Source organism: Chiloscyllium punctatum, chromosome 39 (genome assembly GCF_047496795.1).
Source record: "Chiloscyllium punctatum isolate Juve2018m chromosome 39, sChiPun1.3, whole genome shotgun sequence".
In the NCBI taxonomy this organism is placed as follows: domain Eukaryota; kingdom Metazoa; phylum Chordata; class Chondrichthyes; order Orectolobiformes; family Hemiscylliidae; genus Chiloscyllium; species Chiloscyllium punctatum.
This window is the reverse complement of record NC_092777.1, coordinates 46,506,597-46,735,830: the sequence shown is the minus strand read 5'-3', so window position 1 is coordinate 46,735,830 and position 229,234 is coordinate 46,506,597. Positions and strand designations below refer to the sequence as shown.

Below are 229,234 nucleotides of genomic sequence, written 5' to 3'. Positions count from 1 at the left end.
TGTCTGCTTGGGATCAGAAGAACATTCCAGTAGTTACTCGTCAAGATTTCTAGAATAGTGCTAATTTGCTGTTCACTGCACAACCTAGCTCAATGACAGGGTGAGAATTTAAAAGTAGGGGAGATGAATCAACCACCTGTCTCCTCAGGTGAAGAAGAGGCAGAGTGTGAAGGAGGTGCTGAGAGAGCCAATGCTGATGAGGAGGATGCTGAGGAAACCAGGAGAGTAATGAGACTAAGCAAACAGGCCTGGAGAACCTGACAGCATCCACATTTCAAGGAAAACAGTTTGCATTATTACATGTGGACAATGAGAACTATGATGAAGGGCTTATGTCCGAAACATCGATTCTCCTGTTCCTCGGATGCTGCCTGACCTACTATGCTTTTGCTGCACCACCTTTTTTGACTCTGAAAACTATGAACCAGTTATGAAATAGAGGCCTTCCTGCTCACAAAGGAATGTTTGATTTATAACTTTAAAATATTAGCTGTTTGTTTAGCATAAATTCTAAGTTAATTTGTTTCTTTTGCAGAAAGGCTGCATGAGTTTGCTCAATTCCCTGGCCGTAGCATCAATATGGGGTTATGCTGGATTATATAAGAGCTATGCCTATATGACACTCACTTAGTCAAACTCTCATGCTTGTTCTCTCACTCTATCACACATACTTACTGAAAATCTTCCTCTCGCATGGTTACTCAGCCTGTCACACTTTCATTCATTTACATTATCTGTTACAATCAGTCACTCACAAGCTTGGTCTCTCACATTGGTAGGGTGAAGGAGCCACTTGCATTGAGAAGTGGACCACTGGAATTGAGGGCAGAGGAAGCATGCATTTGCAGCCAGGCTGCGTTGGATGTGAAGGAGACATATACTGCTGCGCTGCATCTGGGAGCAGATCTCAGCCACCAAGGGCAGAGGCAATGGAAAGTATCACTGGCAGCCAGGCTGCATCACGGAGTAGACATTCAGTGTAGGGTTGTGAAATGTCCATTTGCAGCCATATTATATTCACCTGATAATATAGGCTCTATGAGTCTCTGACAGTGTCAAGGACCCAAGAAAGGATTATTACCTATTCTCACCTCATCAATCTGCAGTTGGAAGTTACCTGATGGTTCCAGCTCACCGCTTGCTCCTCCAGGCATCCACCTTGGACATGAAGCACTAACATCTCAGGGCAGACACCACGGGCAGCAACTATATGCACCACCATCTATGAGTATTTATATCTTATGTATTAGCTTCATTGTGTCATTATTGCACATCTCCAATCCACTTATATCACGATTCTACAGTTCAATGTTGCATTCTGAAGCACACCGGCTTTCATTGCAATACTGTCACCAGGACACTTAGCGTACAATGGATTTGGGCAGGTTGCATCTTAGGGCTGTTTCTTCACTCTTCTTGCAGGATTATCCTGAAACAGAAACAAAAAAAAGGTGTGATATTAATAAGGATAATAAATTAAAAGAAATGTCAGATTCCCAATTGCTAAAAAGGTAATGTCACTGAAAGCTACTGGAGATTTCTGCAGATGGCAGAGTTGTCCCTGATGAACTTGAAAGAGATTACAAAAGCCAGATTACTTGCATTGGCACATAAACTGGGAGTGGAATTGCTGATAAAACTAAGAAGGAAGACACGATCAAAGGTCTAGCAGACATTTGTTTTAGTAGAAATACAGGTTAGACCAGGTACTCCAGTGGTGAAATATGCAAAGAGGTTATTTTTGAGTTACAACTGCAGCTTGAGGAAACATAAATCTACACTGAACATAATCTGCTAGTATTCATCAAAAAGTTTAAAATTCGAAATGTGAGACTCCTTAGATTGTTTCAACAATTCAATGTAAAGATTGCTGGAAAAGACAATGTAATTACAGATGCATCGTCCTGAGCATAAAATTATGGAATAAGTGAAAAGCTTAAGGAACGCTGAAGAAATACTAGATTAAATAGGGGGAAAGAAGAATGAATGGACACAAGTCTCATATTTTGCTGTGTATGTGTCATACACCTCTTGATAAAAGGCATTTTGGAGATTGTGTCACATCTAACTGTGGAGACATGTAAAAACCGCATTCTTTTAGTTTTATTTGCTTTATATTGTGGACAAAAATGGAAAAAGGGCTGCTTTAAACAAGGAATGTGGAAGGGGTCGCTGCCTTTTTAGTATATTGGAACTCATTGTGAGTTGTATTTACACTGTTGCTTTGCTCAAGTGGTGGGAGGAGATGTTGGAGATGTCATAACATAGTGGGTTTGGTTACAGAGCTAGTTTTACCCAGGGACAGGTTACTGATTGTATTGCAATCAGTTGTGGAGGACAGGATTCATCAGCATGTCAACCACTTTCTTGAATGGCTCAACGGCAGGTGAGCAGCTTGTGTGTGAACAATATGGAGGCAAAGGGTCTCGAGACTGCAAGAGACAGCATCTTTTATTTTATCTCTGCAGTAATTGGAAGACAGAGTCTTTAGTCCTTGTTGCCATTTCCTCCAGGTGAGTGAGGAGTGGTGTTGCTGCAGGATGAGATTGTCCCACAAGTATGCCAACTACTGGAGTATGACCTATGACATGAAAGAGTGAATGGTCATTATATCCCAGTGGCTGTCAAGGTAACATCTGTGCTAAACTTTTATGTAATGGTGTCTTTCAGCTACGTATGGGATCTCTGAATCCTCAACCCACAAATATGGCAAGGCTGTAAATGATGCAATTTGTGACAAATCACACAACTGCATCTTATTTCTTAGTGACAAAGACAGAGTTGTAAGCAGTAACCAAACAGCAAGCTTCGGCAACATCACTGACTTCGTTTAAATGCAGGGCATGATAGACTATACACACATCACATTGAAACATCACCAATGTACTTATGATCTGCTTCTGGACTTCAATGCTGCCCTTTGAAGTGAAACGTCACTTATCCTTGTCATGATACAGCAAGGATGCTTTGCACTCAGGGACATGCATCTAGTTCATGAACTGGACCAGGCAGCAAATCTGGCCTGTTTGCTTGCTGTAATAGCACTCATGCACTCTGATCCTACCTGGGTAAATTAGGGGAGATGGTCAATGTCGGGATCCTCTTCTCCTGAGGGGTGAGGAGCTGAATGTTGGGCAGCCCACCATCAATCTGAACCTTTCGGCCATCAATGGATTGTTTTGCTCCTGGCATGAAAGAGTAGGAGGTATTAAGGGAGATGGAAGTGGGTGACACAACTGTTACTTTTGGTGCAGGTGGAGAGCTGTCCCGAATGAGTGAATAGGCAGTGCAGAGGGCATGCAGGTTTAGTGGTGGGAGAGTTTGAGGTGGTGTCAGTGAGCAAGGGAAGATGTTGCAGTATTGGTGAGAGAGTTAAAGAATGAATCTTGGTAGTACAGTAACAGAGACAGAATGAATGTGAGATTTTGGAGAGAAGATGGTGGCACTTACACTGGGAAACTGGAGATGGTCATTGATCTTCCTTCACCGCTATGCATTCCTCCAGTGGCTGAGACTGCAGTGTCAGGGTGGCGACCTTGGATGAGTCTAGCATGATCTGGCATCCTAACCTCCACTTTTCGTCTTGGGGGTAAGATGGTGATCCACTTCTGAACCATCCCATATAGCAGGATCTACAGGCACCCCTCCATGAAGCAGAGCACCAAACTTCCCTTTACTGCCATGACTGAGCTAAGGTTGGGGGATTCATGCAAAACAACCCTAGTCTAACAGTGCATGTCTGGGTACACAAAGGCTTTTAAGAGACGGTGTACATACAGGGATGCCAGTCAATTTCTGAATATGCTGGCAGTGGTGAATTCTAGGAACAGCAAATTGTAAGATGTGGCTAGAATCAAACGAGAGGGGTATCATTGGAATGGGGTAAGTAGTTAATAAGGCAAGATTAGTAATATACAGCAAGAGACTTTGATGGACCTTGAGGCAAGAAACCCTCCAAAACTACTCAACAAAACTGGCAATTAGGCACAACAAAGTAAAATCTAACACATTTTATCTGCTAGAGAGAGTATAATATATGTTGCTTTCATAAATAACTGATTATATTAGTTCATTCAGGACAAGAAATGTTTGGAATCTTTTATGTTCCATCATTATCTTAGAAGTTTATCCACTTTAATTATTACACTGCTTGAGTACAATTAGTTCCTATATACAGCATTAATAAATAAGGAAGAAAATTATTTTTAAGTTCCTTCCTCAGTCTTTGAATGTGAGTATACTGCTAGAATGGTAGAACCAGGTATAATGTTGACTTCTCCATATCAAACCATAACTCACTTCATGACCAGAAATTCACATTTAGATGCTGAATTAACCTTGTCAATTTTGAGAGTTCTGGATGATCTTTTTCTCTCTCAATTCATGATCTTGTGTCTCTCAATCCCAGGCCCCCACAATGTACTACAGTTGTCATGATTAAGATGTTTCAAATGACATCACATTTTATACTTTTTGAAAAAGGAAAAAGGATTTTTTGTTCAAGGTGGAAGTCCAGTAAAAAGGGAAATGGAGAGCATTTCATCTTGACTTTTGAATCAGATTGTGTTAAAATAGAGATGTTTATATTTTATTTCATAGAGTTTTGAAATGATGTCTTACCCAATCTCAATACAAGCTGGAAATCAAGGTTATTTGCAGAATAAGATTTGCTTGTCTGACCTAGAAATCAGGTGGTATGTGACAAGGTAAATTTTAACTTAAAAGAGTCTGTCAGAACATGCCACTATTAATCTGTATCTGAGGGTGAAGAAGTGGTTGTCCTTTGAGGCATGGACCTCAACTAAATGGAAGCTGTGAGCTGAAAGTACTTAAAAAGAATCCCAATTTAGCTAAGTAGATTCCAGACAGTGTATTATTAATGCATAAATCAACAAGCTTACAGAAACTTACAGACTACTGAATGGCCCGGACTAAGTGGACTTTGAGAAGATGTTTCTATTGGTAGGAGAGACGAGGACCTGAGGGCACAGCCTTAGAGTAAAAGAAAGACCCTTTAGAATGGAGATAAGGAATAACTTCTTTAGCCAGAGAGTGGTGAATCTGTGGAATTCATTACCACAGAAGGCTGTGGAGGCCAGGTCATTGCGTATACAAGTCAGTCTGCTATAACGCAACAGATGTGTTCCTCTCAAAATCGCACTATGGAAAACCGCTGCAGAAAATTACACTGTAGAAGATCGTTAATAGATAATCACTATTAGATAATCAGTAGAAAGTTTGCATTATCCAAACAACATCCACAATTGGTCAATTACGTTACAGCCAATTCACGCTGATGGAACACGTAATTAGCAGAATAACCTGTATTTAAATCAGAGATAGATAAGTTCTTGATTGTCAAGAGGATCAAAGGTTACGGGGAGAAAGTGAGAAAGTGGGGTTGAAAACCTATCAGCCATGATCGAATGGCAGAGCAGATTTTGTGCCTATGTCTTATGATCTTATAAGCAAATGAATAGATTAAAAGCTTGTTCAGTTGGCTATAGGGCTGGTTTCTGATGTCAACAGTGGATTCACTTCCTGCCCTGGCTAAGGTTACGATGAAGGATTTTCCTTCTCAACTTCTCCCCTCACCTGAAAGAAGTGATTTGCAGATTAAACCACCATCAATCATCTTTCTATAATTACAAAGCAGCCCTATGATCTGGTGGTACTATAGTGACTTTGTTACTACTAAATCAAAGAAATATAGGTTTTACTTTTCTATTCCATTAATATCTGAATTTTTTAAAAAGGCCAGAAAGTCATTTTTAAACAGTTACCTGAAGAGACTATTTTCAAGAATGAATGTGATTTTACCTAAATGACTGCCAAGCTGCCTAGGCAAATAATTGATAAGGTGCTTGCTGACTTCAGGTTTACAACCCAGAGAGACTATAAAAGAAAGAGAAACATAGCAGCAGGTTTATTCAGACAGAAACGAGTTCAGTCAAAGGGATCCTTACCAGCAGAGGTACTGTTATTAGCAGTGACAGCTGTGAAAAATATCCTGAGATTAAGGAACTCTGATAGTATGTGAGTTGAGTCACTCTGATCTAAACTCTGGTTTCCAGCATCTGCAGTCCTCACTTTTGCCTAGCCTGAATTAACAGTTAAGGGTGTCAGGAAAAGAAATGAACCAAAGTAATTAGCCTCAAATGAAATTTGCCAAAAAAATGAATTAAAGATGCACCAAGTCAACAAGGATTTTAGCATGGGACAGACATCACTGAGGTTTGCATGTCTTTAAAGTAATTTAAAAGTTAAAAGGGTTGAACCTTTCTTTCTGAAATCTATAATAATTTCATATCAAATATATTGTGTTACATAGTTTGTTTTCTTTTGCATACAATCTATATCCATACTGTTTTGTTAAAATGGCACTGTCAGACTCTTGTGAATCCATTCAGTAATTGACCATGAAACACAAAAAGGAAAAATAAGATTTATGATCTGTCAAGTTTCACTCTAGGATCTACCATCAACTGGGATCATAACAACAGAGAATATTTCCTTTTTCTGGGGATAGCATAACTAGAAGCCTTCAATGATAAGATAACTGCAACACCCAAAACGTGTTTACTCAGACAACAATGAGATTTTGAACTTGGTAGTGGTTGAAGCACGCAGTGTAGATGCACTTAAGGGGAAGCAAGACAAGCATACTGTGAAGAAGGGAATAATGGTTTACAATTGTAGATATACAAGAGAATAGATGGAAAGGTGCGTGAACAAACATAAACACCAGATGGACCAGTTGCCGGTCTGTTTCGCTGCTTCTATCATCTTGAAGTGCGCCTGACCAGATAACAGGTCTTTGGAATAGTTTTCTGCTGATAAGACCATAAAATACAGGAGCAAAATAGGCCATCGAGTCTGCTCTCATTCAACCATGACAATGTTTCTCAATACCATTCGCCTGCCTTCTCCCTGTAATTTTTGATCCCCTTACTAATCAAGAACACATTGTTTGGATAATGCGAACTTTCTAATGAACGGGTATAGTGATTATCTATTAACGATCTTCTACAGCCTAATATTCTGTAACAGTTTTCCATAGCGCGATTTTGCAGAGGAACGCAACTGTTGCGTTATAGCAGACTGACCTGTCAGGAGCTGGCCAAATAAACATGTCTTAATCAAAACAGGCCTCAACCAAACCAGCTGTTAGTTACACTGGTACAGAAAAAATCTACCAAGATAAGCGTCCTCCTTCTTTGCTGTATATTATAGCGTAATCATCCTTGTGAAGCATCTTTGGTCTGGGAAATGCATATATAAATGCAAGTTTGAAACAAAAGCAGAAATTGCTGGAGAAACTCTTGAGGGGTCGTTGGATCTGAAATGTTAACTCTGCTTTCTCTCCGATGATGCCGTTAGACCTGCAACATTTCTCCAACAACTTCTGTTTTTGTTTCAGATTTCCAGCATCCGCAGTTCTTTATTTTATGTGAATGCAAGTTGTTTGTGGACGCTGTAAAAGCGGCCAATCATTGAATGGAAACATAAACCCAAACTTGCTTTGAGTTTTCCCATTTCGCTGTCCACTGAATTACAGTGACATGATTGGCGTTTAACTATGAAAAGTATTATGGCGAGATGAGGAAAGTGGTGCAGAGTTACCTCCCCCACCTCCCCCCCGCCCACCGTCCACCATCCACCATGTTCTCTGTTGCTAAGAAACGACAGCAACAACTCGGCCGCGGGCGTGGTCACGTGCTGGGTTGTACCACTCTTTGAGGAAGGGGTGTTTAAATTGGAAGGGCACCTGGATTAAATAGAGGGAGACGAGCAGCTGACAAACTGACACCCCTCCAGGGAATGTGGACCGGCCCGCTAGCCATCACTGCTTTGGGGGGAAGCGGGGGGGGAATGAATGGTCGGCTGGCGTCGGCCCAACAATCACACTAAAAAAAAAGAAAACATGTTTTTTGACTAATGTCTTCAAATTGGCTGCCATAAAGCGGGTTTCGTGGCGGCTCCCGATTTCCCTGGGGACGGGCGGCCTTGGTCAGGGTTGCCGTGACTTGGCTCCAGGCGGCTGGTCCGCTTCATTCCTGGTTTCCGATCCAAGATCGGCCTCGCTCGCAATGAACCGGAACCTTTTCTTATCCTGCTCAGTGCTTCTCCAGGTTCAACGTGTCCCACAACAGCAGGATAAGAAAGGTTGGATTGCAGCTGCACTCGACCCAGTCCTAATGTAGCCTTTGGAAGGTGCCTTGAGTCAGCCACACTGAGCTTTAACGGGGTAACGCCTTCTCTATTCTTCATTTCAAGTTACGTTTCATTGTAAAGATATTTGGAGTTGTACACTCCCATGAAAATGTGCAAACATTTAATGTTTGAGCTCCTTCTCAACACTTTGGTGGTGAGAGTTCCTTAAAAATCGCACTTTTGTTCATTGGGGAGGTCAGCAGGTAAGGGCTTTGACTACTTAAGAGAAGAACAGTGACAGTTTCATTGACATTGACCAACAGACTGTATATTTGCGTGTGTAGGCTATTATTTTTTTAAAAATCCCAGTTTCCTCCTAATCGAAGGTACTGACTATTGTGCAGTCCGTTCAACATTCCGTTCAACTAAGCATACATTAGACATGTGCATTCGGACTATGAATTTTGACAAGTAACTTGGATCTTGAGTAAGTCATCTTGATTTCAGGACAAGAACAATAATTTTGAATTGTATATATTGGTAATGAGAATGTCATTGGAGGTTGGCTAAGACATTTGTGAATTAAATTTTATCCAGGCAAAGTATGGATAGTAGATTAGTGGTGCTGGAAGAGCACAACAGTTCAGGCAGCATCCTCGGATGCTGCCTGAACTGCTGTGCTCTTCCATCACCACTAATCCAGCATCTGGTTTCCAGCATTCTGTAGTCACTGTTTTTACAAAGTATGGATAGTGACATTTGAATAAATTTGAGTTTGTGTAAAGTGGAATTTGGAAGAGTAGCGAAGAGATTATGGGAAAAATTGAGTCTTGAAATAGCACAAATATGATTGGAAAAACTGAGTAATTCAAGAGATGAACTGAATTTGGAGTTTGAAGCTAGTTCCAGATCCAAATAGAGTTCAGATGGTGCACATATGGTTTAGACTGAAGTTAGATTTAGGGGGAGTTATGGCTTAGCTACAAGTTAATGTCAAATGTCAATATGATGACACTGAGGCACGTGGAGTCAAGACTGACAGTAGAAAGATGAAAGTGGATATTGTCATTATACATACTGTTTCCACACTGTAAGTAATCTAACTTAATCTAATATGGAAATTGCTAGGCCTGTCTAGACAACTTGACTGAGGGGAAATCAATGAGAAAAAGAAAGATGCTATGATCAGAGCCTTGAGGTAACCCACAGTTGTCGATATGGGGTGAGAAAGAAAGTCATGTTTGAATGTGTGCTGATTGTATTGAAAAGCATATGGAGAGTTAAAAGCGCATGTTCTGTATATTTTGCTATATTTTGCAGAAAAGAATGGATGTGTGGAATGAGAAAGAGCTTGTATTTTACTAAAACCCATATTCTAATGATGTCTGAAATCATTTTATAGCCAATCAAGGACTTTTGAAAAATTGTCACTGTTGTAACGTAAACCAGATACTCTTTTAGTACTTGTTGGATAAATATTGTATGAAACTCTGCAAAATCATCTTCTCTTCCTCAAATAGTGCTATAGAGTCTTTTACATCTACCGGGGAGGATAAATGGAACATTGGTTTAACTTAGAATCAGAGTATTTTACAGTAGAAAAGGAGGCCATTTGATCCATCATGTCTGTATCAGCTCCTTGAAACAGCTACCAGCTGGTCCCATTCTCCAACCCTATCACCATAGACCTCTAAATTCATCACTTATTCAAATAAATATCTAGCTCTCTTCTGAAAGGTCCTATGAAAGCCACCTTCATCACCCTCCCAGGTAGTGTATTCCAAATCCTAATAGCTCTCTGAGTCAAGAAGTTCCTCCTCATCTCTTTCCTTGTTCTCTTGCTGGCAATTTTGAAATTGTGACCCCTAAAATTGAGCATCTTGGCGGTTACCACCACCAAGTACTAAATATCGGCAACACTAAAGAACTGATCATAGATTTCAAAAACAAAGGAGGAGAACATGCTTCCATCTACATCAACGGAGCTTGAGGTAGAGAGGGTGGAAAGCATCAAGTTCCTTGGAATGATGAGAACCAACAACCTGTCCTGGACTTCCAACATAGATTCGAGGGTCAAGAAGACACAACAATACCGCTTCTTCCTCAGGTGGCTCAGAAAATTTGGCATGTCCCACAAGGAGCCTCACCAGCATCTACTGATGCACTATTGAAAGCGTACTGTCTGGGTGCATAACGACCTGGATTGGTAACTGCACTGCTCGGGACAGTGAGAAACTACAGAAGGTGGTGTGCACAGCCCAGACCATCATGGAAGTCAACCTTCCATCCATGGACTGCATTTACATGGCTCTCTGCCACAGAAAGGCTGCCAAAATCATCAAAGACCCTTTGCACCCAGGTAGGGATCTCTTACAACCTCTTCGATAAGGCAGAAGATTTAGAAGTCTGAACACACGCACCAGCAGGTTCAGGAACAGCATCTTCCCAGCTGTTATTAGACTCATGAATGGACTCTGTAGCCTCAATACTGATCTTGCTAACGTTGATCTCACCAAGCGCATGACCTGTACAATATAACCTGTATTCTTCTGTCTAAATCTTTTTAATCTGTACATCCTTCCTTCCTTTGATCTGCATGTAGTGCTTGTAAACAAAGTTTTTCACTGGACTTTGATTGTCACGTGCACCAATCAGTCAAATGTCTGAGCAAGCAAGCAGTCAAGAAATTGCATGTCCTATTTGTTGGAGCAAGAGGTTGAGACAGTTTGAACTGCAAGTCTGGGAAAGACAGTGACAGTATTATGTTGATCACGGTTGAAGATCCCTAGGGTAGAGTGTGCTGTGGCCTGAAAGGGTTGAGAAAGAATTAGTAATAGCAGAGGAGTTGGCAGGAGCTCAGGTCAGAAAAAATAGTGGAATATATTATCCTTTGATATGTAATTTGGACTGTTCAATCACTTACTATTTCAACAATAATGTTTAAGATGGTGGTTTATGGTCCTATTGGAGACTGTCAAATTTCACCCAAATAACAAATTCAGACTTGCCAGCCAGACATTACTATTGACAGCTTTGCCTCTTCCTTTATTTCAGTCTCGTGCATTTGTTTTTGTGTCCCTGTCATCTTGCTGTTGTATTACACACCTTATTTCAGAAGGAAAAGACTTTGTAAAGGTCTGAAGATAGAGAAACATACCTCACTCTTGATCATTTTGGAACAAGTGCAGTTTGAAATGATTTTATGTATTATATTCTTCCTCCTTAATTTTTTTTATCACCTGCTGGAAGGAGGAAAGTCAGTTGTACTTTACACCAAATACCTTTTAATCATGGCACAAATCAGAATTTTTTTTGTACAGTACCAAGTTGGTCACCATAGAGTCATAGAGATGTACAGAATTGAAACAGACCCTTCGGTCCAACCCGTCCATGCCAACCAGATATCCCAACTCAATCTAGTCCCACCTGCCAGCACCCGGCCCATATCCCTCCAAACCCTTCCTATTCATATACCCATCCAAATGCCTCTTTAAATATTGCAATTGTACCAGCCTCCACCACTTCCTCTGGCAGCTCCTTCCATAAACATACCACCCTCTGTGTGAAAAAGTTGTCCTATAGGTCTCTCTTCTATCTTTCCCCTCTCACCCTAAACCTATGCCCTCTAGATCTGGACTCCCCCACCCCAGGGAAAAGACTTTGCCTATTTACCCTATCCATGCCCCTCATAATTTTGTAAACCTCTGTAAGGTCACCTCTCAGCCTCTGACGCTCCAGTGAAAACAGCCCCACCCTGTTAAGCCTCTCCCAATAGCTCAAATCCTCCAACCCTGGCAACATCCTTGTAAATCTTTTCTGAACCCTTTCAAGTTTCACAACATCTTTCCCATAGGAAGGAGACCTGAATTGCATGCAATATTCCAACAGTAGTCTAAACCAATGTCCTGTACAGCCGCAACATGACCTCCTGTATTTAGTACTCTGACCAATAAAGGAAAGCATACCAAACGCCTTCTTCACTATCCTATCTACCTTCAACTCCGCTTTCAAGGAGCTATGAACCCGCACTCCAAGGTCTCTTCGTTCAGCAATACTCCCTTAAGACCTTACAATTAAGTGTATAAGTCCTGCTAAGATTTGTTTTCCCAAAATGCAGCACCTCGCATTTATCTGAATTAAACTCCATCTGCCGCTTTTCAGCCCATTGGCCCATCTGGACAAGATTCTGTTGTAATCTGAGGTAACCCTCTTTGCTGTCCACTACACCTCCAATTTTGGTGTCATCTGCAAATTTACTAAATGTACCTCTTATGCTCACATCCAAATCATTTTGCATGTTACGTGTGATACAACATGTCTAATTTGCTGTCAAGTTTCCATAATTTTATTTAAAGAATGTTGAAAGTTGTGGTTAAAATTGCTCTTTCAGTATTTGTCTATGTGCATATCCCTTGCCATCCCCAATAATTTATGCAGAACAAGGTATTCCGTTGTTCCTCCCAAGTTTATATTCAGTATTTTAAACACATTTCACTTTAGGACCATCATAACAGGTCTTTCCTAACTCTATATACTTGCCCTTGGTTCATACCCTTAATAGCTTTGCTTAACAAACTTTTATCTATCTCCAATTTAAAATGAGCAACTAACCTAGCATCAGCTGCCATATGTGGTTGAGATGTCACACATTTATCACCTTTTGTGTATAGAAGTGCTTCCGAACATCTCTCCTGAATGGTCTTTGGCCCTACTTTTTAGATTGTGCCCCCTTGTTCTCTAATCTCCAACCAGTGCAAATAGTCTATCTTTCTCTACTCTGTCTTTACCCTGAAGACCGATCAGATAATCTCTTAAACTTCTAAATTTGAGGGAAAACAGGCCTAGATTGTATAATCTGTACTCGTAACTTAATTTAACCCCTGAAGTCCAGGTATCAATTTTGCAAACCTGTGTTGTACTCCCTCCAAGGCCAATATACCCTTCCAAGGTGTGCTCACCAGATCTCCCCTCAATACACCCAAGTGGGGTCTAACCAGAGTTTGCATAACTGCAGCAAAACTGCATCATTATACTTAGCCCTCTAGATATAAAGGCCAGCATTGTATTGGCTTTCTTGATTTCTTCCTGCTCATAGCATTTTAAAGATCTATGTACCTGAACCCCCACGTCTCTTTGGAAATCCAGTGTCATATCATACTTCACTTTTTGCTCTTGCTTCAAAGTATCAGCATCTACAGTGGATAGTTTGCAAGTTTTCAGCATATTTGGTGTACATGATAATTGCTTCAACAATTAATATTTCCAAGGAATGCCTATTTAAAAAGCTTTCAAGAGTACTATTCTGTCTGGGAATATCATAGGACTAACACACTAGTCACGCGAATTTGTGAATCTTATGATGTACATTGAGAATGTATTTTATTCTAAAATAATGTTTTCATTCTCTTAAATTCATGGTTATTTATAAACAAAAGTTTTGAAATCCTTGCAGTTTAAAGGGGCCACTTTGTAACTAGAATGAAAGTATGTGAGGCAGGTGATAACTGAAACTTGTATCTGAACTATACTGAATGATAATTTTATGATGATTGGTGATTATGATGTGGATCATGCTGTTTGTAATGCCAGGTGCACATTCCACTTCCGTTTCTGATCTGTCATTTTATCATTGATTGTTACTAAGATAGTGACTGGCTGCTTAATCCTTTTGGGGCCACAGGACTAATTTTGTACAATGCGAATCTGAGCAAGGTTTGAAATTATTATGTATGATTTCTTAATGTTTTAACATCTTAAAAACTTTAGAAAGTCAAGTAAATGAAGCAGTGGTCCTCATTTTGTGAATCAAATAAATGCAGAGGCAAAAGGAAAAGAATACATGTTAATTAAGCTTGTCCCACAAAAAAAGTGGAAGCAAAGCTGCAGAGTGGTAAACAAATATTAATTGGAAAGAGAAAATTCTCCTGACTGAGTCATGCCTCACAATTATTTTCCTGACTTTAGCAAAAATTGTTAGACTAGCATTACAGAGCACAGATTAATTTGTCCTCTCTGCAGGAAACCATTTCACTGCTGCTGGCCTTTTCTTCCACCCCCATTTCCTTATCACCCCTCTGTGATGCAAACCTGTACAACTGAGGATGTGTATCATGATACGATTGCAATCTGAGTAATTATACTGGAATAAGAGCTTCTGTTAACTTGACTCTCAGTCCCAAGATTTTTGGCTTTAAGCTTAATTCTTGGCAGTTGAATTTTTCTGTTGGCAGCAACAAAATTTTAGTGTCTAAAATCGGTATTGCCTCTGCCAATGTCTGCGTTAACATGAGTTTACATTTACCCTCAGGCCACAAATGCAAGCTGTAAATCCATCTGCAATCCAATCTGCATCTTCTTTAGGATTTTTTTTGGAGAGGGGGCAATAATGGCATTCTTCTTTTAAAGTTATGAAGTAATTCCATGTTATAACCTTCATGGATTCTCTGGAGTGTTTTCAATATGATGTTGAATGTCAGCAGGCAATCACTAAGTATCTATCATTAAGTTTCGAACTTGGTTAAGAGGAGATCTATAAACAGCTTGGATAAAATAATGTCTTATTGGCTTGAGGTGCTTTTAATGTCTGCAACTGTAAAACCACTGAAAGATTTAAGCACTTAGGTGTAACTAGCCATACTAATAAATTTATGGAAATGGTTGTTTCTTTAACTCATTTATTCTTGCAGCACATTGAACTGTTCCAATAATCCACTTTAAGGAATCTTACAATGTGAGGAAAAGCAGCAGGGTTCTGACTTGAGTGGATTGTGAGGCATCCCCCACTGCCTGGCAATATCTCTATCTTCTGTCATCATAAAGTGTTCCAATGTTTTGATAGAGTGCTGCTGTCGGATGTTTCAGAAGAAGGATGGGTGCCTCTGTGAATAAAGCTTTTGATCAAGAAATCAACCTGCTCATCTATTTCCTTTAAGGGGACTCTACAGATTTTGGCATGTCCGTATCCTAGAATTTACCAAGTGTTGATCCACGTTTGAATGAATGGTTGCAAACTATTCCATTTTGCAGGAATTACACAAAGAAACGGTGGCACAGTGGTTAGCACTGCTGCCTCACAGCGCCAGAGACCCAGGTTCATTTTCCACCTCAGGCGACTGACTATGTGGAGTTTGCACATTCTGCCCGTATCTGCGTGGGTTTCCTCCGGGTGCTCCAGTTTCCTTTCACAGTCCAAAAATGTGCAGGTTAGGTGAATTGGCCATGCTAAATTGCCCATAGTGTTAGGTGAAGGGTTAAATGTAGGGGAATGGGTCTGGGTGGGTTGCGCTTCGGCTTGGTGTGGACTTGTTGAACCGAAGGGCCTGTTTCCACACTGTAAGTAATCTAATCTAATCTAAACAATATTTTAGGAACTAACATCTGTGGAAAAGGAAAACTCTTTGATTCCTTCCTGTGTCCCCACTCATCATCACTGCCACAATCCTGCTTCTCACCACAATCACTTGATCCATTTTATTTCTTCTCCCTTGCATTAACGGAACTGTATGGAAAGGAAGCATTGTACAAAGCTGGAGCAGTTAAGATCTACTTTTATTCAATGTTAGCATAATAATGATGTATCTTTAAGGCTAGGATCCTTGCTTCCTCTGTTGGGTTGTACTTTAATTTTCTCAGTGAGCAAGATTAATTCCTTTTATGGTACCTGTTTTGGTCGTGTGCGTGCTTGTTCTTTGTTTTTGTAAGCTTATAACATTGCTACAAGGAAGTTGTTGTCAGGATTTTTACTGTGGACTATCTTTTAGTGACACAGACACCCAAAGACCTAATTTGACTTTTAAAAATCTCCGAATATTGAAATTTGGGCAAAGACTGGTTCCACGCAGTGTGGTTGTGGTAGCCAGAAGATTTATTTTGTCTGCATTAATTTTCATAATTTGCAGGAAGACTGGATGATTTGGAAAACTAAGTTACAATTAGCAGAAGCAAATCCAATGTTGGTTGATCAGCATTAACAGTAGACTTTTTAAAAGAAAAAAAAAAGAAAAAAAGAAAAAAAAATAAACAGGGGAAATTTGATTCGTGCACCTTGTGTCTCTCACTGTGTCTCACACCTGCACACCCCACACCATGGGTGCTGGGGGAAAAAAAAGCACTACCGCAGTTAGGCGGTAGTGTGGGGGGGTAAAGAAAAAAAAAGAAAAAGAAAAAAAAAAAGAGGGGGAAAAAACAGTAGACCATACTTACTTACCATACTTACCATACTTATTGTGGCAGAGTAATAATCGTGTAGCAAGTGGCCTTAAATAATTAGGATGAGCAATTTTTATTTCATCAACGAGTTGTTTTAATTTGGATTTCACATTAATGCAGTTTTAACAAGTATCCGGTGGTTGAATGAATGCACATAATGGCACTGAACAATAAAACCAGGAGAATCTGTAGTTAAATCAGGCTCTGCTTTGTGCTAAGAAAATTATTCTCCGTTTTGATGCTGGGCTGGTTGTCATACTTGGACTTGAGCTGCACAGAGATGTTAGCCACGTTCTTGTACTTAACTGCCAGTGGGATTGAGAGCAAACTTCCCTTTCACACTAAAATGGCTCTGTGTGCTGTTCTGGATCACTTCATGAATATCCAGCTGGCCAAGTATCAATGCAATCCCAATAGCTATGAAATTATGCCAACATAACTCATTATCTTCAAAAGAGAAAAGTACTGGAAAAGGTTGGAAAGAAAATAAATAATAGCAATATGATTTTCTTCTAAAATTTCAATATGCCTTCAAGTATTATATATTTTGAAGGTTGCCCTAGTAATTAGTGATACTGTGTTGCAGAATACCATTTCCAAAGGAAAGATGAACTGTCTTCTGTGCAATAATTCTAATTGTTGCAAAATTAGTGTATCCCAGTCACCTTTTAATGAGATGCACTATAAAACAGCTGAGCCTCTGGTCATAATACCCAGGCTAATCCAAGAAATGCTTTATTAGCATTACTATGACTTTCTACATGTTCTTCAATCAATATATGATCTCTTATTATTGACAAGCTGCTTTTTTAATTTCAGTATTGATCTTTTTTTCCCTACAAAGTGAGGCTTCCTACTTGCGATTATGCAGACCTTGTCAAAACTATTAAATAAAAGCTCATTGCCATATAAATGGGGTTTGAGGACTTGGTCTTAAAATTTACTATCAATGATTTCCACAAACTTTGTAGGCTTTATTGCTGTGATCTATTATATTTTAAACTTCAGTACCAATTTCACTTCATTACACACATCTCCTTGGCCTTTATTTATGGTTTATTAGTTTGTCACCTTTTACTTTTTTTTTTGATTTCTTACCTCTTTATAATTTTCATTTTCAGTTCTGTTTCTTCCCATTGCTTCTAATATTCCCTCCATTTGATCCCACGTGAGCTACCTTTTTTCTCTCATTCAACTTTATTTTCTCCTTGATTTTGATTAATCTTCACTCTGTAAAACTTGTATTGAATTTAGAGTTAACTGTCCTTTGGTATATTGTACACTTCTTCTGGCCTTTGTATAGCAGAAAGGTTATAGAGGATTTAGTGAGAGCGAAAAAAGATCTGTAAGGATGATATCAGAATTGAGAGAATATACTTAGCAGACATAGCTGAGCAGGCTGGAACTATTGTCAGTATAAAATAAAAAGCTGAGGGTTGACTTCGTAGATGTCTTTAAAGGACTTAATGGGTTAGGCATAAAGAAATTGTTTCCACTTGTTTGAGAAGTCCAAGAGTAAAGTTTGTAAATATAATATAGTAACTGATCAGTTGCATATTATTTTAAATGAAACAGCATGTTACTTCAGTGGAGTGTAGGATCCTAAAGCTATAGGGCATAGGTTTAAGGTGAGAGGGCAAAGATTAAAAAGGAACTAAAGAGTAACTCTTTCACACAGCGGGTGGTGTTTTATGGAATGAGTTGGCAGAGGAAGTGGTGGAGGTGGCTACAATTACAACATTTTAAAAGGCATCTGAATGGGTATATGCATAGGAAGTGTCTCGAGGGATATGAGCCAAATGCTGGCAAATAGGAGTAGGTCAGATTGGGATGTCTGGTAACTGTGGACGAGTTGAATTGAAGGGTCTGTTTCCATGCTGTATGACTCTGACTTCCTAGCAGGCAGAGAACCTGCTGTACCTAGCCAGCCTGTGTCTGCAAAACCAAAAAAAAGCAAGTGTTCAATGTGATTTGATGATTTGAACATCACTTGTGTAACACTGCCCAGCATGCTAATATCTATGCTGACCAAGGTAATTAGTCAAGCTTGTGACATAAATCATTTATGCTTGCTAGAAGTGACATATATTCATATGCAGGATTCCATACTTTACAAGCAATAGAATATGTGAACATGAATTCCTTGGGAGCTTGGGGAGCCAATAGTTTCCTATTGGTTTCTCTATGCCAGTGCCTCAACACAGGAGAGTTGGCTTGTCAACCAGTCAGCAATCTTTTTTTTCCTGCAGTACAAATTGTTGCAATGGTTGAAATTTGACATTCTTGCATTTGTCCTAATGATTACAAGATGAAAAGCTTCAGCAACATGTCTCTTTGCAGCAATGTCTACATATGTTTATTTACTAATAGGAAATGGAGAGTCTGTAATCCAAATAATTCTAAGTCCTTCAGCTTGTTCTTTGCAATACAATTGAAAGATTACACTTTTCTAGTTGGAACTTCATTTTCTTAGGTTACAAGTTCAGTGCATTGTTTGGCTCGTTATTCAAGTTTCCAGTATGGAAACTATTGTAGGCAGTTTTAGCCCCTCAAGCCTGTTGTGCCATTCAATGAGATTTTGGTACAACTTATGACTTAACTCTATAGCTTTTTTCAAGTTAGTTTGTCTGGCATAGTTATTTCCATTGCATTTTTACTATAAATTAATTGTATCAAATGTACTTATTTGTTTTTGTCTAAACCTCCATGATTTTAATTTAATTTGCTTTGACGTTATCACTGTAGCATCTTTTTATTTAGTGCAAACTGTAGCTCTCCTATGTTACCTGTCATGATGAGAAAATAAATGCATGCATGTCTTATGAAATGATGTTAGGGTTTTTCTCGATTTTAAAAATGGAAATCGTGGAGTAAATTCTCTGCTGGTTGGATTCATACCTGGCTCCAGGGAAGAAGTTTATTGGTGGTCAGTCAAAAATAGTTTGAGGGCAAGTCTGCAGGATTTCCTCAGGATAGTGTCCTCAGCCCAATCATCTTTAGTTACTTCATCATTGACCTTCCCTCCTTCATTAGGTCAGAACAGCGAGGTTCGACAATAATTTATACAATGATTCTACACCATTTGCACAACTTGGGGACTGAAGCCAGTCCGTGTTAAATGCAGCAGACTTGGACAACATCCAGACTTGTGCTGACAAGTGGCAAGTAACATTGGTGCCACACAAATGCTAGCCAGTGACTATCTCCAATGAGGAGACAATCTAACCACTGGTCTTTTACATTCAATAATGGTGTCATCACCAAATCTTCCACTACTAACACCCTGGGGTTAACATTGACTGGACTGATTTTGCCACATTTAACAGTGGCTACAAGAGCAGTTCAAACATTAGGAGTACTGCAATGAGTAACTCACCTCTTGACTATCCAAAACCTGTCCGCCATCCACAAGGCATAAGTCAGGAGTGTGAAGGAATAATCCCCACTTGGCTGGCTTGGTGCAGCTCCAATAACATTCCAGAAGCTTGACATTATCCAGGACAAAGTAGCTCACTTGATTGGTACCACATCCACTACTCCACCACCAACACTCTGTAGCAGCTGTGTCTACTAATCTACAAGATGCAAAGCAGAAATTCGCCAAAGAACCTTAGCGTCTTCCAAAATCACAACCTCTTTGATCTAGAAGGACAAGGGCATGAGATTCTTGGGAACACTACCACCTGCAAGTTCCTCTCCAAATTATTCATCATTCTGACTTCAAAATATATTGCTGTTCCTTCACTGTTACTGGATCAAAATCCTGGAACTCCCTTTTCAAGAACATTGTGGGTCTACTTACAGCAGATTGAATGTAGCAGTTCAAGAAGGCAGCTCACAACCTCCTCCTCAAGTGCAACAGGGATGGGTAATAAATGTCAGCCAGCAGCAATACCGTCCCACAAGTGAATAAAAAAAGGAGTTGTTGAACTTTACAATTTGTATTTATTTGGAAGTGTGGCCTAACTAATGGTTCTTAGATAAAATTGATAAAACTCTGGAAACAAATTTTCACTTTATTATTTTATCACATGGTTTTAGGGCCACACCTGAGAGTTTGTTTTCAAGAGAGAGGGAGAAAGCAAAGTCAAGATCTGTATCCAAGGTTAGTCATCTGTAGAAATCTATTTAATGCATGTTAACACTATATATAAGCATGCATGGTAATCTGAGATCTACCAAGTGTTATGCGCACAATAACTGTATTTAAACAATAACTGTATTTACGTCCACATTTCTAATGATAGCTTTATTTAAGTTAACCACACCCCATTACTGATTACTAGCTCTTCATATTTATTCGGTCTGTTTGCATCCAATTATCCATCTTGTTCCTTCATTCAATTAGGCGTTCCTTCAGACTATGTCAAACGATACCACAGGTTCTGAATTTAGTGGTACATTAAGAGACTTGCCTACAAGTACTTCTTGCTTTACCATAAGTTCTATCCAGCTCCCATCTTCAATCTATGCTGTCTATTTAAGTAGCTCTGTGACATCATTGTAAGGCTACACAGCATTTGCTCGAGCATTCTGCTCATTTTGATATATAATCAAGAACCAACATCTATGCTTCAGTTTCTCTAATTATATTGCTTTTAAGAAAGTAGTCACTATGTATAAATTTGGTGGATATTATAAAGAGGAAAGGAATTAATTTCAAAATATGTCGGCTGTTACAAATTATATAGCCAGTGAGCCAACCAGTGACATTAAAATAAAAAGCTGGAAATGCTTGCCAAATCAAGCAGCAACAGAGTTCATGTCTCAAGTCATTACGAGGATCACTGTTGCCCAGAATGTTAAATAGTTTCAGGGGTATGATGTAAAAAGTGCTAAGTAGTCAAATAAAAGGTGAAATAAAGATATATGTAATATTGGAAGTATTCAGTAGGTCAGGCATTATCAAAGTGAAACCTGAAAAGTTAAAAGGTTAGTTCTATTTCTCTCCACAGATGCTGCCTGAACTGCAAGTGTTTTCAGGACCTTTGGTTTTATGTTCTGTTTCCCAGCATCTGCAATATCTGCAGCATCAGTCCCCATACAGACTGATAAGTTTTAAATGGAAGGAAATATCAGCCAAGCGAATAAAAAAAACAGATGTTCAAGGTTTCACTTTTTATAACTTTTACTGTAACAAGCCAACTGGATTCAAAATAATTCAAGCACTAAATTAACAGGTGAACAATATTATAAATAAGAAGGTAAATTTTGCTTAGAATAATCAACACAATAAAAGTATGGCCCATGTAGTTTCAAACACTCTCTCATTATTTCCCAAACACATGGTGGACCACATGCAATCTCACAGCCTGTCCAACTCTGCTTCTGCTTTATAGGATTTCTCACTTTCACTCAATTATCTCAGCCCTCGAGTGATATTCCATCTAAACATCTTGCCAGCAGCAAGAATCACTTCTATGAACACTCTCTCAATAAAGTCTCAATTGCACAGAATCCCCAGAGACTTGCTTCTCCAACTTTTTGAAATGGTGTGGTGGTTGTTGGCAACATAAACAACAGTAATGGCTCCAGTCCAATCTGCAATCCTTTTCCCTTCTTTGCTCTTTGATAACACATACAAGAAGACTGTTTTTGTTCTACTCTCTGTTCAAAGACTGCCAAACAGAAAATATCCAATCAGAGACAACCTTGCTTATTTCTTTTCTCAATATGTTCTGAATTGCCAAATGAGAAAAAAACCAGCTGCCCCAACCTAACTGTAATTAGCCTCCTGTTTACCCTTTACACCTAGGTGTTTGTCCCTTTGGGAACCTTGGAAATCATGGGCACTTCGTGGAACTCTAATGATGTCTTGATCATTAAAGCAGTTAACCATGCTTCAGAGTACTCCCCATCCCACTTCGTTCTAAAGGGGATATTATGCAAAAGAAAATACAAGCTTTTCCCAGCACATGGATCATCTCTTTTGAAATAGACAATGAAGTAGACATTGTCTATTTTAAACTGATAGCCATAGCAGAGATGAACTTTTCATTTCCTACTGACTCTCAGATGACTTTATCCATGTTATGCAATAGTTAAGGATATTTGTCAAGGGTGATGCCATTTTATTTGCTTCAGTTGTGTCTATGACATTATATGCTCTGAATTGTAGTATTACTCCAGTTTGTTTTCTGAAGGCTGGAACGCATCTGAGTATAGCTTTGTGTGTGATATGCTTCACCACAAGGGTAGTCTGTGGGTCCATAAGGGGTTGAACTTGTGGCAATGTTTGTTATGGGTTGATTTCAAATTATGTCACTATCCCTTTGGATTCAGAAGTGTTTTATCCAATATCTGACATCTGAGGTTTGAACTGGTTTGGAACTGATGGTGCAAATTCATGCTTCATCGCAACTTTGGACTCAGAAAGGTGGTTCTGCAATAATTTGGAATGGCATTTGATTGTTGTATTATTTGTTTACAATTACGTTGCTTAATAGGTGGAAATTTTGCAACAAATTTGATGACAAAGATTAAAGCTCAGTCAGATCATGCTGCTTATGATTTGTCAGATGCTTGTCCAACATATAGTACAGGTTAGGCAGAAATTTCCCAATACTCACCACTAACTCCATTCATCTCCCAGGCAACTATCTGAGACAGAAAGATTGTTCAAAGTCTTGGTGTTCTACTTCAGCTTCTGACCATATATTCATGCCATCGCTAAGATTGACTCTATGAACTGTATTAGTGCCACCTTCTGCTTGTGCCATATGCTGGAAAATTTCATTGAATGTGATTCCAATTTCCACTCTTCTATCACCTTCACCTTATTCCGCCTCTGACTCCTCTCCTCCCTGACTTCTGTATCTCCTTTTCTGGTGATAGGTTATCAACTAATGTACAGTACAAGCTCTTACTCCCACAGCTACTTAGCACACTTCCTCATATCCTGTTTCTTGTAGGGATTCATGTAATTTTTCTATTCTATCAGTTCTATTGATACAACCTGCCACCCAGCACTTCTGACATCCTTTATTCTTGATAAAGCTTTCTGTTGCTTGTTATTTTAATTGTCCATCTTGTTCCCATTCTGACCTTGCTATCCATGGCCTGCTACGGTATTCCAGTGAAGCACAATACCCACTCAAGAATACTATCTTTCATCTTAACACTCCACAAACTTGACTGAACATTGAGTTCAACTTTAGATCATAGCCTCTGCTTCCATTTTTTTTTTCCATTACAGGCTAGTTTCTTTATTCTTCCATATTTCAATAAGATAGCTGCTACATAGCCATTCATGCCTCATCTGGGCACAATCTTTGTTTCAAAAATTTATCCGTTGCCACTTTTTTTGGTATTTGTATTATGATGAATTTTATTAGTTAATTCCCCTACTCTCTATCCTGTCATCCTATAATAAATTCCCTTTAATCCATCCCAGTAAAAACACTTGTGTTTCAGTCTTCCTTCTATTCTAATAAAAGGTTATCTATCTGAAGTCTTAACTCCATTTCTCTGCAAAGATGCTGAATTGCTGAGCATTTCTAACATTTTTGTTTTGCTTCCAATTTTTTGCGCTATTTTTGCTTTTGCCTGTTTCGGCCTCAATAGTATTAATAGACTCCATCTCTGCCTCAGTTCATTTTCTGATGAAATCTTTATCTAAACCTTTTTTTTTGTTACCTCTGTACTTGATCGTTTCAACAGGCTGCCAGTCAGAATCCCATATTCTATACTTATAAACTATAGAATAAACTATAGAGGTCATCTAAATCTCTGCCTGTATTCTAACCTCCACCAATTTACATTCACCCATCATTCCTCTTGTAAACTTTTGCTATCCTATATTGGCTCACAATTAAACATATTAATTCCATTTAAAACTCTGATCCTTTGTTTGCAATTTGTTTCCTGACCTCACGACTCCCTGTCTCTATAATCCTGTCTGGGGAAGAAAGTGAGTTGTGAAGAGAACATAAGGAGCCTAAAAAATGATAGAGATAGGTTAAGTGAGTGGTGAAAGATCTAGAGCATGGAGTACACTGTGGGAAAGTCAAGTTGTCCATTTGACAGAAGTTTTAAAAAGCATATTCTCTAAATGATGAGCAGTTAGAGCTCTGAGATGCAGAAAGGTCTAGGTGGCCTATTGCATGAATCACTGAAAGTTCGTACACAAGAAGTCAGGAAAGCTAATAGAATATTGTGGCTTATGCAAACAGAATTGAATGCAAGAATAGGAAGGTTATACTTTAGCTTCACTGGGTATTGATGAGACCACATCTAGAATACTGGTCACATACTTAAAGAAGGATGTTAATACATTGGACACAGTTCAAAGAAGGTTTACTGAACTAATAATGTTGCTTGTTATTTTAATTGTCACCTTGAAATGGATTGTTTTTATGAAGGCAGCCTCAACAGGCTAGGCTTGTACCCTCTCGAACTTCAAGTCAGAGTGACTTAATTGAAACATGTAAGATCTTGAGTGGGCTGGATGTTGAAAGGATGTTTCTTGTGGGAGAATCTAGAACTTGGGGTCATAGTTAAGAATAAGAGGTTGCCTATTTAAGACAAAGAACCTTTTCTCTCTGAGGATTGAGTCTCTTGGGAATTCCCTTCCTCAAAAGGCGGTGGATGCTTTATATTCATGTACTTTTAAAACTAAGTTTGTTAGATATATTCTTAATTACCAAGAGGATGACAGCTTAACGGGGACATGCAGGAATGTAGAGTTGAAGTTCAAACAGATCAGCCGTGACCTGATTGAATGATGGAGAAGGCTCAAAAGGTCGAGTGGCTTGCTGTTGTTCCTTCTTCGTACTTTTGTAGCATTACAACTTTCTGGAATCTGTTCTCCTTTAATCTAGGCCTTTTGAACATATAGAATTTAAATTTCTCAACAACAGTTAATGGCTATTCCTTTAGTGCCTAAACTGTTCAGTCTCTCAATCTGTTTTTAAAACTCTCATTTCCAAACAAAACTTCAGCTGTCTATTCTGCTGCAACCTTTCATGCTTGTTGTTAAATTTTACTTTGTAACATTCCTGTGAAATACTTTGGGACATTTTATTATGATAAGTGCTGCTTATGAATGCAAGTTGTTGATTTGGTCAACCAAGCCTTCATGAATAGACTTATCACCAACACTGTGTTGTTGGGACAGTTTGTGGGATTTTGCAATGCCTTGAAAGTGAATTATAAAGATGTTAAAAGGTACATGATACCTTAAATAATTGTAGCAATCATAGGCCATTTGGCCTATTGAGCCTGTTGCAGCTTTCATTAAGGTTAAATTGGAACTGATTTACGGACTTTACTACCTCTATCCCAAAACACTGAATGTGATGAGTGTTAGCCAAGTGCAGAGATTGACCAGTGGAGGGAATACAGAAGAATGCTGAGAGTTGAGGAAAAGAAGTGTGTAGGAGGCAGAGAAATCTGCTCAGAATGACTTAGAAATCATAGGGTTAAAGAAGCAATCGATAAATGAGTTGTTTTATCAACATTTATAATGTTTGAGTCAAGGTTTCAGTATAAAGCATTTTCACAAAATTTCTTAATATTGATTTTCTGATTAAGTCTAAAATTTCACTCACTAATAATCTGCTGGAGATCTATGAAGTTGTCAATCTGCTGACTGTGGCATGTCTAGTTCCAAATAGCTCCTTCTGTTTTATTTCAGATGTCAAAACCCTTTACTGAGGAAAAGACTTCAGATTGTAAGTATTCATTCCTTCCTCACTTCACAACATATTGACTCATGTTTTGCGATAGTAATTACAGCAAAATTGATAGCATCTATCACCGTTACTCCTCTGAAACTAATAGCAATTTCTGGAGTCCACACTTGCTGGAGTTGCTGAGAGTGACTCTATGCTTCTTTAGAAGGTGACCTGCTAGGATTTTCATAGCGTGCAATCTGTGGGGAATCTGTCACTTACACGAACTTTCACTCTTGCTTCTTCATCTAATGCAAAAACACCTGAAAAATTTGCACTGTTATCTTGTTAATTGTCATATAACTAGGTTTTAAATCTAGAAGTTTATAAGTACAGCGAAACAAACTCAGTGGCCTTGAAATATTAATTCTATTTTTAAATATCAAATTTCTCCATTATAGTCTTCAATATTTTAATTATAAATTGCACTTTTATCTTTTAACCTGAAAGTCCTCTGCAAATTCTAATAATTTATTTTGCTGTAGATATTAACAAAAATTATAGTGAAGGAATTCTGTGGTTTTATTTCCTTGTTGGCTGTCTGGGTGCATGTTTCAGTGTGATTCGTGATTAAGTAATCTCAATGGCTAATGATCTCTCACTTGGAATAAGAAAAGATCACACTTCTGAGATTGCTAGATTTTGAGACCGTTTTCTTTTGAAGTCAGCAATGACTGCAAAATCCAATCCAGAGTATATTTTTCACTCGATGTATTGTATAGAAAGCTACATGCTGGCTAACATACCAACATTGCTCTCAATTGCCTTTAGCTTTTTCTAAAAGGTGAATCATAGTAAAGGAACATCTCTTGTAGGAATGTTGAGCAAGAGAGATACCTCTCACAGGCAGCATGAAGAGTGAAAACACAGTTGGAGGCAAATGGTGCAACACGAGTACAGTGCATAATCTGTACTGGTCTTTCAGTGAGATGCTTGCTCACATTGGTTACAAGTATTTCAACTTTGTCTTTTGCTCCACCCTCATCAAAATGAGGATATTGATGGTGTCTACTCCCCCTCTTGTTTAATTCATAACTAGCTATGGCAATGTAATAGAGTTCTGATGTGACCCATTGGTTGTGGAATCACTTAGTTCTGTTGAGTGGATACTACTTATAGTGTTTGGCATGCAAGTAATCTGTGATGTAGCTTCATCTAGTTGATTCCGCATTTTTATATGTGCCTGGTGCTCCTGCTGGTATGTCCTTCTCCACTCTTTAATGAACAATGTCGCTCCTTTGGCTTGATGGTAAAAGGGGAATGCAGGATATGATGGCTGTGATTTTACAAATTACGGTTGAATACAATGCTGCTGATGGCCCAATTTTGAACTCTGGATTTGTTTTGAATCTATTCTAATCCATGCCACACAACTAAATAAAAGGTATGAAGGATATGTTTAGTGTGAAGATGATCTGGTCTAGTAGATTTTCACTTTGTTGGTTCCCCCACGGTCTGCCACAGCCCCACTCAGGCAGATATGTTCTTGACGACTCAGACAACTGAGTCAGTCGTGATGCTGTCAAGCTACTCTGTCTGATTGACATTAAATGCCACAAACCAGAAGACATTCTATGCCCTTGCCACTCTTACTACTTCCTCTAACTGGTGTTCAACATGGAAGAGTATTGATTCATCAGCTGAGGGAGGACCATAGGTGGTAATCAGCAGGAGGTTCCCTAACGCATGTTTGACCTGATGTCATGAGGCTACATGGGGGTCCAGAGTCAATATTTAAGACCCCCAGGACAATTCCCTGCTGATGTATTCCAAGGTGCAGCTGCCTATACCAGGCTAAAGGTTAGATAGGATATATGTAAAAAATGTAGGGATTGGTGTCTGGGATATTGACTTATAAAGTATGGTTCTGTGAGTAAGACTGCCACATTATTACTTGTCTAGATAGGAAGAGCTCTCCCAATTTGACAGAAACCCAGAATGTTTGTAAGGAGGATCTTGCAGGTCAACAGGACGAGCTCTGCCATTGTAATTTCTGATGCCTAGTTCCATGTTGCTTTTTTTTTGTGTTTTTTTTAGTGGTTTGGTACAACTGGTAGGTTGCTATTCCATTCAGTTAAGAGTCCACCACATTGCTGTTAGGATGGAGTGATGTGTAGATCAAACCAGGCAAGGCCATAAAAACAGGCCCTTTCAAGCCTGCTCCCCAATTTAATAAGATCATGTCTGATCTGATGATAACCTCAAATCCACATATCTGCCTACTCTGACAAAGCAGAATCTATTAATCCCTGCTTCCAATGCCTTTTTCAAGAAGAGATTTCCAAAGCATCATAACCCACTGTAAAGAAAGAATTTTGTATCACCCCTTTTCAATGGGTGATTCCTTTAATTTTTAAACAGTGATTATATTTCCTCCTAAAAAGAGGAGACATTCTCTCCACATTCAATCTGTTAAGAAGCTAAGGATCTTATATTTCAAACAAGTCACCTCTTTCATGACTCTTAAGCTCCAGCAGATAGAAGCTGAGCCTGTGCAATCATGAGACAACCCACCCAGTCCAGGTATTAGTCTGGTAAACTTCTCTGAACTGCTTCCAGTGTACTTAAATCCATTCTTAAATAAGGTGACCAGTGCTGTGCCCAGTGCTCAAGACATACTCACCAGTGCCTGTAAAATTGGAGGATAATCTTTGTTCTTTTGTATTCAGTTCCCCTTGTAATAAATGATCACATTCCATTAACTTCCTTAATTACTTTTTGCACCTGCATATAGTCTTTTGCTATTTGTGGGCTAGAACATCAAGATCCCTTTGCATCTCAACTCTACATTCTCTTGCCATTTAGATAATATGCTTTTCTCAAATCCTTCCTTCCATCCAAAATGGACAATTTCACATTTTTTCCACATAATGCTCCATTTGCCAGATCTTTGCCCAGTCACTAATCAATATCTTTTTGTAGTCTCTTGTTCGAAACTTCTTGCCTATGTGACGTCAGTAAATCTTCCATTCGTTCATCCAAGTTGTTGAATAACTTGTAAACCATTGGAGCTCCCAGTGCTGATCCCTGTGGCACATCACTCATTGCATCTTGCCAAGCTGAAAAAGATACATTCATGCCTAGTCTCCATTTCCTGTTAACCAGCCACTGTTCTATCCATGCTAATATGATGCCCCCTATACCACGAGCTTTTATTTTCCACAATAGCCTTTGATATGGCATTCTATCATAACCAAGTACCTACCACATACAAGATGTAGTGCAAATTTCACCAAAGATTCTTAGACTGCACATTTTGAGTGCATGACCAATACTATCTAAAACGATAGAGGAACACTGTCACTGACAAGTTTCATTCCAAGCCATTCACCATCCAGATTTGGAACTGTATCATGTTCCTTCAGTGTTGCAGGGTCAAAATCCTGGAACTGCCTCCCTAACAGCACCTAGAGCACTTGGACTGCAGCAGTTCAAGAAATCATCTTATCACCACCTTCTCAAGTGTAACTATGGAGTGGCAATAAATGCTGGCCCAGGCAATGATGCTCATGTCCAACAAGTTTTTAAAAAGAAATCAATACATGCAATAACTGTAGTTATGTACAGGTGAGTAAGTGAATGTAGTCTAACAGAAGCCTGATGGAGAACATCAAACTTCAAAACTAGCAATCCTGTATCCTCCTTGTAATCCTTCATAATAGTAAGAACTGGGCCAAATAAGCTTATTAGGAGAAAAGGCTGAACAGTTTTCACATTTATAGTTTCAACCATATCCTCAAAATCTCATGTTGGAACCAACTAAGAGGTCCTTGCATGTGCTAAATCCATCAGTCTTTACAAAGCTAATTCCTGTGAAGGCTCAGCCACCACTAGGTATTGAATGACAACTGTATACCTAAAGATCTTCTGTACTGTGAACTGGCCACTGGGTTGTGACTAGGGCATCATTACGGCATCAATATGGACTTTGCTAGTTTCCTCATTTCCCCACCCTCCACCTTATCCCGCTTCCAACTTTCCAACTCGGCATCACCCTCATGACCTGTCCTACCTGTCCATCTTCCTTCCCATCTATCCACTCCACCCTCCTCTTCGACCTACCACCATTACCCTATCGCACCACCCCCACTCCCAGACCCACTCCCCTCCCATTTACCTCTCTACCCCCTCAGCTCACAAGCCTCATTCCTGATGAAGAGCTCTTACCCAAAACATTGACTTTTCTGCTCCTTGAATGCTACCTGACCTGCTGTGCTTTGCCAGCACCACACACTTAACTCTGATCTCCAGCATCTGCAGTCCTCGCCTTCTCCTACGACAAGGACAGTCATACTGCTGCTATAGGTACCATTGCAAATGAAATTTGAATATGATAGACGTTAATGTCAGACAATTGGATATTTAGTGGCCAAAACCACCTAGAGGCTGACTGTACGAATGGTGTTGCAAGTGGCAAAAAGAAAAGGAATGCTCAGTTACTTGAAAAGAGGCCCCAAAAAAACAGAGGTCAGTGAATCCTACACTTTCTCAATTCAGCCCCTTCGTCTGTGCAGCAGAGACTCTTATACCAGAATGGGGTCCTGAACCAAACCAAGCAATACTTTGTGCTTTGCTGTTCAACCATTCGTCTCATGAATCAGGCTACCATTGTAAAAATCTATCCTGTTATTGACTGCACAGACTTGTCCTATATTTGATAATCTCATATCACATTAGTCAGATGTCCTTCAGAGCTGCTGAATCTGAGGGCCTGCTCAGGTGGCTCAAATTTGCTGTTCATTTCAGATTGGCAAATAAAAAAAGGTCACATTTATGCAATGAGAGATGCTTTTCGTTTGGAATTCATGAATATTTTTGATGTAACATCACATTACTTCACAACAAAACATTATTCAGTTCCAGGACATCTCTATAGGAGTTTCTCAGGATAGTATCCTAGGCCCAACCATCTTCAGCTGCTTCATCAATGACCTTCCCTCCATCACAAGATCAGAAGTGGGGATATTTGGCGAGAAGTGCACAATGTTCAGCAGTACTCGCAACTCCCTCAAATACTGAAGAAGTCCGTATTCAAATGCATCAAGATCTGGACAATATCCATGCTTGGGCTGACAAGTGGCAAGTAACATTCATGCCACACAAATACCCAGGCATTGACTATCACTAAAAGAAACAATCTAACTACCACCCCTTGACATCAATGGTGTTATCATTAAGGATGTTGATCATGGGTGAATTCGGTGGAGCTTCTATTGACCAGAAACTCAACTGGACTCACGACATAAGTACAGTGGCTACAAGAGCAGGTCAGGGGCAAGGAAGACTGCGGCAAGTAACTTACTTCCCGACTCCCAAAAGTCTGTACATCATCTATGTGGCACAAGTATGGAGTGTGATGGAATACCCACCATTTGTCTGGATCTGTGCAACTCCATCAACAGTCGTGACATTTGATACCATCTAGGACAAAGCAGTCTGCTTGATTGGCACCACATCCACAAACATCCACTCCCTCCATGCTGACGCTGAGTAGCAGCAGTGTACACTATCTACAAGGTACACTGCAGAAGTTCACCTAAGATCCTCTGATAGCACCTTCAAAATCTGCAACCACTTCAATGACAAGAGCAGCAGATAGATGGAAACGCCACCATCTGCAAGTTCCCCTCCCAACCACTCAACATCTTGGAAATACTTCACCGTTTCCTTCACTGTCACCAGGTCAAGGTCCTGAAATTCCCTCCTGAATGATATTGTGGGTCAATCCACAACAATTGGACTGTAGCAGTTCAAGAAGGCAGCTCACCACCACCTTCTCAAGGGCAACTAGGGGCAGGCAATAAATGTTGCCCTCTCAGTGATGCCCACAATCCCACAAAAGAATTTTAAAAATCTCTTCTCTGATTTGAATTCCAAAAGGATCCAAACTTTTAATGCATGTTTTTAAACATTCGAGTCTTCATAATATGTTTGTTCCATGTATTTCTTTTTTCCATTCTCTTTTCTTTTTTGACCTATAATAGGTTCTATTATCCACTCTAAATCTGCCTGTTCTGCTCCCCACTTCCCTTAAGAAGGCGAGGGTCCTAAGAGTCATAGAGGTCTACAGCACAGGAAAAGGCCCTTTGGCTTGTTGAATCTGTGCCAGTAAAGGAAAAAAACAACTATTCTAATCCCATTTTTCAGTAATTTGCCAATTAGTTTTGTAAGCCGTGGCAATGGGCTACAGGAAGATTCCACTTAGTCAACAACAGCAAAATCTTGCAATTATGTGACGCAGGTACTTGGTTGCAGTGAGGTTTAGAAAATCGTAGGTTAGATGGTCAAAAGTTTGGTGAAAAGTATGCTTTAAGGCATATCCTAGAGGAGGAGAGAGGCAGAGATGCTTAGACACAGAGTTCCAGAGCTTAGAACCTTGGTATCTAACATGTAGCTGCAAATTAAAGTTGACAGATTCTAGAAGTGATTGAGCACAAAGATTTTGAAAGGTTAGCAAAAGCTACAGAGAAAAAAAGAGATGAGGCCAAAGAAGAAATTGAAAGCAAAGATGAGCATTTACAATTCAGACATGGCTATATTAGATATCAGTGTAGATCAACAATTGGAGGTTGAGAGAAGTATTCCTTAACATCAGAATTTTGGATGACCTCGAATTCATGTCCGATGCAATTTGAAAGGTTGACCGAGAAGACACAGAAAAAGTTAAGACTGGAGGTTACAAAGACATGGATGCAAATTTCAGAAGCGTTGAAATGAGTTCATCGAGAGCTGACAGAGGTAGGAATAGGTCGTCTTGATGATGAGCATGTGGTCAGAAGTTCATGTGTTGTCAAATGTGAGTTGCAGGGTGCAGTTCAGCATCAGCTAATTGCTGGGGTCAGGAATAGAATTGGGGACAGGAATGGAATTTGTTGAGGTTACTGAAAGCAGTGGCTTTAGTTTTGCCAAAATATATTTGGAAGAGATTTCTCCTGCAATACTGGGTTTTACAAAAGCAATGTGACAATTTTAGAGGTAAGGGAGAGTTTGGACTGGTACTGGTATGTTAAACTTGGCTGTCACCAGTGTACTTGTGAAATCTGCGGTATGCAAATGGATGCTGAAGACAAAACATGGACGTGTGAAATAGCTGCAGGCAAGGATACACCGTTAGAGGACACCTAAGGTAATGGTATGGGAGAGTGAAAGTGAAGCCATTGCAGGCGATTCACTTACTTTGATTCTACAAATATGAATGGAAGCAGGAGAGAGCAACCTTACCCAGCTAGATGACCGTGGAGTTGCTTTGGCGGAACATGATGTGGCTGCAGAAAAGGAGGAGTACAGTAGTTGAGGTGAAGGAACTGTGAACTATGTCAGGAAACCTGAAAGTAAGGTTGATGAGTGATTTTTTTGATGAGAATCGGATTGAGAGGTCGTAGAGAACAACAAATTTAATCACAAAACATGAAGAGTGGCGGAAGTGAGATACCGGTTGGAAGAGAATTTGCTAACAAGAAAGGGGACTGACCAAGATATGACTTGATGATATTGGTCATATTGTCATGGTTTAAGTAGAACAAATGGGGTGGAAGGGATAGCTGGATCCAGCAACTTCTTCAAGGAGCTGGAGTTATTATCCTTCAGCAGGGTTTTAATTTGGTTTTTAAGAAATTATATTTTTGCTTTGAACTAGGCTGAAGACTTCAGATGATGGAAAGAAATTCTTGGAGATGTCTCTGGGTCAGCTCCTGCGGCGTGCATCTTCAAAAGCCTCTGACCTCCTGACCTTTAATCAGTCAAGTGGATCCTCCAGAATTTTGGATGGCGAAATTATTTATTCAAAGAACAATGTTTGTGTCCATCCATCCGATGTGCTGCGAGGTCTTGGAGAACACCACCCAGGTATGGTACATAAAGTTCACCTGCTGTTCATGGTTCAGATTTAAACAAGTTTCACTCTTTAATGTGTTGATTCTGCTGAACAACTGAATTGCAAACTGAAGTTAAAAATAGTAAAACTTGCAATTGCATCCAATGTTTAACCAATTTTTGGATTGGATACTGAGTTTCTTTTCTCTTTAGAGGTTAGCCAACAACCATAAATTGGGAGTAACATCACTCACCACAGAGAAAGTCAGGATAACCAGCAAGGTTGTACATTGTGGAAGACAACTGCTGCACTAAATAAAAACTGGAGGGTATCTGTATTATCTTCTTGCCAATCAACATAAAGAAGGCAGCAACAGAACTCAAATGAGATTGTCTTTTCTTTTGGTGGTTCAATGGTCCAAAACTCAAATCTGAAGGGAAGACTTGCATTTTTTTTAAACAAAAGCACTTACTAAATCAACCTGTTTTTTAGCTTTTGTTCAACAGTGCCATCAATGCAGAACTTTAATGCTCGAAAAAATATTGTTAATTAATATTAATCTCAGCTTAAATTCACCATAAGAGACAGAAATATGTTTCTCAAAGCAGAGTTAACCTCTTCTCCTGTTATGTGTCAATGGTATCAACAAGCTTTAGTTTATTTTCTAATTCCACGAAATGCAACTTTACTCTTTTCATGATTTGCAGAAGTCACACGACACCAGGTTATAATCCAACAAGTTTACAGGGAACCTCAATTATCCCAATATTGGATTATCTGGCAAGATCACAAGGTCCCATGTGCTCAGCTAAACTATGTTATTCGGAATTCGAGTAACTGAATGAAATACCCCCTGCCCGTGTCCTTTGGATAATCGAGGTTTCTCTGTATTTGAAATTACAACTTGTCAGAGTATTACTCCTTCATCAAGTGAAGTGAAGAGCAGCACACTAGCACAGAATTTATATGCAGAGAGATAACAGCAAGATCATTTCAGCTGATTAAGAATGTCAAAAGATAAGTACAAATAGTGAGTGGAGGTCGACAGGCCAAGTGACAAGTCTTTGCAGGTGATCAAAAATGTCAAATGGCGTGAGTAAAGTGTCATCAGCTGACTAGCAAGTGACTTTACACTCACTGTTTGTACTTTTGGTCACTTGCAAAGATGTATCACTCAGCCAGACAACACTTTTTGTACTTCACTTTTGACTCTCTTAATTACCTGGAATCATACAGCGCAGTACAGGCCCTTTAGCCCTCAATGTTGTGACGACCTGTGGAACCAATCTGAAGACTCTCTCTATCCTACACTATTCCATTTTCTTTCATATGTTTATCCAATGACCATTTAAATGCCCTTAAAGTTGGTGAATCTATTACTGTTGCAGGCAGTGTTCCACAACCCTACTACTCTCTGAGTAAAGAAACTACACCTGACATCTGTCCTATAACTATAACCCTCAATTTAAAGCGATGTCCCCTCATGCTAGCAATCACCATCCGAGCAAAACGGCTCTCATTGTCCACCCTATCTAACCCTCTTATTATTTTATGTCTCAATTAAGTCCCCTCTTAACCTTCTTCTTTCTAATGAAAATAACCTCAAGTCCCTCAACCTTTCCTCGTAAGACCCTCCCTCCATACCAAGCAACATCCTAGTAAATCTCCTTTGAACCCTTTCCAAAACTTTCACATCCTTCCTATAATGCAGTGACCAGAACTGTCCGTAATACTCCAAATGTGGCCACACCAGAGTTTTGGTGTGACTGCAGCATGACCCTTGTGGCTCCAAAACCCAATCCCTCTTCAAATAGAAGTTAACACACCGTATGCCTTCTTAACAACCCTATCAACCTGGGTGGCAACTTTCAGGATCTATGTACATGGACACAGAGATCCCTCTGCTCATGTACACTACCGAGAATCTTACCATTAGCCCAGTGCTCTGCATTCCTGTTTCTCCTTCCAAAGTGAATCACCTTACACTTTTCCACATTAAACTCCATTTGCCAGCTTTGCAGCTTATCTATGTCCCTCTGTAACCTGCCACATGCTTCAGCATTAACCACAGCTCCACTGACCTTAGTGTCATCCGCAAAGTTTACTAACCCATCCTTTTTATACCCTCATCTAGGTCATTTATAAAAGTGACAAATAGCAGTGGACCCAAAACAGATCCTTGTGGTGCACCACTCGTAACTGGACTCCAGGATGAACATTTCCCATCAACCTTTCAGCAGGCCAATTTGTAATCCAAACCATTAAGTTACCCTCAATCCCATGCCTCCGTATTTTGTGCAATAGCCTACCAGGGGGAACCTTATCAAACGCTTTACTGAAATCCATATACACCACATCAACTGCTTTACCTCATCCACCTGTTTGGTCACCATCTCAAACAACTCAATAAGGTTTGTGAGGCACGACCTACCCTTCACAAAACCGTGTTGACTATCCATAATCAATGAATTCCTTTCTAGATGATTATAAATCCTATCTCACAACACTTTCCACAACCAAAGTAAGGCTCACTGGTCTGCAATGACCAGGATTGTCTATACTCCCCTTTTAACAAGGGAACAACATTTGCTATCCTCCAGTCTTCTGGCATTATTCCTGTAGACAATGATGACATAAAGATCAAAACCAAAGGCTCTGCAATCTCCTCCCTGGCTTCTCAGAGAATCTTAGGATAAATCCCATCTGACCCAGGGGACTTATCTATTTTCACACTTTACAGAATTTCTAACACCTCCTTGTGAACTTCAATCCCATCTAGTCTAGTAGCTTGTATCTCAGTTTTTTCCTTGACAATATTGTCTTTTCCCAGTGTGAATGCTAACAAAAAAATTCATTTCGTGCTTCCCCATCTCTTCTGTCTCCACACACAACTTCCCACTACTTTCCTTGATTCGCCCTAATCTTTCTCTAGTCATTGTTTTTTTCCTGATATACCTATAGAAAGCTTTAGGGTTTTCCTTGATCCTATTTACCAACGACTTCCCATGTCCCTTCCTGGCTCTTTTTAGCTCTATCTTTCAGTCTTTTCTGGCTAACGTGTACTCTCAAGTGTCCTGACTCAGCCGTTACATCTCATTCTCACATAAGCTGTCTTCTTCCCCTTGACAAGAGATTCAACTTCTTTAGTAAATCACAGCTACTTCGCTCAACCACTTCCTCCCTGCTGTCACGCTCCACATTTCAATTGTGCCCATCCCCTGCAGTTTCCTTCCTCACCCTATGCATCCTAAATCTTGCCTGATTCCATCATAATTGTTTTTCCCCCAGCTATAACTCTTGTCCTGCGTTATGTACCTATCCCTTTCCATCACTAAAGTAAACATAATTGAATTGTGGTTGCTATCACCAAAGTGCTCAACTACTTCCAAATCTAATACCTGGTCAGGTTCATTACCCAGTGCCAAATCCAATGTGACCTCGCCCCTTGTTCGCTTGTCTACATACTGTGCCAGGAAACCATCCCGCACACATTGGACAAAAACTGACCCATCTAAAGTACTCTAACTATAATATTTCCTGCCAATATTTGGAAAGTTAAAGTCCCCCATAACAACTACCCCTGTTACTCTCGCTCTTATCCAGAATTGTCTTTGCTATCCTATCCTCTACATCTCTGAAACAATTTAGAGGCCTACAGAAAACTCCCAACAAGATGACCTCTCCTTTCCTGTTTCTAACCTCAGCCCATACTCCCTCAGTAGATGAGTCCTCAAACGTCCTTTCTGCTACCATAATACTGTCCTTGATTAACAATGCCACACCTCCTCTTTTACCATTTTTTTCTGTTCTTACTGAAACATATAAATCCCGGAACCTGCAACAACCACTTCTATCCCTGTTCTGTTTATGTCTCCGAAATGACCACAACATTGAAGTCCCTGGTAACATCTTGCCATTATCTCTCTGCATATAAATTCTGGGCCTGTGCACTTTCCTCCACTTATTCTGATGAACAAGCAGCATTCCAAATGCTTGTCATTTCAATAAACCTGTTGGGCTATTCAAAAACAAGTTGCTAGAAAAACTCAGCAGATCTGACCGCATCTGTTAAGAGAAATCCAAATTAATTATTTGCGTCCAGTGACATTTTTTCAGAAGGGACTATAAGCTGGTCTCGCGTGACATCTGACTTTGTCCACCCCAGTCCAACACCAGCACCTCTACATCCTGATTTGCAGCACAGAAAAATGTATTGATAGAGTTTTGCGTTGACGTTTATTGACCTTATTCAGGTTGCAGGACCAATGAAGCTGTTTGGAAAGATTTTCAGATCGAAGATGTTTATTCTCTACTTAATTTAAATTATGGTTTGAGGCGTTTACAGAAAAGCCACTTAGACTGCCACATCATTCTATGTGACAAATCATTTAACAACCTTCTCTATCCTATTTTAATAATAAATAGTCTGTTTAAAATATCAAAGCTTTTCTAAACTTTCTGTTTTCAGTGGATCTCAAATGTAGAATTTATGATGTGCAGTATGAAACTATATTTCTTTTTCTAAGGAAGACTTTGAGTTGACTTTCCATGCTCAAAATATTGGGTTCTTTTGAGCCACTCATTTCAGTATTCTTCTGATTTTTATTGGGATAAAGTTATATATTTAAGTATTTAATACTTAAATGTTGTAGCATTTACTAATTTACAAAGAAAATTGCCAGTTTGTATGCACTTTATTTGTAGGCATGCATAAATTAATTCCCATCAAACATATTTGAGTTAGGATTTTACTAGTTACTACAAATATTGGCAGATTCACTTTGCTGGAAGAACTTGCTTGATTGTTTGCCTGTACTTTACTGTGTAATGAAAATGCTATAGCAAAAAGCAGGCAGTAGGAGGTACTCATGATGGTTACATGGATATAGGTGAGTAGCTTATCGAGGAAATATCAGATTTCACAACTACTGAAAATCTAATGGGTGTGTTAATATAAAGGATTTTAAATTAGCCTTTGAACAACATCTGCTTAAGATTTACCATTTTTGTTCTTTTTCTGTTAATTAGTTGCTGCCTTTTTTGTAAAGTCGTCTCATGAGATTTTCCTTTTAGAGGCCAGAAAGTTTGTGTGTGAGCAAAGTGTTATAAGGTAGGGGTAAGCGTTGGAGTCTCAGGTTATAGATTTGATATAACAGTGGTGAATTGAGAGACTGTGTAAAATAATTTGACCTTAAGTTCAAGCCTGTGTACTGAAATTGCAAAATGAATATTTGAGTGTTTCATGACCACTCTATGCTACTGAACTTGTCTTTAATTTCTCTTAGCCAAGGTTAATATACAGTGCCCTCTAGTGTTGAAGCCATTGCACTTGACCTACAGAAATAGATAGAGGTGAGCAGAGTTCAAATCAAAATATTCAAAGTACCAATAATTGATCAGAAAGTAGACATTTTATTAGTACCAATATTTGGAAAAGCAAAAAGATAACTGGTTGATAAAATCAAAAGATAGAGTTGTCGTCTTCATTCTTATGAAATGTATTTTTCATGTTCCCTGATACCGCAGGACTTTTAAAAAAAATTAGCAAGCTACTGTTAGATTTATATTTAAGATGTCTCACAGACGTGCAACTTTAAGAGTGTAGTTTGTATGCTCTTTTAAAAGAGCCATAAACACTAAGTGATCGTTTGCATATTTAACCTTAAGCTTTCAGAATGCAATGACAACCGTGTGATAGACTGAAGAATTTTACAGGTAGTTATTCTATTATGCATTGGTTGCATTCTTGTGCAATCCTATTTTATAGAAAAACCGGGTTTAGAAATAATGCTTAAAGTGTTGGTGATGTAATTGCATTACAGCCAGCACACATTTTAAAAGTTTGCATTTAGAGACTTTGTCCCCGATTTGATAGTTGCATTATAGTCAACTTGAGTTAGTGAAATGTGCATTATAGCAGAACAAAATATGAGTGAAGTTACCCAATAACTTGAGTTCATGGTGCCATTTGTTGAAGAAAACTCTCACCAACAGCAGTTTGCATCTTTAACACAGGAACATGTTCCAAGATACTAAACAGAAACATAATCAGACAAAAATGGGCATGATTTCAAGGAAATATTAGAATAGACCCAAAAGCTTGGTCAGAAGATTGGATTTTATATGGGCCTTTTGAGATAATGGTACAGAGATAGAGAATTCATGAGTGTAGGTCTTAGACTTCAAAGGAGAAATGAAAGGGAAGAAGATAAAGGAAGAAAGAGCTCAGAGTCTGAAGAATACCTTATTCTGAAGGTTGCAGAGTTGGTGCAGGTTACTGAAACAGAGCAAATAATAAGAAATTGAAACATGAGATTGAAATTTCTAAATTGGAGCTACTGGAAGATGGGGAGCAATAATAGGTTAGTCAGGACTTTGGACTTGAAGTGGAAATTGGGTCTATGCAGGGGTTATAACCAGAATGGGAGCGAGGAGAAGAGAGGTTTCTAGAAATGGGGATATCAAATGTGATTAAGTAACTAATAGGTACACAAGGAATGTATTAAATGGCAAGCCAAAGTGTAGGCAGTAGCGAGCTGAAAATGCAGTTTTAAACACCTTAAGGGGAAGAGGAGTTTCAGAGGTAAACAGAGTTGGAAGTAAGTTTGGAATGCAGGGAAGTGGTCAGAGATTACTTCGTCGTTTTTCAAAACCTTGAGAATAGAAATGTCATGAAATGTCAGGATTGAAGAGGAATCATGAGTTTATATGTTACATACAAAAAGTAAATGCTGTCATGACCTTGTGACATGGGTTCTTTGATAAGTATTTCAAAAAATTATTCTTATTATGCTTTCTCTGATTATCAAACTCTCCAATAGCTTGTCTATGTAATCTATCCATTAGACATCTGTTCAGACTTGGATGCTGAGTTTTGCAGAAGTTGTATTCCATTGAATGTGCCTAGATGTCTGATGCAGTTGGGCTAATTTCACATGAGAGACCATGCTGAAGTACTTGAAACACGGAGTTTTTCAATAATGGACCTTGAAAAATGGACTGAAAAATCTTAGTTTGGTATCAAAACACTGACTCATGGATAAAACTAAGATGGCATGCTTTGAAACAATAAAATCCTCAACTAATGTTTTGAAGTGGCCCTCAAATGCAGGCAACATTTGTGTTTTCTTTCCCTTTGCAATACAGCCATTTCTTAATAATCAAACTTTGGGCATGTACTCTTGGAGTTTTATGCTTTAGCTTTGAGATTTAACTGTTGCAAATCAACATATCTTGGTCAAGTGTATGAAATTCCTTTCCTATTTTAATGGAAGCATTCACCCATTTATTTTACAAGCTTCATGCCCCAATGAAAATTTTAAAATAATTACATGCAAACATAAGAAATATTCATCTCGTATTATTTCAAGGCTTTAGACCTATGACATGCTTTAGTCCTTTGCAGGATGGATTATGAAATTTTGTTGGAACATTTCCCTTTATAATGTAAATTGGAAATGTTTTTGAACTCATTAACTAAAACAGACTGGGCATACTGTAAAATTCAGATGAATCCTAATAAATCCATAACCACTGCAGTTTGGCCAGAAGTGTAGGCTGCTCACACAAAAGAACAGCTTATCATATTTATATCCCAATTCAGTTACTTCTAGCTGATCGTAGGAAAAAAAACTAAATATAACTGGATTTTATAGGCAATTTTCATTTCATCAAACATAACTGACAACCAGGACAAACAGTATATATTTAATAATGGAAATTTGAATATTGCAAACACTGTGTCCTTGAAACAGGATTAAACATTTAACTGTACCATGGTCACGATGTTTAGGTAATAGGATTGTGTAAAGTGATTTGATGCATTTAAATTCACTTCCATTCTATGCGATTATCTGGATTTAGCTACTGCTGTTAAGGAACATTTCTTGTGGAAGGTTTTACCATTTTTACCCAAAAGCAACACCTTTTATGGTCTCCAATATAGGTGAATGTTTACTTCCATGCTAAATTATAAAATTATAAGTCATCTATAAGGAATCAGATCTTAATTTTTGCCATGAATTGCACATCGAGATTTCTCTTTTGCTGACACAAAGTTTTTAATATCCTAGTAATAGAAGCAGTAATAGAGGCTTGTCGAGCCTGCTCCAACATTCATTAGGGTCAAGGCTAATCTATCCATCGTCTCAGCACCTTCTACCTGCATCATCCCCATAACCCTCAATTTCACAAAAACCCATCCACCTGTGTCTTGAATATATGTCGTGAAGCTGCCTCTATTCCTTCCTTTGTAGAGAGTTCCATTGATTCACTATTGTCTTGGAAAAGCAGTTCCTCCTCATCCCTGTCCTAAATCCACTCCTCTGAACCTTGAGGCCATGTCCCCTAGTATTAGTCTCATCCACCAGCAAAAATAACTTCACTTCTTCTATCTTATCTATCCCTTTCATAAATGTATATGTTTCTATAAGATCCTCTCTATTCTTCTAAATTCTAGCGAGTACAGTCCCAGGCAGCTCAACCTCCCCTCGTGGGGTAACCGCATCAACCCCAGAATCAACCTGGTGAACCTCCTCTGCACCACCTCCCAAAGCCTGTATATTCTTCCTCGAGCAAGGAGACCAGAACAGCGCATGATACTCCAGGTGCGACCTCACCAACATCTTGTACAAGTGCAGCAGAACTTCCTGTTTTGAAATTCAATCCGTCTAGCAATGAAAAACAATATCACAGGTGAAGTGCCAGAAGACTGGAGGTTGGCTAATGTGGTACCACTGTTTAAGAAAGGTGGTAAGGACAAGCCAGGGAGCTATAGACCAGTGAGCCTGACGTTGGTGGTGGTCAAGTTGTTGGAGGGAATCCTGAGTGACAGGATGTACATTTATTTGGAAAGGCAAGGACTGATTAGGGATGGTCAACATGGCTTTGTGCATGGGAAATCATGTCTCACAAACTTGATTGAGCTTTTTGAAGAAGTAACAGAGTTGATGAGGAAGGATCGGTAGATGTGATCTATGTGGACTTCAGTAAGGCGTTCGACAAGGTTCCCCATGGGAGACTGGTTATCAAGGTTAGATCTCATGGAATACAGGGAGGACTCGCCATTTTGGTTACAGAACTGGCTCAAAGGTAGAAGACAGAGGATGGTGGTGGAGGGTAGTTTTTCAGACTGGAGGCCTGTGACCAGTGGAGTGCCACAAGGATCGGTGCTGTGTCCACTACTTTTAGACATTTATATAAATGACTTGGATGTGATCATAAGAGGTATAGTTAGTAATTTTGCAGATGAAACCAAAATTGGAGGTGTAGTGGACAGCGAAGAAGGTTACCTCAAGATTACAATGGCCCAACTGATTAAGATCCCAATGGGCTGAGAAGTGGCAGATGGAGTTTAATCTAGATAAATGAGAGGTGCTGCATTTTGGGAAAACAAATCTTAGCAGGACTTATACACTTAATGGTAAAGTACTAGGGAGTGTTGCTGAACGAAGAGACCTTGGAGTGCAGGTTCATAGCTCTTTGAAAGCTCTGGAGGTAGATAGGATAGTGAAGAAGGCGTTTGGTATGCTTTCCTTTATTGGTCAGAGTACTGAGTACAGGAGTTGGGAGGTCATGTTACGGCTGTGCAGGACATTGGTTAGGCCATTGTTGGAATATTGTGCACAATTCTGGCCTCCTTCCTATCGAAAAGATGTTGAAAGGGTTCAGAAAAGATTGACAAGGATGTTGCCAGGGTTGCAGGATTTGAGCTATAGGGAGAGGCTGAATAGGCTGGTGCTGTTTTCCCTGGACCGTCAGAGGCTGAAGGGTGACCTTATAGAGGCTTATAAAATCCCTGACTCCCTGAGGTCAGGGAGTCCAGAACTAGAGGGCATAGGTTTAGGGTGAGAGGGTAAAGAGATAAAAGAGACCTAAGGGGCAACTTTTTCACGCAGAGGGTGGTACGTGTATGGAATGAGCTGCCAGAGGGAGTGGTGGAGGCTGGTACAATTGCAACATTTAAAAGGCATCAGATGAGTATATGAATAGGAAGGGTTTGAAGGGATATGGGCCGGGTGCTGGCAGGTGGGACTTGATTTGGGTTGGGATATCTGGTCAGCGTGGATGAATTGGACCGAAGGGTCTGTTTCCGTGCTGTACATATCTATGATTCTATGACTGTGTTTACCTTTCTGATGACTTGTTGCACCCGCAAATCAACTTTTAGCAATTCGTGTACGAGCACTCCTAAGTCCCTCTGCACAACCACTAATGCATCTACTGTAACTTCTGCCATTTCTTTCAGCAGACTGGGATGCATTCCACAGGACCAAGGGACTTCTCTACCTTTAGGACCTCGTCTCCCATCGTATCCTTAACATCATTCTTTGGCATGTTAGACACGTCTTCCACTGTGAAGGCTGACACAAAATACTTACTCGAGGCCTTGGCCATTTCAGGCATTACCCAATATTAATTCCCCTTTCTTATCCTGCAAGGGACCTACATCCACTTTGGCCACCCTTTTCCACTTCATAGATTATAAAAACTTTTCCTACCTGTTTTTTATATTCTGTGCTAGTTTGCATTCATAATCTATCTTTCCTTTCTTTATTGCTTGCTTTCTGGTTCTTTGGTGCTTTTTAAAGTTTTCCCAATCTTCCTGTTTCCCATTACTCTTGGCTCCTTTGTAAGCCTGAGCTTTTAATTGGATGCCTTCCTTTATTTCCTTGGATATCCAAGGCTGGCTGTTCCTACCCTTACTACCCTTGTTTTTGACTGAATGTGCTTTCCATGAGCACTGAAAAATCTCTTTCAAAGTCCTCCACTGTTCCTCAACTGTTCCACCATATAACTTGTGTTCCCAGCCTAATTTAGCTGATTCCTTCCTCATCCCATTCTAGTTTCCCTTGTTTAAGCATAACACCCTGGTCTTACATGATACTATTTCACTCTCCACTTGTATCTGAAACTTGATCATACTGTGATCACTCTTTTTCTGAGAGGATGTTTAATTATGAGATCATTAATTTTACCTGTCTCATTACACAGGACCATTTCTAAGATTGCACAATCCCTTGTAGGTTCAGTAACATGCTCTTCAAGAAAGTTATTATGGATGAGTTCTTGAACTCCTCTTCAAGACTGCCTTGAACAACTTGATTCGGCCAATCAATGTGCATGTTAAAGTCCCCCATGACTACTGCCATTTCATTCTTACATGAATCACATGTTTCTTGATCGATCCCCTGTGCCCTTGTAGCATTATTATTGGGTGGCCTATAGAGTACTCCCACCAGTGACTTCTTCCCCTTACTGTTCCTGATCTGCACTCAAATGGATTCAACATTTTTCTCCTTGGATCCTATATCATCTCTCCCTATCACCCTAATCTCATCCTTATTTAACACGCCATCATATTCTGTACTTCACTCACTGTTCATTGCTTGCTACTCCCTTCACTGTTGCCTCTTGCCACTCACCAGCAAGGTTACCTTGCTATTCAAGGTTGGCTGGAAAATTTGCATTTTTCTCCTCTGGCATTGAGACTCTCACCTGATTCACCACATCAGTTAGGGAGCAAGTCAGTGAGTGAGGCAGCGAGGGCTCTAGGGTTGGGAGCAGGGCAGTGAAAGGGTTAACAAAATGAGCAGTGAGTGAGAAGTGATTAGGTAGCAACCAGGGTGGCAAGTGAAGCAATGAGATGTTGAGTACAGTAGTAATCAAGAGTCATCCAAATTGTTGTTGTTTGACGCAAGCAACTACCTACATCTCACATTCAGTGACATCACAGAGTCTTTGACTGCATGGGTGGTGAATATGCCTTCTGCTGTTGCAGTGACAGCAAACACAATGAACTCAACCAAAAAATTCTACAATTGTAAGGGGTGAAATTGCAAAGTAACTTGCACTTAAAATGTTTTCATTTAAAAAAACCACAAGTCTAAGCAGTGTAATGTTCTATGAAGTAAGTATGCTGTTAACTATGTTTAAGCCTGTCCATGCTTATCAAAGGATTCTTAAATTAAACTGTTTAGTGAGTTACTTTTGTTTGATGTGAGTTCCAACATTATTCCACTAATCTATTCTAACCTTCCTAGCCACTGTAGGCGTTGGCAAGACAGTTGGAAAAATAGAGTGAAATTCTCAACATTGGTTGACAAATTGGACTTTTTCTTCTCAATCAAGATGAGAATCTCACTAGTGAGTGACAATAAGTCCGATTGTATCTATTAATGTATATTAGTGTGTCTTTATGACCTATTGTTACCGACCAAACGAAATTTCCCATTCTCTCAATTAGATGGTGACAGTTCTGAACCTGAAAGATAGAGCAAATATTTGGGCACTCCAGCTTGCTGTTTGCTCTTCCCAGTTTCCATCTTGATCAGCAGCCCCTCACATCTTAAAGCAGACTCCAGGGATAGTGACTGCCTGCACCCTCCATCTATGCCATGTTGGCACCGACCACATACAAACTTCACTGTACCCTTGTGATACATCTCTGTCACTTAGAGTATGACTTTGCACTTCAGAGCTTACTGACACCTTTCATTGGAATACTGCTCCCAAAACACTTTTTACACTCGAGGACCCCAACTCAATAAGAGGTTCAACAGTGGAATTAGGTTCTATTCACTTACTTACTCTTAGTGCTCACTCATTTTGCAGTTGCTTGAGTGCTCACAGCATCTATGCCTTGCCTTGCCCTTTTGTGATTTGACCTCTTAACCAGATCTTAAAGATTTACAGTACTTCTGTCTTGACTTGCTGATTAGCACAGATACAAAGCCAGGCAGCTTGTCATGATTGTTAACAGTGATCAGTCACGAGCTGGATGTGCTGTTGTACGGCACTGTATTGTATTAACCTCAAGTGCCAGTAATGTGTAGCAAACACCCAACACGTGCTCCAATTAAATGGTCATGTCTCAAAGTCTGTCAAGGGAGGCCCCTCAAATGTCAGGCCAAGGGAGACACCATTCAGTCATGTCATGGTAGCACAGTAAATCAAAAGCAGTGTCTGATATTAGTCCAGGGGCTTAAACAAAGTCAGTTGGCCGCTTGGGGCACTCGGTGTCATGGAGTCCATATCAATATAGTCCAGAGAATGGGCCACAATCAGTCCTGCAGATCCAATGCAACCAGTCTGGGAAAGTGCAGTTGGGCAGTCAGAGAGATGCACAGATATTAGTCAGAGATGTAATCAGAGGTAACATGACACCAGGTACTGATCCAACAGTTTTATTTAAAATCGCAAGTTTTTAGAGCGCTGCTCCTTTGTCAGTTGAAGACACTTAATCTGACAAAGGAGCAGCCTTCTGAAAACTTGTGATTTCAAATAGAACTGTTGGTCTATAAACTGGTATCGTGTGACTTTTAACTTTGTCCACTGCAATTCAACACCAGCACCTCCACACAAGTCAGAGGTCTGGTCACGTGTCAATCCGAGCTGGCCATTCAAGTCATCCAGTGGATGGGCCGGAGTCAGTCCTGAGGTTAGCTGAATTAAAGTATCAGGGGCCATATCAGAATTGATAAGGATGTTGGGAAGGTCAATTGTGGTGATTGGACACAGTATGCTTAATGCTAAGAGGATAATAGTAAAGGGTGGAAACGCAACATATAAACGAGGTAGAGGTCCTCTTGTGCCGCAGAGGTAGTGACCCTACCCTTGGATCCAGGGCTCGAGTTCCACGTCTCACATGCTCCAGAGATGTGTAAAACCATTTCTGAACAGGTTGATTAGAAAAGCAGGTTTAAAAAAAAATTAAAAGTAAAGGGGGTGTGGATGGTGTCTTTGGTTACCAGGCTGAGTCTGTGATTTATTCTGCCAAGCGCAACCTGTATTGCCTTCCATACTCCTATGAATTGCAATGCATGCTTGAAATAGAAAATGGCTACAGCCATACCCAGAGTGGAAGGAGAAAGTTTCATTGCCTGAATACGCAAACTCTACTTGTGGGTAATACGAAGTCCTTCAAGGGGAAACTAAATGAATTAAGCACTACCACAGTACAGATTGAAGTCATCTGTGATCATGTTGCCTTGCATGTGAATAGCTTGAGATGCCCAGCTGTATAGCATATAAATCCTGGTTGCAAGCAATCTTGACCATGTCATTCATCATTGCAGATTAGAGCTTATCATCTCTGTGAAGCAAAAGTAATCAAACACGGGTGACCTTAAAAGTTACACTGTAGGCCACAGTTCACAAAGACAAACACATCTCATTGGCTGCACAAGGGAATGGAACTGACTTCCTCTGACCTTGAATAGTTAAATACTTGTCAACATGCTCTTTTGAAAGCAATGAGGCAGGAGTGGGGAAACCAGGTATCAGTAATCATGTTGCACTTATCGCACAACTGCAGTCGGAGGTTATATGACCTATGCTGCATTAATCAGAATGTAGAGTCATTCCATGGTTTTCCTTGTCATTGTACCCCATGTCTCATTGTATGGAGGAGTATATTAAACTATAAAGGACTATATGCCCTACCAGTATGATTCACGGAAAACAAGGGGTACCTTCTGCAACCATCACTGATGGCTCTGTAACACAACCTCCTGACTGAGGCTGAGCATATATACAGTGAATGAAAGTGAGGACTGCAGATGCTGGAGATCAGAGTCGAGAGTGTGGTGCTGGAAAAGCACAGCAGGGCAGGCAGTATCTAAGGAGTAGGAGAATTGACGTTTCGGGCAAAGGTCCTTCATCAGAAATGAGGCAGTGAGCTGAGGGGGTGGAGCCTGTCCTTCCACTAGGTCCACAGTAGGCATTCTGGAGATGAGGTTCCAATGTTTGGAACCAGTGTGGTGCTGGTCTTATAGCCTACCAGACAGAATGTGCCACATGGTCTTAGCATGCTATGCTTTGCACAAGTAGAACCTGTAAAAAGGAGATGTAATGGGCTGTGAAAAAGTGGGTGAGCAGCAACAGCATTTCAAAAAGAAATTTAAGACATTGAGCAGGGAGAATGTCACCTTCAACATAAAGCAGTGCAGGTTAGGCACAACAAGCCAGACAGGACTGGATTGACACCCAATGCAATATGAGAGCTGGGTGCAGTAATAACTTACTTACTATCGATTTTTGTGCTGCTTGAAAGTCAAGCACTCCCTGTCTGTTCCCAGAGGCAAATGCAGATTTTTTTTTTGTTGCTGAATCAAAGTGGAGATTTTCAACCATTTCCAGTGTAATGCTCCCACATTGTAACCTAATTTCTCATTGGGGAAAGAGTATCACTATCTAAAATAGGGTTGTAAGGTGGGATAACACTAAGGGCAGGTAACCTCTGTAGCTTGGTCCTAAATAGCAATCGATTTATGAATATGCACTTGTGTTGGCAGTGAAGTATCAGCTGTGCCACCTATATGCCCTGAAAAGTGTTTCTTTTTGGTTTCCCCTCCCATAATTTGGTAATGTTTGACTGGATGCATGCCTGCTTGGCATTGGTGCCAGGAATCCCAAGTACTCCTGGGAGTGCTCTGGTGAGAAGCAAGATAGAATGAATGGGCGCCAAATAAGTGTGGTACATCAGAAATCAGTGTGAGAAACCCTGCTAGGACTTCCAGAGAGAAACCCTCTATGAAACTCAGCAATGTTGACACTTAGCTCATTTTTGGTAAAATTCATTCTATGGTTCTGTATACATTTCTTGCCACAACTTTACTTAAGCATTGAGATTAAAATTTATGTTAAATATCTGACTACATCCAAATTATACATCTCTTGATGACTTCAAGTGCATTCTGTATATTAAAAGTGTTACATCATTGTTGAATATGAAGTTAAGCTATGAAAGATTGAAGAAACTTTTTTAAACGAACCAGATTTTTCTTTTTTAAGAACAGCGTTCCAAATAATGGCATTCACTATTTTGTGCAAATTTAATTGAATAAAAGAAAGTCAAGTACCACGCCCCCCTGATTAGTTGGAGGAAAAGATAATCAATTTCAAAACATCTTAAAACCCCTTTTATTTTATTACATCACCAACTGTAATATAACATGTCTTATTGCAGGATTTAGCTTAACAGGATTGATAAGAGCATGTTGTTTGCAAGAATTATTCTGATATATAGAAGAATCCAAACAAAGTATTTCAAAAAGTCATGGTAATTTACTTGGTGTGAATACTTTTATTTTCTTTTAATATAATAAACTGTAATCAAATGATCTCTAATCCCATGATCAAAACAACTTTGGTAGTCAGAACTCAACAAAACCTGTTTTGGAAAGTCGTATCCTTAGATGTAATAGAGGGAATGGACTGCAATGCCATTATTCCTTTACTGTAGTTTATATCTGATTTAGGATGTTCGCCATATCATGGCGAAGGATGTGGAAGTACCAGAGAGGGTACAAGGATAATCCCAAGATTGGAATGTTTGAGGTTTGGGGAGACTGAAAAGTATGCTTCACTGTCATTATGATAATCCTAGTAAAAATCATTGGAGTTGTGGTGGCTTGGAAGGGTGGATATGGAGAAAATATTTCCATTTGAGTGGAAACCACGGTTATTGAACTGAAATGGATTTGTAATCATGATGTTCGGGTTTTGTTGTGTAGTAATATTTAATGGGTGTTTTTTGCATTTATGATCTCCTAAAATTAACTTTTTCCTCTCATTCATTTCTTATTTCTTCTTCAAATCCAGGATATTTATGCATACATTTGGAAAAAGATGAATTGCTGGGAACAACACTTATTATTACTTGGATCCCAAACACCCGTATCCAAAGACAAGATGAAGAGGCTTTAAGGTACATCACACCGGAAAGTTCTCCTGTGCGGAAAGTACAGCGTAGGAGATGCCGGCATACACATGCGGCTGTTGCACATCAATCTGCAAGCACTTCAGGAAAGACACGAGAATCAGTTCCACCGCAGGATGATGAGATAATAACTATATCAGAGAGCATGATTAATTCCATGCATATTGACTCACCAAGATCAGAGCAGAGCACACCACTTGATTCCCTCGCTTTGCAAATCTCCCACAGTACTCTACAACAAGCTCATAGTGACCCTCAAATTTCTTCAACAATAACAGGCCAGGATAACCAGAAAGAGCTGGAGATGCGTGCAGAAGGTCAGGACGGGATGAGTTCCAGGCGGGAGCAAGGAGAAGATGAAACATCATATGATCTAACCACTGATGATGTCAGTCGGGATAGCACCATTGGCTCAGATTCTGATACATTCTCAAGTCCGTTATGTTTGTCTCCAGTTGGTGACCCTCTGGCAGAAAGTAGCAGATCTGTGTTTCTTGCTGCAGAAAACAGGTAGTGACACTCAAACTTCTCTTACAGGTTTCACTTGTAATGTTTGTTTTTATTTGATGAAGAATTTACCCCACAAAGTAAAGATATGCAAATAAGCATATCTTTCATGAGTATTTGAAATAAGTAATGATTTTAAAGAAAAGCTTTCTGGGGAATGACATATTTCCAGGTGAAACAGGACAGTCTTTAATAGCATAATATTGTGTACAGGTGTGGAAAAAGTTACATAAAATGGTATGAACTATCTGAGCACATTCTGAAAGACCAGGGTTACAGTCAAAAGTGCAGAAACTAGTTGCTTACATCTGTGCTTCTGCTGCATACTTTCTTGCTGAGAATGATCTGCCCTTTGTCTAGTTCAATTTTTCATTTACATGCTGCATCTTCACAAAATCAGAATTCAATTTCAAATTCAACATCTATACTGATGGTAACAACTCCTCTTTGTTTAAAAACCTCTTGATTCTTTCATTTGTCTGTGTTGTCAGGGTATTTGTCTGAAATCTAGTTTTGATAAAACAAATTACCTCAAATTAAACATAGTCTTCTGCAAAAAATACTATTTTCTTGCCACCAATTCCATTTCCCTCTCAGAATGAATCAGACTGTATGCAACCTTGGTGTCATACTTAACCTTGAATTGAGTATCTAGCCTTATGTCATCCCTCCAACATAATGTCAACAGCCTCTACCCTGCCTTAACCACCTCTGCTAAAATCCTGGGCTTCATCATCTCCAAACTTCACTAGTCTAATAATTACCTGACTGGACTTCCATTTTTACGTTTTACTATTTGTACAAACCTGAGCTCATCTAGAAGTATGAATCCTAAGTTAACGCTACTAAGTCCTATTATGCAGTTACCCCTACCCCACACCTCTTCCCAATACCATGCTCACTGACCTACATGACCTCCCAAATGCTTTGAAGATTCTTATTCTCATGTTCAGATCACTTCACAGCCTTGCCCTTTCCCATCTATGAAACCTCCAGTTCTCCAAAGGTTGAGAATTCTACACTCTCACAACTCAGGCCTCATGTCGATCTTCACTTCCTCGACCTCAAATTGATGACTTTGCCTCCAGCTGGCTAGATTCTGAGCTCTGGAAATTTGTGTTTGAAACCTTACTACCCCTCTTTCTTTTCTAAGACGCATCTTAAAATCAAACTCTTCAGCCAACTTTTCATCTACTGTCCTAATATCTCTTTAAATGGCATCATGTCAAACTTTGTATCAGTGCTCTTACGAAGCACCACTGAATGTTTTCGCATGTTAAATATACCAATAAATGTAGGTTGTTCTTGTTATTATGTAACAAAATTAGATTTGTCTGATACCAATTTTAGAGTTTTTGTTAATAATATCCAATTTACCATTTTAAAAACAATTCTGTAATGGCCGTTTTATCCATGCAGTTTTGAAGTCTTGAAACTATAGGATGTTAACAGTTGAAAATGGAGATGCAGTTTGAAATTGCCACTCAATCTGGTCACTCCATCTGAAGGATATTAACTGCAATTTGTTGATCATTCAAGTGAGCTGTCATACATTAGTGAATGGACAGTAGGTATTCAACATAACTGCTATAAATAATCTTTTAAACGAAACATGTATTTGACTTTCCATCCACACATGAGGATTCTGTTTTTCTTATTCCCCAAAACAATTCTATCTTTCCAAATATTAAATTGCAGTCAGATTACAATCCTAGGTTACTCCACAAAATATGGATCCCAAAGATAAACAGTGATTTTTTTTTAAATGGAATGAAGCAAAAAAGGTGGATATGTTGCTTAGTCTTTCTTGCTGTAACTTAGCATTAATAGTGCATGAGAATAATCATAAATTAATGGAAAAAATGAAAAGAAACAAGAGAATTTGTGTCAATGAGGATGGGGCTGTTGATGTACTTTATATCAACTTCAGCAAGTCCTTTGACAATGTCCCACATGGAAAACATATAAAGAATATAAAAGCACATGGGATCCATGGTAACTTGACAAGCTGGATCCAAAATTAGCTTAGTGGCAAGTGATGAAGCGTGATGGCAGAAGGTTGTTCAAATGGAGACTAGTGTGCAGTGGTGTACCATAAGGATCAACCTGTCTCTATTATTGTTTGTGATATTCGTAAATGAGGTTGATGAGAATGTGGTGGTGATAAGTAATTTTGCAGATGACACAAAGATTGGCTGGGTGGTTGATAGGAAGAAGGTCTTAGGTTAGTATATAAACTGATCAGGTAGGCAGATCAGTTTGGCTAAATCATCCAGTACTGTGCCTATAGTTCTTAAACTACCATCAAAAAAGATTTGTATAACACTCCAACATTTTCTTTCTTTGTACAAGTTCCAAGTAGCATTTCCTTTATCATAGAATCATACAGTAAAGAAGAGTCCCTTTAGCCCATCACGTGCGGCACGGTGGCACAGTGGTTAGCACTGCTGCCTCACAGCGCCAGAGACCCGGGTTCAATTCCCGCCTCAGGCGACTGACTGTGTGGAGTTTGCACATTCTCCCCGTGTCTGCGTGGGTTTCCTCCGGGTGCTCCGGTTTCCTCCCACAGTCCAAAGATGTGCAGGGCAGGTGAATTGGCTATGCTAAATTGTCCGTAGCGTTAGGTAAGGGGTAGATGTAGGGGCATGGGTGGGTTGTGCTTTGGCGGGTCAGTGTGGACTTGTTGGGCCGAAGGGCCTGTTTCCACACTGTAAGTAATCTAATCTAATCTAATCAGCAGTGGAAGGTGTACTCAATGAATGGCAAGACAGTAGGAAGCTCAGAGGGACAGGGGAATCTTGCTCAGGTGCTTGTCCACTGATCCCTGAACATGCAGGGCAGGTTAATAGAGTGATTAATAAGGTATACAGGATGCCTCTCTTTCTCAGTTAAAGTTAGAAATCACATAACACCAGGTTATAGTCCAACAGGTTTATTTAGAAGCACTAGCTTTCGGAGCGCTGCTCCTTTATCAGGTGGTTGTGGAGAATAAGATTGTAAGACACAGAATTTATAGCAAAAGTTTAATTTATATATAACTGAAATTATATATTGAAAAAGACCTGGATTGTTAGTTAAGTTTCTCACCTTTTAGAATGACCACGTTGGTTTCAGTTCTTTCATATGTAAATTGCAAAACCTTTTTTAAAAGTTACATTCTGAATGCATTGATTACATGAGTATGGGATTCACATTGGAGTTGGCCAGAATTTTGGTTAGGCTGCATGCAGTTCTGGTCACCAAAGTATAGGAAGGATGTGATTGCACTGGACAGGGCTGAGAGGAGATATATATCAAGATGTTGGCTGAAATGCCTCTCCTCAGGGATGAAAAGAGGCTAAATAAGCTTGGGTTATTTGCTTTTGAGCAGAGAAGGTTGAGGGAGGACCTGATAGCGGTGTATAAGATTATGAAGGGCATGAACATCAGAGTGGGTAGAAAGCAGTTGTTTCCCTTAGTTGACGGGAAAGAACACTGGAACACACTTTTATCATGGAACACAGGTGGTTCAGAGAGGATTTGAGGGAAAAAAATCACCCAGCAAATGGTGAGCATCTGGAATGCACTGCCTGAGAGGGTAAGGGAGGTAGGTAATTTCACTAGCTTTTTAAAAAGTACTTGGATAAACATTGGAAGTGACATAATATTCAAGGCTATGAGTCTTGTGGGGGCAAGTGGAACTAGTGGAGGTAGTAGTATACTTTTGGCAGCGCTGACGTGATGGGCTAAAGGGACTCTTCTTTACTGTATGATTCTATGATAAAGGAAATGCTACTTGGAACTTGTACAAAGAAAGAAAATGTTGGAGTGTTATACAAATCTTTTTTGATGGTAGTTTAAGAACTATAGGCACAGTACTGGATGATTTAGCCAAACTGTCATGTAACTGTTCTCGGTGTATTAAATTTAGCTTGCTTTGTGGATGGTTGTATCCCATTTGGCATTAAATAACCATTTTATGATTCTGAACAGGGTAGCAAAGAAATTAATTTGTTGTTATGGTTATTGAGTTTCACTGTAATTGCCAAGATTGCTGCTTGGAGTGTTCTACACACATCTCTATTTGTAGATCATCATGTAGATGTGCAGCTGTATTAACTGAGATAACAGACAAATACTGTATAATGGCCAGGCTCTATTTTAAGTATCAACTGCATTAACGTTTCTTTTCCATTGGAAGCTTACAAAACATATTTTTGATTACTTGTCAGTAACTCATTGGAAGATATAGTCCCACGGTGACGAGAGATCCATTGGGACGCCTACTTTGCATTGTGTTGTCCCTTAAGCTTTGTTTCATTACTTGTCTATTCAGAGTTCTCTTTTCTTCTCAAGTGTAAAGGCATACTCCAGAGACTGAATTGGTGTATATCAGCTCACATAACTTTGCTATGACTGCATCACTCAAAGGAATAATTCAGGTGGCAAGCTTTGGGTCCAGAGTTGTAGCTCTTTAACAATATAAGCATGGGCAAATAGTCCTGAGCATGCTTCTGTTCAATTAAATTATGCACAAACAAATTTTCATGGTTCTTAAAGTGATTTAAGCAATTAGTATTGTTAAAAATTAATGTGAAATAATACTTTGTCTAGATTAAGTGCACCATGGTTATGATGTGTTTTTCATAGTTTGCTAAATTATCAATATATTTCTAGCTTTTTAATACCCCTTTTTTTCCCTTTTCCCTCTCCCCACCTTCCCTGGACCTAAGCAGTCCACACCAATGTAGGTGTACAATGTTTGAGTGATTTTTAGCTCCCTGCCAGGCTTATGCTGTACCATAACTGACTGTTTGGGATTATATGAAAATAGACCTAGTCATCACCTCCCATGAATTGTAGGTGAGACATCTGACATCTAGTTCACCTTGCATTAGTGTCTCAATCAAGATTAGGAGCTTGACATTCAAGGATAAGTGCCTATGAGTCAGCAATCTGATTCAACATGCTTTGTAGAGACCTAGAATATGTACATAGTCATTTTCAGTATTCCATTCACAATTTTTCCATTATCTCTTCTTTGTCATATATATTTTTAATTTGTCTTTTACTCTGTTTTAATTTAATTTCACATCCATCTAGGATTCAATGCCATTTATATATTTTAAATGTGAAAGATTGGTTTTGCAACTATCTATCTAATGTTCTGTTTAAGAGCTGGTCGAACTCTTGATGGAAAATATATGGCATTTACTTGTCTCAAAAGAAGTCTTAAATTTAAATTCTTCTTTTAGATTGGAAAATGCAAGTGAAATCATGAAGTAGCAGAGAGCATGTTCTCTGGAAGCAAGCATTATTAATAACTTTAATTATAAATACAGAAAATGCTGGAAATACTCAAGTCACAGTATTTCTGGAGAGAGGAACAGTTAATATTTCAGACCGATGACCTTTCGTCAGAACTGACAACAATCTCATGCAAGGTCAATGTCATCAAATGTTGTCTCCATTTCCCTCTGCATACATGCAGTCTGACCTGAGTATTTTTGGCATTTTTGGTGTCCATTTTAAATTTTTATCTTCAGAAGTAGTTTGCTTTTGAACTGGTAAAGTTTTTACACGCTTCTTACACTTTTGACCAGGAACGACCCGTCTTCCATTTCAAATGTTAATTTGAATATTTTTGGGTAATGCATGACTTGTTAAAGACCTTTAAAGGTAAAACTGGTTGTTTAAGCTATCAATTTACATTTATTATAGTAACTTGTTGAAATCCGATATAGCGAACCCATTTTTAAATTGATTACTTTGGATAAATGAATCAGTGACAATAATAAATTCGCTATTTAAACTTCCCACCTAGCATATTTTCCACCCTAATTTTATTATTGAAACTGTACTTTAATCACTCTCTTTCCCTTTTTCCTCATTATGCAGGGAGATGTGCGAAGAACATATGGCTAATTTGGCAAGCTCTATCTCAGACCACTCATCTGATGCACAGTACACTTTACAGTTTTCTGAGAATTATACACAACCTAACAGCACAAAATGGGAAGAGCAGCAGAAGGTGTTGGCACTTGAGCAACTCTACGGTGTTTTTAGAGTTGATTTGGGCCAAATGCGATCACTGCGCCTTTTTTTCAGGTTAGAAATCTAACACCCATTAAAGTAAGAATTTCTCCATTTATTTCCTTTCTCTTAATGGATTAATTATTTATAAAGAGAAACTCCAAAAGTTTATAACTAAAAGATGTTCTCTGTCCTGTATGGATTGTTAACCTTGAATAACTCAAACCTGCTTTATGGGCCTAATACCTGTGCTGCAGGAAGGTGTGGTAAAACCTAAATGTTGAAAACTATTCAACATATATTTGTTATGTTATTATTATATGGAATTGCTTTAAAAGTATAGCTGATTGGATAGTTGTATTTGAAGGGTTATTGTGTTTGAATCTTCACATTAAACTGATCCACAACTCCTAGTTTTAGCTGACTTGCTGTTTGGGATTAATATTCTTGGAACAATTTTTATATTTGAGAGAAGATTCCTTGGGATTAATAAATTAATGTTCAGTTTTTCTGGAAGGTTTTTAATATTTTAAAAAATCTAGACAATATCTGAAACAGAATATTGTGTAAGAAATTGAAAAATGATACAGATTTTTGTTTTCCTAATGATTTCATCTGCCATGATTGAATCTAGGTTAAATTAGTTATTTATCAAATCCAGTGATATCTCTAACCTTTTTATTGTCAGAAGACTTCTAAAATGATAACAATTGCAATAGACATTGTGTGCATTGAATCTGCCATTATCTCTGTTTGGAATCCAGCTAAATGTTGTAAGTTTTCAAAAAATATATGTGAAAATCTATTAACTTCTAAATTTCTTATAACTACTTATTAGTACTGTTTGTTTTCCGGATTCCTCTATTTCTCCTTGTCCTTTTCCCAAAAAGCGTTCAACTTGTTAACCTACATTGTGCCACATTGTTAAAACAGCTAACGTGCAGAAATTTACTTTAAACTGAGGATGAAAGGAAAGGGCTAAGCCTCATTGTGAAGGACACTACCAAGGTTAAAAGGTGTGAAAGACTTTCATTCCCTCTACCCTCCACATGTTTCTCCTTCATTCAAAACTTTGAGTCCTAAGTAAAAAGTGAGAGAGAAAAACTGCTCAGGTTGATGATTCAAGTATTTGTTCTATTTACCTAACTGATTCTATATTTTGTTATGTGTTATTTTTAATCAACCTGTTCGGTCATGAAACCAGATCTTGGAGCTCTTTAGGCATAGTGGTATAATCGCTACCTCCTAACTGCAGGACCTGTTAAAGTCCCGCTGTAATAATACCTCTAAACAAGTTTTCCTTTTAAAAAGCATGAACCCAGACCTTGTGGCTCAAAGGTAGGATGCTACTACACGATCCATTTCCAAGACAGAGGGGCTTGAACATGGACCTTCATAGGTAGGGACATTCCTGTTGCATCACAAGAGTCCTCTTAGTGAATAATCTTTTGACAATGTTTTTGCCCGGTTTTGTGCAGAGGGACCTTTCATACATATGTGATACAATTGTGATAACCACTACATTACAGGAACACTGCGCAAGACCCACCCTTCAGGAACATTGTATATTATGCCATCAATGTGAACAGTTGCAAGACATTTCTGGTAAACCTTTTCAGGGATGTTATTGCACACTTCTGGAGCAGGTGTGCCTTGAACACTGGCCTTCTGGCTCAGAGGTAGGGGCACAACCACTGCACCACAAGAGCCCCCATGAAGAATTGCAAGCATTGGTTAGTTGTAAAGTGTGCCTGTTGAAATTCAGTTGTTAATTTAATCCTGCATAAATTGGATTGGGCCAAAGCATTATGAGGCAAATGCATGTTGAAAGTTCCTTGTTAATGGTTTTTCCCATCGATATGTCATGTAAATGTATCATGTATGCTTCCTAAATTGCAGATAACTAATTTCTTAGCTACGAGGATGATTTCCTTAGATTTTCTTCTTTTAGGTTATCAAAAGTATTAACATTTTCTTTTGTTACTTGATTTTTATCTGGCAAATATCTGTTAAAGTTGCTACTTTTGCATTTAATTACTAAGACTAAAAGACAAATTTTAGCACAATTGAAATGTAGAACTTATTCAAGGAATAGCTACTGCAGATCCTTGATAAGTATGTACCTGTCAGGGAGGGAGGAAGTTGTCGAGCATGGGAGCTGTGGTTTACTAAGGAAGTTGAATCTCTTGTCAAGAGGAAGAAGAAGGCTTATGTTAGGATGAGATGTGAACACTCAGTTAGGGTGCTTGAGAGTTACAGGTTAGCTAGAACAGACCTAAAGAAAGAGTTTAGAAGAGCCAGGAGGGGACATGAGAAGTCATTGGCGGATAGGATCAAGAAAAACCTAAAGGCTTTCTAGAGGTATATCAGTAAGAAAAGAATGACTAGATTAAGATTAGGGCCAATCAAGGAAAGTAGTGGGAAGTTGTGCATGGAATCAGAGGAGATAAGGGAAGTGCTAAATGAATTTTTTTTTGTCAGTATTTACACTGGGAAAAGATAAGATTGTCATGAAGAGTACTGAGATACTGGCTACTTGACTAGATGGGATTGAGGTTCACAAGAAGGAGGTGTTAGCAATTCTGGAAAGTGCAAAAAATAGATAAGTCCCCTGAGTCAGATGGTATGTATCCTAGGATTCTGTGGGAGGCCAGGGAGGAGATTGCTGAGCCTTGGCTTTGATCTTTGTCATCATTGTCTACAGGAATAGTGCCAGAAGACTGGAGGATAGCGAAAGTTATTCCCTTATCAAGAAGGTGAGTAGAGGCCACCTTGGTAATTATAGAGTCTTACTTCAGTTGTGGGTAAAGTGTTGGGAATGGTGATAAGAAATAGATAGGATTTATAATCATCTAGAAAGAAATAAGTTAATTAGGGATAGTCAACATGGTTTTGTGAAGGGTAGGTCGTGCCTCACAAATCTTTATTGAGTTCTTTTGAGATGGTGGCCAAACAGGTGGATGAGGGTAAAGCAGTTGATGTGGTGTATATGGATTTCAGTAAAGCATTTGATAAGGTTCCCCACGGTAGACTATTGCACAAAATATTGAAGCATGGGATTGAGAGTGATTTAGCGCTTTGGATCAGAAATTGGCTAGCTGAAAGAAGACAGAGGCTGGTAGTTGATGGGAAATGTTCATCTGGAGTTCAGTTATGAGGGGTGTACCGCAAGGATCTGTTTTGGGTCCACTGCTGTTTGTCACTTGTATAAACTACCTGGATGAAGACGTAGAAGGATGGGTAAGTAACTTTGCAGATGACAGTAAGGTAGGCAGAGTTGTGATAATGCAGAAGGATGTTGCAGGTTACAGAGAGACATAGATAAGCTGCAGAGCTGAGCTGAGAGCTGGCAAATGGAGTTTAATGTGGAAAAGTGTGAGATGATTCACTTTGGAAGGAGCAACAGGAGTGCAGAGTACTGGGCTAATGGTAAGATTGTTAGTAGAGTAGATGAGCAGAGGGATCTCTGTGTCCATGTACATAGATCCCTGAAAGTAGCCACCCAAGTTGATAGGGTTGTTAAGAAGGCATACGGTGTGTTAACTTTTATTAGTAGAGGGATTGAGTTTCAGAGCCATGAGGTCATGCTGTAGCTGTGCAAAACTCTGGTGTGGCCACGTTTGGAATATTGCATACAGTTTTAGTCACTGCATTATAGGAAGGATGTGGAAGCTTTGGAAAGGGTTCAGAGGAGATTTACTAGGATGTTGCCTGATATGGAGGGAAGGTCTTACGAGAAAAGGTTGAGGGACTTGAGGCTGTTTTTGTTAGAGAGAAGAAGGTTGAGAGGTGACTTAATTAGAGGGTTAGAAAGGGTGGACAGCGAGATCCTTTTTCCTCAGATGGCTAGCATGAGGGGGCATAGCTTTAATTTGAGGGGTGATCATATAGTACAGATGTCAGAGGTAATTTCTTTATTCAGAGAATAGTAGGAGTGTGGAACGCACTGCCTGCAACAATAGTAGACTTACCAGCTTTAAGAGCATTTAAATGGTCATTGGATAGACATGGACAAAAATGGAATAGTGTAGGTTAGATGGGCCTCAGATTGGTTTCACAGGTCGGCGCATCATCAAGGGCCAAAGGACCTGTACTGCACTGTAATGTTCTATGTTCCAAGTTGTTTTAAGATGAGTGCTTACAATGTCAATGAACATGAACAAATGGGAAATAGCTGTCAACACTAAGGGAACAAGATAAATATGACCAGGCAAGGCTGCATTATTTAATATAAATAGTTTGCTTACTTTGATACATACATCCACAATAGAATTATCAAGTTGTAAAAATAAGGTCTTGTGGCACAGTGGTTATGTTCCTACCTGACACAGATTTGTCATAGCATGGACAAACAAGCTGATTACAACACTTTTAATTTCTTTGGGATGAAAGCGATTCAGCGTAATTTTTAAATGTTAATTCTTTTAATATAATAAATGCACTGAATTCCACTTTTTAATAAGAATTTAAATAATCTATTCCTTTTAAACAAGAAGTTAGACTTTAAGAAATAGTTGCATTAAAACATTTACTATATTGATATGAATTTGACAATTAGGTGGTTTGGAATGAGTTGCTTTATGTAATTTTAATATATATTAAATTCCAGTCTGACTGAAGAAATGCCAACCCTGACTTTGAAGACTTGCATTATTTTTTTTTAAATAAAATCTTTCTTCCTTTATTCTTCTTTTGCTTATTTTGCATATCCCTTGTGGCACCTGAATGCATTAACATCTAATTACGATTGTTATTCTGCCTGATGTATAAGATATCAAGGATATGAAAGTGGTCTTCTGATAACACCACTGTGCTCAGGGATTACTGTCAAGTTCTGTGAATTAATGCCACTGAGCACTGAATGTTATTTGCTATTTTTAAAATGTACGCGTTGTATCTTTTCACATCTGTAAATTTTTCCATTTACCCCTTCTGACCATAACTGCTCATCCGTTTCCCCAAAGAGTTTGCAAGAGTCCTAGTAGTGTTGCAATTTAAGCTTTGTGTTATTAGGTGATATGGATTTGCTGCTTCCTGTTAAATACATACTTTTCATTAGTTATGATCTGAAGCAGTACTTCTTTAAATCTTCAAGTTGAGAAAGGCAATATTTCAAATATCAGAAAATTCTGGGAATACTAAGCCGGTCAAGAGCCACCTTTGGGGAGAGGAACAAAGAAAGTTTCAGGTTGATGAATAGCATCAAAACAAATGTCGAACTCTGCTTCCCTCCTCTCACATGCTTCCTGACCTGCTTGAGCATTTCTCCCACCTTCTCTCAAACCTTGCATATTATTCTTTTTCAAATAGTCATCCAACTCCCCTTTGAATGCCATGATTATATCTGCCTCCACAATACTGCCTGGTAGTGTATTCCAAACCCTAACCATTTGCTGCATAAAAATAGTTTTCCTAATATCAGTGTTGCTTTATTTACTAATTACTTCAAATCTGTACACTTATTATTCTTGATATTTTCATGAATGGTGACATTTTCTCCCAAGGTACTCTTTCCAAGCGTCACATTATTTGGATTTTTTTTTAATCAGAATTCCTCACCTGCCTCCCTTTCTCAAAGAAGGACAATCCCCAGCTTCTGTAATCCTTTTGTCAAGAACAAAATTCCTCATCCATGGAACCATTCCTGTAAACCTCTTTTGCACTTTTTCCAATACTTTCACATTCCTTCACAAAATGCAGCACCCATAACTGAAAGCAGTACTCCAGCTGAGATCGTACTAGTGTCTTATAATTTTGGGGAGACAGGCCGCCTATTTGCGAAACATTTCAGAGAACACCTCTGGGATACCCGGACCAACCAACCCAGCCACCCCGTAGCTCAACACTTCAACTCCCCCTCTCACTTCACCAAGGACATGCAGGTCCTTGGACTCCTCCATCGCCAGACCATAGCAACACGACGGTTGGAGGAAGAGCGCCTCATCTTCCGCCTAGGAACCCTCCAACCACAAGGGATGAACTCCGATTTCTCCAGTTTCCTCATTTCCCCTCCCTCCACCTTGTATCAGTCAAATCCCTCAAACTCAGCACCGCCTTCCTAACCTGCAATCTTCTTCCTGACCTCTCCGCCCCCACCCCTCTCCGGCCTATCACCCTCACCTTGACCTCCTTCCACCTATCGCATTTCCAACGCCCCTCCCCCAAGTCCCTCCTCCCTACCTTTTTATCTTAGCCTGCTGGACACACTTTCCTCATTCCTGAAGAAGGGCTTATGCCCAAAACGTCAATTCTCCTGTTCCTTGGATGCTGCCTGACCTGCTGTGCTTTTCCAGCAACACATTTTCAGCTCTGATCTCCAGCATCTGCAGTCCTCACTTTCTCCTGTCTTATAATACATTCAAAATAACCTTCTTCCCCTTGTGCTCAATGGTCCCATTAATAAAGCATAAAGCGCTGTAAACTTTAGTACATGCTCTCTTAATCTGTCTGCCACTTTTAATGGCATAAATACCTATGTACCCAAGTTCCTTTGCCTTCCTTGTACTTAATGAAACTATTTACATTGTTGTTGAAGGTCCTGTTCTTTGCATACAGAAAGAACATGTATGCACATTGCACCTGTTACAACTTAAATTAAGCAACCTTCCTTGGTGTAAGACCTTGGCAAATCAGAGTCAACCTGCCTGGTTTAAATTTTTAAATGTTTGGCAATTAACTGTCAGTTACCATCTACCTGGCGCAATCTCTATGACGACACCTCAACCAATCAGACTTCACTTGGCAACCAATCAGCACTGTCTTCTTGTATACTGTAAAATGTTTCCCTCTGCATTGGTAGACTAGCAAATATCCTGATGATTACATGGCAAAAAGTTTTGGCAAAATGTCTTTCCAGCAATACTCCAGGTCTGTACCATGTTCTTCTTTTGAAAAATATATAATCTGTCATTTTCCACATTGAACACTATCCACCATCTATCTACCTACTCCACCAAATTTTAATGTCATTTGAAGTTCTGCACTAGCCCATTTTGCAATACTTCCAAGTTTCCTGGATTTTCTTTTATTATTTCAGCCATCCACTATCTGCTGTTTTTGCTACTCAATATTTCGAACACATTTTTTTCAATATAAAGAAAAAGTAGAGCAAAAAAATATATACTCAAAGGATTATCAGAGAACTTCATTTCAACAAGATTCATCATAATCTTTAAATTGATTGCTGGGACTCTAGAGAGAGATAAAAATCTGAAAATAAAGCATTTTCACGGCATAAGATGATCCATTAGTTTTATTTATTCACAGATATGTTCATGAAATTATAAATCACTTCTTGTCCATATTTTAAAAAAAGTGATTTGGTTGCTGAGATACTTGTATCATCGATAATTACAGGTGAGGTGCCGGAAGACTGGAGGTTGGTTAACGTGGTGCCACTGTTTAAGAAGGGTGGTAAGGACAAGCCAGGGAACTATAGGTCAGTGAGCCTGACGTCGGTGGTGGGCAAGTTGTTGGAGGGAATCCTGAGGGACAGGATGTACATGTATTGGAAAGGCAAGGACTGATTAGGGATAGTCAACATGGCTTTGTGAGACATGATTTCCTATGCACAAACTTGACAGAGTTTTTTTGAAGAGGTAATAATGAGGATTGATGAGGGCAGAGCAGTGGACGTTATCTATATGGACTTCAGTAAGGCGTTTGACAAGGTTCCCCATGAGACAATGGTTAGTGTGGTTAGATCTCATGGAATACAGGGAGAACTTGCCTTTTGGATACAGAACTGGCTCAAAGGTAGAAGACAGAGAGGGTGGTGGTAGAGGATTGTTTTTCAGACTGGAGGCCTGTGATCAGTAGAGTGCCACAAGGATCGGTGCTGGGTCCACTACTTTTTGTCATTTATATAAATGATTTAGATGTGAGCGTAAGAGGTATAGTTAGTAAGTTTGCAGATGATACCAAAATTGGAGGTGCAGTGGACAGTGAAGAAGGTTACCTCAAGATTACAATGGCCCATCTGGTCAAGATCCCAATGGGCTGAGAAGTGGCAGATGGAGTTTAATTCAGATAAATGCGAGGTACTGCATTTTGGGAAAGCAAATCTTAGCAGGACTTGAACACTTAATAGTAAGGTCCGAGGGAGTGTTGCTGAACGAAGAGACCTTGGAGTGCAGGTTCATAGCTCTTTGAAAGTGGAGTCGCAGGTAGATAGCATAGTGAAGAAGGCATTTGGTATGCTTTCCTTTATTGGTCAGAGTATTGAGTACAGGAGTTGGGAGGTCATGTTGTGGCTCTACAGGATATTGATTAGGTTACTATTGGAATATTGCGTGCAATTCTGGTCTCCTTCCTATGGGAAAGATGTTGTGAAACTTGAAAGGAATTAGAAAAGATGTACAAGGATGTTGCCAGGGTTGGAGGACTTGAGCTATAAGGAGGGGTTGAAGAGGCTATGGCTGTTTTCCCTGGAGCGTCAGAGGCTGAGGGGTGGCCTTATGGAGGTCTATAAAATCATTAGGGGGCATGGATGGGATAAGTAGACAAAGATTCTTCCGTGGGGTGGGGGAGCCCAGAACTAGAGGGCGTAGGTTTAGGGTGAGAGGGGAAAAGATATAAAAGAGACCAGAGGGGAAAAGATATAAGAGACCTGAGGGGCAACCTTTTCATGCAGAGGGTGGTACATGTATAGAATGAGCTACTAGAGGGAGTGGTGGAGGCTGGTACGATTACAACATTTTAAAAGGCATCTAAATGGGTATGTGAATAGGAAGGGTTTGGAGGAATATGGGCCGAGTGCTGGCAGGTGGGACTAGATTGGGTTGGGATATCTGGTTGACATGGACAAGTTGGACCAAAGGATTTGTTTCCGTGCTGTACATTTCTATGACTCCAATTACTGTCCAGAAGGTTGGAAACACAATCTTGTTTTCTGTTGAATGTTTTCTAAGTTATGGGAAGATATATTTCACTAGGAAAGAACTGTGGGCAGCATAACCTGTTACCAATTGTCTCTGAAGTGCACTGTTGCAAAGTATCCTTCACAGTGCATGACCTCAAAGAATCTGTTCATTTCATTTGTTGTTGTTACTTAAAAGCACATGGCTGACTATCTGAATTGAAGTAATGAAAAGACAAAGGTTAGAATTTTTCTGCAAAAGTAGAATAGGTATTGAGAAACAAAGTACTTCCTGAACTAATTGCCATAAGGATTGTTTGTATGATACATTTCTTCAACAGTGCAACATTTTACATCATATTTACATTCTATTTTGCTTTGGAAAGGAATGCATGTCAGTCTTCCCCTCCACCTCTAACTACATTGTTACTATTATTAAAGTTGTCAGAATTCTTCACATAAAACAAAGTAATTTCTGTAATATGGACCAAGATCTTAACTAGTATTTAGCAGGCCTCTGAAATATTTAAATCCGGTACCCATCAGCATCTATGGACAGAACTTCATGCTCCCATACTCCCTCCAAGGAAGATTATAAGCCATTATGTTTTGTGTTCTGCACAGATGCTTTTTATCTTGCTTTTTCTTCTTCTTTTGATTTCCAACGTTTGCTAAATGTTGCTTCATTTCAAATAATGGATAGAACTCATTGAATATTCAATCAAATATTGATTTTAAATCTGATTTCCAACATAAAATTATCCTTAAGAAAAATATTTTCTTCTTAATAGACTAGTTGCCCATTAATTACATCAAATTGCTTCTGATTAACTGTGGAAACAGAAAAGAATATTGTTCGTTGTGTCCTCACCAGATTTTGGCAATGTTAATCTATCTTAGCTTCTGTGAATGTTCATCCCTTACCTTCAGAACAGATGTGTTAAAATATTGGCTCTCAGGTTCTGAAGATATTTAATGTAATGTTTTGTTTCTCAAATATATTCCTCGCAGTGATGAAGCTTGCACGTCTGGACAACTAGTCATTGCTAGCCGTGAAAGTCAGTACAAGATTTTCCATTTTCACCATGGTGGTCTTGATAAACTTAGCGAAGTGTTTCAACAGTGGAAATATTGCACTGAAACGCATCAGAAGGATCAGGTATGTAAACAACATGACCAGAAATAATTGCATAAATATATTGAGCTTGGGAATAGGAAAGCTTTGCTAATTCCCATTCAGCACTGGATCACTAAAATACTTACACACTTCATGGTAATTTAACTACCTGGAAACAGATAGTGCCACTTGCTGTCACATTTATATTGATAAATGAATTTAATATATTGTCAGAAAGATGGAAGTTTTACTCATTTTTGTCTGCCATTGACTTTCCTTCAATATTCTAGATGTACCAGAATTTCAGTTGTATTAGTCTAGTTTGCAAAGCATTTTGGGATGTAAAAGGATTTGGAGAAATCAATTAGCAGTTTGTTCACAGCCAACTTTTGCACAAACTGGTAACAGACCACCAGTTAACACATCCCTGGCAGCAACTATGTTTTCAGAACAATCTGGTCCCTGCATGGTGACCTATGCAAACAAGATTCTGATTGAGAAAATTTCTGGCTTGCAAAGAGTACTGCGAAAGCTGTAGGAATTCTTCTGAGTCAGTCTCCTTCGTTACTTTGGTGTGTTTTGGAAGTGGGAAGTGAGGATCTGAGAAGAAGGAAAAGAAAGAATATTCTCAGTAGAAGGGGTTGTCTGTATAATCCATGTGCACAGAACTGTTGTATACACTTCAGGATAGCGACTTGAGTGTGTCTGCAGGGAGGTGACTTTCCCAGCTTAAGATCAATAATGAGGTAGTTACAAAGTTAAATCATATTCTTCAACCTGACCTTCAAAGTGGCAAACTGCTAAACATTTTGTGCCTCATATTCATGCCAAGCTGCCACAGGGGATATCAACATCAGACAATGTGCTGATGTATTAAACAGTCACTGAAGATAATTGTGCAAAAGTGCATAAAAAAATCAAAAGTTTGCATCCAAAATCATGATCGCAGAGTAAAATGACTTGATGATATTTTTCATGTAAGATTCACCATAGTTTAGGGTATTATTGTAACCCATGTGACTACAACCACTATTATCGAAACATATCCATATTTTTCTCAACACTCTGCCGTATCATGTGCAGTATTCTTCTTTCCTGTCACCAGGATGCTGCCATTCAGCTCATTAAAATTCTTGACTACATCTATCCCACATTAATTCCTGCTCTCCTTAAATTTGGGAAGCTTTATTATCAAAGCACTGTATTGGAGGTCATTGTTACCTCAATGAGTCACTCTACTTTGAGCACACTCAGAATGACCACATGGCTGTAGAATTGCTGGTGATGGTGAGATCAGTGAATATCTATCTCAAAGTTCTTCCCAGCATGTTCAAGTTAACTATGTCTCTGTAATATCAGTAGGAGTATCCATAAGAGATAATCAAACTGGTTTTAGAACCTCTGTCTTTGAGGACTTTGTTGCAGGAGTTGTCATGTACTCATTTAAGAATGATACACTGTTGCTGACCTGCAGACAGGACTCCTCAGTTATCATCAGACTTTGTGGGATGCTTTCCAGCTCAAATAACTGCTTTAAGTTAATGTTTGAATAGTATTCTTTTATACAGAGATGCTATGAAGCCTTAGTTTCTAGGTGGAGCTTTGAACAACAACAGCAGACAGCACTTGAGCATCTAGGTGCCTGTTCCTTTTCTACTACCTGTGCCTACATCTGCCTATTCATTTCTGTGCTTCACCGTGTGCTCTCTGATCAAAATGGCCTGTTCCTCCAAAAGCTGATATATCTTTTCCTGCAGCCTTGAAGTTGCGCCTTTGAGATTGCATTGCTTGAAATTATTGGTGATTTGCAGTGTGACATGGTGCATTGAACTGCAGCATTTATCACAATGGCAGTATTTTAGGGAATGCCTTTATACTTGGGGAAAAAAAAACTTAGTTTAGAAAGAAACCAGCACTGGCTACAAAATATCCCTTCAACAGCACCTTACACTTCATTATACAATTTATCATGCTGTTGTGTGACAACATTTGGTGGAAAGATTAAGCAGAGAAAGAAAGAGCAAAGCAATAGAATGTCACAAACTGTGAGGTTGGGGAGGCTTCCACATGTAATTCCCTTAACTTCACGATTAACTAAGTTCAGGAGATAGAGGTATCTCTCCAAATTGACTTGTAGGCCATAGTAGTAGCATTCCTACTATGTTCTATTCCTTTATTCCTTAATGTGTTGTCAGTTCTTGAAATGTTGGAAATTTGAGGAGTACAGATGTTGATACTGAATTGCTTACCTTTGCATGAATAAATGATCTTAGAGTGCACAGGTATTATTAAAAGATTGCTATGTTGACACAACTTTGCTCAAGGAAATAGGACAGTCTATTGACATTTCAACAGTGGCTACTGAGTTTGTCTTGTAGCAGTTTGGAAGTACGCATGAACTTTGCATGTGGTCTCAATCAAGCTGTGAAGTTGAGAGGAAATTGTTTTGGTGTGTATATTTTGCTTATTTAATTTGGCAAGGTAAGTGTTTTGCCATTTTCCTAGGGATCCTTTTCACATTTCTGTGGGTGCTGGGGAATACATTTGCCCTTTGGGCTGTAGTATCTCATTTGGGCTGTCCAGTGAGACGGATACTTTTCTGCCCAAAATAGAAAAACCTTCCTTTCCTGAACCTCTGATCCTTCATTTGACAATAATACAGCCTTTTCTGTGTTTTTCCACCATTCCATTGAATGAAATATTAAACCGGATTGAAGAGTAGTTGTGGTTGACACATAGAAAATAAATAGCAGTCATTTGAGCTGCTGCTGTTACTGTGAGCCAGTTTACTGGGAGTTCATGCTGGAAACGTATTGTAGATATTTGATTTGGACAAATTCACATTTCTAGAGGGTTAGCTTTTACAATATGATGCTAATACTGTTCAGTGTGAAAGAAAATAGAAGCTGGAATTTTTTTGAGTTGGTGGGTACCTGATGGTTGAAAAGATGAGCCAAACCTTCCCTTTCTGGCTCAGGAAGACACCATTCTTTTTTTTACATGTTTATCTGTCTGTTAACTGTGCGGGATTCTGATTCCCCTTTGTCGAGCCACCAGCCACAAAGATGGCCAGTAATTCTCCAGTCTCAGCAATACTTCTAAGAGGAGCTGAAAAATGTGTTGCTGGAAAAGCGCAGCAGGTCAGGCAGCATCCAAGGAGCAGGAGAATCGATGTTTTGGGCATAAGCCCTTTAGGAATGAGGAGGGTGTGCCAAGCAGGCCAAGATAAAAGGTAGGGAGGAGGGACTTGGGGGAGGGGCGTTGGGAATGCGATAGGTGGAAGGAGGTTAAGGTGAGGGTGATAGGTCGGAGAGGGGGTGGGGGCGGAGAGGTCGGGAAGAGGATTGCAGGTCAAGAAGGTGGTGCTGAGTCCGAGAGTTGGGACTGAGATAAGGTGGGGGATGGGAAAATGAGGAAGCTGGAGAAATCTGCATTCATCCCTTGTGGTTGGAGGGTTCCTAGGCGGAAGATGAGGCGCTCTTCCTCCAGGCGTCATGTTGCCATGGTCTGGCGATGTAGGACTACAGTCAGTCACCAATAACACTTGCGAATGGAAAAGCAGGAAAGTGAGGTGATTTTGCTTGACCAGACCAATCGAGCACAACCTGGTTTGGAGGTGGGGGACGAGAGGCATGGATGAGTGAGATAGGTACAGCCCTCATGTGGTCCAGGGTACCAGAAGGAGACCCTGATTCCCAAATTCTTCCAATCCCATTCACCTGACTGATTTGCAGTCAGGATAGACTAGCTGGAGGAGGGCTTAAGAGGCCTTTAATTGCTCATTTCAGAGCCTTAACTGGCATTGGGGCAGCAGACTGAAAATGTCTTCCTTGTCACTGGTAAAATGCTAATGGAGGTATATGGGAAATGGAATAACACTGAGCCTGTTCCTGCTTTGGGGCAGGTATAATTCTGGCCAAAGGTTTGCATTTTTGTACTCTTATAATTGTAGATCTTCCTAAAGTGCCCTATTGCCAATTTAGTACTTTAGAAGCGCTGTTGTAATTGAGAATCTTTTCAACCAATTTGTGCACAGCAATGACCAGAGAATCTGTCTTCATGGTATTTGAGGAATAAATATTGGCTGGAACATCAGGCATAATCCCAGGCTCCTCCTCAGAATTATGTTATGGGATCTTTTATAGAGGAGAAACAGGGTCCCAATTTAGTTTCTCAATGGAAAACAGGCATTGTTATTAATATGACAGTTGCTCAGTGTCATTCCCTGGAGTGGCACTGTGGGCAGCATGGTGGCACAGTGGGTAGCACTGCTGCCTCACAGTGCCAGAGACCCGGGTTCAATTCCCGCCTCAGGCAACTGTCTGTATGGAGTTTGCACATTCTCCCCATGTCTGCGTGGGTCTCCTCTGGGTCCTCCGGATTCCTCCCACAGTCCAAAAATGTGCAGGTTAGATGAATTGGCCGTGCTAAATTGCCCGTAGTATTAGGTGAAGGGGTAAACGTAGGGGAATGGGTCTGGGTGGGTTGCTCTTCAGAGGGTCGGTGGACTTGTTGGGCCGAAGGTCTGTTTCCACACTGTAAGTAATCTAATCTAAAAAAAACTTTCAACCTCTAACTCAGGAGGTGAAAGTACTATCAACTAACCTATGTTGATAAATGATCCAAAGTCAGTTGTTTGGGAGAAACATGATCATTAAAACCAGTTCTTGTGGATTCATAACCCAATGTCTCATAACCTTCAGGGTACGGTACCTTAAAGTTGAAAGAAATTAGGCAGAGCTGAGAATGCATGGCAGGAAAAATAGAAGAAAACCTTTCAAAATAATCATTGTAATTTTAATGTGGAGAGGCTTTTATTACAGTGTGTTCTGATTATTCTCCCGGGCATCATTCAATACAGTTATTCAATACTAGGACAAATAGGATCATTCCAAACTACGGGACATTTTATAATCAACTATTTAAGAGGGCATTACCTACTTTTTTGTTCAACTCATCTGTTCATTTTTTTTTAATTTCACAAGAAATCGGGGAAGTATTTGGTAAAGTTTGTTGAGTAAACATTAGAGCCAACAAATTTACTCAATAAATGTCAGTCCATATTGGCTTGTAGAAGGTGTACTTTTACACGATGGGATTGAGTGAAACAGTTTTTCTTTCCTTCCTTTCTCCACCCCTTTAAGCTGTTCTATCTAGCAAACTGTGAAACCTCACCAAATGCTGTTAATCAAGTCCAAATATTATTTAAGCTAGGATTTAGACTTGGGGCATCTTGGTTAACAGTCTGATGGCTGGTGTTCCCTAATTTAATTTGCATCACCCTAATTGATTTTAGGAGAGCAATCACCAGGGTGTTAAAACACGATTTTAATTTAGTATTTTGTGAAATCCCTTTGGCCTGAATTATAGCCTGGGCCATCTGTGGTTTTGTGGAGACCGACTTAATTCTAGAAATGTTTGCCCATTCCTTGGCAGTAATATTTCTATGTCTGTTGTTGTTCCTGGACATCACTTTTTGTTTGCTAATCTTGTGTTAATTCCTCTGTAAGTTAGAATTGTGTATTCTTTCTTGTTACTTAAGTGGTGGACATGACTAGGGATTTATCTTTGAAATTTCTTTTTTGGATTGCAAGTGGATATATGCATCTCTGTAAATAAAAGCATGTAAGTATGTAAAGACAAGGCTCAAGTTCCATCGCCATTTGGTTATCTGAGTTGTAATTAGATCAGTTGTCTACATAAGCCTTTTTTCTTGCTTGGTTCATCGTGGTTGCATATGCTGTAGATTGACAAGACTTTCTACGTGTTATCTGATGTTGTGACTGAATAGAACCTTGGCATTTCTTTTGAAAGAAAGAAGTATAGTATAGGAACACCTTCACACAAATCAAATCATGCTTAATTTCTGTGTCTATATTAACAGGCAAATCCGGTCACTGAGACAGCACATTTCTGTACATCAGTTGACTGTTAAATTAGCAAAGGCAGATTGGCAATCTGCAGTTGGATGTGGAACCCTACAAGTAGCAGGAAAGCCTATCCTGTTGATATTGCTATGCAAAATATTATTCAATTTTAACAGAAAACTGTGATATTCTGAACATGTTGCACAGAGATGTGATGTGCAGTCTCCAGTAATTAGAAGATTAATTTCTGGTGCACAGCTGTAATGAACTCAAGAGAAAGCTTGGGGAATTTAAAAATAAAATAAATTATTTTCTTTTGCCGCTTGCACTTATAAATTGTAAAAATATTGATTTATGGGATTGGAAGGCTGACCAATCTGGAAGGTTGGGAGTGACCAGTCCTGTTGTGAAACCACCAGGTGTATGTCCAGCCAGAAATGGCAGCCATGGATGTTGTTTGCTTTTATGAAAAATATTTGATATTGACCCATTGTCAATATGCCTCCCTGCCAATTTTTGTCTTTAAGTCTTCTCACATTTCCTAAAAAAGCACTTTGAAGCTTTTAACTTCTCTTTAGTGATATCACAATTTGGCATGGCTGAGACCAACGGAGGCTGGCAGGATTGCATAGTGCTAGCCATATGAATTTTAAAACCATCTAGACATTCACATTCATGATGCTAAAATGAGTTGATGTATTAGAAATGACCGTTTGCTACCTTGCAGCCTAAAAAGGAGTGACTAAGTTTGACAATTCAATTTCAGATCTCAATAGCATTAGGAGTGAAGAGGTCACCAAGGAGATGGAGCTCAAGTTTAAGGCCAACATGGTCAAGATAGCTACTGATCTTTGAAATAAAATTATTCTGTTATTAAGGAGAGGGTTTCCTGTTTTGGTTTTGGAAACATTATGAAATATATTTTGTGATATCTATATCTGTTCATTTGTACATCACATGCAAGAGAAAGCCAGATGTTGGTTATTTTTGCCTTCATCTCATTCTTCTTGAATTTCTAACCAAAGACAAGTCCTCAGTTTTATCGTACCTTGGCAAATTATTATGAACTTTCTTACAAGTAACATGAGGAAGCCACTTCTGATTTACCTCAGCCAGAATGGAAATCAACCCCTGTGTTATTGGCACTAATCTAATCTACATGTTAACTATCCAGCCAGCTGAGCTAACTAGCCTTCCCCATCATAACACAAGTTGTTCTGGTATAATGCACATTTCATTAACACAAATTAGCGATAGCGTGATTGATGAATTGTGGATGCTGTTTGGATAATGCAAACTGAACGGGTAAAGCAATTTTCTGTAGTGCTCTCGTATAGCGTGGGATTGCAGAGGAACGCACTTGTCACATTATGGCAGAACGACCTATATTAGAGTTTATAATTCTACAGGGAGAAACACTGCTGGACGCACATATGGGATTATAGTATCCAGTGGAGCCAAGAAATTTCATTACGCAGTCTTTGCTACAGTCCTTGGCATATGACTATGTACTGGGCAAAAAGGATATGTTTCTGATGGTGATAGACTTGAGATTTGTTTGTCAGACTGAGTGACATTACAGAAAACAAGTAAAGACCCAAATAATTAGTATCATATCCAAAAGCCACAAAATCCATTCAGCTAGGCTCCAGTTCAATTGCTCTGAAGCAGGATTCACTAGCCAGGTTGAATTACAAATGGGAAACTCTGGCTTGTTTCGTTCATTGCTGTGTTATGCAACAGATTTTTTTTTTAAAAACTTCATGCATCTTATTCCAAGGGAGCAGTGAAACCACTGGGTTTTTTCTTCTGTGTCAAGCTATGCACCTATTAAAAGATGTAACTGCAATTTTACAGCTTATAACTTGTATCTGTCATCCCCTCCAGGTTTCTGATGTAAAGGCTTGCATGCAGTTCTCAATAAGACGCCCTAATTTGCCATCATCGGAGATTCACCCAGAAGAGAATATGTATAAGCGGTTAGATGTCACTACTTGGTTAAACCATCTGAATGATGCTGGTCAGGTGGAAGAGGAATATAAACTCCGCAAGGTTTGAGAGCTGCTTAATTATTTAGCATTCTGTAGCACTAGCCAACAGATTGTGTGTTTTAAGGATCTTGCCAATGCGTTCCCAGTGATGAGGTCTTGATTTTTGGAATTGACCATTGGAAGTCGAGTCTTTCATGAAAGGAGAAGAGAAAATACTACTGTGCATTCTTAGGAGTCCTCTCCAAAGAAAGTCAGGCAGTAGCATTTATTTTGTGAAAAGGGAGTCTAGAAAGAGTTTTGAGATAACTGCAGAGATACCAAAAGCTGGTTAATTGAGCTCATTCTGGGCAACAAAAAAGAGAAATTCTATCAGTCTACGAATCGATGATGCTTCACAGCTGTAGAATTTTCAGTGTAGTGAATTCAATGGCCCTAACATGGAAATACAGGAATGGTCATCAAAAACTATCTTGAAGACCTGCTATCAGCCACCTTGAATGGTATATCTGACAGTCCTTGGAGCAGGTTTCTTATTGACCTCTTCCATTCGTGCTCTTACTGTTTTATTTTCTATCACTTTCTCTTTTACACCCATCCTAAATCTTGTTCATGCTTTTCTATCCCCCTGTTTGCACATCCATGTGGGTTCTTTCATTCTCCCACATATTTTTTGTATCTCTGTCCATGTAGGGAAAGTAAAATCTATAATACATGTGACTTAGAAAATAAGCTAAGTTTCCTGATTTGGTGTTAATAGCCCATTGTTCAACCAATATTATATTGGAGTATAGAGTAGAAGTTTGATTAGAAGGTGAAGTCTCCACACTAAAGCTAGTAAAGAATGTATTCATGTAAATACATTGCCTGTATGCAGAAGTTATTCATAAATAATTTTTACTTATTTGTGCTTCCTCAATGTAGTTTATTGAAATAAAGGAAGCACTAATTTTTATTCTACTTTGCTTTTCTAAAAAAAAATCCCCTTCTGAATTGCATTTCTATTTGAAAATTGCCAAAACTTAGGGTTTCACATTTACTCTAAAGTCAGCTTAAATATTTTATTTCCCCAAATACAACTTCAAATCAAGAATAACTGAACAATACAGCAGTGTAATATCTTTAGCACATTATGCCCATGGCCTGGAAGATTTTTGAAACTTAGCCATGAGTTATGTTCCTCCAGGCAACTAGCTCCTGATCTTGGCTTTATCATTGGACACAGCGCAGAAATGAGGTGCCTTGTTGAAAGGAAGCAGGAAAATTTGGCTGTGCCTTGTATCACAATCTAGCTCTCCTATATCATACCAGCTGGCCACAAATGAACATTGGCAGAGAAAGACTGTGGAAAAGTCTGCAGTTTTCTACCCATCCTCTCACCCTGATTCTGCTGGAGCAAATATTAAGGAAAAGTACAGGATTGTTATAGTTAAAAATTAAATTGTATATCTTTTAACATTTTAATAAATGAACCTCTGCATTCATTTATTGTATATGCCATTTGGCTTTCTGTTGCCTTTTGAATGACTGTTGCAGATGAGAAATGTATATGAATGGACACATTCAGCTGTAACGTCTTGTTATAATCAGTTTTATTAGTCAATTTAATTTTTATAGAATTTTATAATGAAGCTTGTACTCCATATGTCCAAGTATTACCCATTGCAAGCCTTAACTTTAAGAATTTTACTGAATTAAATTAAACTCTGATCTCTTTGGAACTTTAGCACCTTTCTGCTAAACATTTTCCTGTTTATAATATTATGTGTTCGCATTTAGCACGGGTTTGCCTGTGTCATTTGACAAAGCTCTGAAGCCCATCCATCACCTCTAATTCAGTACTAATATTCTTCCTGTAGTTGGAGAGCTCTCTGCTCTTGTTGTGGAAATTTCATTCCTGTGTGCACCCTTCCACTTTGCAGCAAATCTTTGTTCTGAGCCCCACTTCTACAACTAGTGATGGTCCTGTAGCACTTGTCCCTGATTCCTAACCATATGGTGTTCCACATTCCACTGTGAAATTAATCAACCATGTTCTTGCACACCTTACTGCAAGAGAACGAGGTTTTTCTTTGTTATCCCAAGTCTGAGCTTGATAATGTTTTATTACCATATGGTTTGACTTAAAGCAGGAATTGTGAATAATTCATAGTGTAAAATTGTAATTACATTAACTGGATTCTGAGGTGCATGACTTTTTAAAATTTGTTGTGCTGTTATTGATCTGTTCTGGGCTTTCTAAACATTATTTATATCTTACTATAAGATAAATCTTATAACAAGTAAAGGGTAGGCCCTTCAATACAGCATTATTTTTATCAAGCAGCCCTGATATTTGTCCCATAATGCACGATTGTTGGTCCTTGCATTGTTTTATCAGCATCTAATAGTTGTAGTGATTGTTTGTTTGGAAAAGTATTTAATTTCCATAGTAGCTGGGAGTTCTGCACCAGCCAGGGAAAGATATTAATATTGACTGGAGAAGATGGATTGCCTGTGGAGCCTTGATAATGACGCACCTGGATACAGCTAAGGTCCATGCCAAGATTGGCATGATTCATTGCTGGAGTTTAAGAGATTCTTAAATTAAACCCAGACACAATCAGATAAGACAATTCTCTTAATAATTTCAAAAAAAAATGGCCTTGCCTTTTTCAGGTATGACACAAAAATAACAAAACTGTGGTTAATTTTAATAATGTCCAAAGAGCTTTGGCAAGTTTCTGTTGTGCATCTTGTAGCTGGTATATCTGACTTGCACTGTATAGATGGTGGACGGGCTCTGGGGAGTCAGGACGTGAGTTACTCTCTGCAGGATGCTTGGTCTCTTGTGGCCACAGTGCTTCCATGGCCAGTCCCGTTCAGTTTCTTGTTAATAGTAACTCTCAGGATGTTGTTAGTGGGGGATTCAGTCTTGGTAACACCATTGAATATCATGGGGTAATGGTTAGATTCTTTCTCATTGTGATGGTCATTGCCAGGCATTTGGAGGCATGAATGTTCCTATCGGGCCCAAATCTGGATTTTGTCCAGTTTTTGCTGCAGTTAGACATTGGCTATTTCAGTATCTGAGAAGTCAAGAATGGCACTGAACAGTTTTGCAATCACCAGCGAGCATCCCCACTTCTGACTTTATGATGGAGTGAAGGTCATTTATGAAGATTGCTAAGGCTAGGGCACTGCTCTGAGGAACTCCTGCAGAAATGTTCTGGAACCGTGATGAGTGACCTGCAACAACCATAATAATCATCTTTGTGCCAGGCATGACTCCAACTATCAGAGAGGTTAGCCAATGATTTCCAGTCATTCCAATTTTCCCAGGGCCTTCTGATACCACACTGTCAAGTGCAGCCTTCCTTTGTACTAGGTGTAACTCCAAGCAGAAGTATTAACTTTGGGCTGGATTTAGTGAGACTCATTGTAACAAAAGCATGAAAGCCTAATCCACTTAATCACAATCCAGTCCTTATATCAGTCTTCCAGTGGCATCAGAACCTCCCAAGTTAAGGTTGTGGACAAACTGGGTGGAGCATTGGATTTCTAGCCTCTAGCCTCTGCCCAGTAATTCTTGGCAGGCAGAATTTCCACTACCAAAGACATTAATTAAAAGGAAGGCCTGACAGTGGCCACACAAGTGCGTGGACGTTTCTAGATCCCTTTGAGCCATAGCTTACCAGCCAGTTCTCCAACTGTTGGACAAAACCCCTATATGCCTACCAGGATACTAAAGGAGAGAAGGGAGGAAGGAGATTGCTGGGTTCTTGACAGAGTTCTTTGTATCTTCTCTAGCCACAGGCTAGGTCCCGGAAGACTGGAGAATAACCAGTGTTATTCCTTTATTTAAGAAAATCCAATTACGTATTTTGAGAAAGTGACAAAAGTAATTGAGGGTCGGGTGGCGGTTGTTGGCCAACTTTACTGAAGCATTTGACAAGGCTCCTCATTGTAGGCTGATCCAAAATGCTATATCACTTGAGATTATCAGTGAGTTGATCAGTTGGATGTAAAATTGACTTGGTCGTAGAAAATTGAATATAGCTGTGAATGAGTGTTCTTCTCTGAGGTGGTCTGATTAATAAGTTTGCACATGACATGAACATTGATGGAGTTGTGGATAGTGAGGAAGGTTATCAAAGAATATAGCAGGGTATGCATCAGTTGAAAGGTTGGCTGGAGAAATAGCAGACAGAGTTTAATCCAGACAAGTGTGAGGTGATACATTTTGGAAGATTAAATGCAAGAGGAAAGTGAACAGTAAATGGCAGGAGCCTTAGGAGCATTGATATACAGAGGGATGCAAGCCTATAGCTCCCTGAAAGTGGCAACGTATGTGGATGAAGTAGTAACGAGGGCATACAGCATGCTTGCCTTCATTGGTTGGGGCATTGAGTCGAAAGTTGGCAAGTCATGTTGGGCGGCACGGTGGCACAGTGGTTAGCATTGCTGCCTTGCAGCGTCATAGACCCGGGTTCAATTCCCGCCTCAGGCGACTCTCTGTGTAGAATCTGCACATTCTCCCTGTGTCTGCGTGGGTTTCCTCCCACAATCCAAAAATGTGCAGGTTAGGTGAATTGGCCATGCTAAATTGCCTGTAGTGTTAGGTGAAGGGGTAAATGTAGAAGAATGGGTCTGGGTGGGTTACGCTTCGGCGGGTCAGTGTGGACTTGTTGGGCCGATGGACCTGTTTCCATACTGTAGTAATCTAATCTAATCTAATATAAACTGTATAAAAATTTAGCCTGCATTTGGAGTATTGTGTGCAGTTCTGATCACCAGCTGAAGAAATTGGAGGCTTTGGATAGGGTGCCAAGCGGTTTACCAGGATGTTGTCTAGATTTGAGACTATTAACTAAGAAGAGGTTGGACAAACTTGGATCCTTTTCACTGGAGCCCCTAAGACTGAAGGATAATTTGATATAAGTATATAAAATTGAGAGGTATGGATAGCATGAATGGTCGGAGTCTTTTTCCCCAGAGTGGAAATGTCATACACTAAGGGATGTACATTTAAGGTGAGAGGAGGAAAGTTTAAAGATGTGTGAGGAAACCTTTTGACACAGAGGGTGGTAGTTACCTGAAATGGACTTCCCAGGCAAGTGGTAAAAGTAGATACAATAGCAATGCTAAAGAAGCACTTAGACAAACAGATGAACAGGCAGGGAATAGAGGGATACGAACCATGCGCAGGCAACTGGGATTAGTTTAGAATAGTGTTATGGTTGACAAAGAAATGGTAGGCTGAAGGGCCTGCTCCTTTGTTGTACTGTTCTGTGTTCTAAACACAACAGAAACCTGGCTTCTCTCTCTCCTGGATGCTAGTAGACCTGCTAAACAGAAATTTTTATTTTTATTTCAGATTTACAACATTTGCTGTACTTTATCTTTGACTTATTGTTCTTGATGAAGGGAACAGAATCTGTTTTCATTGCTGATGAGCTTGGAGGTGGGAAGGACACAAAATGAGGCAGAATAGCTGGATACCTAAATATAGCTATCTTCCTGCACTGTTACCAACTTTGGTCCTTTCAGAAGACAATTAAAGACCACTTTAGTGCCACATCCAGCTACCATTTGGTATTAAAGCTGTAGCTGGCAAGTACTTTGAAGTACCCCCAGTTATTGTTGCCACATTCACTGCAGTGGGCACCAAACTAATTTGTGGAAGGTCAGAACTGATGTGTGATGAAAGAAAGACTGGATAGGTATGACTATATCCAGTGAGGGGTAGCATCTAATGGAAACCTATGAAATTTTCACTGGACCTGATAGGGTAAATGCAAGCCCACTATTCCCAATGACCAGTGAGTCCAGAACCACGGTCACTGTCAAAGGATACTTTAATACTGAGATGAGAAATTTCTTCACCCAGCGAGTGGTCAGCCTGTGGAATTCTCTGCCACAGAAGGTGGTTGAGGCCAAATCAGTGAATGCTTTTCAGAGGGCAATAGAGAGCTAAAGGGATCAAAGGGTATGGGGAGAAAGCCAGAACAGCCATGATAGTATTGAATGGTGGAGCACGCTTGAAAGGTTAAATAGTTCTGTTCGTATTTTCTATATCTTCCCAAAAAGAGGCAGCAGAGGTGTGTTACTGGCTTTCCATCCTGTAGGTGAGACACCTGACAACCCAATAAAATTCTGCCCTATGTTTTAGAAGTACTGTGAAGTATTTTGGGGGTGACATATGGACCTGACCGGTACTTTGATAAAAATATCAAATATCTGTATATAGGCAAATATACCAGCCCTTTTGCACACCAGGTCCTACAAATGGGAATAGAATGAATGTTGAGGAAATGTACTTTTTGAGTTATGGTTGATTGAAGAATGTTTGCTAGGACACAGGAAGAGTTGTGTGTTTGTCATCTCAATAGTTTTATGGAAACTTTCGTATCCAACTGAAGCTGCGATTTTTTTTTTCCCTTTTAAGAAAACTTGAGTCATATTTGGGCATTCTAAGTTTTGTTAATGAACACAATTCCTCTAGATACTATTTCAAGCTGTGGGGTACTATTGTTCACTTGTTAAAGAAATGTTTTGGTTTTTGAGCTACAGAGATTTGTTCACACGAAATGGTTTAGTTAACTTATTGCAACTTACATTGAGATCACTTTGTTGTGCCATACAAGAATTAATTTGAGCTACATGCTTTCATTTACATTTTAAAATAAATCTATTGAAAGTGTTTTGTGTTACTAGTATTATCAACTTATTAAGGGAGAATGGTGACGCTCGACATAGATTTTAATGCGAAAAGGATAGATCATTAACCTTTATTTACACCTCTTCTGTTTGCAATTCAGACAATCAACTTCTGTTAACAATTTGTAGTAAACCTGAATTTTGAGAACCACATGAGATCGTATTGAAACAATTTACTCAATCCAAAATCTGTTAGCTGTAGTACCATAGTTGGGTCGGACTCGCTTCTATAGGATTACCTCAAGATATATTGGTTCACTTTGATTTTCCTAAGGTCTTTAAGGTTTCTTTAGACTACAAGAAAGCTAAATATAAGTACCACTAAATGTTCATGGTTACATTTTCTGTGATGTTGCTATTGGAAAAGAACTGCAGGATAATAATTTTGAATAGTTGTACATTTTCTTCAAAGGCAATATTTTTTGGAGGTATTGATCCTACGATCCGTGGAGAAGTCTGGCCATTTCTGTTAAGATTTTATAGTTGTGAATCGACATCAGAAGAAAGAGAATCTCTACGGATTCAGAAACATACAGAATATGAAGAGATTCAGAAAAAAAGGTAATTCGGCATTGATATCCATGGGCCAAGGCTGGCTTCTTGGGCATTTAGTCAATACACTGCTGTTGACTACTTGATGATAAGTTGAGAAGTAACCTGATATTTACAAACTTTAATGCCTTCCTCCAGTATCTGAGGGTGTGCTGCATTCTTGAAGATGACACCTTTTCAGATGAGTCATTAAACCAAGGCCAAACCCTCTCAAGATTTTTTCCTCATATGTTGAATGTGGGAATTGCTGGCAAGGCTATATTTATTACCCATTCTTAATTAAACTTGATAACATAGTGGTGAACCACCAGCCTGAAACACTGCATTTTATATGGATAACAGTTACTTGTAACAGTTTTGATACAACTGAGTTACTTGCTAGACCTTTTCAGAAAGTGGTTATTACTATGGCTTTGCACTCACCTGTCAAACTGACAGTGTAGACTAGTAGCTTGCTTTTCCTAAACGGTTTTGGTGAATATAAAAAACATATTTCAAAGAAAAACATTTTTTCTTCATTTTTCTGGACAATATTTATTCTTCAATCCATCACGAGCAGATTATCTGGACGTGATCATGATTTTTTTTGTGGGAGCTTGCTGTGATAAATTTGGCTGCTGTGTTTTGACACTACAACTGTGACTTCACTTCAAAAGTACTTTATTAGATGCAAAGCACTTGAAGATATCTTGAAATCTTGAACGACATTTATGTGTGCATGTTTTCTTTTTAAAATGTAATATCAAGGCTAAAAGAAACTTGGATAATTTGACAGTCTGTATACAAAATACACTGCGACAAAATGTACAAACAAGGAACCACAAGACCAGAAGAGAGAGGAGCAGAAATTAGGCCATTCAGCCCATTTGAGTCTGCTCCGCCATTCAAAGGCCTCCTTGAAGTCCAGGTAGATAACATCCATTGGCTCTCCTTGGCCTTACTTACTCCTTACTTCCTTTGAAAGAATTCTGGCAGATTTGTCAGGCATGACCTCCCCTTGATGAAACCATGCGAACTTTGCCCTATTTTACCACATACTTCCAAATATTCAGAAATCTCATTCTTCACAAGGGATTCCAGGATCTTACCCACAACTGAGGTTAGTCTAATCAATCTGTAATTTTCCTTCTTTTGCCTTACTCCCTTTTTAAGTAGGGGTGTGACTTTAGCAATTTTCCAGTCCTCTAGGACCCTCCTTGATTCTAGTGATTCCTGAAAGATCAACACTAATGCCTCCACTATCTCCCTTAGAACTCTGAGATGTAGTCCATCCGGTGCAGATGATTTATCCACCTTTAGGCCACTCAGTTTGTCGAGCACTTTCTCCTTGGTGATGCCACCATACTCAGCTCTGCCCCCTCACTCTCTTGAATGTTTGGGATATTATTCATTTTCCATCGGGAAGGCTGACATGAAGTAACTATTCAGTTCCTCAGACATTCCCTTGTTCCCCACTGCTATCCCTCCACCGCCATTTTCCAGCAGCCTAATGTCCACTTTTGCCTCTCTTTTTCCCTTTTATGTATCTAAAGAAACGCTTACAGTTTTCCTTTATATTACTGGCTAGCTTACACTCATTTAATCCTCTCCCTCCTTCATTTTTTTTCTGTTTCCCTTTGCTGGTTTTTGTAAGCTTCCCAATCCTCTGGATTCCCACTGCCCTTCGCCACATGAAATGCTTTCTCTTTTGCTTTTATGCTATACCTGACTTCCCTAGTCAGCCATGATTGCCTCATCCTCCCTGTATCATGCTTCTTTTCCTTGGGATGAATTTCTGCTGAATGGCAGAAGGCTATTCTGCCTCTCAAGCCTGCTTTTCAATTTTAATGTATTAATGACTCATCTGATTGTAACCTGAAATCCACATTCCACCCTTAGCCCTGATTACACCTTGTTTACTGATAATCTATCCAGCTCAACCTTAATAGTATTCAGAGATTCTGCTTCCACTGCTTTTCAGGTAAAGATTACCAAAGACTCCTGACTCACTGTGAAGAAAAAAAGGCCTCCGTATCTCTGTCTTAAATAGTTAACTCTTTAGTCTTAAATAGTGAACACTAGCTTCTTGATTCTTCCATAAGAGGAAGCACTCTCTCCATAATTTCCTTGTTAGGATCTCTAATGATCTTTTTTGATTCCTCTTACTCTTCTAAACTCCCATTCTTATGAAACGGAGTAAACTCTTTTGCTAATTTAAACCAGACACCCAGAAAAGCTCACATCGCCTCATAATCTCTTACGTGAAAAAGAACTACCCAAATCCCACTATTTAAAGAAAAAAATCAACAATTTGTTCTTTAACTCCAAGACAATAGAATATTAAACAACAACTATCTACACTATAAGCCTCCATTTCTACTTCCCACTCTACAACAATTTCTAATCCAATAAAATCCCCAATTAAGATTTACAAAAAAATCAAGTTGTTGATCTTCCCATCGTATATTCTGTCTTCTGCTTCATAGATCTTTCATTGATAAAGGTGCCTTTCAGAGAACAGGTCTGCGGGCAGGCTGTATTGGTGCTGTTTGCCTCTCTGACTAACTGTTCAAAAAGAATGATTTTTATACCCCAAAACATCGATTGTCTCATTGTTTTGATGTTGTCAGAACAGTAAAATTCAAATTCGATTGGGTTTTAGTATCTTGGAGCATAATTTAAACTGGCTAAATTTGAATTGTTGTGTAACAGCTCAGTACATGAGCTACATTTCAAATGTTACATCTTCAAATTATCCAGCACACACTGTGCCTGCAGTCAGTCATATGACAGGCTTTCCAGCTTTCACTCTCTTAAAGCTACAGTACACACCTACAACTTCATAACACAATTGATAAAAGTGTTGCCTATCCTGCCTTTCCTCATAATATAACTTTCCATATCAGGTGTTAACCAGATGGGGTCTCATCAATGCTCTGTACAGCTGAAACATAATTATTCATCTTTTGCATTCAGATCTCTTCTCAATAAATTATCATTTTTTATTATCTTTCTTAACTACCTGCTGTACCTACATTTTAGCCTTTTATGGTCCGTGCATAAGAACAACCAGGTCACACTGTGTATCAGAGCTTGCAATCTTTCAAAATTTTGGATTTTTTTTTATTCTTCATGATTAAAATGGAAAATTTCACTTCTTCCCACATTATACTCTATTTGCCAAATCCTTGCCCATTCACATGCCTTTTCATAAGGTTATGTCCTATTCACAAGTTGCTGCCTACCTAATTTTTTGTGTCATCAGCAAATGGGGCAGGCAGTCTTTTTGTCCTTTACCCAAGTCATTTGTATCAATTGTAAACAATTTACAATGCCCCAGCACTTGTTATAGCTTGCCAAAACAACCAGTTATGCATACTGCCTGTTTATTGTTAGCCACCTACTCTTCTGTCCATGCGGATTTGCTGTCCCCTACATAATGAACTTTTATTTTCCACTATAACCATTTGATGTGGCACTTTACCAAATCCCTTCTGAAATCTAAGTATGGTGCATACACCAGTTCCCCTTTATCCACAGCACGTTACTTTCTCAAAGAGCTCCAATAGACTGGTTAAAGGATTTCCTTTTCACAAAACCATGTTGACCCTATTTGAATATTTTAAACTTATTGTGCCCACTACAACTTCTTCAATAATAGCTTCTAACATTTTCCTTATGATTGTAACAAAGGATAAATAGAACTGTTTAAAGGAATTGAATTAGTAAAGTTCAGGTGGACGTAACTGCAACCTAAATATAAGAAAAATGGGTAAAGTGTCAGCAACCAAGTAAAGGAATTGGAGCAAGTCATTGGGGGCTATTAACAGCAACATCGTGGCAGAATGGATAGGATTATGTGTTAAATAATGCATATTACAATGTCTTTAGCAAATTTTTTTTAAAAGGGAGTGATGGCTTAGTTGTTTTAATTGGAAATGATGTGTATAATAAGAAAAATCTTAGAAAGGAAACACAAACAATTTATATATAGATTAAAATAAAGAATAGCAAAGGGTTCATCACACCATTGTCTCATATTACAAATGATGGAAAGGAAATGGAGAGAGAATTATATAGCAAATTGCATGAAATGTGTAAACAATTGTAATCATGGATTTCAACTGTAAACAAATAGTTGGCAGGAGGTCAAGAAAAGGGAATAGAGTATCTACATTAGACTCGATTTTTCTGTAGCTTGGTCGACTTCTGCCATTTATTAGACTGACTCTTGCAGACTACAGTGTATTAAAAAAAAATGTGCCTGAGGTATTGTCAATCTTGGCATAGTAATTAAGTAATGTGGAACTTGAGTAAGCAGGACAACGAACAGAATATTTCCGTAGCCAGTCAGCTTTCAAGATTGGGAAATAAATGCAGATCTGAGAAGCAGGGTTAATTCCATGTAGGGTGATCAAGAAGAAAAAGAGGGAAAGAGGAAAAAAAAGGGGACAGAAAGGAAAAATATTTTAAAAGAAAGATGTTAATGTTGCTGATCTCCAACAGAAATTCAAAACTTAGAAGAATAAGACCTCATGCTTAAGAGTTAAATTTCAACAATAAAAATGTGGATTTGCAGTCATTTACAATGATCATGTTATTTTACTTCCACTTCTAAATATGAGTATCAATGGCAGGTTTGACTTACCAACAGTAGTATGGTGATGGTGAGTGACTTCAGTAGAAAAAAGAATATGTTTTATTAAAGCAGGCTGCCAATTCAGTATTTACTCATTTTGCAGCAATAGCATAGACAAATTTTCCTTCAAGTTCTTTAGAGAAGGTCAGTGAGTGGTTTGGATATTATTAGCTAGTGGAGCCTCAGGTGCATGCTTTTTTTTGTTTCACAACTTGCTACAGTAATATCTTTTCAAATGGCTCTTTGTCATTAATTCTTATACATGGAGTGTTTGTTTAGAGTTTCAAAACAAAATAGGTGGACTAAGTCTTTCATCTGTAGTTAATTTGAGATACAGCCTCTGTTGAGCCATTCCACAGAGTAGTAAATAGAGATAAGATTGTTCAATTTCTAAAGGAAAATGAAAAGCATGTCAACACCGCCTGCTCATAAGTCCCAGTCTTGACAGGAATCAGTGTCAATCAATAAGAATGATTAGATTAAAGTGGGGGAGCAAAAAAAGGAAAAAACAAATCCTAACTACTGCTATTATAACTCTGGCATTAAGAATGAGTACAATTTGAACAGAAACACTGAAGCACATTTCCAAATTGTGCTTTCAAATGTATATATGCCAAGTATGTTTTCTGTTCATTTTGATGGTGACTTTTTAATCAATGTCTTATGATATAATTGAACTGAGGGGATGTCGAGTACAGTAGAAGGCTTGCCTCATTTATGTAAAACAGTACTGTCCATTATCCACTCACCATGCTACAGTTAATATTATCAAAAGATATACTTTGAAGTTAAACAATATAAATTATGTTTTAGAAATTACTTTGTTTATTTTTGATATTTTAATTCAAAAAGCACAGCCATAATTGTGGGAGGTTCACTCACATCAGTCACTACACCAGCTCTGAAGGAAGGCAAAGGTAAAAGGCACCTGACAACCAGCTGGAGTAGGACCTATTATGTAAAATAAACTCAGCAGGAAAAGGGCGTGGTCTTTGTGAATGTCAGGAATTGAGGCTGAAGCCATTATTTTGTTTTATCAGATTATCTATGACTTCAGAGGAGCAGGAAGAATTTTGGCGAAAAATTCAGTTCACTGTCGATAAAGATGTGGTTCGGACTGATCGATCCAAACAGTTCTTCAAAGGGGAAAACAATCCCAATGTGGAAGCTATGAGGTAAGGTTGCAGTGTTACTATGTAGAGTGGTTAGATTTGAAGACCTCCTCCCGAAGTGGCAACCTGACACCAAATGAATTTTAAAAGCATTTGGCAAGCAATATTCTGCGCTATACAGTTCAACTTTTAATTTTGCACCATCTTTGAACAAGCAGAGAATTCTACTTCCCATTAGATGCGTCAAATGTGAAAATTGATGTTTGCGCTGTGTTTATCTACATTACATTAACCAAGTTTCGAAGTAATTTAGTCTACATTTTGATAGTTCTGAAAAATCTGATGAACTCTATCAATGCAAGTCTTTCCTTTTTATCCCTGATATTGAGTAAATGAAGTGGGCTGTCAATTGATAATTCTTCGTTGATTCAGGGAGGTGAATTTCTAGCTTAGAGGTGACTAAATGTTTTGCACAGGAAATGGTTTAGGTAGTGCAAAGACTACATTGAAATTGTGCAAATAACCTCAATACATTTCAAAAAAATAGTTGTAATATTAAGTTTTTAAGTTTTTGTCTTAAATGTTGTTTTGGGTAAAGAAACTCTCTACATTTCCGTAAGCAATCTGAGCCTGGACTTTTTTCAGAGCATGATGGTTTTGCTCAATAATTATAGTCCAAAAAGTATAAAGAGATAGGCATGTCTTCTTGCACAGATTCCTCAATTTTTCCTGAAGCAAAATGAACAAGTAATTAGATATGAATCAATCAGCTGCTTTATTTCACAGCATGGGAACTTAGAGGCCAAGATTATGATCGGATTCCTTATTTCAATCATTACATTTGTATTTCCATAATAATGCAGGGAATTGATATGCTGTGCCTCATAATCAGTCGCCTTGCTTGACATAAAGTAATTTCTAGCTAACCCTGCATGCTATAATCTTCTCGCAGCATTTGCTGGTTCTCCCTTCCTTGCTACTTTCGTTTTCATAAACCTAGCTGATTTTACAGCCATTTTTGGTCCTGATCTCTTGTTATAGAGTCAAAGAGATGTATGGCATGGAAACAGACCCTTCGGTCCATTGATATGTGGGGCATTTTTTTTTCTCTGCCTATATATAGTTGAGCATGGTTCTTGACTTTTTCCTCAATTTCCCAAATTTGAGGTAGACCAGAAAGCTGCCAATCAGGTTTAGTTATAGGATTCTACAGCATACAAACAGACCTTTTCGACCACCATTTCAAGTTAGTCAACAAACACCAAACTAACTAATCCCCATTACCTGTTATTGGTCCATTGCATGCTGTATCCTGGCATTTTAAGTTCTCATGCAGATGCTTCATAATTTTTGCAAGATTATCTCTTAGGCACCCATTCCATATATTTACTATTCTCTGCATGAAAAAAAATTCTTAGATTTACTTTAAACCACTTGCTGCTCACCTTAAACTTATGCCCTCTAGAATTAAGCATGTCTGCCATAGGGAAAGGGTTCTCATGATCAACTCTGTGTATGCCTCATAATTTTGTATATATCAATCAGACTCCCCTTCAGTCTCTTTTTTGTTCCAGTGAAAACAAACCCAGCCCATCCAACATCTCATAACTGAGATTTTTCTTCCCAGGCAACATCCTGGTCCAACCTCTGCATCCTTTCCAGTCCTTCCCATAGACCAAAACTGCACATAGAATACTATCTGTGGCCTAACCGATGTATAACGTTGCAACAGGATTTTCTTGCTCCTATATTCTGCGCTCTGGCTAATGAAGGCAAGCATCTTGAATGTCTTCTTCACCACCATGTCTACTAGTGCTGACACCTTCAGCCATGTATGGACTTGTACAACAAGGTCCCTTTGTTCCTCAGTACTCCCTAGGGACCCATTGTGTATACCCTTCCTTTATTAGATCTCCTAAAGTGCATTACCTCGTACTTTATCAGGATTAAATTCTATTACCAGTTGATCAATATCAATTTACCAGTTGATCAATATCAGACTGTAGCCAGAGAGCATCCTCCTCACTATCAACAATACCCCTAATTTTCCTGTCATTTGCAAACTTACTAATTATACCTTCTATATTCACATGTAAACCATGACAAACAGTAATGGTCAACACAGACTTCCAATTACGAAAAGAACTCTCCACCATTGCACTTTACCTCCTATTTCTAAGCCAATTTGGATCCAGTTTCACAAGTTGCTTTGGATCCCATGGACTCTTATCTTTTGGACAAGCCTTCCATGTAAGACCTTGTCAAATGTAAGTCCATGTAAACCACATTAATTGCACTACCCTTATCAATATATTTAGTCACCTTTTCTAAAACAAAACTCAACTAAATTAGTTAGGCAGTATCCCCCTCTAACAAATCCATGCTGACTATCCCTGATCAATCCCTGTCTTTCCGAGTATTGATTATTCCTGTCATAGAGTCAAAGATGTACAGCACGGAAATGGACCCTTTCGTCCAACTTGCCAGCACCCGGCCCATATCCCTCCAAACCCTTCCTATTCATATATCCATCCAGATTCCTTTTTAAATGCAATTGTACCAGCCTCCACCACTTCCTCTGACAGCTCATTCCATATACACATACCACGGGATTGGGGGCAAAGTACTAGATTGGATAGAGAATTGGTTGGCTAACAGGAAACAAAGGGTAGTGATTAACGGCTCCATTTCGAAATGGCAGGCAGTGACCAGTGGGGTACCGCAGGGATCCGTGCTGGGACCGCAGCTTTTTACAATATATGTAAATGATATAGAAGATGGTATCAGCAATAACATTAGCAAATTTGCTGATGACACAAAGCTAGGTGGTAGGGTGAAATGTGATGAGGATGTTAGGGGATTACAGGGTGACCTGGACAAGTTAGGTGAGTGGGCAGATGCATGGCAGATGCAGTTTAATGTGGATAAATGTCTGGTTATCCACTTTGGTGGCAAGAACAGGAAGGCAGATTACTACCTCAATGGTATCAAATTAGGTAAAGGGGCTGTTCAGAGAGATCTGGGTGTTCTTGTCCACCAGTCAATGAAGGCAAGCATGCAGGTACAGCAGGTCGTGAAGAAGGCTAATAGCATGCTGGCCTTCATAACAAGAGGGATTGAGTATAGAAGCAAAGAGGTGCTTCTGCAGCTGTACAGGGCCCTGGTGAGACCACACCTGGAGTACTGTGTACAGTTCTGGTCTCCAAATTTGAGGAAAGACATTCTGGCTATTGAGGGAGTGCAGCGTAGGTTCACGAGGTCAATTCCTGGAATGGCAGGATTGCCTTACACGGAAAGACTGAAGCGACTGGGCTTGTATACCCTTGAGTTTAGAAGACTGAGAGGGGATCTGATTGAAACGTATAGGCTTATGAAAGGACTGGACACTCTGGCAGGAGGGAACATATTTCCGTTGATGGGGGAGTGCCGAACCAGAGGACACAACTTAAAAATACGGGGTAGACCATTTAGGACAGAGATGAGGAGAAACTACTTCACCCAGAGAGTGGTGGCTGTGTGGAATGCTCTGCCCCAGAGGGCAGTGGAGGCCCAGTCTCTGGATTCTTTTAAGAAAGAATTGGATAGAGCTCTTAAAGATAGTGGAGTCAAGGGGTATGGAGATAAGGCTGGAACAGGATACTAATTAGGAATGATCAGCCATGATCATATTGAATGGCGGTGCAGGCTCGAAGGGCAGAATGGCCTACTCCTGCATCTATTGTCTAATCTAATCTCTGCATGAAAAAGTTGACCCTTAGGTCACTTTTACATCTTTCTCCTCTCACCCTAAACCTATGCCGTCTAGTTCTGAACTCCCCCGCCCCATCAAAGAGTAACCCACCCGTACCCATGCCCCTACCCTATTACTCTACATTTACTCCTGATTAATGCACCTAACCTACACATCCCTGAGCACTATGGGCAATTTAGCATGTCCAATTCACCTAACCTGCCCATCTTTGGACTGTGGGAGGAAACAGGAGGAAACCAACACAGACACTGGGAGAATGTGCAAACTCCACACAAACAGTCGCCAAGGCTGAATTTGAACCCAGGTCCCTGGCACTGTGAGGCAGCAGTGCTAACCACTGAGCCACGCAAACTCCGTTGCCTTTCGTTCATTCAATGATTAATATTCAGCCCACATGCTGGATCTTTTTTTCCATGATTTAGATACTTCAATTGTTAATTTATGAATGATAGAAAACAATTTTTTGTGACATTTCAAAGCAAACTGTCGAGCCCATTGCACTCCAATGCTTCAGAATTTTTTCCAATAATTTCCCTACCACTGTTGTCAGACTAATAGGCCTATCTCTATTGCCCTCTTGAACAAAGAAACCACGTTAGCTGTCATCCAATCATGTGACACTTCACCTGGGATCAACAAAGTCTTAAATATAATCTGTCAGAGCCCCAGCAAATTCCTGTCTTGTTTCCCATGGCATATATCTCATCTGGCCTTGGGGACTTATGCAACTACATGCACGCTAAAAACAACTAATACCTCCTTCTTATTAGCTTTAAAGTGTTCTAGAACCTCACCATCCCTAATGATATCCCCAGCTATAATGTCTTTCTCCTCTGTGAATACAGATGAGAAGTATTCATTTAAGACTTTGCCCATGTGCTGGCTTCATGAACAGGATGCCCTTTAGTCTCTAATAGGTCCCATTCTTTCCCTGGTAATTCTTTTACTCTTAATGTACTTTTTTAAAAAATCTTGCAGCTTTCCTTGATCTCATCTGCCAAAGATATTTCATAGCCCCTCTTTATTCTCCTAATCTAGCTTATAAGGAAGCTCCTACACTCTCTCCGCTTTTTTGAAGGGCCTCCCCATTTTTTAATGTACTATACCAGGCATATGCATACTTTCTCTTTATCAAATTCTCAATATCCCTTGAGTTCCCTGGATTTGCTGTACTTCCCCTTCACGTTTTAGAGAACATGCTAGCCCTAAATTTTCATTATGCTACTTTTAAAAGGATCCCATTTACCAAAAACCGACTTACCCGCAGTAACTACTCCCAGTCTATGTTTGCCAGATAATGTGTAATGATATTGAAATTGACACCCCCCCCCCCCCCCCCCCCCCCCCCCCCCCAATTTAGACGAATTTTATTTCTAAGCTTTACCCTGATTGCCTCATAGGAAGATCCTTTGAGGACATCCTCCCTTATTTCCACAGTGATGGTTTCCTTTCTCATTAGTGCAATGCTCCCACCTCTTTTACTTTTCTGCCTATCATGCCAGCAACTTCTATACCCTGGAATGTTGAGCTGCCACTCCTGTCCTTCCTTCACCCATATCCCAATGCTTATAACAGATCATTGATCAGCATTTGGAAATATGATATTAAATTCATCTGCCTTACCAGTTAAGCTGCTTGCTTTAAACTGATACAATTTAGCTTTCTAGACTCCTGTGTCCCTTTTATCCTGCCCATGTTTTCTCTGCCTATTGAACTGTCCAAGCCTAGCATTCATTCTATATCTGATTGGTCCTCACTCCTACTTTTCTATCTACTGTGTCCCATCCCCTACCAAGTCAGTTTAAAACCTCTCCAACAACACAAGCAAACCTACCAATAAGCATATTGGATCCATTCTAGTTAAAGTGCAATCTGACCAGCTTGTATAGGTCCCATCTATCCCAGAAGCTGTCCCAATAATCCAAAAATCTGAAGCCCTCCCTCCTACACCCTTTAGCCCCATATTTATCTTCCCTATCATATTCCTATACTTGGTAGTACGTGGCACTAGATGTAATCCAGAGATTAAAACAGTTCTACTTGTGAACCTACCACCTAACTCTCCTTTTTAAATTCCTGTTATGGGATTTTTGTTTTACTCATGTCATTGGAATCAACATGTGTCACAACTGCTGGTTGTTCACCCTCCCTAGTCAGAATGCCCTGCAGCCACTCTGAAACATGCCTGACCCTCGCACCATGGAGGCAGTGTACAATTTGCAAGTCTTATTTGCCATAGAACCACCTGCAAATTCCCCTTACAATTGAGTCTCTCATCATGAAAGCTCTCCCAGTATTTTTCTTTTCCTGCTATGCAGCAGAGCCAACTATAGTGCCACAAATTTGGCTGCTGCTGCTTTCTTCTTAGAGACCATGCCTCCACTGACACCCCCCCCCCCCCCAACAGTGTCCACTACTATTGCACTTACTCATGTTGAAACCAGCTTCATACAAAATTCACTAGGAAGGTCCAATCCAATTCATGACTTGTTTGGGAGTGCCTGTATTTATTTAACAGTTCTCCTGCTTTGTATGGGTAACAGTTTCCATGTCTGGCTTTACTATACAGTCTCTAAATATCTACAGCTTGTCGTTTTATTCTATAAATTGTGAAGACTCACAACACTGAAGGATCGTTGAATCCCACAATTCTTTGTGAATTAAAAAATGGAAAATTCTCGAAATATAGTACTTATGCATATTTTATTCAAATATTTTCACAGAAATATTTTGCTGAACTATGCAGTTTATAACCCTGAGATAGGGTATTCCCAGGGAATGTCAGATCTGGTGGCTCCAATCTTGTCAGAAGTCAGGGATGAGTCCGACACTTTTTGGTGTTTTGTTGGACTAATGCAGAATACAATTTTCATCAGCTCACCACGGGATGATGATATGGAAAGACAGCTGGTAAGTAGCAAGTTAGCTGAGAAAAATGTCTTTGCATAATGCTGAAAATGATTTGATGAGAACTAAATTAATTTTTGGAGAATGTTTCATTGTGATGTGACTCCTCATAATCTTTGCAGCACGATGAAAAATCCTTTACAATGGCGCTTACTTAGGAACAAGTCAAGCCTCGTGAAATATTGCTTTTCTTTTTGATTAGTGTATTATCTCTAGGTGTTTTGAGCAGTTTTTATGACTTACAATGGGAACTTAGAATTAGTTTTAGCTATTTGGAGCAGAATTCATTTGAACAGCTAAATGGATATTGTCACTGAAATTTAATTTGGTAGTCTTATGTGAATCGTTTAGAAAGTATTCAATTTCAATGATTAAGAATAAATCCGTCCCATTTGCGGTTATCCCAATTTTGATGGTAGTGCTCTGGATCCTTTTTTTAAGATTACTTAGTGTGGAAACAGGCCCTTCGGCCCAACAAGTCCTCACCGACCCGCCGAAGCGCAACCCACCCTACCCCTACATTTACCCCTTACCTAACACTACGGGCAATTTAGCATGGCCAATTCACCTGGCCTGCACATTTTTGGACTGTGGGAGGAAACCGGAGCACCCGGAGGAAACCCACGCAGACACTGGGAGAACGTGCAAACTCCACACAGTCAGTCGCCTGAGGCGGGAATTGAACCCGGGTCTCTGGCGCTGTGAGGCAGCAGTGCTAACCACTGTGCCACCCACATCCTTCATGCAGTAGATAAGCAGAGCTGGTTTAGGCTCCAGCTGCCCAACTGCAGTGGTCAACCTTTTTGCATCGGTGTTGCCGTATGTTAATTTTTTGCAGCCTAGAGTTGATAGAGGGCTGAAGTGAGGCATGCACAACAGTCATTAAAAAAAATTCTAAAGCAGTAAATTGATTATTCAAATGAATAACTAATGGCATTGCCCCTAAAGAGTACCAAGCACCAAAGCTTAATAATAAAGCCAAAGCCTTGCATTTTTGATTAAGAAGCAGAGCTAGACAGACACCAAGGAAGAAGGTGACAACTGAGACCAAGCTAAGGAATTTTTGCAGGTTAGAAGTGAATTGACTTTCAACTAGGGATTTCCTCCTCTCTCAGCCTGTTCTCACTCTCCTTTTTCCTTCTCTCACACTCCTTATCCCTTTCCCTCTATCCCTTTTACTCACTTCTCTCTTTTCCTCCTTCCTTTCCCTAGCTTTATACCCCTTCCCTCCTTTTTCTCACTTCTCTCACTCTGACTGACTGACTGACTGACTTTCTTACTCTGCCCCCTAGTAACTTCAATGAAATAATTCATGGGGCTTTGCATTTCAAAAATTAATCAGAATTTTTATTTAGTTAATAGCAAATCTTACCAGGGACGTGTATGATCATGATCAGCAAAGTTGTTGAAAGTGCATTACGACCTCAGTTCTGTGCTAAGGCTGCAGTGCAGACCACTGAGATAGCAGTCTATTGTGAGAACTTCCAATGTGTACTACCAGGCCGTTTAACCAGAAGCCACCAACCCTTAACTGTGGCTTAACAAGGCCAACAGCTCCCCATGACTTACCTGCACAGCAGAGCCCAAACCCTTCCCACTGCATTCCTGTAGCAGCCAAAAACAGCGGCTGCCTACCTCACCAGTGGCTTTCGGTGGTGGCAACCTGGCCTGTCTGTCCCTGACCAACCAAAATGAACTTCTGTAGCTGGTCTGGACCCTACATGTCTTCTGGTTTCCATGGCCCCCAAAAAGAAACTGATCCTCAGTCAGATCTACCAGTATTTGACCAAGAACATCATCTTCTACACAATAAACATGGCGAGCTGGCAGTATTCCATCTGCCATGACTTCTCCCTGAATGACTGCTTTAAGAAAGTGCCCAGGGAAAGGATGATCTCGATGATCAACCCCCTGCTCAGCCCCACATCCTGCTCCTTTCCGGCTATTGAATACTATGGATGTTAAAAATCTGTAATGAAAACAGAAAGCCTCCTATTCCCAGAACCGCCCTGCACGCTCCCTGCCACTGCTCCAGACCTTGGGTTGCTCAAGCTTCTGCATTGGTCGACCAGTTTCTTCTGCATTTGCTGCTGATAGCTTCACAGCACGCAGAGGAGAGAAAGACCTTTGATTGGAGAAATAGTAAGATCACTTTAAATTAAGGCAGTTGTTGGGCCATATGAAATGCTCTAGCAAGCCATATATGGCCCAAGGGTTGCAAGTTGGATACCTCCTACCTTATTGCAACATGCATTGTAAATGAGATGTAATTGTTAAATTTTCAATTATAAATGCAACAAGTATTTTTAAGACACTATTCTTGAATTATATGCATGCACTCTTTAATCCTTTTTTTAAAAAATTATTGATGATCTCCTACTTTTAAGAGCCCGGTACAGTTCATTACATGTTTATGCGCGTGTGCTTGGATATTTTTAAAAATGCAATGGCTGTATATTTGTCTTTTAAAGCTGTACCTGAGAGAGTTGCTGAGATTGATGCACCCCCGCTTTTACCAGCACTTGGTGTCCCTGGGTGAGGATGGGCTCCAGATGCTGTTCTGCCATCGATGGATTCTTCTCTGTTTTAAACGCGAGTTTCCAGAAGCAGAAGCACTTCGCATTTGGGAGGCATGTTGGGCTCATTACCAGGTTAGGATTTGCTCTTTTTGGTTTTATAAATCCAGTAGACTCTGAATGCTGATTGTGGGATTAATGAACTTGCAGCAGCCTTCCTGCTGAAGGCTTAATGCCAAAAACATCGACTCTCCTGCTCCTCGGATGCAGCCCGACCTGCTGTGTTTTTCCAGTGCCACACTTTTCAACTATTATTTTCAAGCCAATACATTTGAACATAATTTCCCTCAGTAATGGACTTAAGACTCTTTCAGCTTGATAATATATGTAAATGCTATATATAATAGGAGAAAGTGAGGACTGCAGATGCTGGAGATCAGAGCTTAAAAATGTGTTGCTGGAAAAGCGCAGCAGGTCAGGCAGCATCAAAGGAGAAGGAGAATTGACATTTCGGGCATAAGCCCTTCTTCAGGAATGGCTTCCTTACCTCTCTTTAAATCTGCCACCCTGTAGGGTAAATACTATAAACCGTCATTCTAGATTGCCCCACAAAGGGAAGCATTTCCTCCACGTTGGTAGATAGGTACAGGAGAGCATTTAGCCATCTTCACTTCTTTGTGTAAATGGTAGCACCAGCAACAGCTTGTCTTGTCTTACCAAAGAATTAATTTTATATATGAATATTCTGTGTGATGAAAAAATCTCTTGACGCGAGACTTACATTTGCCTAGGTTTAAACCTGTGTCCTACTATCTTACAGTTATAATTGAATTTAATGTTCTTAATCTATCCAGTGTTCTTAATCTATCCTTTCCAAGCTGTTTACTTTCTTAAATACCTCATGAGACCACCTTTCAGACATTTTTTTAAGGTTTAGAAGCCCAAGTTTTATCATTATTCCTAATTACGTAGTTGAAGCTTAAGACCTAATTCTTGGTTCTCTGTGCTTTTCAAGATTGAAATTCTGAAAAATATTGGGGGTTGTGTTCAAGCTGTTATCTACCCAGAATTTTGAATAGCTTGATTTCTGCCACCTTGTAATAAGTTTAACATTGTAATTGATTTGGCATTTGTGTTGCAATGGTGCTTGTTTCTTGGTTGTACTAAGTGCATTATGGAAAATATGACTAAAAATGAATTTACCTTTTTAAAAGAAATAAGAAAAAGCAAAAGTGGATTTTTAAGTAGCAAATGTAGCACCATTATTCAATAAAGGGAGGGGGGAAAAAAACAAAACAATAGCTGACATGAGTTGAAGATTGCTGAAATCCATTATTCAGTAGGTAGTAATAAGGCAGTTAAAAAAAATCAAAGTATGTTTAGACAAAACCATCTGTTATGATAAGGAGATTGTATTTGAAAAATCCATCATAATGACTTGAGATGTTTCTATTAGGGTGCTGAAGGGGAGCCCATGGGTGTAGTGTATCTGCATTTTCAAAAACCATAAGACATAAGAGCAGAATTAGGCCATTCGACTCATTTGAGTCTGCTCCATCCTTTGATCGTGGCTGATATGTTTCTCAACCCCATTCTCCTGCCTTCACCTTTGGTCTCAAGAATCAAGAATCTATCTATCTCTGTTTTACGTACACTCAACCACTTGGTCTCCACAACCCACTCTGTGGCAATGAGTTCCACAGATTAACCACCATCTTGCTGAAGAAATTCCTCTTCATCTCAGTTCTAAAATGTTGTCCCATCATTCTGAGGCTGCGCTGTCAGCTCCCAGTCTGTTCTACTGGTGGAAACATCATCATCTTCATGTTCACTCTATCCAGGCCTCTCAGAATACTGTAAGTTTCAATCAGATCCCCCCTCATCTTTTCAAACTCCATTGATTACAGGTTCTGAGTCCTCAGCCATTCCTCATATGACAAGCCCTTCATCTACAGGATCATTCTTGTATAACTCCTGTGGACCCCCTCCAATGCCAGCACATCCTTTCTTGGATACGGGTCCAAAACTGCTTATAATATTCCAAATGCGGTCTGATCAGAGGTTTACACCGTCTCAACAGTGCATTTCTGCTCTAGTATTCTAGCTTTCTTGAAATTAATAGCATTTGCCTTCCTAACTGTCAAGTGAACCTGCATGTTAACCTTAAGAGAATCCTGAACTAGGACTCCCAAGTCTCTTTGCCCTTCAGATTTGAGAAGCTTTTCCTCATTTAGAAAATAGTCTACACCTCTATCCTCCCTATCAAAGTGCATTACCTCACACATTTGTATTCCATGTGGCCCATCTTGTCCAATCTCCTAGCCTGTCCAAGTCCTTCTGCAGCGTTCCCATTTTCTCAACACTGCCTGCCTCTTCACTATCTTTGTGTCATCAGCAAACTTGACAACAATGCCCTCAGTTCCTTTGTCTGGATCATTAACTTATGATGTGAATAGCTGCAGTCTTAACACAGAAACCTGCATTACTCCACAAGTCACTGGCTGCCATCCTGAAAAAGACCCCTTTGTCCTTACTCTCTGCCTTCTACCAGTTAGCCAATCCTCAATCCATTGGAAGTACTTTACCCCTAACACTTGGGCTCTTATTTTATTTAGCAGCTTCCTTTTAAGCACCCCATCAAAGGCCTCTTGGAAATGCAAATAGATCACATCCACTGGCTCTCCTCTGTCTGAATCAAAACCAAAAGCACTGCGGATGCTGTAAATAAGAAACAAAAGCAAATGTTGCTGGAAAAGTTCTGCAGGTCACTTCACAGTTGCTGCCACATTACTAAGCTTTTCTAGCAACTTCTGTTTTTGTCTCCTTCAGCTAACTTGCTCATAACTGCCTCAAGGAATTATAACAGAATTTTCAGGCATGAGCTCTCTGTGACAAAGCCATGCTGACCTATTTGACCTATTTTACCGTGCAAGTGCTCCACGATCTCATCCTTAATAATGGACTCTAAAATCTTACCAATGCCAAGGTCAGGCTAACCGACCTATAGTTTCCTGTCTTCTGCCTCTCTCCCTTTTTAACCGGGGCTATTACATTAGCCATTTTCTGGTTTTCTGGGATTCTTCCTGACCCCAGTGATTCCTGAAAGATCACCATCAATGCATCTACAATCTTTTCAGTTATCTCTATCAGAACTCTGAGGTGTAGTTCACCTGCTCCTGGGAATTTATCCACCTTCAGATCTTTCACCTTCCCCAGCACCTTCTCCTTTGTGATAGTCGCAATACTCACCTCCGCCTATGACTCTCTTGAAGTTCTGGTATGCTTGTGAAAACTGATGAAAAGTACCTATTTGGTTCCTCTGGCATTCACTAAGGTCTCACATAACTGGTAGTTGCACAGGATAGATTGCCTGGGTTTGGAAATAATATGTTAGTATGGATGGATAATTGGTTAAGGATTGAAAGCAGAGAGTAGGAGCAAACAGTTCATTTTCAGCCAGTTGTGTGTTGCTGTACGAATCAATGATGAGCCTCAACTGTTTCAAATCTGTGTTAATGACTTGTATAGAGGGACCAAATCCAGGTTTGCTGTTGAAACAAAGCTGGATGGGAAAATAAACTGCGAAGAAGATACAAAGGAATTTGTAAAGGAATCTACATTGATTAGGTTGCTGAGTAACATGGCAGCAGATGGAGTATATTTGGGGAAATCACTGAGAGGAAAAACAGAAATTTTTCAATGGTGAGAAACTATAACCTTTGTCATTTAATGCCTCTTCTCCTCCATCCTGTCACAGACCTTGTCTTTTGTTATTTCTACCCCCTCTTCCACAGCTCAAAACCTGTTATGTGTATTGCTGATTTAAGGTAATCTCAACCTGAAATGTTAACTTTCTCTAAGGGCAGCATGGTGACTCAGTGGTTAGCACTACTGCCTCACAGTGCCAGGGTCCCAGGTTCAATTCCAGCCTCAGAAAACTGTCTGTGTGGAGTTTGCACATTCTCCCCATGTCTGCGTGGGTTTCCTCCAGGTACTCCGATTTCCTCCCACAGTCTAAAGATGTGCCGGTCAGATGAATTGGCCATGCTAAATTGCCTATAGTGTTAGGTGCATTAATCAGAGGGAAATGGGTCTGGGTGGGTTACTCTTCGGAGGGTCTGTGTGGACTGGTTGGGCCAAAGGGCCTGTTTCCACACTGTAAGGAATCTAATCTAATCTCTCTGCCTGAACTGCTGAGTATTTCCAGAATTTCTTTTCTATTTCAAATTTCCAGTATCTCCCCAGTATTTTACTTCAGAACTAATTAAACTAAATGTTGGTGTTATGGGCTTGTACAATAAACGCCAGAAGGTATTGAAATGCAAACGCAGAAAACAATTGAAAAGAAAAATAGTATGTGCCATTTCCTGCAGAGAATTGGATTTATGAAATCTTGCGGCAGTTGTATAAAGTTTTGATGGGCCCACACCTTAAGAATTTAGTACAGTTTTGGTCTCTGTAATGAAGAAAATAAATACTTGCCTTATAGTGGATCAAGATATTAGACTGATTCCTGGAATGAAAGGGTTGTCCTAATACAAAAGAATTGAGTTGAATGAATCTATAATTGGCTGGTGTTTAGAGGAATGAGAGGTGACTAATAAAAACAAATGAAAGAGCTTGGCCGCATAGATGTTGAATTGGAAGGAGCCATGGTCATTTTGAATTCTGCACTTCAGACAGCTGTAGATGCTGAGTTGTTGAGTATATTCAAGACAGAGTGTTTTCGACTTGAGCATGAAAGGAGAGCTGTTGTGAAGGGTCATTTGACCTACTGCTCATTTCTTCTATTCTTGCAAATAGCTGAACTTAACTCTTCTCAAGTAATCAGGCGAAAGTGAATACTGCAGATGCTGGAGATTAGAGTCAAGAGTGTGGTGCTGATGAAGGACTTTTGCCCGATTCTCCTGCTCTTTGGATGCTGTCTGACCTGCTATGCTTTTCCAGCACCATACTCTCGACTTCTCAAGTAATGACTGGTATGCATCTTTAAACAAAGTTGCGCACTACTTTGGTCATTGTGTGGTCAGGACAGTATATTGGTGGATTCAATGACAAACTAAAACAGATTATTTTCTCCTCTTCTCTGGAGGGATATGCCACCAGACATTATTCAATTAAGTTGTGGATTACTTAAATATTCATTTTATATATACAATTCAGCAATATAGTTTGTCAGTCATTAATCTTTATGAACCATAGTTCACCCCAACTAGCACCAATTCTTCTTCCACTGCAGGAGCCTGACTGATGCAAAGTGGCTCTGGTGAAATTGCTTTGCAAACAACTGTGCGGTGCTATCTTGCTCTGGTAAAGGTAAAGTAGCCATAGTCCCAAAGGACCATAGAGCTGCTCTCCCATCAGAGAAGGATGACACTTGGTGATGGTTTAATCACAGGCGAGGGGAGGGATTGAAAAGAGTTCTTCATAGTAACCTCAGGGGATTGAACCTACACAGTTGGCATCACTCTGCATTGTACGCCAACCATCCAGCCCCCATTCTGCTACTGTTCAGTAAAAAAGGTGAGTTCTATAGATAAAAATGCATAATATCACATTTCTTTCTGTCAATGCTGTCTGCTAGCTTAAGTAAATAATTGCTTGGCCTGCTGTCCTTTTTAGACAGTGATAGCTTTAATTTGAATCTATTGAGCAGGACTGAAATGCCAAAATAATTGTGCAAAAACTAAGCAAGTTCTGAGTAATATTTCATGTTAGACTTGATTCATAAATTCTTAGATTTTTTTAATTAAAAAGAACATAAAGTTTAAAGAGAGTTTAAGGATTACAGCGGATTATATCTGTCATAAATGCTGTTGGTTGCGAATTTTATCAGATCGGTTGGAGAGACAGTTAGAAGCAATGAGAAATTTGCAACAACAACAGTGTGTGGTGGATGGCAGTTATAGGAATGGGGGAAAGTCTCAGATACATAGATGGGTTAACTCCCAGGAAAGGTAAGACAGGTAGGCAGCTAGTGCAGGAGTCTTTTGTGGCTATATCCATTTCAAACAAGTATGTTGTTTTGGAAAATGTAGGGGAGGATGGATTCTCAGGGGAACATAGCACGAACAGCCAAGTTTCTGGTGTTGAGACTGGCTCCAATGCAACGAGGGGTACGTTGGGTTCCAAGAGATCAACTGTGTTAGGGGATTCTCTAGTCCGAGGTGTAGACAGACGTTTCAGAATGGTGTGTTACTTCCCTGGTGCCAGGATCAAGAATGTCTCCGAGAGGGTGCGGAATGTTCTCGGGGGAGAGGGGTCAGGAAGAGGTCATTGTCCACATTGGAAACAACGACATAGGTTGTTCTCAACAAAAAGGTTGAGAATCTGAAGGGAGATTACAGAGAGTCCGGTAGGAATTTAAAAAGGAGGTCCTCGAGAGTAGTAATATCTGGATTACTACTGGTGCTATGAGCTAGTGAGGGCAGGAATAGGAGGATAGAGCAGATGAATGCATGGCTGAGGGGCTGGTGAATGAAAGAAGGATTCACATTTTTGGATCATTGGAATCTCTTTTGGGGTAGAAGTGACCTATACAAGAAAGATGGATTGTACCTAAATTGGAAGGGGACTAATATACTGGCAGGGAAATTTGCTGGAGCTGCTTGCGAGGATATAAACGAGTAAGGTTGGGGTTTTTGGGGGGGGGGGGGGGGGAAGGAGAGTGGGGGGGGGAAGAGTGGGCCGGGTGGGGCCCATGGAGATAGTGAGGAAAGAGGTCAATCTTAGACTGATACAGTTGAGAACAGAAACGAGTCAAACAGTCAGGGCAGGCAGGGACAAGGTAGCACTAATAAATTCAACTGCATTTATTTCAGTGCAAGGGGCCTAACAGGGAAGGCAGATGAACTCAGGGCATGGTTAGGAACATGGTATTTCATAGCAATTACAGAAACATGGCTCGGGATGGGCAGGACTGGCAGCTTCATGTTCCAGAATATAAATGCTATAGGAAGGATAGAAAGGGAGGCAAGAGAGGAGGGGAAGTGGCGTTTTTGATAAGGGATAGCATTACAGCTGTGCTGAGGGAGGGTATTCCTGGAAATACATCCAGGGAAGTTATTTGGGTGTGGAACTGAGAAAAAGAGAGGGATGATCACCTTTTTGAGATTAAATTATAGACCTCCTCATAGTCAGAGGGAAATTGAGAAACAAATTTGTAAGGAGATCTCAACTATCTGTCAGAATAATACGGTGGTTATGGCAGGGGACTTTGATTTTCCAAACATAGACTGGGACTGCCATCGTGTTAAGGGTTTAGATGGAGAGAAATTTCTTGAGTGTGTACAAGGCAATTTTCTGATTCAGTATGTGGATGTACCTAGTAGAGAAGGTGCAAAACTTAAACTACTCTTGGGAAATAAGGCAGGACAGGTGACTGAGGTGTCAGTGGGAGAGCACTTTAGGGCCAGCGACCATAATTCTATTAGATTTAAAATAGTGATGGAAAAGGTTAGACCAGATCTAAAAGTTGAAGTTCTAAATTGGAGAAAGGCCAATTTTGACGATCTTAGGCAAGAACTTTCGAAAGCTGATTGAGGGCAGATGTTCATAGGTAAAGGTACGGCTGGAAAATAGGAAGCTTTCAGAAATGAGGTAACGAGAATCCAGAGAAAGTATATTCCTGTTAGGGTGAAAGGAAAGGCTGGTAGATATAGTGAATGCTGGATGACTAAAAAAATTGAGGGTTTGGTTAAGAAAAAGAAGGAAACGTATGATAGATCAAGTGATTCCTTAGAGTGTAAAGGCAGTTGGATTATACTGAAGAGGGAAATCAGGAGGGCAAAAAGGGGACGTGAGATAGCTTTGGCAAATAGAATTAAGGAGAATCCCAAGGGTTTTTACAAATACGTTAAGGACAAAAGGATAACTAGGGAGAAAATAGGGCCCCTCAAAGATCAGCAAGGCTTTGTGTGGAGCTGCAGAAATGGGGGAGATACTAAACTAGTATTTTGCATCAGTATTTACTGTGGAAAAGGATATAGAAGATATAGACTGTAGGGAAATAGATGGTGACACCTTGCAAACTGTCCATATTGCAGAGGAGAAAGTGCTGAATGTCTTGAAATGCATAAAGATGGATAAATCCCCAGGACCTGATCAGGTGTACCCTAGAACTCTGTGGGAAGCTAGAGAAGTGATTGCAGGGCCTCTTGCTGAGATATTTGTATCATCGATAATCATAGGTGAGGTGCTGAAAGACTGGAGGTTGGCTAAAGTGGTGCCACTGTTTCAGAAGGGTGGTAAGGACAAGCCAGGGAACTATAGACCAGTGAGCCTGATGTCGGTGGTGGGCAAGTTATTGGAGGGAATCCTGAGGGACAGGATGTACATGTATTTGGAAAGGCAAGGACTGATTAGGGATAGTCAACATGGCTTTGTGCGTGGGAAATCATGTCTCACAAACTTGATTGAGTTTTTTGAGGAAGTAACAAAGAGGGTTGATGAGGGCAGAGGGATGTGATCTATATGGATTTCAGTAAGGCATTCGACAAGGTTCCCCATGGGAGATTGATTAGCAAGGTTAGATCTCACGGAATACAGGGAGAACTAGCCATTTGGATACAGAACTGGCTCAAAGGTAGAAGATGGTGGTGGTGGAGGGTTGTTTTTCAGACTGGAGGCCTGTGACCAGTGGAGTGCCACAAGGATCGGTGGTGGGTCTTCTACTTTTTGTCATTTACATAAATGATTTGGATGTGAGCATAAGAGGTACAGTTAGTAAGTTTGCAGATGACACCAAAATTGGAGGTGTAGTGGACAGCAAAGAGGGTTACCTCAGGTTACAACAGGATCTTGATCAGATGGGCCAATGGGCAGAGAAGTGGCAGACTGAGTTAATTCAGATAAATGTGAGATGCTGCATTTTGGGAAAGCTAATCTTAGCAGGACTTATACACTTAATGGTATGGTCCGAGGGAATGTTGCTGAACAAATAGACCTTGGAGTTCAGGTTCATAGCTCCTTGAAAGTGGAGTCGCAGGGATATAGGATAGTGAAGAAGGCATTTGGTATGCTTTCCTTTATTGGTCAGAGTATTGACCAACAGGAGTTGGGAGGTCATGTTGCGGCTGTACAGGACATTGGTTTAGGCCACTGTTGGAATATTGTGTGCAATTCTGGTCTCCTTCCTATCGGAAAGATGTTGTGAAACTTGAAAGGGTTCAGAAAAGATTTGCAAAGATGTTGCCAGGGTTGGAGGATTTGAGCTAGAGGAAGAGACTGAACAGGCTGGGGCTGTTTTCCCTGGAGCGTAGGAGGCTGAGGGGTGACTTTATAGAGAGTTACAAAATGATGAGGGGCATAGATAGGCTAAATAGACAGTCTTTTCCCTTGGGTCGGGGAGTCCGGAACTAGAGGGCATAGGTTTAGGGTGAGAGGGGAAAGATATGAAAGAGACCTAAGGGGCAGCTTTTCCACACAGAGGGTGGTACGTGTATGGAATGAGCTGTCAGAGGAAGTGGTGGCTGCTGGAACAATTGCAACATTTAAAAGGCATTTGGATGGGACTGGTTTGGAGGAATATTGGCCAGGTGCTGGCAGGTGGGGCTAGATTGGGTTGAGATATCTGGTTGGCATGGACGGGTTGGACCGAAGGGTCTGTTTCCATGCTGTACATCTCTATGACTCTATGACTGTATAAAGGTGCTGTAAAATAGAGACAACTCTGACTGTTTGTACTATTTCGTACCAAATGGTATGCTTTCATGTTTTGAAATTAAAATGTTCTTTCCTGACAAATTCAATAATAGGCAATTATTCTCAAGCAGTTGGAATGACAGAATAACCATTGTAGTAAACGTTTCCAAGAGTTGTGCTACCATGCCCCATCTTGATTCACCAATCAGGACTTTAAAAGGCCATAAGAATTTGTTGACAAAACTTAGTCAATTGAGATGGTTGACTGAAGTGGCAAAATGAGGAGTTTAAATAGCAGTGGAGGAGCAGAAATATCAGTACGATCTGGATATGCTAGGGGCACTCTATTTCTGTCAGAATTTGTTAATAGTCTGATATGTTAATTGGATTCCCCAGTAATGAATATGAACAGTACGGCAGGAAAGAAAATCACTTTGAATTGTGATTTGGAGATGCCAGTGTTGGGCTGGAGTGTACAAAGTTAAAAATCACACAACACCAAGGTCGTCATCCCAACAGGTTTAATTGGAAGCACACTAGCTTTCGGAACTATAACCTGGTGTTGTGGGATTTTTTACTTTGAATTGTAATATTGTTATTGAATGCAATATGAGGCACCTGTTTATTTCTCCCCTCCTGGTTAACATTCTGCACCATGCTTCAGCTGTTACCAATTGTTTTCCCACCAGTGTCACCAGTCTTTGATAGTTTCTGCTTTATTTCCATTTCAAAAAAAGCAAAGGTTACACTTTTTCATCGGTATGTTGGATGCATTGAGTTTTAAATATTGCTTTTAAGAACGGTCAGAATTCTACATTCTCTGACAAGAATAACACCTGTCTTTGTTGTCTGGCCACAACACAACTTCATGTGTCAAATTTTCTTCTTGTTTGCAGTATAAACATAAACACTTCCATGCAATTTTGGAGGAGCATGTGCATTTTATTCCAATATTGAATCTGCCACAGTAACAACACCAACTGTTTTCCTCCACAACCAAGTCTCAGACTTAGCCTGACTAGGGGAGGCACACCTCCTACCCAGCCCATGATGGAGTTCACAGGCCAAACAATTTTTTTTAACTCCAGGGAAGTCCAGATCAATCGGTATTAGTTTTTGTAATAGAAATAGTCAAGCTCAATCAAAGTTCATTTCAGTAGTTTTATGGCTACCAAATGATCATCTTTGCAGCATATATCTGTTTAAAATATGTATAAAATGCAGGTTTAGCAGTTTACAAAGAGCTTTATACGAGCAACTCTTTCTATCAATTGAAAACCTTAATTTCGAGGAAACATTATTTCTTTTCCCCACCATTTTCCAACTTTCCAATTTATATTATGTATATTAATCCTGTACTCATCCACCTGCTGCTGTCAACAGCCTAGAATTCTAGAGTGCCTTTAATGTAGAACTGAAGGGTCCAGTTTATGTTGGCTAGGGTAGGTGTAGAATAACACCAGTAGTGTGGTTTCAGTTCCTATTGGCTGAGAGTTCTTGGAACCCTATAGTGATATCAGTAACTCTCAGTCTGAGGGTGCTACGTGAAGGGAGAGATAATACAGTAGAATGTCCAAAAGAATTTCACCGAAGCATTATTTTGGCATGACCCTCATGAGTTATTAGTGAAAGGCAAAGTGGTACATTTTAATGAGTATCTTGAAGAATCCGAGCTGAATTTTTTACATCACTAACTGCTGAGACCCTTTTGATTGTGCAAAGAAATGGCTCTTAATATCCTTCAACCCTTGCTTTCTTATCAATGTAAATGTGGCAAAGTATAAAACTTTGTTTCTAGGTTCTCTTGTCTAGACCCCTCAATTACTCAGTACTTTTCTCTACCTAATATGTCCTGTGCATAATTTAAGCACTCTTTCAAATGACAGTATAATCTCACAAGTTTTTATTTTTAAAGTCCTAGTTATTTGATTCTTTTTGATATTTGCATTACTTTGCACACCAAGTGAATCTGTACTACTCCGTCTCTACTGTTTTAAGATCTTTCCTCAAGTTTTGGAGCCCAAATCTGAATGCAGTACTCTATCAGTTGCTCTATTTAGGTTTTATATAAATCATTAATATAACTTACTTTATTTGCTTTTTTTTTCAAATTTCCTCTTCTACCTGCAGCTGATAACATTAGGCAGTTGTAAACCCCTAAAGTTTCCAAATCCCTCAACTCTTGAATATCACCCAACATTCCAATTCGAAATACATTATATCATAACACACTCACAATATTTGAATTTAATTTCCTATTTTTATGCGCATTTCATTATTGTACTTGTGGCTTTTATTCAGGTGTGACAGCTTGATGGTTAAATAGCCTCGTTTTCCAGAAGGCTTATCAATTCTAGGTTTTCTCAATGCAATTATTTTGAAGTTTGGGTTTGAAATCATCCTTCCACAAATACTCCTTCACAACAATCATGATTGTTGGCTGAAGAAGTAAGAAGTCCTAGCAATTGTAACTGAATTCTTGACTGAGCTTCTGGAAAGTACTGTATCAGAATGTCATACCAACTCAACATACTAAAGAACAACCATGATTTTGAATGAACTTCAGCCAAGCAAAAATGTTGTTGTTTCCAAATATTTTTATAAAACATTTATACTTATAGTTCAATATTCTAAAACAAATTCTACGACTTTACAAATGACATTTTGGTCAATGATTTTAATCTGCAATTTAACCAATGTTTTGCCACAGTGAAGGAAACTTTTATCTGACTAATGTACCAGTAGGATCCATGTAAATTTCATGTCTGTTCTCATCTGTGTTAGTTTTTGTTAGTTGACCTTTTCTTCACAATCATGAGTATTTCTCTTTGCTGCATTTGAACAAAATAATAATCTGCAACTTTTATGAACAACTATGTAAACTTGCTAATACTGTCTTTTTTTTATGGTAAGCTTTACTTACTTTCCTTGCACAGAAATAAAGATTTGAAGTATACTCAATAACAACATAGTAAATTTCAGAGCTAGCCTGACTAGCAATGACTGGATTGTGTCACAAGATGAAACTTTACATTCATGGATGAAACTTAAAAAGATCACGGCAGTTGATAAGTAAATTTACATGAAAGCAAAGATGTCCATTCCTATGAGGAAGAGGAAGAAAAATTCCTGCTGTATTTATTTTAGGTGTGCACATGGCCTAAAATGATCCTCTCTCCAAACTTCAGTAGACTAAGGGCAAGTATTCTTCATAGGGAGATGTTTAGGATATTGTGACCAGTGATTGTGAAAAAGTACAGCAAAATGTTGATATTATTTTAGTTATTGGTAAGTCAGAGAAATGGCTATCACCCTTGCAAATCTGATACTTACAATGGTGAATGATTAGAGTGTATCTGAGATTTCTGTTTGCTAATGAAGTCACTTTGTATATGTGTCTTGCAGACTGACTACTTTCACCTGTTTGTTTGTGTGGCCATTGTTGTGATTTATGGGGATGACGTGATTGAACAGCACTTAGCAACAGACCAGATGCTCCTTCATTTCAGCAACCTGGCCATGCATATGAGTGGGGAAATTGTTTTAAGGAAGGTAGGAACCAGTTTTCTTTTTTTAAAAAAGTGTTTTTGTTTATAAATTATGATTGAATATATATGTTTTTCAATTGAGTTTATCCCACTACTTAAATACCTCTTGATATAACTGAAGGTAGTGAAAAATTAAGGGGCCTATTAAGGGGTTGTTCAAATGTCTTGATACAGCTGTATTATTAATGCAATGATGGATTGTTTGTTTAGTTTCCTTTACAACATAAATTCCTTGCAACCTCCCCCTTCTGCACAAAGAAAACAAACAATATGAACAATACCTTATTGGTATGCCTTGTTCACTCGTGTAACCAGCGTTCCACTGAATTCATCTTGTGCCTGAATTAATTGCCTTAACTGTAAATGCATTCATGGATATTGGAGCAATACGGACAGAGTATTTTTGACATTATGCTAGAGCTCTTATTCTGTTCTTTTATCACTGTGTTTAATGATAGTTAAGCAGAGTTGAGTCCCTTGCTTCATTTTTTAAAAAATTATTACATGTTTAAGATATTGTAAACAGAGCAGGGTGCTTGAAAGTAACAGTTATTAAATTGCAATAATCACATTTTAGTAAATGTAAGTGCTGTAAGCCATCTGTGCAGATGCTTAATCTCATTTCATTTTGCTATGGTGTTCACAATGCATAGAAAGTGAAATTAAATGTGTTTAACAAATATATTCTTATTAAAAGCATTGTGAGTTACATCATCTGTTTATTTTATAAAATGAACAGGTTAAAGATATTAGTTTCATTTTACTTTGATTTAATTTTGAAGCATGTAGGATCAGTCAGTATTTTATTATATTTACACTGATTGCAACATTAAATTATTTTGTCCTTTTTACCCTGGTTTATGATATATTTAGCCAAATTCGCATCTGACTACCAAACTGTCCTAATTTTCAAATGTGTCTCTTTTAAAGAGTGGAGTTCTTTATATTTATCCAAAAGTACAAATGAAATATGCACTACAAGCAATTGATTATGACCATCGTTTCTCAGTACTGGAATCAGTGGAATGTTTAGGCATCAATGAAATTTGCATATCAATTCACCCACTAGGTTCTTCCTCTCAAAATGGAAAAACAAGTCATTGAGCATTATTTTGGTCAGTGAGTAGTGACCAAAGAGAGGAAAATCTAAAACAAGAAGTATATGCACTTTTTTTAAAAAGTGGACAAGTAATCAGGTGCTTAACTATATTGGTGGTCTTAATATGTCTCATGCAGTAATATAGGAACAAGTTGACGCTCATACATTTCATATATAGTACTTCCAAATTGCAGCTGAATTATTAGAAATTATTGAGTAAAGACCAACAGACAATCTAGAGAAAGAAGTGAATCTGAGAGTGTATTGATCAGAACTGTGCTTGGGCTGTGCTGGAACTTAAGTTTTGCTAGTGCCATTGCCAGCTGCCCACTGTGTGTGCTGGAAAAAAAAACACACATTATTAGGAATAGGTCATTCAGTTCCTGAGCCTGTTCTGCTATTCGGAGTACTCTTGACTAGATAGCATCTACCTGACTTTGATCATTTCCTTTTGAGGCCCTTGCCTAACAAAGATTGACAACAGTCTTCTCAAATTTTCAACCGACCTAGCTTGCATAGCCTTTTGGGAAGAGTTCCAGATTTTCCATATCCTATGTTTGCCTTATTTGGCACTTCTGATTTTGCTTGTGTGTGTCCCACCTCTCATTTGCAGAGTTTGTGCCCTTTTACTGGACTTTCCCTTCAGAAGTTGTTTCTGTACACTGAAGCTTAAAAAATAACTTCCATGTGAATAATGTTATTACTCCCCATTTAAACATGGTCCTTTTGTGCTTGGACATATGGTACTCTTTTAGAAATAGCATGCATTATATATGGGGTTGCTTGTGATTACTTCGTTTTAACTGAATGAAAATCATAATTACAATATTCCAGTGACCACCTAGATTGACAAAGTGGCAGTGCCTATTCTTAAAATTCAATTAGAGCCTTTTAAGTAGGTATTTGTTTTAGAATGTGATTTAGCAGCCTGGGTTTTCCACTTTTGCTTGCCAGCCTTTGATTTGTTTTGCATTTATTTCAGTGAGTGGAAAATTACAGACTGCCAAGTGCAGCAACAGTAAAAACCTGAAGCCAATGTTTTTATAATTGCTCTATCTGTATATTATCTGCAATATTTATGTGGCAGTGTTGATTGGATGTGTTTATTTAGGTGAAATACACTGTTGTTAAAAGAACTTTTAAAAAGATTTTGTTTAACTATTGGTGAATTAAGATTCACTTCAGCGCTGATTTAGCTGATCTAAATTATACTGCCTTCTGATTTCATTAGTCATCACTGTTGTCAAAACAAGTCCAACTGTCCTGCTTTATTCTGAACTAAAATGGATTTGACAAGGGTGTATAAAGTTATGGAACTGCTGCCATCAGACTCTTTTTGTTTTTATTTATCCAAACATTAGTATACTCAATGTAAACCATGTATTGCATCAGAGTAAATTTTACTATATACCAGGTCCCTGACATTGAGAGGCAGCAGTACTCACCACTCAGACACCATGCCACCCAGTGACTCTTAAAATCCTGCCGTCGAAAATATCCTGTCTGAGTCCTTCATTTCTATCATAATACAAAAGGAATTAAAATACTGCTTCACTTACTTTTACTTTAGCTTGATATTCAAAACAGGGCCAATTCTGTTGATTCAGATGCAAACATCCCATTTTATGGGATTTGTTCAGATGTGTTTAGCAGCTTTTCAATTTAGCTACTAACTGGATGTTTAAACCTAGACCAACCACAGTTGCTATTCTACACAGTTTTTTAAATTTGATTTGTTCAACTCAGAATGCCTTTCCATGGATTACCATCTTGCTGTAGTGGAAAGGCTTGAGTGTTTGTTTCATTGAAACTGAGAGCAATGCTATCTGGAGTTCTCAACTCCTGGCAGGGCCACTCATAAAGCTATAGTGAGAGGGGAGCAACCATTCGGCAAGAGATGAAGGAGACAGGATTCAGAGATTTGGAAATTCCTAGCTTCAAACCTGGACAAGGGCAGGGCAGTTTGACGCAATCGTTTCCCTTTTGGAATAGGAACAGACGAGAGTTTTGGCAGCTTTCTTCACTACTGGGCAGTCCTCTTCAAGAACTGCCTCTTCAAGAACTCCTGCTCACCTTACACAGGGAAATGGCTTGAAAAAGGTTCCCTAAAGTTAGTCTCTTCCATCACCAAACCTGGCTGGAAAAGCACATCCTTGTCTGCCTGCAGCCTGTAAGCTGAAGTTAAAACTCAATTTCAGAACCTGGATAATGAGCAAAACATCGTCCAAGACAAAAATCTTTCCTTGTTGCCTGAGAACTCAACATTAACATCGCTGCTCCTTGGGTGACTCAAAGAGCAGGCAGAGGGTAGCTTTGGAAGAAGCTGCTGGTTACATCTTCTGGAGAGGAAATCCCCAAGGGTCAACCCAGGATGCATGGAATTGGATTTACTATCATGAACTAATTAGTTAACCAGCTCTTGGAGATCCCCACTGTCATCAACGATTGCCGCATGACACGCTGTGTGCAACTTGCCAGGAACCAGCAGGCAATGGTTGTGAGTGCCTATGCTCCAACCCTTGATGCCATAGATAAGTCCAAAGAAAACTTTTACTCCACCCACTCTCCATATTCCCCAATATCCGTAAGGAAGAAAATGTTATCATCCTTGGGCTTTCAATGTTAGTTGTTGGAAAGGATGCCCAACTCTGGAAAGGACTCATCAAAAAGGAAAGTGTTAGGAATTGCAACTCCAACAGAAGTCTCCTACTCGCCAAATGTGTGGAACACCAGCTTGTCATCACCAAAGCACTGTTCTGCCAAAAGACAAGTTCAGGTCCTTATTATCAAAGCAGTGACCAATGCACGCAACTGCTGGATAGACCACCGTCTCATCCACTCCTGAATGTCCATCAAATGCCATCAGAGGCAGCTGATGAAGATGAAGAAACAGTTCCTAAGAAAGCTCGACACTGAGTAGCTTCATGAGCCAAGCAAACTGGTGAACCTCCAAAAATGTCTTAACCAAAATTTCTCAAGAATTTGTTTTAATGGAATGGAGGAAATTTGAAAAGAGCTGAAGACAGCCATTATCTCATGCTATAAAGAAACCATTGACCAAAAGATCAAGAACCACCAAGGCCACAACATCCAAGACCTCGTTGATAAGAAGAAAGCTCTCCATGCCTGGCAGGATAACACCACTGGCAAGGCAAAGAGAGCTCGGCAAACCACAAAGGTGTCACAAAAAAGAATGAGAGAAATCAAGAACAAAAGGTGGACTGAAAAAACTAAGAAACTGCAACTCCTTTCTGACAAGCACAATACCCAGGTTTTCTTTAGTATCATCAAGGCAAAATATGGACCAACACCTTTGGCTTCAAACTGGTGTGGACCAAAAATGAAACCCTTTTGAAAAACAGAAAGCATTAGCCTCCAATTGAGAGAGCATTTCAAAGAATTTCTACATGGCAGTCACCGACAAGGATGTCTTTGAGGAAATTCCCTAATCACCTAATGTTGAAGTTGAGATTAGACAATATGAAAATAAACCATGGGAGGACAGGGATTCTGGTGGAGATTTTCAAACGTGGAGGAACAGAGCTTACTCATCAGCTCCAACTGTTCCTGAAGATCTGAGACAAAGAAGAAATCCCTTCTAACCTCAAGGAAGCTGTCTTCAAGAAAGAGACAAATTCTGACTGGAGGCCTGTGACCAGTGGTATCTCGCAAGGACCAGTGCTGGGTCCACAGCTTTTTATCATTTATGTAAATGATTTTGATGTGAACATAGGAAGTATACTTAGACTGTGGGAACATCTGAAGAATCTCCCTACTTTCCCTATCAGGAAGATCATTGTCCAAATTATCGCTCTGTGCCTTCTCCTTGTCTCGGAGGAAATCCATCCTGAAAACCAGTGTGGACTCCAACCAAACCATAGACATGATTTTTACTGCTCAGCAACTGCAATAGAAATGTCAGGAATAACACCAACCACTCTTTCATCAACATGGCTTTTGACTCAGTCAATCAGGATGTTCTATGGAAGACCCTGTCAAAAGCTGACTGAGCAGGAAAATTTATCATCCTCAGTCTCTTTCATGGTAAGGTGTTGGTGATGGTCCTCGCTGATATTAAGATGACAGAACCTTTGAGGTCAATACAGAGGTCAAGCAGGGAAGTGTCAGTGTGCCCATTCTTTATCTTTGCCACCATTCTACTACTGTCAAGAACAAGTTCCCGGTGGCATAGGCATTGTCACAGGATGGATGGAAAACATTTCAACCTCAACTGATTGAAATCCAAGAAGAAAATGACGCCAATGTCACTTGTGGGACTTAAGGATGCAGTGAAAATATCATCTCTGCTGTCTTGGAAGAGAATCTTCAAACGTCATTTGATATCTTCACAAAAGCATACTGAAGAATTAGTCTCCGCTTCGATCTCAGGATTGATTTTCTGACTGGCGGCCTGTGACCAGTGCTGGTCCACAAGGATCAGTGCTGGGTCCACAGCTTTTTGTCATATATGTAAATGATTTGGATGTGAACATAGGAAGTATACTTAGTAAGCTTGTAGATGACTCGAAAATTGGAGGTGTAGTGGACAGTGAAGAAGTACAGTGTGATATTGATCAGATGGGTCAGTGAGCCAAGGGGTGGCAGATGGAGTTTAAATTAGATAAATGTGAGGTGCTGCATTTTTGAAAGGCAAATCAGGGCAGGACTTGCACACTTAATGGTAAGGTCCTGGGGAGTGTTGCTGAACAAAGAGATCTTGGAATGCAGGTTCATAGTTCCTTGAAATTGTGAGTCTCATGTAGATAGGATAGTGGAGAAGGCGTTTAGTATGCTTTCCTATGTTGGTAGAATTGAGTATAGAAGTTGGGAGGTCATGTTGCGGCTGTACAAGGCCACTTTGGCCACTTTGGAATATTGTGTGCAAATCTGGTCTCCCTCCTATTGGAAGGGTTCAGAAAAGACTTAAGGATGTTGCCAGGGTTCGAGGGTTTGAGCTATAGGGAATAGATGAACAGGCTAGAACTGTTTTCCTTGGAGTGTCAGAGGCTGAAGGGTGACCTTATCGAGGTTTACAAAATTATGAGGGGCATGGATAGGATAAATAGAAAAGTCTTTTCCCTGGGGTCGGGGAGTCCAGAACTAGAGGGCATAGGTTTAGGGTGAGAGGGGAAAGATATGAAAGAGACCTACTGGGCACCCTTTTCACGCAGAGGATGGTACATGTATGGAATGAGCTGCCAGAGGATGTGGTGGAGACTGGTACAATTGCAACATTTAAGAGGCATTTGGTTAGGTATATGCATAGGAAGGGTTTGGAGGGATATGGGCCGGTGTTAGCAATTGGGACTAGATTGAGTTGGGATATCTGGGCGGCGTGGACAGGTTGGACTGAAGGGTCTGTTTCCCTGCTGTACATCTCTATAACTCTATAGTAGAGGCTGGTACAATTACAGCATTTAAAAGGCATCTGGATGGGTATATGAATAGAAAGGCTTTGGAGGAGCATAGACCAAGTGCTGGTAAATGGGACTAGATCAATTAAGTATATCTGGTCGGCATGGACGAGTTGGACTGATGGGTCTGTTTCTGTGCTGTACATCTTTTTGACTCTGTGCTCTTGTGACTCAAATCCTTTACCAACCCATCCTCCATTAAGTTCAATGAAGAAATCCTCCCAAATGCTGAGCATTTCCCTTACCCGGAAGGATACCCCTCATTTTAAAGCAGGCATCGACACAGAGATTCATCATTGCATCCAATCTGTGAGCATTGTCTAAGGATGAGAGTCTTTGACCATGCTATCTGTGCTGATACCAGGATTCTTGTGTAGAAGACAGTCATCCTTCCAACTCTTCTATATGGATCTGAAATTTAGACTGTATCTTAATGATGCTTCAAGGCCTTGAAGTACCAACAACACTATTTGAGACAAATTCTCTGCATCAGTTGAGGAGGACAGGCATACTAACTTCAGCATCTTTGAAACAGTTAATATCACCAACATTGAGGCCATGATCTTTCAAAACCAACTCTGTGGCTCGACAATGTTGCAGAGATGCCTGGGATTCTGATTGCCAAAGCAAGTCGTCTTTGCCCAGCTCAAGGAAGGCATCCTAATGAAAGGAGGACAAAGGAAGTATTTCAGACTCCCTGAAGTCTTCCCTCAAGAAATGTAGCATAGATGTCAATGTATGGCGACCCTAATTTAGAAGAAGCTGACTTGGAGGGATACAATTCTTTGAAAACACCCACCAGCTAGAGGAATTATGGAAAAGGAACCAGAGAAAGGAATGCCAACAATCTCCAGTCTAAGGACCACTTCCACCACCCAAAAACATCAAACAAATGTGTGGTTAAAGTTGCATCTCCAGGATAAGGAGGAATTTCTTCAATCAGAAGACACTGAATTTGTATAATCGTTGCCATAAATGGCTATGGAGGCCAAGTCATTGAGTACATTTAAGACCGATTAGGTTCTTGGTTTGTGAAGATGTCAAAGGTGACAGAGAGAAGGCAGGAGAATGGGGTAGAGGAAACAACGATAAGCGAATGGCATAGCAGACTTGGGCCAAATGACCTAATTCTGCTCCTATATCTTAAGGCATTATGGTCTCTGTGGAGGCCTGTGACTAGTGGAGTGCCACAAGGATTGGTGCTGAGTCCACTAATTTTCATCATTTATGTAAATGATTTGGATGTGAGCATAAGAGGTACAGTTAGTAAGTTTGCAGTTGATGCCAAGATTGAAGGTGTAATGGACAGCGAAGGAGGTTACCTCAGATTACAACGGGATCTTGGTTAGATGGGCCATTGGTCTGAGAAGTGGCAGATGGAGTTTAATTTAGATAAATGTGAGGTGTTGCATTTTGGGAAAGCAAATCTTAGCAGGAGGTATACACTTAATCGTATGGACCTAGGAAGTGTTGCTGAACAAAGAGACCTTGGAGGGCAGGTTCATAGCTCTTGAAAGTGGAGTCTCAGGTAGATAGGATAGTGAAGAAGGCGTTTGGTATGCTTTCCTTTATTGGTCAGAGTACTGAATACAGGAGTTGGGAGGTCATGTTGCGGCTGTACAGAACATTTGGTTAGGCTACTTTTGGAATATTGCATGCAATTCAGGTCACCTTCTTATTAGAAAGATGTTGTGAAAAATGAAAGGGTTGAGAAAGGATTCACACAGATGTTGCCAAGGTTGGAGGATTTGAGTTACAGGGAGAGGTTGAAGAGGTTGGGGCTGTTTTCCCTGGAGCGTCAGAGGCTGATAGGATGACCTGGTAAAGGCTTATAAAATTATGAGGGGCTTGGATAGGGTAACTCGACAAGGTATTTTCCCTGGGGTGAGAGAGTCGAGAACTAGAGGGCTTAAGTTTAGGGTGAGACAGGAAAGATATAAAAGAGACCTAAGGGGCAGCTTTTTCATGCAGAGGGTGGTGTTTGTGTGGAATGAGCTGCCAGAGGAAGTGGTGGAGGCTAGTATACTTCCAGCATTTAAAAGACATCTGGATGGGTATATGAATAGGAAAGGTTTGGAGGGATATGGGCCGAGTGCTGGCAGGTTGAACTAGATTAGGTTGGGATATCTGGTTGGCATGAATGGGTTGAACCAAAGGGTCTGTTTCCGTGCAGTACATCTCTATGACTGTAGGAACAGATTCATCAGCCATGCAAGGACCCACAGAACGCATGACCGGTGACATGGAATTTCCTAGGTGGGCAATCATACTAATCATCAGCAATCGCTTGTTGACAACTTTGAAGGCTTTTTGGAAGCAGTTGGCAAAGGGTAGACACGTGATGCTTGTGTGTAGCAAGAAACAAATAGAACTGCCATTTTCTTCTTGTCCGAAATGATTGTTATATTTTTGCAGGCGTTATTGAACTTATTGCTACAGTTGATTTATTCTTTTATTGTTTAATTATATTTGCCTGTTAAAGCCTAAGTCAAAGTCTGCATTTACCAGCAAAAACTGCTAGACATGCTTGGCTGATTAGGAAGCATCTGTGAAGAGAGAAACGGTTAATGTTTTGGGTCAGTAACCTTTCTTTCTAGCCGAGTATAGTGCCTGCTGTCTTCCAAAGCAGACGAATAAAATCTGAATGAAAGTGATAATTTTAATTTCATATGATTGTTTTTAAGGTGATTTTCTGTATTTAGAGAATTGTATAAATATTTGGATGTCTGTGCTGAAAGCATTCTCTGGGATAGAGGACGATATAGGCATAGCTGCAAGATGGATCTGCATGGTCATCACAAACTTTACGTAAACTGGGCAGTTGCCAAGAGCAGCAGATTTCAGCAAAACAAATGAAGCAATTATTCATGAAACTATACAAGTAAACAAAAATGCTTCAGCAGTGGAATGGGAAGTCTAGATCTATGATATACTCCAGGTTTCTATGTATTTACATCTCAGTCTTTTGTGCAATTTAATATAATATTCCTCATTCTGTTAATGCAACAGTTTTATGGATTTGTACATCAGACTGCAGCTGGTAAAAAATATCAATTAACAAAATTTAAAGTAACCTACTGAATTGCAATGATTGTGCAAATTGTGCATTAAATCAGTTAATATTAGAGCAATACATATTTATTGCATCGAGTCATCTGACATATTATAATGCATATTTCTTCCAATACATAACCTGTGAAAATTGTAGAACACTAGGAGTGTACAAAGAGTATTATAATCTCCTCCTCTTTCTTGTAAAATAAATTATAATTAATGTAGTTGCAAGTGCACAAATATTATTCAGACTACTGCACTATATTATCAAGACTGAAGGGAAAGAAAATTGAAAGTTTGTCAAAGGCATCTAATACACTTGTTCTGGTCCTGTAGAATTGAGATGCTGAATACTAATAATGTATTGAAAGCACTGGATTTTATAATTTGTATATATACACAAAGGGATTTCTATTACACTTATCCCAATGAAAAGTAATAGTAGTTACAGGAAGAGCACTTATTATGTATTTTGGATCCAAGCATCAACATCAAGCATTTTCAGGTCAAAACTTGTACATTTATTTTTATGGTGATTAAAAGCTCAATCAATGAGTTAAGAGTTGCTCCAGTAGTTTGGCAGAGAGATTTCGGATGGAAATTCTAGAGTTTGGAGTCTCGCCACCCAACATTATAGTGTCGGTGTAAGAAGGAATGTTGAGTGCATACAAGGACAGAGTTGCAGGAACATTGAATTTTAAGGGGATGGAGTTTGGTACTGGAAAAGATATAAGGTTCAAGATATTGGAGGAATTTGAGAGCTTTAATTTTGAGCCTTTAATGAGCCAGGTTCCAATTTAGGCTCATGAACATGGGTGATGGTGAGCAGAGATTATTTGGGTTAGGATATGGCCGGAAGAGTAATTGGCGAACCATATGCATGGAGGCTGGACGATGGCAAGTTGGCCAATTATTTTTACAGTAGTTGAATCTGAAAGTAACCGCAGTATCAGATGAGAAGAGGGGTAATATTTCTGAGGTCAGTTGTAACTTGGTGGTCTTTGTGAATGAGCAGATACAAGGTTGAAAGCATAATTCTGTCAAATAAGTTGGTGAGGTTGCAAATGGAATGTAATGAATGATGAGGGAATGGAGTTTGTGGCAGGATTCAAAATAATGTTCTTAGTGAGTTTTGAGAAGATTTGTAGCTCAGGTTGAGGTTTTGGATATAGGTTTGCTTGCTGAACTTGAAGGTTGATTTCCAGACATTTCGTCACCCTACACGCTGTAACATCTTCAGTGGGCCTCAGGCATATGAGGAATACGGATGAGGAAGGTCACCACTTCGACTGGGACAACGTATCCATCCGAGGACAAGCCAAACAAAGACACACACAAGAATTCCTAGAAGCATGGCATTCCAACCGGAACTCTCTCAACACACACATCAAGTTAGACCCATCTAACACCCCTGAGAAAAGGAACTGGAAGTGACTTCACCACAGGAAATGACATCACCAACCCAAAGAAACCCAAATATAGAAAGCCGGAATTTTCAGCAGTGCTTTGCCTGAGGCCTACTGAAGATGTTACAGTGTAGGGTGACTAAATGTCTGAAAGTGAGCTTTCAAGCTCAGTGGCAAACCTACATCCAAAGCGTTCTTAGTTTATAACAAGAGAAATTTTTGACTAATCTCTGATTAGATGTTGAGCAAGCAAATTAGCACAGCAGAGGCGGCGGAAAAGCCAAGAGCAGTGGAATAAGATTAAGTTAGATGTCCTAACAGTACATGTGGAACCTTTTGGTTGCTGAGGATAGTTAGCAAACTATACCTCAAATGTAGTAATCTCTGATGTGTTCAGTGACTTGTGCAAGTGAATGTAGAAATAGTAGGTGAGTGTGTGACTGGGAAGAAGGTGCAGAAGGGAAAACTTTAAATTCTTGAGAAGATGGCACCTGTACAAGCCAGATGGGTTGTACCTGAACAAAGCTGGGACAGGGTTCTTTGTGGGATATTTTGCCAATACTGTTGGGAGGACTTCAAACTAACTTAGCAGGAGTGTGGGACCAGAGAGAGAATAGTAGAGGAAAACTCCAGGGTTTACAAAGTACTTGCAGATATAGCTGGCCCAAACATAGAGAATAGCAAGTTGATAGGTAACGTCAGAGTAAGAGAGAAAGAAATGAAGTCCAGAACAGAGTTAACATGCATGTATGTAAATGCACAAAGTGTAGTAAATGATTTTGGGGAGTTATAGATGCAAATTGCCATGAGGAAATATGATGTTGCGACGATGAGAGACCTGGTTCAAGGAAAAACAAGACTGATTGATTGTTATATAATCCTGGGTATAAACATTTCCTTCAGAAAGCAAAGGAAAGGAGAGGGGTAGCAGTATGGGTTAAGCAGAATGTTATAGTGCTCAAGAATTAGGATGTCTAGTGGAAATGATGTAGGTGAACAAATATGCAGAACAATTAGAGAAAAATATCAACATTGTAGAGTTGTTTTAACGGAGAGATCAACTGGGATACTGACAACCTAAGGGGCAAGTGTTTCTATATGGTGTTTAGGATGGCTTCTGACAGCAGTATGTGTCCAGTCCACCAAAAAGGATGCATTGTTGGACCCACCCCTTGGAAATATGCTGGCCAAGTGGAACAGGTGTTAGTGGAAGAACATTTACGAGACCGTGATCAATGTACATGATGTTCAGGTTGATGGTGAAGGAAGTCAAGCAACAATCCAGAGCAAGAAAAATCAATTGGTGGACAGCTGAATTCAATGGGATAAACAAAGAGCTGAGCAGGATTGACTGGTACAAGAAATTGGAGAAAGAAACATTAACTGAACAATGGGCTAAATTCAAAGAGGCTACAGTTTAGGTATATTCCTTCAAATGCGAAAGATTGATCAAACTAATCCAGAGATCCCTGGTTGACATTGGTGGAAAAAAAGTGTTGTTTGACAGGTGTAAGGCAGAAAATACAATTTAGAATCTAAAGGAATACCAGAGGTTTAGAGGGGAGGTAAAAAGCAAATACGAGAAGCAAAGAGAATTATGAGCCAACAGAAGAACCCTAAAGTATTCTGTAGGCACATAAATGGTAAAAGAGTGGCTCAAGGAGAGTTGAGCCAATTAGTCATCAAAAAGGGGAATTATACATGAAGCCCAGGGACTGACTGAGGTGTTAAATGAATACTTTTAATCTATTTGTATGAAAGACAAGAATGCTGCTTAGGCCATGATGATAGGAGAAAATTGTGTCACTAGAAGGGTTCAAAATTAATAAGGAAGAAGTCTTGGATAGACAATTGATACTTAAAGTTGAAAGGCACCAGGTCTGGATGAGATGCATCCAAGGATTTTGAAGCAAGATGAGGGTAGAAATTGCAGAGGCAAGAAATGAGAGGAGAAAAACCGTAAGGTCTGAAATGGCAAGAGGAAGACAAAAGTAATATGCTTTGGTATAGGTCAGTAGCCAAGATATGTGGACTAAAATAAGCTCCTAATATTAGTTAATATTGGGGATGAATGCATAATAAAGGCTAATTTACATCAAAATGTATTGCTGACTGAGTAAAAAAATGTTCAATCTTTCCTTTGTCTGGCCTCTTAGCTTAAAAGTTCGAGCATTTGATAATCTCTTTTTGTGTTCTTTTAAAATAAAAATGTAGCAAACTCAGTTTGACATAGGACCATGTGCAATTATTGGATAAGAAAGTTTTTCTTATTTTCTATAAATCTAATTTAGTTTGCAGCTTGTAGCTGACATTTAAACTAGAATGTGCATATTAAACCACCTGATGAAGGAGCAGCACTAGGAAAGCTAGTGCTTTCGAATAAATCTATAACCTGATGTTGTGATTTTTTTTTAACTTTATCCACCCCAGTCCAACACCAGCACCTCCAAATCATGTTAAATTCTCTAGTTGCCAACCTTAAGCAGCATTCCTTGAACCAGCTGAAACTAAACTCTCATTAGGTGTGTTAGTCTTAGGAGCATATAAAACTAGTTAACTAATTTAGACTTTACACTTGTGTGACCTACAGGAGAATGCCAGAGTTAGGTGATTCAGGGAGTTCAGTGGAGGAAGGGAAATTGGTATTCTTTTGCTTTTGCTAAAACCTTTGTGGCCTTCAGGAATTCATCTTTAGTCAACAACAGGAGAAGAAGTTGGTTAATTGGTGACTATCTTAAGTGAGTAAAGTTTATTTCCTTCCTAAAGTTCAGAATAGTACAACAGCTGGTGGTAAGGTTAATAGTACATAATTATTATTTATAATTTATAGTTCTATGTTGCAACTCATTAAAAGTGACAGGTCAAATGATGTATCATAGTTACAGCATGTAGGAGTTCCTGGATGCCACATGGGCCAGAGCAAACATATCTGTAGCAAGTGTTCGAAGTTCTAGTAGTTTCAGTTCAGACTTTGAGTGCAAGAGACACTGCAGCACATCAGAGAGCGAGAGGGTACAATCGGAAGTGACAATTTATCAGTTGAATAAAGGAATCTATGAAGCTATGAGGGAGGAGCTGGCCAAAGTTCAATGGTGCAATACCTTAGCAGGGATGACGGTGGAGGAACAATGGCGGATATTTCTGTGTATAATGCAGAAGTTGCAGGATCAGTTCATTCCAAAAAGGAAGAAAGATCCTAGGAGGAGGTATGGGTGGCCGTGGCTGACGAGGGAAGTTAAGAAACATATAAAGTTAAAAGAGAAAAAGTATAACATAGCAAAGATAAGTGGGAAAACGGAGGACTGGGAAGCTTTTAAAGAACAACAGAGGATTACTAAGAAGGAAATACACAGAGAAAAAATGAGGTACGAAGGTAAACTGGCCAATAATATAAAGGAGGATAGTAAAAGTTTTTTTAGGTATGTGAAAGGCAAAAAAATGGTTAAGACTAAACTTGGGCCCTTAAAGACAGAAACAGGGGAATATATTACGGGGAACAAAGAAATGGCAGAAGAATTGAATTGGTACTTCAGATCTGTGTTCACTGGGGAAGACACAAGCAATCTCCATGAGGTAACAGTGGCTGAAGGATCTGAACTGAAGGGAATTTATATTTGCCAGGAATTGGTGTTGGAGAGACTGTTAGGTCTGAAGGTTGATAAGTCCCCGGGGCCTGATGGTCTACATCCCAGGGTACTGAAGGAGGTGGCTCGAGAAATCGTGGATGTGTTGGTGATTATTTTCCAGAGTTCGATAGATTCGGGATCAGTTCCTGCGGATTTGAGGGTGGCTAATGTTGGACCACTTTTTAAGAAAGGTGGGAGAGAGAAAACAGGAAATTATAGACCAGTTAGTCTGACCTCAGTGGTGGGAAAGATGCTGGAGTCTATTATAAAGGACGAAATTACGACACATCTGGATAGTAGTAACAGGATAGGTCAGAGTCAGCATGGATTTATGAAAGGGAAATCATGCTTGACTAATCTTCTGGAAGTTTTTGAGGATGTAACTCTGAAGATGGATGAGGGAGATCCAGTAGATGTAGTGTACCTGGACTTTCAGAAAGCTTTTGATAAAGTCCCACATAGGAGGTTAGTGAGCAAAATTAGGGCGCATGGTATTGGGGGTAAAGTACTAACTTGGATTGAAAGTTGGTTGGCTGATAGGAAACAAAGAGTAGTGATAAACTGCTCCATTTCGGAATGGCAGGCAGTGACCAGTGGGGTTCAGCAGGGATCGGTACTGGGACCGCAGCTTTTTACAATATATGTTAATGATATAGAAGATGGTATTAGTAATAACATTAGCAAATTTGCTGATGATACTAAGCTGGGTGGCAGGGTGAAATGTGATGAGGCTGTTAGGAGATTACAGGGTGACCTGGACAAGTTAGGTGAGCGCTCAGATGCATGGCAGATGCAGTTTAATGTGGATAAATGTATGGTTATCCACTTTGGTGGCAAGAACAGGAAGGCAGATTACTACCTAAATGGAATCAGTTTAGGTAAAGGGGCAGTACAGAGAGATCTGTATGTTCTTGTACACCAGTCAATGAAGGTAAGCATGCAGGCACAGCAGGTAGTGAAGAAGGCTAATAGCATGCTGGCCTTCATAACAAGAGGGATTGAGTATAGAAGCAGAGTTTCTTCTGCAGCTGTACAGGGCCCTGGTGAGACCACATCTGGAGAACTGTGTGCAGTTCTGGTCTCCAAATTTGTGGAAAGACATTCTGGTTATTGAGGGAGTGCAGCGTAGGTTCACGAGGTCAATTCCTGGAATGGCGGGACTACTTTTACGCTGAAAGACTGGAGCGACTGGGCTTGTATACCCTTGAGTTTAGAAGACTGAGAGGGGATCTGATTGAGACATATAAGATTATTAAAGGATTGGACACTCTGGAGGCAGGAAACATGTTTCCGCTGATGGGTGAGTGCCGAACCAGAGGACACAGCTTACAAATACGGGGTAGACCATTTAGGACAGAGATGAGGAGAAACTTCTTCACCCAGAGAGTGGTGGCTGTGTGGAATGCTCTGCCCCAGAGGGCAGTGGAGGCCCAGTATCTGGATTCATTTAAGAAAGAGTTGGATAGAGCTCTCAAAGATTGTGGAATCAAGAGTTATGGGATAAGGCAGGAACAGGATACTGATTAAGGATGATCAGCCATGATCATATTGAATGGTGGTGCAGGCTCGAAGGGCAGTATGGCCTACTCCTGCACCTATTGTCTATTATCTATTGTCTATTGACCTAAATCTAGGAGGATATGGTACACTTAGCACTGATGAGAAAATAGGAAAAGGTGAATTAGTGGTCCTGTTAGTTAATTATTATGTCAGCACAATAGAGCGGGATTAGCTAAGTTCAGGAAACCAAGACGTGGAAACAATTTGGATAGCAATAAAGAACGATAAAGGCAAAAAATCAATTATGGGAATGGTGAACAAGCCCTCTAATTGTAGGGTGCGGCATAAAGGAAGAAATAATGAAAGCTTGTCAGAAAAGCACAGCGATAATCATGGGATATTTCAATATACATACCAAGTAGAAAAGTTAAATGGGTAAAGATAGTCTAGATGAGAAGTTCACAGAAAATTTTCAGACTAGTTTCTTCAAACAGCATGTTCTGGAGCGAACTAAAGAACATGCTAAACTAGACCTGGTATGGGTTCAATGAGATGGCATTACTTAATGATTTCACAGTTCAGATACCTCCAGTTAGCAGCAGTTGTTTGAATTTTGCATTCAGTTCAGGGAGAGAAAAGAGTGGGTCCAAGACTATTGTTGGAAATTTATGTAAGAGCAATAATGAGGGCATGAAAGCAGAGTTGGCTAAACAATTTTCAAATGAAGTCAAAGGTTAGGTCAATTGAAACACAGTGGCAGATATTTAAAGGGATATTTTAGAATATGTACGATAGATCCATTCTAATATGTAAGAAAAATTCCAAAGGACTAACCAGCCTGTGATTGACAAGAAATATTATTGTTAGTATCACACTTGAAGGAAGAAAAAAGTAGGTAATTGTCCAAAGATAAGCAACAGGTCAGAAGATTTGAAAGAATACAAGAAATAGCAAAGAATGACTGAAAATTAATAACGCAAATAAATTAGTACAAAAGAAAGCTAGCCTGGAGTGTAAAAATAGTATGAGTTTCTTTAAATACTTATAGAAGAAAAATGTAAATAAAGTAAGTGTTGGTCCCATTAGGTCTGAAAATGATGAATGTAATTCCTTATCAAAAAGGAAGAGAATCTACAGGCCAATTAGCTTAACATCATTCATGGGGAAATGTTTGAAGCTATTATTATAATAATCTATTAACATTTAGATTATTATTGTTAACTATTATTAATAACAAGCTATTGTGAAAGAGATTATAGCAGTGCACCTGGGTAAGATGAGGATTAGCTTTGTGAAAGGGAAATCATGTTTAATCAGTCAGTTAGAGTTTATTGAGGAAGTAATGTGCTGTAAGTAGGGAATACAGGTGGATGTACTGTACATTGATTTCTAGAAATAATTTTAAAAGGTGCCATGTCAAGTGTATTTGCATAAAATAAAAGCTTATAGTGTAGGGGTAGCTTTTGTCATGAATAGTAGGTCAGTTGGTTAACAGGAAACAGAGACTGCTCTGCTTTAGTCAGGTTGGCAAGATATAATGAGACGTATGCCAAAGGGTTTGGCACTGAAACCTTAACTGTTTACAATTTATATAAATTATTTGAATGAAGGGACAGCAGGTATGATTGTTGATGACACATAAATAGTTTGAAAGTAAGTTGAGATGGGGACATAAAGGGGTTACAAAAATATATTGATAGGTTAAGTGAGAGGGCAAAAACGTGGTAAATGGAATATAATGTGGGAGATGTGAAATTATCCATTTTTGCCTGAAAAGTGAAAGAGAAGCATTTTATCTAAATGGTGAAAGACTGAAAAGCTCAGAGACTCAGAGGGATCTGCGTGTCCCCATGCATGATTTGCAATGGCTAGAATTCAGATACAATAAATAATTACAAAATTTAATAGAATATTATAATTTATCACCAAAGGAAATTGAATGCAGATGTAAGGTGGTTCTACATCATTTATATAGGGCACAAGCAAGACCGCATCGGGAATATTGTGCACTGCACTGGTCACCTTATTCAAGGAAGGATGTGACTGCATCGAACCGCTTAGAGAAGATTTACTAAACAAATACCTGGAATGGGCACATATCCTTGTAAGGAAAGATTGAACAGGCTAGGCTTGTATCTGCTAGAGCTTAGAAGAATAAGAAGTAATTTATGCAAACATTTAAATCAATGTCACCCATTTAAAACAACGATGAAGCCTTTTGTTTCTTTGGGGATTGTGGGGCTTTTAAACTCTTCCTGAAAGGATGTTGGAAGTAAAGTCCTTGAATGTTTTTAAAATACATATAGAAAAATGCTTGGGAAGCAAAGTGTTGAACGATTATTAGGAATCATTAGGAATATGGATTTGAGGCTGCACTCGCACGTTGTCTGTGATCTTATTGAATGGTAGAGCAGGTTCAAATGGCCTACTCCTCCCAAATTGCATGTACGGATGTATAACAGGTTGTTTTTTTCAAGAGATACTGATTTGCAGCATTTATATCAGTGTTTTTGTTTCTAAGGTTATGTATTAAATATGTAAGTCCTGTAGCACAAATTGTCTTTTAGTATTTTATTCTATTGTTGGATTAGAAAAAAAGACTTGAAATCTTACAACGCTGTAAATCTGTTGTTTCCTGCTCATTTTTTCTGTATGAGGAAATAGTTCTTTTCGTGGTATTTTTGTGCTTTTTTTTTGTTTACGAGTTTGTGACTTATTCTTTTGTGGAAAGGATAAAAATGAGACAAAAACATGCAACAAACAATTTCCTACATAATGCTCAGGATTTGCATTACTTTGCCCCAAAGTTCACTGCAGTCCAAAACCATATTTAACATAATGACAGCTGCTGAAATTTTAAAGTATTGTTGCTAACAACAGCTAGGCTCTAGTAGTTGTTGAATAGCTGAACTGAACAGTGTTCGTAAATGTTTCAAAAGACCCTGTTAATCTCCAGTAATCGGCTATTGTGTGTATGAATTGCAAAACAGGCTGTATAAAAACAAGTTTACCTAAAATTAATTCCAGAGAAAGATGAATTCTGGTTTATGTTTCCATTTTTTTTTGAGGAGGGGGAAGCAGTGGTGCTACTCAAGGTCAAACTGCAGTAGTCAGAGACATATATGTAACAAAATAAGTGGTTACATTGTCTTTTCCCCAGTGCAAAGGTCGAGTGGTGTGCTGCCAGTCATGGACAAAAAAATGCCACAGTAATTTGTAGACTGAAGAACTAAAGCATTCTCTTCCACCTTTTTGTGAACCCAGCAAATTTTGCTCTAACTGATCATTATTTTTCTCCATGGATTTATTGGAGAATAAAGCAAAGCCACCATAAATTGTGACTTTAAATGTAGCTTTTTTATTTATGTAAATAGAGGTAGTGTAATTGTTCTCACATTAAAATCCTTGAAAAGACAAATCTCATTCAATCCTATTTGTTTTATCTGACACATTTTCTTCTTCTTCCCTATAGGCACGGAGCCTTTTGTACCAATTTCGTCTCTTGCCTAGAATCCCCTGCAGTCTACATGACTTGTGCAAGCTGTGTGGGACCGGAATGTGGGACAGTGGATACATCCCAGCTGTGGAGTGTACATTGAATCACTTAGATTTTGATGGCTGCCCATATGGAGGGACCTCTGCTACACCATCTCCAAAATCAGTACAAGAAGGCAAAAGAGGGGCAAAAGATGTTTTCACCTTCCTGAGATAGTCTTTTGAATTAATAATATTTTATGCTGAAATCTACAGTCATTTACTAAGCATTGTTTTGGAGTTGGTTTACTTGATAGAGACTGAACTTGATTACTTAGTAGCTATATATATATTTTAGTAACTACGAAACTAGTATTGGTACTACTTCTATCACAGGACTGTTTTGGGCATCCTTGGGATTGATATAGTTGCTCAAATTTGATTTTAGTTAATCCAATATTTCTGAACCTAGGTGCTGTGAGTTGAAATGGAAAAGCTACATAAGAAAGGAGCTGATTGTGACCCGAGCACTTTAACCTGGAAAAACATAAATGAATATTTTGTGGATTTCCTCAAGTAGCTTAAATATTGTGTTTGATTGGAATCATTATGGAAAAAAGAATCCATTTTCATACATTTGCAATATTTATGATGTGTTGCAAAAAATGCACTTGCCTCTTTGAAAGCTCTGTGGAGGTATAAATATGCAGATTATTAGACAAATCCCATTCAATGAAATGTTTCATTATTGATTTAATTTTTTTTTAATTTCTGGAACCAATCAATGACAGTATTCTCTGTAAACATTACTTGGTCTTATCCCTATCAAAAAACAATTCTACCTGAAATTACATTACTCTTGGCACAAAAATAGCTAAATGATTTGCCTTTTTCACACAATGCTGTTACCTTGTTCTTTACTGTCAACTGAACTACAGCCAATCTGTGCATTTGTGACAGTCTTGAGAATTTAGATAGTCTTTTAAAAGCAATGCATAATGGAACTGTCTTTGATAAAACTGAAGCACCTTATTTATCAGATTATCCTGTTTAAATTGCCACACCCTGTTACAGTATAAACATCATTAATTGTGGAACCAGAAAACATCTTGAAATCTGTTAGCATTTCTTATTGTACAGTTAAACACCACTACTTTCCATTTATCAAAGCATCTTAAGTCAGTGGTTCTTGAGCTTTTTTAGTTGAAACATATCAACAACACTCAATATGAAATGTTTCATGAAAAGTGTGTTAATAATGCTGAAAATAGGTTTTTTCTTAACAGATATCAGTGAGATTGCTGTGCCTGTTTCTCACTGCAATCTGTCAATACTTAATGTTTGACAATGACATTCGTAAGTTATTCTCCAATTTGAAATTAACCAGTACTTTTTATTTTTAAATGCTGCACTCATTTCTTAACATTGTTTTGTAGATAGTTGAATTCACAGGTTTGGCCTTCTGTTTGGACATAAAATTCATAGTTCTCTTGTCTACGTTGAACAATGCAATTCAAACCCGTCCTTTTTCAAGTAATGATTTTGAAGATACAAAATAGAATGTGCCACAATTACTTACAGCTGAACAGCATTTTTTCTTGCAGCACCATGCCTACTGCTTACCATGGTATCAATACTATCTATGCCAACAGCAACTTGCTACTCCCACTTGAGCAATTTTGATTCCACTAAATTATCCAGTTACTTGAATATTTCTTCAGCTATTGAAAATTCTGGTACAGCCTCATAAACAAGAAAATCTTTCAAAATGTTCCCTACTAAATCATAGTGCTGCAGTTGTCTCATCCAACTGAACTGCAGACTGCTTGCATTCACAAAGCTGTTCTGCTTGTATCTCAATTTTTCTACCAACTGTGCCATAGGAAAGTGGTGTGGCCTTCACTTTTGTGCTGCCTCTTCAGAGACGTCACTTACACATTTTTAAAGCAGCTGGAACAACTAGCTCCTCTCAGAATGCTTTATCTTACTTTTAACAAACCAAAACCCTGTGCAAAGGGATGTTTTCAGACCCTTTTCCAAAATTCATCTGATATTGTCATTTGAGTTTTCTAACTACTGTTTTGCTTTTATCATTCAAATAAGTCTTTCAATTTATCTGCATATTCCAGTGAGATATTGCTTCAATTTTGCATGGTTCTTTACTTCATTGGATAATAGTTCTTTAAGTACACAACATATTACAACCAAACATTACTGGATTCCTTAAATTAAAATTCTATGTCACTCTCTTTGTACTTTCTGTTCCACGTAAATGGATTCAGTATTGTCCATGGTTTCAGGTTAGGTATTTGAGGCCATTTTAAATACTTTTCTATCTTAAAGTAATTTACTCACTGACTGTCAGCTACTCACCTGCTTCTTTAAGGGTACCTGTGTTGTGTAGAAACAGACAATGGCCAGATTGACATATCGCAAAAATATTCTGTAATTACCATATATTTTATTTGTTTTTGTATTTGCTGTACATGACTCAGAATTTCTACAGTGCAGTTTTGAGGAGTTTTCAGGTACTTGAAACAACAGGTCACTTTTGCAGTTGCAGATGGTAATAGATCCAACTTCAGGAAAATATCATCCTTATGAATTTTCTTTGAAAGAAACTCTTATCTCCTGAATAAGGCTGAACTGACTTAAAACCCACCACCAATTTTGTTAATTATGGTTCAGCATGTTGTGCTTTGTGTTGTACCCCTGTACCACACTGTACCTCAACCTTCTTCATTGAGTTAGCCAGTCTATTCACCCACTTACTCTTGCAAATGTAGCCGTGGCACTCCATTGCTGGCTTGCAGTAAACTGGCCGCTAGTCAATCTTTTACTCTGAACCACAACAGAACCTGGCCACTGTGGTGTTGCAGATTACCCACCTTAAGGTCAGCCCTGCTTAGTTAACACATTATTTTGCAGACCTTGCCCAAAGGTTACTGATGCTCTACAGATCCCCATCTAAGAGCCATTTTATAGGGGTTGACCTTGCTCTTAAGTTCTTGCAAATGCAAATACTGTACTTACCTTTTGAATATCTTAATCGTATTAGTTTTGCATGTGCATTCTTGCCATTCAAATAGGTTGTCAGTGAAAGAATAGATATATCTACAACTTGGCAAACCTGCTTCTGTAACCTTCATGTAACATACTCAGACTTTTAAACTATTGTTTCAGTCATCCAGTATTTAATGATTTTATTAACTAATTTTGATCCCAAGCAGCATCACCTCTGACTTTAGCTAAACAGGTATGAAATTGTGGCCCCCAAAATATTGTGACATTTCTGTCAAGTTGAACCTTCTCTCAGTGAAAGATAACATCAGATTTCAGTGTTCAGGTAAGTTTTGGCTGACAATAGGAATGAAAACCATTTGAGGCAGCTGTCTTCCAGACAAAATAGCATTCTGTCGTTTTAAAAAAAAAACACAATTCTAGTACAACCAAAGAATAGAATCCACAAATAATTTCTGTGGCTGAAAAATTCAAATCTACTCTGAAGAAATAATGCACAATAGCATATTGGAAGCAAGGAAGTAACTGAAACAGGTATGTCAGTGACTTTTTAACCCAGTTACTGCATTCACATTTCTTTTCTGGATTCCCCAAACAATTAGTCTAAACGGGCATAATGGGACTTGTAACATTGTACGTCCACTGAACTACTTAAAGGGATACTGCAAAAAGTATGAATTATGGACATAGAGAAACAGGAAGCAGTTCAAAGTAATGAATTCCCAATATGGCAAAGTTGCATCTCCACTCACGGATGCCTCCTTAGACTTCACACTGTAATATCCAAGGGATTGTGGGTAGATGCTTCTCCCTATAGAAAAGAGGAGGAAGCTCGGCTCAGAGACAAGGATGTGGGGCTGTATTCCTGGATGTAATGTGGGTAAGAATTTAATAACATAATCAGTTCTGGAAATTTAATTTCAATTAAACATTTAACCACATCCTAAACTGTGCATCAGCTTGATCCCATTGTTCAGCCTTTGCAAATCTTCTGCACATAATGTCTCAATTTATCTTCCAAGTGTGCCCATTCTTCTATGTGCATTTCTTCATATATCTATTTGACAATTCACTACTGACACACTTTTTTTTATTTTAGTGCAAAGTAGAGCTGCTCCCTCACTCTGACCCTCAATAAATGTTGTTCATCCCTCTGTTTGACATTCCATTACTCTTTCCTATATGTCACTTCTTGCCATACTTGCTGTTGAAGAGAGCACGATATATTAGGTGAAAGTGAGCCTGCAGTCATAATGTTACTGGCAGCTGGAGAAAAGTCTTTCTTAGAGCAATGCTTCAGCTTAACAACTGACAGGTTTCCAGAAGTGTGGTGATAACACACTGTCGGTAAACTCTTCAACATCAATTAGATGAAGGCTTAAACCAGTATAACAGCCACATAATGTAACTACAGTATGATTGATACACAAGTTTATGCTAACTATGAAGAAGTAGTGCAACAGATATGAGCATGTGACATGACCTTGTAGGCTTTTCCATTGGCAAAAATATCACTGTAAAGAGTGACCACCTATCTTCATGGAGCATCAAATGCAACAGTCTGATTTGTGAATGCAGGTCCTCACAAATGGTTGCAATTTTATGTCAGGGTGAAACACAATTAGTAAAATGCTACTCCCAATTCTTCAGTGTTTCACAACACAATTCTCTAAAAGTTGATTGCTAGCAGGGAAATCAGGTGGACCATGAGAGGTGACATGTAATAAAGACTCTGCTCAAAGTGCTCCCAGTTAGTGCCCCATGTAATAGTTGGTACCCAAATGGCTGAGTCTAGCACTACACAGATGGAGGTAGGGAACAATCTTTGACAGAACCCTCTTGAGCTTTAAAACCCAAAGGACACCTGCCAAGAGCATCTGAGCAATGCAGCCAAGAGCTGAAGTTGCCTGCCTCCTTACAGCTCTGCTGAAGCGATAGAGTTTGTACTATTTCGGCAGAGCAGAAAAAGGCAAAGCAATAAGAGATTACAATTTATAGTTGTACAGAGATATGCACATGAGCATGTTACACAATGTTATACGAAGTTGCTGCTTAATTCTTAAGTTACATAAAAATTAAATACTTGCACCAGTTAACAACATTTTCAAAAGACTTGACAGGGTGGATGTCGATAGATAAACAGAAATTGCTGCAGAGTCTCTGGACTCGACGTTAAGTCTGCTTTCTTCCCGCAGATTCTGCCAGGCCTGCTGAGTTTCTCCAGCAATTTCTGTTTTTGTTTCAGATCTCCAGCATCCACAGTTCTTCATTTTATTTGGGTGTAGATAGATGTCTTCCCTAGCTGGTGAGTATAGAGCCAGGGGATGCAGTCTCAGAATTTGAGACAACCATTTAAGACTGAAATGAGAAGACATTTCTTCACTTAGAGTGGTGAATTTTTGGAATTCTTTGCCTTGGATGCATGGAGGCTCTATCAATGACTATGTTGAAGACAGGAATCAATAGATTTCTGGGTACTAATGACATCATTGGATATGTGGGTAGCGCACGAGGAAAACATTGAGGTAGGTGGTCAGCCTGATATAACTGAATGGTGGAGACAGAAAAACTGCAGATGCTGGAATCCGAAGTAAAAAAAAGCAGGAGGGTTGAGGATCACAGCATGCCAGGCAGCATCAGGAGGTGAAGAAGTTGATGTTTTGGGTATAACCCTTCTTCAAGAATTTCCAAAACGTCTCCACCTCCTGATGCTGCCTGACTTGCTCTGTTCCCCCAGCCCCTTCTTGTCGAGAATTAAATGATGGAGCAGGCTCGATGGACAGAATGGCCTATTTCTGATCCTTTGTTCCTATTTCACATCTTGATTGCTTTTGTCAGCAGCCTGGCAAGTTCCATCTTGTGATGAATGGTAGGACAAGACTAAATTGAGCAATTGCTGTTATTGAAAGGGAAGTTTTGTTGATTTGTGCTGCTTGTGTTGATGGAGGCAGGGACGCATGGTGGTTGGTGCAGTGGTGTAATAACTTTAGTGATCAGGTGGGCATATTAATAGGCCCTAACTAAATCTTGCTTTTATGAGGAGGTCCAGAACAGCAGTTACAGCTACTTGTATTATGGTCACTTTGCATTTCTCTTCCTCTTATATAGCAGTCGTTGTTAGTGAGCACTAAAGGGTGATTATAACAGTCAAGACACCTGAATCTTTCGTATCCCAAGTACTTGCTCCCAGACATATCTTGTACTCATGTGGCTTTGGTTCTGGCACTCATGACTCCTGTGAGCAAGGAGGCAGCTGTGCGATGTCAGTACTTATGGGATTTTTATTTGCCTGTTACATTTTAGTTCCCTCATTTGCTGCTGTTTTCTTGCATTGCTTTCGCTGGAGAGTTCCAGGAAACCTGAGACACCTGTGCACCCACTGTTAGAGATGAAAAACCCTGTTAAAATAGCTGTTAATTACCTCTTAAGATATTCATATTAGCATCCTGCCTCCCTCCAGGGCTTTCTTGCTCGAGTTGAGCATACTGTACTTAAAAGTAGGCAAGTTTAAAACTAACTTCACAATCATGTATTATAGTACTTTTAACCATTCACTGTTCCCTTACCATTTCACTCTACAAAGTTAAAATTTCATCTCTTTGTCTTTCAAAGCACAATTACTTCACATCTCTCTGCTCTCAGTATTATAAACATTATACAATACTACCCAGTCACTAACTTGTATGACTACTGCTGGTCATTTTAGAACTCTATCATCAATCAGAAATTGTTTGTGAAATCTCTGGAAAATTCTGGGGAATCATTTCAGTTTGGTTGTATTTTTTTTTTAATTATTTAATGGTGTTTGAGAGGATAGAAGTAATAGCAGCCTAATTCTAGATGGCACAATTTGAAAGCATGGGCACAGCTACCTTGACTGGTAGAAATGTCAGACACACGCTTATTATCAGAATCCTGCAGTTTCAGTTTAAGTGTGCCCACAAAGCAATGCTGGTCTAAATTTGCATTTTAACCCTTTAGCCACACCCAGAAAGCATTATTCTAATGTAGCACATTTTTATTCCTTGTTCTAACTGGGTTTATTTGGAAAAACATCAGGGATCAATGTTTGAACTTGTAATAATTTACACATTTCCAAGTAACCATGGTTATCTTCAAAAAGAAGTGTTTGTAGTGTTTTAGGTAGTTGATGTTTTGAGGCAACTTAAATTCTTGATTGTTAAAGTAACTGTGGTAGCAAATAGTTTGTGTTCTGAAAATATAAGTATCAATGAAAAAAAACAAAGTATTGACTATAACCAGTTTCAATTTTAGAAGTGATCAGCATGATTTTATTTTGCCTTGATTCGTTTGGATTTAAGTCACGTCCTTGTTTGTGTGACAAATGGGATCTTGGCCCTTCTTTCCAAGTTGTCCAGACAAGTTGGAGTTTTGTTTTTAACTTTACTTGGTTGCATTTTGCCAAACTGACAGCAGTATATTGGTGATGTTTTCATAAATCCCTAGAGTGGAATGTTTCCAATGTAGTGGGCAAATTAGAATTTTAGTATGCATTAGTTATAACACTAAGTCTGTTTTGTTTATGAATTGTGTTTGTGTTTTTTTCTTTTATTTTTGATCCTATCTGAGCAATACCCAGAGATTTTTTAAAATTAAAATTTAGAAATTTAAAAACCTGAATATATTCAATTTCAATGGCCTATTTAATGATCTTACTTGTAGCACTGACAATGTGACTGCTATAGCCAAACTAAAGCAGTTGAAATAAAATAATCGTGTTGTTCACTTCAAAATATTCACTGTCACATGTTTTCACTCTCTCTCCAGTCATAGTCTGCAGAACGATAAATGTGATATTGATTAATTAAAAATTGAGGGAGGAATGTACAGACTGATTATGTACAGAGTTTGAGATAATTTCAAATGGTGATTTAAGTCACTAAAGGGGAAATTGAATTCTGCTTATTTATCGTTGAAAGAAATTTTGTTATTCTGGAGCAGAGAATTCTGGAATATCTTCAAACTGTACTATTTTGTATTGTACATCAAGGTGTTTTATTGTAATATTTGGGAAGTGTGACTTTACCCATTCGGTTATTGATCAAAGTTAGCAGCAAACTTGTCAAGTTTCAGGTAGTATTCTGAGTTTTAGCATATAATATCAACCTTAGAGAAGGTTGGGAAGGTGGGTTGCTGATTGCTTGTGTTAGAACATTGTCCTTTCATACCTGAAGTTTAAGTTGTTCAGTGTGATGGTGGATGATAATGGTTTGATTAATATTCAGTCTAGGAAAACTGGATCTTTTATCTGATATTACCTGTTTGACTACGCTTATTAGACTATGAGCGTCAGCTTGAAGTTGACAGGTATCAAGTTTAGAAAGGCTGTGTGTTTTTAGGAGCAATTTTACTTGTCCAACTTTAGATTTGAAATTCTGATCACTTTTAGGCTGTCAGATTCAAATTTGTAGTGAGGTTTACTTTGTAAATAGCATGTCTGTAACATTATTTGAAATTGGGATTGGCGGTGAAGTCTGAATGACAAAGGTGGGTATTTGTGAAAGATCTCAAAAGATTTAGTCTTGCAAAAGAAGCATTTAAAGGGATTCATCCAACAAGCTCAGCCCATTATTTATGGTTCTTCTTTTAGATTCTGATTTGCACATTTTAGTTATTTTATAGTACTTTGCATTTCTTGATCTTTTAAAAATTAACATCTTGACATGATAATGACTTTCCCATACATATAGTTTGTGGTAAATGTCTAGTATAAAATGATGTGTGGAATTGCCCCCTTAAATGCTGTGGATACAATTTGAGTCAATATGCATTTACAATTCATCAAAATTATGAAGCAAGCATCTTGTTATCATCCATTCTTTTCACATTTTTATTAACACTGCTTTCATGCTGTAGTTAATAAGCATGTAGTATGTTACAGTAAATTCTCCAGAACCTATGTAGAAGTCATGCAAAAATGCATGCCTTAGTAAGGGGAGTGTGGTCGTGATCCTTTTTAAATAGGGCTCATTAATAAGGGAATAGTAAATGACATCTGTTCTATGTCTTGGACATTATGATTTTTCAGAAGGAAATTTTATGTGAACCTAGCTAATACTTACTAATTTCATGACAGAATGGTTGGTGGTGTTTGAGGGTTGAATAGACGTGAAGTGTGGTATGGTGTTAGTTAGGGTAGGTTGAGGGCAATGGGATTGCTTCCTAGGGTCTCTGGAGTTCAGAAGGTCCTCTCCAAGTTTCTGTTCCCACTCATCCATTTTGATATAATTCCTGCCTGTTTTCAAAGGGATACGCTAAGGTATTTGAGTGCTGTCCAGAAATTGGAGTTTCTTCACTCTGATCTATCCACGTGGTTTCCCTTCTAGCTACCTGAACATATCCCCTGAATTAACTTCAGACCATAACATTTTAAATCTTTCCATATTATAATTTGCAGATAGATTTAAATTTCTTTTGAAGACAGTGTGAAATATTGCAGGTTTCCAGATTTGCGTACTGCATTTTTTGAATACTTCAAAAAATTCAGTGCCGTATTTGCCTTGTTTGTAAACATGACTTGCTTAATGATCAGTTTATGTAGGTCTTTAAGCCAGAGTGACCATTTTACTCAGGAATTCATACATTAGGATTACATCTTTGCTGTAGAAAATCTAAATATGACATATTGCAGTACAATTTAACCTTTTTAGACTGCTGTTTTTCTTGTCAGTGCATTGGAAGTCATGCAGTATAGGCTAAATCGAATCCAAAATATGTTTTGTCAAATGGAAATAGTTTGTTTTCTACCATTTCCTCAGTTGCCCTAGTGGTGTTGCAAGGGCACTAATTTAGGTAATTATGTAAATGTTATTGTCAAGGCTGCATTGGCAACAAATAAGAAATAAAGAAATACATTTTTTTAAATAAAATATGTAATTTAAATTCTGTTAATGGGCTGGATGCTATCTTGAAATCATGGGGTAATTTAGAATTAAACTGAACCTGGATAAGTAGCATGAAGGCATTCTTTGTCAGAGGATATTAAGAGTCCTAAATGAAGGTACTAGTCTCAATTCACTTCCTAATGAATGTGAGTCCATTGCATAAGACCGTCTTAGTTACCAGCTTGTTACTGCTCAGAAAATAATAGTTTATAATGTTGTTAGGTATTACTATTATTCATGACATTCATATATTTACATTTATGAACTTCAGCAACATTGCTTAAAGTATTCCTGGAAATTGTTGTCAGCCTGAGAGAAGGCAGAATGTGAATTTGACCCAACGCACAATTTTTGAACAGGGCAAGAATTAAGAAATTTAAATGCCAACTTGAGATTTGTTTCAGTAGGTTCTTGTTAGCATGCTGTGTTACATTGGCATAAACACTCATAAGAAACATGAATCTATTTTAATTTTATGTAGGAGTTGGGAAAAGACAAAGAAGGAAAATTGCAAGTGGATTAGAGTTTCCAGGTGCTGTGGTGTATGTGGATTTACAGTACTATATATTTCATTTACAAGTGATTCTTGTTCTAACTTGGGTCCAAGGTATTTTATGTTGAAGCATTACGTTCTGATTCTTCCAACACACAGAAAAACATTTTTCCCGGCCCTACCACTGTCATCTAATCATAGCTATGAAATGTTTTTTCAACTGTATTCAATGTAACTTGTTCCTGAGAATGTTTCAATAGAAGCTGATTGTATTCAAAAGTATCAGTGCAGTTGTAACGTCAACAGCAGTGAAGGTGTTGAGAATGACTCATTTTTATAGTAGGGGATTTGTTTTGTCCTAAAGACTGCAAACCAAATGCTAAATCTCAATCTACATATCCTGCCCAATGGCTTGATATGTTTTGCTGAAATCTAAATACAGATCGCCTTTTTCCCCTGTTTCAAGATAAAATCTAGATTATGTTACATTGTGAAGATGCATTTTTAGGAATTTGGGCATAAATTTGATTTTGGAATGCCTCCACTTTAAAAATGGAATATACTTTGTATTTGAGCATTCTCTTCCTTTGAAGTAAATATTGTGGTCAGCAGACTGTATGTCTGTCAAATGCAGCTTGGGGTACCAAAACAAAGCTAGTGGTTTTAGCAAGTTGGTACTGAAGCTTAAAGAGAGCATGGCTCTTGATTCACATAAACATGTAAAGAGCCGTGACCCAATGCTAATTAAGCAAAGGATATTTTCTTTCATGTCCTACTGCACGTTTCTCCCTTTTTAATTAAAATACAACAAAAGCTTCATTTTTCTAAACTTGCTTACAGTAAATATCCCTGAACACCAAAATAAATCTTTTTGAAGTGATTATTTTGTTTAAACCATATCAACTGTTGCAAAATAAAACTTTGAATAATTGACACAACCAAATCGCTATTTTAAATAAATTGGACGTACTATTCCCTCTCCACTTGCTTGTTTTTAAATTAATGCATTGTGGTATTTCCATGGGTAAAACTACAAAGTTACCTCTTCAGAAGTGTAGTAGTGGTATACTACTTAATTTTTCTCATAACTGTGAAGTTGCAAAAATTTATTACCGCTTGGTCTCTGGTTGCTTTGCTTACAATAAAGTATAAATCTGTTATGATATTCTTCATACAAATAATTAGTCCCAACATGTGCTTCTGTCAAACATTTGAGTTCGAAAATAATGTATCAACTATTTTTATTTGATTTTCCATTGTACATTTATCACTTCAATTGTATAAATTGATATTACTATAGTTATAGAATTCTTCATAAACCTCATGTGGGTAAAGTTAGTTTCAACTATTTGCTTTATGCTATTTTTGGATTTATTTGATGTTTTTAACAATCCTTTGATCTTGATACTTGCTCAGGTATGCTTTGCTTAACAACTCTCACTTGTAAAACGGGCATTATTAATTAATTAATATTATTTGTTATGTTATGTCCAAGTTAATAGTATTTACCTCAATAAGATTGTATTAGGAATATGGTGAAGTTGAAGTCTAGTTATAGTTCGTGGTCCCTCTTCAGAACATGTCAGAAGTAATTTTGATGAATCTGGCTATTGCAATATTTTGAATCATTGGCTGGTTTTTGGTTTGTGCTAGTACATATATATCAATGAATGAATTATAAATCTAGACTTTGTTTTATTCATTTGGTTCATCACTATTATTAACAACAATAGTTTGCATAAACAAGCCTAAGTGAATGCAGTTCCGTTTTAACAATTTAGGTGTATAGTTATCTCAATTTTGGTAGCAGTTAAAATTAAAAGTCAACTCCACAAGGCAATTGATCTAAAATGCAATATTTGAGGAGTTTCATTTACTGAAGATCTCAATCTTTAATTCGGTTTAATCTGGGGGATCTTCGATTGGATTCAGTAAAGAGATCTTGATATATTGGGTTAATGGGCTGAAGAGTGGCAAATGGAGTTTAACATGGATAAATGTGAGGTATTGCATTTTGGTAAAACAAACAAGGACAGGATTTATGTAATTAAAAATAGAACCTTTGGGTAGTGTTTGTAGAACAGAGAGACTTGGGGTTTGGATACTTAATTCTTTGAAGTTTGCATCACATGTAGACAGGGTGGTTAAGATGGCGAGTAGCATGCTTGTCTTCATTGCTCAGATGTCTGAGTACAAGAGTTGTGACATCATGTTGAGATTGTACAGGATGTTGGTGAGGACTCTTCTGGACTAATGTATCCAATTCTGGTTGCTCTGTTATAGGAAGCATATTATTAAGCTGAAGAAGGTTTAAGAAATATTGACAAAGATGTTGCTAGGAGTAGGTTAAGTTATAAGGAGAGGCTGGATAGGCTGGGACTTTTTTCACTGGAGCATAGAAGGTTGGGGGGATGATGTTAGAGGTTTATAAAATCATGAGAGGTATGCACAAGGTGAATGGCAAGTATCTTTTTCCTAGTGTGAGGGATTTCAAGACTAGGGGCATATTTCTAAGGTGAGAGGAGAAAGATTTTAAAAATGACTTGATTGGCAATTTTTTTGGTGATTCATGTGTGGAATGACCTTCCAGAGGAAGTGGTGGGTGCGAGTACAGTTACAGCATTTAAAAGACATTTGGGTAGGTACATGAATAGGAAAGGTTTGGAAGGATCTGGGCAAAGCGCAGGCAGGTGAGATTAATTTAGTTTGGGTATTTTTGTCGTCATGGACTAGTTGGATGAAGGCTCTGTTTCTGTGCTGGATGAGTATATGACTCCATGATTGCAGATGTGTCATGTTTTAACAGTCTTGATCTATTTTAGCTTATTTCTTAAAATGCGCTGAATTTAGCACATAGTTTGGTGATCCATTACATGTTAGGTTCAGCATTAGTGGTAAAGAGTAGAATCATAAAACTAATGCTGGAGCTCCTGCTTTGCTGAGGCAGGGGGTGCACAAGTCAGAGCAACATAAGAGGGGCAATTCTGCAAGTCCTGTTCACGTTGGTTTTGTAAAGCCTTGAGGTGACACAATGACAGAAATTTTGAAACCAGCTGGTTTAATTGGTTATCAAACAGTAATTTTATTCAGCAAATTAGTTTATGCTTACAGCTGCAGAGAATACTTTGGAGTATATGTTGAGCAAATTTTGTGGTGAGAGAACCAAAGAGACTATCTTGTACATTTTTTTTAGCATTGCGAAATTAGTTACTCTATAGCAGTACCATTTCCTCTCCTTGTCCTCCTCATATACCATCTTCAGTAGCTTAAGTTATTATTAAATAGGTCAGGGTCCATCTACTCCTCCCAGGAGCCCACAGTTTACCATATTAGTTTTGCTTTTCTAATCTCTAATCACGTCTGGCCTCTTAGTTAAGGATATTTTACTTTTGGGATTGTTAAACTGGTGATCATTCATGCTTCTCATATTAGTGGAACATTGCTTATGATTTTTTTTAAATAAATCATTATCTTCATGTACTCTGGGTTTTACCAGCACCTAGTGGGTGCTGCATAGATTTAGGAATGTGGGAAATGGTACAGCTGTATAAAGGGGAAGTGTTGTATTGTCAGAATTGTCATCTTTAAGAAAACCATGCACTGTTTGTGAAATGCATAGTCTGTTCTAAAGCAAACTATATGAAGATATAAAGCTAAGTGCAATACTTAAAGGTTTAATGTACTTTATCTTACATTACCAACCTAACCAATGAAGGATTTGTTGCCCTTTGTGCCAACATGTTTTATACACAAAGTACTATGCCTTTGAAATATGAACTGTGTGCACAAAAGCCTCATAACCATTGATTCTGTTGAAGTTGGCACCACTGGTTTGTTTGTGACAAGACAGAATGCCATCTACATTATTTGTAAGTTTGCATTAATGTTCCTTTTGATGTTACCAAAAAGCACAATTGTGAAACAAATTCTTAACAAGGCTGTGCTCTTCCTTTGACCTACATTTGAAAGTTGACAATAATTCATGCATATTCATTTCTGTTGTATAACCTATTTATAGACTTCTGTGATATAAAATATTTGCATTTGTTCAATGTGGGAGAAGGTTAAGGCTAGGATTTTTCCATAAATCATACTATATGCCTCTGAATCTTTACTGAAGATAAAGTCTACTCTAAACATGGGAGGAGACTTTGTTTATATTCAAAAGTGGTTTTATTTACAGTTGAAAATTTCTACAAATTCACCTCTCCCTCAAAATATTGGGTGAGAGTGAGATCTTCTCTGATTCAGTGATGAGGGCCCTGGCTGTCTGCGTTTTAATCATTTTAATCCCTTGGTCTTGATGAAGCAGTAAAGCCCTTAATTTACAAAGCAAAATGTATGTCCTTCCTAAAATAAAGCAAAGTACTGCAGATACTGGAGATCTGAAATAAAATCAGAAAGTGTAAGAGAAACTCAGCAGGTTTGGCTGCATCTTTGAAATGAGAAATAGAGTTAATGTTGTGTTTAGTATGACTTTTCTTCAGAACTGAATTAAATTCATCAGATTGGACTCAACATTACGTTCTTTTTTCTTTCTCCACTGATGCCACCAGACCACCTGAGTTTCTCCAGCACTTTCTGAATGTATTATCACATTTCCTTTTCCATTTGATGTTGAAATATCTTTGATTATAAATAAATAATTTAATTGGTATTTGGACTATTTTAGTCTCTTTTAATTGGGGCATTAATTTTAACATTCTATGTTTCGAGAGGTTAAAATTTTGCACTGGCCAGCAATAAGATTTTGGTTTTAGATGTACCTTTTTAACCTTGTAAGTGGGCTTGATCTCTCAAGAACTAAGCTGTGCAACTTTTACATTTTCTTCAATCACCATTAAAATTTAGAATTAGCTGTTCAATCTCAGGCTTTTTTCTTCCAAAGAATAATGTGAATCTTAAATTTTTTGATTTGGGAAATAAAGTGATGGAAAGTTTTATGGTCTTTGTAAGTTTCTTATTGTGATTTATTACATTCATGCAGCATTTGAAATGAATTAAAATACTTTTCCTAGTGGGAAGCATTATTAAAAAGTTGTCTTTATTTGATTCACTATGGTAAATGATGACGGAGGAAATTATTCCATATGATAGATTATCCCTCCATAGAAAGTGGTGACTGATTTTCCTCAATTCTGAGCTTGCATTTCACTAATTGTTCCTCATCTTACAGTTGAAGTTTAAAGTTAACTTCCTACTGATTTATTACTTCTAGTTAGCTTCCAAGCTTTTATTCCTCTGTTTCCTTTCATTCAATTCCTTTCAAGGCTGAATGGTTTACGTTCTTTCTAACCAGTTCTCATTAGTCAATCCTCTGACATTTGAGATCAACTTTGTTGTCTTTTTCTGTATTACCCCTGGAACATGATGTTTCTTTTGCACCTGGGTAACTAGAACTAATTACATTCCTCAAGGTATGACCTGAATAAATCCCTGGAGATGACAAACATAACTGCTTTAGAGTTCTAGCAGTATGGCTCAGCATACTTCTAGTTTCATTGTTTATTGGTGCCCTCACTGATTCAGCATTATCCATAAAGTTAATGTCTCCTCTTATTGCAAAGTATAACATTTAGTATATTTTCTTTCTGTTGTCTCTCTGTAAATGCTGTCAAAATCCCTAGTATTGTTCCCTGGGTCTGACTACTAACCCCACCAATTTCATATCCAGTGTATTTTACCATATTGACTTTCATTCCTAAATCTCAGCTCCAGCATTGTTCATTACATTCTATTCAGTAAGTCTCTCAGCCCAACATCATGCACTGAACTAGTAGTTGCTACTATTCCTTGTCAGCCAATTTCTTACTTATATCATCCAGGATGCCTACTCTATTAAGAACTTAGTCAACATTTGTGTCAGAAAACTTTTAACTATGCTACACTGTCAGTTGGAAAGACACAAAAGAGTTGAACCTCTCTCTCATCTGAAACTATGCTGACTACCAATTACTAGGTTTTTTTATAATCTGTTAATCCTCTGGATTGTTTGTAGTAAGTTCATTTTTGGAGTGCATGGGCACAAATTGCAGGCTCATAGCTCCTTGAAAGTGGAGTTTTAAGTAGATCGGAAATGAAGAAGGCATTTGGTATGCTTTCCTTTATTGGTCAGAGTATTGAGTACAGGAGTTTGGAGGTCATGTTGCGGCTGTACAGGACATTAGTTAGGCCACTGTTGGAATATTGTGTGCAATTCCAGTCTCCTTCCTATTGGAAAGAGGTTGTGAAACTTGAAAGGGTTCAGAAAAGATTTACAAGGATGTTGTCAGGGTTGGAGGATTTGAGCTATAGGAAGAGGCTGAACAGACTGGGACTGTTTTCCCTGGAGCAGCGGAGGCTGAGGGGTGACCTTATAGAGGTTTATAAAATTACGAGGGGCATGAATAGGGTAAATAGGCAAAGTCTTTTCCCTGGGGTCGGGGAGTCCAGAACTAGAGGGCATAGGTTTAGGGTGAGAGGGGAAAGATATAAAAGAGACCTGAGGGACAACTTTTTCACACAGAGGGTGGTACGTGTATGGAATTAGCTGCCAGAGGAAGTGGTGGAGGCTAGTATAACTGCGACATTTAAAAGGCATCGGGATGGGTATATGAATAGGAAGGGTTTGGAGGGATATGGGCCTGGAGCTGGTAGGTGGGACTAGATTGGGTTGGGATAGCTGGTCGGTATGGACGAGTTAGACTGAAGTGTCTGTTTCCATGCTGTACGTCTCTATGACTCTATAAATGTGTCCCTTTTATGCTGACAAATCAAACACACTCTCATGGCACATTTCCAGTTTTGGTGAATAAAAGTATTTTTAATCCACATGTTCAGAGATATTATGTCACACCTCTGGAGCAAGTGGAGCTTGCACCTGGACCTTCTAGCCCAGAGGTAGGTAAATTACCATGCAAGACCCACATTTCAAGATAGAGACGGTCATCAGCTCTTTTCCATAGAATTCACCTTTGGGGGAATGGCAACTCTTTTTACTCATTGAGTTTAGCCACACCTTTATGAAGAACATGCAAGGAATTATTTGTATTACCCAATACACTCATTCCAGCATTCTAACAGCCCAACTAGATCAGATCCCATCTTGATTAATAGATCTATAGTATTTGATAGAGTAAACTTTGTTTGATGTTCTTTAATGTTTTCCAGTGTCCTCATGGTCCAATTGTTCTAATCTAATGAAGTATCTTTAAAGAAAATTCAGAATGAGCTGTGCATGCAAATGGTCATAGTTAGCCTGGCAAGCTTTCATTATTTTCATTTCTTCGTTGAATGTCCAGATCACTAGCAAGGTCATCATCTATTTTTTCATCTTGAAGTACCCTTCCGAAGGTGCTGCTTGCAGTCTGTGGATTGTAAGTAGTTCCACAATGCCATTAGAGAGTGAGTTCTGGATTTTGAAGTAATGTGTTATAGTGACATAGTAGCTGGTCAACCTTCAAACTTACACTTTTGTACATTCGAAGTCATCCTAAACTAAGCCCAACTCCAAAATTGCACAAGGTCTCCCTCAACCATTACTGCTCAATTCATTAACCTATCTACATTGCCTTCAGTTAAGTAACACCTTTTTCTATTAAAATAGGAGTCACATTCTAATTTTTACATTTGTCCTTGGCCTTTCCCCCTTTTCAGTTATAGAATAATAGAGATGTACAACATGGAAACAGACCCTTCGGTCCAACCCATCCACGCCGACCAGATGTCCCAACCCAGTCTAGTCCCACCTGCCAGCACCCAGCCCATATCCCTCCAAACTCTTCCTATTCGTATACCCATCCAAATGCCTCTTCTCTAACTTGCTCAGACATTTAAAGTAGTCTTTGCAAGGCATCATATGGAATTAAATATAGTTCATGATTTCTTTGTAAGGAAAAAAGGTTTTTTAATGTTAATTGTTAAATAATTGTCTAATGCTGCCACATGTAGCAAAATATATACCAGTTTAAGTAGTTACAGAATTTTTGCTTTATTGAAGAAAATTTGACATATGGAATCTAACACATTAGTTATCAGAGTCTGTTCTGCTTCCTTGTGACTACAATTAGTTAGAGTTATTCTGAACATAGTAGAATAATTAATCATTGAATTTCTGTAATTTTAAAACACCTATACAAACTAAAGCAAAATTATGATGAAAGGAAGAGAATTGACAATTCTACAAGATACCTTGCAAAGACTGTGGAAAACACTACATAAAGCAAACAGGAAGAAAATTGTTCATACAAGTGCACGAATGTCAGCTCGCCACAGCCAAACATGACCAGCACTCTCTCGTTTTCAGCCACACAGGCAACAAAGGACACAAATTCAACTGGAGCAATGTAACCAGCCTAGCACAGGCAAAACAGAGACACACCAGAGAATTCCTTGAAGCCTGGCACTCCAATCAGAACTCGATCAACAGATACATTTGAATGGTTTGTATACGGGGTCCAGTTCAGACACCAAAGCGACAGTGCCAACAAACAGAGACATATAAATACCAGCAGGGACAGACCACCAACACCTTATCATATACTCACTGATGAGGTCACCCAAATGACAAAACATTTGCGAGAAAAACACACCAGTTCGGTGAATGAATCCACAACTTCATTCTCAACCTGAGCTTCAAATCCTCTCAAGAACTCTAGAACAGGCAATTGAGACAATAAGGGATACAACACACATGATATTAGAACATAGAACAATACAGCGCAGAACAGACCTTTCTACCCTCTGTTGTGCCGACCTGTGAACTAATCTAAGCCCATCCCCCTATACTATCCCATCATCCATGTGCCTTTCCAAGGATTGTTTAAATCTCCCTAATGTGGCAGAGTTAACTAAATTGACAGGCAGGGCCTTCCATGCCCTTATCGGTCTCTGATATCTGTCTTAAATATATCACCCCTTAATTTGTAGCTATGCCCCTCTTACAAGCTGGTGTCATCATCCTAGGAAAAAGACTTTCACTGTCTACCCTATCTAATCCTCTGATCATTTTTTTTGTCTCTATTAAATCCCCTCTTAGCCGCCTTCTTTCCAATGAGAACAAACCCAAGTCTCTCAGCCTTTTCGCATAAGACCCTCCCTCCAGACAAGGCAACGCCCTGGTAAATCTCCTCTGCACCTTTTCTGATGCTTCCACATCTTTCCTGTAATGGGGCAACCAGAAGTGTACACAATATTCCAAGTGCGGCCACGCTAGCATTTTGTATAGTTGCAGCATGATATTACGGCTCCGGAACTCAATCCCTCTACCAATAAAACCTGTCATACCGTATGCCTTCTCAACAGCCCTATCAACCTTGGAGGCAATATGTTACACTTTGTTTCTCATATATATCCTAGCCGCTTTATTTTACAGTTATGAACTATGCTTAGGGATATAAAGCAAAGGTAAGTCACCACAGTCCTCCTTGAGCATAGTACTGCTCTCTTAGACAACCAGTGGTGGTGTAAGCTGACAGTCGCCAAGCCTCAAGGAAAGGGAAAGGTTGAGAAGGAGAATCCTTCACGGTAACCTCAGCCTGTGCAGGAATCCAACCCATGCTGCTGGTGTTACTCTGCATTGAAAACTTGTCATTCAGCCGACTGACCCCTTAGGTATATAAATAGATTGGCAGGCACACACTAGTAGAAGTGTAGATGGAGAGCAGGTTGAAGAATATTTTATATTTCTTCTTTATAATAGAAAAGTGGGGGAAATGATATTTTGACTTTTTAATATGATGGATCACTTGAAATTTCAGCTGGTTTTTGCTTGACTACATAATATACTCAAACGCTTTTTATTTATATCACAGCCAGTAGCAAGATTTACAACTAAAAAATGGCCTAGACTTTTCTCTTCAGTAGCTTTGCCATAGTAAATGGAGTAAAATATCCTCCCCTAAAAAGCAGCAGTTTAATTTTAAAACCAGCTAGAAACTCAACCTATCATGTATTAATAGGCTCAAGAGGGTTAGCTCTCGAGCCATTTTCCTCAAATTTCAACCTCAAATAATTACAGCCATTTTAATAGTAGCTGCAGCAAAGTATTCCTGAAGGAAGTACCATAATGACTAGGCTACATTATGAGCTGATAACAAAAGTTTGCGTTACTTTGCCTGGATATTTTCTCGTTAGTACTCTTGGCAGATTAGTCAGAACTTAGCATTCCCAAAATTACTGATTTGCAGATCATATCTGGATATGCAAATTGAAGTGCTTCTATTATTTTACATTGAAGATACAATTGAAAAAACTAGATGAGGCTCCAAGTTAGGCTTTATAATTTCCCATGCGTTAAGACCCATTCAGCAAGGGATTCTGAACATCTATCTTCTGAATGCACCAAAATGCTGCACACTTCTCGAAGAAAAGCTAATGATCTGCACCTTAGATTTACTCAGAAGCAAGATCGTTTTGACTTTTTTTTTGATGAACCCTTCCAGGTAGTGTCTGGTAATAAGTATGTAAGTTAGCTTGCTGAGCTTGAAAATCTGTTTTCAGACATTTCGTCACCACACTAGGTAACATCATTAGTGAGAGTCTCTGGTGAAGTGCTGGTGTTCTGTCCTACCTCTCTATTTATAGGTCTGGGTTTCTTAAGGTGGGTGATACTATTTCCCCTTCTTTTTTTCAAGAGAAGGTAGAATGATTTAGATCTTGTGTTTATTGATGGAGTTCTAGTTAGAATGCCATGCCTCTAAGAATTCTCGTGCGTGGTTTTGTTTCGCCTGTTCTAGGATGTGTTCAATAATAAAACCTACAAACAAGTCAATGGAGCACCTATGGGATCACCAATATCAGGGCTCATAGTGGAAGCTGCCTTCCCATCTGTCCAATCCAAACTTTGGGTCTGCTATGTAGATAACACCTGTGTCACCACAAAATGGAACAAATTAGAGGAAGCGTACAATACCATCAATAATATCCTGACAGACATAAAATTCACAGAAGAGGAGAGCAACAACAGACTCCCATTCCTAGACATGACAGTTGAACGTATAGTTAACACAGAGCTTCAAACCTCAACTCTGATGAAGGGTTTTTGCCCAAAACATCGACTTTCCTGCTCCTTGGATGCTGCCTGACCAGCTGTGCTTTTCCAGCACCACGCTCTTAGTTCTAATCTCCATCATCTGCAGTACTCACTTTCGCCTAGCTTCAAATTAGCATCTACAGAAAAACAACACACACGGGCCAAACACTTCAGAAGCAATCATCCCAGCACCCACAAACTGAGCTTTGTCAAGGTGTTATTTTAATGAACTACATCACACCGCATCATCCAAGAACTACAAAAAGCAGAAGAAAAATATCTATACAACGTTCCCAAGAAAAGTGGTTACCCAATAAACACAATCCACCGATTCCTCAGAAACAAACCCAAACAAGCAGATACAATGCAACCATATAGCCACATTATCTTACATCAAAGACAAATCAGAAATGACTTCCAGACTACTCAGACCCCTTGGCATCGTGGTCACCCACAAACCGACCAACACACTTAAACAGTGACCAATGAACCTGAAGGATCCATTAGATACCACCAGCAAAACTACCGTAATTTACAAGATACCTCACAAGAACTACTTAAACAAAAAAACATTACATCATACAAACTAGCAGGAAACTTGCCAGCAGGATACATGAGCAACAACTAGCCATCAAACGACACGACCCACTATCACTAGTTTCTATACACACAGACAGACAAAGAAGGACACCACTTTGACTGGGACTACAGGCACATCCTGGGATAGGCGAAACAACGACACACATGAGAATTCAACAGGTATGGCATTCTAACCAGAATTCCATCAATTATCACATTGATTTAGAACTTATCTACCTTCCCTTCTGAAAAAAATAACTGGAAATGATATCACCCACCTTAAAAACCAAAACCTATAAATAGAGAGGCAGGACATAACACCAGCACTTTACCAGAGACTCACACTGATGATATTACCTAGTATGGCGACAGAACGTCTGAAAACAAACCTTCCACCTTGGCGAGCTAACTTACATACTTATCAACCTGAGCTACAAATCTTCTCAAAAAATAGTGTTTGGTAATCTTTGTCAATTCAGAGTCCTTCACATTGGGCACAAATCTTAGAGAGTAAAAGGGTGTATGTCTATTTCTACTTGCCATGTGGATTGCAAAGTTTATTTTCCCTCAAAACCATGTCAATATTCCTCAGTCATATGTGAAGGAAAGTTTTCATTCTATTAATGTCCAACTAATGCAGTGATCCAATCACTTTTGCTTACATATTCTTTAGTATTTTTGGAGGTGAACCATAACTATTACTGTTAGTTGTGTTTAGCCCACATATCATCTCACAGTACAAACTCTTGCTTAGTGGTAGCACTCTTGTTTCTGAGTGATCAGTGTTTACCACTGCAGTCAGGTTTATTGTTCAATTGAAGCTCCCATGATCTTTGAGAAATTACTAATTTGAGGTCCAGCCAATTCAAGAGTGTCATGTTGAATGTATTAGGATGAGAAATTGGATTTGTCGGCACCTGCCTTTAACATCAACAGCTAATATTTGTAATGGTCCTAGGCACTATTTCGGTGCAGGTGTTAGCAAGCACACATTGAATATCCATTTTAATTATTCAAAGTAGGCAGATTATGATACCAGTGTGCAACACTGATTTGGTGCCACCATTGCCATCTTGGAACTTAATGATCCACAATATCCCTCTAACTTTACATAACTGAAGATATGTCTGGCAGATGAAAAGACTCTCAACCAACCTATCATCAACTACTTTAAAAAATGAACCAGCAAATAAACTTTCTGATCGTTCCTATGATGTGGCAGGGTTGGTGCTCTCTATAATTTAAATTTACAAAGTTCTGTAGGGACTCATGACTGTTGCTGAAAAATACTTTTTGTTGACGTCAAAGCTTCGTTGCACCCAGATATGGGAGAACTAATAAGTAGCCCCCTGTGAATTTAGGTAGAGTTAAAGTCACCAAAGTCTTACCAGACCATAGGACTGTTCTCTCATTAGAGAGAAAAATGCCTGGTGATGGTTGAACCTGAGGGTCACCATGCCTCAAGCATTGGAGAGGTTGAGAAGAAGTGCCCTTTGTGGTAACTTCAACTGGTACAGCAATTTAATCCATGCTGTTAGCATCATTCTGCATTATATCCAGCTAAATCAAATCCCTCCTTTGACAATAGAAAATGACTTGGAGAATGAACAACAATGACATAGACAGGTAAAACTGCTAGAAGAAGGAGGAGGGAAGAGATGAGCTGTAATCATCTAGGTGGCTCCAGGAATAGTTAGGCAGTTCATATGGGCTACTTCAGCCTCAGTAAGGTTGTTTTGAAATTTGCCATCTACTGTAACTAAACGTGCAAACTCCGAGCAGATCAAAGACCACATTGCTAGTGAATGTGAAAATGACTGTGGTTGTTGAACTTCTGCAGTTTTGGTTCATACCATCTTGTTGTGGAGGTGCTGGTTTTGGGTTGGGGTGGACAAAGTCAGAAGTCACATGACACCAGGCTGTGGTCCTACAGGTTTATTTGAATTGTAAACTTGCAGAACACTTCACCTGATAAAGGAGCAGCCCTTTGAAAGCTTGTGATTTCAAATAAACCTGTTCGACTATAATCTGGTGTCATGTGACTTCTGACTTTGTCCTATCATCTTGAAACTAGAGATTTTGCAACATGCCACATTTTGCTGTCCAAGATTGCAAATAGAGGTCCCTTAGTTTTTCTATTCAAAGATTGCTAACAAACTTCCTTTTCCTCCTGTCAAAGAAATGTTTGACAAAGTACTACATAAAGGTCTTTTGGAACAAAATTTGATAGGTGGGTCAGTGTGAGCATGGATAATCATTGATTTAAGAACAGAAAATATATGCCTAAGTCTTGTGTACCTTGGTCTGACCTACTACTCTAATTCACTGTTATGTTCGGGCTGCACTATGGTTTGAGGTAGGCTGTTAATTTTCAGGGATGGATTTTCCCAACTCACACAGATAGATGGGATAGGGAAATGGGGAAAGCCACGTCAGGATACCTCCCTAATGTATTTTCAAACTGGGGAAGGAAGATGTCCTTGTAGGATAATCTCATAAAGCTTTGGGCCTAGTGGGTTTAACAAACATACAAACAATGAACAATAGTAGCCCTTTGAACCTACTCTGCCAATCACTAAAGTAATGGTTAATCTGATTTTAATCTCAGTTGTACATTCATGCACATCCCTGATAATCTTTGACTCTATGCTAATCTATAATCTATCTATCTCCGCTTTAAAAATGTTTCAAGATTCTGCATCCATTGTCTTTTGAAACAGGGAATCCCAAAGATTCTCAGTTCTCTAAGAGGAAAAAAATGTTTTCTCAGCCCAATCTTAAATTGGTGATCTCTATTTTTAAACAATGACTGGATCTGCATTATCTTGGCAAAATTATCATTGAGTTAAGGACAGAAAATAAGGACTTGCGAATAGTTAATTTTTCAATTTGGAGTATGGTTACGAGTGGTGTTCCTCAAGGTTCAGTGTTAGGATTACTTTTATTTCCATAAACATGGTGGCACTGGATATCGGAATATAAAAGTCTGGCTGATTGATTGGTAATTGGTGGGGTGGTTGGAGTCAAAGGGAACATGTGTTTGAAGGCACTACCACTTTCCCTGGGTTGGCACCTCGACAGTCTTTGCGATGCTGGTGGATGATGGATTGCTGAGACACTTTGCAATTCCTCTCCACTTTGTAATCCAGAGCCATGTTGATAGTAGAAGCTGAGTTGGAGTGCCAAAAACGTGAGCTTCCACTGCAGCAGTCCGTTGTCCAGAGGCTACTTCTTATGTTGGGATGGAAACTGCAACATTGCATTATGCAATGTTTGACGGCCGTAGTTCTGTGCAATCAGAGTGAATACCACATCAGTTTCAGGAAGGTCCTGCACAAAATTCCTGCTCTGACCAAATTTACGTCGGACTCTTTCATGATCCCTGACATTTACCACCCTGTTTCTGGCAGGTTTCCCAATGCACCAACATCCCATGTGCATACAAATCAGCATTCTTCAGAAAACTGTCCCACTAAACATTTTATCTGTCCTTCACAGCATAACTGGAAGTTGTCCTCATACCCAAGCAAGCACCTTTTTTTTCAAATGGAATTCAATCTCTGACTTTCCATTGCCATTTGCACAGATTTACCTCTACATTCCCATGCGGTCCCTTGTGTCATTGTAAACAAAAGGTCTGTTTCCACATGGAAAACATTCAACTTTCCCTCACCACCATCCCTCTCAACTCTTCCACTATGTTGACAGGTTGCTTGCCTCACTTCCAGAATGGGATAAACAGAAATTTCTTTCTCTTTAACATTGAGAAGACTGAAACCATTGTCTTCAGTCCCTACCTACATTATGCTGCTTAGCTACTGACGGGACATGAGCTTTAAAGTACATATTACTGCTGTTACTAAAGCAACCTATGTCACCTTGATATTGGACTTTAATCTTGTCTCAGCTCATTGCTGCTGAAATTTTAATCCATGCTATTGCTACCTCCAGAACTGGCCATACATTCTACCTTCCATAAACTTGAGGCCTTCTATTGCCTATGTTCAAACTCCTATCAAGTTCTATTCACTCCTATGTTGCTAATGTGTATTGACTATCCATTAAACAAAACCTACTTTTTAAAATTCTTATCCTTATTTTAAGATCCCTTCATAGTCTGGTTCATCCCCTTCTCAATAAACTGCTTTAACCCCACAACGTTTTGCACCTATCTAATTCTGGCCATTTGAACATCCCTGATTTTAATCATTACCTCATTGTTTACTGGGCTTTCAAGTGTCTATGCCCTAAGTCTGGAATTTCCTCCCCAAAGCTGCCTCATTTTTCTCATTAAGATACATCTTAAATGCTACCTTTTCAACCAAGCTTTTGATAATCTAATTTAATATCCCTTCTGTGGTTTAGTGATGAATTTTGTTTTATAGGGCCGAGGGTTATTTTATATTAAAGATGTTATATCAAACTGGCTTTAGCTTAGGCCAGGACTCTAAATTACGGGTCTATTAGCACAAATGCAATACTTTGATAAAAACGACAGCAAGTGCTGGAGAAACTCAGGTCTGGAAGTTGCTGTGAGAGAGAAACGGAGTTAACATTCTGAGTCCAGTATAACTACTTCAGAACTGAAAAGAGCGAAGGGTGGTAGCTTTTTACACCATTGCCAGAGGGGAATGTGAGCATGTGGAACAGTTGATGAGGCTGCCCAGAGCAAAAGAGAAAGGGTGGTAAATGGTGGTAAAAAGATAGTCACAAAGGCTGTATTGAAGATGTGAAAAGGAGAAAATGGGTTACATCTACAGAATATAAAGTCAACAAGACACAAACGGAGAGTGGAGAATGTCATAGAGATGTACAGCACAGAAACAGACCCTTCAGTCCAACTCGTCCAAACTGACCAGATATCCCAACCCACTACCAGCACCTGGCCCATTACCCACCAAACCCTTCCTATTCATATACGCATCCAAATGCCTTTTAAATGTTGCAATTATACTAGCCTCCACCACTTCCCCTGGCAGCTTATTCCATACATGTACCACTCCTCTGCGTGAAAAAGTTGCCCCTTAGGTTTCTTTTATATCTTTCCCCTCTCACACTAAACCTATGCCCTCTACTTCTGGACTCCCTCCACCCCACGGAAGAGACTTTGTCTATTTGTCCTATCCATGCATCTCATGATTTTATAAATTTCTATAAGGTCACTCCTCAGCCTCTGACACTTTAGGGAAAACAGCCCCAGCCTATGGGCAGCACGGTGGCACAGTGGTTAGCACTGCCGCCTCACAGCGCTAGAGACCGGGTTTAATTCCCACCTAAGGTGACTGACTGTGTGGAGTTTGCACATTCTCCCCATGTCTGCGTGGGTTTGCTCCGGTTTCCTTCCACAGTCCAAAAATGTGCAGGTTAGGTGAATTGGCCATGCTAAATCACCCGTAGTGTTAGGTGAAGGGGTAAATGTAGGGGAATGGGTCTGGATGGGCTGCGCTTCAGCGGATCAGTGTGGACTTGTTGGGCCGAAGGGTCTTTTCCACACTGTAAGTAATCTAATCTATTCATTCTCTCCCTATAGCTCAAATCCTCCAACCCTGACAACATCCTTGGAAGTCTTTTCTGATATCGTTCCAGTTTCACAACGTCCTTCCAATAAGAAGGAAACCAGACTTGCATGCAATATTCCAACAGTGTCCTAACCAATATCCTGTACAGCCACAACATGACCTCCCAACTCCTGTACTCAATACTCTGACCAATAAAGGAAAGCATACCAAATGCTGTCTTCACTATCCTATCTAACTGTGACTCCACTTTCAAGGAGCTATGAACCTGCACTCCAAGGTCCTTTTGCTCAGCAACACTCCCTAGGTCCTTACCATTAAGTGTATAAGTCCTGCTAAGATTTGCTTTTCCAAAATGCAGCACCTCACATTTATCTAAATTAAACTCCATCTGCCACTTCTCAGCCCATTGGCCCATCTGATCAAGATCCCGTTGTAATCTGAGGTAACCTTCTTTGCTGTCCACTACACCTCGAATTTTGGTGTCATCTGCAAACTTACTAACTATACCTCTTATGCTCACATCCAAATTATTTATATAAATGATGAAAAGTAATAGATCCAGCACCGATCCTTGTGGCATTCCAGTCTGAAAGACAACCCTCCTCCACCACCCTCTGTCTTCTATCTTTGAGCCAGTTCTGTATCCAAATGGCTAGTTCTCCCTGTATTTCATGAGATATAACCTTGCTAACTAATCTTAATAAAAATGCAAAACCAAGTCATTCTCTGAGGTTGTGGAACTCAATATTGAATCAGACCCCTATGAGGTTCTGTATTGCCATTTTTCCTAGCAAGTGGGAAGCCACTCATTTCAGTGCATTGTATTCCTTCTGCCAATTTTTTGCCCATTCACTTAACTACTCCAAATCCCCTTGAAACATTTTTGTATCCTCCTCACACCAGCTTTGAGCATCTACAAATTGTAAATATTACATATACTGTAATCAATAATTTCATATCATTGATACAGGTTGTGAATAGCTAAGGCTCAAGCATTGATCTTTCGAATGTTCCACTTGTCACAATATACAAACCTGAGAATGACCCATTTACTCCTATTCTGCTTTCTATCTATTAATCAGTTGTCAAAATTTTCTAATGTTGTTACACACCTCTGGAGCAGGTTAGATTTGAACCTAGGACTTCCTGACTCAGAGGTAGATACACTACACTGTGTCTGCCACAGAGCCCTTATTAACAGGTTCTTAACTCATGTCACTATCTTAACCCAGTTCCACATGCTTCAATTTTTTTTTGCTAATCTTATGTGAGACCTTATCAAACTGACTTTGAACATCTATCAAAGCCACATCCACTATTTCCCCTTATCTATTCTGCTAGTTACATTCTGAAAAAAAAGTTTGTAAACATCACTTCCCTTTAATAAATCCATGTTGACTCTGGTTTAATATAATTTAAATATCCTGCGATCATATTCTATTATTGATCTTGTAATTTTCCTCTGATTGGTATTAGACTAATGGGGTTGTGACTTTACACTTGCTTTCCTTCTCCTTTTGTTAAAAAGTGGGTTTGCATTTGCAACATTTTGTTTTACACATGAATAATAGCCATTAGCTAAAGTTTCAGAGGGTGACCATTCAGAGTAGAACTGTGTACCAGCAAGAAATTAACACTTCAAGAAAGGAGGGAAAGAGAAAACTACACATGAAATTAAACTGAAGAAGGTGATATTGTTATCCAATTATCACCCAGCTTCCAAGCTTGCTTGATTAGAAGCCAATACTTGGTATGAATTCCTGGTGTAGAGTGCCTGAGAGATTGAGTAATGATATATTGATATTCTTTGTAAAATTGTAACATTCTCATTACATTGAAATCAATGGATATCACCACGAGAAATAATGAGTGTTATTCTTACTATTTTCAGATAGCTGCAGTCATTGTTTTTACCTATTTTCAGATATAGTAAAGTGACTTCTCAACCTACTTATCCAGCTTCTATTGGCTGTCATCTACCTTGCCTTTCAATTTTCTTAGTCCCTTCCTAGGCCCATTGCCAACAGTTGCCATTCTCTTTCACTTAATTCCCAATGTCTCATTAACTGCCCCTCTCCCTGTAACTGTAAGCAGCATCACAGAGGGTCCATGAGTATTATGTGGATGTTTTTATTTTAATTCATTTGCTATGAAAATGAGATTGATAGGGTGACATTGTACAATAAAACTTAAAATGCCTGAAATAAAGTAAGAAATTTCTTGAAACACTCTAGCAGCATCTACAGCATTGATGTTCTGGGTCAGTTCATTGGCCTGCAATATAACTTGGTTTCACTCTCCTCAGAGCTGTTAATTTCAGTTTCCAGCACCTGCCTCAGGTGATCTTTGTTTTAAGATAACACCACTGACCCACATCATGTACCATCGGTCATATGCACTGGAGCAACTTGCCAACGCTCCTTTGGTCAGCATGGACCAGTTTGGGCCAAGGGTCCTATCACTGTGCTATAGGACTCTATGACTCCACAGCACCTTTGAAACCTATGATCTTTACCATTTAGAAGTAAAAGTGCAACAAATACACAAGAACCTGCAAGTTCCTCTACACGCCTGATGAATTGGAACTGTATCACTGTTCCTTCAGTGTTGCTGGGTCAAAATTGTGGAACTCCCTCCCTAACAGCTCTGTGGGTGTACTTAACCGCATGGACTGCAGTAGTTCACTAAAACGTTGTCAAGTGAAATTGGGAATGGACAATAAATGTTGGCCTAAACAGCAACGTTCAAATCCTGCAAAAAAATTAAGTAATGTAATCTTTCACATAAATGCTCTTTATCATTCTGTCCCCTTTCAACCTTGTAAATTCCATTTGATGTAAGAATGTTTCCAATACCAGTTCACCTTTTAACAGTCTAATCACTCCAGTTTGTGTAACAACAGAAATAGCTGAGCATTAATCGGGTAGCATTTCTTACATGCTACACTCTACCATGAGCAAATGATGCAATCCGAGTAGGCTTTTCACTGCTGCTATCACCACGGACAGGGGAAAAAGAAAAGGTAGAACATATAGCTATCCTAAGTCAAATCCTTGTCATACAAGGTTAGACATATGAAAATATAACTATAATGTCAAAGGCAGTGATATATTCCGCACAGACAAGCTTTCAACCCACATTTCCGGTACACTGATAGCTGTTGCAATTCAGACGTAAGACATACAAACATAAGGCTGGATCTATATCTTTGTTTTATTTTTAACATAGTGATCATTCCTAAGTTATTGTATATATAGAATTTCATCTGGAGCTGAAGTTCAATGTGAAACATTTAAGCACCAGCTTTTTGACTGTTGCTTTAATTTCATTGAATTTTGGATTGTGTGGTTAGAGTTCCTGTTTATTATCGCATCTTCCTTGCTGTTATTTAAATCGTGCAAAAGTATAAAAGATTTCCCGAAGAGTGAACTGTATTAGTTTTCTTAACAAAATGCTTAACACATTGTCTATAAAGGGCGAATAATCCATTGAACCACCTACGAAAATTGGCACTGAATAGGAATTATATCCTGGGGAGCAGCAAATTCCTGCTTTGGAGCACTGGGCGGATTTTCATTTGGTGTGTGCATCTTTTACTTTTGAACCTTTCTGTCTCGTTTTTTCATTAACTTTGGACCGTTGCCAAATGTTCATGATGATGGCTATTGTATGTTAGAGCAGGTATGGCCCAGGCTGATCAGGCTGTAACCTCTTGATGTAACTTGTACATTTTGTCTCTGGAAAGAAGATGCTTTACTTTTGAATCTTTAAGGTGAACGGCTTTGCATATAAAGTTTTGGTTACTTCTAAGTAAATGCAGTTTCTGTCAACACGTCCTATTTTAATATGTTAAAAGTCACACAACACCAGGTTATAGTCCAACAGGTTTATTTGGAAGCACTGGCTTTCAGAGCGCCGCTGCTTCATCAGGTGGTTCACAGGCGTTGTGTCAATTTGAACTTTGTCCAACCCAGTCCTACACTGGCTCCTGCAAGTCATTTTAATGTGTCTTGAATTGCTGAGTCCCTAATTGGCGAAAGAGCTGGAACCTTCCGCTTCCAGAATGAGGCTGAGATTTGGGTTTGATCAAGGGGCTGCTTTCTACATGGAAAAGGGGTTTGTAAACAAACGTCAGACACGAGATGCGATGAACACAAACATATGTCAACCTCTTGTCGTCTTGAAGCTGCTGCCCTCTGGGACAAATAGAAAGGCGATTTCATGTGAAGACAGTACCTTGCACGTTTTCACTCCCCAACAATGGCAAAGATACAAATGCTCAGCCACTAACCTAGCCCCTCCACACACACACACACACACACACCTATGTCCAATACCAATGCCTGCCCCTAACAAAGCCCAATTGGTGGGATCGAAACAGAGCACACTATTATTCCCGGCTCCTGACAAGGTGACTGGCGGAATTCTATTATTTACACACGGAGAAATGTAATCGCCAGGAAAACCGGCTTCTCCCAGCGGTTGTAACATCTGACGTAAGTGGAGCTTAAAGACAAATAATGTGCGTCAAAGGCTCGCCTCAGGCGAGCGACACGGGCCACATGGAAAATAAACCATGATTATAGGGAGCCTTCTGATCCTGAGTCAGAACTGACTACCGAATCTGAATCACTCTTTCTGCAATGAGCTCAGTGTGATGATCAAATAACCAGTGCATATGCGTGTTAGACTGAGGGACAACATTGTTTTAGGTCAGATGTGAATAATTCCAAGAGGGAGATCCTGAAACAGCATTTTAAACAGGATTGAAGAAAATTGTGTGTGAGGGGTGTAGTAAATGAGGCTGGTGTGTGTGACACGGCAATTGGAAGTTCAGAAAAGACTGCTGGTGTATTGTATCCTGGTGGTTTGATCAAAACTGGGAAGGCGACAACAGGTTTTAAGCTCAGTATTTTATGCTGCAGTGCCCTGTAAAACTGAAGTGAAACTGACCCATTATAGGGACGAAGGGTATTTTTTTTTGTACCTGTATGGATACAATCTACGTGTGTGCAAACTGGGAAGTGGCGCTTCAGAGAAAAAATACCACGCTAAGCTTGTAGCTCTCTATCTGGAGATCAGTGAGATTGGCATCTGTACGCTGTCTCTCTGTTACTATAAATACATCACATTACAGCGACTGCGTCAGTGCAGCTGTGACTGATCGACCAATAACTACTTTCCACGGTCCACAAGAAAAAAACGCACACATCTGGATAGAGTGTGGGTGGGAAAGGGCGTTTACCGGTTTAAAGTGAATATGTCTTCTCTCTAAATCCCGGTAAATATTTTAATCCCACCGAGGTACTATGGTGCTGAGGATGTCTGCCCCTCCGCCGCCCGACACCTCAGCAGCGCCGTGAATTTCTGAAAGTCTCCTCCCAGAAATATGCTGTTGCTTCTTTGGTTTCCTACATTAGGAGCTCACCCTCCTCCCTTTCACCAAAAACAACGGATCAGTCATGAAAATCCAGCCCGCGCCCTCTTTTTTTTAAAAAAATCTCTGCGTCGATGATACAAAAATTAAAGACAGCCTTCTGTGAACAGCTCCCAACAATGTTACACTATTTAAGTAATTTGGGATTATGTGCTCGAGACTAATACCATTGGTGTAGAGATTCCCGATTTACCTTCAAAATTGAATCGTTATTTTAGGATCGATCTTTGCGAAAGACACCTATTTATTTGAAGCATTTAAATTTGCATGGGCATCGGTCCTGCTCAGCTGTCAGAGCAGCTTCCACTCTAACGTCTTATGAGCCAGGTCCAGCTGCACAGCTGCAGTACTGTGGTTGCTCATGTGAGTGCAGATAACGCACGTGAAGTCTATTCTCGGAGTGTTTCAGTGTGACTGAACTCAATGGGGGGCTTTCAGAGTTTAGAGGGGATGAGTTGTAACAAAACCATTGCTTTCATCTAAAGAAGCGGAGCAGTAACAGGAAAGGCTGGAGTCGCAAATCGAGTGTTTGCGTGTCTGTATTGGGGGAATAAATGCCCACATGCAACTGTGGACAGACTAAATTGGACTTTGCTCCAGTGGCATATTGCCGGGCAGCCTTGGGGCACCTCCTCTCTGTCATTCAGAGACAGTTCCCCACCCGCACCCCCAACATTCCTGCCAATGTTCTACATTCTATTCTGTCTATAAAAGAGAGGAGAAAGTGAGGGCTGCAGATGCTGGAGAGTCAGAGTCCAAATGTGTGGCGCCGAAAAAAAGCACACCAGGTCAGCCAGCATCCGAGGAGCAGGAGAGTGGACGCTTCGGGCATAAGTCATTCAAATGCTGCTATCTAACCTGCTGTGCTTTTCCAGCGCCACACTTTTCGACTACGAAAGAGAGGAAACAGGATTCGGTTAGGAAAGCCACCCATAACGCTTCCAATGCCCATTGGGTTATGGATGTCTGTGATTTTAAGCCCGTTGGTGTAATGACAACCCTCCAAGCCATGTACTCGCATTCTCACTGAGTCGTTAAGGAACTACCCACCAATTTATTGCTGTTTTCGAGAATAGATGCACGACTTGAAAAAGTTCCAATTGACCTGTTGGATAACCGGATTCCCAAAGGGACACACCTTCAGAGTTCTAGGCTCGCCACTTTGTTTAAGACTTTCTTTTGGAGCTATAATATTTCATACAGTTTAACAAAGTAACGGCCACATCAATGGGGAAAGTAATGAAATGTAAATGAATGTGGTATGAACCTGGGGGTGGGGGAGTGGATGTTGGAGGGAGGGAATGGAAAATAGAGGGTTGGTTGTTGTACAGATGGTGTTGGGGAGGCCCCGAGAACTACAGATGGTTTCCGTTGTAACAAATGCAGTTCTGGGCTATTGTAACCGAGACCGCCACATGGTCTGTAGGGGGTGACAGGGCCGCCCAGAAATGTATTGGTGAAACACCAACAGGGGCTTGCAGTTATACAAACCACCCTTTGTTAGCATCGCTCTATTTAAACAAACACATTGAGGCGTTTCCAAAATGCAAATGAGCACTACGCCCTGTTAGGTCTCCAGCTCAGCTGGGAAGAAAGAAAATATGTATCAGTGGCAGAGTCTTGAGTCAACGTGTTGACGTGATATTACCTCAACATGGCGAGTATTGGGGTTTTGCACATAGTTTTTGGAGTATTTGCTCATCAAAACTCTCCGTATTGACAACATTCGAGCCAACTGGTGTCCGGGCACTCAACTCAGTATTTGCGACATTTTACAATATTCGACAATGTGGAGCCTGTTTCTATTTTACGCACATGTGGTCCTTTCTAGCAAAGCCTATGTATCTTTGCCTTGAAGAAACCGCTACAGTCCATATGAAACAGTTACACCCTCGGGGCTGTTAGGGAGGGAGCTCCAGAATTTTAACCCAGCACCTATGGAGGACCGGCAACATACTTCAAAGCAAAAGCAAAACAAAGGACCCATGCTTTCTATTCTGAAGACAGGTCACTGGAGTGGAAACCTTAACTCTGCTTCCTCTCCATAGATGCTGCCAGGTCTAATAGGCTTCTCCAGCACTTTTCTGTTCATGATCGAGATTTCCAGCAACCGCTGTCCTTTGTTTTTTTATATCACTATCACCTCTTTACCACCATTGTCACCCCCTTTGTCTCTGACCTGGAGGGAAACATGTTGGTGTTCCCCTGCACAGCATCTGCTGACATTGACCTACTAGCTGGGAGGGTCTACGTTTGGGTGAAGGAGCTTTGGCAAGGTGCCATGTATCCATGTTCAGCGGATGCTGTCTTCATGATGTCAAGAGAAATGAAGTGGCGTCCTTCGACATCAAGTTTTTCATTATCGTATGCGATGCTCTTAATATTGGAAGAAGTTGAGTGGACAATGCTCCGGACTCATTGCAATTCCCGTGCCCTAGAAGCCTAACTTTCCTTCGATGGTTCACAAAGCGAGTTATGCCTGTGCCCAAACACAATGGGCGTCGCTAATCTTTTAACAAAATCAAATATGCGCCAGAAATCATTTGTTGGGTAAAATTGGCTTCCTATCTCTGTTTAATTGCTTAGGGTGTTGTACATCATGTATTATTTTTACGATCACAACTGGACACCGATTGATTATTAATCAATACCTTTTAAATTCTAATCATGCTCTTTATTCTCCACGATGTGACATTGATGCACATTGCATTTTAAACGCAAGGGATAAAACGAGACATCTTTTTCCCACTCTCTTACTTTTGTGCCAGTCGGATCTGTTCGCTATTTAACGTTGTTGACACGTGTCAAATATCCATCCCTCAAAAAGCAGTATTTATTACGTTGAGAGATTCTGCTGGTAAAGGAGCAATTGAACGAGCGAGTGAAACAGACTTGAATACCAGCGATTCAACGCCGGGAAATGATTGCTCATTGGAAAATGGAGAAGAGTTTCGTTTTTAAGGTCAAAGCCGTTCAACCACAGCAAGGGGCAGGTGGCTTGCTGTATGAACAGAGTTAGACCTTTAACAGAGCACGTACGTGAACCGTGAACGCGGCTCGAAGGAAGCTGTTAGCTCTATATTTGGTGATCATGGGGGCGGTACAATTGTTCTAAAGAACCGGGAGCCAAATTTGAGAGTTAAGCTTAAAAGTCTCCATAATTTTTCAGAAGAGTGGTCTACACTATTGATTAGTTGGGTAATGGTTATGGACCAAACGATAAACATAGCCACTGCTAGGTTGCTATAGCACCTATCTCTCATTGATTTATTGAAGACCTCTCTTTTGTTGATTTCAGAGCGAATAAAATGACTAGTTTACTTTAACAAAGGGATAACTTCTCACAAAATAGATGCATGAAAAACAGCATTGCCAATCCTCTTGGCCTATAGTGTTGTTGGGGATCTGAACGATGGATCTCTGAGCAAAGCATTTTAATTTGTTCCATTTTGATCTAAAGATGCCGCCCGGCGATGTTCCATTCGCTTCGGCTTCACTGACCCCAGGGAGGACACTTGTCACCGGAGATCTGCCCCGAACCGAGCTGGAACGTTCGGAATGTGAGTCACCCAGTTCCCCCAGATCATCAGGCAGGAAGGAAGTTCGGGGCATTCCGGTCCCCCGTTATCCCGGCGCTTTCTGACCCACCGCCCCCCCCCCTCCAGCCCTCTGGTTAGTCCTTCTTGAATATGTCGGGAGGGGTAAGTATGGATTCAAAATAAAGGAGCGAATGGTGCATCAAACTGATTCGGAAAGAAATCGGTTTGGAAGGTCGTTTGAAGCCAGGGAACCTGCACAATAACAACATGACAAACATGGCACGGAGTAACCAGACCACCATTGGATCATAGGCTTTAAAAGTCCAACGCTGTTAAAATGTAGACGTCGGGGTCAAATCCCTGGAATTTCTTCCCTATTGGCATTCAAGGTCTACCTACTGCGCATGGAATGCTGAAGACTGACCACCACCTTCCCAAGGGTAACGAGGGATGGGCAATAAATGCTGGCTCAGCCAGTCACATCCACATCTCACAAGTGAATGAGTAAAAAGATTCCTATCTGAATTCAACCATTATGCCATTTGCTCGCCACTGAACTCCTCATTCGCCAGGAGAGGCACAACATGAGGCTGGTTTACGAAACAGCGAGAGATTCCTTTGCTACCTTTTAGGGAATGTCACACACCACTATGACCACGATAGCCCCCTCATTATGGCCACATCGAACTACCTTAGTGACAATACCTCCTGTGGAATATTGTTGGATTGGCGGTTCTTTACTCTAGTGATAGTTGACCTTTTTAAAGCTCCTGTCAGAATCGTGTCCTGTCCAGAACCTACGATGGAAGAGTTGGGAGTTTTGCGGGAAAGACCATTCAGTGGCCGGTCAATTGGCTACATTCGGGGGTGGGGGGGGGGGGGGGGGGGGCTGGAATCTGCTGTATCGGTTCCGTTGAAGCCCGCATTTCGAATGGTTAGACATTCAAATGGCATTGAATATGTTGCCTTTTCTGAATGATCAATGCATCTTCTTAGCAGGCTGTTAGCCGAAATTTGCATTTGTTAACGTAGAAATCATCCGGCGCGTGCCGTTAATGATCAAATGAAATACAAGTGCTGAGAAAATGGCGGAGTCTGACTTGGCTGTGTTTGCTGTATGATAGTTACCTAACGGAGGAGTATTCTGGACTGATGCTGAAAAATAGACGCCTCGACACTATATGTATTGATAGTGATATATAGCTTTGATAGCGAAATGATATATAGTCAGTTACTTAAATGATTTCCTTTTGAAAATGCACCATATGAAATATCCAGTCCAGGGTTAACGTGCCTCACTCATTTGAATTCCAATTATGCCTTACGGATTTGTCCCACTCTAGAACCGAAGACTGTTCTTTAGGTTCAATATGGATTTGAAATGAACCTGTTACGATTCGCAACCCACAAACTTTCAAATGTTAAACGATTGAATGATCCGAGCAAATGGATCACACATTCGGTGTTGTACCTTGGCCATCTTGAAATGCTTCATGTATCATCGGATCTGGTGAAATGACCCACATTTGTCTCATGATGACACATTATTTGCTCAGATCCGCGATTAATGCCAAAACGGTTTTGTTTTTGCATGTGGTGAAATTCCTCGAAGCTGAATAGTGTGATGACATTGTTCGCGTCAGATTGATAAAAGTTGGAGGTCTGGTACAGTGTCGGATGTTGATGGAAAAAAAAAGCATCGGTAGAAACATTAAGAGCGCGTTGACCACAAAAACGCCACGTTTCAATTCAGAGATCACCGTCTGTTTTCTGTCCACAGGTTATTTTAGTTTAATTTGAGATGTTTTCAACCCGGTTTGAAGAAACATTGAAGATTAATACGTGGCGTACCGCTCTACCTCCACACCACACCTTCCCTTCCCTTCTTCCTACAAGCTTGCATTGGTACTGCCACTGAAATCGGCGTCATAACATAATTAAGGGCGAGTAAACTTAATACTCAACCATGAAAACCCATTAATAAACTATTTACAAATAACCAATCCACCCATTAAACAGTGAGTGATGTTCTCATGCTTTGCAACTGACTTGACCAATTGTGCTCTTGCACTCCTGTTGGAAGTAGAACCGTGCCTACATCTTCGTTTCCCTCCTTCATTGTTTGATCCATTGGCGCTATCTGCAAGCAAACATGGTAGGAAGGTTGTAATTAGACAACTGAAAGGGAATGTATGTTTTTCTCTCTCCCCACAATTTGGGATTCAGTATTTGTTTATCGATTGATCAATAAACTAATTAATTAAATAGCAAGCCCAAAACAAATCATTCCAACAGTTTGATTCATGTTGGAATCAGTTAGACTCTAACTGGTATGGGCTATGCATCATGAATCCTTTACTATTTCCATGGGTGATTTCCAATGAGCCAAAACAGCATTTTTGGAAGGTAACTTTGAACAGCGGGTTAACAGAAGATCTGAGTGAGCTTTGAGTTTGCATATATCTGTGAACCTCCACAGTGGGCGTGCACTTATAAAGTTTCCGACATTTCACATAAAATGCATTACATTAAGCTACTGTTTCTTTAAGTGATATATGTTGCCCTTGCCCTATATGTGAGCTGAGAATTTCGGAGGTCAGGTCACGTTGCATAACATATATCCAAAATCCATCCCAGCAAAAGCTTCCGAAAGAAATGCTCAAAATTGATGTTTTCATTTGGATAATAGCAGCCATCTATCACTGGATGGTATTAAAATTGTTCCATTGACTGAAATTTGGAAGGTTTAACAATATATGATGTGTTTTTTATGGTAGTCTCTTCAATGATAATTATCATAAATCTTCCGTTGGTCATTGAACTGTTTACATTTCTGGAAATGCCTTTAAAAATCCAGTATACCACAATAGAAAGATTGTTAGATGTTTTGTAATGCTAGTTATTATATAGAACATTGTGTTCCAAACTTTCAAATTAATTTGATCATCAGATATGGCAAAATATTAATCCATGGTCACCAGTTGAAACTTGAACCAACGTTACTCAAGCCCAGGATGGATTTCTACGTTGAAGTGTAAGAGCTCTAGCATACACAAAAGTTATTGTCTAATGAATCACAATGATAAATTTGTCTGAACTTTTGCCTTCCAGAAATGCTTGTCCTCAGACTTCCTGAACCATTGTTATGATTGGTTTAATAATGGATAATGTGCAATTTAAAGGTATTTGGAGCCTTAAACATTCCTGAGGAAATGTGTGCACCCCATGCCAAAGCTGTTGTACCTCAGGGCATTGTTAATACAGATGGAAAAAACATACCATCTGTTTTATCATAATGATTGAAACTGGGCAACTGCTTAATTTTCATTCTGTAAAGTTATCTTTAACAGTTCAATTTTATCTTTACAGCAGTGATAGCTGTACCATAATGTAATGATAACAGCATTGATGATCTGTTTAAACATTCAATTATTCCTTTATCTAAGTGGAAAATATTGCTTAGATTTTTGTTGCTGTGCAGATGAAATGGCATTAAATGGTGAATTATATTATAATTGTGCCCAATCATGTAGGAAAGAGTACTTTCCTACATGTCCCTTAATGGCTTGAACCAGAAGGTTTTCTTGACTTGAGAATGAACTTCAGATTTCCATATAACAAACTAAGTTGTGTATATTGTACTATATCCATTATATGTAGTTTGGAGGCTGACAAACCTCAAATTTGTCTAATAGTAATAAACCATTGATATGCCACATTGTGCTAAATAACAATGTCTTTACAATTTTCACTGCTGTGTCACCAGTTTGAGAATATCATTTTGAGATTGATACATGGATGTGGGAATTCATAACCAGGAACTTGGAATTATTAATTTCATTGTGGAGCAACTATTGCTAAGAATGGCAAGTGATTTTTAAAAGTCACATTATCTGCTTTAAACCGTGAATTAAATACCATAATTGCTATTTTATACAAATCAACATCCCATCTATTGTCTTTCTCGGTAGATTACTTGAGAGTTAATGGATGCTAGCAGAGTAAGAGAAGTCCCAAGATCAATGGAAATCAAGCATAGAAGCATTGGTATCAAAGGAAAGATGTGGAAAGCTGTAGAAACATGTGTATCACTTTAGTAGAGTAATGATTCCTCATATGGATTATGATATTTGCTGTTGACCAACATCATCTGAGATAGTTGTAAAAGGTTTTTCTACTTTGCATTTACACTATTTTAGTGCATTTTCATGAGTTGCACATTACTAAGATACAAGGAAGCACACGTTTTGCCCAATCTAAACTTACCAGTATTTAATTAATTGCAAGTAAATTTTCTATCCAATGATTATAACAAACAAATTTTATAATCATAGTGCAGATCTGCTGTTCTTTTTGGAATCAATCACTCTTCAATATTTTCAATCCAACATATTCAGGCTTGAGAATAATGGTGTCAGGCTTGCTCCAAGTGTCAAGGATCCACATTCAAATCTAAGGAAGCTTTGTCATTTCTAATTAACCTTCATACTCAATGCCCAAACATCAAACATGTTGAATATAACTATACTGAATAGTTCCTTTGTTCGTGGACTAGAAAGTATCTGAATATAATAACTATGGAACTAATCTACTCAGAATAAAAATAACTATTAACAGCAAGAAAAATAGACATTATTATTCCTTCTTCTCGAATGCGAGGTACATGTACCTAAAACAAAGTGAGGCAGGGTTGTGGTACCAAACTGCTAGATTATAATTTCCAACGGTTTAGCTGGAAAATATTTACACTAGAGAAAGTATCTAGATCATGCAACTATCACGAGCAGAAGTGGATCTTGTGATTTATTTATGAGCAGTCAGACTATGTATCTAATAATTCCAGTAAATTTGAATACTCCACGGTAAATGTAGCAGATGTAACTTTCGATCAGATGACACTGAAACATGCTATTCACAGATCTTTGTACAGGGTGGGTAACCAAAAATATTTCAGTGAGATGTAAAACCCCATTATTAACTGGCAACTATACAATCCATTTGCTGATTTAAATACAAATAGAATTACTAGCAATAAAAAGATCTCAAACTGATCTCATTCCAGGGCCTCTACCCTCTTTTGACGCTGACTTGATGGCCATTCACGGGTATTTTCCCTATATTGTGTCCATGTGCTTGATTAGCACTGGATTCGTTTTCTTTTTCTGGGTATATGTTTAACCTTTTGGTGACAAACCTTCTAGGTTGATAACTCCAATCGTGCCCAAAGGGCCAATAGTAACAAACAAGAAGACAAGGTATCATTATTGCAATAAGACGTGTGAATTGGTTCATTGACTGGCGTTATTTGAATATAAAATACCAATAATAGTAAACAGGGCGGTGCATCATGAGGGAGAAGATTTGGAGACAAGGATATGACATACTTTGGATGAATAGAATGCTAGTCGGAAAGTGACAATTAGCCACGCGTTAATCGCGATGAGGAACTGCCTCTCCCATCAGGACACAAATAACAGTTTCGACATTTTGTTCTCCAAGTAAATGCACCTATTGCAAGCGAAATTCGGGTTAGGTGGACACCCGACTAAATGGCTACTCCATTTCCCTGTTCTCATTTGAACATGTGTCAGTGTTGCGATTATTCCTGAAATAAGTAGAAAGTATTCTGCAATCATTGAAGTATCCGGCGTTTGCAACAAAGCTTCTACATTTCGTCCGTGACCAATATCCAAATATGGGCATTCGGTGTCAGAAGCATTTTGAGTGTTGATAAATACGAGTCGAGAGCGATGGGGAGGGGGATGGGACACGCTGCGCTTTTCAGTGGCTAGGTTGCCTCTCCCAAGCGGTTTGCCTGAGATCCTTCAATTTCTAATTTTATGCCAGTGGATTTCTTTCATTTCAGCTTCTCAGTTTCGAAAATCGACCTCAGAGAAATGGACATGGAAGTTGCGTTAATATCAGCGCGAGTTTCCTTCAATCATCCATTCGAACTTAATCCCCACACAAGGCTTCTGTTTACCTTTTATAACTAACCGTCCAGCGATTGTTAAAAAAAACAGTCGATGCACATTGACTGATGCTTCTCATATTTACTCAGATACACCCGCAGACAGCAAAACAAAACTTGTTCCCGCGGTATTGTGTCCTGTGTTGAATACTGGCAGAGTTACAGCTTCAAATTGGCAATGCCCTACTAGAAGGAGCCATGGTTGCTCTTTGAATGAGGAAGAGTATTGTCTGCTGGTTCCAATGGTTCTATCATGTAACACTCTACCACAGTGGAAAGCACTAAATTACAAGCCACTGAGACAAATGAACATTGACTAACAATGTAGCACGGTGCCATGATCATTACTGTTGCCATGACCGTGCATTATATCGGTTCAATGTAATGGTGGGGGCTGTGTGTGGGTGGGTGTGGGGGGAATACAAGCTGACTCACGGTACTGTGTACTTCGCAAAATGTATGCACAATAAAGGGCGAACGTAGCAGCTCCAGTTATTGGGTCGTAGGGACAAATTAAATAAAATAGTGACGCGCTTTGATGTCTGTCAGAAACGAAGCAGGTTTCTCAAAGAACGCAAGACATTGCCAGCCCGATGCATAGCCAATTAGAAGAGGACACGAAAGACATTTGCACATCGTACTGGAACAAAACTGTGAGCCCGGGGAATTACATTGTTTAGATGCGAGACAACAGTCTCAATGAGGAGGGAGAGGGACAGGGATGAGGAGAAGCACCATTTTCTGATGTTCATTTTCAGGTCGTTCTGCCTTAATTTGGAAAAACAGAATTTATCTTTCTGCCATTACCATACAAGGCTGCGTCTTGCCCGTATTTGGTGCTGTAGTTAGATTCTCCGACCTCAGGCGGGGCTGAGCTGATTGACAGCTCCAGCTCCTGACGCCACAGCGTTGTATTGCCTGCGTTTCTGCGTTGCCGGCTCTGCAGCAGAGAGAGAGGGAGGGAAAGAGAGAGGAAGGGAGAACGATCTGTGACTACGGAGTCTAGAACGGAGGGAACAGGAAAAAGCCCGCCCGGAAAGGGTGCCAAGAAAGAGAAACAAGAGGAGCGAGAGGAAAGCCACGATTGCCCACAGCGGGAGTGCTCCCTTCCGGGTGAAGCGAGCTGCAGTTAGCAGAGGTCAAGCGGCGTCCGTCTAGCTCTTCGCATCGCTATGGAGCTACCAGCCGCAGGGGAGCACGTATTTGCTGTGGAAAGCATCGAGAAGAAGCGGATCAGGAAGGTAAATGGGACTGACTAGAGCCCACCTCCGCACTAATCCCTCCAGGTTATTGATCAGGAATAGTGCTGTCTCTGCTGTTCAGTGACGAACGCTGTCTTTATTTCTCCGCAGGGAAAAGTCGAATACCTGGTGAAATGGAGGGGATGGTCTCCCAAGTGAGTCCCATTTTTGTTTTGCATTTTTAAAAATATCAAACATAAAATACAGTATCCGAACGTTTGCATGGCTGGAAGAATCATGTGGGACTCAATCAATTCCCTTCTGACAAATGCCATCAGTGAATTGTTAGTAGTTAAGCCAATATAACAAAAAAACATGGCCAATGAGAGTCCTGGAATGTCTTAATGGACTGTGAAAGATATGATAGTGTGTGTGAATGGAGTGAAAATGGCCTCCCTTGCACACTGCTTGAATAGCAGCACTAGTTCGTTTTAATTTTCCGCTTGTGTATTTGGAGAGGTTTTAAGTGAACTGCTGGTGTCTTCTCCGTAGATACAACACGTGGGAGCCAGAGGAGAACATCCTGGACCCTCGGCTGCTCCTGGCTTTCCAGCACAGGTAAAGAAAAACCAGAGAGGTCGAAATAACTCTGCCACTAGTCTGCACATACATGCACACACATACAGACATCTACACATAAACGCAAAAACGACCACCAAAGAATAAGTAAAGCTAAAAGCTCAGAGCTTGTGAAAGTAGAGGGGCTGCGCAGTTTCGAAATGAAACCCCAGATTAGAAGACGGCAATGTTTCGGTGCAGATGTGGTCTCACCCACTGCCTGACTTCCCGAGATCTATTCTGAGAGCGGTTTAGCAAAAGTCAGTCCACGCTGAAATATGTTACCGTAAAGGGGAAGGGGTGGGAGATCGATAATCAGCTGGTAACATTATACTTCGAAATGCCAATATTTCCTGAAGTCATTGCTGAAGTTTCAACTGGGCAAAGAGATTAGATAAGAAATTAAGATATATTGGCGCAATAGATAATAGAATATAAAAGTTTGTAAAATCTCCCTTTTAATCACAGCTGCAATAGTGATGTGACTACCGCTGCCATGTTCCAGATCGTAGCTAGATGGTGCATTTATCTTCGAAGTGAGACTCGTGTAGGGTGGTTCTGGGCTGTCAGACTACACAATATCCTTCTGACCATGATCTCCAGTGTTCCTGTTTCTAATGGCCACGCCACGCTCCTGTTCCTTGATACACCTGCTAATGGCGCAAGTACCATTTTAAAGGGGCAATGTTGCTGTTAACTAACGCTGCAATCTGAAAAAAGGACACGGCGGGTTACGTATCTATTTTAATTAGTTACACGATAATCGATCCGACTGGTGAGTAGCTCACGGGGTTGCCATAGCTGCCTGCAATCATGTGAATAAATACAGTGGAGTCATGCTGCGTGTAACAGTGTGGGAGGGACAAAAAGTTGCTTATAACTAGATCTTGATGGAACAAAAATAATTAGACTAATAATTAAGTCAACAGCACATTTTTAAAAAAGAGGCTTATATATACTTGCCTATAGGCAAAGGTAATACACGTTCTCTTTGTTTAAATTGAATTAAAGAGGCGACAGCACACCAGGAGGGCCAACGATTGAAATTGCAGTTTATTCTTTCCACCTGCTGCCAGTTACAAGTCGGTTGCAGTTATTCAAAATGAGCCAACCAGTAACTTTTGCATATTTTGACTGAGTTACAGGAGCATACTAATGAACATAAAGCCCATGAGAAATCATAATGCTTTGTATAGAAAATAACTAATAATAAGGGTGCCCTCTTTCCATGTAACAATCACCAAAGTATCACTGTACTTGTTGCCTTCAAGGCCTCTGTGTAGTTGCAAAGCAATAGTCTAATTTCAGTTACTTCAATAGCACAATTTCACACAGAGATTTTATACATTGCATTCCAGTCTTATGCAGAATCAAAACAATGATCAAAATCTATTGATGCATTTTGGGCTTAACTGCATACAGCACATATTTAACTCATTTAACAATATGCCAAATACATGAACTATCAGAAGAAATGTTTGTAAACTATCCAAGGGAACCAAGGAAAACAGAGTGAGCTGTTCACTCCGCTCATAAAATGTTCTTTTAAAATGTGTGTTTTAAGTGATAATAAAAGAACAATTATTAGAAAGCTGACATGAGGTGAACATATCGTGTGCTATTCTGTGGTTGAAGTAGCCCTAACATTATTTTATGAAACTTGAGTGAACTTTCAGAAAGTATTCTCAGAAGAACTGACATTTAGTATGTAGTTATGCATGTAAAATCTGAAAATAAGTACAGTAAGACAAAAGATAAACTGGAAAATGAGCAGTAAATGAGAAGTGTTGGTTTTCTTTTACTTGTGCATGTGTAGAATCAAGAATGGCCATTTAGCATATATAGGCTTGTTAGATCACACAGGCCCCAGATGTACCACTTGTAAATAATATTCACCTAAAATCTCCCCTCACTAAAATTTTATGAGGAATTAATATTGTTATAACTCATTGGGCAGATATTTTAATGTTTTATGTGAACTCATTTAATTGGACATACATTGTAAGTCAGGAACTTGCCCCTTTGTCACAAGAAAATTGGAAAGTTTTATTCATGTAATCTATAATGCCATAGCATTAATGTGTACTGTGACAATTTAATCTGAAGAAGTGTAATGAATCCAAAATGTTAACTCTGCTTTGCCTCTGTAGATGCTGCCAGACCTGCTGAGTTTTTTCCAGCCATTTCTGACATTGTATCTATTCAGTCAGTTGGTTATGCAAGTGTAAACATTTAATTAAAAATCTCTGAACACCTAGCAACTGTTTCAATTAAAACTATTTTGCATTATGTTAGGATGTTGTAAGTTGCATGCAAAATATAGCACAACCAAAGACATCAGGTCTTTTCAGGACTGAGAATAAAAAACTGATTATGAAATTAATTTTTGCAAGTAACTTTAAGGCTGACCATTGTTTTACCTATGACTGCAGGGAAAGGCAAGAACAATCAATGGGCTATCGTAAACGAGGACCCAAACCAAAACACCTACTAGTTCAGGTAATATCATCTATCTAATGCTCATTTGTTTGTGTTATATATGAACCAGACTGAAGCAATCCTGCTCACATTTCCTGGCTCTATATAATCAAAATGAATTCAGTTTCAGAAATATATTCTTGGCCAAACCTTATGCTTATTTAGAGCAAGCAACTATGTAAATATCAGTGCAACATTATAAAGTGATGTTGACGCAGAACCTTGAGTGCAAGCAATTAGGTTCTTGAAAGGTATAAATATATTCAGGGAAGCAAATGGAAATTTGAGTACAAGTTATCCAGATGTACTTTATTTTAACAATACTATTGTTTAGCAATAGAACCTCAAATCTTTAATGTTTCAAATTTGCCATCTGTAGTCACTGAATATTGTAAAATATATCTAAAAAGATCAGGTACAAGTTCATTTATTCAGATTCATTAATAAACAAAGAATCCAAAAGCAGTGGTCATTTAAGGCAAGCTGATGTTGATTACTGCAAGACCACTGGTACTTACAAATGAATAGATTAGTAACATGACTAGTTGTTATCTAATGTTTTGAAACAATGAGCAAGAAGGCACCAATGATTGAGACATGTTGCAGATTCCCCCTTAATAAGGAGAGCACATTGATGGCGGAATGTACCGTGATGGCCATTTTCCTGTCCTTTAAGACTTGAAGTTGGACCTCTTAGATCAGGGAAGTGAAAAAAGTAGGAAGGTGCAAATCTAAGTCTATGCAGCTGGAGCTTTGGTACAGAGGTAGAGTCATAGAGATGTACAGCTTTAATTTCATTGACCAGTGCAGAGCTGGTCTACATATCTAAATTGTAACCTTGTTTTATAGTTAATTGATTATAGACTTCTTACCAGAATTTGAATCTCAAATAATACTCTATTCTCTATTTCCAGCTACCAGCTTTTGCTCGACGTTCAAATGTTCCTTCCGAACTGCAGGACACTTATGTGGAAGAAGAAAGGTCCAAGAGTGATATCCTGCAGCAACCTATTAAACGCCAGTATCAACTAAATAGTAAAAAGCTTCACCAGTATAAACCCTATAACACTGAGGAACAGCGACAACACCAAGCTACTAAACATTATTATCAGCTTAACAGCAAAAAGCATCACCATTATCAGCCGGACATCATGTACACAAACCAACAAGCTGACTCTCACAGGAGCGAAAGTGAAGGAAATCAGGAGCAACATCAAAGTATTCAGGAACGTGAAACGCTGCGCAGCGGAGCCAAAAATGGAAATAGTTCCCAATCTGAAGGTATGAAAAAGCCTGAAATGAAGGAAATGGATTCGAGATCCGGGACGGGGCCAGCACTAGCCAAGGAAAGTGTGAAAAGCAATGGCATGAACGGTAGAATGAAAATAGTAAAAAACAAAAATAAGAACGGTAGGATTGTAATAGTCATGAGCAAATATATGGATAATGGGCTACAGTCGGCGAAGGATAAACACGGTAAGAGCGGGGATGGAGGGAATGAGTCAGTGACAAGCAAGACTGGAGACCGCGAGCTGTGGATAGTTAAAAATGGACATGGGAAAGCTGTACCGGCGGAGGAAAGAGTAGACAAGTTGGAGGCTGACAATGTGGCAAATGGGTGGCCCGAGACGGTCAAGACTCGTAATGTAAACAAAGAGGCAGAGGCCGAGAAGAATGGTTACATTAGGACTTTGGTGGTTAAAGACACGGCAGCTTCAGCTCAAAATAAAAACGGGGAGGTAGCCGGCCCAGAGAGTGACGAGGTAGCAAGTGGAAAAGAGGTGAGAAGTCCAAAGGGACAACGTCCCCCGGAGCAGTGTGAACAACCAACTCCATTGCGATGGGCCTGTGATTCGGAGGTTTCCAAAAGGGATGGGTTATACTCCAAACTCCCCAAGTCCAGGAAACGCTATCTGTCAGAACCCATCGTGGACAGAGAGGCCAAAAAGCCGCCGACGTGTAGAAGCATTAGCGTCCCGGGGAGCGCCGTACAGCTGGAACAGGATGATCTCATTGAGCTGCAGGCGGTCGATAGTTATCAGAACGAGGGAATTGATGGGACTTTGGACTCAAATCCCGAGCAGCCAATCGATCTGAGCTGTGTAAAGTCCAGGCCTGAGCCTCAGAAGGCGACGACACAGCAGACGGAGGTTGAGGGAAAAGAGGAAACGGCAAAGGGGGAGCAACAATATCCTTGGACTGGCCTCAAGCCTTACCTGGGAAATCTGATTATCACAGATGTCACAGCGAACTGCCTCACTGTCACTTTTAAAGAATATGTAACGGTGTGAAGGAAACGTAAGGCCAATTTAGAAACCGTATAGAATGAATGCAGAAATCCTGAGAGTGAATGCACTCTTTAACCCAAATCCCCATTCTTTTCATTGAAAGGTTCAAATGTATGCAATTTTATTTATAAGCGGGCACATTAAATATGTAGACGTAAATATGTGTCTGCTGTTAGACTGGGTTAACCAGGAGTAAAGGGCAGCGATAGAAAATATCGCTTCCTTAAATCTGGATTTTTAATTTTTTAAAAGCAAAATCTTAAATAAATAAAACCACAATATGGATGTTTGATACATTGTTTCAATTTTTAATCCAATGTCAAATATAATTAATATTTGTGATAATATGTGTGCTATCTACATGTGCAGACTCTTTGTATTTCCTGTCTGTTTGATATTTCCGAAACTGGCGAGCTTGTGCTGCTATGATAGAATTGTATTTTTTTTGTGCTTGAATGTAAATATGTGAAAACGCCTTTAAAGCACCATATTCGCTGTTGCAGTGAGGCGACAGTCAATAAGATAATGGAAGAATGTTGATATTCTTTTTTTAAATCTCCGGGACGCCATTTTTGATGTGGCGTTTCTTATTTACCATCTGAACAGTGAATAGAAATTCTATGAAACAAGACTGAGTCATATTCTTAATTTGTGCCGCGCAATGTAGAAGTCAATATACTGTCATGGCGAAGCTCTTCTCTCGAAGGATTCTGGTGCTGTTAGTGAGTAAATGAAAATGATGAAACTATGGAGCTTCCTTTGAAATCTTACTGCCGATATTTTAAAGTAGCATTTTATTAAAGTAAGTCATACTGCGTGTAACTGTGGTTACCAGCTGGCGTCATTTCTCGGAAACCACAGTTTGATATGTGTCACATTGACAAACTGTGCAGATTAAAATAGTCGAGGAGGCAACATCCTGTGACTTGGGGTGAAATAACTGTACATCAAAGTCTCATTGCTCCTCAGGCCTCTGACCCAGGAATGCTGCTTCGCAGAATGTACCATCAAAGTGACTGTTCCCCTTGGCGGATCTCTTCGGGCGTTTCTCTAGTAATGTAGTTATTTGAAACTCACAAAATACTAAACAAAACGACCGTTTGTTCAACCGCTCCTGAAACGATCTTTCAACCAAGGCAGCTCGTTCATACTCGAGTTATAAATGCAAAACCAAGGGCAGGAGGTTTTTGCTTTTATAAACGTTGATCGTAGACGTTCAAGCGACATATGCCAACTGAAATCTGTGTTATAGGTTAGACTGGCTCAAAAGATATCTCTCAATGTGGGAATGTCTTAGGGCTGGGCGGGTGAAAGAGTAAATTTTGTAAAAGCCATATCTAAAAGAGGACGTGTGTTTTCGGTAAATGAAATACTGGCGCAGTTTTTGTACACAGAGTGTGTGGTTTTGATGTCAGGTACGTTGTGAACTGTTGTGTGAGCCTTCAAAATGAGGATACGTTTAGGAAAATCAGGAAGATAACCCGAATTTAGTCCGGGAGAGAAAAGTAAGCGAGATACCTGGAGTCAAATTCATGCCAAGAAGAGCTGCCCAGCAAGCTGCAATCAGTAACTAACTCGTAAAGTTTTAGGGGACGAATATACAGATAACGTCCAGGCACTCGGTATTGGTCAGTTATCTCAAGCTGCTCCTGTCATGTCGGTGTTGAGCAATTCGGTAGGTTCCGGAGTCTTTTCACCAGCTGTTTAACCTGCTGATGTCCTTGTGCCTTATGAGGCCGTGGGCTCGGAATCCAAGTAACTGAGCTAGTCGTACCATGGACGAGCAACAGGAATTATACCAGCATCCTTTACCGAAAGCCTGCATGACTTATTTGGAAATTCCTTAGTCTGGCTGTCTTAATAAGTCGTAAGTCTGTCCTTAGAAGTGTTCTTTCGAGGAAGAGAATGCTCATTCCGTATCAGACAAATGGACAATACCCCATTGAGTTCCGCAGTGCTTTGGGAAGGAGGTATGATGCTGGATTTCCACATACAATGCAAGTCGCTGAATAAGACCAATGGCACTATCTACCAAAACCAATGTAAACTATGAAGGGAAAAAAACGAATAGACAAGACACAACCAAAACATCAATAACCAATGCCTACTAATGTTAGACAGCCTGACCCTACCCCCAAGATACCACGATCCTGCATATTCTGACACATCTTCTATCCTGGTTTGAACTTTGTGAATCACAGCATTTGCAAAAGACTTTTTTTTAGTGATGGTGCTTCGTTGACAGATCAATCCTAAACCTGAACACCGACATGACACGGTCAGCTTGAGATTTCGCTGCTCGTTGGATGCTGCCTGAACTGCTGTGCTCTTCCAGCACCACTAATCCAGTATTTGATTTTCAGCATCTGCAGTCATTGTTTTTACCACATAACTGACCATTACCGAGCGCATGGACGCTATCTGTATATTCGACTTCTAAGAATCTATGGCGGGGGTTCTGCCATGCCAGAAGACAACAACTCGAATTGGAAACATCATCAACAGACGAGACATCATCCATCAGAACCAGTGCTCCTTTGGAAAACCGAATACTGTACATGTTTGATAATGGCGCAGCTTGAAGCATGCACGTATCTTTGAGTCCCGCCTTTTTTGAACCTCAGTCCAGCACATCCTGTGTACGAGGCTTGCTTTTGAAGCCCGATTATGAAGCTGCAGATCTAATAATCTGTGTATCTGAATCAAAATGTTTCAGGCAATTGCCACTACCTTTTCATGGGCGGTTCAGGATGAGTAATAAATGCTGGTCCAGCCAACTACAGCCATATATACCGTGAAAGATTTTTTTTAACAAGTTTGTATGTTTCATGTTCGGGGTATAGTATTAGTGAGCTTACAACAGTGTGAGGTCTACATCAACCTGCACTGCTCAACAATTGGCTCCAGCTACGGTTATCTGGGATCTTGCTGCACATTTAAAGCTCCTAACGACCTCGACTCGCTACTTGGTGTATGGCTAAAACGAAAATCCACCGAATGTTTCTATTAGATTCCTTTTGTAGATTCCAATTTGTGCCCTGGGCCGGAACTGGTGAAGACATCATCGTCCAATTGGTGTGCCTCATTCCTCATTCATTTAATGCATCGCGCCTGAAAAGTCAGAGGTGCTTTTATTGTTGGAGGGGAATGGGGGAAACCGGGGCTGGTTTCAGGCCAGAGGGGACGGAATGTTCGGAGCCCTTGGGGACAGCTCAGTTAATGGCCAAGGTTACAGTTACGCAGAAAGCTCACAATGTGAGCTAAAACCGAAACAACTGCGAGCGTTCCCCTTCTTGTACCAATGGCGATCACGGGACGTCTCTCTTGTGCGGGAAATGTAGGTTCGACATTTCCCAGTAGTTCATGAGTAATTCAACCGTAATTCCAGAGCGAGGTGAGGTCATGAGGCACCGCACAACTCTCAGCTCTCATGAGATCGTCTTTCAAGCACGCCCCTTTGTGTGAATGTTCGAGATTGTGTTTCTCTGACTAGTGCTTAAACCTCATGCTATTGAAATTTTCGCTGGAAATGTGTGTGTCGTGTTTGAATAAGCTCGGAAATATTTAAATCAGTTCCCAAAGACTGTAGTTGCAGTTTCTATAATGGAAATGAAACGACACAATTTTTATATTCTCAAGGTACATCCAGCTCTATCTGTACAAGTCCAATGAGACGAGCAATGAGAGCCAATCTTACAAACAAAAACAAGGCTCTATGACCACACTGTTACTGCTGCCTTTGGAATGCTGTTTTAACTCACATCAAAATTGGTACAGAGCAGCACTCCTTAATTTACCGGAGTTCGCTCCCTTCAATGTTTCACCAATAAATTGGATCCAAGGAACACATTGGAAAACTAGAAGCTTGATTTTTTTTTGCCAAATCCAGACTTTGAAGCCCAAGGTCAGATTCGGGCACTCTGTAGAAGGGAGGGGTGGCGTTGTGGACGAGAAACTGCGGCTGATTTGGTTTCTGCCTGTGCTATGCTCAGTCTGGTGATGTATCACATAAGGAATCATTTCATGGTCATGTTCTGAGGACGACCGGCTCACCCGAGGTCAATCCAGTGAAACCCAGAGGGAAGGACCTGTTCGTGTGTGTTATTTGGGTGAAGAATGTTTGCCACACCTTCTGCTTGTCCGGATGAAACCCCGGGGTTTAACCTCGGAACTAGGGTTCGCATTACCAAACCCCCCACCCCCATTCCCCGCATACAAACACTGCTGCACCAGGAAACAATTTCGGTATCAGCCCAGAGACCTTTCCGGTGTCGCCTCTCGCCTGAGATCAGAGTGCTGTCACAGTTCGTACAAAAGATTCTCTCTCCACAGATGCTGTCAGACCTGCTGAGTTTCTCCAGCACTTTCTATGTTTGATTCAGATTCCTAGCATCCGCAGTGTTGAGCTTTTATTAGGGTGTTGTCAGTATTTGGAAAGGGGACCGAAGGGTATGTTTCTCTCGAGAACATTTCCGAAACCAGTTTTCTGGGCAATCCCATAGCCCTGTTGATAGCGCCAGTTGTGGTAACAGAGGGCGATAGGGCTCGGAAGATGGTGCACCTCCCACACGTTGGCGCTGGCCTTACCAGAGAGCTGTAAGTGCAAGTGACATCAGGAGCAGGACTTGGGCTGGCGCCTTCGCTCCCTGCTGACCACCACAGTCTCCGCTTCACTCACTACCTGGGTGCTCATGTTCCCACTCTCCAACCGGCTAGAGAATCCAGGCAGCCGTTCAGCCCATCTAATCCGTCCCATTGGCACTCCCCGCATCGAGATGGATGGCAAATTCATTTCCACTCGATGTCTCAAAGCAATACTCCCTGCAAGATTCCCCTGTCGTTTTCAACTAAAATTGCGACCTTATGTAACCCTGGGTGTGATCTGGTGTCCCAATGTTCTCCCTTTCTGTATAAATAAACAAATAACATGTATCTTTCCTCGATCAAATGCACAGATTGAACTTTCCCACGGGTGGCCATTCCCTTGGTGCAAGGACACTCAGAAACAACTCGTGTTTCGAGCTCAGATATTGAAAAGACTGACACTGTGTGTGCGTGTCCCGCGGGCAGGATAAAAAAATCCTGTTGTGAAGCCTCTGCCGTGGCATTATTGCACCAAGATCCTTCTTGCCTACAACCTAAAGGAGCGCGAAGACAAATCTGAAATCCTCCCAGTTCCTGCTCTTTTGGGGAGCCACCTTCAGCGCTCTGCTGAGCTGCTTGTTGAGATGTGCCCAACCCTGACATCACTCTGCTCATGACACCGTTCACACAAAAAGGCGACCTTCCGTGTGCACGGGATAACTTCGCAGCCGATGGCCCTGTTGCTCAGACCCGGGCTGTGTTTGAAGGTCGGTCGCCATATTTTGGTCTGTAGGTGTCTGCCTGCAGCCGAGACTCCAGAACAGTAGAGCTTCCACATCAGGGAGCGCCTCAACTGTTTAACTATATTCCGGACTAAATCTATTTTACCTGACTATTAAAATTAATGAGCCGATTTTTTTTTTCCCCAGCAAGGATCTACTTTGCTGTTTGTGTAATAGTGGAATTATATTTTCCTGGCTCCAACTAAAGCCGCTTACCAGCGCGAATTCCAACACACTGGAACAATGGCCGACCGGCTCCGCCGCAGTTTGCTGCGATTTCCATTTATAGTCATTTACTGCGGCCGTAAACTTATTTAATATTTCCCTTCTCTGGCACATTACACATTGGAAATATGAACCCTTGTCCTTAAAAACCTCTCCGCTGTCACCGTGCCTTCGTGAGGTGGCTGTAAAATAATCGGAATTAACGCTCTGAGCGTGCAAGATTGGTTTGTCCTAAGTTAAAAATAGTAAAGCTTTACTGGGCGATTTAGATTTTGAAATATTTGTCCTCGATTCTTTCATGTCATATACCGTTTCTTCTCAGACACAATGAACATTTCGCGTTTAATTTATTGATTAAATACAAATGCAAATGGTCGTAAACAATGCTGCGGCAAAGCTCCCAGCTGCTTCTTAATGAGAGAACTGCTCTGTTTCCCCAAAGAGAAGTCACCCATAAACCGAACCCCCAGAACAAATCGGAGCCTAGGGACAAACAGGGAACGAATCCCTGGGCCAGCAATTGTGCTTTCCAAAGTCACGGTCATTCCCATTTGACTTGACATCACCATGATCCGGACATGATTGAGTTCATATGACATCTTAATGCCAAAGAAAATTCATAATCCAGACTTTTAGCATTCACATCAAAATTAACGAGGTTGAACATTACAGCAAGCGATCGCTGCAATACCTGTAAAAGTCAGTGATGTAACCAGCGCCCAGTTGCTAGAACATTCTGAAACACTAAAGTGATCTCCATGTACAGAAGCACTGATCATCGTTATAGGACTGGGATTTTTTTGATAAAATGTGGTATATGCATAAGAACCCAATGTATAGGATATGTTTGTTGTCATTCAACAAGACCACATCCGATCAACTGCACCTTCTCTCAATATTCCCATATGACAGAACTCGCCTTCATACCGCAAATTATCCATCTCAGTCTTAAATAAACCCAACTACTGAACAGCCATAGCTGCCCAGGTACATCTGAGGAGTATTCTATATCTGTAGATGCAATTTTAATGATACACGCTATTTAAAGTACATTGTCTATCTCAGGAATAATTGCAGTAAACTAAATCTGAGCCATACTGTGTATGATGGATTTGTTGCAGATATGTATTTGACATACACTACATATGAGAAGGGAACGCTACTTTATGTGGTCGTGTCACTCGCTGTCACAGTTGGTTCTACATCTTACTGCTCAATAATGCTTGACAAATCTACAACGTCTATTGCATCTGGCAGCGCAATCAGGCTGAAACATGCTAACTAATATCTCTCTGGTGGTTTCTGTTAATCCAGTTCAGCAACTGAGATTAACATCATGTTTTATTCATGATTCACCTGTTGGAGTCTCTTCCTTTTGGTCCAATAGTGTCTATCACATTGTTCTAAAGATATGCATTTTTTTGTTCTATATCTTCAGTATCTCTTATCTCCAGTCTCATTTCACTTTCACTACTAAATTAATTATTTTTTTATCTTATCGCTTCTAATCTCTACCAAATTTATCTGGATATAGGTATGTTCAACATTTATGTAAATCACAATTACTGCCCAACTTACTTCACACCTTGAAAGTTCTGGCCTGATACACGCTAGTCCACAATGCACTTATGTTAGCTATGCTATCCATTTCTGGAACTTTGGATTGAATACTTTGGAAAACAATCAGCCATTGCCTTGGATATCTCTAAACTTTCTGACATAGTTTAGTACAGTGCATCTTTAAACAAATCACCACTCTTAGACACTACCAAATGATGTTAATTATAGTCGCTAAACCAATGTGATGTTAATTATTATCCTGATTCCTCTAGATCACTCTTTCTCTGCCGTTGCTGATTAATCGTGCTCAGCCTTTGACGGCACTACCATTTCCTTCTTCGACTATTGGTATAGGTGCCCTCAGCAATACGTTCTGATCTCTATATCCTCTGAACTAAATCTTCATATCTGTTTACTGTCTTCTTTTAAGACTCAAGCATATTCTTTGTCCAACAACTAAACCCTCTATAAAGCTTCTCTCTATTCAAGAATTGAATGTACTCACATATGTGGGAAAACTATTTTCACAGATTCCATTTAGCATTTTTGTCTTTGTCTATTTTATCAATGCTGCCATGATTAGCGTTGCTCAAAATATTCTGCCGTTGTTTCTCCAAAGCAAAATGTAAACCTTTTACGCCCTTCCTCAACCCCATTGTGTTGAAATCCAGAATCAGTATATTACCTAATCCTGAGATACTACTTACATAGCGGGATGAATATGTTATTCTTTCTCAGTAACAACCTCATCTGTCCATCCCTTCCCCTCCAAATTTCAGGCTTTCAATAGTTACGCTTGGTTTTACACCTGATCTTATAGTTTAGCTAGCCTTTCTTTTTACCATTGCCCACCTTGGTGACAGCCAGCGCTTTGTTCTTTGGTTTAGTGTGGTTGCCAGTTTTGATTTAAAGTACCAGAGATAAACGCATGGATGTTACATTTTATGCAGCATTTAATGCTTGCGGAATGTGTTTCAGTTACACCAAGTGACTGACCTACGGTAGCCATTGTCTTCCAAAAAAGGTGACAATTTTTCGCGCAGCTGCATTGAGATATTTGGCCAAGTAATGTCTGTGCGCGATACGAGCAAGTTATTGCAGACACTGAAATCTGAACTGAAAACAATAAAAGTGCTGGAGATCATCTAGACTCGAAACGTTAGGTTGCTCTTTCTCCATGGATGCTGTCAGATCCGCTGTGATCTCCAGCACTTTTTATTTTCAGTTCTGTTAGTGATATTATTGGAGGGAACAGCATCGACTATTGGTGGATTCCTGTCTTGTCTTCGATTTGGACTAGAGATCTCGACAATTAGACAAGTCTTTGATGTAATATCTCGACCAAGGGACAGCAACGCCCTTATGGTAGCTTCATCATTGATGCATAGATTTGCCACCCCGGATGAGATACTTCATTTCCAGAGCGGAGACTGAGTCCATTATCTTCTGGTCAGGCACATAATTGAGATAAGCTGACACTAACAGATGTAATATATCTAAGTCATGTTGTCTTGTGTACTAATAAACTACATTTTCTGGCGCACATTACCTGTGTATCTATTCATATTGTCCACAAGCAGTGGAAGAAGATTATAGAGATACAGCATAGTATCCATATACTCAAGTGTCTTCCATAAATGTACTCTTGTAGGAGACTAAATGTATTGTGTGTTGGTTTACCTGTGCATAGCCCTTGCACTTGGTCACTTCAACAAGAGCAACAGGAAATTTAGCGAAAAGCTGTTTTGAAAAGGAAAAAAGAAACACCAGTATTAAAACCAGTTCAAAAACTATCACACTGTCTGTCAAAGTTTACTAGTGGATTCATCTCAGCCCTTGTTAGGATTGATTGAAAATCGCGCGAATTTCCAATTTTTTGGACATCCAGGCATTAGTTGGAAAACTTGCAGTTGCATTGACCCCGAGCTCAAGGTCGTTTGAATATTGTTCCAGATGTGGTTCAGCTGGAGAGGAGGTAACCTTAGGGTGGTGGAGATAGCACTCACACCCATAAACGCTTGTTGTGGAGATCTGAGAGACAATCTGGAGTTGGTGCAAGAACATTGTTATCTAGAAGAGAAATGTCAGCAAATGGATAGCAGAAAAAAAGAGGCATGAAACGACCCCCTTTTGATAAACACACGGAGTACGGATAGTGTACTTCCTGTGCAGAGACCCTTGTAACATTTTGCATTTTTGTCACAATGAATTATATCTTTAATGAAACGCTTTCAAGTGGAATAAATAGAATTAGCCATCAGTGCAGAACTGCAAGCAAAAACAAAAATGGGGCTGCAAATCTAACAGAACCAAATAAAATCCTGAACATCTCAGGCGGATTAACTTTATGGGAAGAATCCGTTCAGACTGTCTTTGATTTTCGGTCACATCTGATTAACCCGCAGTGTGTTCCCAGCGTTTTCTGTCCGAGTGCAGAATTGCAACTTCAGTTGTTCCAAACATGACAGATCTAAAGAAATGTTTACATTACTCTCCAACTTTATGAATGGGTGTGGAGTGAGTTCCGTTGATTACTACTGGGAACGGAGTTCGGTATTTGCAGAAACTCAGGACTTGTTGGGATCACACTGCGAGTTGCATCGTTTGGATAAAATAACAGGGTGAAAAGACCGGCTCACACTGAACACCGGTGACATATTGCCAACCATCTCATATTTTCAATACTGAACTTGTTTAGTTTCCGATGGGGAAAGGAAACAATCTGTTTCCATTCTTCTCCAACATGCTGAAGTGCATCGGTTACCACGTATTATATGAGCAGTGCTCATGTAAACACAAATGTCTCGGATAGAAAGTAGGTTTAGGATAGGACAAGATGGTTAGAGATACGTGGTGGTCCATACATTTATTCAACCGACGCTTGGAGTAACGTGATCACTGTTAACTTCACAAACCCATTGTGCACACCGAGCATGCTGTAAGAAAGTAAATCATAATGAAAAAAGCATTCTGGTGACAGATTGAACAACTGCCACCAGGTGATAAAAGATTGGGAAACAGTGATGACTGAACGGCAACCTGGACCAAGATCAGATAGGACTCTCCGATTAATCATCCACAAATCTGCTTTGAATGCCCAGCTTCCAACCACGGGGTACTCTTTGTGATCAAAGTGAATTGTAGGCTGAAAACAATCACTGCACTTGGGTAAACACATAGCTTTAAAAAGTGTACACTTTAGCAGCTGCAGGGTCAGGACTGAGCTTTGATCTACTGGAATGGACAAGCCTGGTTACAATGGCAATGACCTTCCCGTGGTTTCCTCGTGTAATGGGCCGTGTATTCAGCCCATTAAACATCAAAATCATGCATTAAATTAACAGATTCACAACAATAACCTTTCATTTTTTTCTCATTTGATTCAATTATTATTAATTCCCCCCTCGTTCATCATAACCTTTATTCGTCTCTCGCTGCATTTCACCATTTCCTACGTTCCTGGTACTGACAACTCTCTGTTCTGTCCTCATGTTATTTCCACTCTGCACTTTGTTTCTTTATTTTAGCAGCAGAGTTGCAGAATGTTGCTATCGCAGAATGGCAACTGGAGGAAATGGCGTGGGTGCTTGTGGAGGCGGTAGCTCAGAATAAGATTCTTTTCCGATAGTAATACTCCACATGATGATTCGGAAAATGGCGTGTAGATTTGAAGTTTCCTTTGTACCCAACAGCATGGAAGTAGGTGGAAAGGACACAGAATGGTTTTTGTGTTCCGTCAGTAAAAAGAAAATGATCGTCAGTTGTAATGTGGCGTTCCAGCGCTGCAACAATTGTCACTTTGTCCCTGTTTCTCACTACCTCATGAAACCAGAGGTTACCTCCCATGGCTGTATGGAATAAGGATACAAGAAGACTTTGATGTGAGTCTGATGGAAAAGGTTCATCAGTCATCATGCAAACAATTGTAGACATGGAAATAACATACACAAGAGTAAAAGTGGAAAAACAACAACAAAATAAGAAACTGGTTGGATATTAAAACATTTGTAAATATTCTATAAATAGTGCTGATAATCTCTGATAATGCTAAAATTAGAGCATTTGTGAGATCTTCCTCAAAATATTCATATTGGTATCATGCCATTGCCATTTACCCATCTTTGGCATTATTCTTACAATATTTATAGAGCTAACATAATCACCATTGCATATTTATAATTTTTTGTATACGATTAAAATACAAACAGTGCTATGTAATGATTTTGCTGAAAATACATTTTCCTGGCTCAGTAAATACAGGAGAAGTTCTTTTAAGGAACATTCTGGAAGCTGATCCATTCTTCAAATTCAGGGCAAGTTATGAATAATATCCCATGATTTTTTTCAGTAGTACAAATGCAAATAAGTATGATCCCTTAAACATAAAGACATGAACAAAAGTGAAGAGGTCACACCTATAAATGGAGAGAATAATCTGATGATTTGGGCATTTAACTAAGACATGGATGTACTTGGTATCTGAGAGTTTCTAGAATGTATCCCATTACTGAACATTGATTTCATCAGTAAATGCTCCCTCTGAATGTGAAAATGCTTGACCTGTTTTCTGGCTGGTCATGTTGACCTCACCTCAAAGATATTATATATGGCTGAATAAAAATGGCTATTTTGGGAATTCTGAGTGGCTCTCATGTCTGATTGTATTTGTGGAATGAGAGAGCATTAATGAAACATACCTGGAACAAATAAAAGATTTGCCAGGCACACAATATCAGTGGAGAAAATATAAATTCTGAGTGGCTCTCATGTCTGATTGTATTTGTGGAATGAGAGAGCATTAATGAAACATACCTGGAACAAATAAAAGATTTGCCAGGCACACAATATCAGTGGAGAAAATATAAATCTTGATTTGATAATGGAAAATGAAAACATTTCCTGCCTTCATGGATCTATGCAGAATATAAAGATGCAGAAGGCATTCTGAAAATACATGGCATATTTTAAGTGCTAATCAAATTAGCTTTGCATAAGATCAATAAATAAATCCTGCATCATATCTCCTGGTACAATCAGTCCAAAAAAGGAAGTTTCGCATTCACCCTAAATTGAAAATAATGCCTCTGCCAAAAGTAGTAAGCATCTGAGATCTTGCTTCTCATATTTTTAAATATTTAAAAATATTATAATATTAAAAACATGACAATTTCAACAAAAATTATTTCACTAGAATGGAGAATTAGTTAAACATTATCCAAATCTTAAGGGCTATATACCTGAATACCAAGGATAGTAACTATTAGCAAGGTTGCAATCACTAAACAATCACTAAAATTTCCGTGCTGTTCCTACTTTAAATACAGATCATTTGGGAAATCCAACACTTATAAGGGGTGATGACTCAAAATGAATTGAAACCGAGTGTGTTAAAATAATAGTACTAATGGAAGAGCATAGAGATACCATGACCAGAGGCGTAGTATGATGAACATCTTTAAATTCTTTTAAATAGGTTTGTGTTAACTCTTGATAAGATTGGGTGTGTAACTGAGTTATCTAGTCAAACTCATGAATGAAGATGTTTATTTACAATACCCTTATTTGCTGCTTCAATGTTTTGATTAGAATATAATAGTCATTGCTGTTTTGCTAAGATAATCATTGGAAACTGCTTAGTAACATTCATTGTCAAAGTAATAGTCAAAGACTTACCCAAGTAAGTCTGATACTAAGGAACATTAGTCGTTAGCTATGTATGAGAATAATTTCATAACTGTGATTCTTGAATGGCCACTGTCCAGGATATAAGTGAATTCTGATGTCTTGCTCAAAAGTTTACTAAACTCTGAAGAAATGTATTCTTGTTGTAATATTGTACATAATTGTGCATTACATGTTTTACTTTCAGGATAAAATTGATCTGATGTTTTCAAAAATAAGAGGTCAGACAGCACCCAGTGAGTGTTACCATTTCAGGATGATGATCTTTTGGCAAACTGCTGAAAAGTCATCCAGTTGAAATATGGATCTCTCCATAGATGGTGCCTGACCTGTAGTTTCAGTTTATTCCCATTTTATTTCAAATTTCCAGCATTTACCATCATTTTGTTTTTGTATTAATAACTTTCAGGTGCTACTTCAAAGGACTGAATTGTCAAAAGATCATTTGCATGGTTGGGACATAAAGAATGATTGAAGATGAAACAGTCAACACTGAAGAAGGAAGGTACTAGAGAGGAAAAACACAAAAAGCACTTCTCTAGTTGCACAAAGTGTAGCATTATGTCCAAGTACATGGAAGCGGTGTTTCTGATAAGAATATTTGGTTGAGGTTTTATCTTTCAGTTGTCTGACAGAAAAATTATGTAATCATATCTTTTGGTGACTAATGGTAACTCTCTGTATTTATGTAAGAATAAAAAATGTGGACTTACATTTTACAATGAGCTATTTTTTAAAATTTTTATAAAGTAATGCAAACAATGAAGAATTAGAAACTAGTAAGCTGTTATTTTTCTGCTACTCTTACAATATAATTTCCCAGAGGCTCTGCTCACCTTTGTGCAGTGAATAAGTGATACAATGCTCAAGGTTTTCCTTTCCTGCATTCAGATAACAACAACATGTTGCAGATGCTGGAGATCTGAAATGAAAATAGAAAGCGCTGGAGTAGGTCAGCAGGTCTGGTAGCACATATGGCGAAAGAGAACAGACTTAACATTTTGTGTTCAATCACTCATCAAAATAGCAACTGTGTTCCTCTCTCCACAGATGTTGCTAGACCTGCTGAGTTTCTCCAGCTCTTCATGTTCTTATTTCTTTTCTGCACATTGTTTTACAGATTTGAGATTACTAAACCATCTAACCTGAAAAATTAAGTGGACTTAGTCAAATTTGCAAAGACCTATTCCTGCTAATTGATACTTAGTGACATTGTGCATTATGGTGTAAGGAAACAGATTTACATCATCAGTTTATGAGAGTTGTTGATAAAATGTCAACAAAACAATGAAAAGTCTGCATCAAATTTTATCTTAACTCAAAGTGCAGAATGACCTATTTTAATGCAAGCTCAAGCATGGTTTTTATAGATGAGCCAAGAAATTTTAAATCAAGGATCTTTTCACTCTATAGTAGTTATGCTCAAAATAAAATCAAAGACTTATCTGATTCACATCAAGAATCTAATAACAGTAACAGCAACATTAACATTAGATTGGATTGGAAGTTGATCAAGGAATGAAGATTTACATTTATCACATCTCTCAGCAATATATCAAAGAACTTTAAAAAGTTTAATAATATCTGTGTGGGTTTCCTCCGGGTGCTCCGGTTTCCTCCCATAGTCCAAAGATGTGTAGGTCAGGTGAATTGGCCATGCTAAATTGTCCATAGTGTCAGGTGCATCACTCAGAGGGAAATGGGTCTGGGTGGGTTACTCTTCGGAGGGTTGGTGTGGACTTGTTAGGCCGAAGGGCCTGTTTCAACACTGTAGAGAATCTTATCTAATATGGGTGAACAAGGCATCCATTTTGGCCACAGAGCAATGTGATGAATGAACTGTTAGTCTATTTCATTACTCAATGAAATAACAGAATGAGAGATCCCAGTTCTTCCAACTGTTTCAGGTGATCTTCAATACTTTATTTGAACAACTGCCATATTTGAAGAATGATTACTTGAATGGTAGAGCTTTAGTTTTGTAATCACTTTTTACTTGGAACGTGCAAGTCCAGGTAAGATAAAAGGAACAAAGGGATTTCACAGCACAAGTATCTCCATCACTAAAGGTTGTGCCACAGGTTTGCAAGATCATTGAACAGTAAACAAAGAAGTAGGCTTTGTCTCTAGATAGATAGAAAATGATAAAAGGGAAGTTATACTAAACTTATATTGAATCAATATAACCAGTATCAATATTATAACATTATCATAGTATAGAATCAAACCACATTTATGGTAAAGTGGACAGTTTCGGTCACCATATTATAGAATGGACATGGATGCACCAGAGGTGGTGCAGATTTTACATGCATAATATTGGAAAAGCATGGGTGTAAATAAGAACAGCCTGGGTCATTTTTCTCTTGAAAAAGGTCAAAGTATGATCCAAAAGAAGTACTTATTATTGTGAAAGGTTTTGCTAGAGTGGACGCAGAGAGAATATTTCCTCTTGTAGGGAAGATCATAACAACATGAATTTAAGCTAGCCTTCATGAAACCCAATAGGGAATTCAGAAGAAAGTTTGTTACAGAAAAGTGGTGTTAATGTGGAACTCACTATGAAAGGGAATGGTTCAAGTAAATAGTATAGATGCATTTAAGGAAGGTAGACAAACATTGAGGGAAATGATTTTAGTGGTAGATTTAGATAAGGAAAGGTGGGCAATGACTCAAGTGGAGCAGAAACACTGGCATGGACTGATCAAGTGAATAGTCTCTTTCTGTGCCGTGCACATATCAGCCTAATGTTTGAGTTGATGTCTTGGAGCACAGTTTGAACAACAAAACCTTTTGATTCAGAGATTCAAATGCCATAATCAGTTAAGTTACTACTTAAATATTAAGTGCAAGCAATATTTTATAATCTAACTAAACACAAAATCACACTTTAGCTGGAATTTTAGGAAATGGGAAGATGATGAGTCAGTCATCACCAGTCCTTTTGTTTTCAGTTGACTTCAGGGCAGGAAAATTCTTAAAGCTTTTACAAAAACAGTTGATACATTGCAACTCTGTAAGACTTTGCTATTGCTAAACAAGTAGATCAGAAAAGAAATAGGCATTTTATATAAAAAGAAACATAGAGATATGAAACTGAATTTTCAAGCTTATGATAGGGAAGTGCAGTTCATGGATGGGGCCATAGTTTGATAACGCATCTGAAAGACACATTTGAGACATTAAACACTATTTAAGACTTGGCACACTGACATATTTTTAAAAGTAAGAATTTCTGTAGGGTTTTCCTAACCTCCAACACTAATTTTGTCAGATAGATGGAAATGGCTATTACTACCATTTCCCCAGGCAATTCATCAATCTCATATGAGTATATTGGGAAAGCCTCTCCTGGGTCATACCCACTTTAATACTGCATGGTTTTCAATGGTTACGCACTGCTGTCTGAGTTACGGTGCAAGCCAAGCTCATTCTAAAACATATTTTTAAGTGTTTCTTAAAATGTAGGAAATATAGCTGGCAATTTGCAAACAGCAAGATTTCACAAACTGCGACAAAACTAAAGGCCAATTCAGTAGTGTTTTTGTGTTCATTCTGTGCTTTCACAATATGGTTTTTAAGATTTTTTTTGCACAAGTTCCAGTCCAGATATATTTAATTCAGTTTCATAAGTTTGCTATTGCAGATCTGGGCTCATGATCTCTTGGTTAGTAGTTCAATCCTTTTGCTGTTACCTTATTTCAATTCAGGAACATAACTCCCATCTTGGGAAAATAAAAACCCACAATGAAATATAGATTGGTGAAAGAAGTTCTTGAGGACTAGAATATAAGGTAATATAAGTAATGCTACAGCTGTGCATAGCTCAGGTTAAATTACACTTGGAGTACTGTGTCTCAGCTTGGGCACACAGTCCTTAGGAAGGCTATTAACCTGGATGAGGTGGACTGTAAGGAGAAGGGATTGCACAAATTGGGCTTGTATTTCCTGTCTTTTGAAGGTGAATGGATGATTTGATCAATGTTTGCACAATATTAAAGAAAAATTATGAGGTAGATATAAATAACTCATTTTACAGGGTATAGGAATCTATGAATAGGATACATAATCAAAAATGTAAAGTAAGGCTTTCAGGTGTGAAGTTAGTAAATACTTCTACATGCAAAGAGTGATGAATGTTGGATACCTCTTTCGTAAATGGCAGATGATTCTATGTCAACTACCATGAATGCAAAGATTAATAGATTCTTCTTAGTCAAATGCACAAAGAAATATTGGACAAAAACAGATATGAGTTAGATCACAGGCCAACAATGATTTCACAGATCGCATGAATAAGGTTGAGGGGCTAAATAGATGACTGCTATTTGCATATTCGTAAGTCCTCTGATATTCCCAGATATCTCTGGTCAACTCTATTTACTTGAAAGGTTGTGTCATGGGCAATATGTATAAGTTAATTCAATTTTTGTTGCGGGAGATCCTTGAACTTTTTAAAAACATTTATTCATGGGTTATTGGCATTGCTAGTAAGGCCAGCATGTATAGAACATCCGTCATTACTTTTGATAAGGCTGTGGTGAACCACCTTGTTGAAACATCACATTCCACATCAGATAAATACAGCCATAATGCTGCTAGGAAAGAAATTCAAGATTTGATCCAGTGGCAATGAAGGGACAGCAATATATTTTGAAGTCAGAATAGCCTGTGTTTAAGACAGGGATTTTGCAAGTGATGATATTTCTTTGATCCTGCTGCCCTTGTTGTTCCAGATGATAGAATTCATGGATTTTGAAGGTGCTATCAAAAGACCTTTGTTGAGTTGTTGCAGTACATCTTGGAGATAACACACTGCAGCTCTGGTGCACTGATGGTGAAAGAAAGGGGATGTTTGTTGCTGAATAGGGTGGTAATCATGTATACTGTTTAATCCTTAATGGTATTGACTTCTTGAATGCTGTTGGAGCTGCACTCATTCAAGCAAGTGGAGAATATTCTGACCTACTCTGAATTGTGCCTTATGGTGGACAGATATTCAAGAGACAGGAGGTGAGGTACGCTTTGTGAATACTTAGCTTCTGATGTATCTTATAGTCACAGAATTTATATAACTTGTGGAGTTCTGGTTTTAGTCAGCGGAGACACTGTGATGTTGATGTTTGGAGATTTGGTCACAGTGGTGTAAATGAAAGACAAGGGAAGGTGCTGAGATCTCTTGTTGAAGATGGTCATTGGTTAGCACCTGTCTGCCATGAATATTGCTTTCCACTTATCACTCAGAATGTTGACGAGACTATTTTGTGCTCAGGAATGGATTGCTTAATTATCTATAGCATTGCTTCATTGTATGGAACTGAACGCTATGAAATTATTAGCAAACATCCCCAATTCTGATCTAATGATACAGAGAAGCTCTATGATGAAGAAGTTGAAGATGGTTGGGTCTAGGACACCACTCTGATGAACTCCTGCAAATCTCTTCAGACAAGAGAAATTTCAAGAGAAATTGAAATTTAAAGATACTTAAAATAAGTTTGAAACTTTCTACTATACTTGAAAAGAGCAATAAAAGTAGAAGGTTTAAAAAAAAAGAAAGTGAAAAAGGAACACAGATAGGCCCAACAAGTTACAGAAAACTGTAAAGCAAGTTAAACAAAAGCAAATAATTGGAAAGAAATTCTGGAACTGCATCAGCCAGTTTTAAAAATGAAAAACTCAAAGGTCCTTTCACTGCAAACATTTCCACTGGAAACAGAAAACCACAGGCCTGCTGAACTTAAATAGTTTTGGAAAATCTTAATGAAACACTTGTGTACTATCACCAAGAGCTGGCTGTAATCTAAAGGCTGCCCAACTGTGAAATACTGAGCTGTGCAACCCAGGGACTGATTTGGCGGGAAGCCTATTCCTGAGCTTTTCAGACTGCCAGCTACACACAAATGTGCAGCCAATATATTTCATCATTACTTTTCTCCAACAATCCAGACCAATGACACATTTGTTGTTTAATTGAACAGTAGTGTATTTTAAGTTACTTTCTCACTATCCCTGGCTAAGTTGACTGTTCCAAATGCCACCAAGTTAAACCAGCAACTGGAAAGTGAATGAGACCAGCTTTGGGCAACTGTCTCATAATGAGGTCGAAGCACATTGGTCGAAGTTCAATGTGTACAGAAGGTCATGAATGCCAATGAATGCCCTACCACTCCAGCCGACAGTGTGTATTCTAGTGAATTTGCTGTTGCATACCCACAATGTAGGAAGCTTTGGAGAGTGACCAAAACCACACTAACAAAGGACAAATATTTTATGAAATATACCATTTTCATTGTCAAATATGCAGGTAGACTATTAAGATTTATGCTTGAGTATCAAATGGCAAATTATTGATTTTCTAATGAATGTTCCAACATCCTTATCTTAATAAGTGATATTGATCTGTACTTTTTTTAATGTGACGAATTTAAAAACTTATAGCAGCAATGTCTAGAATATAGTTTTTTTTCTAGCAGAAGTAGCAATTCTGTGAAATTTTGATTGCTTGAAGCTTTGATAAATGGATTTAACACAGATTAATTAATTCACTTGCTGCAAATGGAACAAAGGGGCAAGTAATGAAAAGTCTGGAATTTGCACACATAAAATTAGATATCCAGAAATCCTGGTCAATGACTTCTGCCCTTCTCAATAGGATGAATTGTTGAAATCACTGATATACAGAGATCACTGATTTCATTTTCTGCTTTTATTTATTTGGTATTATCACACTGTTAAAACCCTTGAAACAATTATGTATACCTCCATGAGATACAAGATATCAACAAAGTGATCACACAAGTAGATAGAGTGGTAAAGAAGGTATATGGCTTGCTTGCCTTTATTGCTCAGGGAATTGAGTACAAGAGGAGAAAGTGAGGACTGTAGATGCTGGAGATCAGAGCTGAAAATGTGTTGCTGGAAAAGCGAAGCAGGTCAGGCAGCATCCAAGGAGCAGGAGAATCGACATTTCAGGCATGAGTCCTTCCTGAAGAAGGGATCATGCCCGAAACGTCAATTCTCCTGCTCCTTGGATGCTGCCTGATCTGTTGCGCTTTTCCAGCAACACGTTTTCAGCAATTGAGTACAAGAGTCAGGTTGCAGCTTTATAGGACTTTGGTTCGGACACAGTTAGAGTATTGCATTCAATTTTGGTTGTCACATTACAGGAAGCATGTGGAGCCTTTGAAGAAGGTGCAGAAGAGGTTATTAGGATTCTCCCTGGAATAGAGGGTACGAGCTATAAGAAGAGGCTAGACAAGCTTGGGTTGTTTTCTCTGTAACTATGGAGGCTAAGGGGAGGTTTGATAGAAGTCTTTAAATTATGAGATGTTTTAGGATTGATGGTCAGAATCTTATTCACAGAATTGACATGTCTAGTACTAGGGGGCATGCATTTAAGGTGAGAGGGGAAAGTTCAAAATGAGAGGGCCAAGTTTTTTACACAGGGAGTGGTAGGAAGCTGGAACATGCTGCTGCTGGGGGTGTTGGTGGAGGCAGATACAATAGGGGTATTTAAGGGACTTTTAGTTATGGACATGAATATGCAAGGAATGGAAGGGTATGGACGATAGGCAGACAGAAGGTTTAATTTGGTAAGATGTTCAGCACAATATTGTGGGCCAAAGGGCCCATTCCTGAGCTGTACAATTCTATGTTCTATTAGAAATAGGAGCAGGAGTAGGTCATTCAGGCCCTCAAGCCTGCCCTTCCATTCTGTAAGATGATGGCTGATCTGGCCTAGGCCTCAAATCCTCTTTCATGCCGACTCCTCATAGATCTTTACATCTCAATATGTAAAGTCTATCTACCTCCTCTTTACATACTTTCACTGATCTAGGCTCCAGTACTCTCTGGGTAGAGAATTCCAGACATTCTCTGTTCTCTGGAAGAAGAAATTTCTTCACATTTTAAAATTTGTGTCCTATTATTCTGTAGCTGTGTCTCCTAGTTTGAGATTTCCCCAGTAGTAGATCATCTTCTCAACATCTACCCTGTTAAGCTCCCTCAAAATCTGGTATGTGATAATTAGATGACTCCTCATTCTTCTAAACTGTAATGAATAGAGCGTTATTTGTTTAGCTGTTCACAGTAAATCAACTTCTTTCGTAACAAGAGTCAACCTGGTGAATCTCTTCTGAACTGCCTTCAAAGCCAATATATCCTTGATAAGATATAGGGAACAAAACTACATGCAGTAGCCTCACCAAAACTTCATGCAAATATAACAAGAGCTCCCTGTTTTTGTATTCCAAACCCCCACAATAATGGCCAAACTTCTGCAGGTTTTGTCAATTACTTACTGTACCTGAACCTTAACATCTCGTATTTCATGAACAAGAATGCACAGGCCACTCTTTGCTGCACTTTTACGGAATCTCTCTCCATTGAAATAACAGTCTTCATTTTGATTCTTCCTACGAAAGAGAATGGCATCACACTTGTCTACATTAAATTCCATCTGCCAAGTTTTTGCTCACTGACTCGATCTATCAATGTTACCATGTGGATTCTTTTGTTCTCATCATAACATATCGCCTCCCTTCTATTTTTTGTTCCATCAGCAATGTGGATTGCACTCTGCTCCCTCCTCCAAGTCATGAATATAGATAGAACTAATTGAGACCCTAGGACTGACCGTTATGGCACTGCACTAGTTACGTCATTTCAACCTGGAAAAGACCCAGGAAACCTGACTTTTTGTCTTCTGTGTGTTAATCAATCCTCAATCCAATAATCAATCCTGAAGAAGGGCTTATGCCCGAAAGATCGATTCTCCTGTTCCTTGGATGCTGCGCTTTTCCAGCAACACATTTTCAGCTCTGATCTCCAGCATCTGCAGTCCTCACTTTCTCCTCAATCCAATAACTCCAATACCACAAGCTCCTACCTTGCAGGTAACTACGGCTTTAAAATGTCCTAATTTCATGATGAATGCTAATCAATAACTGACCCAAAAAGCCATCTTTTATACTTTTGGCATGTTAAATTTCTCATAAGTCCTATAGATTTTTATGTAATTTTGCTAATGTCTGTTTATGCTATTTAATTTTCCATCTTCGGGGAAGGTGATGGCCTGGCCAGAGGACTGCAGATGCTGGAGATCAGAGTCAAAAGGTGTGGTGCAGGAGAGTTGATGCCTCGAGCATCAGGAATGAATCAGGAATGTTCTGGCAACCCAGGTTCAAATCCCGCCATGGCAGATGGTGGAATTTGATTTCAAAAAATAAAATCTGGAATTAAGAATCTACTGATGACCATGAAATCATTGTTGATTATCAGAAAAACCTATCTGATTCGCTAACATCCTTCAGGGAAGGAAATCTGCCATCCTCACCTGGTCAGGCCTACATATGACTCCAGACCCACAACAATGTAATTGACTCTCAATTTCCTTCTGAAATAGCCTAGCAAGCCATCCAGTTGGACCAATCTCTACAAAGTCTCAAAGAAATGAAACCGGATGGATCACCTGGTGCCTACCTAGACCCTGGAAAAAATGACAATAGCAGAAACAGCCCTGTTGACCCAGCATGGTCCTCCTCTCTAACATCTGGGGGCTAGTGCCAAAATTGGGAGAGCTGTCTCACAGACTAGTCAAGCAACAGCCTGACATAGTCATACTCACGGAATCATAATTTCCAGACAATATCCCAGATACCACCATCACCATCCTTGGATATGTACTGTCTCACTGGCAGGACAGAGCCAGCAGAGATGGTGGCACAGTGGTATAGAGTCAGGAGAATTGCCATGGGAGTCTTCAACATTGACTCCAGCTCTCACTAAGTCTCATGGCTTCAAGTTAAACATAGACAAGGAAACTTCCTGCTGATCACCACGTTCTGTCCTCCCCCAGTTGATGAATCAGTACTCCTCCCATGTTGATCAATACTTTGAGGAAGCACTGAGGCTGGCAAGGGCACAAAATGTACTCTGGATGGGAGATTTCAATGTCCAGCACCGTGTCTTGGCAGAAGTATTACAGATCGAGCTGGTCGGGTCCTAAAGGATGTAGCTACTAGACTGTGTCTGTGGCAGGTGGTGAGGGAACGAGCAAGAGGGTAAAACTTGACCTCATCTTCACTAATCTGCCAGCTGCAGATGCATCTGTCAATGACAGTATTGGTAAAAGCAACCATTGTTCAGTCTTTGTGGAGATGAAGTCTCGCCTGCCCATTGGGAATAACCTCCATTGTGTTGTATTGTACTATCATTGTGCTAAATGGGACAGACTTTGAACAGATCGAGCAATTCAAGACTGGGCATCCATGAGGCTCTGTGGGCCATCAACAGCAGCAGAATTGTACTCCAGCACAACCTGTAACCTCATAACCTGGCATATCCCCCACTCAACCGTTACCATCAAGCCAGGGGATTAACCCTCGTTCAACAGAGAGTGCAGGAGGGAATGCCAGGGGCAGAACCTGGCATATCTGAAGATGAGGTGTCAATCTTGTGAAGCCAACGAACAGGACTACTTGCATGCCAAACAGCATAGGCAGCAAGTAAAAGACAGAGGTAAGTGATCCCACAACCAACAGATCAGATCTAAGTTCTGCATTCCTGCCATGTCTAGTCATGAATGGTGGTGGACAATTAAACAATTCACTGGAGGAGGAAGCACTACAAATATCCCCATCCTCAATGATGGAAGAGCCCAGTACATCAGTGCAAAAGATAAGGCTGAAGCTTTCATAGCAATCTTCAGTCAGAAGTGCCGAGTGGATGATTTATTTCGTCCTTCTCCAGTGGTCCTCAGCATTACAGATACTAGTCTTTAGCCAATTCAATTCACACCACGTGATATCAAGAAACGGTTGGAGGCACTGGATCCTGCAAAGGCTATGGGTTCTGACAACATTCTGGTAGTAGTACATATTCAAATACTAGAAAAGCACAGCAGGTCAGGCAGCATCTGAGGAGCAGGAAAGTCAATGTTTCGGGCAAAAGCCCTTCATCAGAGGAGGGCTCCAACAGGGGAGGGGAGGGCTAAAGCTCTTGATGAAGGGTCTTTGCCCGAAACATCAATTTTCCTGCTCCTCAGATGCTGCCTGACCTACTGTGCTTTTCCAGCAACACTCAATCTTGACTCTAATCTCCAGCATCTGCAGTACCCACCTCCACCTTCAAATACTGAAGACCTGTGCTCCAAAATTTGCTACTCCCCTATCCGGGCTGTTCCAGTACAATTACAACTCTGGCATCTACCCAACAATGTGAAAAATTGCCCATGTATGTCTTGTATATAAAAAGCAGGACAAATCCAAACCAGCCAAAGACTACCCCACCAGTCTACTATCAATTGTCAGTAAAGTGATGGAAGGTGTCATCAACATTGCTTTCAAGCAGCACCTGCTCAGCAATAACCTGCAGTGACGTCCAGTCTGGGTTCTGCCAGGGCCACTCAGCTCCTGACCTCATTACAGCCTTTGTTCAAACATGGACCAAAGAGTTGAAATCCAGAGGTGACATGAGAGCTGCATCCAACTGAGTGTGACATCAAGGAGCCCCAGCAAAGCTAGAATCAATAGGTAATCAAGGGGTCAAAGTCTCTAGTGGTTAGAATCATACCTGACACATAGGAAGATGGTTGTGGTTGTTGGAGTCAGTCATCTCAGCTCCAGGACATTACTAATAAGAGACAATCTAACCATTGCCTCTTGAATGTCAAGAGTGTTACCATCAGTGGTGTTACCATCACTGAATTCTCCGCTATCAACATCCTAGGAGTTATCATTGAACAGAAACTCACCTGGACTCATCAAATACACACAGTGGCTACAAAAGCAGGTCAGAGGCTAGGAATACTGCAGCAAGTAACTCACCTCCTGCCTCCTCAAAGCCTGCTCACCATCTACAAGGCACAAGTCAGGAGTGTCATGGAATACTCCCCACTTGCCTGGATGAGTACAGCCCCAATAACACTCAAGAAGCTTGACACCATCCAGAACAAAGCAGTCTGCTTGAATGGCATCATTCAAGCATCCACTTTTTCCACCACTGATGCTCAGTAGCAGCAATGTGTACTATCTACAAGATGCACTGCACAAACTCACCAAAGATCCTCAGACAAACCCACACCATTTTCATCTAGAAGGACAAGGGCAGCAGATATATGGGAACACCACCATCTTCACATTCCCCTCCAAGCCATTCACCATCCTGACTTGGAAACATATTGCTGTTGCTTCATTGTCACTGGGTCAAAATGCTGGAATCCCTTCCCTAATGGCATTGGGGTCAACATTCAGCAGGTGGACTGCAGCAGTTCAAAAAGGCAGATCACCACCACCTTCTCAAGGGCACTAGGGACGGGCAATAAATGCTGACCAGCCAGCAATGCCCACATCCCACAAAATGAAAAAAAAATCACCATTCTGTGTGTAAGTCTCAGTAATTTATTTTACTATCTGTAAAAATTTCATTAAAAGCTAAAAATAATCAAGATTTGGAGATGCTGGTGTAGGACTGGGATGGACAAAGTTAAAAATCACACAACACCAGGTTATAGTCCAACAGGTTTAATTGGAAGCACTAGCTTTCGGAGCGCTGTTCCTTCATCAGGTGGTTGTGGAATACATAACTACAAGACACAGAATTTATAGCAAAAGATTATAGTGTGATGTAACTGAAATTGTACATTGAAAAATACCTTGATTGTTTGTTAAGTCTCTCATCTGTTAGAATGACAATGTTAGTTTCACTTTTTTCATATGCAAATCACAAAGCTTTTTCTAAAAGTTACATTCTCAGGTTAACTTTAACAGTTGATGTCAGCCTCAATAACACATTATCTGCCTGTACTGCTCACAAAACAAAGTATTTCACTATAGTTAGGTACATGTGACTACAATAAATCAAATCAAATTAAATCAAGACCAATCCAAGCATCAGAAAGTCATGCTCAGCAGAAATATTGTCAGCTCCTGGTGGAAGGAAGGGCAGCATTGTATCCATGTTTAATCTCAGAGGAGAGGCTGTGTAATGGAGTCTTCAGCCATCATCTGAGAGAGTGGCTTTTGTCCATCAGGAAGCACCCTTGTAAACCACCTGGACCCCCAGCACAGCAGAAACTTGAGAGTTCTCAAGGATATAGGCATCAAGATATCTCCCAGAGCAAAAGGACCAAACCTTTAAGGTAAGGTCCTGATGATCACAGATCACTTGCACAATGAGGAATAGAACCCCTTCCTGTTGGTGAACTCTGCTTGGTTATGAAATGATCCTCTCAGCATGACAAGTGCATAGTCAATGAGATCACGCACATAGTGATCAGTTATGTTGCCAAAAATTTCAGCGAAAGCAATATAAAACGGTATATATTTGAATATGAATATATAAAAATTTAAATATATATAAATCAATATATATTTGATCTGGCCCAAATGGCATTGGCAATAGCCTTGTAGGGAACATAAGAAACACATTGTTAATAATACGAGAAGCAGCATTTGCCTCACTTACAAACTATATTTTAGTGTACTCCTCCAAACAGTGTGAAATGGAGACTGTCATGGATTTTATTTAGGGACCAAATATTGATAAATGCTGCACATATCATATCACAATGAGACAGGAGAGTCTAAGTGCTGCAGAATACTGAGAGCTTCCATCCCCAGTCCCACTTTAACAAAAAAAGGCACCATTGCATAGAAGAGCATATTGGTGAATACTTACAGTTTAAGGTCGGAGGGTATTAGTTCTATGCCTCTCTGCAGTCTATGAGACCTAACATTAATATTGTGCTTCATGGTTTCAAGGTCACTTATGATTGCTTTCCTTCAAAGAGATGACTATCATCGTTTGTAATGACCAATGACTGGCATTTACATAGCACATAGTTGGACACTGCATGCATTTCATATTCAGGATACTAATGATTACAGATAACATTGACCTGTACTGTGAAAACACCTGATTAATGCAATTGGCCCTTAAAGGTCTTCACATCATTCACATATAGAGCCTATGTGCTCACACAGAAGAAAATTACTAATGCTTCCTACTTTAGATGGGGTCATAGCCATTTTCCATTTGTACTGCACATATTCAAGTTGCATGAATATGGAAGGCAATGCAGACCAGGCTTGACAGAGTGAATCTCAGCCTCAGCCTGGTAATCAAGGGGCTCCCCCCAAACCTCCATGTTCCTTTTCTATGGCACTCACAGCTTTCCAAAATCAAATTGAACTTATGTCTTCAGTTCTTAGAATTAACTCTGAGGTCCAATTTTACAGTTTAATAAAACCACATCTTGATGCACTGTCCCCTATTGATGCCATGTTCATGATGATTATCAATAGCCAGCAGCCCCTGACCCTGCAGTTTCCAATGTCTTCCATGGTACAATTATCTCTTAACCTCATATACTGAGTTGCCTCCTTCTCAATGGTTGCATTTTAGCACCTCTGCATGCTGCCTCTAAACTCCAGAATTAAGGTTCCCCACTCTCCTATTACAGCAGTGACTTCTCATGGCCTCCCTTGGCTTTTATTGAGCTCACACCCAGAACTGATCATTGCCCAAACCAATCCCCTTCACGCAACTGCCCCCCCACCCCCACCTCTCTCACACCCACACACAAACACACACACACACACACAACTGAGTTAGATAGACAGTCCTAGCTGATGAGTGGTCAGTGCCACTGATGGATCTGAGTCCCACTCAAAAGTCCAACTGTGAATTCCCTGACTGTTTGCACTGGACCTGAGGACTAATTATGGCCTCCTGTACATTGTAGTGAAACAGACTCCATGACCTTGACCACTCCAAGCTGCTGACTGATGGTGTCCAAGCCCTTGGGCTGATATCAGATGCTACCTTTGCCTCTCTGTTTTGGGATCACTCTTGGAATGATGGCAGCTTCCTTTGACTTGATGGAAGAATACACCCTGATACATTGAGACATGGCTGCCGGGTTGACGTATGTTTGCCATTTATGCTGCTGGCACGTGGTACAGATATGAAATTGACATACTATGCTGCTTTACAGCAACATGTCCATCTCCTTGACTGATGATTGCTGACAATAATGACAAGCTGTCCGGCTTTGAGCGCGTGTGAAACAGCAAGGCAATGAAGAACTGTGAGCATATAAAGCTTGGTTGAGGGGACAAAGGCAAAGGTAGGGCTGAAATACGGTGAACACTCAAGTAGTTAAAAATTGAGTGAGTTCAAAGACAGCAAGCGAGGAGCCCTGAGATGTGGTTTGGTCAAATATATACCTTTATCTTTGAAGAGGCTTAGTAGCAGCATTGTAATGAAAGCTCACTCAAAAATACAGCCTTGAAGTGTAGAACTGCACTGCAGGTTGATGGGAAACAGGGAGGGTGATACATGTCCGGTGCCAGCATCTCTGGATGGGGGTGAGGAGTGTACAGTCATTGCCAATGGACTGTATCCTGGGACATTGTGGGATATTGGCACTCGGTGTTCAAGTTCAAGACTGGGAGGAGCAATGGTGAGCTGGAATTCTAGGTAACCACTCTGACTTTCGTTGGGAATCATCACTGGCTGGTTTCTATCTGATGGGGGGAGAATGGGGAACTAGATATTAATGAAGTGAGATGAGGTAATAATGAGATGTTAATGTATGCAAATAGGCCTCTCACTGCCTACTAGTAAGAATTTTACCTCACCATTCAACGCTTGGTTGGAAAATTATACTTTTTGCTTTCGACAGTGAGGAGCTTATTACTTCATACAATTCATACAATTTTCTCAATCCTTTCACCAGTGCTCATTTTGTTCGGTGCCAGAGAAGGTTCTGCCCATTAATTCTGTTTCTTCTTTCATAGACAATGCCAGACCTGCTGACAATTCTCAAAATGTTCCTGCTTCTGTTTGTTTACTTTATGATATTGACTTTTGGAAAAAAGAATTCCTAGCAATTTTTCTTGGATTTCTACAGGCACTACTGTGACTATTGAAACATGTGACCTATAGCATTTTCAAAACAGAGACAAATCGGGGAAAAAATGCAAAGCAAAGTTTTTTCTCTACAATTGGAAAAAGATTGCCTAACGTGGACAAAGATTTTCTGCACGTGCTGTCAGCATTCATTCTTACTCTATTATGTGTGTGCAAAGGTCAGAAATGTAATAACAGGATAATAGGATAATAGTAGAACTGAACAGAGGACAGGGAGAGACATTGTGAGATTTGGAAGCCAGAGGCTTAAAAGCAGGATAATTGTAAAAAAATCAAATTTTTAATCAGAAGAATTTGGAACACGATGAAGGTTGGATAACCGGGGAGAATGTAAAAATGCATGGATTTCTTCGTAAAAATTATTAAAAACTGAAAACACAAACCCATTTTGAGAACTATGCCAATTCTCAAAGACACACTGTACAAGCGAGGTACTTTGCAATTAAGCAAGTTGATGTAAATACTCACTTGCTGTACATGTTTCTTCACCATAAAGACAATGGACTGAATGAGCTCTTCTGCACTGTAACAATTTTGTGATTTTCTAGAGTCCAGATAGGGAGTGGACTTTAGCAGTATCTTCAAACTAATATTGGAACTAAACAGTAATCAATCAATGCATAGTTGGGCACCTCAAAGATGGGGAGAGAAACAGAATTCTAGCTTGTTTAAAATTGCATACCTTACTTATGAAATGATTATTCTGAAAATTTGAAGTAATGATTTAATGGCTGCAAAATATGGCTCTGTAGAGCCATTGGGTTCAATGTTATGGGAGATAAAAGATTTTAAAATGGCATAGGTGGTTGCCTCTGGTGATTTCTGGCTTCCGATGACCATGTTTTGAAGGGCAATAGTGCAGGCATCCTGTGTATCCATGCAGCATAGCCAGATTGTGGTTTTAATTTGCATCTGCTGAAGATATGGCAACTTTTCATGACCTATTATTACCCTTTTAAAACTTACACAACTGAACATTTCTCAGCTACATGATAGACCTCCTAGTAGACATATTTAAAGGTATTATCATCAAATATTCAGATACTTTTGACTTTCATTTGCTGCTACAGTGTCAGGAAGTTAATACACACTGTTGTTTAAGTTATAAAATAAAGTGGTACTTTGTTCTACACATCTTCATTGATTCCCCTTCACCACTTAACCACACGTGGTCAGTGCTCCTACCATGATTGCCATGCTGGAGCTTGGAATATAATGAAACATGCCATCACTGTCCTAAGCAATGATTTTCCTTCATGGACTGCTTGAGTGAGCTCATTAGAGCTTAAACCCTAATTTGTGAAGGATTATTGTGAGTTCCTTTAACTGACCATAATTAAACTGCAGCCCTTGTACCCAGAAATTTGATGATTGGTTCAAGTGGAGAAAGAGAAGGAAGCAGAGGAGAAAGTCAAAGAAGGGGACATGGGACTTTATTACTCTGGGTGGGCTGCCCATGAGTGTCTCATCAGACTCTGATTCCTCTGAGAAATATCATCACTGTTACTTCCTTCTGCTAAATGCCTTATCAAGAGTGACTGAACAGTACTATAAGACCATAAGACCATAAGACATAGGAGTGGAAGTAAGGCCATTTGGCCCATCGAGTCCACTCCACCATTCAATCATGGCTGATGGGCATTTCAACTTACCTGCATTCTCCCCGTAGCCCTTCATTCCTTGTGACATCAAGAATTTGTCAATCTATATGTGTTGCAATGCTTTTGAGTGATGTGTCTGTTTTAGCTGAATAGTTGGTGGTGTGTGGAAACAGTGAGATGTGGTTGTGAGGATTGTAACAGTGTAAGGTGTATCAGGAGCATGTGAAGGCTATTCATGAATCCTAATTACTACAGATAGCTGATGGGGGAGTGGGGTATTGAACAATGTGTGACATTGGTAGTTTATTGAAAATTGTACTTAAAGGTGCATTTCATCATGACATATGGTAATTTGACTTTTTCTGATGGTAATCAGGTCCTCAAGGCTAGATTCCTGGCATTGATGTCCATGGTTATCAATTCTGATGTACTTCAGTTGTAGGTTTGGAATGTCTCCTGGTCCCTGTGGAAGGACAAATATTTTTGTACTTCAGACACTGGAGCCTCCAACATTGCATCTGAGGACTAGGAGCTCTCTTTCTCTCTGGTCCTTGCTCGATTACTTTCATTTCTTTTTGCTCATGAGGCTTTCACACTGCTATTTTGTACTACCTGCTACATCTAAAATTCACTTCATCTTTTGCATCTACTGGCCAGCATTAATTGGAACTAGTCTTGTACAAATTTCATCTCCCTGCTGAATATGAAACCACCCAACAGTATGTTTATCACTGGGGTGTATGGTCAAAAAGTAGAAAGGAACAGGCAGCATAAAGTTTCTGTACTGCCTGCATCACTTCAAGTAGGTAGTCAGAAGTTGCCCACTCCAATCCTTGTACCCATTGTGGACCTTATCCAACTTTTAATCCATTTTGTTATAAAATTCATTCACCCAGGAACAACATACTTAGCCACTAAATACACCATGTTTCTTTTTGTTTTTTATCACAGATCTGCACAGCTGAAGTTACTGAAAGTCAGGCTCTCCTGACAATAATCATTGTCACAGTACTCAGTATCATCATAACATGGAGCAGGGTTCAATCTAAAGACACAGAAGGATGTTAAATGACCTGTGGCTGAGTCATTTGGTCTTGCAGGAGGAGGGTTGGCTGTTGCTGAGTGAAATACCAGCACTGCACAGTCTCTATTCAGTTATTTTGCAACTTTAATTTCAGAAGGACAAATAGATGCAAGACATTTTTGATGCTTTGCATAACCCAACGGAAACTGAAATTGTTGCAGTTGCGAAGATGCTTTTACACAAAGGTTATTCAACTGCGTAGTTTGTTAACAAGCAGATCACGCCTGGTTCAGATCATTATTCACCAACACATTTTACAGTCAGAAAGAACTACCTCCTAGGCTGCTTGTTCTGGAGGTTGGAGAATCTCTGTCATACGCTACAGGCTTGCTGTCATATAGTAGTTGTGGACTTCCTTTTTCAATCTTAAAATTCCTGGTGTTATTCTGCTCCTGATCAACCATCAGTCTAGCAAAGTGAAACTGACTCATAAATCTGTGCTGTGGCATGGACTGAAATAATTAAGCTTTTTCTATTAGTTTCCCTTACCACATAAATTCTCACTTCTTGCTATCCCGACAATGAGTGATTTTAACATAATGTGAGATGAAAAACAAACCTTCAGACCTTAAGATGAAAGGAATATAGCTTTCTATATATAACACAGGAAAAGAGTCTATTTTCTGAACTATTTGTCTACAGATATCTTGTTTAAGTTTAGAAAGTATGTTTAGAAAGATAATGCTCTTTTGCACTTTCCACCCCGGCTACTTCACAGATCACAGATCACTTCCTCTTCTTAGCATGAATTGGTCAAAACAACAGAACAATACTACTTTGTAGATATGTCCTCTCTCTGCCACACGCAGTTCATGCCAAAGATACCTATATCCTTGAAAATGACCTCAATGGATTGATTACCAGAACAAACAGAAGTGGCGACAGCAATTTGATAAGGTGTTTTTCTCAAAGTGAAATAATCAATGCTTTTCTTATAGTGCAATTCCATGACATTTAACCTTGGTGTATAATATCTGCACTGAAACAGCAATATTTATTAAACACAGTTCATCTATGTCATAGATAAAGTTTATTAGTTTTAATTATCTTCTCCCTATTCACAGAATAAACTTTCCCATATTAGCGATGCTTAGTTGAATTATCCAATTACTCAGATCCTTTTTTTAAAGTAATTTATTGTATTCAACTATTTTATTAACATTTAAACCACATATTCATTCTGCTTGGCTCCAATGTAGAGCCTTGATTTATGTGATCAGCTATTTGATAATTTATGTCAAACATGTGAAAAATTAAAATGCATTACTCAGCCTTTCTACAGAAATCTGATTCTCAAAGGGAATCATTAAATTGAGAAAAGAAACATAAACCCACCCTCTCTTCTGACAAATGTCTTCATTGAGGTTTTAACCTACCACATATTAATGGATGCATGGATTTTATTTTAGATTTCTGTTTACAGCTTTTCAATTGTCTGTGTTTTGTAGTTACAACTTCCACTTAATTTGCTAATAATATTAAGCAAAGTGAAAAGGCAGAACACTGTAATAATTAACAGCAGTGCAAAATATTTGGGAAACAAAGTTATTATTTCAGTTAATGAAAACATAACTTGGTTAGTACATCAAAACAAGTGCTCCCAAAGGTGACCTCATTAGAAAGAATATACTGTATTATGTGGTTCGTGTGTATTGTAACATTCTTGTAATGTTTTGCAGAATCTCAAGGGGATAACTAATGTTTCACTGTATGAACTTTTTAAAGCTTTGTGAATTATATTTATATATTTTTTAAAGATTCTTCCTTTCCATGTTTGAATTATTCCAGAAGCAGCTGGCACTAGGGGTTTATGTCTAGTCTTTTGAGCAGGAGTTTTTTTTTCAGAGTTAGTCTAGGCATGCCTAAAAACCACGATAGGATCTTTTCATGTCATCAACTGTTATTCTCAATTGAGTGGAACTGAATAGCTGATTTGTAAATTTGTTTAAAATTAAATTTGATAGTTTCCTTGAATCATTTATCTTGGTTTTAATGGCTGAGTTAATTAAAGTAAGAAAGGTAAAGTATTTATCATTGGGAAACTAGAAAATATATTTATTTCATGATGTTAAAATATTTTGTTTCTTTCTTAATTGAAAAGTAATGTAGCAATCAGCATTAAAAGAGGAAAATTTCACTCTGGCAGATAATTCTGATATTATAAGATAAACAAAAGCCACTATTACAAATACTTGGATTAGATTATTATACTGGTCAGCAATGAAAATTAAAACTCGATTTGAAAAAGAGCTATTCTTCGCAAAAATGCATAAACTTAGCAAGTACGATGTTGTGTTGCTTAGAGTTTAGTGCTAGAAATTTCAGTACTTAGGTCTTCATTGAAGCTGCACGCTGAAGGCAATTGGAGCAGTTAGACTTCAAAGGGAACTCGGATGCATTCTTGCTAACCAGATTGCCAAAGAATATTTGCTATTAAATTTCCAGGGACAATATGTATGTTTATCACGTGATCATATGGAAACTGTCACAGTTAACTCAGTGGACTAATAGAGATTACGTAAGAACTTAAGAAACTGAAAAAGTAACCCTCTCAGCCCAATGATTCTCTATCCATTATTCAATATGAGGCTAATCTTTTACCTTGACACCACTTTCTTGCACTATCACCATGTCCATTAATTTCCTTAGTACGAAAAGCCTATTGATCTCTGTCTTCAATGTACTTAAAGACTGAATATCAACAACTGTCTGTGGTAGAGAATTTCAAGAGTCTCCGAGTGAATAAATTTCTTCTCATTCCAGTTATAAATAGTTGACTCCTACTAATCCACTGTCCAGTCAAGCAAAATTATGCTGCAGCTTCTACTTTTATCCCATCAAGTTCCTTAAGAAATTATATGCTTCAAAGAGATCAACTGTCTTCCTTCTAAACACAAGACAGTGTGGGTCTAGTCTATTCAATCGCTCCTCATAGTATAATCTCATCCCAGGAGCATTGAGCAAATCTTTCTTGCACTTCCTCAAAGCAAGTAAATCCTTCCATCCATTATGTTATCTTTACCCACCCTCGCAATTAGTTTCTTTCTTAAGTTTATCTCATTACAACATCACGAATGATAAATTCTAACAATCTCCCTATTCAGAATCAGACTAACTGATGTGTAGTTCCCTATTTTCCCTCTCCTGCCTGTCTTGCCTTGTGGGTATTATATTTTTTATATTTATAAATACATAGCTGCCTGGGAATTGTTTTAGAATCTAGGGAACTCTGGAAAGTCAAAACAAATGCATCTATTATATGTGTAGCCAGTTCAATTAAAACCATAGGCTGCCAGCTGTCAGAGTCAGTGGATTTGTCAACTTTGTGACCTATTATTTTGTTCAGTACTATTTTGTTGCTAACAACATTTCTAAATTTCTCATTCTCACTATACTCTTGGTTTGGTACTATTTCAGGAACGTTGTTTGTGTCTTCCATGGAAGTTAATATAAAATATTGGAGTTTGGGAGGGTGGAAAATGAGAGGCAGAAAGGAAATCATTCGATCAATTAGCTTTGGAGATGTGATTCAAGGCTTCAGTGTTGGACGGATAGAGGAATGTACTTAGACAAATCTGTAGAGATACGAGTAAGCAATATTGTGATTGACTGTGAGCTTTAAAGCTCAGCTGAGGATTGAATACAAAGATTGTGAATATTGTGATTTAGATTGAAAAGTGATAAGGAAGATGCAGCAGCCAAAGACAAGGAGCTAGAGTTGTGAAAAGGGAGAAAAATAGCCTTAGCCTTGCCTTATGTTAAGGTAGATTAAGCTACAGGTCATCTAGGACTTGATGTCGGACAAGCGTCCAGACTGCACGTTGTAAGTAAATAAGTCAGAAGAGGCGTTAAGCATCTGTGGTGACCATCATTGGTGGACATGCAAAAACTGACCTGATGTGCTATCATGGAGAAATGCCATGCACATAAAGAGGAAAATGCTGGAAGAATAACACCTTGTGGAAGTTGAAAGGTGGTATTTTGGGGAAAGAAGAGATTTCCAAGACTCAATCACTTTTTACAATGAAATAGCCAAATGTGTGTAGCATGATTCAATTAATATTCACAATGAAACATCCTGAACATATTTTTAATCAACCTCTACATTTTTAGGGATACTATGAATACTCAACACCATAGGTTGTGATTTCCTATGTGGAGTTATTTTAGTTGAAAATGTAACAGTGAATAAATATTGATTCTTGCCCTTGGAATGATAAGCATATTGAAAAGTGAGTACGAATACTGTTATTTTGTTACAAGACCATTATTGACACATCACATAACATTCTGCAGCTGCACTGAGAAATTGAAAAAAAACTTATCTCTTAAAGCTAAAACTAGAGTTGGTGAGCTGAATAGACAATTGAAGGGGGAAGGGAAATCCAGGTGAAAGACTCTAATAGTTATAGAAGACAATACCTACAGTTTGGAAACAGGCCCTTTGGTCCAACAAGTCCACACCGACCCTCTGAAGAATAATCTACCCAGACCCATTCCCCTACCCTATGTTTACCCCTGACTAATGCATCCCTGAACATTGTGGGCAGTTTAGTATAGTCAATTCAACTAATCTGTACATCTTTGGACTGTGGGAGGAAACCAGAGCACCCAGAGGTAACCCACTCAGGCCCAGGGAGAATGTGCAAACTCCACACAGACAGATACCCAAGGCGGGAATCAAATCCAGGTTCTGAGTGCTGTGAGGCAGTAGTGCTAACCAGTGAGCCACCATGCCGCTCTGGTATGCCGGAAATAATAGTGCAGGTAATTATGCAGTAACTCTGCCTGTGCTCCAGACACAGTCTTACAATACAATAGAACTCATACTCTCTACCCTGAGGATGTACATATCATCCCATTCATGCATCACAATTTTGAAATATTTTCATATTTGTCTCATTATTTTGTCTTTGCGTTAAAACTCACATCTGCTGTTACAGCTCAAATGCATACATAAGATTTTGTCCATGATTACATTCTTTGAGAATATATTTTAAATTTTTTTAAGAAAATATATTTGATATTAGTCATGATATTCATTATACTTAGCTTATACAATGATAAAATAAGTTGATATGGCTTTAAAATAATATTCTGCAGGAAATATTCTTTCTTATTAAACACGTACCACATATTAAAATCATTTGATAATGTTAATTAACAACTAGCCCTGCACCTTACACAATATATGAGATTTAGAATTTATGCCACAAAGGAGATGTTTTCAATCCAAGAGAAAATGATGACTGGTCACCAATACGATTGAATGAAATCTATTGGTGACAATATGATGGCTAGAGAAAGCTACACTGTATATATTAAACATGCAAATGTGATCTTTCACTATGTTGTTAAATTACTAAACACTTTTCCCTTTTTCTGCTAATGTACAGTTTTAACTTTTTGTCATTTTGAACTTAGCCAAAGTTTTAAAAGATAAATAACACACCCTTCGCGTGAACTAATTTACTGGCATAAAATGACCATATTAAATAAAAGTTAACTTCTTTGTATTTAACTTTGCAAAAACACTACCACATTTTTATTTGAGGAATGTCACACATGGAAAGAAACGAATAATGAAAATGGCACACATTAACAGACAGCAACTCATTGAACCAATAGGCAGCGATTACCAGAAGTAAAAATATTTGGAGCATTTGTACAAAGCTAAACAGAAAGTCTATTTAAAGTGACAACTCAATTTTGTAATCAAACTTCTTTTCATGTAAAACATATATACTTATATGGAGCAGCAGCTTTCATGATTAGATTGACTTATTTCAGAAGCTGCTTGTGGATTATAAACCTTGCAATCATTTAGTTTAATTCATTTAAATTCATTTTGAGAGTCTTTGTTCCTCTTTTTTTCAGGTTACTGAATGAATCCTTGACTTAGAACACAGGCAGTCAACAAGTTACTAAGTCACACTTTAGGACTGATTTATTGAATTAGGACTTGCCAGGGTAGATTGACTGCTTGCTCCACACCTCTCTGCATTCATTTCTTTAGTTTTACTCTACCTCAAACAACCCCAAGTGAGATTGGCCTTTGTCCATGAGGAAATTTTTTGGCCCTGGCCCATTTTCTCAATCTCTGATATTTCTTTCAAAGATTATTTTTCCTCAGTGAGTTAGAAACTCTTTTAGAGAAAGATTTTAGGTGAAACATTTCCTTCTTCCGTTCCTTGTGTGGTTTTAGGCCTACTGGCTCAATTTTCCTGAATGAGTCAAGAAATCTCAGTCAGTATATTTCTTTATTAAGTATCTTGTCAAAAAGAAGACCAACTAATGCACTCATCACAGTGTGGAACAGCTGAAATAGGCCAGCAAAACATTCAATCTGAAAAAGGTAGAGCGTTACATATATCTTCTGCTACCCTGATAGAGGGAAGAAGTACCATCAGTCAATATTCTTATTCTTGATTTCTACTTGATGATAACTGTAAAAACATTTCTATTTGTGAATTTCAGAGAAAAACTGTCACTGAGGTGGCTATGATGCTCACATGATCAATACACTGTTTGGGCTCAGTCATAAAACATCAGTTTTCAGGTAAGATATAAGAAGATATGAGATCACAACTCTAACATGAGTTAGTGCTTTTATAGGAGGAGAGGTCAAAACTGAAAGAAGGCTGCTTCAAACTATCTCCAGGATTTGTTCTTAGAGTTATTTTCCTCAGAAAATTATTTGCGAAAACCGATGGCATTTCTAGCAATGGAACAGTTCCTTGGAAGATGGGGAAATGAGCAGTATTTACTGAGAAGTTAGAGCATATTTAACAGAGTAAATGACAAATTTTATATTATTCATTGGCGTCATGAAGTGAGAAAAAGGAATGGGTGACAATTTCATACATTTTCAGCCATTATTCTATCAACAACTGTCAAAATATGCTTTTTGGTGTAATTGTTCTTATATCATGTTAATTATATTTTCAGTACTAATGGGAGCTAAGCCAAGAAATTGAAAAAAATATGCCATTCGAAAGATCCCTCCTATTCACAGCCATGGCTCTGGTATGTGCAGTTTTGGCAAATAAAACCATAGCTAAACCTGAAGGAATTATCTGTAGGAAATTGTTTTGGAACCTTGGGAAAATATGGGCACCAACTGAAACTTTCTAGCCATAACATGTATGAGTTTTTCCACGACAAATAACTATTTCAGGAAATATTGATCCACTTGGGTTTATTTATTGCTTTCAACGTTTGTGACTAAAAAAAAGTTTCCTCCAGTTAAAGGTATGAAGTTTATGACTTTCAATCTGTTCATGCCTAGTGTCTTGGGAGCAGGCAGTACACAAACTTTCATCTGTCTCCTCAGTTAAATGTTTGTGGTGTTCACTCAAGCAGGATAGATGCTCGGTATTTGTGATCATCTGCCTCCAACTCTTAAAGGCAGTCTTCTCCTCTTAAAAGGGATTTACATTTGGATTTTATGGAATGTGCAGATGACTGCCAAATGCAATTATCTTAGTCAATTGGAAACAAAAGAAATGGGTGAGAGAAGATCAAAGAACAATGAAAATTACACCACAGGAACAAGGCCTTTGGCCTCCAAGCCTGTGCTGATCCAGATCCTTGATCTAAACCTGTCGCCTATTTTCTAAGGATCTGTACCCCTCTGCTCCCTGCCCATTCATGTATCTGTCTAGATACATCTTAAATGATGCTATTGTGCCCGCTTCTACTACCTCTGCTGGCATCACTTTCCAGGCAGCCACCACTGTCTGCATAAAGAACTTTCCACGCATATCTCCCTTAAACTCTTCCCCTCTGATCTTGAACTCGTGACCACAAGTGATTGAGTTCCCAAGTCTGGGAACAAGCTTCTTACTATCTATCCTGCCTATACCGCTCATGATTTTGTAGACGTCAATCAGGTCTCCCCTCAACCTCCATCTTTCTAAGAAGATATGCTAATCTACTCAACTTCTCTTCATAGCTAGCGCCCTCCATACCAGGCAAGGTCCTGGTGAACCTCCTCTGCATCCTCTCCAAAGTATCCACAAACTTTTGGTAATATGGTGGACAGAACTGTACGTAGTATTCCAAATGTGGCTGAACCAAAGTCCTCATAACTGTAACATGATCTGGCAACTCTTGTACTCTGTAGCCCGTCCAATGAAGGAAAGCATACTGTATGTCTTCTTGACCGCACTATCAACCTGCGTTGCCACCTTCAGGGTACAATGGATCTGAATACCCAGATCTCTCTGTACCTCAATTTTCCACAAGGCCTTTCCATTTACTGTATAGATCATTCTTGAATTGTATCTTCCAAAATGCATCACCTCGCATTTGCCTGGATCGAATTCCATCTGCCATTTCTCTGCCCAACTCTCCAATCTATCTATAATCTGCTGTATTCTCTGACAGTCTCCTTCACTATCTGCTACTCCCCCAATCTTAGTGTCATCTGCAAACTTGTAATCAGACCACCTATAATTTCCTACAGATCACTTATGTATATCACAAAGAACAGTGATCCCAACACGGATCCCCATGGAACACCTCTGGTCACAGTTCTCCATTTTGAGAAACTCCCTTCCCCTACTACTCTCTGTCTCCTACTGCCCAGCCAGTTCTCTATCCATCTAGCTAGTACACCTGGACCCCATGCAACATCGCTTTCTCCATCACCCTAGGTTCATTGATGTGGCACCAAAGTCTTGGTAATGCAGGTTAGCACTTCCTTGGGGCCCTGAAATAACTCCCTAGGGGAATTGGAGCAACTGGCTGTGGAAGGTGTACGTGGGGGTCTGGCTGTATTCTGTTATGTTGGAAGACGTTTATGAATCCAACATGGGTGGTCAAGGTCAGTGAATACAATGTCACATGGCATTGTTTACTGACCACAGCATCAGCCTATAATCTCCTATTGCTAATTATCCTTATCACTTAGCCATTAACAGGCTCTAGTATTCAGGGTTCAGCCCTGGTCATTCAGAAACTCCATCCCATTGTCACACACATTATAATGCTGCCAGATTCATGCCCATCTCTCGCTTGCTCCGCATATTTCAGCTATTCAGCTTTGGCAGGCAATCACCCAAACATAGTGCAACATATTCACTGACCTTCTTCCCTCTCACTTTCAAGATAGGCTCACCTGTAGCTTTAATATTATACAATTAATGGTAGGGTTTTGAGGATAGGTGCATAATTCTTTGAAATGTGCATCACAGGTAGATAGGGTGGTTAAGAAGGTGTTTAATACACTTGCCTTTATTGTTCACACCTTTGAGTATAGGAATTAGAACATAATTTTGAGGTTGTACAGGACGTTGGTGAGGTCTCTTCTGGAGTACTGTGTGCAGTTCTGGTTTCCCTGCTATAGGAAGGATATTATTAAATTCGAGTGGGCTCAGAAAAGATTTACCAGGATATTGCTGGAAATGGAGAGTTTGTGTTATAAAGAGAAGCTGGATAGGCTGGGACCTTTTTCACTGGAGCGGAGGAGGTTGAGGATTAACCTTATAGTTGTTTATAAAATCATGAAGGCATTGATACAGTGAATAACAAGCCTCTTTTCCCTAGTGTGGGGGAATTCAAAACTAGGGGAATATTTTTAAGGTGAGGGGAGAAAGATTTAGAAAGGACGTGAGGGGCAACTTTTTGACACAGAGAGTGGTTTATATGTGGAATGAACTGGCAGAGGAAACAGTGGATGCAGGTACTGTCACAACATTTAAAAGACATTTGGATAAGTACATGAACAGAAAAGGTTTGGAGGGACATGAGCCAAACACCGGCAGGTGGGATTGGTTTCGATTTGGGAACATGGTCACTGTGGACTAGTTGGACTAAAGGTTCTGTTTCCATGCTGTATGACTCCATGACTCTATAATGGACATTAGATAAGCACCCCAGCACTACTTTAGCCCAAAAGATGAGATGGTGCTCCATAATATGGGCCAGCAGTGACTGATCATATTGCACCCAGCATCACTATGAGCATTCAGGATGATGTAATCTTCCTGAATTATGCCTCAGATCCTAAGCTACTTATCCTGCCATCAGGTGTGAGGTGCAAGTTGCAGATGATGCAATCAGGAATCTCTTGCTTTCCACCCCCAACCTCTGTTTCTGGTCTTCTGTCTTCACATGCAGTAAGTTCTCACTTCATATTGTGATAGTGATTTGAAAATTGAATCTTTAAGTGAAATGGCTAGGGGGAAATCTACCAAGATTAGTCATGACAGACATCCTGCCAGCCAAGAGGATACAGATTATGGTCAAGCTTTCACAGCCAGTCAAGAGGAGTATCTCCAAATGCAACACAGCCTTATCACTTTGTCATTAGCAGGCCCTGGCACTCAGGATTCAGGCCTGACATTCAGAAGCTCCATCTCATTGTCACACACATTATAATGCTGCCAGCATCATGCCCACCTCTCACTGGCTCCACATATTTCAGCTATTCAGCTTTGGCAGGCATATCACCTAAATGTAATGCAACACAGTCACTGACCTCCTTCCTTTTCACTTTCAAGAGAGGCTCACCCATAACTTTAATATTATACAACCAATTATACAATTAATGGTCAGGCATTGGTTGGTTCTCTGGGACAGTGACCTCCAGCCAGGAGAGGCACCATTGCCTCTCAGAAATGTGCGCTTAGGCTGAGGTTACACCATGGCTAGGAGTAAGCGAGGCCTGAATCAGGCAGTCTGGAGTCCAATGAGTAAAGGCAGCTGGTGCACAGACTTCAGGCCCCACTCTCAGAGGTTCAAGGAGGGGATGGACTAAGAGCAGAAAGGCGAGCAGAGGGGTAGGTCACAAATTGGGAGATAGGGAGGCTGGGTGCACCGAGCGTCCTTAGCTAAGAAGGCAGAAAGTCCACACCAGGATGGCACCAACTGAAACAGGAAAGCAAAATTTAAAAACCTCTCATGACACAGAACAAAAATGCTGGTTCCGATAACTTATCCATGTTAAAGTGAAGCAACTTTAAATGGGGCAATTTTAAAAAAGTTCTTACTGTACCAAAGAGCTACCATTAGGCCAATAACAACAATCTCAGGAGGAAGAGAGAGAGAGAGAGAGCAATGTCACAACTCTTTTGAAGAAGTACCATGAATTATCTGACACTCTCTGCCATCAGCTTAGACACTGGCACTGTGCAAATTTTAAAGGTTAGTATCAAGTTGTGATCAGCACACGTTGAGTCAGCAAGTATGAGCTGACTGTAGCAAACCCAAGGGAAAATGGAAAGCCTATGTGGCTGCTTAACTAGATGTTGTGGCACAGACGAGTTCTGCTCCAGGACACTCAGTTGAGGACTTTGATGGAGTGACCTAAAAGAGAGCACTAATGAGCATGTGCATTAAGATTCTTGGTGCATTGTCAGCTCTATCAGACAACTTCCTGCAACTGTTAAGATGCATGGAGTAACATGGCTCCAGAGTAGCACATGCACAGTGGGGTGCCCAGGCTTTTCAAAATGGAAACGTTGATCAACTCCTTGACAAAAAAGGTGCAAAATGAAGCCAGACCCTCAAGGTCCAGATCTGCTTGAATTCATCCTGCCAAGTTGAAGATTAGCAGTCTTCCACCAGCCATGCTACAACCACTGCGGTAATACTCTGTAGGAGCACCACGCCAGGCAGAAGACCCATTAGACTCTAAGAGAATGAACAAAGGTGAAGAATTCAGTCCTATTTATATAACTGTTTTTGTTACAAAATATTACTATAAACGGCTTGTAATGTAAGAATTTGCTCTGATTGTGTATCTGATATGGCTGGTGGAGTCGTGTGGAAGAAGGAATTCTCTTTTAAATGAAATGGATTACGAGCAGACACTCCCAGACAGCCCTGCAGAGTAAAGGAGCTCTGAAAACTCCTCTTCTTTTTTATCTTTTTCCTACAGTTCAAGTGGCCTCTGGATCCTCTTGGCAATGGTTGTGTCCTTATGGATAACAGGCCACCATAAACCTGAAGATGTTTTCTGGACTAAACTGAAAGGGTCCCCTTAAAAGTCAAACATTGCTTTAGCAAATTAATGTTGTGTTCCACAAAATCCCTGGTGGCTGTATAGCTTTCAATGTATGTTCCTTATATTCACATGGTCAAATGTAGAAAAGCTCCATCTGCGAGGTGTGGAGGAGGTATTTCCTGGCAACTAGCTTTTTGTTTTTTTCTTGGGTGCCCAAAATGGCAGGAACACCAGAGTGCCTCCTGCTATTAGAATAGTGGGCATTCATTGAAACTATGGTTTGTGCATGGTTGCATGCTAGTTCTACATTAATGAATAGTATCTTTGTGTTTATTGCACACATGGGAGTTCCTCAGGGCTATTTGTGTGTACACAAAGGCTCCCTGCACCATCATGATGCTGCTACCCTGGGAACATTAGGTGCTCTCTCATCCTGCTTCCCCCGCCTATAAAAACACAATACAAATTCCAAGCCCCTGCATCACCCCGAACCATTGATGGATAATGTATGGATGATATTACCTGCTCCCAGCTGGAATGATCCAGTCACATATAGACATTAAATATGACTGTGACCTTGGCTCTTGACCATGCTTCTGATGTAAGGCTAGAGGCTCCATTGAAAGGGATGACAGTTCAGTGACTATGTCCTTGTTAAATCACTTTTATTGGGTATTGCTCCTGGGTGAGGTGGAGATACGAGAAAAGCTCTTTAAAATTCACAGTAGGCAGGATCTTCCTTGAACTCCCTCTGAGTGCACTTAACAGGAAGATCTTTCCAGAAGTAGTGAGTCTTGAACTATGGTGTTAGTTACAAAATAAAGGGACACTGGTTTAAAACAGCTGTGAAGGAATTTATCTGCCTCAAGGTCACTATGGTGACCATTGCCAATAATAGAACATAGGGATACTGGCAGGGTGAAGCAGCTTTCCCCTGATTGGAAGGATCAAGAGCAAGGGGCCATAATGTTAAAGTGAAAGGCAGGAGGTTTGGAGGGGATTTGACGAAAATCAGTTTCACCCAAAGTATGATGGGCGTCTGCAATGCTCTGCTTGGGAGGTAGATAAGGTGGAAAATCTTGCAGTCTTTAAAAAGTACTTGAATGAGCATTTGACATGTCATAATATTCAAGGCTGTGGCCTTGTGTGGGAAATGGGACGAGTGTGCACTGGAGTGGATTTTTGGCAATTTGGACTTGATGGACCTTTTCTGCACTGTATAATTCTTGAATCTATTATTCTCGTAGGGGGTAGCAAACATCTAGTATTCTCTATCCCAGAACTACACCTCTAATTGTGGAGGCTAGATCACTGAAAGTATTTACAAGTGAATGATTTTTTTCAAATATCAGGGAGTCAAGGGCTGTGACAAGCTGAAGGAGAAGGATTTGAGGCCTGGGCAGATCAGCTTTGATCTTATTGTGTGGAGGGAAGGCTGGAGAGGCTGAATTCCCTTGTCTGGACTCAAAAGAAGCACTGAATGTATCTCTCCTGCACCTCTAGGTGTGTGGAGGTGACTAATAACCCTATCCTCCCTAAATGTTTGCAGTAGTTCACAATGGTTCTCATTATGGCCCCTAGCAGGCTTCCACAAACAAGCTGTAGTATTTTCACAAATTTATCAATACTATTAGGAACTCAAAAACACCTAATTTGCAAGTTGTATAGTTGCGCCTTTAACTAACACGGGTGAGGGGAGTCCCTCTGAATGCATGTTCAGCTGGAAGTGATCGCAATTTCACTGGAATTGCGTGGTCAAAGTTACAAAATTCATGTTAACATTAAAGTTAATTCCCCTTGTTATAATGACAAGACATGATTTCTATGCAGTTGCTGCTACTGTGTTGCGCACCGTAGCTACCAATGCTGTCTTTGGAGCCAATTCTTCTTACAGATTGTTGCTAATACAATGTTAAAAACTGTCAGTAATAACAGTGCTTTGTTTGTTGAATGAAGCCGATATTGCACAATTTCACTTATGACAATGCCCAGAGGAATTGTATTATTCAACCACTTCATTAAAAATTGGATTGAATATATTTCCAAGGAAATAAATCACTTGGTAGTCCTTTCTTGAAGCTATATAATCAGAGGGAAATGTGTAGGCACACCAGATGCTTTGGAAAGGCTTGCACAAAACTACTTGCCAGTTATAAGGTGGAAGTTGGAACTGAAACTAGTTCATGAACTGCACAAAACTGGAACTATTCAAATGTTTTCTTAATTTTTTTGGTTCCTTTGAACATAGCTATTTAGACTGTCCAAGACCAGGAGTGCCTAGACCTGAGTAACATAAAACAAAGAACAAAGATGCTGAAAATCTGAAACAAAAACAGGAATTTTTGGAAAAACTCAAAGAGATATTGGAGTACCTGTGGCTAGAAAGCAGAGTTAACATTTCGAATCTACTGATCCTTCTTCAGAACAGAATATCTGAGGAAGAGTCACTGGACTCAAAATATTAACTCTGCTTTCTAGACCTGAGGACCAACTGGGCTGAACATTTATGGTACAAAATTCACTCATTTGCAAACGACTTTTGATCATGTCAGTTCATGTCAGGGTAATGATTTGCATATGCAAGCTGCTTCATACCTGTTTCGTGGGTCTCATTCACACCGAGAAGTCGACTTTCTCAAACTGGGAGAGTAGGATTTTTATCTGATATTGTTCGCCAACAAAATATTAGTCTTACACCAAATAACAGGCATATGAAGTCAATTTTTTACAACTGCTGGGAGTTCTGTCCAATTCTTGGAATTAGCTGAAGTCAGGATATTGCAAAGACTCTTCCCTGTATGACATCATTAAATCATATGCATTTTCAGTAAATATTTTCTTATCTACTTAATATGATTAAGGAGGGACTGTATTAAACAAAAAATGCAAATGACAGATCAGAAGTAAAATTCAATGACATTTGGAAGAAATTCCCAGAAAACATCTTAGAAATACAAAACCTGTTTAGCAGCATTAACTGCAGAAGGTTTCTAGGGAAGATCTGGAATTAAAAATGACTATGGTGTTGGTAAAAAAGTTACTTCATAATTTTTTTAAAAGCCTTTTTTTTGCCAGAATTTTACACTCCTTGTTCAGATGTATTTTCAAATTCTAGCTTATTTTGCCACAGCAATTACAAAGTGATAGGATGTGAATTTGGCACTCATGCTGCGAGTTCTTAACTGATCCTGATTAATGACGTGGGGCTAGGGATGGCAGGGAGACTGTTGAAGTCATAAAAACAAAAAAGCAGACAGTGAGTTATCGTCAGGCTGATCCTGAACAACTCTCTTTAAGAAGGGAAATTTCACAGGTGCCAGAAACCTGTGCAAAACAAGCGCTGAGATTGCAACATGTGTTCAGAAATGTTTGCCTGAGGTCTGATTAAGTTAATCTGCAGGCAGGTCCTGTGTGGGAGAGGGGAAGGTGAAATAGAAGAGTGCTTGGATACAGTCTTACAGGCAGGTCCTGTGAGAGTGATGAACTGGAGGTATCTGGTCCACACTGGGCAGTCTCCAGTGTATTTGTGAAAACACGAGGAGCAATCCTTATCCTTCTAGCTCCACAAAAGTGTGAATGTTAAGATGCTTTTTTACTTTTTTCAGTTTAATATGTCTAGTTCAGTTTCAGCTTAGTACGACTACTTAAGGCTAGGAATAACTGGGCTGAGTACTTATGGCACAAACATTGAACAGGTAAGGCTAAGGTTTAGAAGAATGAGAGTAGACCTAATATAAGATGCTAAAAAAATGTAGAATAGCTATTTCCCCATGTGGGGCAATCCAGAATAAAAGATCATAGTTCTAGGAGAAGGGATGCCAGATTTAGAACAGAGATCAAGAGGAATTATTTCTCTCGAAGGGTCATGAATCTGTGGAATTCACTATCCCAGAGGGGGGTGCATGTTTGGATTCGGAATACATTTAAGGAGATGATCTCAGATTTTTATTTAACAATGAGTTAAAGGGTTATGGGGAGCAGGCAGGAAAGTGCAGTTGAGACCGAGATGAGATCTACCACGGTTGTACTAAATGGAGGAGCTGAATTGCCTATTCCTGCTCCCAGTCCTTAAGTTGCTATATGGTCTGCTCATTTGCAAACCAATTTTAATCAAGATCTAACAGCGAGGTTAGGGCACTGATTTGCATGGGCAAGCTGCTTAACACCCATTTCCAGTAGGTGTAATTCACACCTAGAAGTTAACTTTTTCTAATATCAGATTGCAATTTTATTTGATATTGATTTCGTGTGAACTGTTGACCTTACACTATGGAGTGTAAAGATGAATTTCTCGCCCTTTTTCAGGCCCCCTTTATAACTTCAGAAATTGTTGAGGGCACTGGATAGTTCAAGGCCATGAGCCCTGATCATATCCTGGCTGTCGTACTGAAGACTTGTGCTCCAGAACTAGCCATGCTTCTAATGAAGCTGTTCCAGTACAACTACAAAAAATGGCATCTCCTCAGTGGAAAATTGCCCAGGTTTTGTGTTGTTATGAAAGAACAGGACAAATCCAATCCAGTCAATTACTGTCCCACCAATCTGTAAAAGTGAGGAACTCAAGAGCTGAAGTAAATGTGATTGCCCATAGCATCAAGGCAGCATTTGACTAAGTATGGCATTAAGGAGCTCTAGCAAAATTGAAGTCAATGGTGAGCAGGGGGAAAACCTCATTGGTTAGAATCATACTTAGCACAAGAAAGATAATTGTGGTCATTGGAGATCAATCATCTCAGTCACAAAGACATTACTGGAGGGGATCCTTAAGGTAGTTTGATAGGCAAAACCATCTTGAGTTGCCTCCACAATAACCTCGGTATCATAAGGAGAAGTCTGGATATTTGCTGATTGATTGAATAATGTTTAGAACTAATTACAATTTCTCAAAAACTGAAGCAGGCTGTATTCATAGGCAGCAAGCTAAAATTCAAATTTGAAGCTGTAAATAACATTTATGCCACACTGTGCCAGGCAATGATTCTCTAAGAAGAAAGAATCTAACCATCTCCTGTTAATTTTTCAATGGTATTAGCATCACTGAACTCCTGGGAGATGCTACCAACAAAAAAATAGAACTGATACATCCATATAAGTAATGTGACAACAAGAGCAGATTAGAGCCTGGGAATCCTGTGATGATCCTCACCTCCTATATCCTCAAATTCCATCCACCATCAACAAGGCACAAGTCAAGAATGTGATAGAATAGCCTTCACTTGGAGAAGTGAAAAAGCTCAACACCATCCGCATAAAGTGGCTCATTTGATTGGAATCCAAAGTACCACCTTAAACATTCCATTCTGACACACAGTGGCAGCACAACCACAAGAAATTTTGTAGCAACTTGCAAAGTGTCTTGCAGCAGCACCTTTGAAATCAGTGACTTCTACCACACTGATGACTTGTGAGCTGGTAAAAGTCTGTATTTCCTTTTGTTCAAAGTTCTTTTAAGATCAAAGAGGGCTTGCAAGTATTCAGAAAGTACGTTGATTGAATATCACATGACTAGATTCCAAGAAATGTCTATGCAGCCTGAGATTGCTTTGGGGATGAACAGTCAAGAAGCAGAAAATAAAGCACGCTAATTCCAGTGTGGTTAGGTCAGGCAGTGTTTTCTAGATAGCATTTCAGAACGCACTGAAAATTTGTACAAAGACGAAAAAAACAATTATTTCCAAGTGGAAAAAAGTTTCTGTTTGTAATCTTCAAATAAATCCTGATATTGAGGCAAGTCTCTGAGAATAAACAGAGACTGTGTTATTATGAGTGTTATTGAGTTGGAAAGAGCAGAAAGTGGAAGACAGGAGTGGCAACATATCTTTAGACAAGACATTTTCAGAACCCACAAAACAAGTCCTAGGGATCAGGGAGGGGAGTCTTTGGAGATTCTATGCCATCAGGTGTGCCATGACCTGAGCGAGAGAAAATTTGTAAATATACACTTCATTAGTGATAAATGCACCTGCTGATAAATGTGGTTCAAGGGGCAAATTATTGTGGGGTGTGAGACATCCTATGTTGTGAAGGCCAAGTTGAAAATACTGTGATCCATTTGATACTCCAAAATATTTCTAACTATGTGATATATATTTGTTGTATTACCTAGTTAATGTGAAACTTAATTTTATTATGCATCATCTGTTAATTAGTGATCGAATTATATTGATTTTATTTGTTTTGTTGCAGTTAAGGTTTTTAAAAATATAATCTTCTCTGGCGATTTTCTTTGTGTTGATGCCGAGGGCAGTTCGTTTTTAAAGAAGTTATTGGTCTTCACGGGTTTGAGAAACAAAGCTCACTTACTTCAATAATTTCAGTCCAAGACAAGATCTGAATCAGTAGTGTCATTTATTTCGCTCTTGCAAGAGGGGTGTGGTGTCTACTGTGTACAAAGGCAGTCACACACGCACACACTGAATTCAACTAGTACACAATATTTATGTAATTCGTTCCTATTCTCTCCTCCCATTGCTCCTCCCCATTTACATCTCCCACTTCTCTAAGACCAGCGCCCATTACTCCTGTTTATCTCTTGCCTTATCCGGCCTTGTCTGTGACAAAATGTTTATTTCTGGCCTTACAAGGCCGTTTGACCACATCCCTCCGTGGTCCATTGTTAGGTATATCCTCCTTCACTACCATCTGTTTCCCTTACTTGTTATGACCTTATGACCTCATGACTTCTTGATTGTGGTTTGTTCTTGTTTTTGCAGAAGAGGGAAATAGATGCTTATAACTACTGTTTGTATAGGCATATCTAGCTTAACCCCCTCCCCTCACAGCACCTTATCTATTTGTCTGTATCATCTACCATTGTTTGCAGGCACCTTTCATTCTTGTATGCCCATTTTAGCTAATACAAAAACAATTATGTATTTCCTTCACATAGTTTTCATTTTTGCTGACTCAGCTCTTGGCTGAAACAATTATACACTGGTGTGAGTTCATTTACCTTGTA

General features: G+C 39.4%; 2 protein-coding genes across 4 annotated transcripts; both read left to right on the top strand.

Moving 5' to 3' along the window:
- Positions 1–7,861: 7,861 nt before the first annotated feature.
- tbc1d16 (TBC1 domain family, member 16) lies at positions 7,862–139,756 on the top strand. 3 transcript variants are annotated; one of them, XM_072558610.1, is made up of 14 exons: positions 7,862–8,248; positions 20,404–20,467; positions 25,997–26,033; positions 33,670–33,878; positions 50,449–51,076; positions 56,951–57,160; positions 66,954–67,101; positions 74,814–74,978; positions 82,026–82,174; positions 87,824–87,958; positions 94,370–94,556; positions 97,025–97,204; positions 110,117–110,263; positions 129,831–139,756. In XM_072558610.1, the coding sequence occupies exons 4-14, from the start codon at positions 33,707–33,709 to the stop codon at positions 130,068–130,070; spliced, it is 2,361 nt and encodes a 786-aa protein (XP_072414711.1). In that variant the 5' UTR covers positions 7,862–8,248; positions 20,404–20,467; positions 25,997–26,033; positions 33,670–33,706; the 3' UTR covers positions 130,071–139,756. The 3 variants fall into 3 exon arrangements, with proteins under 3 accessions (XP_072414711.1, XP_072414712.1, XP_072414713.1); XM_072558611.1 differs by lacking the exon at positions 20,404–20,467; XM_072558612.1 differs by lacking the exons at positions 20,404–20,467; positions 25,997–26,033.
- A 33,241-nt stretch (positions 139,757–172,997) lies between these two features.
- cbx4 (chromobox homolog 4 (Pc class homolog, Drosophila)) lies at positions 172,998–179,501 on the top strand. The gene is made up of 5 exons (XM_072558607.1): positions 172,998–173,548; positions 173,660–173,703; positions 174,041–174,106; positions 176,539–176,605; positions 177,499–179,501. The coding sequence occupies exons 1-5, from the start codon at positions 173,480–173,482 to the stop codon at positions 178,873–178,875; spliced, it is 1,623 nt and encodes a 540-aa protein (XP_072414708.1). The 5' UTR covers positions 172,998–173,479; the 3' UTR covers positions 178,876–179,501.
- The last annotated feature ends 49,733 nt before the right edge of the window (positions 179,502–229,234 follow it).

Excerpts from the sequence above, each read along its gene's own strand:
- tbc1d16 (XM_072558612.1), top strand. The coding sequence starts at position 33,707 with ATGTCTCTGGGTCAGCTCCTGCGGCGTGCATCTTCAAAAGCCTCTGAC. Across the intron at positions 87,959-94,369 it reads CCCAATGTGGAAGCTATGAG|AAATATTTTGCTGAACTATG; the intron begins GTAAGGTTGCAG and ends ATATTTTCACAG. Across the intron at positions 97,205-110,116 it reads CATGTTGGGCTCATTACCAG|ACTGACTACTTTCACCTGTT; the intron begins GTTAGGATTTGC and ends TGTGTCTTGCAG.
- cbx4 (XM_072558607.1), top strand. The coding sequence starts at position 173,480 with ATGGAGCTACCAGCCGCAGGGGAGCACGTATTTGCTGTGGAAAGCATC. Across the intron at positions 173,549-173,659 it reads AGAAGAAGCGGATCAGGAAG|GGAAAAGTCGAATACCTGGT; the intron begins GTAAATGGGACT and ends ATTTCTCCGCAG. Across the intron at positions 173,704-174,040 it reads TGGAGGGGATGGTCTCCCAA|ATACAACACGTGGGAGCCAG; the intron begins GTGAGTCCCATT and ends TCTTCTCCGTAG.